Genomic DNA, 288,358 nt, shown 5'->3' with positions numbered 1-288,358 from the left:
CTAGAAGGAAAGAGATACCATTGTTCATTTTTCCTCAGGCTTCTCTGAACCTGAACAGTCAACAAACAAATACAGGTACACAAAGAAATTACATGTTCCCTTGGATTATATTTCTCTGCTGACGAATGGAATTTTCTTTCACCTACTACAGAATTTTTTATTTATTTTGCCCCTTAGTTATCAAAGTAAGTCCAAATTTAAAAAATGAAGTATTTTCATTTGAAAATGCTTAGATCCAAAATAATATTTAATAAATTAAAAGAATTATACCCAGATTTATCTTAGATAATTGTATAATCCATTTAAGCCAAAGATACACATCAAGTCAGTGCCTACTTTCATTAGCTGTATTGGAATTATCTGGTCAAACCCATTATGCCACTGAGTCCTCTGCATTTCTTTTCTTTGGCATGACGGAATCATATTAAAAGAAGAACCCCAAGATTCATAGTCTAAATGATGAGAAAAAAAAGGATCAGACTCCTTATTTTGTTTGCATGTTCTTCTGCATCATGTGTGGGGGAGACAAGACTAATGTTGGAGGTATAGATGAAATCTGGAAGATTTGGGTTCCAGTCACATCATGGGCACCAGGCATTAACTTCTTTGAACTTCAATTTCATTATCTATAAAATAGGATATTCCCTGACCATGTACACATTCAGAGGCAAATTCCAGCTAAGCAATGTTAATATTTCAATGTAGTTCATATTTGTAAATGTGCACATCTATGCTTTCTTGAGACTTGATTGTATGTTTTTTAGTTACTTGAGATAGCAACATTGAAATATCAAAATGTGGTTTTAAAACTTTTTGAAAGGCCCCATTTCAGTTTTAACAGTGACCATCCCATGGAATACGTGTGGGAATGGCCTGCGATGCCAGTTCTGGTGACTTAAGCTTACGAGCTCAGAATTCCTTGGGAAATGCCCCAGCCAGAATATCAGTTAATGTTCAAGGGTCAGGCATGTCCCACACATTCTCTACTGGACAGTCACTTTTATATTCTGAAAAATGGAGAGCACTGTATTTTGGGGCTATGTCTTTCTCCCATTTTAACTCTGAAGGGTACTGGCTCATTATGTGTCACCTTTCATGAAGCATTCAAATAATTACCCCATCACCCCCCACTTTTGCTGGGAAAGTAATGTATAATACTGGGTATGTAATTATTTTGAAACTGGGGCCAATATAATGATTTCACTTTATTGAGCTTTAGGGAATTTACTTTAGATGAAAAGTCATGGGTTAATTCATAATTATTCCAAGCCTCCAGTTAGGAAAAAATTCATAATGTTTAGGTAAAGGTTAGGTTCTCTAACCAATGTTACATTTATGACTATCTGTAGTTATCTCCAGCTTCTTTGTGATTGAAGAAGAATTCCATTTTCTGAAAAGTTTTGAATGATGGAAAAGTATATTATATTATAGTGTCTGTGGATAGACAAGTATTGTAAGAATAAGTTGGAGAAAGATTGGACCTTTTCTAGGGACTTTACTGAGACCAGGACTTCTGCTCCAAGTTGCCGTAGAGATGTTGGCCCTCTTCAATTCCTCCCTTCTCTCCATCCATCTCTCTTTGCTCCACAAAAGCATGGCTGGAAAGCCACACATTCTGATATCTTGAAACCTTCCAATTTCTCAATTCACTTGATAATTTATAGATAATCCCAGAAGACGAGACCTCATTGTATTTTGTTGGAAAAGAAGTCTTGTCTGCAGTGTGTAGTGTCATTTCAGTTTAACCAATGTCATTTCCGTGTTTGATGGGAGAAATTCTGATCAATCTGATTTTGCCCTATTCAACTTTGAAGGCATAGACCTTTGTTAGAAGAGAACCCCTTTCTAGTCAAAAACAAACACTTCTGAAAAGGGACAGGGTCAAAGGGGAAAATTGAATAAAGGGGGAGAGGATAGGATAGAGGGAAATATAGTTAATCTTTCACAACATGACTATTATGGAAGAGTTTTCCATAACAATACATGGATAACCTATATTGAATTGCTTGCCTTCCCAAGGAGGGTGGATGGGGAGGAAAGAAGTGAGAGAATTTGGAACTTGAAGTTCTAAAGACAAATGTTAAAAACTATTTTCATATGCAAATGGGAAATAAGATATACAGGCAATGAGGTATATAAATCTGTCTTGCCCTATAAGGAAGTAAAGGGAAAGGGGTTGGGGAGAGTGGGGTGATAGAAGGGAGGGCAGACTGGGGAAAGGGGCATTCAGAATACATGCCATCTGTGGGTGGGAGTGGGTAGAGATGGGGAGAAAATATGTAACTCTAAATCTTGTGGAAATTGAAGTTGAAAACAAAAAGTAAATTTTACAAAAAGAAAAAGAAGAAGAGAACCCCTTTCATAGTGAGCTAGAATTTCATATTCAGTAACCCTCAATCTCATCTCGTACATGGGTAAAATAAGAAGGAGAGCCTAATGACAGCTACACTGACTTGCACCCATATAAATGCTGTGTCAGTCAAACCAGTTAATAATAAGATGCACATTCTTCTTACAGGTGGCAAAGGGGAACAGTTTTAGGGGTGAGGGTAGTTAGAGAAGGACTTCAGAAAACATTTTAGCTATTTTTTCTCAAAATTCAGAAAATAGTATGGAAGAGTATGACATATTATCATGCTCTCAAGGCAACAGAGGTAATATTCCTATCCAGAATGCTGATTATGGAATTATCTTTTGTTTCTAAACCACATCATTTAAAAGTGTAATGAAAAAATATAATAATCCTAAAGTCATTGCATTTTTAGGATTCCTATGAAGCTGCAAATGCTAGCATGATCCATCTATATAGCTGCATTTAAAAATAGGACAGTGATGCCAGCATGACCGACCTTGGGACTAGAATCCCCCGCTTCCCTCAGAAAAGAAACAATATGGCAGCAGCAACCAACCAATCACTCAACAAATATTTATTAAGTGCATATAGAAAGAAACAGGAACTCCCAGCCCATTGCTTAAGAAGATGCTGCAACCTTATAGCCCATCTAGGCCTGGAGGTAGCAGCTGCATCAGTGAAGAGGTATACTTAGTTTCAAGGTTATTCCCTACATGACTTCCCCACTGAGGAATGTTGAGGAAATTACATTTTTCTGAGAACTTGGCCTCTTATGATTGTATCACCTTCTCCTTCCCCAGCGAGTACCAGAGGCTTACCATGCTCAGGTTTTATAGTTCCTACCACTTGTGACTTCTACAAAGTACTTACCACAAAGGAAAGCTCTTGCATTTTCATTTAAACGAAGAAAAAGGTGAACATTTTGCAAATTTATTCAACTCCAAAGCAGCAGAACCAATTTTGCCCAAACATCCCCAAAGAATTCAATTAAAATATCATTTGAATTCATGCCATGCAGAAAGATTTTATCCTCAAGTGATTTTTTTTACAAATGTTATTTAGCTGCTGAAAAAGTTTTATTGGAAACTTCCCAGTAACCTTTTCTCAAGTTTTGCACACATTGGTAGATTTGCCAGCATATTTTTGAGCATGCAAGGGATTTTCCTAAGGATTTTATTTCTAAGTGAAATTTTGAAGAGTCACGGACAAGTTCCCCATCACTAACTTTCCTAGTCTTGCTGCAAATGTAGCTAATTCATTATTTCATTTTAAATTTCACTAACATATATCTACACCCCAAAGAACTGAACAAAAAAAATTAGGTTAGCAATAGTCACATAAAAAAGCAGGTACCTTTCTCTACAACTTGTGCCCCAAGGAGAACATAATGTGTAGGCTCTGTTCCTTTGGTTTCATCAACACAGAAAATGATGTTTACCCTGAAGGGGCAGCTTATACCAGATAGTGGGAAAAGAATCAGCCTAGGAGGCAAGAAGACTGGGTTGATCATGACCCTAAAAACATGTTCATCAATGTTCTATTTACATACTCAAGATATGGAACTACCTGAGGGTAAGATGTAGCACTGATTGCCTTTAATACCTGCCAAAGATAATAAGTAATTTGCCTTCAAAATCTCTACCTTGCTCAGAATGAATTCTGGCAGATAATCCACACATTGAAAATTATTCTTGCCTTCACTTATTTGCATTTATGAGAGGTTTTATCTGTGCAAATCTATGGAAACCATAAGTCGCTAGTAAAATTGGACATTTTTTCTGTCTTCCTGGGATAATTTCTGCTGTCTTCTACCTGAGATTAAAAAAATCAGTGCACACAAGTTCTAAAATTTCACTAATACAAATATTTTCCAAATATGCAGCACAAGTTGCTAACACCATTCTTCAAATATGACACATACAATACCTTTACTTATTAATAATGCCTGCTGCCATCTTAGCCCAACAAAAGTGGTTTTTTTCCTGAGATTTTATTTTATATACACACACACATACACACATACATATGTATACATGTATGTATGTATATATGCATATATATAATAAATTTTCATGAATCAGATTAGAGGGTATATGAGTTTTAATCTAATGAAATGAAATTTACTGGACATAAATGTAACATTTTCCACTTGAGTTAAGAAAAAAATGAGGTCTCAGGTGTAGCTCCCTATTTTCTTTGGGATAAAATACAGATTCCACTGTTTGGCATTGAAAACCCTCCACAATCTGGTTTCACCCTACCTTTCTGTAAGAACAATCAAAAAGCCATCAAGTATTTATAAAGGGCCTACTATATGGCATGGTATTAGGAAATGGGGATAGAAATACAATGAATGAAAAATTCCTGCTCTCATGGAGACTACATGAGCAGATGGAGAAAATTCTTGGATATAGTAACTCTTGAGGCAATATATTGCACTAGAAAAAACCCTTTAGATTGGAAATGAGAAGACTGGAGTTTCCATCCCATACCTGCCAATTACTACCTCTGCAACCTTGGACAAGCACTTTAACTATTCTCAGCCTCAGTTTTCTCATCCAAGAAGCAGGTGGAGAAAGGAATCCAACCAGATAATCTGCTGGGTCTCTTCCAGCTGTAAATCTGTGATCCTATAAGACTGCCTACTAAGAAGATGCGTTGTGACCTATCTTTGTGTATGGAAGTCACCCCATTCATATAGTTACAGATTTTTGAAGTATATTCTTACATGTTCAAGGGATAATAAAGGAAATTGGAAAGGAGAAAATTTTGGAGGGAGGTGGGGATCATGTAAAGTTCCAAAGTGTATCTGGAGAATATAATAGCAGAATTTACCAGTAATAGCAAAATTTACCAGAAATCATAGAATTACCTGACTTTGTCCACATTTTGAAGTGGAAAAAATTGAAGGCATCAGACCAAACTGAAAGAAACTCACAGCCTTCTCCCTGTCATGGGTTACCATGGAATTTAACAAACCTATAAAAGACCTGGTGAGGCTCACCCCTTCAAAGCAGATGAACTTAGACTGCTTCATAGGGAGCCCTTGGATTCTACATGTAACTCTCCCTTCTGATGCTTACTGGGCCAGACCTAGATCCAAGATAGGATTACCCTGACAAGATCCCTTACCCAAATGATTTTCATTCTCACAAATATACTCATAACAGATTCCCAAATGAGCTATCACCAGGTAATAGGAGTGCTACCCATCTGTTGTCTTTCAGCTTTCACCCAGACCTCATCTATCTGCCTGCACTTCTTTATCTCTCTAAAGCACTTGCCCCTTCCCCTTCTGACATGGTATTGATGCCGCTAATTTTTTTCACAGTGTAGTCAACTCTTGACACAGTTCTTTCGTATGACAAAGGGGGAAAAACTGACACAGTGAGCTGACATATCTGACGACATATGCACTATTCTGTGGACATAGCCCCCTCACATTTCTCCTGAGAGTAGGGGAGAATTTCTATCTTCTTTTTCCCATTGATCCTTCTTCCTTCAAAAATCCTCTATCATACTGATATCTGTGTATACATATATATATATACATATACATGTGTGCAAACATGTATATATGGATATATCTTATAACTTTCAGTTTACACTTTCCATTTTCTTTTATCTTTACTTTTTTGTTCCTGTTTTGTTGCTATTATCTTTAATTCTAGTTCCCAGTCCTTGATAATACCCAGTGTTTAATTTCATGATATATCCAGTTCAATTCAGCAATCTTTTAAGTATCTACTATGTGAGAGGCACCAGGTTAGGCAATGCAGTTTAAAGAGGGAAGTAGAAACAATCCCTGCCCTGTAAGATATTATATTACACAGATGAAACACTGTGTACACAGATGTATAAGTTCAAGGTGGTTTGAGGAGTAGTTTAAGGAGAGTGAAAGCACTAATAATGAGAAAGATCAGGAAACGCTTCCCATGGAGGGGGAGTAACCGAGATTGTTCCATTTGCAGGGAACAGTCTGTGAAAAGGTAAAGAGACAGAAGATGGGGTGCTAAGTATGGATAATAGTCAGTGGGTCAGTTTGACTGGAACACACAGTATAAAGGGAAATAATATGAAATATGTTTTTAGAAATGTAGAGGAAGACTGAGGAAATTTTATGGTCTGCTAAAGACAACCAGGAACCACTGAAAAGTTTTGAGCTGAGGAATGACATAGATCTGTGTTTTAGAAATGTGTATTTGGCTACTGTGCAAAGAATTAGAAATGAAGAGAGAATTAAAGAGATGAAGACTAGAAGCAGGAAGACCAATTAGGAGGTGCGAGAGGTGATAACAGCTTAAACTTTAAGGAAGTGTCTGTTTGAGTACAGAAGGGAAGGGATAGGAGACATGTTGTGGAAGTCAAATGAACAAGATTTGGCAACTGACTATAGAGAGAAAATCAAGAAGAAGGAAGTCACGGATGATCATGAGACTGACAACAAGCACTGGGGGTGCGTATCCCAACAAAAAAAAAACCCAGAAGTTTAGAAGAGGCTTAGCTTGGGGAGGGGTGGGGAAGATAATGTGGTTTTTGTTTTGCTTTGTTTGTGATACATCTAGCACATTCAGGTAGCAACATTCAACAGGCAGCTGATGATGCAAGAGTTGTTTTCAAGAAAGAGATCAAAGCAGTATTTGGAGTCTTCTTATTGGAATGTTAGTTAAATCCATGAGAGCTGATAAGAGAGACAGACAGAAACACAGCTACAGACAGACAGACAGACAGAGAGAGGGATGAAGAAAGACAAAAAGAGGAACAGGGAGAATAAGCATAACATGCTCACCCCCAAACCTCCACGATCATTTATATAATATTACACAAATCTCCAAATCTTGTGGAAAGACTTCTGGCTGAAATGAGATGGCAAATGTTTGTTGAATTTGGTGAATTCTCTGTATTCACAATTTTCCAGTTGGAAAGACAAAAAGTCCCAGAAATTTTAGCAGGCATGAATGCTCAGATCACCTTCCTGGGGAGTGATTGATCCTTTATATACCTAACTTAACTCCTAACTAACTTGCCTGGTGATATAATGGCATTCTCAAGGAAGGAAGAACAAAACAGGAGCTGGTTTTCAACAGTCAAAGAAATGAAGAGAAATTATTTTAATATAGCCTATCTACTTCCATTTATTTATTATTAATGTGAAGAGAGTATGAAAAGTGACTATAGACCATTAAGCATGACGAGACACTCTCTTTAAAATAGCTAGAATGATTTAATGCTTACTTAAATCCTGACAGGCAGTAGGATAAATACATTTTCCTTGTTTGATGGTACCTTTGAGAATCTAGTCACATTGTAGTTGTAGCAACCATTTTCCCTTTTCAGCATGTTTCTACATCAAGGAAATCAATCCAGTTTTGAAGAGATAGCTTTTACTAGTGCCAACGCTCCTCAATTGAATTTGTGGTCAATAGTGACATCTAGTGGCCAGTTAACAAACTTGAGAATTCGGTGCAAACATAACTGGTCTGCCTTCAAAAAATGCTCAGCCAGCAGCATGCTAGTCTGACTATTTGTGCTAGGAACCAGGAACTGGAAGGATAAGGCAGAAGGGAGGCCACAAAGGCAGGTAGTTTCTAATGATCAGCTATTGTGCTGCAGAAGTGGCCCAAGGAACCATCAATCAGTTATTGTCAGGCAATAAACAAACGTATTTAGCATCTACTATGTGCCAGGCACTATGCTAAACTCTAAGAACATGGAAGAGGCAAAGAGACATTCCCTGCACTCAGGGATGTCAGAATCTAACAGGGAAGAAAGCAAACAAATGACAAATATGTACAAACAAGCTAAATACAGTACAAATAGGAAATATATAAGAGAGGCCAGGCACCAAAATTAAGAGGGTTTGGGAAAGGCTTCCTGTCTTTAAGTTGGGACTTAGAAAATTCCCAGGAGCCGAGAGATGAAGGGTCTTGTTTGTTGAACAGCAAGGAGGCCAGTGTCACTGGATCAAGAAGAATGTGGTGAGGAATAAGGTGTAAGAAGACTGGGAAGGCAGGAGGGGATTAGGTTAGGAAGGGGTTGGAATATCAAAAGGTCCTAAAGGCAATAAAAAGTCAATAGAGTTTATTATTAATATTCATTAGGGTGACATGGTTAGAATACTAAATATTTGGAAGACAGAAGACACTCATCTATAGCCACAGAGAGAATACATGGGAAGAGAAGAGAGAAGAGAAGAGAGGAGCTGCTGGAAATTACACACTTATTAGAAATTAAATCACATGGGTCAGAACAGGGAAACACTCACTTAACAACATTGTTATGGACTCAAAGATTTTGCAGTACATTCAAAGAATCTCACAACTGGAAGGAGCTTATGGTTCATAACAAAAAAGGAATCTTCCTAATAATTATGACCTTGATTGACCTTCAACTTACATTAGACTTGTATGCTCATTTGTAGGTATTATCCCTCTAGCCCATGTACTGACAGTTATCCTTAAATTTTTCTCTTCCTCAAGCAATTATTATGTAATTATTCTGTGATTATTAGAAGTATCAGTGTATTCTATCCAAGGCCCCAAAATTTTGTCTCCATGCCCCCTAACATATTAGGTCTCAATAATAATAGCTGGAGGAAATTAGGGTTCTCCTTAAAGCAGCCTACTTAATAGGATAATTAGGCAAATTTCTTTCTGAATCACTAATGAATTCATTAAAAAGATTCTGGAGCACTTTGAGTCATAATACAAATATTACATTACTTGAAATACCTGTGATTTCATAATTATGGGTATTCCATCCACTAATGCAGATTGCAACCCCTTTCTTGCTGAGTATATTGTCTTGAATTTCTTTAGCCAAAAAAAATCATCAACCCGTGACCAACCTAGAGATCAGCCTTTCCAAATATGGTTAACCCAAGTCTTAGATAAGAGACACAGTGAGCCTGTATTTTAATTTTGCCCTTGATTAGAGACATTTCTTAATTTTCATTCAGTTTTTTTGGTGTTTTGTTTCTGTTGTTGACATCATAAAAATCTCTATTGATGTATGCTTTCACTATTGATCTGTTCTCAAAAATTTATGGTTGTGTTCTGGAGAGTAATTTGTAACTGTGCCCAAAGAGCTATAAAACTGTGCATACTCTTTGATCCAGCAATACTACTACTAGGTCTATATCCCAAAGACATCTTAAAAGGGGTGAAAGGTCCTATTTATACAAAAATATTTATAGCAGCTCTTTTTGTGGTGGCTAAGAATTGGAAATCAAAGGGATACTTATCAATTAGGGAATGGCTAAACAAGTCGTGGCATATGATTGTAGTTGAGTATTATTAAACTGTAAGAAATGACAAGCAGGACAATTTCAGAAAAACCTAGAAAGACTTACATGAACTAATGCATAGTGAAGTGAACAAAATCAGGAGAATGTTGTATACAGTAACAGCAATATTGTTCACTGAAGAACTGTGAATGCCTTAGCTATTCTCGGCAGTATGATGATAGAAGACAGTCCCAAAGGACTAATGATGAAGCATACTATCCGCCTCCAGAGAAAGAACTGATATTGTTTGAATACAGACTGAACCATGCTAGTTTTCACTTTCTTTCTTTTGTTTTTTTTTAATCAGACCTTCCTGTACAAAATTACTAATGGAAATATTTTATATAATTGCAAATATATAGCCTCTATCTTATTGCTTACCTTCTCAGGCAGGGAGGGAGGGATAGAATTTGGAACCCAAAACTTTAAATTAAAATGTTAATACAAAAAATTTAGATCGTAGACACATTTTATGAGCCATCTTTCAGAAAAATATAAATTATTCGTTACTTTGGTAATATTCTTTAATATTCAAACATGGAGGGGTTGGCCTGTGATTTCATTTGTACATGGAATCCTGAGGTATGGAAACTCCCTCTACCAATACATATTGGCACATTCTCTGCAATCTATAGTCTTACTGAGTTGTCTCAGGCACTGAAATAAGTGATTTATCTAGCATCACACAGACAATATGTGGAAAGGACAAAACTTGAACTCAGATCTTCCTCGTGTTGAGGCCAGCCCTCGATCCACTCTACCACTCTGCTATTCATTCAAACATAATCATATTCTGTATAAACCACACACACACACTAAAAATAATATATTGAACTTACCTTGGTGAGAAGGGTGAAGGTCTTTTCAACTTTGCCAGCAATTTCAGTCCATTAGAGGTCTGCTGTCATTTTGATGTAATGCTCTTGTTCACTATCTGTATCCAGGGATAGACTGTAAGAATGTATCTGACCCATGGAATGTTTGAGCACTGAATTACCCAAAGAAACAGGTCAATAGAAATACCAAAGCCAAAGTCACAAATTATACTGAATAAAAAGGGCTAAAGCAGATCCCAAGGATCCTTCTGCCAGAAGAAATGTAATATATCTTAACACTTCACAAAATATTGGCTAAGATACTTTAAAGAGCATGTGATTGGAGAAAAATTTTAGACATTTTTTCTTTTTCTCCATTGGGAAAATGACAAGTTGTTACATTTTATCTCAGGGGCATGAACAAGGGTAAAAGTTGGAGAGGACATTGTACTATCTACCCATTAATTTATCTGGATATCCAGAGATTTTTAACTAAAGTGAAGCATCTTCAAATTCCACTGATAACCATCTCGATAAGAACCAATTACATTTACTTGCCTCTGTACCTCCATGGTTCATTAAATTCAATCTTAACTTACCCTAAAAATAAGAGTATTAATTGCCACATTGAGTCATCCATAGTAACGCTCCCCTAAAAAAAGCAATCATAGAAGAGATTTTTAGGTCCTGAAAGTATTCTTGGTGAAATTGTAAAATGTTTAAATTCCTTGAATATTGAGACAACCCATGATGCAATTGTTCATGGTGGGAAATAATGTCTGATATTTAAAGCTGTTGAGTACCTTGAAACTGATTCTTGAATCTTCCCTTCTCTTTCTAAACTTTCCAAATGGGCTGAGACACTCTACACCTTTAAACTGTATCAGCATTTTCTGACTTCTTTCTTTTTTAAAAGACAAACATAAAAAAATCTCTATTTGAATATAAATGACTTAGATCATGTATGTATATATACACATATATATGTTGTGATATCATCAATGTGAGAACTTCCTCCTCCAACTCTGATTCACAACTAAAATTCTCTAGGAGAGTTAATTAAGGTGGATTTCATTGAAGTGCTGCACTCAATATGCCTGTAAATTTGGAAAACTCAACAGTGGCCAATGGATCGGAAAGGATCGGCTTATATCCCAATCCTAAAGAAAGGTAATTCCAAAAAATGTTCAAATTACTGAATATTTGTGCTCATTTCACACACCAGCAAGGTTATGCTTAAGAAAGCATATTTAAGAAAGAAAACTAGGTTTCAGCAACACGTAAACCAAGGATTACCAGAAGAGCCAGCTAATTTTCAAAGAGTCAGAGGAACTAGAGATCAAATTGCCAACATTTGTTGGATTATAGAGAAAGCAAGGGAGTTTCAAATAAACATCCATTTCTGCTTCATTAACTACACTAAAGCCTTTAATTGTGAGTAACACAACAAAATGTGACAAGTCCTTAAAGAGATGGGAGTACTAGATCATCTTACTTGTCTCCTGAGGAAACTGTATGTGGACCGAGAAGCAATGAGTAGAACCAAATGTAGAAAAAACTGACTGGTTTAAGACTGAAAAAGGAGTACAACAAAGTTCTATATTGTCACCTTATTTATTTAACTTATAAGCAGAGTACATCATCCAAAATGGCAGGCTGAATGAATCAAAAGCTGAAATGAAGGTTGCTGGGAGAAATATCAACAATCTCAGATATGTAGATGATACCACTCTGATAACACAAGGTGAATAGGAGTTAAGAAGCCCCTTGAAAAGCTGGCTTAAAACTTGCCATAAAAAATCACAAACTAAGATCATGGCAAGTTTCTGTCAAATAGAAGGAGAAGAAATAGAAGCAGTGTCAGATTTTATATTCTTGAGCTCAAAGATCACAGTGACTGCAGGGATGAAATTAAAAATTGCTTGTTCCTTGGAATAAAAGCTGTGGAACATCTGGACAGCATACTAAAAAGCAGAGACATCACCTTGCCAACAAAGGTCCATATAATCAAAGCTATGACTTTTCTAGTAGCAATGTATGGATGTGAGTACTGGACTATAAGAAAAGCTGAGTACCACAGAATTGATGCTTTCAAATTACAGTGCTGGAAAAGACTTTTGAGAGAAATTCGTTCAGACTACCATTGGGAGGTCAAACACTGAAGCTGAATGTGAAATACTTTGGTCACATAAGGAGAAGATAGGACTCATTGAAAAAGACCCTGGTGTTGAGAAAGATTGAAGGCAAAAGGAGAAGGGGACAGCAAAGGATGAGATAGATGGTGTCATGAAAGCAAAGAACATGACCTTGAAGGGACTTTTGGAGATAGTGGAGGACAGAAGGACCTGGCGTACTGTGGTCCATGGAGTCAGGAAGAGTTGAACATGACTAACTGAACAACAACAATTGCATTTCTTATAAGTGAACTCACGTTCATTTGGTCTATAATTGGACAAAGAAGTAGAATACTGAGGACAAAAAAATGAAAGATGAAACTCACCTTGGAGTAAACAAGGTACTCCCTCAGGAACTGAGATGAGAAATCACCATTTTTAGTTCTGGCATTTGAAGTAGATACTACCAGACCTGGAAACTCTAACCGAACCTGTTCATATTGGCCTCTATAATGCTGTGGGCCAAAGTTATTTGGAGTGATTGCCTTTGTTGTTCAATTGTTTCTTCATGATCCCACTTGGAGTTTTCTTGGCAGAAATGCTGGAGTGGTTGACCATCTCTCTCTCCAGCTCGTCTTACAATTAAGGAAACTAAGGTAAACCAACTTAAGTGACTTGCTTATGGTCACAGAACTGATAAATGCCTGAACCTTGATTTGAATTCAGGTCTTCCTGATGCCAGGCCCAGTGTGCCACTTAAGTGCCCAGTGGTGTAGTGGTCTTACTTAGCAGTTTATTCCATACTATGCTATAAGAAAATCCACTCAAATGAGCAAAGGTACACTTAGTGTTTTGGGGATATCCCATCAAGCTGTCAAAACCGAGCTATGTTTCAGTAATTCAACTTTGTTTATGAAAAGAAAAACCAAAGCAGAATTGGTTTAGTTTTCTTTCTTCATTTTCCCACTATTGGGGCTGTTAAGATGGAGCTATGGAGCATATTGGGTAGGTATGGTTTATGGTATATTAGCTCACATCAAAACAGTGATTTATCAAACAAGTATTTATTGGTTGCCTATCCTACATATATATTTCTGCTTGGTGTTTCAGAGAATATACTAGAAGTATAATGCCAGTCCTTCCCCTCAATCAGTTTACAATCTTTGATAGGCAAATTTAACCCGTATGAAACAAGAGCTAAGCAATTATACTAAACTGCCTGATAGCGACTGATAGTGAAAGTGATAAGTTCAAAAGAGCAAGAAGTCAGTTTAGACTGCTATTCAAGAAAGGTAGTAGGACTCTGTTCATTTAATTTCCCTACTAGAAAACCACTAGTGGCTTCTCATATTTAGTGAAATGTAAAATTATCCTGGAATTCAAGGGTCACTCAAGTTTGGTTTCTATCTTCCTTTCCAGTATTATCTTACATGAACTGTATTTTCTAGTCAAACTAGGATGCTTCCCATTTTCCATTCTAGCCTTGCCCTTTTTGATCTCTATACTTTCATTTATATTGTCCTTTCTGGCTGTCTTGGACTTCTCCTCTACCAAGCTCTAAGGTGAGAAGTTCCCTCTCTGCTCCCATCCTTCAAAGCCCAATTCAGAGGTGGCTTCCTCTATGAGGCTGGATTCTTCCACTCCCCGCATGAAAAGTGAACTCTCACTTGAGTTATAGCTTTAGAATCCATAGCTTTTGCATCTCATCTAGCATTATTAAGGGGTAGCCTAGAGGGATGCTACAAAAGGATTATAAATTTTAAACTCAGAAAGAAACTTTGAGGTCATTTAATCCAACACTTTCATTTGACAGATAGGATAATGAGACGTGGAAAGTTTAACAGACTTGGCCAGTGTAGCCCAGAGAAAAAGTGGTGGAACCAAGGTATGCTTTTTTCCATTATATGACACACATATAATCAGGAATAATTAATAATAATATTCATATAATGCTTTAACATTTGCAAAGCAATATACATATATATACATATATATATATGTATGTATACACACACACACAATCCATTTGGTACAATAACTGTGAGGTAAATGCTATTGTTATCCCCATTTTACATATGATGAAACTGAGGCATAGAGACATTGAATGACTTCCCTGGACCACACTGCTAGTATATGTCTGAGGCAAGATTTAAACTCAGGCCTCCCTGACTCCAAGTGCAATGCATCACACAGCTGTCAATCTAAGCAGTATACTCAGACGTTGAAAGGACGATAATGCTAATGATACTCAAATGGAGTTTCATATCCATGTGAGCTGCTTTGCTTTACTCCATGATGACAGGTTACATGGGGGAAAGTGAAGGAAGACTAGATCAGAGTATCCATCTGGCAAATATTTCAAGGCAATCGATAGAACCTTGCCCCGTATTTATATGTTCTACTTTCCCATCAATTGTAGAAGCTCAATTTGCAGATTTATTCAAAGTTCAATCTTTCTCATGTCGGGTGCTTTGTTCAAATTAGGATGATAAATAATCAAACACTAAGTGAAATGATCAATGTTCCTTTCAAAATTCTAATCTTTCTGGCCTTTGTTAAAGAAACATCAGTGAAAATTGATGAGCAGGAGGATTTATATTTATTAATCAGAGGGGGTTTCTTTGAGCTCTAGGACTAGGATGATAATAGTCACTTGAGTTATGGCTCAGGAACAGAGAATATTGAACCAGGGAGTCCCTTTATGACTAAGATTCATTAATCATCTTGATAATTAAAAAATATATTTCCCAACTCCTATTTCTCTTAAGAGAATATATCAACTTAAAATTTCTCCAGTAACCAATATGATAAACTCCTAACATGTAAGAAATGTAGTATCCATATTTACTAAAGTAGATGATAGATAGGTAGATAGATGGATGGATGGATAGATAGATAGATAGATAGATAGATAGATAGATAGATAGATAGATGGATGGATGGATGGATAGATAGAGAGATGGATGATGGAAAGACCTTGAGTCCCAACTCCTCTGGACTTTCATTGCATCCGGTTCAAATTGTAAGGCGTTTTCATGGTAATTTCTTTTTCTTCACTTGCTCGCCCTGACCCAGTTGAACTGGAAATTTTTGAAATTAATTCAAGTATAGATACTTTCTTGATAACCATGGTATCAGACTCATGTGAGGAACAGAATTGAAAGGGTAAAACATTTAATTAAGATGGAAATAACTATTATGATAACAAAAATATAAGCGGATATTCCCAAATGAGTCCAATAACCTTTACTGGTCATCCTTAAGCATAGTTGCTGTGGGAAGGAACTCTTCCAAGATTTATGCTGTCACATGAAACCCATCACTATTTCTGCATAGCTAGAAAGAGGTGCACAGAGCCTTCAGTACATGCAACTTGGACAATTCTTAGAAAATGCTCTTGGTAGTAGCTATCTGTTACTAGGCACTTGCCCTGCATTAACTGGTCTCCAGTACAGTTTCAGATTGAGAGCTCTTCACCCAATATTTTTGGCTTTCTTTCCTCTCAGTCTCTTCTTAGCTCTCTGCATTATATCTTTAGAGTAAACCTGCTCTTTCCAAAGTTACTAACCATCTCTCAATTTTTCAATCTAATGCTCTTTTCTAAATCCTTATCTTTCTTAACCTCTGTGCAGCATTTGATACTGTTATTTACCCAAAATTTTCTCCTTAACATTTTCTTGTCTCTAAGTTTTCCTGAACCAGCTCTCTCCTTCCCCTACCTGTCTGAAGACCCCTTCTCAGTATTCTTTGCTGGATCTTTATCCAGGTAACACCAGCTAACCATGGATATCCCCCAGTGTTCAGTGTTACATGGGCCCTCTTGTGTTCTCCCTCTATACTCTCTCCCTTTGTGATCTTGTCAGCTCCAGTGGGTTCATTAATCATGTCTATGCGGATGATTCTCAGTTTTATTTATTCAATCCTAACCTCTCTGTTGACCTCCAATCTCCCATATCCTACTGCCTCTTGGACATACAGAGTGAATGTTCTGTAGATAACATAAATTCAACATACTCAAAACTAAACCTCAAACCCCTTCCCTGATCCTAATCTTGCTATTACTGTTGAAGTCACTGCCATCCTCTAGAAGAATTCTTTCCGCACCCCCATATGCATCTCTTACACAGGCAGCTTCTACTTTTGATTTCCCACTTTTGAACTCCAATTGCTCCACGTATTGACTGCTTCAGAGGCTTAACTATTTAAAGTCCTCAGAAATGTGTATAATTTGTTTTCCCAGTCAATAATCTTGTCTTCCACTTGATTCAATAAGGGAGGCATTTGCACCTGGTAAAGAAATAAGGACATAAATGAATTTCTACAATCAGTTTAACATCTTATTAAGACCTTTACACAAATATATGATATCTCTTTCACTGTCTTCCTTTGTCTTTCACTCTGATTACCTATGTCTTTTTTTCATTTGAAGCAGAATGGGGCTAAATGTAATCATCTCTAAGATTACTTTCTGCTCTAAATCTATGATTTAGGGTTTTTTATTTTTAATGCATCTTTTAGTTATGTAATTTCTTTGTTATGGAAATATTAGATTTCTGGTTTCAGTTGGTTTGATTTTTCTTGGGGGGGAATGTGTGTGTGTGTGTGTGTGTGTGTGTGTGCATGTATGTGTGTATGCACATATATCTCTATGCTCATCACAGTACTTAGCACAATGCTAAGCATGAATTAGATACTCAAGAAACATTCTTTCTGTTCCAGAGTATTCACACAGTAATCTGCTTCTCTAAGATAACAGCTCATTATTATTGTTAGTCATCAATTTAGTTCAAAATGAAACAAAATACTAATAATAGCTGGTTTATAAGGTTTATAAATTTCTTTGCAGATACTGTTTCAATTTAAACAATGACCAACTTGTTAAACTTGAATTAACCTAGTAAAACAAGCACTGGAGTTAGTGTTCAATTACTAACTTGGCTATTTGCTATTAGTGTGATCTTGAGTGAGTTGACTGACCTCTCTATATGCTCTGTTTCCTGACATAAAGTGAGGAGGTTGGCCCCTTGGAATTTCTAAGTCCATTATTTTATGGTGATATAATCTAACCGTCTACATATATACATACATACATACACACATATATATGTATGTGTAAGTATATGTATATATTTAATAAATAAAGTTACACTGTATCAAAGTTACTATTGTAGTGGAATGGGAGGGGTCAGACAAGAAGATAGGTACTTACCAATCTGGGTTCTTGAGGTCAGGGTCAGATAATAGCAGTAAGAAATCAATTCAGAGTGAAGCAAAAATATAAGAAATGACAAGCAGGATGGCATGAAAAGAACCTTGAAAGACTTACACAAACTGATGCAAAGTAAAGTGAGCAGAACCAGGAGAATGCCATACACAATAACAGCAGTATTGCATGATGAAGAATTGCAAATGATTTATTTTTGCAGTAATACAATGATCCAAGACAATCCTAAAGACTTGATGATAAAGCATAATACCAGTCTCCTGAGAAAGAACTGATACTGTCTGAATACAGATCAAACATGTTATTTTTCTTTTTCTCTTTCTTTCTTTCCTTCTTTATTTCCCTCCTAATTTCTTTCTTTTTCTTTCTTCCCTTCTTTCTTTTCCTTTCTTTCTTTCTTTCTTTCTTTCTTTCTTTCTTTCTGAGTCTTTTTGTACAAAATGTCTAATATAGAAATGTTTATATAATTGTATATGTATAAACTATATCAGGTTACTTACCCTCTCAGAGTGGCGGGGTATAGAAGGAATAGAATTTGGAACTTAAAACTTTTTTTAAAAGGTTAAAAAATTGTTTTAACTTGTAATTGGGAGAAAATTAAAATGTTGCATTAAAAAAGAGTGAAACAAAAGGCCTTTATTCCATCCAATCAGGGTAGATACAACCAATTTGGCATAAGAAGTACCTTGTATACAAAATTTTGAGGCATGATTCATAAGCTAAACTTTTTCCCATGTATCATTATGTGAAATAAAGTAAAGAAATATGGTTATTCATAAATCACAGGTAGTTATAAAAAAGAATAGTATACTTGTTGGAGAAAATTGTATGTTATTAGTTATAGGAGATGGATAAGGGAGTTATCATCTTAATAAAGCCAGTATCTGTAAATCAAAGAGGACTGCCCATCAGGCCAGAGGGAGAAGAGACCTTTCCTCATAGATACTGGAATGCTCTTTGTTTAGTATTTAAGCTTTTTGTTCTGATAGGAGGAGGAAAGGAGATACTGAAGGACATCTGCTACTGTGGCTGGTCTTGTAGTTCACTAGGCGTCATTTTCTAGCAAAATGTCTAATACAGAACAAGAGTGGAAGCAGCATGCCCTGAAGCAGAGCTATTTCCAAGGAGAGGAGGGACTATATTTTATAAACATGTCAGGGAAGTCCATAGTTCAATAATGGTGGAATAGGAAGATTGGCAAAGAATATTAAGATAAGGGTGGTAAGGAGACTTCACTGGAAAAGTCAACCACAGGATACTTGCTGAAGTCAGTCTCTGAGGGCTATTCAGGGATGGTAATTCTGTCCACTTCTCCCACACTATCCATTTTAAGTGTTCTTAAACAGTCTAGTAAAAAGATCAGTGATGCAGTGATATAGAAAAGAATAAGAAATGAGTCTGTTATGGCTAAATCACCTTAAATAGGGATGATAATCCAGGGCCATCCCCTAAAAAGCATGATAATTTACCCACTAGGATTTTTCAAATGCAATTCAAGGTAATTTCCACTAGATGGTACTATTTTCTATTTAGACAATGACAATCAATATTCTTGGTCTCTTCCCTAGGCAAAGTTAATCTGTGATTCCCTAGAGTTATATTTTTATTCTAAAATAAACTTTGCCATAATTTTTAAAGGAATGGATATAGAATTATTGTATAAATATAACTCATTAAATGGCTCATGTGATCATGGAAAGAACATTATACTAAGAGAACAAAGACTGGAAATTATATTTAGTGTGGAACCAGCCACTAAACAGCTCTATGACTTTGGGCAAATCATCTAACTTCTCTGGGCCTCAGTTTCTTCACCTATAAAATGAGGAGATTACATGAAGTTATCTTAAAATACCCTTCAGTTCTAACATAATGGGGCTTAACTATCTTTCCTTTTAAACCTATACATAAAGGCATTTTATTTTGTTTTATTTTAGAAAAAGAACCAAAACAATTTGAGAGTATCTTATCTTCTAAACTCTTCAGTTATTTACTCTTGTCTACTCATTGAACTCTTGAGTAACACCTACCTTCAGTCCAGTTGGAAACTGATTCTCTTGCTCTGACCAAGATGTCTCAAGAACTCTGCTTGTACTTGGTCTCACAGCTGAAAATCTTGACCCTCATCCTTGCTTTCCTGTTTCTTGGAAGAAGGCCTTAATTAGCTGTTTGGCTTTCTCTAGTTTAGGCTGACACATCTTCCCGTCTTCCTCTAATGAGATCTGAATGGCCAGCAGCTTTGTGTTCTTCAGAAAGAAACACTGTAGTGTATGGGATGGGGAGAGGGTGGGCAGGAAGAGTTGAGCCATCTTGTTCCTTGTCCCTGCAATTCCATCCCAACTAAATCCAAATCAACAAAAAAAAAAGTGGAGATGATTTGCCTTCCACCATGGTTTCTTTTTACAAATCTAGAAGAAAGTTTATCTTATAAATCATAGTGATCAACTGAAACTGCGACTTTCAACTAATTTGTACTTCCCCCTCCCTCTTCTTTGATCAATAGACCTGCCAGAGTCCTGAAAATGTTTCGGAAAACACATCATACCTAGATTAATTGTAATGGAATGTGAATGTAACTCAGAAGTTGTGTGAGTAAAGGAATTTTAAGATAAGATACTTCCAAAGTGTTTAGGTTCTTTTTTTTAACCTACTTTGTTAGAACTGAGGGGTATTTTAAGAGCATCTGGTCTAATCCCCTCATTTTATTGGAAAAGAGAAAGGCTTAGAAAATGCTACCAAGGACCTTTTGCCATAGACACACCACTTTCACTTTGCCAATTGGTGCAGCTCAGCTGTATGAACCAGGACTCCCTCTCTAAAGACACAAGATCCAAAAGAACTCATCCAATCAAATAAAGGGAGCTGAAGCCTGCTCCATCCACCCCCAAGGAAAATCTCCAAAATACCTTCAGTGAAAGCTCTACTATTCACTTCCATTGCATGTTCCCTGTTTTCATGGAGAAAACTGCACCACGATGGGAGGGATTATGGTATCTTTCAGGTCTACTGACCATAGCTGCTGTCTTCCCAGACCCACAAATTAGCTGAGCTCCTTTGTTTTATATGCTAATAAATTCACTCATTCATTTACTCACTCACTCTAGAGAGGTTGTTGTGTTATGTGATTTTTTCAGCCAGGTAGCAATACTAGAAGAATAATCAGAGGGGGGGAAAATGATCTTAGAAAAACATGGAAAGATTTGCATGAAGTAATGAAGACCAAAATGACCACAACCAAGAGGACATTGTATACACCATACACAAACTTATTTGTCATACTGCCTCCTTTTCAAAAAAAAAATTATTCAGTGCCCTACTGGAAATCTTTCTTCAATCTTTTAACAATTTTTTAATCTGTGTCATTTCAAAAGTGACACATCTTAAATTTGGTAATTTATTGTAAATTTGTGGGGTTTTTCTTGCATTGAAATTTTGATGGTGGTTTTTCATATTTTTCTTGTCTTCTCTTTTTTTCCTTATTCTTCCACCGGTTCCTAATTTTTACTCAGCATCCCCCTGGATCATTCCAGCACTCCCCCGGGGCAGTACCACCCACTTTGGGAACCTGTGATATGGTAACAACAATATTGTTTTAAGAACAACTTTAAAAAAAAAACTTTGAGTGAATAAGTCATTCTGACTGTTATAAACACCCAAATTAACTCCAAAGGACATATGAAGGAAGATGCTATCTGCATCCAGAGAAAGAACTAGAATGAATTTACATAGACATGTGTGTGTTTGTGTATATTGTGGTGAGAATGGAACATGCCTTTAAAAAGCTTTAGTAATAACATAATAAATGTCCAAAAGAGCAATGTTACATCTTTACAAAGACTAAATAATAATATAATAAATAGCCGAAAGATCAATGTTACTTCAGGAAAGAGAGGGAGAGACAGAGACAGAGATAAGAGTTCATATATCCATTTTCAGGGCTTTCTCTTTCTGTATTTCTGTTTCTTCCTACCACATCCCCCTCCCATGCTCTTTCCATTAAAGACAAACTTAATGCACTATTTTATCTTATACCTTCATTTAAAAAAAGCTTTGTCTCATTATTCATCATTAAAGAGCACTCCCTTGTTCTCATTTTCATCCTCTCTCTATTTCAAACAATCTGATCTCCTTTGATTGCATGCACTATATTCCAACTGAGTCTCAAAGGTATGTAAGAAATATATCACAGAAACTAACAGAGGAATCAGGGGAAAAGAGGAAGCAAGGGAGGAAGACATAAACAGACTCAGTAACAAAAATACATAAAGAGCCATAAACAATGAAAGAACTAAACCTCAATTTTGTTACATTTTATTATCTCAAATAAAATATTTTAGAAATATTTTTCAGTGACTCTGGAACAAAGGCTGTATTCTGTGGATATATAAAGAGATACTGTTATTAGATCAATTATAAATATATAAGTACATACTGTTATTAGGTCACTCAATTAGCATTGCCGTTGGTGACAGTAGTTTATGAGCTGAGTCATAGCACATTAGAACTTATGGATATTAGTAAATATTGAGCTACCTTCCCTGGGGTTTATTGTTTTCTTTAGCTTGATTGGAGCTAATAAATAGCTATTATTAATTTAATATATCTACAGGTGAACCTCTTTTACAAGTGCCAATGTAACTCATTTGAATTCAACAAATGTTATTACTGTATGCAGGACAGTATATTAAATACTGGGTAAAAAAAAAAAAACCTAAAAGTGCCTGCATGTAAAGAGCTTACATTCTGCTAAGAGAATGTGTCGTGTACAAAAGGAAGTAAATGCAAACTATATCCAAAGTAAGTTCAAGACAGAAAGAGCACCAACAATTGGGGGCAATAAAGAAAGTCCTTGGGTAAGAGGCAGCACCTAAGCTGTGCTTTTAAGGATACCAGGGATTTGAAAAGATGAACTTACAAAGAAGAAACATTCCAGACAAGGGAGAACACCCTATGCAAAGGCCCAGAGGTACCAGATGGATTGTCAAACATGGAAAGAGTTAGAAAGCCAGTTTGACTAGTATAAATGAGGAGAGATACTAACTAGGGCTAGAAAGGCAGACAGAAGGTGGATTGGGGAAGGCCTATAATCCCAAGCCAAGAATTTTATCTGTAAGGCAGAAGATATCTCCTTTCTACAGGAATACCTGTACCTCACATAGATACTAAGAATGGAAAAGCACGTGCGTAGACAAATCATGCATATCCTCCCAAAGGTGGGACTGTTGCTCAGAATGCAATATCTGCATATACCACTAGACCGAATTCTTGACTCAAGGGCCCTTGTTCCTATGCACTCTGTCCTGTACATGGTTAGACTTATCTAGTTTTCCCTCTCAGTAGTCACTGCCTTAAGATTCTTATCTCCCAACTTCTATGACCTACAAGAGATACACACTTATACACTAGATTTAAGTACATTTACTGAATGGAACATTTCTCCATTAAAGAGCCATATTTTCAGCTACACTTCACACAAAGGACCTGATGGGTCCCAAGGACAGTTACAGAGATTTTTAAAGCTTTTCCCTACCTAGTGTGATAGTCATTAAGAAGAGAAATGAAACAGATTGCCACTTCCTTACTCCTATAGGGATAAAGAGCTGATTTTGCTAGGTTACTACTATTGTTTCTGGGTGGGGGAAAGGTCATGTTATTTGACTATACTATGGATCAACTCATCATTTCTATAACTCTGCAGATGCTTTCTTCCCTGGCCACCATTTCCACATATGTGTTGTCTTTCACTTGAGAATATAAATTTCCCGAGGGGAGGAACTCTGTCTGTCTCTGCATGGCTAGCACTTAGCACAGTGCTCAGAACATACTGAGTAAGCACTTTAAAATATTTTTCTTTTACTCATTTTTCCTATGGGACAAGCCTCAAATGCTTGAAGATAGAAATGATGTTCTTCCATTTTCTTCTTTCTACTCCAGGATAAAGATAAATAATCTTTATATGGCATGGTTTCTAGACCTCTTGACACCTCAGTCAACATCCTCTGGATCCATTCCAGTTTGTCGATGTCCTTGCTAAAATGAGATGTATTATTTCTTCCACTAATCAATCCATCAATCAGCATATCTAACAATGGGAGCTAGCCAGCCAGAACAAAGGTACATGGGACAGGACATAGGATGTCACATGGGAGGAAAAGCAAAGAGGCAGTTTGGCTGAATCATGGAGTGTGGGAGGGGGAGTTAGGTGTAATAAGGCTTAAAGCTAGGTTGTGATGAGGTTGTAATGCATTTAAAAGCCATTTTATATTTAATCCTTAAGAATAAGTGGAGCCATTGAAATTTATTGAGGAGGGACATGTTCAGATCTAGATTTTTTGCCATCTTTGTGGGAATATATATTGGAGAGGTGAGCAACTTTGCAAGAGGTAAAGGAGGCCTGTATTAAGGTAGTGGCCCTGTGAAGAGGGAGAAGGGGACATATATGAGGAATGTGAAGGCACAAAGGACTCTCTTCCTCCAAGACAAAACCAAAATATTTATTTGGAAGATTACTATTAGGATACCAGAAGGCAAGATTTAGCAAGGTACTCATCACCAACCCAGGGAGTCAGCCATCTTAAGTGTTCTTTAAGTTCCCCTAAGGCAGGTTTCTTCTTCGGCCAGTTTCTCTCTCTACACACACCTCTCCCTCCAAGCAATAAAATATATACTGTTTCCAATCAAAGACTCTTGATTGGCTTAGTGCCAAGAAGATTGGACATCAGCACTTTATTGGAAAGGTGTGAAAATCCCTGTGGCCCAGAGCCTAATTGGCTCTGAGTCAGGGCTCCATGTGAGGCCTATTAGTGTGCAGGGAAGATCTTATATCCCATTAACCTTAGAACATATGAGCTGAGGGAGAGTGATGAATCAAGGGTAAGGTTTGGTTTATGAACCTGGGTGATACATAACACTTCCTTTTCTATTACCAAATTACCATTACAAACCTGGTTCTTTCATGAATCTTTAATTCTAGAAAGAAGAGCCTCCTACTACCCCCACAAATGTCAGTTTTCAGGAAAGAAATGAAAGAAACTAAAAATTTCAACCACAATCCCCTTATCTCCTTCAATTCTTCCCTCCATCTCCTCTCTCCCCCTCCTCCCCATCCCCATCCTTCCCTTCATCCTTTCTCTTTCCTCCCTTCCCCAGCCTAGAGGATGCCATGGTGAAGATGGCCAAGTAGGTCATGGAGCCCGCCGAGGCAGATGTCACAGGGTTGTGCCAGGACGTATTTTCCAAAATGGCCATGTACCTGACAGGTGAGCTGACAGCCACCAGTGAAGACTATAAACTTCTGAAAAATATGAACAAACTGACTACTTGAAATATCTCAAAATGAAAGATATTTCAGTAAACATGAGTAGAAACCTAAAAGATTTAAACCAGATATATGCAGCCTTTCAGCCTTATCTGGATCAGATCTCCTTAACTGAGGAGCAAGTAGCAGCTCTTGAGCAGACAGTCTATAAGTTGGATGCATATTCAAAGAAACCAGAGCAAAGTACAAGAAGTTAGAGAGGAGATGAAAGAATTCTTTAGCACAAACACTTTAACTACAAGAATGTTTATAAGAGCTGAAATAAGTAGAATGGAACTTATCACAGTACTTCAATTCCATAAAGGGAAGTGGTGCTGCTGATCCAAGTTGAATCCCAGCCCCCACCTTTGGTTGGTCATGTAACTCTGGCCATCCCTTGATGTTTTCCTAAAACCGTACTGCCTAGAACTTTATCTTATCGTGTGCTTCGTTGTGTGCCTTGCACCAAGCCTCAGAAATCAGGATCAACTCTGTCTAGAACAGATCCAGATGAGAGGCTCTTCTCTCCCTGTCTCCTCCCTTCTTCCCTCTCCCCTAGGGCCCCACCCCACCCCTTTCATAACCTGTTCTTGAACTTAAGTAATAAATGCTGACTTATGAAAAAAATTCGACCATGTCTGTTGCTATCACCAGCTTTTCACACTTAACTTTGACTCCTCCAGCTCTCTGCAAACCTAAAATGAAAATGAAGATAAATTGTCAACAGTCTATCTGTTAACAGATGTTATTAGATTACTTCTTGTTACTGTGATCTACAGACTGGCTTGTCATTGCATGTGTGTGTGTTTATGTGTCTGTCTGTCTACCATTTTTGGAGGTAAAATCAGTAAAATTTGGGAAGCTTCAGATCTGGGTCATAAATTAGACCATCTTTTCTTGAGCTATTTTTCAATATAGCAGAAGCGGATTCTGGTTTATATAAACCTTGATATGAACCATTTCCTAACATAAGTGTAGATCTTTTTAAGCCTTTGTAAGTGCATCAACTTTATTTCAAACAAAAATAATAAAGAAGGAAATGGATAAATCTTTTGTATTGTGAGGACATGTTCCAAAATCTAATGTCCATTAATAGCTGGTTGTAGAAGTACAGCATATTATAGAAGAATGAGGGCCAGCCTTGGACTCAGAAAGACCTGAGTACAAGTCCATCCTTTGACATATACAAACTGAGTGACCTAGGGCAAGTCACTTGAGTTCTTAGCCCTTAACAAGTCGTTGTGGCCAAAAAACATTAACCAGTTTGTGGCTGATTTTCTAGTAATAAGCCACTTCTACACAAGCTAAAAGGTACAGTGAATAGAAAGCTAAATCTAAAGTCACAACTGAGTTCAAATTAGGCCTCAGAAATTTACTAACTCTGTGACAATGGGTAAGTCATTTAATGATTTCTGCCTCAGTTTCCTCTTTTGTGGAATGCGGATGATAATAATGCCTAATTCTCAGGGCTGCTATGAGGATCAAATGAGATGAAACTTGTAAAGGATTTTGCAAATCTTACAGTACTATATAAATGCTAGATATTATATATTTATATATGTGTATATATTATCATCATTAGCTGATTTTCTTTGGTTTTTTTGAGGGGGAAAGGCAAGGCAATTGGGGTTAAGTGACTTACCAAAAGTCACACAGCTAGTTAAGTGTCAAGTGTCTGAGGCCACATTTGAACTCAGGTCCTCCTGACTCCAAGGCCAGTGCTCCATTCACTGTGCCACCTATCTGCCCCTACTATTAGCTGATTTTCAAACAACCTATCACTAGGTCCCTCCCTGAAGCTTTTCCAACTCTATAAGACATTCTGTAATCTAAAACTATATGTGACAATGAATATGCCCATTTGCTTTCAAGGAGGGAACTTCTACCTTGGGATTCCAAATCCAGATAATATCACAAATCCATACCGCTCTTCCCTAAAATAAAATAAAAATCAGAGCAGACTTCAGTGATTTTTCCCCCCAGTTGTCAGAACTCAAATGTTTAACTAAAGGTAAAATGCTTGCTTATTTTGGCAAATATAACATTACACTCAGATCAGATTTGGAAAACTAAATAGTGACCTTTATCTCAATCATTGCTTGACATGTTTTAGTTGTTAGTCTGATGCTGAAAAGGTTTCCTTTACTATTAGTCTTCCGTAATACCTGATATTTCACCAGTGTCATCTTCTATATGAGAAATGGTATAAAAGACATCATCGAGAACATGCATGACCAGAATAGGAAATGAGTTGGTCTTGTAAAGAATGAGAAATGGATGGTGGATAGCCAAGGTATTTATACTGGGACTATTAAAATATTAAAAGAATCGGAGGGAGTACTTCAGCACATCCTCTATGGAGAGTTTATGGAAATACCTCGATAATTGTGATACATACTATGCAAAGGAGATGTGACTCCTAATTGATAGAGTATGCTATGAGCAGCTAGGTGGCACAGTACATGGATTCCCAGGCCTGGAGGAAGGAAGATTCATTTTCCTGAATTCAAATCTGGCCTCAGACACTTTATATGATCCTTGGCAAGTCACTTAATCCTGTTTGCCTCAGTTTCCTCATCTGTCAAATGAGCTAGAGAAGGAAATGGCAAACCACTTCAGTATCTTTCCCCAGAAAACCCAAATGGGGTCATGAAGAATCAGACATTACCAAAATGACTGAACAACAACATTCTGTAGGCCTATGGGAGAAACAGAGTGGGAGAAGTTGGAAAGATAAATTCATGATTCCAGATCATCTTTGGAAGAAAAAGGAAGACTTCAGAAGCTGAAGACATGTAGGGAAAGCTGACTCGTCAATATGTCCCTGATTTTCAGCATGTCTCTCTAGACACCAAATACTTTTCTCTTGGAGGAGATCAGGCACTATCTCTTGGTTTGAGCCAAGATTTCATCTCACTCTGCACAAAGTACATTCACTCTTTTGTATTGTCTTTCCTTCTCTAGCCCTAAGCTCTATGATCACTGCCCTCCTAGTCTGAGCTTTATAGGCTTCAGACTCCAGTTTGCATCTGGGCGATACAACCACAGTCTTGCCCCTTGTTGGACAAGTAAATAGTTGCGAGCTTCAGCCTCTGTCCACTAGATGGAGCCTCAGAAGGTTCAAAGCAATAAACCTACAGGTTCTCCATTATTTTAACATCTGCAGTACCTGACTTTGTTATTTATCATCAGGTCCCAGCTCTGGTTTGTTGACTGAATCCAAAATCCTGGTTGATGATAAAAAAAATTAGAGATATAGATGTTTCTGTAGACATAGCTGTAGATCAACCATTAGTCTTCAGTCCCTGCCCTGATTACTTCCCTAGGGACTGAATCCAAGAACATGGGAGGGGGGTGGTGAATAGCCCAATGTGGTTTCTCCTTGGATTTCCTAAACACTAGTCTGCTGATCTTCCTTGATCTTTGTTGTAATATTTATGGGAGAGAACTGGGTTCTATATTGCTTTCTCCTGTATTTTCATATTATCCATTGTCCTGTAAGAAGTATGTCTAAACAGCTGTTCTTTTTTTTTAATTTGGAGTTTTCATGGTCTGCAAATTCAAGATGAATCAACAGTAAATTTTGGGATCTTAGAAAGCCCAGGAAACTTAAATTGAGAGGAACAATGTCCAAGATTAAAAACCGAATAGTCCCTCTAGTCAGGCCATATGTGAAGTATGATGGTTAGTTCTGGATATAGCATTTTTGCAAGGACAATTATAAACAAGAATTTATCCAAAAGGAAAACCAGGATGGTAAAGCACCTTGAATTCATAATGCATTATAAGCAGTTGGAGAGAAGAGCAGACTTAAAGGGAACATGATAGCCAAAAAAGAGGGGAAATGGTGGTTTTTCTTGGCCATAGAGGGTAAAATTAGAAGCAATGGATAGAAGTTAAAACGAGGCAAATTGAACTTTAATGTAAGGAAAAAATTTCTAAGAATTAGAGCTATCCCATAGTATAATGGACTACCTCAGAAAATAGTTTTCAGTCATTGAAAGTCCTCAAGCAAAAGCTTGATGACCATTTGTCAGGAATGTTGTAAAAGCCATTAATGTTCTATCAGCAGTGGGGAACCTGCAGCCTCAAGGCCACATGTGACCGTCTAGGTCCTCAAGTACAACATTTTGACTGAAAAAGGAAAAAAGGCCATGCTTGAAGACCTAGAGGGCCACAAGAGATCTCAAGGCTGCAGGTTTCCCCTCCCTGGAGATGTATTGTAGACATCTTAAACTCAACACACACAAAACTGAAGCCTTTTCTCTAGGGATCTTCTCCAATTCATCCGGCATATATCTTTTTTATACTTAGCTGTCCATGTGTTCTCTCCTCCATTCTACTATGAGCTCTCTGAGAGCAAAGACTATCTCTTGTCTTTCTTTGTATTTACAATGCTTAGCACAGTGCCTGGCACATAGTAAGCACTTAATAAATTTTAATTGACTGACTGAGATACAGGTTGGCCTAGATGACCTCTGAGATCCCTCTAAACAGTGAAATCCTGTGGTTTTATGACCTTGAAAGAGAAGAAAATATGATTCAAATGTCCTAGACAGATTATAGTTACACTCCAACCATATAATGACAATGACAATATTTTCAGTTACTTATGACATCTCCTACAAGATATCTTTTTTTCAACTCTTCAAGATGTCTGCTAATTTCTGTGACCAGTGGTGAATTTGGCCAACACTGCTTTTAAGAGAGGAGTTTCCAGAGCTTCCCTCCAGAGACTAGTCTACATCCTAATAATCTTTAATGTCACGTTGTTTTCACTGATGTAATAGACCCTAAACGTAATTTCATTTCTCATTTTTGTACTCTTGCATGCCCAATTAAATGTTCCAACTCCCTCCTCAATATTTATAGATTTTAAGTCATTGCAGAACATTATGGAGCTCTCCTAATCAGTCTGTTGTAACTGACTAGCTATGTTCTACCTACATCTCTTTATGACAGCTTCTAAAACATACTTACTATCTATCATTGCTAACATGAGTTAGACTAGAGAGTACATGACATAGAGCCAAGAATGCCTGGGGCCAAATCTCACCTTGAACAATTACTAGATGGTGACACTAGGCAAATCACTCAACCCCTATCAGCCTCAGTCTCATCATCTGTGAAATGGGAATGATAATGACTGTTGAAGGACCAGTAATGACTAGAGACAGGAAAATCTAGCTACAAGTCCTGTCTCTGCCATAAATGGACTAAACTTGAAACCAAGAAAATTTGAGTTCAGATCTTGCCTCTGACACATAATATCTGTAAAATCATAGGCAAGTCACTTAACCTCCATGTGACTAGGTAATTCTTTAAAGCAGGGATTTATAATAGTGCTATGTCATGGACCCCTTCAGTAGTCTGGTGAAGACTCTGAACCACTTCTCAGAATATCTTCAAATAACTGAAGGAATTCTCAAATGTCATTAAGAGGCTAGTTCAGATAAAGATATTTTCTTTCCTATCCAAGTTCACGGATTTCCTGAAATTTATCCATGAATCCCTCAGTGGTTCATGGATTCCAGGTTAAGAGCTCCTGCTCTGACACTAGAAGTTACAGATGAGTTAGTGATCTCAACCTATGGAATTTTCCACATCCTGCATTCCCTGAAATTGTGTAATCACTGTTCCACCCTCCACTTTACCCCACCTTCCAAAAAATGAACTGGCCCAACCTAACGGAAAGATGGATGGAAAAAATCAGGACATCAAACTCCGAGCACACTGCAACTGTCCAAGTGGTAGTGCGGAGAACATTGCAACTCCTTCAACTGTGCAATGAGCAAAGAAATTCCTGTCCCTGGGATGCCTGTAAGCAAGGCAGAAGCAAAATAGACATTACTGGGCATTCCTGCACACACAGTTCAAATTGCAGCTTGGAGTGTCCCAGGCAACATTCGCTCCTTTTTTCTTTCTAATTATTATTCCTTCTTCCTCTTTTGTCTTATATCTCCTCCTTCCTTTATCCTTCTCCTACTCCTTCTTTCTTCTTTCCTCCTTCTCTTCCTTCTTTCTTCTTCAGCCCTTTCCTTTTGTATCTTCTTTCTCTTTTCTCTTCCTTCTTCTTATCAATGTAGTTAAATCCTGATATTCCTGTGAATCATTTTTGGACAAAATCTAGGGAATAAATAGGAATGACTATCAGCGATAATGTACAAGGCTTTAAGGAACTATGTTGGATGCTTGGCCCAGAATAGCATGATGTATGTAGTGGGGAAAGAAATGGTCTTGAAGACAATGCCTGTGTTTCAAGCCTGGTTTAGATGCTGACAAGCTGTGTGGCATTAAATAAGCATAATAATACTCATGCTATCTGAAGCACAGGTGTTGTGAGGAAAGTTCTTTGCAAATTTGATGTCACTATAGAGATATGAGATTTCAATCGTCATATTTTTATTGCTAACGTGAAGAAATGCTAGATCCAGGAATGTGCTAGTAAATATTTAACAACCAGCTCTCCAAAATGAAAAATAAAAATATACCCATGATACATTTTTGTATTTAATCTGTATTAATACTCTCTCCATCTTTTTATCAATCAACAATCAAGAAAACAATAAAACAAGCTCTGATTTGTAGCATTTGCCAATTTCTGAGGTGTAAATGCCCAAGACAAAAATTTAATGATGGAACCTTGGGGGGCAGTTCCAACTGGCTCCATCACAACCCTGACTGGATTTCTTTGCTACCTTTCAAAGAGAGATTTGTAGTACAGCTGGATAAGTAGTGATGTGCACTGACACAATGACATACAGTAGTCAAAGGTGTGGAGTCTGTCATCGCTATTTTACACTTATACTAAAATGTTCATTCCATTTTTAAACTTGTTTCCTCAGTTATTGAGGATATATTAAAATGAGCTAAGCCACCAAATTGCTCCCCGCTTCACTTCTGGTTACCAAGTGTGGGTTTCTGCTATGAAGTTCTGCAGTAGATAACACTATTATGTATCTCTGGCTCCAGACTAGGTATTAGGATTTTCATACCTCTCTTAACTTTTATTCCCACGTGGAAGCCTAGGACAAAGAACTGTGTTAGCTGACCCTTGAAGTCCTTTCCAATCCTAAATATTTTATTCCATGAGCACCCAGTATTATGTTGATATCAGTCCTCATAGCAGGTGGCCCCAGGTGTTTTTCCTTGCCGCTCACTGCTGCCCCAGTTGATGATGCCTGCACAGCATTCTCTAATTCAGCCCCACCACTGTCATATCAGGGCACATTCTCTACTGAGGCAAAGGGGGAAAGTCTTAGGAGTTCTACTCCTCTGATGATAGACAAAATTCTCCTTGCTGAGGATCATAGTTATGGTGATACAGCTACATATCACGGATTCCCTCTTTTGTTCAGTCATTTTTCAGTTGTGACCCCATTTGGCAAAGATACTAGAGTGGTTCACCATTGCCTTCTTCAGCTCATTTTGTGGATAATGAAACTGGGGCAAACAGGGTTAAATGACTTGCCCATAGTTAGTAAGTGTCTGAGGCCAGATTTGAACTCAGTAGGATGAATCTTCTTTGTTCCAGGCCCTGTACTCTATCCACTGGTTGCCCTATGAATTCCGTAGCACTTGGCTATTCCCTTGAGCCTTGCACTGAGTTTGTGCAGAGATCTTACCTGAAAGGGTTCTCCTACCATTTTCTAAATACATGAGAATCTTTATCACAAACCACCTGGATCCAAGTTAATACTCCCCACTTTTCTAGGACCTGAACAAACAATAGTTCCCAACTAAGCATTTAACTGTTATTATTCAAACCATCTACAAGTCACATATGAGTATGCTGGCATAGGTGGTTCAGTGGATAAAGCTCTGAGCCTGGAGTTAGGAAGTTCCAAATTCAAATCTGACCTCAGACACTTATGAGCTCATGTAGGTGGCAAAACCAGGACAAGAACCCAGATCTCCTGACTCCAGATCATCTACTATGCTTTTCACTGAACCACATGGCCTCCCAATACCAGCTTTAGTCATAGGTTCACATTGGGAAATGAGTCAACATTTTCAGTCTCCTTGTAACCTATTTTTGGAGAATTCAGCCAATATTTGTAGGAATCAGTTTGGCTCCTCAGTTCAAGCTAGTATTCTATAAAAGAAATGATGCCCTTGAGAGCAATATCAAAGTTATTGGTCCAAGTCTTCCATCATTTAAAATAGAGACAAATGAAAATGAAGGCTATTATTGCCAAAATGACATAGTTGTCTTGGGTTAGAACAAGAAAAATACAAGTTTAAGGGTAACAAGAAAAGCCCTTTTCTTAAACATATACTTATCTATTTGGGGACAGGGACTGGTTTTCATTTTGGTGTTTGTAATGCTGGCACCTAGTACAGTATCTTATAGAAGACAGATACTTAATGAATCCTGTGGGAAAGAAAATCCAGCCAAGCTGAAGCCTTAAGGCACCCTGAGGGAGAATCAAGAGGTGGCAGGTGTCAGACAATTCAGACCACAAGTCAAACCCTTTTGGAGGTATCCCAGTATATTGAACCCAAGAGTTTGGGAATAACAGTGCCTTTGAGACCTCTGGTTCTGCTTCCATCACAGGCCTTGCAGCCATCACCAAGGTGAGCAATCACTGTGGAGAATGACCCGTCTCTACCACTTCTACCACCACAATTGGCAGCTGATCAACTGCCACCACAGAACAGGTAAACCTGAGCCCCGGGGGTTGCAGCACTTTACCACCCCCAAGCCACCAATGCTATTTCCAGCCCAATCTCTAGAGTTATCATCTTAGCATATATTCCAACCAACTACTACGTACAGGGCTGAAAAGCTGAAGGAGCAAAGCATCCTGAGGGAGAGTTAGAAAGCAATATGTGCTAGGGAAATCAAACTACCACTGTTAACTTAATCACAACTTCCACCTGCCCCGGCACCAATGGAGAAACTCACGAACCCAAAAGCCCTTGAAATAATGGCACTCCCCCAATACCACAGTCCCTGATACCAGAATGCCCTCTTCCAATCATCACTGAAGAGAGAAATCACTGGGAAAAAGGAGCCTATCTTCCTTACTGCCACTATTACCAGTTGTCACTGATAGACAAGCAAGCCCCAGAGCCTGAAGACCACTGGTCCCACTCTCAGTTCCACCCCAAAGTCATCATTTTAGGAATCTATTCCCATAGAATTTTAACCTGGCAGCTGCTTCTGCGGGCTCTGTAGTCACAGCTACTGAAGACCAAAAAAATAAAGTTCTCAACACCAAAGTCTTTTGCATTGTCAAATGGTCCAACATCTGAATTTAATATTATTTTATCAATGGAAATTATATTAAAGAATAAACATTGCCATCTTCTTTACTACTGCATCCTAAGGACTATGGGACTTTTACACCTGACTTGAAATTGATGCCCTCAATATGCATTATCTCTCCAACTTATAATAATAGCTAGCATTTATAAAGCCCCTTAATGCTTGTAAAACCCTTTACATATGTTATTAGGCATGATTCTTACAACAGTCCTATGGAGTTGGTGTTTTTATTATCCCTATTCTACAGGTAAGAAAACTGAGGCTAAGAGAAATTAAGTGACTTGCCTAGGGTTGCACAGCTAGTAAGTATCTGAGATAGGATTTGAACTCAGGTCTTCCTGACTCTAGACTTCAACAGTCTAGAATATAAGCTTCTTGAGAGTAGAGACTGTCTTGTTTTTCTATTTGTATGCCTTATAGAAACTTTCCACAAGCAAGTACTTTATAAGCACTTTTTTCATTCATTCATTCATTATTAGATTGGATGGGATTGTTGATTGGAAAGCTGACTACATTTCCCATAAGAACAACCCAAATTATGGTATTAGCATAATACCATATATCATATCACAGTGGCAAAAAAATCCTTCTTTCTATATTTCTTCCGTGGTTGCCTCCCAATCCCAAAAATGCTCCTATAGTCTGTAGTCATGTCTAGCAAGTCTTGTGAAATATATAGGACTTGTGTTGAATTTGGAACTTGAGCATCAGGGACAAAAGATGGTGCTGCTAAAATGCTTCTTAAGATAAATATCTTTCCTTTATTTACAATCCTGTCGTAGTATAGCTTATGGCAAGCAAGCAAGTTTATTCTTCTCTAACTTAATATCTTGAATATAGCAACACATGTGAGCCTTTTTTGTTGGGGAGGGCGGGGTAGAAGCAAAGTTTAGGCTTCAGAGAATTGGGAACAGAGAATTGCAACAGAAATTAGTTTTCCTTAAAAAGAGACAAAGTGGTCGTGCAATCTCATTGGTAGTTTCTTTGCTACATCTTTCTTGTCACCTAATGATATAAAAAGTCACAATCAACAACAACTAGACAGGACCCCTTCAGCATGGAGGATTTCTAAAAACCATGGGTACTTCATCATACTATGCCATATTCTGCTACTATATACTTGTTGCATATTCTTGTTATATTAAGGCAAAGCAAAACCCCTCATGTTAACTATTGAATGACTTACAAGTGTCTTATTTCATCCCAACACTGAACCTGGAGAGTAATAGTGTTACAGCTCTAAAATTTGACAGTAGTGAAAGGAGTTTGGGACAAGATGAGATAGCTTCATGGCTTACGTGACGTATGAATTAAGAGAATTTTCTATTAATTCTCGCAGCTCCTTTTTCTTCCTAATCTCCGGGGGGGTGGGGAGGGATCACATGGTAGACACTACATGTCTCCTGGTTCCAAGAGCCCTCCTGATCCTATACAGGGACTCAGACTGAGAAATTAGATCAATAGGTACTTTTTAAGGGGACAAATTTGCAAAAACACTTTTAAGATAATGCAAACTTAACAGGCATTTACTAAGTACCCAAATCCTACATAAGTAGGTGATACATAATCAAAAATGAAATGGCCCCTGCATACAAGAAGCTCATATTCTGCCTGAGGAAACGTGTTGTTCATTCATCCTTCATATAAAGTGATAAAAAGTTGCTATTCGAATCCCTTTGATGATCATAGGATATAAGATACCCTTTAAAAATAATTTTTTAAAATTCACCAGTGACTAGATTAGAAATAATAAATCCTTTATTTTCCAAAGTGGCTTACATACAATGGTTGTAAAGCACTATAATGACTGTCAAGAATATCTCTTAGAATATAAGAGATAATCAGCTATAGGGTATTTTTTTTAAGTGCAACCAGAACAAAAGGTAGTGGATCATGAAGACTTCATATAAATATATCTTTTCATCTCCTACAGAGTTTAACATAATACCTTGTACATAATAACTATCCAATAGATATTTGATGAATACATGAATGATGGAATGAATTCGCACAAAGTTTAATTCAATTTCCTAATTGAAACTTTTTACTGCAAGTCGGGTAGCTGCCACCAGATGGCAGTGGTGTCTCGCTCACAAATTTCTTCAGGGATTCAATTCAATTCGATTCAACATTCATCTATTAGGCACCTACAAACATGGTCATTAGCTGGGAGCACAAAAAAAAAAATGAAATCTTTCAAAATCCCTACTTTCGACAAACATAAATAACTGTAACATAAGACAGGGTGTTCTAAACGCAAAGAAGCTTACCTAAAGGACTACGAGAAATTGGAGAAGAAAAAGATCCTTGTCACACGGAAGGAAGAGGGAATACAGAATTAATTTATCTAGGACAGCATGATGTCATAGATGTAGAGTTCAAAGACACCTGACAGACCAACACTCTCATTTTACTACAATGAGGAACTGAGGCCCAAAGAGATTAAGAAACTTGTCCAGTATCACCGATAGTATTCAGCAAAGCTGGCATTTGAACTCAGATCTTCTGACTTCAAATCTTTGACCACCTCCCTCCCCCAATCTTCTCACTCCCCACACACCGTCACCGCCGCCGCCGCCGCCTTTGAATGTTTTTAAATGGAAGGTTTCAAAATGGTGGCTTTCCACACAATGATAATCACTAAATTCTCCAAATGGAATGCAACAAGATGGACTGCATCTATAAATTTCAGGATATTTTTTTACACACACGTGTGTTAACTATTTTTAGAGTTAAGCTTCTTGCACATATTTACATGGGTGTTTCATAGATTATTTCTGTTTATCCACAAAGCTGCTCCTCATCTTCCAAGGCTGTCTTGATATACCAAATCTACAGTAACTAGAGTATGAAGAAGTTGGAACCAAAAACCAAAACTAGCTTTTCCTAGTCACCAACTTCTAAGATGTTATATTTGTTTTCATCCTCTTAAATTATTTATAACTGCATATATAAGGGAGTTGAGTTATTATATTTTAATTTTGAAGTGCCTTATTGGAAAAAAGTAGCAAGACAGAATAGGAAAAAAAAATTGAAAAAGATTATATCCAGGAATAATTAGAAAAATATTATGCAATCCAAAATGGTATCATAGAGAAGTCCAATATAATATCTGCCATCTCGTGGGCATGTACATAGATTATTGAAACTGAAAATGCATCCCGGAAAATTTTGAAAGAATCATTCACAACAGATTAGAAAGGAAATCCTGTCTTATGGAGAGCTTAATTGATTGTTTCCTTTTGCCTAATATCCTTCCCAATACTTGAAGGCAGAGTGATTATCATATCAAGAAATAACCTAAACAGTATTATCTTGACAAATTAAAATGTTAATCTAGCCCACGTAAGTCTGCAAATTTGAGATTGGATAGAGAGGGGACTGATCAAATTATCTGCATGCTAGTCACCAGAAAACATACAGAATGCTGTTATTTCCCTGTCTGAAATGTGTGAATAGCATAACTGTATCATAAGCTCCTTGAGAGCAGAGGTGGTTTTATTTTTCTCTAGAATATGCACAGCACTTAATATCATGCTTTATAAAGAGTAGGTGTTCCATAACTGCAAGAGAGCATTTTCTCTTCCCCATATGTTCTATCATGGTACAGGGAACAGGAGGTGAGGGGAGAGAGTTACTCTCAGAGCAATTCATTCACACTTGAGCCTTCTTAGAGAATAATCTGGAATAATCATCAGTCCTTGCAAATTTGAGTAATTTTGAGTAATTTTCAACATTTTCTATTACTTCCTACCAACAAATTCTCAGGAATCCACTCTATCTCAGAAACACACAAAAAAGACTTATTTCCACTAAAACAATACCTGAAATCTAGGCCTGAAAAAGGCCCACGCACTTTCACAAGAGCACGAGAATGATGTACACAACAGAGCCAGCTAGGTCGCATAATGGACAGAGCAGTAGACCGGGAGAGAGGAAGACTCATCTTCATAAATTCAAATTTGGTCTCAGTTACTTTCTAGCCATGTAACCCTGGGCAAGCCACTTCCCCTGCTTGCCTCAATATCTCATCGGGAAAATGAACTGGAGAAGGAAATGGCAAACCATTCCAGTATCTCTGCCAAGAAAACCCCAAGTGGGTTCACAAAGAGCGGGACATGACTGAAACAACTGAATAACGACACAGAGGTAGAGTTTCAGGGCTTACATTATGGGAATTTTTGAAAAATCAGTTATTTCACTGATTTCCTCAGAGTAAGATACACATAATATGGGAATTCCCCTCCGCCAGTTCAGATCACAATATTCTATGATTTACTTGTAAATCCTAGACTTGTCTAGACACATAACGGTTAAAAGTTGCCCAGATTCACATAGTCATAATATACTCAGAGGCAGAATTAGAACTTAAGTTCTTCCCAACCTCAAGTCCCAAACTCTATCCAATATGCCATGCCACTTCTAATTATTATAATTATGTCACATCTACATAGAGTTATAAAGTTTATAATTATTTCCTCACAACGAGGTAAGTATTATAAGTTTATTCCCATTTTACAGATAAGGAAACAATCTGCCACTGCAATATCACATCTGTCTAGCTCCGAGTGCCACATCTTATGAAGGATTATCGATATGCTGGAGAATGTATAGAAGAGGACAAACAGAATGTCAAGGAGATCGAAGGATCATTGATTTAGAGCTATAAGGTATGATAGAGGCAATCTTGTCCAGCCTTCTAAATTTACAGGGAAGGATACTGAAAGGAGGTGATATTAAATGACTTGCCCGAGGTTGAATAGATAGTTAATAGCCAAGTTCAGATTCAAACCTAGGTTCTCTGACTCTAGTAATTTTCTACTATAGTACAATGGCTTGAGAGCATGTCACATGACAATCAATTAAAGACACTAGGGATGTTTAGCCTGGAGGTGAACATGATAGCTAACTTCATTCATTTGAAGAACATCATTTAGAAAAAAGATTCATCTTGTCGCACTCAGCTCAGGAGGGCAAAATTAGAAACAATGATTGAAAGTTGTAAAGACAAAGATTTCAACTTAATTGTGAATTAAGAAAATGATGAAAAAAGAAAAAAAGAAAGAGAAAAAGAAAAGAAAAAAGAAAAATTTTATCACAATTAAAACTATTCAAATAATGCACTGCTTTGGGAGATTGTTTGTTCTCCTCACTGGATTTCTTTAAGTAATGCCTGGATGACTACCTTTCAGTTATGTTTTAGAGAATATTCTTATTCTGAGATGGATTGGACTGGATGGTTTCTGAGATGGAATGGAAAAAATGCTTGTTAGGTACTTTCTAAGTACTGATGCCTCTAGAGACATAAACATTAGAAAGTGTCTGTCCTCAAGAAACGTGTACACTTACAAAGGAACCAAACACATGTCCAGGGGTGGTGAGCAGGAAGGACTGTTTCAGTAGTGTTGATTTGAGTCTTGCTTCACAGAGTTAATGTAGAAAGTGGGAGAGGAAACTCTCACTTGGCATTAAGATGATGACAAGTAGCATGGTGCATCTGATTATGTGCTACCTATCATCAGTGTTCACCAGTGTAAAGCTCAGAGTCCCTGGATGGAAGCTTGGAGAGAAGAATGGGGAATGGTGACTGGAGCAAAGTACATGAAGATGGCCAGGGTATAGCGAGGTAGGTCTAGGTCCAAGCTATTTATGATGAATACCCACCAATCTAAAGCCCAAAGATCCCTTTCGACCCTGAGATTCTGTGGTTCAGAGAAATTAAGTGATTGACCAATGTCACACAACAACAAAAGCAAAAATTTAGAATGGAACTTAGGTCTCCTCCAATTCCAAATCTAGTGTTCTTTATCCCAATAGCATGATTCCCTTCCACTCTGTAGAAACCTGAAAGCTGGATGAGGGACAAGTGAAAACTCCTTCACAAACAGAATGGACACATTAACACATTAGATTTAATATGTTGTCTGTAGTTTATGCCTCCTCTTGCTTTCCTTTTACTCTCTTCTTAACTCTCTGACCTCATCTGAAACTGCTGTCTCTAAAGTGACCGATGATCTCTCAATTACTACATCTAATGGCCTTTTCACAATCCTTATCTTTCTCAACACCACTGTAATCTTTGACACTGTTAATCATCCACTTCTTAATAATTTATTATCTTTAGGTTTCTATGACATTACTCTATCCTACCTTTCCTCCAATCTATCTGACCACTCAGTTTCCTTTGCTGAATCCTCATTAGGGTCATGCACACTAAATGTGGGTGTTTCACAGTGCTCCGATCTGGGCCTTTTTCTCTTCTCCCCTTTTGCTTCTTCACATAGTGATTTCATAAGCTCCCATAAATTCAATTTTGCTCTCTATGCTGATAATTCTAAAATATACTTGTCCAGCCCTAAACTCTTCACTTGCATTTCTAATTGCCTGTCAGACATCAAAAACTAATTGTTCCTTAGACATTTTAAATATATTATTTTCAGAGCTGAAGTCATCTTTCGCTCCCCTCTCCTAAACACTTCCTTCTTCCAAACTTCCATATTTCTGTCTAAGGTACTACCACCCAGACTCACCCATTAGGTGTCATCTACTATTCACTCTCTCCCACCCTTCTTATCCAATATTTTGCCAAGGTCTGTAAATTTTACCTGTGTAACATCTCTTGCATGTGCTCTTTCTCTTCCCTGACACTGTTACTACCATGATACCTTATCACTTCATGCCTGAACTATTACAAGAGTCTGCTAGTTGGTGTTACAGTAATTAAGGTGGGACTTTTTTTTTTACTGTTTTCTCTTTTAGCACTTATTTAATCAAGTGCCCTTGATGAGTCTGGCGTTTGTTTCTTTGATTAAATCAGGAGTCTTTGATGACCTGCTTGCCTCAAGGGACAGCCTAGTTTATATGAATTATATTCATATTTGCTCCCCTTCTACTTTTCCAGTCTTCTAACACTTCTCCCAATCCCTGCCATGTACTCTGTGATCCAGTGACAATGGTTTTTTTTGCTATTCCTCACACAAGACAATCCATTAAGCAAAGCCACCTAATTCCCTTTAGGCCTCAGTTTCTTCATCTATAAAATTCAGCATTTGGACTAGATAATTTCTAAATTGCCTTTAAGTTCTCTATCTGTGATCCTAAACTCATTGTCTAAAATACGTGGGAGGGGAAGGGGAAATGTTTTCTATTTTGGCAAATGTGTTAGAATCAATTTGGCAATAAAAGCATTTCCATGAAGCAGTGAGGGACTGGTTCAAATGTGGCAACATGAATTTATAATGGACTTAGTCATCATGATTGTGTGGCTTCCCCTACTTGTATCTATTTGCCAGCTGGGAAGCAAGAATGAAGAAAGTGAATGATGAGTATAAATGACCTAGGGTTGAGGATTTTCAGGCTATGAAGGATAAAGGACAAAGTGATTCATATGAGCAGTACATACTTGAACTCATTAACTACAGGTCCAGGTTATTAATAGAGCAGATTTGGATTGGTGTAGGGAGGATAGACTGGGAGAAGGATGAGTGAGAATCATGGCTAAGACAAAGTAAGGCAGAATGAGAAGAGAGAGGTATACAGCAGTAGCAGAGAGGTGCTGAGGATGCCAGGGCACAAACTTAGTGACAGGCTCCTCCTTTCCAGGGCCAGCCACTTAGTTCATTCAACCTACTAATTGAAGGACTCTCTAGAGAAAATGCTAGAAGTCCCTGCAAATAACAAGATAGTCAGGACCAAGTTCCATGTCCAGGAATGCTACTGGTTCCCATGACCACTCAGATGCAAAGTCCATCTCCCATGCCAGGAGTCCCAAGGACAGAGTGCTTCCAGAATTTCAGAGTGAGCCCCTTTAGATGAGAACTACTTCTAGTATTGGCCAAACATCCTGTGAAAGTTATGTTGTTTTACTCTTTTTGACTCCTTAATATAGGCTGCAAACTTTATTTCCAAGAATCTGAGTCCATATCAGCCCTATGTCTAGGGATATTCTAGAGTTTAGGAGCACGGTGAGCCCACAGCCACTTGGCTGTAGTTCTGTTTTTAAATTATGCATTGTGTTTTTGTTATTGTGTCCTATGATTGATTTTTACTAGGAAATAAAACTAGCTATATACAGTATCCTTGTATCCTTGTCTCCTTCAATATAGAATTGATTCTATCATTCCTAGGTGGTAGATTTTCACCATTCAGTGAGGTTTCAAAGATAAATTCTAACTAGCCCATAGAGAGAGGTGGAACTTAAGAACAGGAAATTTCTAACCCTTTAAGTATCACAAAGCACACATCACCTCACCTTGAATGCAAACCACCAGGGTAAGTGAGAGTTCCCAACACCCCAATCCTTTTTGCTGTATAGATCAGTTGAGAGACGGGCACTGCCATTCAACAGCTAAATAGACATGAAAGAACTGAAGATCAGCAACGTAAAGCGAGTTACTCCAGGTCCTAGTAACAGAACCAGGTTGGAACCCAGGTCCTCTAGGTCCAAATTCAGAGTTGAATTAGATGATATCTAATCCCTAACCCCCAAACAAATTTAACTGCTTTATGCCCCAGTCTTTCTCAATTTGTTCTTACTAGTCCGCTAAACAAATCCTCACTCAAATATTAATGACATCCAAAGTCAATAATGTGTAAGTTTGTACAGAAATATGTTTGTTTGGTTGGTTAATGGAGTGATTCTGAAGATTCAAAGTCTTCACTAAAGGAATCATTCTATGATGATATAATTTCAGTTACCACAGCAGGTCAGGGGGGAGATATTTCTTGCTTCCCTTAAAACATCTGGCATTCAGTTAAATTTATCACAGTTTTATTGTGCCTGAAAGGAGCAAGAATATCCAGGCTAGAGCCAAATGATCCCTGAAGGAGAATGTATTATTTCTCTGACTAGTCTGGTCCAGGGAGAAATACAATCCTTTAGCTAGTTCCAGTGACTAATACTCCTTTGGGTCAATAAGTCGTATCGGTAAATAGTGCTTTTTTAGGGTAGGGAGGATGAGGTTGGCACTACTTCGATGCTGCCATTTCCACTTTTAAAGTTTTGTAATTTGGAAAAGAAAAGTTTGTAGAAATACATGTGGACCACACTGTCATCAAATATTTTACATTCATAAAAACTATTGTTTCTATGCAAGACTATAGCCAAATAGTCACAAATATGTATATACACATACACATATATACATACACATACATGTATATGTATATGTATACACATATACATATACATTTACACACACATATATACACATATATACATATGTATGTATACATATGTGTGTGTATTTATTATTGTGCAAATAATCTTAAAAGTTTATTCAGTCCTTTTACAGCCATTTATTCTTTGTGTGACTCTGGACAAATCTACAGTTATCTGTAGAATGGAGGAAGCAGGGGAACTTGTAGGAGAATTGACTTGGATGCAGGGGCTAATTTGGGCCACCTCACAAAGGCTGGTTATTAAATTTTCAGTATGAGCATTTATATCAGAAATCAGCAAATACTATAATTGACTTTGCTTAGCTGTGTAGACTTAACAAAGTGATGGACAAAATGTCAATAATGCAGATTAAACTTTAAACTGTCGTATACATACTTTTTTTGGAGAGCTGGTTGTTAAACATTTATGAGCACACCCCTGATTGGATGATTTCTATAACTCTAATTCCTATGAGGTAGGGTCTAACCTAGAAGGAAAGCTTTCTTTCTATTTAACTTAAACCTTTCATACCTCTATCTTAAGTCTTTTTATCTCATAATATTCCTCATAGTGGTAAAGAATTCTATCATTTTAATAAAAACTCTTTTTTGTATATTATATTAAGAAAGTCATGGAATAAATTCCTTCCAATGGCCAATACACTCTAGTTGGAAAACAAATGAATTTATATGGAATTTATATCCTCCCTACTCTAACCTTATGAAATGTAAATATCTTTATCTCCATTTTACAGAAGGAGAAATGGAAAGATTAAGTGATTTCTCTGTGGTCCCACATGAAATACCTGAGGTGATATTTGATTCCAGGCTTTCTAATGCCAATTCCAGGTCTCTAACCCCTTTGTTATATTGTCTCTAAAATTGGAAGCTGTATTAATTTGTTCAGGATATCAAAACTCTAGGCTTATTATTTAAAAGCCATTTTTTCCTATTAGTTACAAGCAGTGACTAAGATAAATGTGTATGTAACTTAAAAAACCAGACAAACACATTTCTGAATTAGTAGTTAGCTTTGCTCAGATATGGTCCCAAGGAAACGCAAAGTAGGCAGCTGTCTGCATGTTGTTCTTTGATGGGTGCTTGCATAATGACCTCACTCTATGTGTGAATCAAAACACTCAGGGTAATTAGAGAGTCATGACAGGAAATATTATATTTGTCCATAATATTAACATTTCCAATAATGCCTCTACATAGTAACTTATTGTTGCAACAATTTGAATAGCAGCTGCTGTGGGGGTGAAAGACCAACACAAGCCCGACAACAAGAACACCACCAGCACAGGTTCTTTTGATCTGCTTTACTAAGGAAAACAACGTTAAGGGGTTAACACTCTTACTTTAACCCAACATATACATATAAACTCACTTAGTTCGAGAGGAAAAGCCAGGAAACTGAACTTCAGAGCAAATACAAACAAGTCACAAACATACACAATATAAACAGACCAGATCACAATTCATAGTTACCAAGAAATCTTCAACATCTGGATTGATGAGCTGGGCAGCTCTTAACAATGGCTGGCCCAGAGTCACGTGCCACTCTTCCTGTGGCTCAGAGCTCCAAGCAAATAACTCTGTTCTCTCTTTTTATACAGTCTTTAGATGTCATCAAACGTCATCTGAGCAACCAGAATTTAGGCGCCTACTATTGGCTCTTGTCTTAGCAATTCCCCTTAGGGTCCTGGGGGCTTCCCACCTCTCTCAAACTAGCAAACTAGTTTGCTAACCAGCCTGGGGCTTTGCACCTAGTAAGACTCAATCAAAGACACTTAATTAATTTAGCATTCTGAAACAGTAAGAAAGTCCCACCTTAATTACCAATACACTTATTCAATCCATTCAATAAACATTTATGCTATGAAAGACTCTGGTTGAGGCAGAGATGGGAGAATATACTTAGATGGTGGAATATTGAATGTTAAAACTGGACAAGACTTTAGGGAACAGTCTCATGCCAACAACTCATTTTAGAGATGAGGAAATTGATGTTCACAGAAATTAAGCGATTCAATGGTACAGTAGCAAAGATGACAAGTCTCACTGCCATTTATATTTAATGAGTTCACTTGAACAAACTTAAAGAAAAATAAATTTAGGCCAAATACAATGGAAAATAATCATGTAATCAGGGCCTACAATTAGAATAGAACAGTGTCCTTATAAACTTAGTTGATAATGTCTCCTCTTTAAATTTTGAATGAGCTGTGTAAGAAACCTAATAAAGTTCTTATGCTGCCGATTATGTTACAGCGTGGTGAAGGCCTAACAGCCTATTTGGCAGAATTACAGTCATCATTATGAAGAAAATGGTTCCCCAATTCAATAGGGAAAAGCTTTAGCAATTCTAAAGCCAGTTACACATTATCCAAAAATTACAAATAGAAAACCTTACAAAATTATTCCCCATCACGGAATTGGAAGGAATCCTGAAGGCAGCAAATTTTCCTAGGTGAGCTTAATTCACCATTTCTTAATCATATCTTCCAAGCACATAATCTCAGAATATAATTGGCATGAGAAAAAGCATAACTTCTTACACTAAGGATCACTTCCCTAAGTATAAGTTTTGTTTAGCTTATAGAGACCATGGGGTAGTAGAAATAGTACAGACTTTGGAATCAAAGGTCCTAAGTTCAGATCCTGACTCTGTCATGATTTGTGTCACTTTGGACAAATTACTTACCTCTCTGGACCTCAATTTCCTCACCTGTAAAATGAGGGAATTGGACGGGACGACCCCTAAGGCTCCTTCCATCTCTAAACACATTGATCAAATGAGATAATATTTGTAAAATGCTTAGCATAATGTTTGGCACATAGTAAGCACTATCTAAGTACTAGCTATCATTATTATGAACCTATGATTCCCACAACACAAAGAACCTGGTAGAACTCTATGAGGGATTTTTTTTTTTATTCCTAGAGTCATAATTGGCCAGGAGCCACTGGCTCATTGTGGCAAGGAAGAAAATTAAAAGAGTTGAGAAGTTAAGGAGTACGATCATTCTGAGCCTAGCAGAAAGAGATGAAATCAGATGATTGTCAAGGAGCTGATGAGTTCCAGGAAGGTATGGAGGTAGTGGATTACACTGAGCAAGGAGCTGGTTAGAAGGGTTTGGGGTTTCAAGAAGCTGGCAACATTGGACTGTTTCATATTCATTCCTTCTTCTCTTCTTCTGTGCCCAAAAGAAATCCTTAATCCACTTTCCCTCCTATATTCTATGGGCAAGGAAGACTCACTGAGACTTCCTTGAAGAAGAAAAAACCTAAACCCCATGTTTCTCTCCTGCCTCTAAGAACAGCACTTTTTCTACTACACAACAATGTCTCTCATCATACTATCTTATATTTTTATATCATCTTATCATGTCATGAAATGTCATATAACATTACATTGCAGTGCCTTATCTTTATTATATTAAATTATGTTGTGTTATATTGTATTACATTTTATTATCATGCTACATTGTATGGTACAGTCCTGATAACAATGTTTGTATTATCTCAGAGTTATTTTAAGAAGAAAGCTTTGTGAATCTTAAAATGTTGTTTCATTCCATTAATAACTAATCAATAAAGCATCTATAAGCACTGTAAGAGGGAATGGTTTAGGAGCGATACTCCCATGTGTGACCTAGGTAAGGTATCAAGTAGGTTATGTACTATACAATCACTAGGAGACACCCATATCAACCCTCATACCTTTCTACCTGCTGCTGACATTTCCTTATCAGCTTCTATCCAGGTTCTAAGGCAATCAAGGGGTATGTTCTGACATCTTCTCATAAATTAGTATAAATGCATAACCTCATTAATTCTGAATCTCCACCAGAAAGCCCTTTCTTTCTTTCTTTTTTCTCCCTTGTTTCTTTCCTTCCTTCCTTCTTTCCTTTCTTCCTCTTTTTTCTTTCTTCCTCTCTCTCTCTCTCTGTATCTCTCTCTCTCTCTCTCTCTCTCTCTCTCTGTCTCTCTCTCTCTCTCTCTCTCTCTTTCTCTTTTTCTCCCCCCTCAATTAAATAAACACCAGTGTTACATCATTCAGTAGATAAGCAATTATAATGTGCCAGGCACTGTGTTGGCTGTACAATTTATTAACGGTGTGATAGGTAATACCAAGATATAATAAAGATATATCTCAGTGATGCAATGGCTTTGATAAAGATCACAACCAAAGTTAATTATAGCTACCAACTACAAATATTTCTCCACAGACACCAGAGTCAAGGTTGTACCATTCAGCTCTCTCAGAATAGAAGCCAAAGCTTCTCAAGAATTTCCTTCAGTATCTTCTTCAAAAGATAGGAGCTAAGCTCTATATTTCATGAGAGAAGGGTTTAAACTCTTTCTCTTTTATAATTAACTAACAATCTTTCAGGAAAAGTTCACTTAGCCCTTTCTCTATGTATATCCAATTGCTTTCATCCATGACAGTCAAACGACAGTTAATCTAACTTTCTCCAAGATTTTATTCCTTCTTAAAGATGCAATAACAACACCTATAATATCTCTGGGGGTGGCTTTTGAAGTTGGGTTTACAAGTACATACAATATCGGTTCCAGGTAAATTTTGTTAGGGAGAGAAAGACTATGGAAGCTATGTGAATCAAGAAAGACATCATCTAGAATATAAAACAAAGTTTAGTTTGCCACTAACTTAATGGGAGGAACAAGAAAGATAAAATGGGAGACTTAAAAGCAGGTTTTTAAATAGTCCAAGAAGGTGTTAATATTGGTCTATAAAAGATTTGTAACAATCGGTCTTTGAAACATATTGGATATATCCCCAGAACATCCGTGTGCTTCAGTGGGGCAATAACCCCAGGAGTTGTGAAGGCTCACTTCCTCATGATCCCACCAAAAACTTTAAATACAGTAGTGGCATCATAAGGTAAAAGCATCTCGGGCAGCACCTTACCCAAAAGCAGAACCGGGTGAACAGCGAAAGAGGGCAAACCTCCAGGTCTATGACACCTTGTCACTGTGCACAGGCCCTTCTTCTCCAGATGAAGGGACCACAGTCCTAATCCATCTATCCCAGGTTCTTTCTCAGAAGGTTCAGTTTCTGCATGAGAGAAGATCATGTTTCTTCCTCTCCCCCAGTGCTCAATTCAATTAACTCAAGTCACAATCAACATGGCCATTCACAATTAATCATTATTTCTTTGTGGATTATCCACTTCGGGAATCTTTTCAGCAACCATGTAATCACAGCCTTAGTTCCCCATGCCACCCAGGATATGCCTCCTTCATCTTCCAACTGAACTGCTAAACTCACACAGCTAATAAATTTCTGAAGTTGGATTCGTGTCCGAGTCTTTGGGGTTCCAAGGTCTGTAGTCTGTCCACTATACATGCTGCCTCATTATAAAGTATGAGGTTGACTTCAGAGAGAGCACCAAAATAGCTCATAATTTTAAATTGGGATGCTATCCCTATTAAATGTCATTATCAGTAGCATTGCGAATTTTAAATTATTTAAATAAAATTTTAAAAGTGTTTAAATAATAAATTTAAACTAAATCAAAAATAAAAGACTTACATTCACTATTAAAGACTATGGGATTTTAGAGCTATCAGAGACTTTGTAGGTCTCTGATTTAGTCAAATCCACTGACCTGAGAAACAGAAAATTAAGGCCCTTGGCAATCCCCTGAATGTATCTGATTACTTGTGAATTCCCAAAAGCACAAAAGTCATTCCTGATGTTCCTGCTTGATTTCGTCAAGTTTATTGCAAGGGGCTGGAGAGTCAGTTGGTTTGACTGCTCTCAGTAATGTGAGCTGTTAGCAAACAACTTGTTGATTTTTCGTTGTCTTCATGGGGCCCTTCTCACGCTAGGAAACACATCTCTGCTGAATCACTGAGTGGCTGAGTCATTGAGTAATACACCAACCAAGTTTGTTTACCAATGACCAAAAGTAAAAGTGCAATGGAATTTACTACAGCTTCAGGAAATAGCTGGAAAAGCTTTGTCTGCCTCCTGTGAACAACAGAGAAAACATGTTTTGTCTTATGTAATTCTCTTGGCCTCGCCTAAGTAGCTTTGCAGTGAGACCGTTACAAACCAAGTTTGGCATATTGTAAATTTCGTCAAAATCCCAAGGGGCCAGGAAGAGTAATTGAGAGACGCCCTTCAAAACATGTCTCTGTGATGAAAACTGTGAATATTCATTCCTTCTCTTTCCAAACAGATAACTTCAGACTTTTGTACTATTAATTTAACAGACAAAACTACTAATGCTTCTTAGTTTATTCCCTCTTCATAAGAGTTTACCTAACAAAAATATACAAACAAAAGGCTTCAGAATTCATTCCTTTATCTGAAAGCAGAGTAAGATGCTGTGTCTCTTGACACATGGAAATAAGGTAGAAATAGACTTTCTCTATTAATTAAGGATTAAATGGGACAAGTAACATCCACTGAGTCTTAAATCACCATTTAAAAAAAAAGCTGTAGACAATTACTGATGATTGATAAATAAATCAGAGGAGAATTCAGTTCAACTAGTACATAAGAACTTATTACGAGACTACTACGTACCAGCAAGCATTTATTAAAAGTCAGTTCTGCTAGGCTGAGGATCGAAAGATAAAAACAGCCACTGCCTTCAGAAAGGTCACATTCAGAATAATCTTTCTAGGGTGGAGCCAAGATGGCAGAGTGAAAGAAGGGCCTTGCCTGAGCTCTCCCTCACAATCCTTCCAATACCTTTGAAAAGTGACTGAACAAATTCCAGAGCAGCAGAACCCACAAAGAGACAGGGTAAGGCATATTTCTAGCCCAAGAGATCCTGAAAGGTTGACAGTAAAGGTCTATAGCACCAGGCTGAGAGGAGCACAGTATACTGCAGGCCTCACTAACCCAGCCCCAGCAAAGCCAGATCAGGCCTCAGGGGGCTGAATCACAGGCAGCAATGGCAGTTTTCAGACTTCTCAGCCCATAGATGCCAGAAACAACTTAGAAGGTCAGTGGGAGGGGTCTGTCGGAACTAGGTGAGAGAGAAATACAGGCCAGTGCAGAGTGTGCCAATATAGCCCCAGCCCCAGCAAAGTGGAAGCAGGCCTCGGAGTGACCGAATCAGCAGTAACAGCAGCAGTGGCTATTCCTGGAGCTATCAGCTCACAGACAGAATGTTTGAAAGTCACCTATTTCAAACTTCTGGGACCCAAGATGGACTAGTAAGCAGTAAGTCGGTCTCACCCTCCTTTACAGGCCTTGAAAAACCCAGAAAATATTGCCCCAGGAAAAATCTGGAAATAAAAGAGGTAGCAGAAAGATGAGGGATAGCAGTCTTTTAGCTCAGGAAGCTAGAGGGATTAACGGGAAAGGCTCCTCTTGCTGTGGCTGAAGCGGACTAGTACAGGATGTGAGGCATCCTAGCAAGTCAGTGGCAAGCCCCACCTCAGCAAACCAGTAGCCAGGCCCCTAGCCTCTATCAAAAGAAGCTTGGACAGTGTCCCCTGTGCCCCAGATTCAGAGATCAACTTTAAAAGCCAGGACAAAAAAGGCAAACAACATGAACAAGAAGCAAGCAACAAAGAAAAACAATGGCCATAGAGAAGTATCTTGGTGACAGGAAAGATCAACATACAAATTCAAGAGAGGAAAACACTGTCAATATACCCACATCTGAAACTTCAAAGGGGAGTATGAACTGGTCTCAAGCCCAAATAACCTTCTTGGAAGAGCTCAAGAAGAATTTTAAAAGTCATATAAGAAAGGTAGAATAAAAGTTGAACAATTCCTTTAAAAATACAATTGACAAAATGGAAAAAAAAGTACACCGAAGAAAACAATTCTGTAAAAAGTAGAATCGGCCAAATGGAAAAGGAGGTACAAAAGCTAACAGAAGAAAACAATTCGTTAAAAATTAGAATTGGGCAAGTGGAAGCTAATGATTCTATGAGACATCAAAAATGAAACAAAATCAAAAGAATGAAAAAATAACAGAAAACATAAAATAGCTCGTTGGAATAACAATTGACCTAGAAAATAAATCCAGGAAAAATAATTTAAGAATTATTGGTCTACCTGGAAGCCATGATCAAAAAAAGAGCCTGGACAGCATCTTTCAAGAAATCATCAAGGAAAACTTCCCTGAGGTCCTAGAACCGGAGGGTAAAATAGCCTTCAAAAGAATCCATTAATTGCTTCCTGAAAGAGATCCCAAATTGAAAACACCAAGGAATATTGTAGCCAAATTCCAAAATCATCAGGTCAAGGAGAAAATACTTCAAGCAGTCAGAAGGAAACAATTTAAATATCATGGAACCACAGTCAGGATTATGCAGGACATTTCAACTTCTACATTAAAAGATTGGAGGGCTTGGAATATGATATTCTGTAAGGAGAAGGAGCTTGGATTACAACCAAGGATCATCTACCTAGAGAAATTGAGCATAATCTTTCAGGGGAGGAGATAGACATTCAATAAAATAGGGGATTTCCAGACTTTCTTGATGAAAAGACCAGAGCTCAATGGAAAATTTGATCTTCAAATACAAGACTCAAGAGAGGCAAACAGGAAAGAAAATAAAACACATTATTTAATAAGGGCAAACTGTTTACATCTCTACATGGGAAGATGATGCTTGTAACTCTTGAGAAATCTGTCTTTATTACAACATTTAGAAAGGAAGTTGACTTTGATGTGATATAAAATATCTAATTAAGTGGTTAAAAAAGATTGTAAAAGAACACAAGGAAAGAAGGAGGCAGAAAAGGGTAAATTACATCACATGAAGAGGCACAAAGACATATTATAATAGAGAGAAAGAAGGAAGGGACATAAGCATTATTTGAACTATTCTCTCATCAGGTTTAGCTCAAGCAGGTAATAACATACTCAGTTAGGTATGGAAACCTAACTTGCCCTATTGGCAGTAGGAGGGGAAAGGGGAAAGAAAAGGAAGGGGGGAGATAGAAGGGAGAGAAGAAATAGTAAGGGAAAAGGGAAATGAAAGAAAGGGAGCTGATAGAAGGGAGGACAGATTGAGGGAGGCAGCGGTCAAAAGCAAAACTCTAGTGTTGAGAGAAAGGGAGAAGTGAGGAAAAAAAGCACAAACATGGGGTGGGGAAGAATAGGATGGAGAGAAAGACAAGAAGTAATCATATCTATGAATGTGAATGGGATGAACTCTCCCATCAAACTGAAGTGGATAGCAGAATGAATTAAAAAACATAATCCTACAATATGTTGTTCACAAGAAACATACTTGAAACAAAGGGTTACACAAAGGGTAAAAGTAAAAGGTTGGAGTAGAATATATTTTGCTTCATCTAAAGTAAAAAAAAAAGCAGGGGTAGCAATACTGATCTCAGCCAAAGCAAAAGTAAAAATAGATCTAATTAAAAGAGACAAGGAATGAAACTACATCCTCCTAAAAGACACCACAGACAATGAAATAATATCATTACCAAACACATATTTACCATGTGGTATGGCAATCAAATTGTTAGAAGAGGAATTAAGAGAGTTAAAGGAAGAAACAGATAGTAAAACTATACTAGTGGGGGACCTCAACCTCCCCCTCTCTGAGCTACATAGATCCAACCACAAAATAAACAAGAAAGAAGTTAAGGAGGTGAATAGGATTTTAGAAAAGTTACATATGGTAGATCTCTGCAGAAAACTGAATGGAGATAGAAAGGAATATTCCTTTTTCTAAGCAGTGGCACCTACACAAAAATTGACCATGTGAGCATAAAAACTTCACAATCCAATGCAGAAAGGCAGAAATATTAAATGCATCCTACTCAGGTCACAATGCAATAAAAATTGTATGTAATAAATGGCCATGGAAAGCTAACTTAAAAATTAATTGGAAACTAAATAATCTAATCCTAAAGAATGAGGGGGCCAAACAACAAATCATAGAAATAATCAACAACTTCATCCAAGAAAATGACAATAATGAGACAATATACCAAAACTTATGGAATGCAGTGGAAGTGATTCTTAGGGGGAGTTTAACATAGCTAAATGTTTCCATGAATAAAATAGAGAAAGAGGAGATCAATGAATTGGGCATGCAACTAAAAAAGCTAGAAAAAGAACAAATTAAAAATCCCCAATTAAATACCAAATTAGAACTATTGAAAACAAAAGGAGAGATTAATAAAATTGAAATTAAGATAAATATTGAACTAATAAATAAAACTAAGAGCTGGTTTTAGGAAAAAAACCAATGAAATATATAAACTTCAGTTAATTTGATTTTTAAAAAAAGAAAGAAGAAAAACAAATTATCAGTATCAAAAATTAAAAGGTTGAAGTCACCACCAATGAAGAGGAAATTAAAACAATAATTAGGAACTATTTTGCTCAACCGTATGCCAATAAATTTGACAATCTTAGGGAAACAGATGAATATTTACAAAAATATAAATTGTCCAGATTTACAGAAGAGGAAATAAAATACTTAAATAACCCCATTTCAGAAAAAGAAATAGAACAAGCCATCAATGAACTCCCTAGAACAAAATTTCTGGGGCCAAGTGGATTTACACGTGAATTATATTAAACATCTAAAGAATAATTAATTCAAATACTGTATAGATTATTTGGAAAAACAGGCAAAGAAGGAGTCTTACCAAATTCTTTTTATGATATAAATATAGTATTGATACCTAAACCAGGAAGAGTCAAAACAGAGAAAGAAAATTATAGACCAATTTCCCTAATGAATATAGATGCAAAAATTTTAAATAAAATATGAGCAAAAACATTACGGAAAATTATCACAAGAATAATACACTATGACCAGGTAGGATTTATACCAGGAATGCGAGGTTGGTTCAATATTAGGAAAACTAACAGTGTAATTGACCATATCAACAACAAAACTAACAGAAACCATATGATTATCTCAATACATGCAGAAAAAGCTTTTGACAACATACTACACACATTCCTATTAAAACACTAGAGAGGATAAGAATAAATGAAGTCTTCCTTAAAATGATAGGTGACATCTACATAAAACTGTCAGCAAGTATTATATGTAATGGCAATAAACTAGAAGCATTTCCAGTAAGATTGGGAGTGAAACAAGGATGTTCATTATCACCATTATTATTGAATATAGTACTAGAAATGTTAGCTTTAGCAATGAGAAGAAAAAGAAATTGAAGGAATTTGAATAGGCAAAGAAGAAACAAAGCTATCACTCTTTGCATATGATATGATAATTTACTTAGAGAATCCTAGAGAATCAAGTAAAAACTCTTTGAAATAATAAACAACTTTAGCAAAGTTGCAGGATATAAAATAAATCCACATAAATCATTGGCATTTCTATATATATTACTAACAAAGTCAAACAGCAAGAGGTAGAAAGAGAAATTCCATTTAAAGTTACTGTAGACATTATAAAACATTTGGAAGTCTACCTGCCAAAACAAACCCAGGAACTATAAGAACACAATTACAAAACACTTTTCACACAAGTCAACTCAGAGCTAAATAATTAGAAAAATATCAGTTGCTCATGGATGAGTTATATGATAAAAATGAAAGTTCTACCTAAATTAATTCATTTATTCAGCACAATACCAATCAAACGCAACAATTATTTCATAGAGCTAGAAAAAAGAATAACAAAATTCATCTGGAAGAACAAAAGGTCCAGAGTATCAAGGGAATTAATGAAAAGACATGCTAGGGAAGGTGGCCTAGCCATACCAGATCTTAAATTGTATTATAAAGCAGCAATCACCAAAACCACTTGGTACTGCCTAAGAAAGAGAGGGTTGGATCAGTGGAATAGATTAGGTACACAAGACACAAGAGTCAATGACTACATCAATTTACTGTTTGATAAACCCAAAGACCCCAGCTTCTGGACAAAAACTCATTATTTGACAAAAATTGCTGGGAAAACTGGAAAATAGTATGGCAGAAACTATGTGTAGACCAACATCTTACACTGTATATTAAATAAAGCCAAAATGAGTACATGATTTAGGTATTAAGGCTGATACTATAAGCAAACTAGGAGAGCAAGGAATAGTTTACCTGTCAGATTTATGGAGAATAGAAGAATTTATACCAAACAAGAGATAGAGAACATTATAAAATTCAAAATGGCTAATTTTGCTTACATTAAATTGAAAAGATTTTGCACACACAAAAGCAGTGCAATCAGGATTAGGAGGGAGGCAGAAACTGGGAAAGAACTTTTACAACCAGAGTTTCTAATGAAGGCATCATTTCTAAAATATATAGTGAACTGAGTCAAATTTATAAGAATACAAGTCATTCCCCAATTGATAAGTGGTCAAAGGATATGAACATGCAGTTTTCAGAGGAAGAAATTAAGGCTATCTATAGTCATATGAAAAAATGCTCTAAATCACTATTGATTAGAGAAATGCAAATCAAAACAGCTCTTAGGTACCACATCACATCTATCAGATGGGCTAACATGACAAAACAGGAATATGATAAATGCTGGAGAAGATGTGAGAAAATTGGGACACTAATGCATTTTTGGTGGAGTTATGAACTGATCCAATCATTCTGGAGAGCAATTTGGAACTATGTGCAAAGGGCTATAAAACTGTGCATACTCTTTGACCCAGCAATAGCACTTCTAAGTCTGTATCCCAAAGAGATCATACAAATGGGAAAAGGACCTACATGTACAAAAATACTTACAGCAGCTCTTTTTGTGGTGACAAAAAATTGGAAATTGAAGGGATGCCCGTAAGTTGGGAAATGGTTGAACAAGTTGTGATGTATGAATGTAGTGTAGTGGAATGTAGTGGAATCCTATTATGTTATAAGAAATGATGAGCAAGCAGACTTCAGAAAAACCTGGAAAGACTTACAAGAACTGATGCTGAGTGAAATGAGCAGAACCAGGAGAACATTGTACACAGTAACATCCACTTGTGTGATGACTTTGATAGACTTATCTCTTCTTAGAATACACACACATATGAGCGGCCACATGGTATAGCGGCTACAATATAGACTGTGACATGTGGATGAGGGAACAGGTTCAAGCTTCCAAGCATATAAATTTATTAAGGAATGCATGCCAGTTGCATGAGAAACCAGGACTAGGCCTCCTCAGCTCAGCACTAGACCCTGATTACTGAGGGAGACAGATTTTTATTGCATTAAAAGCAAACAATTACCAGGATATGAACCAGGATTTGAAATTATATAATCTGATTTCTAATTGGAGGAAAAATTAGAAACTTTCCAAGTTGGGGGTGGAGTGGGGAGAATGAACAAGTACAATTCCCTGAAATCAGAAAAAGAGGTATCCCAATTCCCACAAGTGTCTGTATCCAGTCAAAGGAAGAAGGAAATGGTAACTGATTGACCAGTGTGGGGACAGTTTTCAGAAGAGACAAATGGGTTGCCTGCGATGTATAATTGTGAAAAAAGTCCTTGCATCAATCTTTTGATTTGACTGGGTTTCTGGTCAGCATAACTTAGGTCCTTAGTTAAGGGTTCTTAAGCAATAGGTAAAGGTAGCCCAGCTTCCAGCCATGCAAAGGTAGGTTCAAACAATGCAATAAAGTTTTCTCACAGTTCTCATAATTGAATAAAATTTTTCTCATGAGACAGAAACTGGACTAGACCATTAAATCAAATAGAAAGGGAGCTGAGCTAGGTCCAGAACTGAATCATAAGATGGAGTTAATGTGGTTCACTCAATTCCCACAATTCTCTGAATTCCTTTTTGATTTATGGGGGAAGAGACAAGCTCACTGCCTCCATAGACCACTTACATACAAACCAAATTTATAAGATTTGTAATGTGCTCATGCTCATAGTCAATATGATGTACCAAGAAAAGACCATTGAGAAACATCTTCTTGCATAGCCTAGTACAAGAGCTAACACAATGTCTAAGAACAATAATGATGATATGCAAACCTTGTTAAATAAACTCTATAAGTAAACTAAGTCAGGCTACAGATCAAGCTACTTAGAGGGCTCACAATGGACTAATTTTGAGAGGAAGGTTTATATGTCACCCAGGTAATGAAGAAAACTCAGCATAAACACCATGAAACAAAAGGCCAAAGCAATACAATGATGATCATTAATATTAAATGACATAAAGTCTCCTAGTATCCTAGTACCCACTCATAATATCCATTTAATCATTGCTTCTTGAGTCCCAGATGTCCAACATAGTCCTCTGGTCCCAAGAAATATCTTCTCTTGGACATTCTGGAACAGGTCTTATTTTCAGGACAGCTCTGAAGGGGATTCTGTTTCTCTGGTTTGGGTCACTTGTAGAGATTCCTAGGTAATTCTACTAAAATCTGCCTATAACAAGACTTAACATAATTTATTACAATTTACTATATTTCATTTTCCAATAGTTATTTCATATGGTGAAAACCAGTTCAAGTCTTATGGTTCTGATTCTATTAACAACAGAGCTATAAGAAGAAAATTAAATTAGAAACCTATAATTCACCTGAGACTTTAGAGAATTTCATTTTTTACATATCACTTGCTGTTTTTATTTTTACCTAAACCATGTACCTGACATGAGAATCTTTAAAAAATTTTATGAGGATCCAACTTGTAAAATATACCCTTTTTTAAAAAATGGCCAACAGATACATTTTTTTTTACAAATATCAATACAATTTTATATGTAAAAATCCTTAACATTTTGAAGTCAATTATATACATATGTATGTAGATATGTGTATGTATATAACATATCAGTGTACATATATGTGTATATATATGTATGTACATATATATTTATGTATGTATGTATACCTTAGAAAAAAGTTTACTCCTGTTGTTTCCTTAAAATTTACTATTCCACTTAATTAGAAAATTTTTATATTTCATCTTTGTTTAATTACTTTGTATAATTTCCCCCCTGATGAGTCTATCATCCCTATATTGTAATTTGACCACAAATACAGAATAAAATTATTAACATTTTTCATACTTGCTTCCTACTATGGCAATTCAGACATGTTTGAGTATCAATCTATTAATTAATAGATTTAACATTGTACTTACAAAATGTCTACTTCTTACCTACCCTGATTATAGCAATTTGTTATGAAAGGAAAGGGAAGGCCATAGTGATAATAGTATCAAGATTCTTCCCCTTAAGGGCACACACTGGCTTGATATATACCATAACAGGGGAGAAGCTCCCTTAGCTCCATTTGATTCCAGCATGAGTCAAACCTGAGAGCCAACCATATAGTAAATCTCCACATTCACTAGGTACCATAGCCAGGCTCAGAATTAACCACATGGGTAAATTTCTTGTTCTGAAAGAAAATGGCATAATGAGAAACTTAGTCAAGAAGTTCTTACCTTAGGCCATGCCAACTTTGTCCCCTCAACTTTTCCCAGGACAGACCTCCACCTGTAGCAGTTCTCAGACTGGAGCACATGCTATATTCTACTATTGGATTCATGAGAATTTGGACAACTGTCACTGTCATCAAAACAATATTAAATTATACTCTGAAGAGTTTTTACTTCAAATAGTAATATTTCACTAATCACAGCTTAGGGATTAAGTATTATTAATTTTCTCATGTTTCCCAAACAGTTACAATTCATTAATCCTTTACTTATAAATTAAAACTAACCACATCCTGTAGTTTCAGACATACAGAGAATACCTGATATTGACTCATATTAACATACCCTATACATTTTCATAATTTTTAATAATTGATAGCTCCAGATTTTCAAATGAAAACTCATTCTTTATTATAGTAAGCTTGTAAATTCCCTCCTTTTGACAAGGAGTGGAAGAGGAGATCCTACTTTCTCAAGTTTAGGTCCTCAAACTTCAGTATTTTAGATTTTGAAATATACTGCTAGTAAAGCTACTTAGATCTCAGTAGTATGCCCAAATACCAAGTCTCAAGAGACAAAGGGTCTGGGCACTATTCCTCCAAACAGTTGTTTAGTCATTTCAGTTATGTCTGGTTCTTCTTGACCCCATTTGGGGTTTTCTTGGCAAAGGTATTGAAGAGGTTTGCCATTTCCTTTTCCAGATCATTATATAGATGAGGAAGCTGAGGCAAACAGGGTTAAGTGATTAAGTGACTTGCCTAGTGTCACATAACTAGTAAGTGTCTGAGGCCCGATTTGAACTCAGGTCTTCCTGACTCTAGTCCTGGCACTCTATCCACTGTGCCATTTAGCTCCCCAAATGGTAAATTATTATTATTATTATTAATATCATCATCATGATTATCTCTTTTAAAACAAAATATACCTCATTAAATATTGAACAGTTTTCAGATATCTATTTTATTACATTGCTTTAAAAGCACAATTCTTAATCTAATAGCATCCAGATTAAAAGCGATATTATTTAACAGTATTTCTGATAGAATGCTTTCTCATGGCATCTCACAGAATAAGAAAATTTTTTTAGAAAAACAATAATCCTGTATTGACAACATAAAATAAAATATATTACCATCAGATGACATCAATTCCACCAAATGCATTTCCAAACTGTTCTGTATAGAAAATCATTCATTTTATCACATTTGGCATTTTAGACTAATCACATCTAAAACCTGATATGGAGTCATCAAATATGGAACAATTACATCCAATTAAAGAAATGATAATAAGCACAATAGTAAATATTTATATAGTGTTCAATAAAAGCCAGTCACTGTGTTAAGCACTTGACAATCATTATGTCATTTGATCCCCAAAACAACCTTGGGAGGTGGATGCTAATTCTATTGTCTTTGCAAATTAGCAAACAGAGGTAAAGTTACTTGCTTAAGGTCACAGAGGTAGTAAATTTCTGAGTCCAGGGTACAACTCAGATTTCCCTGATCCATACATTTTTCTAGCTTTTTTTTATTTGATGCCACAATTAATAAGAGAAAACATTTCACCATATCATAATTTAATTACAAGACAAATCTCAACCAAATTAAATTTGGATTTACAACCACAAAATCAAAATCTCAGTTTTCCAGGGCTATTACCTGCACTTTAAAATTTGGAATCCAGAGTTAACAATTAACTCATTTTCAAAGGTTTGTGGTAGCACTTTCACCTTTCCATAACTTTTAATTATTTTTCAAACATCATCGAAATAGTCAAATCAATTCCTTTTGCATTCATAACCTAAACTCACTCTTGCTTTTCTTCCCTCCTCTTTCATCCACAAGGCTTTACACTTTTAACCCCTGGCTAAAAATAGGGAGAGTTTCCAAGTGGCAGTCTCAAGTTCCCACCCCCCCCCCCTTGCTTTGGAGCTCAGGAGATGCTAAAGCCTGGGAAATATACCCCTGGAGTGGTCTTTCAGGGGCAGAGTATTGTATTTACTAATCATATCCCAAACCATCTAAATAACTAATCTTCACTCATTGTATTTCTCCTTTGTAATTTAGCACAATATTTTGCACAATCTCGATAAATTCTAATACTGTTACCCTTCTGGGTTCCTAATAGCCTCTGAATACATGGTTTCTATCTAACAGCTTTTGGTGACCTTGCTTCTAATTTACCTAAAGAATTAGTTCTGTTATATAAAGCTTTGAAAGTTCTACTTCAGCTTTCCCAAAAGATATTCTTAGTTCCTAGTCACCTCCCCCAGGCCCTTCACATCATTGTGAATTTTTATCCCCATTATTCACAACAGAATCTGGGCCCAGGAACTGGGGTGGGGGGGAAGGAAGGAGGAGAGTAATCAATCCTTCCTCATGGCCTCTTTTTGGGTTAAATCACCCTTTCCATTTCTTAATTAAATCTTACTCATTTTTAATTTGATCCTTGATTTAAACAAACTTTTTTTTTTCTTTTCATGGTCAAGAAAGAGTTAACAAGAATAAGTGAACTATCCTCCATATTGATCCCTGGGATACCTGACATTTCCACCATTCTAGCTAATCCTCAGGAATCTGATGAAGATAGTGTGGTGGAAGGGTACTAATCTTCAGAGTTCCAACTTTAACAATGAGAAGTTTTTATTAAAGAAGTACTATAATGCTAGGCAGCTAGTTGGCACAGTGAATACAGCCAGCCTGGAGTCAGAAAAACCTGAGTTCAAATCCAACCTCAGATACATATAGCTGTGTGATCCTGGGCAAGTCACTTAACCCTGTTTGCCTTAGTTTCCTTATTTGTAAAATGAGCTGGAAATAGCAAAACAGTCTAGTATCTTTGCCGTGAAAAGCTTAAATGGGGTCATGAAGAATCAGACACAAATGAAATGACTGAACAGTAACAACATAGGCTCGGCATAGTACTCAGATCTTTCTTCTGTCTTGCAGAACTTGTTTCTGAATTGAATTATTAAATTTAACCACTACATCTCTTGGAGTTTGTAGCCTTGGGTTTTGGTTTGTTTGTTTGTTTGTTTGTTTGGGGGGCGGGGCGTTGTTGCTGTTATTTTTTTTTCCTGGAGGCAATCTATGAATGCCTTCTCTTGGTATTTTATTTTCTGTGTTCAGAAGTTCCGGACGGTTTTCTTATATTATTTCTTTTCTTGAGTGAAATGACAGATTTTAATGATCTTTTACCCCCAGAGTCTTTCCACCCCATCCTACACTGTCTTAATTATTTCCTGTCTTGTATTATATTGTCTTGTATTATTTCTTACGTTATTATAGTTCTCAAGTGTTTTGACTCGTATTCTTCTGGGAAATTTGTAATCCTTAGGCTGGGGCACGTAGGTGGTGCAGTGGAAAGAGCTCTAGACTTGGAATCAGGAAGATCTGAGTTCAAATGTGACCTCAGACACTTACTAGCCATGTGACCCTGGGCAAGTCACTTAACTCTTTGTCTCAGTTCCTCATCTGTAAAATGAGCTAGAAAAGGAAATGGCAAACCACACCAGTATCTCTGCCAAGAAAACCCCAAATAGGGTCATAAAAAGTTCGACACGACTGAACAACAACAAAAATCCTTAGGCTGTATCCATATGTTCTGTCTTCAAGGTCAGTATGTTTTGCTTAGAGAGAGAGCATATTTTCTTTCAATGTTGCTGTGCCTCTCTTCTTCTAGATTGTTCTTCACTTCTATATATTTGCATTACCAATCATTTGTTTTCTTTGTAGTTTCCTTGCATCTCTGAGGGTCTGGGAAGAGAGGGATTGGGGCATGGAGTTAAGCACTATTTCAAGCCCAAACACATCTTCCTTCTGTTCCTCTGCTCTCCTGCAGAGAGCTTTTGCAACATAAATTCTGCCACAATATAGGCCACCAAGGTCCCAGCAAATTTCAATAGCATGGAACCTGGATTTCCAAGACATTGGAAAGAGGGAGGGGTGACTGGGGTGTGGTGTTGGGTTTTTTGCAAGCCTGTAGGTGGGTCCTTAGGTTGACTAGTGCAGCCTCCCTGGATGGGGAGAGGGTTTTACATGAGCTCATCATGAGTGTCAGATGTCAGTTCATTTTTTTAGCCTTCTTTTGCGTGTCAAAGTCAAATAGAAACAGATACCCGTGGACCATATATTGACTGAGAAAACCACAAATGAACATTATTTATGTTGCATTGTATTTTTAAATATTTGTTCTGCTCATCTCAATTACATTTTAATCTGGCTCATGCTGGGCTTCCTCTACTTTTCATTCATAAATTCTAAGATTGCAAGATTTATTCCTCTCAAGTTCTCATCATTTCTGTTTCAAGAAATAGTTCCTTCTTGTCGGTCATAATTATGTCCAAAAATAACAATTTCCCTCTTGGTCTCCTGAAAAATAAAACTATCATCCAAGCATGTCAAAAATTTCTTAGCTGCTCTGTTTTTAGGTCCAGAGTACATATTGATAGTTGAAACTAACCATGACTAACATGCACTGACTCCAAGAAAACATTGTTATTTCAGTCTGGAACTCATCCATTTGCTTCTTCTGGCTTACATATACTTGGCTCTATCCTATGGCCTAACTTCATAACTTTATTTGAGTAGAGCTGTACAGATATGTTCTGGATCACTGCCTTTCTGCATATCCTATGGGCAAGGAAAATATTTTACATTCATAGCCTTGCCTATCTCTTCCAATAGCCTGCAACTGACATAAAACTCCCTAAGGATATGGGGAAAGCTTTTAAGTTCCTTAATCAATCAATCACGAAGTTGTTCTGGGTAACATTCAAAGTCCTTTGATAATCCTAACTTCTATTAGAAGCTTTTCTCCTTCCCTCTGGTTACTATTACCTTCCCAATAGGATTATTTTCAATTTGTAACAGCATATATTCAATTTATACCATATATGTGTCAATTTATTTTGTTTTTGTTCAGTCATTTCAGTCGTGTCCAACTCTTTGCTACTCCATTTGAGGTTTTCTTGGCAAAGATACTGGAGTGTTTGGCTGTTTCCTTCTCCAGCTCATTTTAGCAAGGAAGAACTGAAGCAAACAGGGTGAAGTGGTTCGCCCTGTGTTACACAGCTAATTAAGTGTCTGAGGCCAGATTTGAACTCAGGAAGTTGAGTCTTCCTGACTCTAGGTCTGGTGTTCTATCCACTGCACTACCTAATTATCACATGTCATATGTGCGTATATATGTATATAAACGCATATGCACAAATATATATATATGTGTATGTACATGTATATATAGTTTCTACAGTTGTTTGAATATTGTTTCCCCCATAGACTGTAAGCTCCTTGAGAACAATGGCTGTTTTTGTCTTTCTTGTACACCCAGTGCTAAACACAGCTCCTGACACAGAGTAGGAACTTAATAAATTCTTGTCAACTTTATTGCAATACTTAACATTTATGTGGAGCATTAAGATTTTCAAAGGCATATTGTACATACGTATATAAGTACATAAAATCACTTAATCTTCACTACAACCCTGTGAGGTAAGTACTATTACTATTAACATTCTTCAGGTGAAGAATGGGGCAACTAGGTGGTACAATGGATAGAGTGCAGGGCCTGGAGTCAGAAAGATTCATCTCCTTGAGTTCAAGTCTGGTCTTAGACACTTACTAGCTATGTGACTCTGGGCAAGTCACTTAAGCCTGTTTGTCTCAGTTTTCTCATCTGTAAAATGAGCTGGAGAAGGAAATGGCAAACCACTCCAAGTGTCTTTGCCAAGAAAACCCCCAATGGCGTCACAAAGAGTTGGACATAATTGAAAAACTATTGAAATCAGATGAAGAAACTGAGGTTTCAATAAATTAAGTACTTTGCCCAGGGTCACGCAGAAAGTAAATCTAGATAAGGCAATATGTTATAGAGCAGAGATATCAAATATGTGGCCCACAAGACTCTGGAGACTACCAGGACCAAATTAGAATGTAATTGGTGAATATTTACCGAAACAATTAAAAATACAATGAACCAGAGATGACATTAGATTTTAAAGCTAAATCCATATACAGCCAGCAAAGATGCTTATGTAAGGAATAGTGGCACCTGTTTCTATTTGAGTTTGACACCCTTGGAGGAGAGGCTAGAGTACTGGACTTGGGACTGGAAGACCTGGGTTTGAATTCTACCTCAGACACTTGCTACCTCTGAGACCCAGGGCAACATTTCACATCTCTAGTGCTCGATTTTCTTATTTATAAAGGAGGAGGTTGGGTTTGATAACTTCTGCAGCCCCTTCAGCTCTACACCTCTGCTCCTATAAGTATGTCCCCTCGGGGGAAGCAGACCCCAAGGATTCCTGACCCCACATGGAGCACTTTGGTCACCACACTCCACCCACTGCCTCCCTCTAATAAACCACTTAATCTTCACTACAACCCTGTGAGGTAGGTGCTATTATTAGCTACATTCTTCAGATGAAGAATGGGGCAGCTAGGTGGTACCATGGATAGAGTGCAGGGCCTGGCATCAGGAAGATTCATCTCCAAGTCTTCTTGAGGACATTTTGTAATTTGGATCTCATTAACATGTTCCAGAGCAGGCTTCAGGGTTAAACAACTGATTCTTTCCTTATTAGCTCATCTTACCACTTATATTTGCTTCACTGACATAGGCATGGCTCCCGGGAGCCAACCTGGACAGTGGTTTCATCTTACTTTCACCAAATTCCATCAGCTTTCATCAACTTAATTTCATCACAATTTTTTTCTTTTCATGCCTTTTTAAATCATATAATTAGGTCTACATCATGGTATGCAGCTGACTCTGGGTTGTCAGTGGAAATAAAGATCTGGCAGATTGCACCAAGATGGAAAGGCTTCAAACAGCAGCAGTTATAACAACTAATATTTATATATAGTTTACTATGTGCCAACCACTAGAGCTTTGCAATTATTGTCTCACTTCATCCTTAAAAAACCCTCGTGAGGTAGATTCTATTATCAGAAGCTACCTCATTTCACAGATGAGGAAACTGAGATTAAGTGATTTGCCCAAGGTCACATGGCTCGTAAGGGTATGAGGCCAGATTTGTACTCAGGTCTTCCTGACTTTAGGCCTTGCACTCTGTGTACTGAGCTACTTCACTGTTTCTCATGAGATCCTGGTAAAAGACTATATATTTTCAACCTAACTAAGAATGAAGGGGATATCACTATAAGGAAAGGTAACTTCTAGGTAATAAATTATCTGTCCAGAGCAACCCATGAGATTAAGAATAATACAATTGGTGAGCAATCCCATGTGATCCCTTTTTGCTTATGCAGTGAGGGTGGCAAAATAACAGAAAAGAAAACAGAATGTCCTGAGAATCAGATGGCTCTCGGACTATCTATAAACATTAACTTATGTCTTGATGTCCTAAATTTAAGATCTTTGTCCAATGACCAGTGAGCTGACATAGTGCTTGAGGAATGGAGTCACAGAAAATATGACGTTTAAAAATCAGATCTTTATTAATCTCTAAATGGAAGAACATTTCTTTCAATTATTTAAAAGTATTATTCTGAGAAGAGATCCATAGGCTCCCTTAGCCTGCCAAAGGGGTCCAGGATAGAAGAAAGGTTAAGAATCCTTACCACAAGTGAAACCAGAAGACAAAAGGAAGTTGGCATTATTGGGAGGTTAGGTTATTGGGGAGAGCCAAATAAAGAAGTTGGTAGGTGTCATTTTACTGTAAACTCAATGGCAAGAAGAGAAGTCATTTCTTGTGTCATTGGATGATTTTACATTTTAGAACACATAAAAAGACTACCATGACGATAATTGTAGTTTATTTGCTAAAATTTATTTAAGATGCAAATATAGAAAAATTCAATGGAGAACTCATTATACTCCTTCAAATTAATCAATGATGTGTAGTATTTGTTACATAGGGTTTTTTAAAGTAAACAGTAAGAAATGAAGAGGCATGGTTTCATACTGGATCCTCTGTTTTGTGTTGTGCTGTGCACATCAAAATGCTCTTTTTCTTTTTGTATTTAAGTTCAAAATGAATTTTAAAAAATTAAAAAATTAAACCAGCATAGACATTACTAGGTAATTTCAAGGCAAGATTGGGTACAACAACATAGTAAAAAATGTTGGAAAATTTGACTCAAGATTAAGGAACAAAAAGAGTCCAAAGTTGTCCACTACACAGAAGCCTCTACCCACTTACAATTTAGAACTACTTTCTTCCCAAAAAAGTCAGGAAGTGTTGGCTATAATCAGTACCAAATAATATTTAGAAAGGTGGTGATTGCAATTTTACAGGAAGCAACTGGTTCCTGAAATAAAGGATATTTCTAAGTCCCATAGAGTTGTAAGAGTAAGGATTTAAAAAAAGACAACTACAAATTAGAAGATAAAAATGAGAAAAAGATATATCATGAAATGAAACCAACTCTAACCTGATCTATTTAAACAAGATATTAATATACTCACATTTTTTTTAGAAAATGGGCAATGGATAAAAGAACAGGCATTTATAAAAACTATCATAATATCTTAAGGAAGTTTGACCCATGTAAATCAATTGCTACAAGGAGGCCAAAAGAAACTAAGAACCCTATCAGCAGCAGCACCTGATTGCTTTGCCAAGAAACACATGAAAACCAAGAGCAATGTTGATTTCAAATTTAAACATCTTATAAAATATTACAGAAAAATATAGTGGGAAATTATGAGTAGGATTGCCTCATAAAAATAGTAAATGAAAGGAGGAAACAAGTTTCCAGAAAGTTTGGCAAAATGTATAATGAAAGCATTTAAGGATGAATTAGGACAACCAGGGAGTAAAGTATGGAGGGGAGCAGAGTACTCAGAAATTTGATCAGAAACCACTTTCCCATCAAAAGCTAATGCATACTGCAATAGAACAACTGTTTTGGGACTTTGTCATATCCCCAATGTGTAATATGAGGATTAAAGAAAACAAAGTCAGAAAGAGAAGCTACATAGACTAAGTAGAGAGGAGCTCCATCTGTCTGAATACCTAAACAGGGAACACAAAGACTACTAGGAATGGGGAGGGGGGGGAATATGTAGAAAGAAAAGGAAAGGTTGGGGCTGATCAAAACAATTTTAAATATTTCAGTTACTTTTGCCAACTACAATTATTCTTTCTCTGTACTTAAACTCACAATTCTCCAAACCCATTCTTTGCTTTCTCATGCCTTTGCTTATGTTACTATTCCTCTATGCTTGTAATGCTCTCCTCTCCGCATCCCACATATCCCTGTTGAAGTTAACCATCTTTTAAGACCCAGTTTGGATCTCCCTTTCTTCTTGAAGACTATCCTTTTCCATGAACTTAAAATTATTTTCCTTTCTTAGAAGTCTCACTCTCATAGATATCACTTTATTCTACATCCCTTATGCATTTGCCATGATAGAATTTAGCCTCTTTACTTTTTGACTTTGTATCCCTACCATGTAACACAGTGCCTACAACATTATTTGTTAGTTGACTCTCCTCTATATTAGACACCTCTGTGCATTCTCTCTCATGTTAAATTGTAAGCTCCTCGAGGACAGAAATTACTTCTGATTGTCTTTGTATCTTCTCCATTCCTGAATCATTGCTCTATATATTGTATGCATTAAACGAGCATGTTGTTGAAAATGAAGGGCTGAAATAATTAGAGTAGACCATATATGGTGGTCTGGCATTTTTTTCCAATGAAACAAAGATGTAAGCCAAGAACAAGCACCCAACCATGCATCATTTTCAATTTCCAATTCTGCATTCTGACACCATGCAATTTCTGTGTAGGTACACCACCCTGGTTGCAATGGTGTAATTCACTGCTATGGTTTCTGGTGTATCAACTTTCATTTGCCTTTTAGTGTGACAATTTAACAGATAGGGTGCTAAGATAATTGCCTCCATTTTCTTTCAATTTTCTAGGGGTTGCAAGTTAAACAGGGAAAAAATCTATTCATCAATACTGGAGGCATTTATTAATCACCTGGTAGATTTATTTAGTATCAAGACAATGTCTAGGAAGAAAAATTCATTGCAAACACTTTTCAGGGGCTTGCACATTTTCGACAATTAAAAATGTGGCTCTAATTCACATAACAGCACATCCATCTGATTAACAATAACCCTTTTGATAAATGAGTCTATGTTTGTAAGTCTGGTTTGTTGTGAAAAGTATAGACAAAAAGTGCTGACTGGCTGCAGGTGATGCTAATTGGGATGAAGATGCAGGTGCTCGAACTTGACCATGACATTAGTTACAAATCAAGTGCATTGTACTCAGAGCATAAATGTGGTGTGTGGGTGGGTGTGGGTGTGTATGCAAACAACTACAGTGGGTACCAAGTTAAAAATGATAATACTGATACCAGTAGGAACATTTGCATCAAATGAAGAAAGGAGTATGAATAAAGTCAATGTATCTTTGGCCATTCACTTATTCACTTACTCCACTTTCCATGAGCCCCATGGGATGATGCTAAAACAGCGAAGGGGATTTAGGATGCCCTCCATTCTCTTCTAAAACATTCCATCTCTCTCTTTCAAAACACTTATTCCTTTCATGAAGTCTCCCCAGATGAATCCCACTAGATTCTGGTCACTTTAACTACTCCAAACCTTTGGTCTATAACGCTAGTCTGTAGGATCTATAGTAGCAAGGAAGCATTTATCATTTCAAGCCCTACCTCTTGCAATGCTTAACACAGTTGTCAACATACAAAAGGGGTCTAATGTTTGGTGAATGCATCAATAACTATATAGCTGCTGGCAATTGGATATTTCCATATGTTACTGTGTGCTTCATCTCTTGTATATCTTAGAGAAAATGTTATTCTTTCTCGTTTCTATAAAATTTCTTTCAGATCGGGGCCCTGTACTGGTTATGATATCCTGCTCAAAATGTATTCCTTAAATAGCCAGAGATTGAAAGATGTGAGGATCTGAGCCCACACCCCCAAAAAAACCAATTAGGGAGTGGTTTCAGAATAATTTTGATGGTCATTGTCACATTATGCTAATTTTCAATCTATTACTTCGTGAGAATCACAGGGTCATAAATTTAGAGGAACCTTGGTGAGGGATCCTCTAATACAACCCCAGTTGTTGAGGAAAAGGAGATGCAGTGAGATTTTACAATGTGCCCAAGGTCACACAGGTAGTAGGAGACACATCTGAGATCAAACCTAGGTGCTTAGATTCAAACGCTGGGCCCTCTCCATGACATCACACTCTCACCCATTATCCATTGTTAGTGAATTCAATCTTTTTTGTTGGAAGATGGCTGTTTTTTATCGCAGGAACAGGGGCTAGAATCATGAAAGGCATGTCTGACTGATAATCAACAGCTGGGAGAATTCAGGGCTGCAATGAACAGTTTTCTGGTTATGAGTACGTGGGATTGTGGTGAATTGCATAGTTTGTGAAAAATATTTGCAAGGTAACATTGACCTACAATTTTCCTTTCCCACAAAGCATGGAACTAGGAGAAATGATCAAACTACATCCTTGATCCTGTGTCCTTGATTGTGATGGTTGTCAAGTGACTGAGGATCCTGTCAGAACTAACCTTACAAGGAGGCAGGGAAGGTAGAGAGACTGGAAGCTCCTTGAAGCCTTGGTTCTATTTGTATCCCGAGAATTTAGCACACTGTCTGGCACATAGTGGGCCCTTAATAAATGTTTATTGATTGATTGGCTGAGGTAGTAACTTACATGGTGTACTTTAGAGGCCCAACCCTGAGAAGACTGTAATTTCATTACTTTAAGGGAATGTTAACTGAGGCTATTTCTTCAAACAACATAGATCCCCACTTGCAACATATAGTCTTAGAGTTGTCTGAGTCACCTACAAGTTAGATGACTTGGATACAGTCATGCAATCAGGTACAGGACTTGAAGCCAGGTCTTCCTGATTTTGAGATTTTCTTTGCATCTCTTGTGACCTGATGCCTCTAAACCTGTCACATTTTTTGAATTCCCTTGAATTCTCAAACATCTTCTTTTAAACTACAATAAAGAGCCCCAAAATAATAAATTCAACAATCAGCCTATAAATAATAGTGAGTTATCTGTTCTTTAATTGATGCATCAAAGCAGTTTGGAGTAGTTGAAAGAATACTTAACTAGAAACCAGAAAATGTAGGTTCCATCAGGCCAACTTAGAGAACCAGAGGAAATCCCTTACAACTCCATACCTCTGTCTTTCACACATGCATGTTGTGAATATTAAATGAGACAATCTATAAGAAAAAGCTTTTGAAAATAGAAGTTTCTTTAATGGAGCATTATGGTAGTTTGGTCACATAGGGAAAGCACCAGTTTTGAAATTATAGGAACTAGAATTAAATCTCATCTCTGCTATTTACTTCCTGTGTGACCTTGCGCAAATGATTTCACTTTGTGTCTCATTTTCTCCTTCTGTATAACGGGGGCAAGGGGACAGATTAAAGGACCTCTGAGGTTTCTTACATGTCTTAATCTAGAGGGGAAAGAGAGACAGAGACAGAGGTGCAGATAAGCAGACAGAGATCGACACAAACAAAGAGAGAAACAGATTATGGGAAAGAATGTGGAAAAGAAGAGGAAGAATGAATGGAAGCTATCTAGTTAAAAAGCAAAATAATAAATGAAAAGAGGAAGAATGAGGGAAGTCAAAAGGAGAAGAGAAGGGCCATATTCTGCAAATATCAAGGCTGTAGCTCAGGGGATCAGAAGAAGGAACAGCAATGGGGCAGTGAAATTCAGTGATCCTTTATGATATAGATAATCTCAGAGGAGAATAGGAAAGCTGGACTGCCATAAGCAGATTGTTTCTGTCATTACCACTGCCTTAAGTAATTTTCTGGGAGAAAACAAAACAAAACAAAGAAAAAATAAAAATAAAAACAAAAAAAAACAACTTGTTCTCTTCAGTGGAGAGGCAATAGTTGTGGGAAGCATGCAACATAAACCTGCTTTAATAATTCTGCTTCCTGGTTCCTGATTTGGTATGTGCACTATTTGTTTAATAAAGGCAAATCACAGGAACTCTGAAGAGAAATAGCCTGAAGGTGATAGAGGTGAGGTGTTAGTGTGGAGTAGTCAAAGGAAGAGCAGAGTTAGAGCCAGAAATCTAGGTCTGACTCCTAGCCCTGATTAGCTGTGTAACCAAGGGCAAGTCACTCAGGTTCACTGACCCTAGTTCTCTCATCTGTAAAGTAGGAGTAAAAACACCCTCTCTACCTTCCTCATCAGGCTATTGTGAAGAAAGTGCTTTGTAAACCATGAAGTTCTATACAAATGTGAGATATTATTATTTATGTTCAATTTTGGCCTCTTGCTTTGGGGACAGAGGATCTGAGGTTTTGTAATAATATTGGACTATTTCACTAAAAGTGCTGACACAATGAATCTTTAAAAAAAATCTTTCACAGAATAATTTTATATTGCTAAAGACATCTATTACATTTCTGTATACATAAATAAGAAATAGTGTTGTCCCAAAGGATGATAAATCTAGTCAGTGGGTAAAATTTGTACTCCACATAAAATAGTATTCCTTGACATCAATCCTGTCAAATACTCTAAAAAGAATCAACATTAAAAAAAATAGTACAGTGAATAAAACAGCTGGTGAGGAATGTTTAAAAATTCAGTATATGTTTCTACAGTACATTTGGAAATTCATACTGAATACGTGAATAAGCATGTGTTCACATAACGAATGACATTTGTCAATTCCAAAAGACAACAATGGTATTATTCTCATGCAGCAAAATCATTGTTCATCTTAATGCCATCCAGGCTCCATAGAGCGATGACACCTTGTGCCAAATCCAGTTGTTATAATATTGCAAACTGCTATAGCATAGATGTACTTTCCAGCACACGACCTATGCTGAGGGCTTGTTTAGGGAGTCCTTGTTAAAGAATCTTCGTGCCTCAATGCTACTGAGGGAAACGGAGTAACGAGATGGGTTCTGTCTTCTGTATTCAATGCTCTCAAATATGGCATTCTTTATCACCTGCAAAACAGAAACAACAGATTCATTCAATACGTGTACTCATCACCTCCTACATGCAAGGTACTGTGTGGAGTGCTAGAGATAGAATAATTGAAATCTTTTTAAAAAGACAGTCACTGTGGGTGGAGCCAAGATGGCAGCTCGAAAGCAGGGACTTGCGTGAGCTCCCCACCAGGTCCCTCCAAAAACCTATAAAAAATGGCTCTGAACAAATTCTAGAACTGCAGAACCCACAAAATAGCAGAGGGAAGCAGGGATCCAGCCCAGGACAGCCTGGATGGTCACTGGATAAGGCCTATCATACTCGGAGGGGAGGGGAGTAGAGCCCGGTGCCAGCGGAAGCAGGACCAACCAGACCAGGAGCCGGGAGGAACAAGCCCTAACGCCCTGAATCAGTGAGCTGTGGTAGTTAACAGACTTTTCAACCCACAAACACCAAAGACAACAGAGAAGGTTAGTGGGAAAAGTTGCGGGGGACAGAGTAGAAGGAGTTCGCAGTTTGGCCACCATGCCGGTGGCGGCAGGGGTAGTGCAGCTACAGAACTACAGCTGCAGTTGCTTGCAGCCCCAGGCCAACCTGGTGGGAGGAATTAAGTGACAGATCAGAGCAGGAGTGCACAGTCTGCTTAAGATCCCAGTCAGGTCCTGGCTGGCAGTTCATGGGAAAGGAGGAGTGCTGGTGTGGCAGAGCTGGCTGTATAGAAATAGCTCTGAAAACAATAGCACATCCCCCCAAGCTTGGAACAAAGTATTCTTTACTCTACAAGCAGTCATACCCTGCTGAAAAACTCAAGGGTCAAGTAAGTTGGCTGGGAACATGGCCAGGCAGCGAAAACGCACTCAGATTCAGTCTCAGACTTTAGAATCTTTCTTTGGTGACAAGGAAGACCAAAACATACAGCCAGAAGAAGTCAACAAAGTCAAAGAGCCTGCATCAAAAGCCTCCAAGAAAAGCATGAACTGGTCTCAGGCCATGGAAGAGCTCAAAAAGGATATGGAAAAGCAAGTTAGAGAAGTAGAGGAAAAATTGGGAAGAGAAATGAGAGTGATGCAAGAAATCCATGAAAAACAAGTCAATGACTTGCTAAAGGAGACCCAAAAAAATACTGAAGAAAGTAACACCTTAAAAAATAGACTAACTCAAATGTCAAAAGAGCTCCAAAAAGCCAATGAGAAGAATGCCTTGAAAGGCAGAATTACCCAAATGGAAAAGGAGGTCCAAAAGACCACTGAAGAAAATACTGCCTTAAAAATTAGATTGGAGCAAGTGGAAGCTAGTGACTTTAGGAGAAATCAAGACATTATAAAACAGAACCAAAGGAAGGAAAAAGTGGAAGACAATGTGAAATATGTCATTGGAAAAACCACTGACCTGGAAACTAGATCCAGGAGAGATAATTTAAAAATTATTGGACTGCCTGAAAGCCATGATCAAAAAAGAGCCTAGATATCATCTTTCAAGAAATTATCAAGGAAAATTGCCCTGATATTCTAGAGCCAGAAGGTAAAATAGAAATTGAAAGAATACAGGGATTGCCTCCTCAAAAAGAACCCCCCCAAAAAAGCTCCTAGGAATATTGTTGCCAAATTCCAGAGCTCCCAGATCAAGGAGAAAATACTGCAAGCAGTCAGAAAGAAACAATTTGAGTATTGTGGAAACACAATCAGAGTAATCCAAGATCTAGCAGCTTCTACATTAAGGGATTGAAGGGCTTGGAATACAATATTCAGGAGGACAATGGAGCTAGGATTAAAACCAAGAATCACCTACCCAGCAAAACTGAGTATCACGCTCCAAGGCAAAATATGGATTTTCAATAAAATAGAGGACTTTCAAGCTTTCTCAGTGAAAAGACCAGAGCTGAATAGAAAATTTGACTTTCAAACACAAGAATCAAGAGAAGTATGAAAAGGTAAACAAGAAAGAGAAATCACAAAGGACTCACTAAAGTTGAACTGTTTTGTTTACATTCCTACTTGGAAAGATGATGTGTATGATTCATGAGACCTCAGTATTAGGGTAGCTGAAGGGAATATATATATATATATATATATATGTGTGTGTGTGTGTGTGTATGTGTGTGTGTATGTATGTGTATATATGTGTGTGTGTAGGTGTGTATATATGTATGTATGTATATATATATATATATATATATATATAGAGAGAGAGAGAGAGAGAGAGAGAGAGAGAGGGAAAGAGACAGAGAGACAGAAGGCACAGGGTGAGTTGAATATGAAGGGATGATATCTAAAAAAAATAAAATTAAGGGATGAGAGAGGAATATATTGAGAGAGGGAGAAAGGAAGAGATAGAATGGGGTAAATTATCTCACATAAAAGTGGCAGGAAAAAGCAGTTCTGTAGGAAGGGAAGAGGGGGCAGGTGAGGGAGAATGAGTGAATCTTGCTCTCATCGGATTTGACCTGAGGAGGGAATACCATATATACTCAATTGGGTATCTTACCCTACAGGAAAGAAGGAGGAAGAAGATAAAAAAGGGGGGATGATAGAAGGGAGGGCAGATAGGGGGAGGAGGTAATCAAAAACAAACACTTTCGAAAAGGGTCAGGGTCAAGGGAGAAAATTCAATAAAGGGGGATAGGTTAGGAAGGAGCAAAATATAGTTAGTCTTTCAAACATGAGTATTGTGGAAGGGTTTTACATAATGATATGCATGTGGCCTATGTTGAATTGCTTGCCTTCTTAGGGAGGGTGGATGGGGAGGGAAGAGGGGAGAGAATTTGGAACTCAAAGTTTTAAAAACAGATGTTCAAAAACAATAGCAATAGTCTGCAATGCAATTGAGGAAATGAGGTGCATAAAAGAAGTTAAAGTAAAGGCCCACAATAGCACACAGGCTGACTCAGGGCCTAAGTAATAGATTACAGCCAGCTCGAATTGAATGATTATAAATAATAGCCAATACTTGGAACAAAGTATTCATTAGATTTCAAATCAAAATTACAGTGAGAGAAATGCGTATCAATTATGCAGAATTAGTTAATGTCATTTTTATTTTTCTATGAGTAATATGGTAAATTTACACAGGCATAATCTATGCAATCTGGTTGTAAAATCTGTAGCCTATTATATCTGCCCAATATATGTTTATCTATATAAATATATGCACCTGACTTGTACTTCATCAAGCAGTCCATTCAGTTATTCTTCATTAAGCACCTACTGTATGCCAAAGATTGTGGTAGATACTGGTGATACAAAGATAAATATGAAATAGTCCTTATCTTCAAGTTTATATTCTCCTGACGCCTCTTACACTCCACTAGATGAATTATGACAGTATCTTCAAGTTTCCAGCTCTCCTTGAAGTTGTTATGGATTTCAAGGTCAAAGTAGTAATTTTGAGCCTTATAACTTCACAAATCACAGGTTATTTTATCTTTACTTTTTCTGTCAATCAACTCTTTAAAGACTGATTTTGTAGAACCACAATGGAGGAAGAATGACAAAATCCCCAGAGTTGCCCTCTGCTTATAAAAACAGTATTAATTATGACCTACTACATGATAAAATAATAATATCAGGAAGCCAAAGAAACATTTAATTGTAAAGTTGTATTTTCTTTGAAACTTTACTTTTGAAGACATGACCAAGCTGGTGTATTACTTTGGCTGTGAATTCACACACACAGAATATTATTGCTACCCCCTCCCAAAGGTTAGCAGTATCTGTGTTTAAGATGACTATTTGTATATTTAAATGACTTAAATTAGTTTTCATTCTGTGTATCTTCCTTAGAAATAATCCAGCTTTACTGAAGGTCTAACATGATACTTACATCGATGTTATTCAATGTATTGAAATGCATTAAATCGTGAAGTCTTTTAAAAGCTTGATTTGGATATTGAAAGTTGAATGTGGAGAACGGAGATTCAGGGTCATCAAAAATATCAAAATCAGCAAAATCTTTCTCTTCCTGTGTTTCTCTTGGGATTCCTATGGCAACAGAATGGATACAAATGATGCTATTAATTTACAAAGAGTAAACCATTTCTAAATGCCAACTAACACCCGTGTTGAATTTTCCAAACTTAAATTTGGAAGAATTTTTACAGGGTGTCTAGGCTAATTTCTTCACCAATGAAGAAATTCTTTCTACATCATTTCTGCTAAAAATCATTCAATCTCTACTTGAATACTTACCCGGTAAGTAAACTCACTCCTTTGTCAGTTAACTAGCTTATTTTATTGTTTGATAAATTGAATTGTTAAGAAGCACTTAAAAAAGTACATCCTTATGTTAACCTAAAACCTGCCTCCAAATAACTTCTACTTATTGGTACCAGTTCTTCCTCTTGGGCAACTCAGTCTTCTCCATCTTATAGATGATAATCCATAAAATATTTGGTGATCACTATTAGGTTTCCTTGAAATATCTCCTTTTATTAAATATTTCTAATTCTTTAAATCATTCCTCATGGTCTTTGGGTTCTCTCTTTTAACACTATTTAGATTACCAATCATCAATTATCTTCCTGGAGTGGGGGCAGGGGGTCCATATTTCAACATACTCTGCAGACGGGAACTGACTCACAGAATACAGAGGACCCATTTCTTCCATTATTGGGAAAACTCTATTTCTACTAAATTAGCCTAAGTTTACATTAGCTCTTCTAGCTGTCATGTCACACCACTGATTCACATAGAACTTTTAGTTGATGAAAGCTTCCAGATCTTTTTACACAAGCCGTACTTTAAAGCTAGTTCCCGCCTCTGACCTCCTACATTGCCCTGCTATACCCCTCAAAAAAAGAAAAAAAAATGTCCGTTTGATAGAAATTTCCATAAATCATTCCCAACTCACCAGGAGCTTTGTAATTCCTGAAGTTGATATTGGCCAGAACAAAATGGATAATGGTTGGGCAATCTTTCTCTACATCAGGATTTTTGGGTTTGAAGACATAACATTCCTTCAGACCTTCTCGGTCAAACACATAAGGATCAATCTTTGGAAAGGAAAGCTTATTCATTTTAGCCCACTTTTCAGCAAGCAGAATTTCCTAGGGAGAAAACAGAAATATTTGTGACACCTGAAGTCATCTCTTTCCCAGGTCTTTCTTCTCACTGTCTAAACACTCAAGAAGAGATAAGGACCCCGTCATATACCTTCTTTATTTGAGCAATATGTTTTCTAACTCCAGAAGGTAGCTTTATACCACTAAAATAAAGTTTAAACACTTCATAGCTAGGATCTTAACCAAGACTTCTCCTAAGAAAATTTATGGAACTTATATTTGAATATTATCTCAATAATCCCCATTACACATTCCATCACCCAACCCTGAAAAAATAAATTTGCAGATGGAATCATAGCCAAGAAAACAACACTACGCTAGATGTCAAATATGTTTTTTATGTGAGCCTATGAACACACTCAGAGAAATGTAAGCACTACGAAGGTAGGGATTGTTTCCTATTATAAGCGGCCAGTACATAAAGCAGTGCTTTATACACAGCGTATAGGCACTTAACTGTGTGTACTTATTAAGTTGAATTACCCTCAGTTCAACTTTATTTATGTCTATGAGAAGCTATCAAATTATAAATTCTAAGCTGGTTTTTCCCCAATAATACTTCCAAAGATAATAAATACCCAACATCACAGTGGTTGTCAGTGAAAAGTCCACTCTGCGAATGATCAATTTCTTATTTTAAACTTGGGGGTTGGGGGAATAACACTAAACACTTAATAAAAATAAGAAAAATAAATTTTAAAAGAAATGAATTGAGTCATTGACCAGTTTGTTATATCTACACAAACAGCCACAACTACTAATATCCATTCAGGATTATTCAAGGCAAAACCAAAAGGAGACAGGAGTATGGGAAAGGAGGAAAGAAAGGCTAATGATTTGAACATAATGACTCAATAACCTGACTAGTTATATTTCCCTTACTGCTTGGATGCATAAAAGAAAATGGAAAGTGAAATTCATAAGGAAAAAAAAAGAACAAGCTATTTTTAGATAGATCCTTTCTTATTGGTAGTCAGGAAGATTAGAGATTTCCGTTTACGAGATCCTGAGGGACTGCATTTAAAAAGTCACAAATTTAAAGTTGGAGGGATGACTGTAAGTCAGAGGAGTCAGACTATGATATTTGATGTCTTTTTACAGAAGGAGTAAAACTCTGACACATTATTACTGGTCCAAGAATTCTTGCCAGATTTTTATTTTTTTCATTTAATTTAACTTGATTTCCAGCCAGGTACTGCAAAATTATAGAAATGTGCCAGAAGTTTACCTTTAGAAGCACTTTTTGGGGGTCATTTAAAGAATCATACTTCCATGAAGTCAATCACAGGAAATGTTGGGTTTTTTAATCCTCTCTTCTTACATATTTTTTATTTGAATAGTAACATGCAGAAATTTGCAATATGACTTCCAAAAGGGCAATTTGTAAAATGTATAAGCTTGCAGAACCAAGAGAATAAAATACACAATGACAACAAGAATGTGTACAAAACTAATGCTAATTGGTGGCTGAACTCAGCTGAATTGCAGACCAATCTTGGTACCAGAGGAGATACTATAAAAGACAGCCCCTGAGTCTTTTCCAGATCTACCCTTATGATCTTGGTACAAAAATGGGAAACTACAATGTACAATAATTCTATTTTTCAGACACAGTAGTTTTCTTGGTCAGTTTTACTGAACTATTTTCCTTTATCACAAGGGAAGGTTCAAAGGGGAAATAACCAGTATGAGAAACAAAAGACACCACTAAAACTAGAAAGAAAAATTATTTTAAAATATATGCTCACTCTGGATCTTAAAATATATTTGAAAAATTCATATAAGCTGACTGAAAGCAAGTTAATTTAGAGAAAAACATTTAAGTAGATTAGGGATCAATTAAAAATCAAAGTAATAAGTAAGCTATACAAGAAAAAGGAAGTCTTTACCTCCCCTCCTCTTTTTTTTAATAACTTGGGGTAATTTTTGATTTCTAAAATGTCTTTTAGAACAACATTTAAGTCACTGAAAGTAGATGAGGAAAGACACTGGGAGGAAGAAAGGAAGAGAGAGAGAGAGACACAGACAGAAAGACAGACAGAGAAAGAGAAAGGAAGTAATTAATTTTTCCCCAAAACTATTTTCTATTTTTTCTTCTTAAATTAAAGCTGCTGTTTAATTTCTGCATGGTTTTGAGTATATAAAACATTGCTGATTCTCATGTCTAATATTAAGGATTTAGGCTCGTGTCCCAGATAACATTGCTGAGTAGTTGGGTGGCTCCACTGGAATTTTATCATAGAAGGAGATTACTTCTCACTGATATGCCATGTCATGGGTGTAGTGGAATGTTTTAGGGAACCAAGAGAGTCATCACTCACCAGTATAGGTTCTTGATGTTGGGGGTCACATAATAGCAGTAGAGAGTCAATTAAGACCATTTAAGTTTTTGTTTCTTTGGTTTTTGTGTTGATTTTGATAGCCCTAGTCATAACAGACTTTTCTTTGATTAGACAACTGAACAATCCAAGGTTTGGTTTGTGCTACATTTAGCAATTATTCCATGGTAAAGAATCTTAGCAATATAAACTATAGCACCACTTTTTCCATGATCTCTTTGGATTATTACTTAGAGTTGGGGGTTGGTTAACATTTCCTCTCAGTTCCTATGTGTGCTGCACTAAAAAATTCTCAGTCTAGTTTTCATTGACAGGGCACTGACCTTCAGGAATAGTTATAATAGAGATGTCTTACAAACTAGAATCACTCATTTTTGCCTTTATTGAAAATCATGGGAACATTTCTCAGAGGCAACTAGGTGGCATTGTGGATAGAGCACTGAACTTTTCATTCATTCAAGATATATTTATTAAACATCTACTATGTGTCAGGCACCATGCTATGTTCTAGAGATACAAAAAGAGGCAAAAGACAGTGAATGCCCTTAGGGAGCTTACAATCTAATGGGGGAGACAACGTGCAAAAAATATATATACAAAGTAAGCTACGTACAGGATAAATAGGAAATAATTAAAAGTGGGAAAACACTGGAATGAAGAGGAGTTGGGGAAAGCTTCCTGTAGAAGGTGGGATTTTAATTGGAACTTGAAACCAAGGAAGTCAGCAGTTGAAGTGGAGAAGGGAGGGAGAGTGTTCTAGGTATGGGGTATAGCCAGAGAAAATGCCCAGAGCTTAGACAGGGAGGGTTTTGTTCATGGAACAGCTCAGAGGCCAGTGTCACTGAACTGAAGAGTCAGTATTGGGGAGTAAGATGGAAGAAGATTGGAAAGGTAGGAAGGGGCTAGGTTATAAAGGGCTTTGAATGCCAAACAAAACACTTTATATTTGCTCCTGGAGACAACAGAAAGTCATTGGAATTTATTGAGTAGCGGGATAACATGATTGGACTTGCATTTTAGGAAAATCACTCTAGTGGCTACATGGAGAATGGATTGGAGTGAAGAGAGACTTGAGGCAGGCAGATCCACCAGGAGGATATTGCAGTAATCTAGGTGTGGAGTTCAAATCTAGCTTCAGGCATTTACTGCCACGTGACCCGAGGCAAGTCACTCAACCTCAGACTCCAACTCAGTTTCTTCATCTGTAAAATGAGTATAATAATTGCACATACCTCCTGGGATTGTTGTGAGATATTTGTAACCATTTTGCAAACTGTAAATTGTTATATAAATACTAGTCATTATTATTTTTATTATTTTCCTCCCAAGTCCCAAAGTAATCTTTATTAAGAAGACACAGAGGCCTTTCAAATGAATTTAATAAAATCATAAATACTGAGTAAGAAAGGAATTTGGGGATCATACATGTAGAGCTGAAATGGAGGTCAAATAGTTCAACTCCTTTTTTTAATAGATTAAAAAAAGAGGCCAAGACCAGTAAGTTATTTGCCAATTGTCATATTAGTAGTAATTGATGGCCCCAGAATTGGTATCAAAAACTTCTAACTCAAATCAAGCAGCTTTCTCAGTACATCACACTGCCATTTTTTCTGCTACCTCCTCTTCCCCCACCAGTGGCTAAGCATTTGTTAAGCACTTACTATGTGTCAGACACCAGCAATCCAATGAAAGGTAAAACCAAGGTCCTTGCCCCCAAGAAACTCAAAGTGTAATGGAGGAAACAACATGCAAATAACTAGGCAGATACACGATATGTACAGAGGAAATAGACAATAACTCCAGAGGAGAAGGAACTAGCAAATGAGGGGTCCAGAAAAGAGGGATCTGAGCTGAGTCTTGAAGGAAGCCAGGGAAGCCAAGAGGGGGAAGAGAGGAGAGAGCATTCCAAAAATGAAAGAATGATGATGAGAGCTGGACAGTCACATTCGAGAAACATCAAGCAGCTCAGTGCAGCTAGACCATTGAAATTCAAGCCCCCCCATGATTCTCCAATTTTCTGATAAGAATTTTTTTTTACTATTTTAATCTCAAATGTAGGAAATGAGTTAATGCTGAATCAACTTCATTAAATCCAAGTTCAAAGTCTCCTATTAGTACATTTTGGAACTGGTCTCTTCCATTACACAGTATTTTGATAGGCCCTCCCACAATTTCCAGAGATTTCTCACATGAACTTCGGAATTCTATTTTTAATACTGACCATGCAATATAACCTTTAAAAATATTAGTCAGTGATAAGAATCTGCCTATGCTATGATGTTATTTGTTGTAGAAGTAAACCAGTTAGTAATACTAGGTTGTAGAAACAAAATTTTGATGGAAACATGCTAAAAAAAACTCAAACGATGTTTTGCTTCAAACAGGAGAGTCTATGTAATGTTTAACTGGGAAACAGATGATTTTTTAAGCAGCTTTTTCCTCAGTCGTGAAAAACGCCTCTAATCTATAAAAAAAGTTGGAAAAATCACTTTCAGGGAAGCAAGAAGAATAACAACACAAGTTTTTAATTCATATCAAGTACTACTAAGTATACAAAAGCTTGTCTGGAGACCCCCAGCCTCCACCTAAATCATAGTTAATGAGTCAGACTATTTTTTTTCCAAGAATTAACCTGTTACGGATTCTTAACATTGCTTAACCTTCAGGAAATGAGGCATGGCATTATGAAAAGAACAAGCCAGTATCTGCCTACTGGACAGATGGTTTCCAATGAAAATATATCTATTTTAAAAGTTATTTTTTTCTGCCATAGTTAATTTCCCCAAAATCAAATGTAACCCACCAAAAGAAAAGGAGATTGTGGTAGGGGAAGGGTTGTCTCCTGACTAACACTCTTCCCGTCATTCTCTAAGCTCTCAAGGGTTCTCGGAATCGATATGAGGGCAAACTATGGTGTCACTAAGCCTGACCTTGAAAAGGGGTGCTTATGGTTAGGAAACACAAAGAAGGAAGCAAGAAAAAGGAAACCAAAGTCACAGAAAGAGTATGGAAAATTGTAAACAACATTTATAGGAAGTCCTGAGCCTGCATAGTGAGGACTATACAAGCACAATGTCTGGAGTAAATCCTGCACTACTGATCCAGTACCGTCTGAAGACCAAGATTGGTGACCTTAGCCAAATCTTGGAGGCAGTCTTGTTATCTGTACAGTGTACTTAATAATGTGCCTCAAAAGGTTGCTAGGACCACCAAATGAGGGAGTGGAAATGTTTTGAAAACTATAAAGAACTACAGAAACATAAGGCATTACTATTACATTTGAAAGCAACAGAAATGGATTACCTTAAAAGGAGGACTGGAGTCACTTGGTCTCGCAGAAAAATCAAAGGAGATGATGAGATCCACACCTCTCTGAGGTCTCAAGATCAGAGGATATGGTAGATTAAATGTGAGCCCACTATCAACCACATGGATCTTTTTACTTTTGACATCTAGTGGCTCATAGATTCTCTCAAACTCATCAGGATCTAGTGGGACAGGGAGGGGGGGAGGGAAGAAGAGAAAGAAGAAAAGCAATTAAAATATTAAATTAATGTTTATTATTTATTCTTCAGTATCCTGTGGGGATAAGGTTATATATACTGTAGCTATATGCCATCCCTGGGCTATACATCATTTTGAAGAATTTAAACATTTCTATCAGTTCTGTCTTGTATTCAGTACTTCTGGGATTTTATCATGTTGAAACAACAAAAGAATTCAAGTGAATGGATGACCATATCATCATCATCATAACCACCATTATAACACTAAAACACAGCTACACCTATATGATGCTATTTACTCATTATTGCTAAAGCATTTCATTTAAGTTACTAATTCTGGTACTAGTGATTCATTTGCTAGAGGCTCTCATCCATACTCACCAATCTCTCTTCCCCTTCTCCTCTCCTGCCTTTCGTTCACTTCCTCTGCTATAGTACCCAGTATGCTTAGCCAAGTCAAAGATTAGAGGTTTTGTTTGAAGTTGAATGAAGCAATCCATCTAAATTGAGCCCTCATTTTAATGTCTACCATAACTAATAGTGTTGATGTCTACAGAAAGGGACTGCATAAGATGACCGAGTGACTATTCATAATATGAGGGAGAAATGCTTATAAAATATAGATAGTAGTTTTATGGTTACAAACAGTTACATTTAATAAACATTTCTTCTCATTTTGAATCTATAAAATGATTTGTTCTTTCCATTATAGCTTATGGCATACACAAGAGAGTCAGGAATTGCTTGATCTCCATCAACACCAAAGGCACCTGTGTTCTCTGGGAATAAAGGGGAAAGAAACCTCTGCTGATATTCTTCATAGTACTTTTTAGACTCAACTTTACACTATTTAGTTTCTGAGACATTAGCAGTAGTAAATTCCTCTTTAAATAAACAGTATGTTAAAACTCTATTCACACTATTGGAGCAATGCTTTGGAACATCTGAAGTTAATTATCTAAGCAAATATGTTGACTTCTTTGAAAACTAATCAATTATGGTCACTGTTTTATGTTCATTGAATAAAGTTCCTCCATCAATTCACTTTCTTTTTTTAAAAAAATTCAGATTTATTTATTTTTAACATTCTTTTCTTTTTAAATTTTGAGTGCCAGATTTTCTCCCTCCCTCCCACAACTCCATTACTCATTGAGAAGACAAACAATATCATATGAATTATAGATGTGAAATCATGCAAAATATATTTCTATATTAGCCATATCACAAAAAGGGAAACCCAGAGAAAGTGAGAAAATTATACTTTAATTTCCATTCACAAGTTCTTTCTCTGGAGGCGGACAGCATTTTTTCATCATGAGTCCTTTGGAATTCCCTTGGATCATTGTATTGATCAAAGTACTCAAGGATTTCACAGTTGATCCTCATTACAACATTGCAGTTCTTCTCACTTCACTTTGCATCCATTCACATAGGTCTGGTCATGTTTTTTTTTTTCTGAAACCACTCCCTGTGTCATTTCTTATAGCACAATAGTATTCCATCACAACCACAAGCCATAACTTGTTCAGCCATTCTCCAATTGATGAACGTCCTCCCAAATTCCCAATTCTTTGCCAACAAAAAAGAGTTGCTATAAATATTTTTGTACACATAGGTCCTTTTCCTTTTTCTTTGGGCTTTTTGAGGTATAAACCTAGCAGAGGTATTTCTGGATCAAAGGGTATGCACAGTTTTATAGCCCTTTGGGCATAGTTTCAGGCCACTCTAAAGAATGGTTAGACCAATTCACTATTCCACCAATGATTCATTAATGTACCTATTTTCCCTCAAGCAATTCACTTTCTAGGTCAGTTTGCTTTATATTCTACTTTTCTGCCTTTTATTAATCTCAGCAAGCTCAGCAGATGGGGGCAAAAAATGTAGAGAAATATGTAATCATGATGAAATTTCACATTTGGAACTTTCTTTTTTTTCTTTCTTTTTTTGCAGCACAACAGACACTTTATTCCATACGTCGAAGATTGAAATTGCAAGAGACTAAAATCAGTGCAGAATTTCTCTGGTCTAAAGGACTAGGCTAGGGTATTTATGATTCTGGCATATAAAACTAACAATATACTGCCTGGAAGGACATGATCAACAGAAGAGACTGACCATATCTAGAGCCATACTGTACTCATATTTGCAAGCTGTATAACAATGCAAGGCAATACTTAATGGTAAATAATTATAAAGATTTACATGCAACTCTACACAGGTTACATCATTTATCTACTAAGTATTTTTCCCATAAGGTGAAGACATGGCCTTAATATTCTGTTCACAGTAGATAAAAAAAGAGAAAAATAACTGGTAATAGACCTGTTTGTCAGTTTCTATAGTTACCTGCCACAACTGAAAAAACCCTGAAGAAATAAAGAAATTTCTTTTTATCCCCCTTATTTAAATTGATTTGCTAGTTAAGTAATTCTGTCTGTAGTAAAAACACTGACTTGATTGCATCAAAGGGAGTATTTATTACAGTTTGTCCTTACAGATTCACCATCAACAATGTGGTGGACATTATGTAGCTGGTATCAAAGAAATACTATTATGCTCTGTGTGTGTTTTAAATGTCCACAACAGGCAGGTTACACAGAGCATCACAAAAGGGAATATGTAATGTGTGATACAGAGGTTTATTTAAGAATTCTGGATGAGGCCCTGGAGAAGAGGTGTCTCAGTTTTAAGTCATTTCTTAAGAAAGAGGGAGTTGAGAAGAGAAGAAGAAGAAAATGAAATTCTGGAGAATAGCTTGTTCAGAGGAGAATTCTGTTCACTTTGCAACTGACTAAAATAGACAGGGTTACAGGGTCATCAAATTGTAATAGTGGAAGGAGGTAAAAGAAGTTGTTCTTGCTAAACTAATCTTACTTATTAAGTCTTCTTTCTTTCTTCCTTTCTTCTTTTCTTTCTTTCTTGCTTTCTTTCTTTTTTTCTTTCTGATATGGAACCCTAAAAGTCCATCTTTCTTTTATCTCTGGTCAGATCTGTCATGAAGCGGTTAACCATTTCTATTGGTTTGGAGTTCCTTCTTGCCTCCCCCAACATGTGGTCGATATTCTCTCCCCTGTTGGTATGGTACTTCCCAATTTTGATCTGAATTTGGGATTATTCTCCTCTGACAATTTGAAATATAACCATGACCAGCAAATGTTTCATTTACAGGATGTGCATGATCAGATGTCTGAATATGATAAGAATTGAAAAGTTGAGCAATGAGGATTCAGAGAAATTTCCTCTGATTCCTAGGCCAAATAGAGAAGACAAATAGGCCCAAGTGGAGGATGACAAGTCTTTGTTTTCTTTGTGGTTTATCAAGGTTGAGTTCTTCCTGCCACCTAGCAAGAGGGCCATTGAACAGTCTAGCTGAAGTATTTGTAGGTAGCTCCTTATGAGTGAGGGAAACAAGGATGACAAAGGGTGCAACTGTGACTCTTTTTTGCTGATTGAGTAAAAACATCTAGGTTGGAAAGGAAGAAATAGCTGAACAGAAAAAGGACGTAACAAGTGTTTTCTGAATTTTCCTTACCCCTAAATCCACAGGAAAGGTGGAGATGACTAAGAAGTTGATAACATGTAGAAACCAGCCACCATTCCACAGAAAATACCATTTCCTTCATCTGTGTAGGGGCAAACTTTCAAGTTGAAGAAAAATGACAATGGTTTCTTACTTCATTGTGGCATTTTATTTCATGCTTCCTGAGTCAGTCTGAAGGTTGTACTATTTGAGAGTTACAGGAAAAATGGGATTTGACTGAATTCCATCATAAATATTCATAGAAGTTTGGAAAACAAAATAATCTATTTTGTGAAGCTGGTCTCAAGTCCAAGTTAGCCATGTAGGGACTGCCCAATAGCTTCTTTTGTCAAGGACATGATGCTCCATTCTCTTTGAGTTATGCCCCTAGCATGCATATTCATTTTTGGATGTTATTCTTTTGGGGGGGATAGCATTTTTTTTATTTTTAATAGACTCTTGGGAGAGACAAGGACAGAAGCAGAAATCTAATAAAAAAGGAAAATAAAACCTTTTTTCAAATTTTAAAAAATATGCTCCCAAATGATCTGGAATGGACCCCCTGTGGTGGGTTTATGGGAGGATATGAACAAGAGTCACACAGAAATGGGTAGAAATAAATGGGTTGAGACTTACACACTGTGGAAGGGACTACCCCCCTCAGTGAGATCACATATCCTTTGGAGTATTGGGGGGCCCCAAAGGGGCAAGAGCATGCAAATGTAAGTACCCTCACAGAGACTTTATAAGATGCAAAGTTAGTATGGTATTTCCAAGAAATCTCTTGTTGGTTCCCCTCATTTCTACTTAGCATGTTAATGTTTAGACTTGCCACAGTCTAATGCAGGGAATTTGAGTTATCATCAGAAGACTAGGTTACACCTTGCCTAGGTATGGACCTCTAATTGTCCTGGAATTTGAATCTCTGGAGCCAGCCCTGTCTCAGTGCACCCCTGCACAGTAATGCTTTCCCAAACTGCCACTTTGGTCATGATTCTGCTCAGGAGCCCATTTGTCCATTCTTTAAGGCAGAAGTTGTAATAGTGAGGCAGATTGTATTGAGGCCAGAATAGTGGCCTCACATAGTGGTATGTTAGCTAAAGCTTTACTACCCAGAGAACTAAGATGAAGTAATGTCAAAGTGGCTGTGAGAGGAGAAGGAAAGACACGAAGACAAAAAATCTAAAAAGAGAGAGAGAGAGAGAAAAGACCTCAGCTTCCTCAACTGTAAAATGAGGACATTGAACCAGATGGTCTCTGAGGTCCCTTTCAGCTCTAGATCTATTACAGTCAATAGTCAATAAACATTTAAGTGCCTACTATGTGCCAGGCACTGTACTAAGTGCTAGGGATACAAAAAGAAGTAAATGTTATTAGAGGGCAAAACCAGGAAATTTTAGAGAGAAGAAATATAGGAAAAGGAATTCTGTAGGAATCCTACTATAGGCAGATGATATATGGAAAAGAGGGTTTATCTGACCAAGACATTCTTCTGAATATATTGGTATCCCAAAGGATTTTCTGTAAGTCATTAAGTGTTTCCCTTGTTCCAATCAAGTTTTAATAATTTGTTAAGATTTATATTTCCTAGACTTATTCCACTATCACATCCATAACATAAGTACCACTTGGGTTGGAGAGAGAAGCAAATGACAATTGGACTTTCTTTATCATCCTTCCAGTGTACTTTTGAATTCTGAGAACTAATAAGGAGAGTGTATTGCTTCCCATGATATTTATCTGTACTATATGAGAATATAGTATGATAAAAGCCCATAATATCTGATTATAGTATATAATATATAATATATATATAATATATATAATTATATATATAATATAGTATGATAATAGTTTATCATTTACGACTTTCAAATTCAGCCATTGTCTCCACTTTCTATTTCCTTAAAATTTTTAATATTGCCTTGTAATTGGACTTCTTAAAGACAGAAGACTAGATTCAAATCCTGACTTTGTCACTTAATACATATAAATTCTGACAAGATTCACTTCTATGAGTTTTTCTTTCTTCATCTATAAAATGAAAATTATAGTATCCACACTAATCTTAGTTTTTCCCTCTGAGACTACCTTCAATTTATCCTGTATATAACTTATTTCTACATAGCAGTTTGACTATTGTCTACCCCATTGGGCTATGAGCTCCTTGACAACAGGGAATGTTTTTTGCTTTTCTTTGTATCACCAGCACTTAGCATGTTGCCTGACGACAGTAATTGACTGACTGATCTAGAGCTTTAAGATTTTGCAAAGCACTTTACAAATATCGTCTCATTTTGTCTTTGCAACAATTCTGGGTAGTAGGTACTTTAATTACTCCCATTGTATAGATAGATGGGGAAACTGGGATAGATAGAGGTTAAATCATTTGCTCAAGGTCACACAGCTAGTGTCTAAAGCAAGAGTTGAAGTCAGTTGTTGTCCTCTATCCAGTGTACCACCAAACTTCTTCTTTGCATCACTAGTGAACACCAATATCTCCAGATTTTGTTATTTCCTCACATTCACATTACAGGGGAGCCTTAACATTGAGTCTTCAATGATTCGTATAATTCACATAACAAAACATCTACCTGCTTTTTTCTGAATGACAAAGATAACTGAGGAAACAAGATTGAGGGAGTGGGGAGGGAAAGGACAGCTGTATTCAAATAAGGTGCAATCTGAAACAGCCGGAACAATACAAAGCTTAGTAGCCAATATACCAACATGTGCAAAATAAAGAGGTAGAGAAATTCTAGGAATAATTCAGTTAAGATCCTCCAATATACATATATACCATTTCAACACATACTTTAATATACTCAACTTCAAAGCAGAAGATATTAAAAAAGGCAGAAAGACATATCTTAGTAAATGTGTCTCAGGATCAAGAAATAAAGGCATTCAAAGGCTTGTATTTTACATAGGAGTCTCATCCTTGTAGTTTTCAAGAAGGCAGTTGGAAGGCACTGGGCATAGCAAAGTACTACTACTACTATGATGACTGCTGCTGCTACTGCAGCTACTGCTACTTCTACTATTACTACTATGACTACTACTAAGAATAATAACATGCATATAGGGCAGCTAAATGGTACACTGGATAAAGGGCTGGGTCTGGAGTCAGGAAGACCTGGTTTCAAATCCAGCCGTGTGACCCAGGACAGGTCACTTAATCCTGTTTGTCTCAGTTTCTCATCTGTAAAATGAGCTGTAGGAGGAAATGGCAAACCACTACAGTATCTTTGCATATGAGAGAACTGATTATTTCTCTCTTGCATTAGTACCTATTAAATTAGGATCAAGGTTTTTCTTCTTTTCTATTTTCTAATCCAGAAATTAACCAGTGTGAGAAACCTTGGGCAAAGACTTACCCAGGCTAAGATCTGATCAAAGAAAGTAAAAGAAATTCTAAGTTTAGATGAATGGTGGATTCCTGCTCATTATGTTTACTCAGACTGGTCTAGGAAAATGTGGATTCTCCCTTTTGCTAGACTGGTGATATGGAAACTGATAAGTCTCTTTGGCCCAGTTTTGTGTGTTCAGTGTTATACCTCAAGACCCTCATTGTAATATAGCCCATTTCTCATTGTAATATTCATTCTCTCATTAATTGTTAACCAATTAAAGTTGATTGCCACCCTCAGGATCACCTGTTTTCCGAGGGCATATAAACTGTGAGTCCACCATCATGAGAGGTCTTTAGCATTTGAGAGTGCCACTGACCTCTTTTATAAATAAGATGCTAGACTTATTAATAAAAAATGGTTAAATTAACCAGAAACCACATATCTCATATTTTTTAAACATCATACCAAGAAAACCCTAAAAGGGGTCACAAAGAGTCAGAGAGACCTAAAATGACTGAATAACCACCACAACAAGAATGCATATATTGCTTTAAGATTTGTAAAATGTTTTACATATGTTAACTCATTTGATATCATTATAAAAATTGAATAGCCTATAACTTAAGAGACAAGAAATAACTTATTACTCACATGATAATTTCTAAATAAATGATCTATATACAGTAAGGCTAGTTTCTTATTAGACTAAGCTCAAAGTTAACACCAAATTGTAAACAGTAAGAAACTCAAAAAGAAAATGGTGTGAGAGAAAATACATTCCTAGACTTATGGACTGTGACTTAGTAATGATAGTCTCATGACCAGTGATGGAGTGCACCTGACAAGGACTCCTAAAAATGCATTTGGCTTTAATCTTGGAAACCTAATCAAAAGGGTTTTAAACTGAAAAGGAAGGTGGGGGGAAAATGAATGAGTATATAAACCAGACTAGATGTCATAAAGAGTAACTAATAATGCAGTGATGACAATAAAAGAGAGCCCCAGAAATCCACAGAAGATAAAATCCAAGAAAGGAACAAGCAACTGTGTGCAGATTAGGCAATAATTAATGTGAACTAGAGACCCTAATTGAAAGAGGCATGCTGTTCATTACAGTTATCATTGAGATTTGGTGGAATGTGATATGTAACTAAAATATTTCTTAATAATAACAATTTTTATAACACCATGTGCTAGACACTGTGCTAAGAATTTCACAATTGCTATCTTATTTGATCATCACAACAATCCAAGCAGATAAGTACTATTATTATCCTATTTTACAGATGAAGAAACTGAGACAAACAGAAGTTTGTCTTGCCCAGGATCACACAACTAGTATCTAAGGCAGGATTTGAACTTGGGTTTTCTTGACTCCAGGTACAATGCTCTAACTTTAATCAGACGGAACAAAATAAATAGAAAACTTGGATGGGTGGGAAAAGGAGGAAAAGAGAAAGCATTATATTTTTAAAAAATACACTCATACTGGGAAATCCAAAAACCAAAAGGGTGACATGGTCAAGAGCCTTTAAGTGAAGAACTAGAAATGATATTATTATCACGTTATAATATAGTTTACCTGGAGAGAGGAATAAATGAGTATTTGGGGAAATTGATCACAAGCCTGGCATGGGGTATGAGAAAATAGTGATAGAGAAACCAGACAGGAAATAATTTCCTGACTTCCTTTCACGATTATTACATCCTTCAGAAAGCAGAGGAAAAAATGAGAGTTTATAAATTATTTTCTTTTCTTAAATAAATGGTGAAACAGTTATTCTTTGCACTTTACCAGGGAGAAACTGTCACAGAGATGTTAAGTGACTTGCCAAGTGACCATAGAACTATTGTCAGAGCCAGGATTTATTTGAACTTAGTTTTCCTTACTCTAAGTACAGATAAATTAAATTCTGGTTATGAATTATAAATTGAAATTATAAACCTAATTTGAAATTTGAAAGAATGCTTAATATCTTATACATAGGCATAGCATTATAAGCAATTAGAAGTTTGGATGAGTTAATACCAATGCATTTGAATTCAAGATAGCACCAGTGTTCAACGTTAAAATCAGGTTCTTCCGTCCATAATTACATGTTCCCACATAAGAATTAGAGGGATGTATATATTTGGGAGCTTATAGTTACAGTAATTTTTCAGTAAATTTATTTTGGTGAATGAACGAGATAAAGACTATGATAGGGAAGCAATTATTTTACAGACAACACAGTTCTAAGAGTTAAAATCAGGAACCAAGAGACAGAAGGTTTTTCTCTTTTGGGGAGAGGCATAACTTTGCTTCAAATGTCTTAATTATTTACCAACACTCTTCTACTTCTCCCTCCTATTTTAACATCTACCCTGGAATTTTCCAAAGATGGGCAAAACCCTAGGCATGGGGACACCTATTCCCCTGGTTGCTATTTCCCAAACTAGGATGTTTTATTTTCTTAGGACACTTTCTTAACAAATAAAAGTTGGGATAGAAAGAGTGTGATTCTTTATTTACTAGTAAGAACACCTGAAATGTCTGGGTATTTGTGCTACCTTAACTATGTCTAGTTGACTATCTATAGGGGACCTAGACTTCTTTCAAATTTACTGGATCCAAGGCTGAATAATGCTAAAAAAACAAAATGTGCTGCATCTACAGTCCCACTGCATTCAATCTAGTATTCTTTTCCAAACTAGAGAGTCAGTCTCTCAGTATGAGAGGTAATATCCTGTCTGAAATAACAGCAAGACAGCCATCACATTAGCAATAGTAATAAATCTGTGTTTGCTGTTCTAGGCACATCATCTTTAAACCTTTCTTTTGATGGATCTGATCATCCTTAGGCTTTTAAATAAGACTGAACGGGAAAACACTTCTACAAATCTATATAAAATCTTGCAAAATTTCCAGGAAGTTGTTAAAATGCTGGGTGCAGGACAGTGGCGTACAAATTTCCAGACCAGAAACATGTCCCTGACAAAGTATTTATTATCTAAATACAGCTGTAACAGAGTAAACATAATGATTTCAACTATTTCTTTTTCAGAAAGAAAAAACTACTAATACAATATGCAGCCATGGCTTCTTTATAATCATTCCCATCACTGCTCTGTAAAGCTTACATTCATAAGAGAAGGAAAGATTTTTATCGGTATTGATTCATATATATAAACCAAGAAAATAAATGTTGATAGTGTGGTTGCATGAATTTTTATTTTGTATAATTTTCTGATACATACCAAATATATCACACATATATAGAGAATGTTCATTTAATATGATGGGTTCAGTTTGGGAAAATCAGACATATTCATAGGCATAGTTATAACCATATTTCAGAGAATCAGAGAACTTTAAAATAGGAAGCAATTTCAGAAGCCTTCTACTCTAATTAAATAACAGGTTCATAAACTCAGAATGGTAAGGGCCCAAACAGGGACTATAGTCCTAAAGAAAGTGAGGCCAGTGAGAAAGAAAACCTCAAACGACTAAGCTCTATCAATTGCTGAAGTGCATTTTTTAAATCACAGATAAAGCAAAAGAAATAGAGCTAGTAAGATAAAAAAATTTTATTGCAAAGTAAAATGATATCAGCTTGTAATTATTTATATTTAAATTTTATTTGAACAGGTAGAAGACATTATAATAAATTATAATAAAAATTTTTAAAAGATTGCATCAGTGAAAACATCTGGCCCTTCTAGTATTGTGTCTCACAGTCAGTACATGGCAAAGCTGTCACTCAATGTCCTATGCTCTGACTACATACTCAGTAAATATTCCATTGCACTACATGGCCTCTAAAAACAACCCAGACCCGAATAAAAATCACCCTGCAATCTTCCTAACAAATTATCATACAGTCTTCATTCATGGGGAATCCACTGCTCTTCTACTTTGAGACAATTCTGACTAGCAGTGGCTTATTTTTCCTTATATTGTTCCAAAATCTGTTTCTGTGCCACATCCACACTTCTCTTTGTTCTGCTCTCTTGATGCAAAGTCTAATTCTGCTTTTTAAGCTGACATCCCCACTAGAGAAATGTTTCAAGAAAGCAGACAGAACTGTAGATAAGCACTTTACAATTATTATCTCATTAGTCTTCACAACAACCCTGGAAGGTAGGTGCCATTATTCTCCCCATTTTACAGATGAGGGAACTGAGGCAGTTAAGTGATTCATCCAGGGTCACAGAGCTAGTAAGCGTCTGAGGCTGGATTTGAACTTTGGTTTTCCTTACTCCAGTCCCAGTGTTCTATCTACTATACCTCTAGACTGTTTAAGAGTTACATGACTTTGATGATATAACCATTCTCTTCCTTTATCTGAAAAATGAAGTGGTTATATTGAGAAATTTCTAAGGACCCTTCAAAGGTCCAGCTTTATATCCTATGATTTCTGCTTCATCAAATCTTTAATGATACTATCAAGTCCCCACCACTATTACCAAGTTCCTTTTTGCTAAGGAAAACAAATCCAGAATCTCCAACTGATCTTGGCATAACACATTAAAAAGTGAAAATGAAGAATATATGGTGGATAATTACTTTTCTTAAACCATGGATATCTCTTGCTTTTGATGATATACCAAAGATCAAACTTTTCTCTAAAAAAACCCCACAAAATAAGTTCATTTTCACAAAGTATTTACTGCACATAATATGGTATTTAAAAAAATAGAAATTTCACTAGAAATGTCCCACTTAAATCATAATAGCTCATTCTAAACACTTTAGCGTTATACAATATTTTCCTTACAACTCTACTTAGTGGGCATTAGGAATATTATCATCCTTATATTTTAGACAGGGAAACTGAGGCTCAGAGAGACAAAGTGAATGGCCCACAATTACACAACTAGTAAGTGTCAGAGCAGAGATTTGACCCCAGGTTTTTGATAACTGAGTGTCCAATGTTCTATCTAAATTGTATAGTGCTTTTTTTCTATTTTCAGTTTTGAGCTGGTCCTCATATGAACCAGTTTCATAGCTACTTTATAATAATGGATTTCATTTGATTCTGGCACCAATCCGATAAGCAAGGCAGGGGTGATAATATAATCCTATATTTAAGATGAAGGACTTGAAGCTTCAGGTGGCCCAGTGATTTAATCAAAACCATACTGACAGCAAGGGCAAGCAGGGGGAAGATTGTTCTAGAACTCTGACTTTTGGCTCCTATTTAAACATATTTTAAAAATTACTACCTAACGACATAGCATTTTATACAAGAGTAAATATAAACAAATCCCATACTTCCTTCCATACTTTTATCCTGGGATATTTTCTACACTACTATCCTGAGTCAAAGAAAGGGCAAAAGTAAAGTAAAGAGGACAATAATGGGAAAGTCTATTGTAAAATGAAATGTGACCAAGAAAAATGACCTATTCCCTACAAGAAATCAGCCAATCCACTCCTTAGGGAGCGCTCATTAAGTACCTAACTTATGTCAGGGACTGCACTAGAGGACAAAATAAAGAAAGACTATTGCCTCAACTCATTGGTCTTACATATCTTCCTCCAAGTTCTACTTTTACTCTTCTTTAGTAAAAATGCACATGGAATGAGGTAAAGAAGGAATGTTTGATGAGAATTTTAAGAGCAAAGTTTGAAGAAGTTTTGTTGGGTTTTTCGTTCATTTTTTTTTCCTATGAGTTCCTTTGCCACTGACTGGCTGTGAGATCACAGGGTGTCACTTAATCTCTCTGCATCTCAGTTTCCTCAACCGAGAGGGTTAGCCTAGAAGGACTTTACATTTTCTCCCAGCTCTACACTTTGTGATGCTTTGATTCTATAACCGGGCCCGCCAAAATCCATTCCTATCTACAACATATGTTATATAGCAAATCCTTAGTGTCCACAGTAAAGAGTAATATTTAAAATATTTGGCACTAACAAAGGGATTTGTGTGCTCACCTGTCACAGCAGCATCCAGTTCATCTTCCTCCACAGATTCCTGAGTAGAGATGCCTCTCAAAGGAGAGAGTGGGTAGGAGGTATTAAGGTTCAAACCCAGCATGAAGTTATGTACTTTCCCAGCACGTCCCTCTCGAGTGTTGAATAAGGTAGAATCACTCACCAAGGCCATTAGCATCCTCTGAACCCAACTCGCTTCGTTATTATTTTGATACTCCTTTTTGGCATCTGGATTTTCAGTGCCTACATACAAAAATATGCGCAATCAAGATGAAGACATCGGAAAACAAAAGCATGTGATAGTTTTGGTTAAGTCAACTCAAAAGTTAAACATTAAATATTATGATTTCTGATTTTCTGTTTTCTTATGATTTGGGGTATAAACAAATGAGTTTACTTACTGTAGCAACAATGTTACTTGCAGCTACTGTGGCTGCATAAGGCCATTAACACCAGCACACAGGAGAGCTGCTAGCACAGGCTCTTTGATCTGCTTTTCTAAGGAAAGCAACTTTAAGATGTTTACAATCTCACTTTAATCAGACATACATATATCATTCACTCAGTTCAGGGCAAAAAACCAGCACCCTGAACTTCAAAGAAAACACAAACAGGAATTACAAGCAGAAATTGTATAAACGGAGCAAAATAACACAAATCAGCAGACAGGCTTCTAGCTATCTTTCTAAGACGTTACATACATAGCCACCAGAGAGAGAAGCACCAACATCTGGGTTTTCAAAGCTGAGGGTAGCTCTTTGGTGGCTACCCAGAGTCTCCACACCAACACTCTTCCAATGAGTGTGCCCCCAAGCAAAACCTCTCCTCCTGCAGTTCTGAGAGTTCTAGCCTAATGACTACCCTCTGAGTATATATACCCTTTTTCAGGGCCCAAGGGCTTCACACCTCTCAAGGGCCTCAAGTCTCTCAAGGGCTTCACACCATTCATGAACTAATTAGCAAAAGGGTATGGGCCTTCCTACAAAGGCAAGACTCAATCAAAGGCACTCAATTTCCTTAGTGCTGAGAAGCACTCCAAAAGAAAAAACTAAAAAGTCTCACTTTGCTTGCCCTTACACTTACATAAATAAATTGAATAAATATTTATAGTTCCCCCTAAAAATGGTCCTGGTTTATTTTCCAGTTCAAAACCACAACTGGGGCTTTTTCTCAAAGAACCAAAACCTGGGGGGAGACTTCCTCCCTATAGTGTTTCTCTGAGTCATCATCCTTTGTACCTTATAGTCAGCTTCATTTTACAGTACACGATGCCACAAGAGTCCCACCTTCTTTCCTATCCTTTCCTTTGCCTACACATGCCAGCCCAATTCCTCTCAATAATCTACTAACCTCTGTGCTACCCCTGCCCCTCATTGAATTTGCCCAAGGTGCCTGAATTCCTAATTGTGGTATAGAGATATATATTTCATATTCACAAAGAATAGGTGACTGAGAAAAGGAAATTTTGGGGGGAGGGCAGGCGGGAGAAATGCAATCATAGCTGAAGATGAAATTTTAATGGAAATAACTTTCATGATTTTCCACTCCTACAGCTCCTCTGTGATTTGAGAGATGCTAAATGTCACGAAGAAAACTTTATACCTCTCCAGGTCAGACTTAAAAGTTCATCATTCCACCCTTAGGCTAGACACGATATGGAATATAACCCACAGTAATTTTCCTCAAGGGTTAGGTCCTATTTGTTTAATCATCACCACTGCTCATGGTCTATCCCATTACCTTTGATATACACAACACTGAAGGGAGAAACCTATTAGTCAGAAGACAAATCATTATTTATTTTCATCATCACTGTAAATAATCTTAGATTGTAAAGTGTTTTTTCTTCTATTTTCAGTTTTGAACTTGTCCTCATATGAGCTAGTTTCATAGAAATTTCACAATGATGAATTTCATTTGATTCTTGTAACAATCCCACAAGCAAAGCATAGGTGATAATGTTACTCATATTTAAGATGAAGCATTTGAAGCTAAGGGAGACCGAGTGATTTGTCCAAGATCATACCAATAGTAAGGCTAAGCAGGGGGAAGATAGTTCTTGAAGTCTGGTATTTTGGCTCTTATTCAAAAACATTTTTAAAATTTCTACCTGATGACACAGCATTTTATACATGAGTATGTAATATATAAGTAAATATTTTAAAAATATATAAGTAAATAAGAAAAACACAGATTCTTCCAAAGTCTAAACCTGTGGCCTCAAGGTCACATGTGGCTGTCTAGGTCCTCAAGTGTGGCCCTTTGAGTGAATCCAAACTTCACAGAGCAAATCCCCTTAATAAAAGGATACATTCTGTAAAACTTAGACTACTATCATGCCCTTCATAAAACATCTCTACTCTGGGCCAAGCAAATCCTTTCAGTTTTTGCTCCCTTCATATGATCTCAAGGCCCTTTACTGTTCTAGGTGCTCTCTGTTTCATGTTCTCCCATTTATCCATTGCCTTCACATAATTTAGTGCTCATGACTGCACATAATACTTTAGATGTTGTCTGATCAGGGCAGAATACAGCAGGATTATTGCCTCCCCAGGCCCAGACAACATGACTTTCTTAATGAAACCTGGGTTTCAATACCTACTGGGAATGCATGGTGTTATGGCCCAACTCTATTAAGAAACTGTAAATCCCGAAGGAAAAAAAAGCAGGGGAACCTTTTAGGTGTTAGCAATAAGATTTCAAGTGATCTTCAATTTTAGCCTTTCTTTGGGGCTCAATATTCTTTCAACTTTTATATAACCACACCTGTATAGTATTTCTTTGACGCACATTTTGTTACAATTGAAGCATCTGCCATTTTATGTCCACTTTTTGGAAATTTTTGGAATGGCCCACTTCCATTACTTCAATGTTCTGTTTATTTATAACCAATGGAGGCCCAAATGGGTGGGACAGGGGAAAGACAGTTACAGAATAAAGGCAAGAATAAGCCATCCCCATTACTGTTGAATCTTTATAGAGAAACATGTCTTACCTTTGGGCTCCTGTGATTCATCATCACTGTCTGAACTATCATTGCTCACGATATGTTTTGCTGTGATATTTTCTGTGGAAAGCAAACAAAATAATTATGACTTGAGATGCTATAGGTTCCCAATATTAATCTACCAGTTTAATACATTTTTTAATTATCTCTCTAGCATTAAGGGAAAAAAATCTCAGCACAAGTGAATCTGTTTAAACATTATATTCTTCTTTTAAAATTGTGATAATAATCATGTCCTTTTTCCAAGAAGTTCTCTCTATTCCAAAAAATAATTCATTTTCCTTTTATTTTTTGCTGATCTACCTTGCTTTGGTAATTCAAAAGAAGATAAGCTAATTTAAGGTGAATATATGAGAAGTAAAGGAAAAATCTAAAAGGACTTACATATCATTTTTCTTAAGAAGGTAAAAAAGTACTGATTTGGGTTATAATTTTATTTTCTGGAATAACTTGTACCACCATGAAATGCACCCATACAAGGCAAAAGCTTTCAATTCCATCCAAATAGAGTAAGCAAATAGAGCTCTAGCTATGCCAGAATATTTAGGCTAAGACAGATCCTATCAATCTGTAAAAGGCTTGGAATAAAGGTTACAAGAAAGCAAAAGACAAAATGCCAAGCCCCGAGGTCTTTCTAATGGAAAGTCCCTCCAAAATGAAATGTGAGAATGTTCTTATCTACCTTCAATGTTGTGGAAAACTTCCAGATTTCTCTGACCCTGACTTTGAAATTATTTTCCTTGTAATCACTTTTAGTCAAGAGAGCCATAGAGTATAGAGGGTCAGCTTTATAGTTATGAAGTGAATTCAAAAACTTTCTTTGACCTATACTGACTCCATGTACAGAGTCAAGTAGGGGGACGCTCACTGAAATCTCAGGTCTGAACCCACCCACGTCTCCTACCCTCAAATTAATGCAATAGAATGCTGGTTTGTGTGTCTGTGTGTGAGTATGCGTGTGTTTAAATGTAATAGCATGGATGGAATTTTCAGCATTTGAACCCAAGGATGTTCTAATAGGCACTGTTTCTACTTCCCACAGGCCTCTTTGTTTATATTTGGTCATTTCCGAGTAGGCACCAGGCATGAGAGCACATAGCCCTAAGCAACCACTAAGTCAATGAATATACCCTACAGAGAGTTGCCAGGATTCCTAGGTAGTTAGTTAAGGAGCCAAAACCAAGGAACTCAGATGCATTCAAGGATTATCTTACATTTACAGACAGGGGCCGCATAGACTTAAATCTTCTATTTTCAGTTGTGAACTGATCCTCATAAACAAAAATCACTGTACTGTCACTACAGCTAAATATGGAAAATGGACAAATTATATGATTACTGATATCTAATTACAATGATTCAAGGAGAAAAAAAATGATTATACTTTCTTCTCATGTAGCCATATTTACATGCTTAGAAGGACATTTTCTGGTTGTTTTCTCATTCTTAGCCTCTCAATAGGGATAGGAGGAACTTCACCTTTGATTTTTATACATATAAGGAACATCCAGATAAGGTAACTATATTTACCCATACAGGTCACCACCTTGTTTCAGATATTACAGCTTTGGAGAGTTGCTGAGACCTGTGAGAACTTAAGTGACATGTCCAGGGTAACAGAGACAATATTTGTCAGAATCAGAACTTGAACTCAGGTCTTTATAGCTTCAAGTCCATAGTCACCATGCCATGCTGCTTCTCCCTCTTGTTATATTAATTACTTTTTTTCACATTCCACACTTTGATTTAAAAGGCTGCTTCCCTGAATATTATCTTCGCTGTATGAGGCTATTTTCAATGTCTTTCTGGTAGATATCTGTGCCTAAAACTCCTATGTTTAACCAGGGTTTGTCGAAGGTTAAAACTTTTGGCAGTTCATATTCACAGACTTAGATTTAGAGTTGGAATGCATCTTTAAAGTCAATTAGTCTAACACTCTCATTTTACAGCTAAAGAAACTGGGATCCAAAGATATAGTATAAATTTCCCAAGATTATCTGAGTATTAAATAATCAAGCCATGATTTAATCCCAGTCTTCTGACTGTAGACTAACACTCTTTCAAATGCAACAATTTGTTTCAGGTCTGTTTTCTATTAAAGAAGCAGTAAGTTGAAGTTACCCAAGCATTAGTACAAAAAAGTTTATATGGATTGTTATCTTAAGAAGCCCTTGGGGGAAAAAAACAAAAACTAAAAATACTTAGGGCCTTCTGAAATGATAATGAGTAAAATCTAAACTATTGCTCTAAAATCAACTCTCAGTGACCTCTTCATTTTAATTTTGGGCAACCCCCTCATCTCATCTGGTTTACCAGATCAGCCCACCTAGAGGCCCTAAACCTGAATGATTTCCTGCAAGTCTTACCCACAGATTTTCAGAAAGATTACATAGAGCTGCCAAATCTCTAGCCGCAAACCAGGATGGGTATCTCATAATAAGAGAATTATTCTATCTATTTTATTATAAAAGTCTTGCTTTCCAAACACTTTTGAGGAGGGACAGGGTCAAAGGAAATAGAATAAATGGAGGGCGGGATAGGATGAAAGGAAATATAGTTAGTCTTTCACAACATGACTGTTATGGAAGTGTTTTGCTTTGACTACACATGTACAACCTATATGAAATTGCTTGCCTTCTCAATGAGGGTGGGTGGGGAGGGAGGAAGAGAGAGAACGTGGAACTCAGAGTTTTAAAAATTAATGTTAAAAATTGTTTTTACATGCAACTGGGAAATAAGATATATAGGCAATGGGGTATAGAAATCTATCTGGCCCTGCAGGAAAATAGAATGGATAAGAGAAGGGGAGGGGGTGACAGAAGTGAGGGCAGTCTGGGGGAAGGGTTAATCAGAATGCACCCTGTCTTGGGGTGGAGGGATGGGAGAAATGCTGAGAAAATCTGGAACTCAAAATCTTGTGGAAGTGAATGTTGAAAACTAAAAATAAATTAATTAATCAAAGTCTTGCTTTCTTGGTCATATACCATTGTCCCAAGCACTTTTCAACATATTTAAGCTCCATCCCTTTCCTGATCCACAGAAAAATAAATTCAGAATTTATCAGGTTTGAGAAGAAACATTTCTTTTCACATAAAATGGTAAAGATGGCATTCTCTTTCCCTATTAGTACACTGACTGAAAAAAATGATATGATTTTATAAAACTGTGCCAAGTAGAAATAAGGAATCAGATATAACTTCTATTTTAACAATTTGGTTATAATCAATTTATCAGTGTTTCTTATGTCTCCCAGTTTCATTTGAGAGATTACTCAATTTTCAAACTACCATCCTAAGACCAATGTGTGATATCAGTGCATCTAGCTTAGATGCTTATCACTTCAGTCATCCATATAGAAGAGAGCATGGTACAAGTTGTTGTTCAGCCATTTTTCAGTCATGAAAAACTTTTCATGACTCTATTTGGTATTTTCTTGGCAAAGATACTGGAGTGGTGTGCAATATCCTTCTTCAGCTCATTTTACAGGTGAGGAAACTGAAGCAAACAGGATTAAGTGACTGATCCAGAGTCACATAGCTAGTAAGTCTCTGAGGTCAAATTTGAACTCAGAAAGTCTTCCTAAATGTCTCAGGGAATAGAGTGCCAGGCCTAATGTCAAGAAGACTCATCTTTCTGAGTTCAAATCCAGCCTCAGATTTTTCCTAGGTATGTTACCCTGGGCAAGTCACTTAACCTTGTTTGCCTCAGTTTCTCCATCTGTAAAATGAACTGAAGAAGTAAATGGTAAACCATTCCAGTATTTTTGCCAAGAAAACCCCAGATAGGATTAGGAAAAGTTGAACATGACTAAAATGACTGAAGAACAATTCTCTTATTGGTTCCGCCCTCACCCAACAGGTGCTGAGGGAAAAAAATCAAAGTCTCCTCTATTCACTGGTATTTGACTTGCTCTGTCTCAATCTCACTCTGAGTCTTTATAAGTAAACAAATTCATGGTAGGTGGCCTTCATAGTATAAATGCTAATGATAAAACATCATTTTAGTATTCAGCTTTAGCTTTTCATCTTCAAAGTTTACAAAGTTATAAAATAACTTTAATCTTATGAAATGAGAATTTCCTATGGCCACAAATGATAATCTTATCCCTAGAGAGAATGTTAAGGATTTTAGAAATTTATATAACTAAAAGGATAATTCAAAAGATTTGTTAATAAAAATTAATTTTTTATTCATAAAGGGGGCTATAAGGAAATTCACCAGGTGTCCTAAGTAATGCTGTTATGATAACTCTTTTCAGAATGATCATGAAGCCAGCTAATTATGGTGGCAATAATAAGTTTTCCTTAATTTCTTTCATTTGGGGGTAAAATAAATAATTAATTTTAGAATTTTTTTTTCTCCATTCTCCTCTGTGTCTGTTTCTTGGACTGAGATTTGGGCTTTATGAGCATTCTGCAAGGACTCTGCTGTTAGGTCATAGTCCTCATTCACTTTTCTGCTGCTATACCAACGCTCCATTACTGATTTGACAACTAATCCAAATTCAGCTTTCCAAACATTTTTATGGCCAGTCAAGCCATCTTGCTTTTGTGGTAAAAGCAAAATTAGTTAACAGTCAAAATAAAGATGGTGATGGGGTAAAATTCTAAATATCATACATATATTCTACATTTTCAGCAATGAAAACTGGAGTCACAAAGACTTAAGAATAGAAATTCTTGAAGTTTATTTGTAAAAATTTACCTATTTAGAGTAGCCTAATTATCCTGTCTTTTTCAAAGATTTATTTTTAGTTTTCAACGTTCATTTACACAAGGTTTTGCAATACAAATTTTCTCCCTATCTCTACCCTTCCACCCACCCCATGTATTCTGATTGTCTCTTTCCCCAGTCTGCCCTCTCTTCTATCACCCCACTCTCCCCCATTATCACCTTCCCCCTTACTTTCTTGTAGGACCAGATAGATTTCTATACCCCATTGCCCTTGTATCTTATTTTCCAGGTGCATGTAAAAACAATTTTTAACATTTGTTTTTAGAACTTCTTAGAACTTTTAGAAGTTCCAAATTCTCTCCTTCTTCCTTCCCTCCTTGAGAAGGCAAGCATGGTTATACATGTATCATTATGCAAAACACTTCCATAATAGTCACATTGTGAAAGACTATTCTTTATCCTGTCTTAATTTCTCATCCATAAGGAAACCATTCTATAGATGTGACTCACAATAACTCATATTTACTTAGGTTATTCTCTGTGGAAGAAACTGGTAACTAAAGACATTAGGCACAAAACTCAGCTCATGGGGTTTGGAAAGATAAGTGCTTTAGGGATAAACATAACATAAAGTCAAGAAACATCGCTATTGTGATTTGAAATTTAGCTATCAATCTGTTCTCAATATTATAATGTTTTAAAAAATAACTACAACAAAAATGAAAAAGCCTATGGCCAGGGGTGGGAACCTGTGGCCTTGAGGTTACGTATGACCCTTTAGGTCCTCAGGTGTTGTCCTTTGACTTGAGGACCTAGAGGGCTACATGTGGCCTCAAGGCCATAGGTTCCCCACCCCTGCCTATGGCTATTTGATAAAAAGTCTAAGTGGAATGGAAGCTGACAGGGGGAAAGAATATTTTGTGTTTCTCTTCATTTCCTCAGTGCCTTAAACATAGCAAGTATTAATAAAGGTTTGTTGAATTGGAATTGAATTCATGGGACCATAGCCATGGATTTTGAAGGGACCTCAAAGACCTGTTATTTTAGAGATAAGGATAGTAAAGTACAGAGAATTAAGCGACTTGCCCAAAGTCCTCTAGGGAGAGAACGTCAGAGGTGAGATTTGAACCCCAGCAGGCCCTCTGACTCCCTAAAGTACACAGCCAAAGGTGTTTCCAATTTATCATGGTGGGACAGCTACAGACACCTAAAATAAGTATAGGGCCTTCTGAGAAGATCATAGGTATATAAGGACATCTAAATGTGTTTCATATGACAACAAAAAAAATAAGAAATAAAGAAAAAGATGTAGAACTTGAAAAGGACTTTAATATATGAAGAAATATACAGAAAAATAGCTAACATACTTATGTTAACTCATTTCATTCTCACAACAAACCTGTAAAGTAGGGCTATTTTCCATTTTACAGATGACAGAATAGACTGAGAGAAGTTAAGTAATTTACCCAGAGTCACATAGCTTATAAGTGTCTGAAGCTGGATTTGAACTCAGGTCTTTCTGACCCAAAGTGCTACATCCTAGTCACTATACCACCTAACTAAGAAACCTCAGTAAGATTCAAAAAAAAAAAAACAACCTGAAGTTTATTCACTGCCTCATTAATTATTGTTTTATGAGTTTTCACATTATTTTATGTAAGAGATTTCATTAAGTCAAACCAATCTGAATGTTTAAATGAAGATTTGTACTGATTCTACCTAATCATTGAGAACTTAGAGATAGTTTTATAGTAGAGTAGAAAGAGTACTGGATTTGAATTCAAAGGACCTGAGTTTAAATTCTAAATCTGATGCTTTACTGCCTTGGTGAATCTTGATAATCACATAAGCTTCCTGGGCCTCGCTTGCCTCATCTAGGCCTCTGAGATCCCATATTGATTTATAATCTTAGGAACTTTAAAAAAAAATTAAAATTTGAGTTTCAATTTATGAAATTTATCTTAATAAAATTTACATATAGATATATGTATTTTCTTTCTTTTCAAATTACCTAATTCTTCTTCCATGGTTGATCCTTTATTTTGGGAACCAGAAACTCCCAGGACTCTATTGAACAGTATAGAAAATGCACTACCCCAAACACCTAAAAAAGAGAGACAGAGAGACAGAGAAAATAAAAGTTAACTGAGATAAAGCCAAATCTAAAAGAACCAAATAATCCTGAATTACCAGGCCTTGATCACATACCCATTAAGAAGTGTAGGGGGTTTTCTTCATATTTTTTTACAACTGTGCCCATAAAAAATTTGCTTCCAAACAAGTCAGGAGCCATAAATGTACCATATTTAGCCATCCCAATCTCATATGGACTGAATTCCACCCAATCTGAAAGTAACAAAAAAATTAGTTAATAGTTTCTAAACAAAGGTACGCACAGATCACGTCTGTCATTTTATAGTTGGTCTTTTTCCAAGACTCCCTCCACAGTCTAAAAATCTGAGTAAAGGCAATGAGATATAGGGTAAGTAGTTCTGGATTTCAAGCCAGGAAGCCTAGGTTTACATCCTGGACTTGAAATTACTTCTGCGATCTTGGGCAACTTAACCTCTTTGGGCCTCAGTTTCCTCATCTGTAAAGTCTGAAGAGTCCAGGATGAGAGCAAAGTTATGTTACTGGTTGACTGGAGGGATGGTGGTGTCCTCAATAGTAAAAAGGGGTAGAGTTGGGGTGGGGAAAGATAGTAAGTTCTGTTTTGGACATGTCAGTTTTGAGACGTTTATGGGGCACCCGATTTTTCAAATGTCCAGTAGTCTCAGTTAGTCTCAATATTTTCTCATGTGAGTCTAGAACTCAGGAGAGATTATGGATACAATCCATTATCTTTTCCAAGAAAACTCCATGGATTAGTATACATCTGGGAGTCTTCTGTATAGACACAGCTAAATCCCTGGAAGCTGGTGAGATCACAATGAGAAGGAATATAGAAATAAAAGAGAAGAGAGCCCAAGATAAAGGAGGATTTGCCATTTCCTTCTCCACTGGATTAAGGCCATCAGAGATTAAGTGACTTGGCCAGGGTCACACGGCAGTATGAGGCCAGATTTAAACTCAGGTCTTCCTGACTACAGGCTAGTGCTCCATCCACTGGCATAATAGGCACTCATAAAATGCTTGCTAATTTGACTTGATCAGGAGTCGATAGATAATAACCATCAGAATATGGATTAGGTAATAAATATCAATAATAATAATAATGCAATCCATTATTCCAATGGACCTACTGATTTCATCAATTTGGGTACTACCTCCACCAATACAGATCACAGCTTATCCATGCCTGTTTGTCCTGTGTGACTCTTTTTCATATCCACTCATAAATTATCTACTACATTTCCATCCAACCTCCCAAGAGACTTCCTTTACTTGGCATTCGATTTAGTACAGGGGCTCTGACTGTAGTGAGTGTTTTATCCCCTTAAGTCCAGGAGGAAAAGGGACATGTCTCCTTTCGACTTTATACCTATTTACTCCTTGGTATAATATCAATTAAATTAGGACTTTTTTACTGTTTTAGAATGATAGATTAATTAAGTGTCTTTGAGCCTTACTAGGTGCAAAGCCCCAGGCCCAAATCCCTATCTACTATGTACTAAGCCTATGTGGGCGTGAAGCCCTCAGGGTTCTAAGGGGAATTGCTAAGACCAGAGTCTATAGTAGGAGCCTAAGTTCTGGTCACTCAGATGACATTTGATGACAGCTAAAGAGTGTATAAAAAGCAAGAACAGAGCTATTTGTAGGGGGCTCTCACCCTTGGAGGAGTGCTGATGTGGAGACTCTGGGCAGCTGTAGTTAAAAGCCCTCCAGCTTGTAAACCCGGATGTTTGGACTTTGTTAAACCCTGGTAACTATGCATTGAGATATGAATCAGACAAGGTCTGATGTTTGTAATTTGTTTGTATTTGCTCTGAAGTTCAGAGTGCTGGCTTTTTCCCCTGAACTAAGTGAATGATATATGGATATGTTGGATTAAAGGAAGATTGTTAACCCCTTAACATCGCTTTCCTTAGTAAAGCAGATCAAAAGAACCTGTGCTGGCAGTGTTCTTGTTTGGCTTGTGTTGTTCTTTCACCCTCACAACAGCTGCTAGCCAAATTGTTGCAACACTTGGAAGGGTGTTCTATACACAGAGGCCACTTAAATATTTTTGGATGAATGAATGAATGTGGAAATTGCTCCTCATATATGTATTGATTTGCCACTTGTATGGATACTTCTGACAGACCTTGCCCTTCTAATGGGTGAGTAACCAGAACAGTTAACTGATTGCTCTAACACAAGCTATCTCTTACAAATGGTCAATGGTATTTGTTAAAAACACAAGATCCAAAATGACTATTTTAATAGGGTGACATTTGTACATCTTTAAGATTTTGAAGAGCCTTAGAGGGACGGTGAACATTTTTCCCACTTATTTCATACAAAGACAGGAAGTTTCTGGGTTATGAATTGCCTTGGTGCCTACTCATTTTCAAACATTCTCAAATAGACATTTTAAACTTTGAGAAAGGAAATTTTATGGGACTCTAAAATACCATTTTCATCAAATCATTCCTCTCCTCAGAAATTTCCAAAAATCCTATCTATTCAAATAACAGGAATAGCTAGGTGGCTCAGTAGAGAGAGCTCCAGGCCTGGAGTCAGAAAGACTTGAGTTCAAATCTGACCTCAGACTGTTACTAGCTGGGTGATACTGGGCAAGTCACTTTATCCTGTTTGCCTCAGTTTCCTTATCTCTAAAATGAGCTGGAGAAGGAAATGGCAAACCACTCCAGGCTCTTTGCCAAGAAAACTCTAAATGGGGACAGGAAGAGTGGGACATGACTGAAATGACTGAACAATAACAAAAATTCAGCTAATGTTATTTATATCACTTTGGTATTTATCTGCTTTAGTTTTTTTTTATATTTTATTTCCCAAACAAGACTGTAAGCTCCTAGAGAGGAGGGACCATAACTTATATTTATTTTTCACACCCATAGGGACCAAGCCCAGTGCCAGTCACGTCTTGGGCACTCAATAAATGCTTTTTAAAAGAATTAACAAATGAATGAACCAAATCACACCTCTATTTCCCCATTTCATCTTACCCCAATTCTTTCCAAAAGATGGCACCAGAGGACTTTTATTTCATGAGTGAAATTATGTCTCTTAAAAGTAACAGTTACATAAAAAAAGATTCAGTGAAAGCATTCCTGAAACGTCTATTTAAGTGTGTTTCATTAGTAATGATTATTTCAGCACAGGGTGTAACTGGTGCCAGTCACCAAGGTCAGTTATACTAAGAATAGAAGTGAACAGCCTAAGCCCTGGGCATAAAAGGGTTGTCAGCTTAGCAGGCTAGGAACCTGCCCCTGCACCCCAGAGGAATGTTATCGGATACAGTGAAGGTGGCCAACAAGAATCAACATGACGGGATTGCTTCTACTTCAGTAATTTAATGAGCAAGAAAGTGGATATATTCTGTTCAGACACCACAAGCCAAGACAAGTCCTTCAGGTGTTATATTTAAAGAATCAAAATGAGAAAAATAGGAGGTCTCTAGTATGCTTCTAACATAGTGAAATAATTCCTAAGAGATGAAATAATTTAAGTTGTATACAGATATTTTATATAAAATTATTACTCTTTATAGTAGATGTGTAAGTTCCATGAGAACAAGGACCAAGTTTTCACTCTGTCTTTTCACAGTGCCTCATGCAATGCTTGGTCCAGAGGAAGTGTTTAATAAATTGCTGAATGAATGAAGGTATATATTTTATTGTTTCTCCAATCTGTTATGTTTTATGTTACTGACTATAACTGAAATCTCATTAGTTTGTCATTTCCCAGAATTATAGCATAGGGCAGAAGGGTTCCATGGGAAACATTCTAAAGAAGTCCGTCATTTTACCTCCAAGTAAAACCACTAGGAAACCATGCCAGAAAGATTTTTAAAAGTTCCTATTCTGAAAAACTATATGGTTCAATAAACTTCACTGTTAGGAAATTCAAACTCATGTCTAAACTTAAGATTTCATGCTGATATCTTCATATCACCATATTTCAGAATCAGAGGGGAACTTTGAGGTCATTTATCTCAACCACTTCATTTTAGCAATGAGGAAACTGAGGCACAGGGTGATTAAGTGATGACAAACACCTGCTTAGCAGCAGCACTGGGATTCCCAGCCCTTCCCTTTATTCCTTATGTTCTCCTGAGGTCCTCTCTAAATATCAGGGTCAGAACTAGTTACAGAACTCTAAAAAGGCCTAACCCAAGGTTGAGTATCATGAGAGACACGCATCTCAGCTTCTTGACAGTTACAATACTTTTCAGGTATCAGCTTAATTAGTTGCAATAAACAAACAAGCCCTTATTTAGCACCTACCTATGTGCAAAGACAATGTGCTAAGCAAGGAATGAGAGAAAAAATTAAAATACGCCCTGACCTTAAAGAACCTGGATTCTACTGGCAGGGTAGGAGGACAGAAATATATAGATACAATTAAACAAAAACAATATGCAATGTAAATATGAAGTATTTCAGAGTTAGGGCAAGAACTAACAATTGGGGAAACCAGGAAAGATCTTCTAAGGGAGGCGACTGTTGAACAGAACCTTGAAGGGAGCTAAGGATTCCAAAGGCAGAGGTGAGGAGAAAGAACATTGCAAGTATGGGAGATGACCTGGGCAAAAGCCTAGAGTTGGGAGATAAAATGAGATATATGGTGGATATCAAAAAGGCCAGTTTTACTCAATTATAGAATGCATAGTAAGTAAGATGATTTAGAGAAGGGTGTGATAAGGACTGGATTTATGGTTTCACAAGCTCCTACAAAAGAACTTTTGGCCAATACAGGTCAGAATCTTCTCTGTAATTAAAGTCTCATCGATTTGCCTAGAGCACTGAAAGGTTAGTTGACCACAGTTGCAGTCGGTAAGGGACAGAGATGGGATCTGAACCCTGTTCTTTGTGCCTTCAAGGCCAGATCTCTTTCCTGTGCCATAGGGCCTCTCCAAATGGCGATATAAATTAAATAATAGCAAGCATTTTATACAGTGCCTTAAGAATTTGCCTTTGACTTTGCAAAATACTTTACATATGTCCTCTCATTTGATCTTCACAATAACTCTATTATGTAAGAGTTATTTACAGAGGAAGAAAATAAGGCTGAAATAGATTCCATTATTTGGCCTAGCACACAGCTAGTAAGTGTCTGAAACAGAATTTGAACTTGGGTCTGCCAAATTTCAATTTAAGGTCTTTATCCATTGTGCTACCTAGCTGTTTCACTTCAAGATTGCAAAGTCCCAGACATACATTATCTCACTGGCTCCTTAATACAACTCTGTGAGTATTTGAAATGTAAAGTGGGTACAGCCTGACTGTAGAAGGCTTTGAATGATAGGCATCTGCATTTTGTTCTAGAGACAAGAGGGAGTCAGTTAAAACTTTGGAATGGGGGGAGACACAGTCAGCCCGGTACCATATAATGACTGGTAATTGTATGGATGACAGATCAGAAAGACAATCAGTAAGTGGGAAAGGTATATGTGGAGGCAATTCTAATAGCCCATGGTAGAGGTGCTGGAAATCTGAGCTACAGTAGTGGTCATACGAATGATTACTAGGGAGGTATATGTTAGAGATGCACAGGATCAACAATGACTGATGACTGAATGAATATGTGGGATGAGGGAGAGGCAAAAGTTAAGACTCTGAGGTTGCAAACCTGAGTGACTAGAAGTATGATTGTATTGATCTCAGCGGAAATAGTTCGTTTCATGGACTACACAAGGTAACAAGCCATCACTGACATTGTTTTTGTCATTCACAAAAACTACGGCTCTTTTTTTCTTTCTCTATATACATCCAACCATTTTCCGTCTTATATTTGCATAGCTAGGTTGTGTGGAAAGAGTTTTGAGCTTGGATTCAAATCCTGCCTTTTGTGTTCACTAGTAGAGTAACCATGGATAAGTCATTTAACCTCTTAGAGTCTTAGTTTCTTACATTGCAAAATGGTGATATTAACATCCATAGAACTCAGCCACAGAGACTATGCTGGTGGTTTTGAGCATGTACCTTCACTAAAAGGCCTTATAAAACTTGATCTGTTAAATGTCTGGCATAATTGCTCCTATTTCTCACTCCCCAACAGGTTTCCCAAACTCTGTCACACACAAAAATAATAACTTCAGACACATTAATAAAATACAAGAAAATGTGGAAAGAATAAAGTGGTACCTGCAAACATCAACTCTGAAACATCAGGTTTCACATGGAGACAGGTAAAGAGGGGCAAAGGACACTGTGCCTTATTGACTTTTTCTTTCAAACTACTTAGAGTACAGCTCATCCTCTGTTCAAAGAAAAAATAAGAGACAAAGGTAGGTTAAATAAAATAGTTGTTATTTATACAGCACTTTAAGCTCTGCAAAATGTTTTTGCATATCTCATTTGATTTTTCCATCCCATTTTACAGAAGGGGAAAGAGATTTAGGGAAGTTAGTGACTTGCTCAAAATTAGAGTCAATATAAATGTGTGAGATGGGATTTGAACCTAGGTTTCCCTGACTCCAAGTTCTACAGTCTATTCACTAACCCATGCTACCTCTTTAACAGGATGTTTCTACATTGTTTTGGACCTTCATAATAAAGAGTATGTTGGTTGCTTTTAGAAATCTATGTAAACAAAATGAAAGGCAGACTGTATGAAGTAATGATCTGCATTCTAAAAACAGTCTAGGAAATTACGTCTTCAATTGAATTGCCAATTGTGGGGTCAGGAAGGAACTTTCCCTCAGGACACCTTGGCACTGAAGGATCCTTCTTCATCTCCTCTGTTTTATCTTCAGATGGAATGTTGAGCTGTGGTCATCAGTCAGGTGGGCGTGCTCCATTCCCTGGGATTGAGGGCAACATCCCCTGGCAATCCTGGATCCTTCCTGTAATGTGTGTGTGTGTGTGTGTGTGTGTGTGTTGGCTTCTACCTTCTCCCTCTTCAAAAAATCCTCTATGTATTGAGGCTGGACAAAGTGAGAGGGAAAAGTAGCTAAGCTGTCAGGGAAGCATTTTCCAAAACACAAAGTCAGGTAGAAAAGATCAGCTTTCTACAGATCAAACCACTGATTGCTGACTACACTGAAACGAAGCCTCATGGCCAAGTTAGTCTAACATTACACAAATAAGTTTGTTCTCTTCCAGTGAGCACTCCAAGTTCACTACATCACTGTCCATGATTTTCTCTGCAGAAGTGAGGTAATCATTTTGAGCATAAGAGTATTTGGAGGAAATGCCCACAGCAATGAAATCAGATCTTCTGGTGATGGGAGTATTAAAATGGTTTTTCACACAATCATTCCTAAAGGCAAGTGCGAAGAGTGGTGGACTTGGAGTCGGGAGAGAAGTGGATTTGAATCCTCTCTTAGACGCTAGCTTCATGGACATAAGCAAGTCATTTAAGTCGTGTCTCAGTTTTCCCATCTGTAAAATGGGGGTAGTAATAATTGCAGTACCTACCCCCCAGGAATATTGTGAGTATCAAGTGAGATAAGTATTGCAGACCTTCACAAACCTCCAAGCACTATATATCAATGTCAAATATTATGGTCACTATTATTATTATCATTAATACTGATGATTCTAAGGAAATTTCCTACCATCATACTTTTTCACATTACTTTTTAAATAGTCTATCTATTTCTCCATAAAATGGAAGAGGAAGATGAAAGAAAGTCATAAGAAAATGCCCTTAACATAGAGAATACTCTATATCACACCTAACTACTAACATGGCCAGAATGATCCAAATTCCCTGTTATAGAACAAAGAGTTAAAAACATGTTTAAAAACATGCACACACCAAAACACAGAAAGCCTTTCAATTAGGTATCTACTCCATTAATCAAGAGGTAAAAGACTGGCACATTCAATTAAGGACCTTAGCCCCAGACATTTACTTAATCATTTAGATTTCATAAAAGTTTTCATCACTTAACTAAGCAATAATACTCCAGTTATCTATCATTGTGAGACTTAACAAAAAAACCCATATTTTATACAGTCTGATGGAAGATTGTATTTCTATTTTAAAAGGGACTGGAAATGTTAGTGTAGCTTACGTTATGAATTAGAGTTTCTCCAATTAACATCCCAAAGATGTCAGTAAAAGTGACTGGCTGTCCCGAGCTTTTCTTCTTCCATAAGGACTCAATATAGCGTTTGACTTTCTGAGGCGTGAGCAGCAAAAGGGGATTGTGACTGACACTGACCATCAGCTCCTCATTAATTTCCTTTGGTCCCTTCTCTGGAAAATCAGGATGAGAATATAGAGATGACATGTACCTATAAGAATAAAGAAAACACAGTCAACAAAGATCAAGGCCTCAGGGCAGTTGTCTCAAAAAGAAAATCATACCATCATATCAAAATAAAGTGAAGAACAGCTAATAAAAGATCTCTGGCCCAAAGAAAGATGATTCAATATGCATAATTATGTAATACATAGGAAGGTATGTTTTGTCTTCCCAATTACCAATGAGTTCGACCAAAGAAGAAGCTACTTTTTTCTTAACTTTTTACTTGTATTCCCCTATCACCTAGTATGGTACTCTTGGTCATAGGCTTCTAGGGTGTTCATTGGTTATAGGATCATTAATTTAGATTTGAAAGGAATCTTAGAGGTCATCTAGTCCAACTCTGTCATTTTGTAGAAAACAAAACTGAGACCAAAAGAGGAAAAGTTACTCACTCGGTATCACATAAGCAAGTAAATGGTAGACCCAGGGTCCAAAACCAGGTTCCCTAGCTCCAAAGTCAGCATGCTTTGAACTGCCCCACACTGTTGACTATTTCACTTACCATTGATAACTTAATAAAGTGCAAAGAAAACAAAGTGCCAGAGAGGGAAGAGAAAAGGATTTCAGCCAAAGGAAAAATAGGACATACATATTTGCCTCCTCTTCTCTTGAGAGTCAAATCTGGCATTTAGCACAATGCCTGGCACATTATTAATAAATGTGGATTACAAAAAGCCAGTTGGATGGGAAACCCACTGAGTTATTCAATTAAAATAAATTTAAAAAAAGATATATGTCATGGACAGACATTTCAGATGAACTGAAATCAGAGTTGACTAGGAAGAAGGGTTAAGATTGCTAGATTTCATTTGAGAAATTGAACAGAATTTTGATGATCCCAAATATCTTCCTAATGCAACAGCCCATCTTTTCAATAGCAGTATTTCCCTGACAAAATGTATATAACTAGGAATCACTAATCACCATGATATGCAATAGACCATTCATCCACTTGATTGTTCCCATGTGTATTGCTAGTGTTCCCATGTGTATTCACTACTAAATAACTGTAGAACTGAGAAGGTACTGTAGTATTCTAAGGAGTAATGAAAACAATATGGCGCTATCAAAAAAGGAGCATTTAGGGAATTTACCATCTATAGACCATTGTTTTTCCATTTAGACCCTGTTCTTCCATGAAACTGACAGCAGCTTTCGTGAGTATATGTATCCTGCTATTATGTCTCATATCATATTGCCAATAAAAGCATCTTCAGAGAAAGTTATTTCTACTGGAACATGTCAAGGATTGTCTTATGATCTTAATATATGCACAGGAAGTACCTTATTGGAAAAGAGCTTTTTATGCTCAATTTTTTTCTTTTGTTTTTTTTTGGTTTTTTGGAGTGGGGGAAGGCAGAGAAATTGGGGGTTAAATTACTTGCCCAAGGTCACACAGCTGGTAAGTGTGTAAAGTGTCTGAGGTCATATTTGAACTCAGGTCCTCCTGACTCCAGGGCCAGTGCTCTACTAACTGTGCCACCTAGTTGCCCCTCAATTTTTAAAGAGCAAAATGTAGATAGAGAGAAATTCTGGGTTTGCTCCAACTCTCAATCAGTTGTGCAACTATGAAGATAATTACTAGTGTAAAAAAATCATCCACAAAATTCTACTTCTTTTCAGCTCCTGTCTTCATCAAGGATACCTGCAATATACACCTAGATCATTCTCACAATGATTTTATAGAGAGAAGAAAGACACCTCAAGTTGAAGCTGTTGTAATTGTACATGCTATCTTCCAATCCGTACATCCTTCCTTCTGAAACAGTGTTGATTGTATCCTTTGTTCTAACTAGTTACTGCACACTGACAGCTGATTATAAAAGTACTCTTATCAGTAACCAGACATTTCCTCTCTATTTTGTTATGATCACTTTCATTTTTCATGTGATTTATTTTTTGGTGATGACTATTTCTGAGCCTTCTTAGTTTCTCCTTGAAAATGTTAATGATATATAGGCATATGTAACGTTTGAGTAAGACGAAAAACTTTCCTTAATCCATACATGCATATGTGTGTGATATTATCATATATTAATACCCAATACACATATGGTAGTAATAATAATGATGATAATAACTAGCATTTTATGTATCACTTTAAGATTTGCAAATTGTATCACATAATTACCTCATTTGCTCTCAGAACAATGCTGTAGGGATAAGTGCTATTATTATCCCAATTTTACAGGTGGTGAAACTAAGGCTGAAAGATTAAGTGAGTTGCCTAGGATCCCAGAGTTACGTAACTGTAGGAGGCAAGATTTAAAGCCAGGTCTTTCTAACCACAAGTTAAATATTCTATCCACTATGTCATCTAAATACACTCACCTATACATCCCTACACGAACATTTCAGATCTATTTCACAGATAGAGGGAACTCCCAGTCAAGAAACTCCCTCTAACAATATAAGGTTGCAATTGTCTACAATTTATAGTCTTAGAGGGTTGCCTATGAGTACAGAAAGATAAAGTGATTTTTTTTTCCTGGAGGCTTACAACCAAGATACACCATAATTGGGACTTGAATTAAGGTCTTCTTGACTCCCGAGGTCAGCTCCCTTTTCATCTCTTCATTATTCTAAGCTGCCTCTCAACCATTCTTGTTTCCACATTATTTTTCCCCATCTCCCCTAGGTATCATCCTCACAATGAAGCCAGCTAATATAAAATCAAAATACCTGATGTTCATTTGGAAATGTATTTCTTCATGTGATTTCTTGATCTCTCGGTCCTCTTTGTGACAAATGGAATTTGGAACTCAATTTTTTAAATGTTGAAAATTGTTTTAACATTTAATTGGGGGAAAAGAAAATATTATTTTAAAAAACTACATTATCACTTCCAGTTCATCCACCTCGTATTATCAAGTTGATGTTCTCCTCTTCAGGTTTGTCAATTTCCAAACATGGCAACTGTAGAGTATCTGGATGTGCCACAGTACCCCTCTAGTCTCTTCAGCAAGTCCCTTTTGCTACTCTATTACTTTGAAAACAATGTATGGCTTTCCATTGCTCTCTTCTGGTTTTAATTAAAATTTCATAAACTCTCAGTTATCCCCGTAAGCCTGTATTTATTTCTTTTCCCTAAGAAAGCTAACTTGTTTTATCATCCATACTCAGTGTGTTAGTATATCAAATTCTGAAGCCATGAGTACTGCTTTTGCTTATATTCCTGAATATTGCCTCCTGTGAGTTACTAGAGCTAGGATAATATTATAGACCAAGAGCTGCATTGGTACTTTCATCAATCTAAACTGCTTATTTTAACTCATAATTAAAACGAAGCCAAGAGATGATAAATCACTCGCTGAAAGGCACATGGTTAATAAATTTTGGACTCAGGTCCTCAGATTCCAAATCCTGTGTTTTAACCCCGATTTCCATGTGGTCTCTTACTACTCTTTTTATTTGCCAATATCACATCTGCTATCCTCTAGGGTATGCAGTCGTATATAAATGGTTTTCTCTCTGTCATTCGACTAATAGTTTTCAGCCTCCCAACCACCACTATGTAGGATCAGCATCTTCATGGTCCTTATTAACTGTGCTCCACCTTACTCTTGTGTGTCAGGTCACAGAAAGAAATCTAAAACTATCTGTAGCCAGCTAGTTACATTCCAAATCATTTCTTATCTTCTGAAAGTCCCAGCTATCAATCAGGAGCAGTAATGAATATCCCTATTGGAAGATTCATCTATCTTTCTATAAACATGCATACACATGTATGAATACATATTACAATAATCTATATACATATGTATTGTGTATATATGAATATGCATATGTATGTACGAAATTGTTATTCATATTGGAAAATTCTAGAGAGAATCTCTGACATCATTATTGTTGTTCATAATGTAATTATTATTATAGCGAGTATGTATATGTTTATCTAGTGGTTTAAGCTGTGAAAAGTACCTTACACGTGGTGCCTCATCTGATAAAATATACAACATATCTTTTTTCTCTTCCTCACTGCTTAGACATGGGCTGGTTTTGACTTATGTCTTTCCCACAACACCAATTTCTGTTCTTATGTCTTTTAATTAATGCTTTTAAAAGTTGCTACAAAATTGAAGGGAATAAAGTGGCAATCTCTTTACAAAGAGGGATTCTCTTTGGGTCAGGAAGGGAATAGCTGACTGGTTACCTGAATGAACTAATTCTTCAAATGGGGTCTTTAAAAAGCTTAACTTATTAACTTATTTCAGCATAAGTTACTCTAGCAGGTAGTCAACCAAGTGATGAAATAAAACAGTTGAAACCAAGGCCTTTAGAAGGAATCTCCCTTTTTTGGTGGGGGTGGGGGGCAGAGGGGCAAAAAGGAGAAGAGAATTTTTCTCTGTCCTATTGACAAAATGACAGAAAAACGGACCAATAGATTAGTTTTGTGAATCTACTTTTTCTTTCTTTTTCCACTTTCTTTTTCATTCTTGGTTACAAGGGGGTGGCTCTCTGGCTGGTGAGGGGAGAAGAATGTATTGGAAATTAAGGTGATGTACAAACAAAATATATCAATGAAAATAAAACAACATAAATTAATAATATATTTTATAGTCAAAGTTCTTACTTTAAAGATAATAGCAGCTGCAGTGGGAGTTTTGCCCTCAATAACATTCTTTTCTGTGATCAAATCAAATCTGGGTGGTCTAGGGCTCCTCCAAATGCTTCTCTATTACCTCATTTTTGTCAAACAATGGCAGTGGATCAATTAAACATGAATCTTACACAACTCAGACATTTATTTTCCCAAGGTTTTTTTTCCTTCATTCTACTCATTGGCCGTCTTACCTCATTTCACACCTAAATGTCGTGGCAAAAATCCTACAAAGGATTCCCACTGAGCAAAAACAATGAATAACTCCATCTGTTTAAAAAAAAGTGTTCCATTTCATCTAGCTATCTCCGAAGAATTGGACTGAAAATCATATTCAATATCCCTCGAAAAGCCTACTATTTGGTAAATTGAGATTTGAATAATTATTAAATACTTGTTACATAGGATAACCAACAATTTTGTCACTCCTGGAAAAAATTTTACTATTGAAAAAAACAAAATGTTCATAGTAGAAAAGCAGCTTAATTTGAACAATACACGGCACAATTTATTATTAAACAGTGAGTGACAAGACTACATTTAAGGTTTTCCTAGGATCAAATTTACATTCCTGCTTTCACTCTCAATAGGTTAACTGTATGTAGAGTTCTTTAAAGTCATGGGAAGCACCATGAACGGAAGAGATATGGAAGGGAGGGTGAATGTGGAAAATCTGGCACATTTATGAAAGATAAACATACTCAGTGACTTCTTGAGATGTTATAATTCTCCGCCTTCATTATATTATGCATACTCCATCTAGACTTCAAAGAAACTCTGCGATAGTTTTTGGACAATTTCAATATCACACCCTCCAGCTGTGTTTTTCTTTTTTTAATGAAAACTAGTGATCACTTTATGTCTCTATTTTTTTAACCTTTATTTTCTCATCAATTCATGTCCTAGGGAGTTATATACAAACTTTGCTGTGTAAATGAACCTATATCATAAAACTGAAGAAAGTCTTTAGGAAGAAATACTAAAATTATTTACAGGATCATATCTAAATTCTGTAAACATTGTCCTTCGAACTGATTAATCCCGACTCTTTTGCCAGATGCTGCAATAAGTCAGTTTGCTTCAATGAAATAGTAATTCTATGTAGCTGAATATTCTGTTCTAGTTTACATAGGGATAGGAACTGGATCTGTAGTTTCACTTATATATCAAATTCCCTGATTAGGAAATTCCCTTTACCAATGCAAGCCTATAACTTCAAGTCTTAGAGAGTTGTCTATAACACTAAAAGGTTAGGGGACTTGTCCATGGTCACTGAGCCAACATGGAACCTAAATTCAGTTCTTCCTGGCTCCAAGGCTGCTTCTCTATCCACTACACCACACTGCTTTTGGATTAGATCTTATGCTTTCCTTGATTTTGTCTTATTATAATGAGTTTGACTTGCCTCATCCATTAGATACAAAAATGATTCTTTAGAGTCAGACTATTAAAATCCTAATGTATTTTTGGAGAACTGAAATAATTCATTTCGTCTTTCTCCACACTAACTTTCATGGCGTTGCAAAAACTCAATCAACAAGCATGTACCAAGTACAGTGGTAAGTGCTGTGGATAAAAATACAAAATCAAAACAATCCCTGCCCTCAAGGAGATTACATTCTATCTATTGGGACAAAGATATAAATAGGTATTTATAAAGTATATATAACATAGATATAAAATAATATGTATAGTAAAATACCCAAAGTTAGCACTGAATAAATATATGTGCACACTAAATATTTTAGTTAACACTGTATAAAATGTATGCTGCATATAAAGTATTATCCTACCCATCTAGTAGCTTTGAATATATTTGGGGAGAAAAGACAGATGTCCATGGAACCACCAAAAAAGGCAATAAACGATTGAATATCAGATAGTTTGGCACTCAGATATTATTACAAATAATAAGTGTTTCGCTGGAGTTGAGTGAAGTGAGAGGCCATGTTGGTCAAAGTTATTTTGGAAAAATGTCATGCAGATATTAGAATTTGAGATGGATCTTGAAGGGTGGATACCACTGGAATAAGTAGAGAAGAGTGGAGGAGAGCATTGAGGCAGCTGATGATGGACAGAGCTCTGGGACTGAAGTCAGGAAAATTTAGTTCAAAACCATCCTTATTAACTTATTCTTATTCTCTTTCTTCTTATTATTTTTCTTATTATTATTATTATTAATTATTATTATCATCATTATCATTATTATTACCCTGAAATAGCATTTACCAGTCTGGATTCTTGTGAAGACCAAATGAGATAACATTTGTAAAAAAATGTTTAGCAAAATGCCTAGCACATAGTAGGTTCTATATAAATGCTTATTCTCTTTCCCTTCTCAATATGGGAAGAAAAAGTTACAGAGCCACAAAGGTTGTATGTGTGTTTGTGTATGTGTGTGTGTGTGTGTGTGCATATGTGTACAAAGAAAAGTGATTTCTCCAATCCTAAAGGAAAGGCTCAACAGACAATGGAAAGAGAAACTAGGTTGCTTCCTGAGCATATCATCATTTCTTGGGCTAGCTGACTACCTGTTACCTAATTTATAATGAAGTTTCTGTCATTCATTATAGAAAGCAAATTCAGGCCAATCTGAAAATCTCCATCAAAGAACTAATGATTCTAGAAATCAGCAACAATCCTGAATCAATACTACATCTATAAATAAATCTGCTGAGATCAAGAGTTTCACTAATAAAAATAGCAACAATGATAGTTAATATTTTTTGTGTAACCTTTTACATAAATTACTTCATTTGATCATGATCAAGCCCACACAGTATCAGGAGTCACCCTGAATTTGATATCATTACATCACCATCAAGACATGGGTCAAGACAGCTCATAATCTGGTCCCCAAAGCACTTGTTTGCTGAACAGGCTCCAAGCTCCATTTGGATTTTAACCACCCACAGATAGTAGTGAAGCCATGGGAAGGAAAAGTTGCCACGTTTAAAAAATTATTACAACAGTGGGTATAGGCCTTGAAGTACATAAAGAATTAGAACCGTTAAGCTACTGATATAAAAATCACTGCTAATGACTATTCTGTATTTAGTATACAAAAGGATTTAGAGAACTGAGATCAATTGTGCTCAAAGAACCTTCATACTATTCTCAAATGAGCATTGTTGTTGTTCAGTCATTCAGTTGTGTCTAACTCTGTGTGATGCAATGGACTTATCCATGGGGTTTTCTTGGCAAAGACATTGGAGTGGTTTGCCATTTCCTTCTCCATTTTGTTCTCATGTTACAGATGAGAAACTGGGGTAAATAGGGGCTAAGCGACATTCCCAAGTTAACACAACTAGTAAATGTCTGAGGTCAAATTTTAACTCAGATGTTTCAGGCCTGGTGCTTTAGCCATTGTACCATCTAGCTACCCCACAAGTAAGTATAGGCCTCAGTCATGATAAAACAAATAAGTCTCTGAGGAAGAAATATCTCTCTTTTTAGCAAGAATAATCTTTGCCCCCACCCCCAAGACATACATACTCTTGGCTTTTTCCCACTCCCACCTAAATCATCAGGAACCTTGTTCCATTAAGTATCTCCTATCTCTTGAACACTCAGTCTTTTCATCCTCATTGACCTAAGTAAAGTATGCCCTAATCAAGAAAGAGAAACGAAGGAAGGAAGGAAGGAAGGAAGGAAGGAAGGAAGGAAGGAAGGAAGGAAGGGAGGGAGGGAGGGAGTGAGAGAGAAAGACAGAAAGGAAGAAAGGAAGAAATGAAGGAAGGAAGGAAGGAAGGAAGGAAGGAAGGAAGGAAGGAAGAGATAGGAAGAAGGAAAGAAGGAAGCAAGAAAGAAAGAAAGAAAGAAAGAAAGAAAGAAAGAAAGAAAGAAAGGAAGAAAGAAAGAAAAAAGAAATGAAGAAAGAAAGAAAGGAAGGAAGGAAGGAAGGAAGGAAGGAAGGAAGGAAGAAAGAGATAGGAAGAAGGAAAGAAGGAAGCAAGAAAGAAAGAAAGAAAGAAAGAAAGAAAGAAAGAAAGAAAAGAAGAAAGGAAGGAAGGAAGAAAGAAAGAAAGAAAGAAAGAAAGAAAGAAAGAAAGAAAGAAAGAAAGAAAGAAAGGAAGGAAGGAAGGAAGGAAAGAAGGGATAGGAAGAAGGAAAGAAGGAAGCAAGAAAGAAAGAAAAGAAGGAAAGAAGGAAGGAAGGAAGGAAGCAAGAAAGAAAGAAAGAAAAGAAGGAAGGAAAGAAGAAGAGAAAAGCTTAATGGAATAAAGAAGGCATGGTGGAGTTGAATATATTCATTGGTGGAAGGACTAATCACAGAGAGAATTTCTCATTGGAAACTCCCTACCCAGATGGAGATCTTCAATAGTTTTACAACTTACTGACTTAAAAAGTTCCTTAGTATACTGAGAGGATAAGTGATGTGCTCAGTGTATCACAGATAATATACAGGCGTTCCTCACTCTGAGTCACACTATCCACTCTATCAAGTACTTTGTGCTGCTTCTTTGTCACAAATTGCATACGTGTGTGTGTGTGTGTGTGTGTGTGTGTGTGTGTGTGTGTGAGTGTGAGTGAGAGAGAGAGCATTTTTATAACACTTTAAAGTTTTCAAAATGCTTTACTTATGTCAATTCATTTTATCTTCGCAACAACCCTGTGAGGTAGATACCATTATAATCTCCATTTTACATATGGGAAAACTGAGGTACAAGGAAGTTAAGTGACTTGCTCAGGGTCACACAGTCAGTAAGGATTCTGAGGCAGCATTTGAACTCCAGTACCCCTAACTCTAAGCCTTGCACTCTATCTACTATACCACCTAGCTGCCTAATGAAATAACCAATGGATTCTGGATATTTTTAGTCATGGTATGTGGATAGCAATCCATGAAAATGCTCTTTCCTTTTCACAGTTCACTGTCAGAACAATCGATTCCTTTTATGCCAAAATAGATTGACTGGATTTATTAGGATAAAATGATAAATTAATTCAATGCAGCTGAGCCAGAGGAGTTTGCCTTTCTGTGGTTCTTTCACCTGTATGCACGGCTTAACTAAGAGCCAGAGCATCTTAGCCAAAAGAGCTTTCATAAATGTATTTGCGGAAAGAATCATATTACATTGAAATATGACAAACCTATATATTTTTATGTTGTGAAAACAGATTCTATCCAAATTAATTTATTTAAAATTTCTATCCAAAATTGATTTTATATTTACTGGACTTAGATATGAACTGAGAAAACTCATCATACGGTTCATATTTGAAACAGATGTTAAAATTATTTTGTTTAATCCTTGTTTATACCAAAACATTGTGAAATATTCCACATGTTTTCAGTAATGCCTTCCGTACTATTTGGCCCTAAGGAAAATGCATACTTAATGAATAGCATGGACTTCAATATAATAATCATTTTTATTTACGAAGAATTTTCCAGTTAAATATGCTTCACAATGACATCACTATCTGATTGGTTCCTCAATAAGGACCCTATGAGTTGGGAATGCAAATGCTATGTATGCCTGTTTTACAGATGAGCAATCTGGGCTTAAAGGAATAAAGTGCCTTGGTCAAGGCTCCTCAGCTATCAGACTAGGCACTGGATTCTTTCAAGACCCAGCTCAAATTTTAAATTCTGCAAACTGCCTTTCTCAGATCCTCTCTCTAAAGCTTCTCCCAATCCCAACTGAGCCTTTCCTTTAACATGCAATTCACTTACAATGTTATCTTGTATGTAATAGTTGTTTGCATGTTGTCTCCATCATTAGAATGCGAGCTCCTTTAGGTTAGGGACCACATTTTTTTTGCCATTTCTTGTATCCCTAGCATTTCGCATGGTGCCCAACATAGTAATCACTGAAGTCAAAAGTATGAGATGCCATGACTATAGGCTTAGACTACTATGTACTTGGAAATGAAGAGGACAACCACGAAAGGAAAATGAGTCATATTACCTGTTTATTGGCTCAGTATTTTGTTAGCCTGAGTCTTTACATGGGAGCTGAAGGGCCTTTCAGACACATACTAAAATCTGATGTTCTCAGGAGAAACCATGGGTCTTCATAGAGGGCAAAGAGACCACTGACTAATACTAAAAACCTTCAAAAAAGTTGTTCTTTAAGCCCAGAGATTTTTTGACATGTTATATATAATATTTATATCTATAATATGGTTACATTTTAAATATATACACACATATATACACAAATATTCATATACATATATACTTGTAAATCTATATCTGATGGGGCTTCTCACAAAATTTCACTTAGGATGGCAACCTTTTAAAATCTGATATAATTTAGAATTTTTATTTTGTATATAATTATAAATGTTGCCATGCTAAGAAAAGTGAAATTTTGTGACAAGTCCTATCAGATATAGATTTACCCAGGGAACTTCTCCATGATTACCGGAAACCATTTTATTATGGTAAATTCAGTTCAGTATTTCAAAGTCTGAGTTTTATATTTTCAAAACAATAGGAATACAAAATGAAAACAATTTAAAATACCAAATGGTAATACCAAGATTAAAAAATGCAGACTTACCAGGTAGAGCCAGAAAGACCAGCAACATATGTGGCACAATCCAAAATTCCTGATTCATACAGTGCCTTCATCACACCAGAAAATCCGACCATGGCACGGAATCCACCACCTGAACCCAGCACAGCAATCACTGGCACCTAAGGAAAATTAAATGGCCAAGGTCCAAATAAGGTAAAAGTCATAAAATGTACTATGCATTTGAAAACCAAAAGAAGATTGTTCTTGGTGTCTGTTGCTCAACTTTTGATTTATAAATTCCTGACGAAGAACAGCAGTTTCACTTCTTTGACAACCTAAACCCGTTACCAAAATGAAATTATTCAAAAGGAAAGCAATTAATTTGACATTAGAAAAAAACTATTAGAAAGTCCTAAAAACAAAAAAAAAGGATACCGTATTATTCAATTCAATAAAATAATTGATAAATTTAAATCTTCAATAAGATTTTTCTCTTTCTGTTGGTGGTATTATCTACTAGTTACTCAGGCTTTAATTACTGGCATCATCCTTGATTCTTCCTTCCTTATCACTTCCCACATCCAATTGACTACCAAGTACTGCTGATTTGACCCTGAAATATTTCCTGCATCCACCCCCTCTGTTCTATTGTCACTGACACCACCACCACCTTAGTGTCAGCACTCATAGTTTCTTGCCTACTCTGTTGGAGCAGTCTCCTAACTGACCTCTAGCTATTTTAAAAATGAGAATTACATAGTGCTTTTCAGTTTTCAATATACATCCACATTGCTGATCTCATTTGATGACTACAACTATAAAGCTTGCAAGACCATTATCCTCTTTTGTAGAGACAACAAACCTGAATGAAGCTCAGAGAAGCTGAGAATTGTCTAAAGGCCTTTGGCTAATATGTACAAAAGCCAGAAATATAACCTGAGTTACTTGTTTAGTGTAATGTCATTTACACAGTCCTACATTACCTCAACTTTAAACCTAAAAGGTGAAAGATTTTATGAATCCAAACTCTTAAACTTAAGACCTTATTAGATCTGTACTATTTAACATAAATTATTCTTCAGTGAGAAAACCATGTACCAAGAATTTCTAAGACCTCAATGTGAAATTTGGCTCTCAATGGTCATTTTGCTAGTACAGCTTGAAAGTCACAGAATTATAGAATCCTGTAGTTGAAAGAGCCTTTTTAAGTTTTTAGATTCCTTTATTCCAACCCCCCTCATTTTACAGATAAGTAAACTGAGGCTCAAAGAGTTTACAAGATTTGCCCAAAGGCAAAGTGTTAAGTAGTGGCAGGGCCATGATGATCTGTCTTTCAAGGCCAGGGTTCGTTTCAGTACATGTGGCCTCCCCAAACAGACAAACTGGAGATGTAGTTATGAGAAGTTAGATCTCAAACTTGCACCAGAAATATTCTCTCATTTCAGCATAGAACCACAAGGTGTACTGATTTTTGCTTTGTTATCTGATTTTGACCCTTTGTCCATTGGTTTGAAAGACTTCTCTGAATTTTTCAGAGAAATTTACAGATGCGGGGTTGGGGGAGAGCCAGAAAGACCAGAAGTGTTTTCTTGTTTGTTGTTCGTGTATTCATTTGGTTCTGCCCTATTAAATACCAGCATTTTCATGAAAGATACTAACCTTTATTGCCTAGGTTTGTTTTTGTTGATGGTTAGTAAGTTTATATAGAAGGAAACATGGTGGACTTGTAACCAAAAAGTCCTAGTCTCATATCTGGCCTCTGAAATGCCTTAGCTACACTTAGTGTACACCCCTCTTCCACTTTTCCTATCCTTCCATTGTATTCTAAGCTTTTTCACTGCCTTGATATTTACCTATATTGTATACCTTACAATCAAACACTTCATTATACCATTGTTCACTATTTATTTCTCTCTTTGGTATTCTCTCTGTAACTAAACCATAAGCAATTACAAATACATGGCCTGCGGGCTATTGTCACACCCTGAGTGCAGTTGAACTAGATTAAAATGTAATTGGGAAATATTTAACAAAATAAATAAAAGTACTATAAAACACAGATGACAACATGTTTTAAAACTAAGTCAATATGTGGCTGCAGGTATCCTCATGTATGGATTAGTGTCCCCCTTTTGATGTGTTTGCTATCATTGGTGATCAAACAGTTGGCCATGGAGTCAGAAAGACCCAAGCAATGCTAAGTACTGGGGGGAAAGTACTGGCTCTGGAGTCAGAGGAAAGAGGTTCAAATCTCACCTACGATATTTACTACCTGGGTGACCTTGAACGAGTAACTTACCCTCCCTGAGCCTCAAGCAACTCCTAATCGTGTTAGAGAATAACTATGATCTATGTCGATGGAAAGAACTCATAGGATGACAAAAACCAGAGATCATTGACATATTCTTAAGATTGTTATTATTACTAATAATAACATCAATAATGCAATTAACAAAAAGAAATAAAAAACCTAGCAGGCACGGCTATTAATATACCAAAGCAAGATGGGGAAAAAGAAAAATTAGAGCCTCTGAATATTATCCAGTTTCACTTTCTTGAATTTAATTAATCAACTAACAGGTTGATGATCTACTATTCCACATACACATTTCTAGGAGGAGAGGAATATAATATATGCCACAAGGAGCTTGTTCTGGTCTAGTTTTTGCTTGTTGTTCTTTGGGGATGGGGGTACAGCAAGGCCTGGAGCTATGATCTCCCAACGTGAAATTTGTCATCAACTTCACAGATGGGGTATATAAACAAAAAAATTTATTTGCTTTTTAATTTCATAAGATAACGCATCTAGAACTGGAAGGAATCTCAAAGACCATCTAATCCAATCCCTTCACTTCACATATAAGAAAACTGAGTTCAGGAAGGTAACCTGTCCAAGGTCATACAGGTAATGAGTGTCAGAGGAGAAATTTGAATCTCTTTCCTCTGACTCCAGAGCCAATATTAAACTCCAATCAGGTCTTTCAATTCTTTGGCCAACCATCTATCTAATATATAACACTAAATGGCTGACGATTCAATTGAATGAGAAAATAAAAGGGCAAAAAGAAATAGTGAACAGTGGAACAAGACATTTATAATTCAATGTTTCATAAATAAACAATGAAGTAGTAAAAAAAAAAAAGCCTAAGAATACCACTGAAGAATGGAATAAAGTGAGATATGTTTAAGGTGGTGAAAATAACAGACTATATCGTTTACTTAGCATAAAATCACAGAAGTGATCTTAACATCACTTAAGTCAACTGGAAGATGTACTTCCTCTGACTAGAGATGCCATTACTTGTTTTCAGTTGCAAATAGGTGACTCTCTCTCTCTCTCCTTGGTCTCTCATAAGCCCCCACCTGAATTTTAACATGAAACATTCAGAATTTCATAGAATGTTAAAAGGTGAAAAGGACTTTAAAAAAATAATTCAGTCCAACTCCCTCAGTTTCACAGCTAAAGTAAGGCTCAGAGAAGTTGAGTGTTTTACCTGATATCACATAAGTAGCACCACAGGGATTCAAACTGGACTGGAAAGAGTCTGTACACACAATGTGACCCAGCAATAGAACTACTAGGTCCATATTCACAAATGTCGAGGACATACAGAAAAGACCCTTCTATACAAAAAATAAGTCATATCGATACATTTTATTGTCACAAAGAACTAAAAATAAAGTGGGTGCTTATGGGGGATTTACTTAACTAATTGTGGTACATGAATGATGGAACATTATTGCTCTATAAGGAATTAAGAATAAAAAGTAACAAATTTGTATTAAGCACTTCTTTCCAAATATTGTGCTAAGCACTAGGGATACTGAGAGAGGCAAAAACAATTTTTTCCCTCAAGAAGCTTTTATTCCAACAAGGGAAACAAAATGAAAATAACTAGTTAGAAAAAAGACACATACAGAGTAGATGATAAGTAATCTCAAAATAGTCTGAGGAAAGTTGGAAAGTCCCATTAGAGAAACAACTTGATTGTGTTACAGAGTTTCTTGGGCCACAGATACTCACAGAGCTCAAACTCTAACTTTTTCTAGGGGTGGAGAGGAAAGCCCAGAGAACTAGTCCCTTCCTTCAGTATGCACAGCAGTTGACCCTCCATGAGACATCTAGCTCTACTCTGAGGGATCAGAAATCAAGGGAAGACAGATAACACCTCAGCTCCTGTTGGAAGTTTCTTCCATAGTGGGGGCACCTTTGCCTCTTCATCCTTGACCTTTCTTTCTCCCAAAATTTCACCATCCAAACTTCCCACACTTTCCTGAGATTCAGAGGCCGGTCATTGAGAAGGAGGACAAGTATAAAAGGACAGAGGACTCTCCTTAGGAGTGAAGTCATTTAAGGAATCCTGAGCCTCATAGTTACTCCAGAGAAAAGGAAAAAAATATTTCAGTCCCTGTAGATCTCTCCTTCTTGTTACATCTGAGCCATCTGACTTCTTAGATGCCAAGTATGAAGAAACTCGTAATTAGATGCTGCACTAAATTTAAAGAATAAGCTACCAAATTATCTTGGGGGAGTATTGGACATTATAGAGCTCTGGAGTCATTGTGTCTCCCCACATAGTAGTGTCTTCCCTCTGCTCACCAACCACAGCTACATTTAAGGGTGTTTTTTGTGCTATTTTCCCTTAACATAGGTTTGTGTTTGTGTGTATATACGTGTGTGTGTGTGTGTGTGTGAATTCCCTAGTTGTAAAAATTCCTAGTTACAGCTTTGATCCCAAAGTTTTCTCCATGATACCAAAAATATCTCCAAGTAATGTCACATTTTGAGCCAGGAGATCAAAAGGCTGTCCTTTTCAGAGCTTATTTAATCCAATACTCCAATTAACAGGGTAGTAATTAGGTGAATTAATATATTTGAGTCAATTCTACAAATATTTTGAAGTACTTATGGGGTGCAGAACACTCAACTGGCTGGTAGGGGAGATATGGTTGTTAGAACCAAATCAGATAATAACATGCAAAGCACTTCGCAAACATTAGAATACTATATGAATCCTAACTGTGATCATCATCTTGCCCTTTGTCTTCCTAAGATAAGTAGTTACCTATAAAGCCCAGTATGCCCAAGCTATTGGGGAACCCTGATTTAAATAAGCTCCATAAAGACAATAAATTCTATAAGTCCCATAAAGTTCAGAAAAAAAAATGTTTAAATGTCTTTACTTCCAAAATTCCTCAGATATAAAATCAAGCATAAAAGATAAGATGTTGGCAGCCAAATGATATTCTTCTGTGAATGAATCACTCCCTGTGATGTAAGAAGAATTTTAACAAAATATTAGAGCTGTAATCTGGCTCAATTTTCTCAATCAGGGTAGTCTGGGATATTCTGAAAGAGCTGTTACACCAATGAGTGACTAAAATTCAGCTGTTAGTCTTGGATCTAAATCCAGATAACTAAAACAAATACATGTTGCTGAGCATGTTTAGGTCCTATTGAGACAAAGTAACACTGCTTGGCCATAACCTAAATACCATATGTGTTTCCATTACTTGGATAGCTAATTACTAAAAATAGACTTTTACTTACCTTGAACTCCTGTTCGATATATTTGGAATAAAATGTATTAATGCTTGAACTTCAAAAAAAATACAATAAGCATGGCCAATTTACCTCCTTGTAAAGCAAAATAATAATAATAATATGATTTTTTTTTTAGGTTTTAATTACCTGGCAACTATGTTCTACGTCCAGTGGAAAGAGGAATATAGACATTCAAAAAACAAGAAGACATATGTTTTGGGCCACAGTAATACTCTGGAGAGATGTTAAAAAAGCAATCAGAGAATTTTGTATTGGAAGGGAACTGAGAGGCAAACTAGTCTAACTGCCAGTTTCACAGTAATCAGCTCCATTGTTCAGTTGTTTTAGTCATATATGACTCTTCATAACCATATTTGGGGTCTTCTTGGCAAAGATATTGGAGTGGTTTGACATTTCATTCATTTTGCAGATAAGGAAACTGAGGCAAAGGGTTTAAGTGACTTGCCCAGGGTCACACAGCTAGTAGATGTCTGAGGACAGGTTTAAACTCAGGAATATGAGTCTCCCTGACTCCAGGCCTTGTACTCTATCCACTGCCAAACCTAGTTGCCCTAATCAGCTCTATGATTCCCTAATAAGTGGTCATCTGGCATCTACTTGAAGACTTCCAGTGAGGAAGATACCATTTTCACCAGAGATGACCTATTAGGCTTTCTCATAACAGTCCTTCACACACTTGAAGACAGCTATCATGTGTGTTGGACATGGGCAAGAAGATAATGATTGCATCATTAGGATCTTTCTTTTTTTCTCCATACTAAATAACCCCGAGACCTTCAAATAATTTTCACATGGCATGGGCTAGAGTCATCATTGTTGTCATCACCACCACCACCACCACCATCATCATCATCACCATCTATCATTTAGCTTTAAGGTTTGCAAAGCTTTTAATATTAATTCATTTGATCCTCATAATAATCCTGGGAAGTAGTTGCTTTAATTATCCCCATTTTATAGTTGAACAAACCAAGGGAGGTTAAGTGACTTGCCTAGGGTCACACCTAGTAAGTGTCTGAGACTGGATTTGAACTCAGATCTTCCAGATTTCGAGTCTCATAGTCTACCAAGTCTGATTTTTCTCCCTCAATTCCAGTGTTTCATGTTGACAAAGAAAAATTCAACTCATTGATGCCTGTATACAATGAGTTGGTACATTCACTTGTCTTCATAGTAAATTGATTTAAGGGCCCATGCTGACTTTGAAGACAAATGTTCATCACTTCCTTCTTTAATACTGACTGCAAGGTACTAGCACCTCAATGAAGCCTTAATTCCCCCAGAAAGAAATGTTCTTTTCTTCCTCATACCTCATTTATATTCTTTTTTAAAAGTTTTCCTTATGATATCCCATAAGAGGTAGATAATTATTTTCATTTTTTCAAATAAGCTGAGTTTCACTGAAAAGAAATACACTGACCACGGTTCCTTCTGGTAAGTGGAATGTCAATATTTTGAGCCCTCATCTTCTGACTCCAAGTCTAGTACTCTCCAAATCAAGTTGCCAAAACATACCCATAAAATATATAAATAAAATTATTTTTTTAAATCTTTTTATACAAATAAAATCAGATTTAAATAATTGGAGAAATATTAATTGTTCATGTGTAGGCAGGGCCAATATAATAAAAATGACAATTTTACCTAAACTAATTTATATATTCGATGCCATCCCAATTAAATCACCAAAATTTATTTTGCTGAATTAGAAAATATAATAACAAAATTCATTTGGAAGAACAAAAAGTCAACAATATCAAAGGAACTAATGAAAAAAATTTGAAGGAAGCCAGGCTTAGCAATGCCAGATCTTAAATTATATTATAAGGCAGCAGTTATCAAACCCTATCTGGTACTGGCTAAGAAATAGAAAGGTAGATCAATGAAATAGAGTAGATATATAATTTACAGCAGTAAATAAGCACAATAACCTTGTATTTGACAAATGTAAAGATTTAAGATTTTGGGATAAGAATTCATTATTTGGTAATAATTGCTGGGAAAACTGGAAAGTAGTATGGCAGAGAGGTGAGAAGGGGAGCTAAGAAGGGACTTATATCTAATGGTCTCAATTTTTTCTATGAAATCTAAAGGGCAAGGTTCTCAGCTATGAGAACTGGACAGGGATGGGATGGGGTGGAAGGTGTTTGTCGAAGAACCCATGAGAGGTTTGAAAATGATGAATGATGAAATGTTTGGAGAGGTTTTAGAAAGGTTTTTCTACTCTACAGTAGGCCACAATTTTCCTATTCATTATGCTCAGTGCCCTATTCTGCATTAAATTTATTTGTGTCTTCTTTCTCTTACTACCTTATCAGGGCTTTGAAGACAGGAGGTATCAGATGTCATATTCACCTTAGCATTTTCCCTAGTACCTAATCTAGTGCTTTATACACTGTAGATGATTTTAAAAAGTACTTAAAATATATGAAGAAATCAAGATGGCTGTGTAATGCAAAATAATGCTAGACATAGAGTATTTTATGGATTGCAAACTGCTGCACACACTTCATTTAATTTGACCCACACAACAGCCCAATGAGGTAGGTGATTTTATTATCCTGATTTTGCCAGTGAGGGCATAGAAGCTCAGAAAGTTTAAGTGACTTAAACCAGGATCACACAGCAAATTAGTCTTTGAGCTGAAATTAGAATTCAGATCTTTCTCTTTCTTCATCTAGCTCAATGTTCCTATGCCTAGAAAGAGTAATTTTATCCTTTCACAGTGCAAGCCCAAAATTCTCCCATAAACTATTTGCAGGATGAGAAACACAATTCAGCATCTATGAAAACTACAATTTCCATGTTTCCGGCACTAACTATGAAAGGCACAAAGCCCTAAGGGTTTGGCTATGGCATTAACATAATGACACACATAGTTTTTGAATGAGTTAAATTCTGTGAAATGAAAGTGTAAAAATTCCCAACATTACTTACAAATCACAAGGTACATTGTTTATCTTAACCTAAAAATATCAATAATCTGTGACTTCTACAGAAATGAGAAGTCATTAAGGAAAAATAAACTTCCCCTTCTAATCTCACATACTGCTTTCCCCAAAGATATATTCTATTTTCAATGTACAATCATTAGAAATTTGAATCCTAGGTTAATAAAATAAAATAGGATTGAGAAACACAAAATTGTGAGTCTGTAAAAGAATTCCTGGGTGAGACACTCACTAAAGCATTGTGACAATAGAGTTAATTGGCATAGTTTTAATGAATACAGGACAATTAAAATATATTTTGGGTGCGGGTTTGTTTTATATTATTTGTAGTAAAAGTATTAGTCATTCTGACTTAATGATCGCATAGTTCACCAATCACTGCTGAATCTTCTGTCTTATTCTCTTCCCATTAGTAAAATCCATTAGTAAAAACTAATGTATCATAAGCTGGATGTGGTCAAATAAGAGATGGAAAGTTTAAATATTGACGTCTTGGATGTCAGTGAATATAAATAGATGGGAATGGGTGATTTTAATTCAGGTGATCATTACATACAATACTCTGGCTAAGAATACCTTAGAAGAAATGGAGTAGCCCTCGTAGTCAATAAAAGGTTTAGAAAGGCAATACAGGGGTATAATCTTGAAAATGACAGAATGATGTCTGTAAGAATCCAAGACAAACCATTCAACATCACAGTAACACAAATCTATGCTTCAAGCACTGATGCCGAAGAGGCCAAAATGGCTTAATTCCATGAAAACCTAGAACATCTTCTAGAAACAAGACACAAAAAGATGTCATATTCAGAATAATTCACTGGAATGCTAAAGTAAGAAATCAAAAGATAAATAGAATAACAGGCAAGTTTGGCCTTCGAGTACAAAATGAAGCAGGGCAGAAACTAATAGAGTTTTGTGAAGATAACTCTCTGGTAATAGGAAATACTTTTTATCAACAATATAAAAAGTAACTCTGCATCCAAAGGTGCAAAAGCTCTATACTAGGCTTGCACAAACTACAGCCTGTGGGCCACAAGTTGTGTAGGCCTGTTCTATAGTGTCAACTAAAACACAACCTGGAGCTTCATATTATGAACTTCTTTTTGCAAAAATCAGACTTAAATTGAAGAAAGTAGAGAAAACCATAAGACTATATAAGTATGACATTCCTTATGACTATGAAGTGGAGGTGATGAATAAACTTAAGGAATTAGAGATGGTAGATAGAGTGCCTAAAGAACTATGGACAGAGGTTCACAGTATTGTATATATGGCAGCAACAAAAAAATTCCAAAGAAAAAGAAGAGAAAGAAAGCAAGATGAGGCTGTCTGATGAGATTTTACAAATGACTGAGAAAAGAGGGAAAAGAGAAGAAGAAAGGGAAAGATATACCCAACTGAATGGAGAATTCCAGAGAATAGCAAGGAGAGATAAGAAGGTTTTCTTAAATGAGTAATACAAAGAAACAGAAGAAAACAACAGAATGGAAAAGATTTCTTCAAGAGAATTAGAGATATAAAGGGAATATTTCATGCAAAAATGGACATGATAAAAGACAAAAATGGCAGGGACTTAACAGAAGTAGAAGAGATTAAGAAGAGATGGCAAGATTACACAAAATAACTATACGAGAAAGATCTTAACATCACCAAAATCATGTGGCTACTAATCTAGAGCCTGGAGAATGAAGTCAAATGAGCCTTAGGAAGCACTGCTAACAGTAAGGCTAGTGGAGGTGATAGAATTCCAGCTCAGCTATTTAAAATCCTTAAAGAAAATGCTCTTGAAGTGCTGCACTCAATGTGTCAATAACTGTGGAAAATTCAACCGTGTCCACTGGATTGAAAAAGATCACTTTATCTCCCAATCCTAAAGAAGGGCAATGCCAAAGAATGTTCAATTTACAGAACAGTAGTGCTCATTTCACATGCCAACAAGGTTATGCTTAAGATTCTGCAAGCTAGGCTTCAGCAATATGTGAACCAAAAATTACCAGAAGTGCTGGCTCATTTCCAAAGAGGCAGAGGAACTAGAGACCAAATTGCCAACATTCACTGAATTGTGGAGAAAGTAAGGGAGTTCCAAGAAAAAAATATCTACTTCTCCTTCACAGACTACACTATCACCTTTGACTGTGTGGATCACAACAAAATGTGACAAATCTTCTCAAAAAGGAAGGAGTACCAGATCATCTTACGTGTCTCCTGAGGAACCTGTAAGTGGTCCAAGAAGCAGCAGTTAGAACCAAACATGGAATAACTGATTGGTTTAAGATTGGAGAAAGAGTATGACAAGACTGTATATTGTCACCTTATTTAACTTATGTGCAGAGAATATTGTGCAAAATGCTATGGTGGATGAATCAAAAGCTGGAAATATCAACAATCTCAGCTATATAGATGATACCACTCTGATGGCAGAAAGTGAAGAAGAATAAAGAAGCCTCTTGATAAGGGTGAAAAAGGAAAGCATAAAATCTGGCTGGAAGTTTAACATTAAAAAAAAACTAGGATCATGACAACTGGTCCCACCACTTCCTGGCAAATAGAAAAAAAAGAAATGGAAATAGTGTAAGATTTTATGTTCTTGGGCTCAAGATCACTGAAGATGGTGACTGCAGACATGAAATTCAAAAATACTCTTGCTTCTTGGAAGGAAAGTTATGGTAAATCTGGACAGCATACTAAAAAGCAGAAACATCTTCTTGCTGACAAAGGGCTATGTAGTCAAAGCTATGGTTTTTCCAGTGATAATGAATGGTTGTGAGAGTAGGACTGGGGCAACTAGGTGGCCCCAGTGACTAAAGGTGATTAAAGTCATAAGGTGATTAAAATGTTGAGCTTCAAGTGGGGAAGACTCATCTTCTTGAATTCAAATCTGGCCTCTGACACTCACTAGTTGTATGACCCTTGGCAAGTCACTTAATCCTGTTTGCCTCACTTTTCTCATCTGTAAAATGAGCTGGGGAAGGACATAGTAAGCCATACTGGAAAAATATGTACACCAATGCACTGTGGGTGGAGTTGTGAACTGGCCCAACCATTCTAGAGAGTAATTTGGAACTATGTTCAAAGGGCTACAAAAGTGGGCATACCCTTTGACCCAGAAATATCATTACTAGGTCTGTATCCCAAAGAGATCAAAGAAAAAGGACATATATGTACAAAAATATTTATAGCAGCTCTTTTTAATGGTGGCAAAGAATTAGAAATTGAGGGCATACCCATCAAATGGGGAATGGCTGAACAAGTTGTAGTATATCACTGTGATGGAGTACTATTATGTTGTAAAAAATGATGAAGGGTATATTTTTAAGAAAAGCAAACCCAGGGAAGATTTATATGAATTGATGAAAAGTGCATGTAATAAGAAGATTTGGGAAAACTGTACACAATAACAGCAAAATTGTAATGATTATCAACTGTGAAAGCTTGAGTTACTCTGATTAATACAATGATCCCCAATTCCCAAAAATTCATGATGAAAAATGTTTTCTTAAACACCTTCACAGAAAGAACTGATGAATTCTGACTACAGATTGAAGCATATTTTTGCTTCCTTTATTTTTCTTGCTTTTTATGCAATATGGCTAACATGGAATGGTGTTTCATATGACTTCACATGTGCAATGGGTATTGTATTGTTTGCTTTCTCAGTGTGTGGGTAAGGAGCTGGAGGGAGGGGAAGAATTTAGTATTGAAAAAATTGAAAGAATTTTAAAAAAGACAGTGAATGTCTGACTAGAAATCAGTGGAGACTGTGCTTGAGTTGTTTCTCCAAATGTGCCCTGAATAATCCATGTTTTCTTGCTTATTTTTCCCTTGAAAGATGGTTGGTTAATCTTAGCTCTACATGTAGCTAATAGTAGATTTTGACTCTCTTTGATAATCACACAAATTGCCATAATCTACTTAGCATAGTGCTGCCTGGGTACATCATAGCATATTTATTTATTTAGTTAGTTATTCATTTATTTATTTATTAGCAAAATATGTGTATATATATACATATATATATACATATATATACATATATATATATATATATAATCTACCTTACTAAACAAATCATTGCTAACATGTGAAGACCAAAAAAAAATCTCAGAACAGGAAACTTTAAATAATAAGTATATTAATGTTCAGTCCTCTATTAATTATGAATGAATTTTTTATTTCATGTTCTTTTGCTTGATTATAATAGCTGTGTTTTGCCTATCAATTTATACAGGAAAAATATTGTGGATGTGGAATACCTATGGTACAGATTCTGATGTGCAGCTGTACACATAGCCCACATATATTATCATATATATATATATATTTATATATACACACACACATGTGTATTGCATGTTAATGTAGATGCATGTAGCATACATGCATATATTTGTGTACGTATACATAAATGTACCTTTATATAGACTTATACATATACATGTAATACCACCTAGAATAGCCTCTTTCATAGAGACTCTAGAGAGTATTGCTGTTTCTTTAATGGAAAATGGAATCTTTGAGAAGTTTATGAGAAAACTTGATGTGCTATCGTCCATGAGGTCACAAAGAGTCAGATACAGCTGAATGACTGAACAACAAAAACAGCAGCGAAAGCAACAAGGACTCACCGTACTGTAAAGTCTGCCTAAACATAGTACAGATGTTTGTCCTAAGAAATAGAAAAAAATGTGAAAACTCTCATTGGAAAAACAATTGACCTGGAAAATAGGTTTAACTATTCTCAGGAAAGAATATTAGCAATGATGACTAGACAAAGACCAAATGGAGTACAAAGAGAAAAGATTAAGAGAACTTTCTGGATTGACTATATTTAACTCAGCTTTCGAAGAGTATTCTAATGAAAATTATTTCAAGGTTTATTTTAGATTTTTTAAAGATTTTTACTGCTATCCTTGATGCCTAAATTATGAGATAGTGTTTTCAAAATGGAGAGGTCAACAACAGTAATGATTAGAGATAAGTGAGGCTATGATCTTACTCAAAGCTAATACAAAGGAAATGGTTGGGTTTTTGTTTTGTTATTTGCTAAGTTGTTAATAAACTGTATAATCGGGGCAGCTAGGTGAGTAGAGCACTGGCCCTGGAGTCAAGAGGACCTGAGGTCAAATCTGGCCTCAGACACTTGACACACTTACTAGCTGTGTGACCTTGGGCAAGTCATTTAACCCCAATTTCCCTGCCTTCCCCACTCAAGAAAAATTTAACAAAATAAACTGTATAATAAGTAATCTTGTTTTTATTTAAGGTTAAGGGTATTTTGTATGTATGTATTTTATAAATACATGTATATATAAAAATAGAGAAGTGATTAAAATGTATGGAAAAAGAAGTTTTCCAACTGATTGGATAAATAATGTTTAATAAATTGGAGTGAGGACTCAAAGATAATAAGATAGATATTGAAATTTTAATAATTCATGAGGAAATATGAAAATGTTCTCTGATTGCCTTAGAACCAGAGATGAGAATGAATAAGGTAATAAGTCAAGTAACCGGCTGAAGTGGTTTGATATGGTTCTTGACTAGTCTGTATACGTACATACTACACATGTATCATATGCTATTATATACACAGATATAAATGTCTGTATATAATGTATATATTACATATATGTGTATATGCATACATATTAAACAGCTATTGTAAATTGACATTTAGCTGATTGTATAACTGAATAGAAGATCATCTGCCTTTGGAAAGCTACCAATTTCTTTTTATGACCCCAAACTTTTCCCAGAAAAAAGACCTACCTATTTAACATGAATACTTTGCCAATGATGTTGTAAGGCTGTAAGTCATGAGGTGCTACAACTTTTGGAGAAATGAAAGGGAGTAGCACGCAAATGGTAATGGAGAAGCACAAAGTGGGAGGTAGCCAACTCTAACAAATTACAGATAAGATACTGCACAGGAGAAGTGGTATAAAGGATACCATTAAAATTAAGAATTGAAAATTTACATGGGCTGGTCATGATGAGAGTGAGGGACAGTCAATGGATTTTTTGCTTGGTTCCCTGTAACCCTCATAATATCAAAGGAAAACTATGGAATTCTTCATCGTCTTTGGTATATTTCTTCTATCAAACTTATAGGAAACCATGGACAAGGGTCGTACGACATTAGCATGCATGAATAGATTGCATCTTTGGAAGGAATGCCCATACAAATGAAGTCATAGCTCGATCAAAGTATTTGGACACCATTTGCTGCTAATTTATGATTTCACATTTCCTCTCCCTTTTGAACAAGCACTCCTATGGGCCAACTCCCCCAAAATCAGTTGGATTTCTCTTAGGAAACTCAAATAAATTCACATTAGTCTTAGAAGATGCCTAGGGAGGTGGATATACATAAAATGAAATGTAATAAGTTCTGATGGATTTTTTTAGATGTTTACAGTTTTGGCTTATCCATTCCACTGAGTCATACCTCCACCTATCATCAGAACAGAAAGGGGATTGGCTGTATTTATATCACACTCAGAGAAATTCCGAAATGTGTTTGGGGGAGGATACAAAAAGGAATTAAAAGCATTGGAGTTAGATGGTTAGACAGGGTGGGACAAGGCAAATAGGGGTTATAAGTCTAGGTAACAGGAATAATAGCAAATTGATCATCAGTATGAAAAAAGAAGAGCAGGGAAATGAGACATGAGCTCAGTTTGGGAAAAGTCAAACTGAGGACAATATGTCTTTTTAAAAATATTCAGACTGGCAGGTGGGAGTTCAAGACTGAACACTGGATGAAAGGTCAGAGTGAAGAGACAATTGGGAGTCATCAGTGTTAGAGCAACTGCTGAAGTTATGAAATAAAATGAGTTCATCTGGGAGAACTTGCTGAGAAACACAACACAATTAAAAAGAAAAAAATATTAGATATTAAAGTACATTCTAGAGATCAAGTGCAACTTATCACAATAAAGAAAAATATAATAAACTTGTAATTGTCTCAAAGAAAAGTTATCATTGTTATTGATGATTTTGCATTCTATCACTGACAAACTACTACTACTACTACTACAGCTTTTAGGACAATCTCTGTACTTTTCCTATTATGAAACAAAACTGGATACCATTTTCCTAAGCCCTACAGTACCCAAACAGGAGTAAGGATGGCTTCCTTTTAAAAACAAATAAAGTTCAGTTAGAAAGTCACTCAGTCACTAAACACTTACTCAGCACCTACTATGTGCAAAGTAACAAACAGTCCTTGATCTCAAATGGCTCACAGACTGATGGAGGCGACAAGATGTAAAGAACTATGTACAAACAAGTCATATACAAAAAAAAGTCAAGGACTTTGTAGTTTCCTTCAAAGTTTAGCTCAAGCAGTGCCTTCTATAAGAAGCCTTTCCTGATTCCCCCCAGCAGTTAGTGCCATCGCTCACTAAATTACTTTGTGTGTGTGTGTGTGTGTGTGTGTGTATACATAAATATATATATATATATATAAATATATATATATATATAAATTAGATTGCATATATATTATATATATAATATAAATTACCTTGTATATATGAACGCACTCATGTACACATGTGTACACGTATGTGCACATGTCTCTCTCCCTTTAGGATACAAACTCCTGAAAGTGATCTTTCATTTCTTCTTGTATTCCTAATGCAATCGATGTTAATAGATCAGTTGGTTATCACAAGGCAGCATGGTAAAACAGCCAGAGTCAAGAAAATATGACTTCAAATTCCATGCTTGACACATGCTAGGTGGGTGACCCTTGGCAAGTTATTTAACTCTGCTCTAGAATTCAATCTAGCAGACTTAGACAAGGCTGTACCCCATCCAAACATGCTTATTATTAAGGCTTCAAAAAAGGTAATGTCATAATGTTTGCCTTATCCTTTTCAGTCTCTAATACCATTCATTAACTCCTTTCGGCAAATGCTTTTGGCCATCCAAACAGTTTTCTTAAAGTAAAATGCTTTCATAATGAATTCGTTGCTAGGAATCACATTTCCTGTCTGGAGGACTTAGAGCTGACTCCTAGAAAATACAAGATAGCAAGTGAAAAGAAGCATTGCTGTGAATAAATTTTCAGTATCACAACTCTCCTCAACCATTTCTTTTCGCTATTCCACGTTCTCTCCCATTATTTAAAGGGTCAATAGTTAAGCTGGTGTTTATAGTCTATAAAATTATGTAATTCTTAGCAAATTCTATCCTGTCTTTCGCTACTTTGCCACTCATCAAAGAAATAGAAAGGCCACACCAAGCTGAGGGCCATTGCATATTTTTGTTTGGTTCCTTGAGTATTTGTAGGTTTTTTGGGAGACTTAGATATTTTCCCATTGTTGTGATGGTGAGAACGGTTAAAACCATCAACAGCAGGAATAGGGTCAATTGAAGGATGAGTTCCTGAGATCAGATTTCTTTTGTCGACTCAAACATATTGCATTTGCTTATATATACAATTTGTTTCACAATTAAATGTAAGCTCCTCGAATAGTAATAGCTAATATTGATTGAAGACAAGAACTGTTTATTGTTGTCTTTATATCTTTTAATTCCTAGCTCAACATCTGGCACATTGTAGGTGATTGATTCTCACTGATTAATTGATCAGTTGATGTAACATCTATGTGCTTTAGAAAAATCCTTAAGACATATTGGCTCAGCTCTTAAGGAGTTGAGATCTTCTCTCTGCCAAAACCAAAAGCTGAACCCATATCCTTAACCTCTCTTTCTACTCCGTCAATGAATTTAGGGAGTTCTTTTACTGAGGAGTCTTCAAAATGTTAAGCAGACTTTCTTCAGTCTTAATATGGGTTATGTTAGAAGAAATCAAGGCTGTATAAACCAACAGCTTCAAGTTTGATTTTAAAAAAACCCCTATTTTGCATTTCATCAGGTCCATTGATCCCCCTAATAAAAGGTTGTTTATTTAAGTTTATTTATGAAATGTCGAAATGTGGGACTTGCTTACCTCCGTTCTCTCTTAACATATTTATCTTAGCAGCTCTATGTTTATATCTCTTATTATTTTTGTTTTAATATTATCATTATTTTATAATTGAGTTTAAAAAGACATCTCTAGGCTATACAAGCTTTCTAAAATTATGGTTGGATGTTTGATTTAAAAAACCCAATTTTTTTTAAATTTTTTAAATTTTTAAATTTTTTAAAGTTTAAACCATAAAACATCCAGCCTTCACTGAGGTGATTTTTTTTTCCCTAGAACATCATTGTTCAATAATTTGGTGATAATAGTCATAAAATATATTCTCACGAGACTAGACCAGTAAACATTGGGATGGTATATTAAACAAGGATTTCAATTGTCTTTAAAGTATTTTCTGAATATAAAATCATTTTTATTAAAAACTACTTGAGGCATGAGTAGAGAAAACAATTGTATTAACAAATTCATTCATTTGAAACATTTCTACTGTCATCCAAAAAATCAAGCTTTTGCTTGAAATTAGATAATATTCCTTTTGTACTATCATTCTATTAGCCAATACAAGCTCACGATATTTTAAATACTCCTGTCTGTGAATAATATACATCTTGCCATTTTCTAGCACAGATTTCCTCAGTCAAAACTGTAACCCAATTAAAGTGACTGGGTCTTGCTTAAGCTAATCAGTTATTGGTAGAATCATAGAAGTTCCAGGCTAGGAAGAAAGTTCAGAAGTCATCCAGTTCTAAAGAGAAATTTCTTTTCTAGCACCTTAACAAACTGCAACCAGCCTCTACTTGAAGACCTTCAGTGATGATGAATCAGTTGGGCATCTGATTTCACTTCCTGACAGGAAATTTTTGCTTTCATTGAACCAAAATTACTTCTCTACAATGTCTACTCAGTTCTCTTTATTACAATAAACTACAAAGACTCATGGCTTGAAAAACTACAGATTCATGGCCATATTGTTTGCTTAGTCTTGTTTAAAGATACCGGCACCAGTTTGATGAGTATCTTTTACATTCTAAAGGCCCTCTCCTACTGTTGACTTCTTAGTACTGTATGGATAGATTATGACAATTTAAAAAGAGCGATAACAACAAAAATGCTCTAATAGGCTAAATATGCAAAATGAGCTAGTCATTCTCAGATATGGTCACTGGGTAATTTGTTTTGTTGGAGTATACATGCTTGTCACAGATATGCCAAAAAAATCAATAAAAAGAAAATTAAAAAGTGAATTCAGGGACATACATAGAGTAGTTTTGTTATAAGTTTGGTAAATTTAATATGAATATATGTATCCTTTGACATACATGACGTACACATATATACATATGTGTATACATATATAATCTTAAAAACAAACTATAGAAAACAGTTGTTTCTTATTCACATCTCTTATTCTATGTACATTAGATGTTTCTATTTGTTAATTAATATTAACAATAACAAAAAGGAAGCTTAATTTTTTTAAAAGAATAAACAGCAATTGCTTATTTGTTGAAAGTATTTACTGAGTAAATGATTCCTTCTTAAGGAGAAAAAGCCAAACACATTTCTGAACCAGGAAAAAGGGGAGGAAATAAATCTTTTTCTTCTCCTCTTGACTTTCCCACAAAACACAGGGTTATTTCTGTCATAACAAGTGAATAAATGCCTAACTTTCTCCTTTGAGAACTACAGTAGCATTTTATCTACTGGAATTTAGCTAATGGTAATGTTGTCGATTTCAAACTGAGGACTGGATAATAAATACAGTATGGAAGATACAAAAAGTGAAATCATGAAATTCATGCATAAAAAACACTGTGCCCTTCATTTGGAGTAATTTAGACCCTCAACTCTGACTCAATTTATTTTTATTTTATACACATTTCTAATACATTACTTAATCTGATTCTATTTGTAATAAGCAGTTCATCCTGGGAAAGGGGGTACTATCTAGGCAGATGGACTGAGAAGAGCAAGAAATGACAGTATCATATCAAGGGAGAAAATAAAAAAAAAACATAAAAGCATAAAAAAACCCATAGAATCCATTTAAAGTCAAAACCATATTTTCTTTTTATTCTAATAATGATAATCCTGAATAATTCAGAAAGAGTTCAAATTTTGCTAAATATATGCTGTTTTGAAAAGCAGGGAAACATAATTTTTTAAATATTTCAATCCCAAATAGTTAAAATAGAAAGCACTTTGCTTCTTAGAAAAAGGGAACCTACATATACTGGATAAACTTGGCTATTCAGAACAAATAATGCCTCAAGTATCCCAGATAGTAAAGGTGTTTTACTCTGTGTGTCCACTGTGCTCTGGGAGAGCTCCAGAGCAGGTATAGCACTGAGATAGCAGCACTGAGACTGAAATTTTATCCACTTACAAATAGTCCCCAAAACACAAGTTGGCAAATTGTTCTGAGTCTAATACCCTCTCCATCTCTACTCTAGGAAGAAAAATGAAACCATGAATGTATATGAATTAAATTACATTTTAAGTATATTTTATAATATATAAAAGTATTACATAAATATTTTATTATAGTTACCATAAAACTAAAAACATGTTACTCTCATTCTGGTAATAGGTGGTGCTGACTACGTCTATGGTCAACATTTTTGGCAGACAAAAAACCGTCTAGATCCAAAAAAAAAAAACCAGTTCCATTCCAGCAACCCTTTCCAAATTCACAAATGTTAGAAACTCTCAGTTCATATTGGAGACAGCAAAACATAATTCATTTCACAGGTGCTGCTGAATGTTGAACACATTAAACTCTGACTAAGCATGAACTATATGAGACAGCTAATTTTCTCCTATTACATAGAAATTATGCTTTGTGTAAAGCAGGATCCTCATTTCCACAGTAAAAGGTGTTTTGTTTGTTGTTTTAATTTTAATTCTACCAAAAATATATTATGGTTCTAGTGGAACATTAGCCAAAACCTTAGATGAGAGGCCTGTAAAGGAATGGAGCATTTGAGCCCAGGAGTCATAACTATGACTCACAATGCTAGGCCTTGAGGGGAAAGGTAACAAGAATTTAATTCAGAAAATACTGTTTTCTGTTCCAGTGACTTGCTTTTTAAATAAAGACACACAAAATAAGAGGTACGGATTAGCATTTCTCTGCTTTAAGAATGCCATTGACTGAGAGCAAAAAACGAAAAATAAAAAAGGCCCCATGTAAACTAAAATATTTACAGCAGCACTTTTAATAGTAGCAACTACTTTTAGTAGGACTTCCTATTACATCTAGGAAAAAATACAAACTCCTCTGTTTGGCCTTTAAAGCCCTTCTTAATCTAGTTCTAGCCTACCTTTCCAAACTTATGATTTACTACTTCCTTTCCTTTTTGGCCCTGGCACAGCTAAATCGGTCTTCTTGCTGCTACCTGTACGTAGCATTGTCTCCTCCATGACTTCATATAGGCCCTCTCTCATGCTCTTTCTCTGTCATTTGGAATCCCCAGCTTCCTCCTCAAGTAAGCTCGAGTGTCACCTCCAACACAAGGCCCAACCTAATAAGATTGTTAGCATTCATTTCCCCCCAAAAATTACTTTTTATTCATGTTGTATTTTTTTATGTAGTTATCCATGTACATATTGCATCCATATGTACTACTAAGGGGCAAAGTGGATAAAGTGCCAGGCCTGGAATCAGGAAGACCTGAATGCAAATTCAGCTTCAGATGCTTACTAGCTGTGTGACCCCGGGCAAGTCACTTAATCTTTTTCTATCTCAGTTTCCTCAGCTATGAAAAGGGCATAACAATAATAGCACCTACCCTGTTGTAAGGATCAAATGAGGTAATATTTGTAAAGCACTTAAAACAGTGCCTGGTATACTTCATAAATGCTCATTCCCATCCTCCTTCCTTTCCCCTTGAGGACAGGGACTGTTTTCATCTTTGTCTTTGCATACCCAGGCAAGGTGCCTGAAACTTACCTGGTACTTGATTCAATAATTTAATTTAATACAATTCAAATCAATAAGCATTTGCTTATTGATATTCCACCTATTCTTTTACCTTCTCTTCCTAAATTAGTCTTCACTTCTAGATTTCCTCTTAGACTAGCCTCCATTGGGAAGAGAATATAAGACTCTAGGCTCCCGTATTCAAGGAGACAATGTCCCCCCCTAAGTCATTCGGTCCTCATCCTCACTCTTCTCCACCTTTCCAACTCGCTGCTCACTGCCTCCCCTATCACTACTCAGTAGAGACAGAGATAGAGTTAGAGATAGATAGGAACGGAGACAGAAATAGACATGAGATAGGGAAACACATGAGAGAGAGATAGAAGTAAAAATGAGATAGAAATAGAAATAGAGATGAAAGAGATAGAGATAGAAATAGAGATAAGAGAGATAGAAATGGAGATAAAAATCAAAATGAGAGATAGAAATAGAGCTGAGATAGAGAGAGAGAAATAGAGAAAAATGTGGACTTGGGTATAGCTATAGGCATAAGGATAGGTATAGATTAAATCGATTAAAATAGATTTAGATACACATTTAGGAAATATCTAGAAATACACATAAATATATAACACATTTAGGTTATATATGCATATATACTATGCATATACACATATATCTTCATATAGAGAAATGTAAAATCAGAATCCTCTATATATCCAACTGATTTAACTCAGCTGTTGCCCTTCCGTCATTTTCCAACTCTTCATGAATGATTCCATTTGGGGTTTTCTTAATCTTTTTTTTTATTTGAGGAGGGAAGGCAGAGCAATTGGGGTTAAGTGACTTGCCCAAGGTCACACAGCTAGCATTTGGGGTTTTCTTGGCAAATATACTAGAGTGGTTTGCATTTGCTTCTCCAGCTCATTTTTACAGATGAGGAAACCGAAGCAAACAAGGTTAACTGACTTGCCCAGGGACACACAGCTAGTAAGTGTCTAAGAATGGATTTGAACTGAGGAAGAGGAGTCTTCCTGACTCCAGGCCTAGCACTCTATCTGCTGTGCTCTGTAAGGCCCATGAATTTGACTCTTGTGCTGTTTTGCCTTTGACCAACACTGGGTTAATAACCTGCCCCAATCCCAAGGGCAATGAAGCATAGTAGACAAAGTACTGGATCTGGAGTCAGAGGACCCGAGTTTCAATCTCAGCTCTACCAATTACCAGCTGTATCACCTTGGTTAAAACTCTCAGTTTCTGTTTCTTCATCCAATCATAAAGTTAAATTTGGAAGTGTTGTTCCCCGAATTCTGTTCATTGAACCCTCTCATTAGCTATATGGGGAAACTGAGGCTCAGGACAGTTAATTGACCTACTCAAGGTCATGGAAGAAATGAACATCAGGGACAGGATTTGAACCCAGGTCCTCTGATCTCAGAGTCAATGCCCTTTTTGCTGCACCATGCTGCCCCATAAAGTGAGGGATTTAGATTAGATGATTTCTTTAGGCTACTTCTAGCCCTAACATTTTGTTTTAACTTCTAAAAGTAGGCGTTTTATAAACAAAATGAAATATAAACCTCTTACACTGAGTCCCAGGACCAAAGGAGAGGACTTCATATAGCACTGGGCTCTATGTTGCTTGCTTTGGACACTAATGGTTCCATTTTTTAACCTTTTCACCACATCAGAATTAGGTAATACCTAGGGTCACCCTCTAGAACAAAGTCTGGAATGCAGGTGCCACTCCTACTAGTAATTTTTTTTCAGACAGAACAATTTTAGAAAATGACCCTATAGTACATTTATTTAATTGCTAAAGGACGAAGAAGAAAAAATCACAAATATTTGCTTATGGTCCTGAGAAGAGAGAGATTCCTTTTAAAGGGAAAGATATCTGAAAGATAGTAGCATCTAGAAAAAAGAGCTCAGGACACTGAGATAAGAGGCCTGGGTTTGAATTCTCTCTCTAATCATTACTAGCCCTGGAATTATGGTCAAGTGGTCACCTCTCTGAGCCTGCTTTCTCATCTGTAAAATGAAGATAGCAATACTAGTGCTGCCTGACTCGGAATTTTATTGTGGGAGAATAAAGGCCTTTCTTATCAATTACTATGAGGCCTAAAAAAACAGAAAGTCTCTGCCTTTCCCTCTATTTTATGCTAAAATAAATTAAAAGGTTTGTTCGTTTATTTAGACATTTCCACTTTCTCTATTGCTGTTTTCCAATGTGTAAGTTGGGACTTAAGCAGGATGCTCCAAAAGTCTTAGTGTAGTTTAAGCATTAGTAACTTAAAACTATATTAAGACTTTTGGGACACCCTGCATTTGTCCGAAAGGACAATCCAGTTAATGGGGCAGATAGGTGGTACAGTGGATAGAGTGCTGAGCATGAAGTCAGGAAGGCTCATCTTCCTGAGTTCAAATCTGGCCTCAGACATTTATTAGCTGTGTGGCCCTGGGCAAGTCACTTACCCTGTTTGTCTCAGTTTCCTCATCTGTAAAATGAGCTGGAGAAGGAAATGGCAAAACCACTCCAGTATCTCTGTCAAGAAAACCCCAAATGAGGTCATGAGGAGTCGGACATGACTGAAATGACTGAACAACAACAACGAAATGCTTCCTTTAGCAGTATAGCTATTGGCTAGAAAACTGGCCTGGTTTCAAACCAGAAAGACCAGGGGTTAAGCCTTACCTTTGGTGCATACTGGCTGTGCAACCCTGGACAACAACCTGGACAAATCACTTTCAATGCTCCAGGAAAATCTCCAAGACTATAAAAAAGGAAGGCGTGGAGGGCATTTCCTTGCCTGGGAGTTCCCTGCACCAATGAATTCCTGTTTACTAATTTCAAGATTGCCAAATAAAAGTTTCCACTGACAAAGTATATATACTTACCTGAAAGCACTAGAGAGATCATGTTCTTTACCTATATCACTGTCATCCTAGAGTGAAAAATTCTGGAGAACATTTCCAATGGTGACCATACTTAAACCTCCTAAAGATAATAGTACGTAGTTTAAATGTTCCAACTCACATCACTCGTTGAACACAGGCCTTCACTATTCTTCGGACCCAGGAGTTTCTTCATATTCTCTTTGATGTTTTCTTTTCGCTGTTGTCTGAAATATTTTTCCTGATCACACAGAGCCATGCTAAACCGAAGGTCAGGACAAGAGCTAGTGTGTAAAACAGATAAGGTCATGAATACCACAGCCTTTGAATAAATGCAAAGTGATTTGTCTTTGTTGCCCCACCACCTCCATTTTATATGCCTTCTTGATACCCACAGATGCTCAGTGACCACATGCTGCCCCCTCTCAAATCTTAAATCTTTGGAAAGGATCAAAAGCTCAGTGACTAAATACCAGCTTACAGTGTTAAAGTATACCCTGCTCTGAGACATTTACATTTTAATGGACTTCAAAGAAGTTGAATTCTAGTGGTAGAATTTTAGGAATCAGCCAGAGGATAAAGAAAGCAGGCATGTCTTGATGGGCACCAAGACTCAGATCTGCTTGATGTTACGCCATATGAAATTTAAGTCAGGAAAATTGGACTTAGGTTCCCATTCTACCTCAAACTTGCTATATGACCTTAGTTAAGTCAATACATTTTTCGAAATCTCAATTTCTTGCTCTATAACATAAAGATAATATTTGTCATGTCACCATCATAGGATCTTTGTGATTATCAAATAAGATAACACATGGGAAAATGCTGCAGAAATGGTGAACCAGTATAGTAATAAAGTTATTACTCTTTTATATCTGAACTATAGCTATTATACGTTGGTAATTGGCAATGGACTGACCCGGAATTTTATTAATACAGGGAATTGCCAAATGAGGAAATTCTCTGTGCCAATGCAAGTCAGAACCTTCGTTCTCTGAGTCCTTGAGGTGTCAATTGCTAGCTGGGTCACACCAAGCAAATCACTTTAACTCCAAGACATAATTTCCTTATCCTTAAAATGAGGCTGTTAGACAAACTGATCTCTAAGAACCTTCCTGGCCCTAATATTCTTTAATATATTGAGCATAATCCTGGAATATTGCCACACTGGAAAGGTGTCACACTGTGGTGAATGTTAAGCTTCAAAAGTTGGTTGTGTGACCCTGGGCAAGTCACTTCCCCCACCACCTCTTCCTATTATTCTGAGCTTCCTCCTCTCTAAGATGGAGACAATAGGATCTATGCTACCAGGTCATGTGAATTTTGTGAGGTAATTGACTACTTTATCCAATTGTGAGTGAGCTACAAAATTGTCATTGAAGGCCAAATTTAATAACAAAAAATATTGTTACAACTATCTATCTAAACTATAAAGTGCTTATCACAGTGCCTGGTACATAGTAAGTACTATGTAAATGTTAGCATCATCATCATCATCATCATCATCATTACCATCTACACACAGATATTCTGAACCCAGGGTCTGTGAACTAGTGTATGTGTGTGTATGGACATGGATATATGTGTATACGTATAAATACATATATATGCATATATCTCAATATGTATAATAATTCAATGTTGTATTATAATATATCATTCAATATTATAAGTGTAACATATAAGAACCCATTGATAACTATATGTGAATATAAATAGTTTCCTTTCTAATCTTATACATTTAAAAACACTATTCTCAGAAGTGGTCCGTAGGCATCTCCACACTGTCAAAAGGGTCCATGATTCATAAAAGGTTAACAGCAGCTGACTAAAGAGATTACCTAGTCCAATGCATTGGTTCACTAATTTTCAGTGAAAGTTGATCAGAAGAAATACCACTTAACAAAAGAAGGATTTGGTCTGCCTTTGACATGTTGCTGTCCTAATAAGAAAGTCCACTAAATTACAGTTCAGAATACAAGTCTATAAAGGCCTTGAATTCTATACACAAAGGGATCAGTTAACACACAGAGAAGCATATCTCTATGGAGCATGTGGACTTGTGAAAGAAGGTGCAATGGATAAAGTTCTGGGCCTGGCATCAGGAAGACATAAGTTCAAATCCAGCCTCGGACACTTACTAGCTGCATGATGCTAGGTAAGTCATATAGTAGCTACTATAGAAATGATTATTCCCTTATTTCCTTCTGAATACCAGCCATTTTTTGCAGATATTTATAGTATTGAAAATATATAGTTATATTGGCTCACAAGAGGCCTATCTTTGGCTATGGAGGTCATTTGGGAGAGAAGGGCAGAGACTTTCTAAATTATGATCCTGTGATGGGCCTTAAGTGTCTGAGATCAACAGGATAGACTCTGTCTTTAGGTTAGCCTTGCCTAGGAAATAAGACAAAGCAAAGCAAAACACAGGGATTAGATGTGACTATCCATTTAACACTGAAATGGGAGCTTATTCGGAAAGGGCATTTGTTGTTCTTTAATCATTTCAGTCATGTCTGAGTCTTCACAACCCATTTGGAGTTTTCTTGTCCAAGATACTGGGACAGCTTTCTTTCTCTAAGAAATGCCATAATGCATGCCCAGAACAGAAAAGACATTTATGTTCCTTCTCTGGCACCATTGTAGTATGGAAAAACTATAGATTCCAGAAATCAGATAAAACCTGGATCAATATCTTTGTCTGATGCTTACTACCTGTGAGGCTTCAAGCAATTCACTTAACAACTGAAGACTCTGTTTCCCTATTTGGGAGTTGGACTATATGGCCTCTACGGACCCTTCCAACTCGATGTGACTGTATGATTTGTTGTAAAGAGATTATAACTCTGTCCCCACCTCACTCCACCCTGCAATGGTCTGACTGCCTTCCATTTACTGTGTATATATGTCTTATATGGACTTAATTATTTCCATGTCCTCCACTAAGCGTAAGTTCCCTGACAGGTCGTAGCTGGTTTTGCCATTCCTTGTTTCCTGAAGATGAGAGGATAATAGCCATTTATATGGTGCCAATTATGTACCAAGAACTGAGCTAAATGCTTTTTTACAAATATTATCTCATTGATCCTTACAACACCCCTGCAAGGGAAATGATATTATTATTCCCATTTTACAATTGAGGAAACTGAGGCAAACAATGGTTAAGTGTCTTGCCCAAGGTCACGCAGCTAGGAAACGTGTGAGTCCAAATTTGAACTCAGGTTTTTTTTTTTGCTCAAAGTTCAAAACTATATCTACTTCACCACCAGTTGCCTGGGATCGTACTTAGCACATGGTGAGTGCTTAATGCTGACCAACTGAGCATTCATGCAGTATGGAGATTTATAAAAACAGATTTTAAATTAAATCCTCATGCTGATCAAATGACAAGGCTTAGCAAAGAAAAAGGAATGCCTTTGAACAATGCACTATGAGAATGAATGTATGACCACTGACATACCTTAGAATAATTGAAAAGAAAAAAAGACGAAGTTAAACTATTTAGCAAGATGTTTAAGTAAAGAGCATTATTTATTTCTTTTCTATTTAAGAAAGACTGAACAAATAATTGTTTCTCATAATTCTGAGAATAGGAGGGAAATCCAGTGGCCTTTAGTCCAATCCATACCCAAAAAGAATCCACATAGCACACTCTCAATGCTTTGCTAGAATGAGCACAAGACCCAGAACACGGTATTGGTGAAGTCAAGGCCTGCTCTACCAGAATTCACTTCATGAACTTGTAATTCTGGTCCTCTGACTTTTTGATCTCCAAGCTACTTTGGTACAGTATAATATCCCATGGGCCACTTAATCTCTGTGTTCACTTCTGTATTTTTTCATATAGCTTCAACCTTGCAATGGAAAATACAGATCCATTTGTGTGTGACTTGGTTTTTGGATCGGCTCCAAGGACCACATTTTGAGAAGTCCTGACTTAAACAATTCACTTAACCACTAAGCAGTTATTAAGCCAACCATAAACATCCAATTCAAATTCGTTTTTCTAATCATAGAACTATTCAGGGTCAAAAAGAGCCAAGTTGTATTGGGGGAAAAGAAACACAAATAAATTAGATGCCTATTTTGAAATATTAAAAGCTAAGTTAATCCATTCCTAAGCTATGAAAAAAGTATATAAGATACTGATTTATAATTTAAGCAGATCAATTACTTAAAATATATTCTTTTAAACTAAAGGAAACACTTACCAGACGTCAAGGGCTACTTCCAAGATCATTTCAGTGACCTAAAAAAAAGACAGGTTAGCCTTGTGAGTACACTTAAAAGACAAATTTATGTCAGATTATTTAAAATTAACTAATAAAAAGTGACATACGTACATGGATCCCCTTAATCAGAAATACTCTGTGTGTTACTATTTTTGTGGCTGCTATTGTTTTGTGGAAGAAGTTTACTCTGAGTATAAGTTGAAGAACAGCCACTTAGTATGACATTTGGGCATATAAAATGACAACAACAAGGTCCTCATCAGTTATATGCCTCCCCATTAATAAATGAAATAAATATTAGAGTAAATGGGACCTCCAAAAATAAGAAAGGCAGATGTCTTCTGGGGTATACAATCCTTGTACGCTGAAGTGAAACCAATTCTGTGATTCTGATTTTTTCCAGACACCCTTTGGGTTTCACCAGTAGCACCATTCTTTGGACTGTTCTATTCATACATTATTTATATGTGCCAAGACAAAGCCAGAGCCAATCTCAATGGGCAGATCCAATGTCGTTTGTCCTTGAGTCTTCCCAAAACCATCCTGTCCTTACACCATTTAAGAGGATTTCCAGGATAAAAAGTTGAAGTAAATGCCTGGAAAGTATGGATTGTGTCATTCTTTGTCTTTGCAGCTCGAAAGTCTGGCATGGAGCCTGGAATGTAGTAGGTGTTTAATAAATAAATGTTTTGGATCACTCACTTGATTGACAAGAACTATTAGAATCCTCTTCCTATTAGAGATAAGCACAAATTTATGAGGAGCTGTAACCTCATAGCTTAAAAACAATGTTCTTGGCATATTTTAAGTGTTTAATAAATACTTGTTGACTACTACCCAAGCAACTATGTCCTGAGACAAAGTGAAGCCCTGTATTCCTGAGGTCTCTTGTCCTTCTTCCTGGAACATACCATTCAGATGGAACCGGGGCAAAAAGCACACTTCCTGTGAGGCAAAAACAAATTCCTATACAAGTTATTCCCACACATCACATAAACTCCACACTATGTCTCTTGTATTATTATGGCAATTAGAATGATAGGTAACTATCTTTTCGAACTCTAGATTCTTTATGCAGGAGCCATAGAAACCTAAAGCCTAGAAGCTCCACCTTTCCTTGGAATTGCACAAATGTAACAAGAAGCATACCCACTGTACTCTCAGGAAGAAAGAACATCTTGACCCCTGTGTTTCAGGAAAAGAAAAACAGTTCCAGGTGTTTACAATGAGTAACTTTCAGAAGAAAGAGTGAAAAAATGGAGAATAATAGAAGTAATTCTATAGGCCAACAAGAAATGCATGTGGGATTCAATTCAACAAACATTTAGCAAGGCTCTCTGAGCATTAATGACTGGAGGTATCAGGAAAGCCCTGTGTAGCAATTTCTGCCTACACTGAAATGAGAAGAGATCTCAAGCAGAGTTGAGGAAGAAGTGCATCCCAGACATGGGAAAGAGCCTTGCAAAGACAAGGAGATAAGAAATGGAATGGCATTTACAGAGAAAAGCAAATGGGAAGTTGAGGTGGGGCATGAAAGGAGTAATGTAAAATGAGTTAGAAACGACTTCAAGAACGTGTCCATCAATGAGAAAGTCAATCATTCTATCCCAAAGAGGAGGATATGAGGGATTTTTAAACTCTGCAAAAGATGCCACCCTTTGCTTTGCTAATACATTCAACAAAAAACTCCATCTCCAACCAAAATTTTGGATAGAAACTCTATTATTCTCTCAGTTAGAAAAATATCTTCTACCAGTTCAGGTCAGCATCTTCTCTGCAACTTTGTATCCTTAAGGTAGTCGCCCGGTGCACTGAGAGGTTAAGGAACTTGTCCACACAATCAGCATGTGTTAGAGGACTTGAACCTAGGTCTTATAGAGTCTGAGGATAGCTTGTTACCTACAACATCATGCTGCCTCTCACAACCAACATTCAACTCAATTAAGCAAATATTTATTTTACACCCAAGTCCAAGCATCTGTGCTTAGTCCTAAATTACTCATTCTATGAGGGAAGGGAAACCAAGGGAAGGGAGTTAGATATATAATGACTAAAAACAAGTTGGGAGGGAGAAGGAAGAAGATGGTGAGATAAGTAATTTTCTCTCAGGTCATCATCTTAATGGGATGTAAAATATCTGGCAATGTGAGAAAGAAATTTCACATCATTTTTCCTCATAGATCTTTGTTCCTATCTCTGCTCAAGGAAGAGGGCTTGCCCACATGCTAGACTCTGATTCTATCACTATCACAGAGTCATGGATTCAATGAAGTGCTGATTATGGTCTCTGCTTCTCTAAGTGATCCTTGCCACTGGATGTGCCTGTTTCTGAAACATCAGCTGCCAAAGCCACAGTTTGGGCTACTATCATCCCCTGAGACAAGCTTGGTCATCTGAATTTCAAAATCAGTTGAATTATGGATTCAAACATGGATTCAAAAGCATTAAAATCGTGTATCTTCTCTCCTGTCAGAGAACTTTTTCCTGTTGCAAACAAGGAATCACCAAGTATACACATGGTAGGCATTTAATAAGTGTTACTTGGCTGACTGACCCTGGGCAGGCATTCGCCTTTTTCTGCCTTGGTTTCTTCATTTGTAAAATGCATACCAGTAGCATCTCCTTCCTCAGGTTATTGTTGTGAGGATAAAATGACATAATATTCGTAAGGCACTTGCAAACTTTAAAGCACAATATAACGCTAGCTAGTATTACCAAGAATTCCAGTAAGGGATGAGGATCAACTACCCTCTCAGGATCACATGCCAGGATCATTAGAAACCATTTTGCGACTTTCTCTCAATCATAACCCAAGGGCACAGAGGAAACTGATAATTCAAAGACATAGAAGGTTATCAAGAGCACAGGGTGTATTCCTCCCCTCAGCTGAAGATTCTGTGTCTCTACAAAATTATGTGAGGGATACTAGAATTTTGCACATATTCATCGTAAGCTTCATGATAAAATCAGCACTCGATACATCTTTGGATGATTATTCTGGCATCACAGGTAAACATTCATAAGGACATTTATATCACCTTCACATGAACAGTGCGTGCAGGAAACAATAAAATGTGCTACATTGGTGACTGGTTTGTCTACATTACATTTGGCCACATCATAGTGTACATATGAATGGTAAATATAATAAATATGCAATAAGAATGAAAATAAAAACAACACATAATAGGCACCTATAGCAATAGTAAACTATACCATTAGTGCATAAGCCAATATTAATAGCAAAAATTAGAAAAAATGTTAAAAATACAATATGCCAATCTATGCAATTACATCCAAAGCATACATTATATGCAAATGCATTGAAATTGTCATCTGTCTGGTCTGTATTTCAACGGTATCAATTCTTTCTCTGGAGGTAGATAATATGTTTCATCATTAGTCTTTTGGAATTGTATTGGGACATTGTAGTGCTGAGAATAGCTCAGTCATTCACAGTTCTTCAACATACAATATTGCTGTTACTGGCCATAACAGCTTCCTGGTTCTTCTCACTTCATAATCTAACTACATCTACTTCTACTGTAACAACATAAATTAGTTGGATCACTGGTCAATAACTCTTCCATTATCTGCTGACTTTTCTGCACCTATCCCCAAACTGGTTGATTTTCTAGAATCACTGCTCATGAACACTCTCATCCCTACTTCCAAATGGAGTTTACAGATGGTTCTAACTGACTGTCAGCAGTCTCAGGCATTGTGATTGTCTTTTTACCCTGGAGGTGTCCACACTGGTTAGGAAAGAAAACTGCCTCTGGGTTTAGCCCTTTCCCAAAGGTGGATTGAAATCTCCTTTCAGTCTAAGGCAGTGGTTTACAATACATAGTATATTCTGAAACATCATCTTCTGAACTATTCTCTTAGCTCAAACAGTCTGTTATTAGTCGACTTTCCTTTCTCATAATCTGGTTAGGTGACTGCAGAGCTACGTTGTTCAGTGGTTTTATTTGTGTCCAACTCTCCATCACCCATTTCGAGGTTTTCCTTGTCTAAAGATACCAGAGTGGTTTGCCATTTCTTTCTCCAACTCATTTACAGATGAGGAACTGAGGCAAACAGGGTTAAGTGACGGGCCTAGAGTACTCAGCTAGTAAGCACCTGAGATGGGATTTGAATTCAAGAAGATGTGTGTTTCTGATTTCAAGCCCATTGCCCTATCTATTGTGCCACTTAGCTACCCCATAACAACTTCCGGAACATTTTTGTTGTTAGTGGTTTCAGTCGTTTCTGACTCTTATGACCCCATTTAGGGTTTTCTTAGCAAAGACACTGGAGTAGTTTGCCATTTCCTTCTCTGACTCATTTTACAGATGAGGAAAACTGAGAAAAACAGGGTTAAGTGACTTGGCCAGGGTCACACAGCTAGTGTCTAAGGCTAGAATCTGAACTCAGGTCTTCCTGACTATTCTCCATCTACTGTGCTATCTAGCCAGATCAATATCTTCCTCCTATTTACCAGGTAGCCAACTTAACTCCCTTATTTGGCAGAATGCTTGTGACTAATTGTCTTATCAGCCTATACACACACACACACACCACACACCACACACACACCACACACACACACACCCCATTTTGTAAAAAAGGCAATTGCCTGGTCATTCATCTATTCGAGAAGAATGACTTTCCATCACCTGCTGTCTTGTGTGTTCCCTGAACACCAACATTTCTTAGCAACTGTTCCCTTGCTGAAATTTTTTGATAATATACTTAAGCATCATACCATCATTTGTTACCGTTATGAAGTGATAGCTATGTTGGTAAGTTTGTTTCAGTCAGTTCCTAGAAAAAGAGATAATTTGTGCATGAGTCTTTACTCCTTGCTAAATAAAATGTGAACCACAAATTTGACAGAAGATCAGTAAAGCTGTAATTTGTCAATTGACATCTTCAGACCAGCATTCTCTAGTTGATTCAACCCTTTAATCAGCTATTCTTCACATTCTTTCAGTTTCTTTCCAAAGACAGTGAGGGTATCCAGATGCACCAACACTTCTGTGAAGTTAATTTTCCAGCTTCTTTTCCCACAACTTATTGAAAAAATAGCATGAAGGATGTCTTGGTGAAAACATTCAAAATGACCAAAGTTCATCTGAGTAGATTGAAGCTTTCTTCTTATTATTCCCTTCTCCCTCCTCCTCATCCTCCTCCTCCTCCTCTTCCTCCTCCTCCTCCTCCTCCTCCTCCCAGATTTTCCTTTACCATAGTTATCTGATAGTATACACTTGAGGAAGGGAACCAGGAAGATGAAGGACTATAAGATCATGCCATATGAAGACTGGTTAAAGGATATTTAACATGTATAAGAGATATCTGTCTTCAAGTATTTGAAGGATCACCATGTAGCAGAGAATCAGATTTGAACTTGGTCTAAGGAAAATCTTCCTGCCAATTAGAGCTATAGAAAAGTAGAATTAGCTGCTTCAGGAAGCACTGGGCTCCCTCCTAGTAGCAGCCATCCATAGAATGCTAAAGAACCACTTATCCAGTAGAAAGGATTGTAGAAAGGATTACTGTGCAAGTTATAGACAGCTAGGTGGTACCATACTGCATAGAATGCCTGGCCTGGAGTTGACAAACATCTTCCTGAGTTCAAATCTGACCTCAGATACTCTAGCTGTGTGACCCTGAGCAAGTCACTTAACCCTCTTTGCCTCAGTTCTTTATCTGTAAAATGAACTGGAGAAGGAAATGGCATACTAGTTATCTTTGTCAAGAAAACTCCAAATGAGGTCATAAACAGAAGAACCTGACTGAAACAACTGGACAAAACAAAGGGATTTTATTAGGAAACATTTGGGGTTCCATCCAAGCCCCAGATTCTATCATCAATATTCTTTCTTAATTTCAAACCATTTCCTCACTCATGTTTTCAGTGGAAAAGGTAAGAAGCTAGTCTTTATCTTCCACAAGACAACTATTAAAAAATTCTTCCACTTCCTTAAGTATAACTACCTCCAACAAGTTCTGGTTTTCTTTTTAGACCCTATTTTCTGTATTTTAATTATTTTCTTTCATCTTCTGAAGAAATATTTAAACCTCCTTCAGGTATTCACTATCTGAAAATTGTTCAGCTCTGAAACAGAATTCCAAAATTATTGAAGTTTTATGGCTGTATTAATATACTTATTACAAAAGACTCTTTTGGGGGTCCACTTTTATAATCTCTTATGATTTAAGTTCTGAACTATGCACCAAGACAATATCTCAGTCTTGTTCACATCCTGGCCTGCGATCCCCCATAATATCCTGAAAATCAGTCATAATTCATTTGTTTTCTTTATCTTTTTTCTATACTGTCTACTACTTACTCTCATTAACTTACGGAAAAGGTAGACAGGAAGTTTTATCTTTACTCATGAAATATTTTATTTATGTAATCATCCTTAGACTGAGCATAAGTAATTTGCATTCAACCTTCATCTTCAAAATTTGCATAATTCAGAAACTTTCTGCCTACCTCTTCCAAGGAAATCACTATGAGTCAGTCTTATTTCTGAATCACAGTTAAACAGCTATGAAAGAAAATAACAGAAGGAGGCAGACATCCCAGAACTCAACAGACATGTGTATTTTTAAAAATAATACTAGAAGGCATTCTAACACACTTGACCATGTTAATTAGTGACTGACCTCCCCCAAACATCAAGGAGATATGACTTATTCACCAAACCAGACTCATTTCAACAAGAAAGGTTAGGGTCACATAGTTCCTCCCTCTGACCAACTTCAAAGCAGGGTATTTTTTTTGGTTCTTTGAAGTTAATAAAATGTGATGGTATTCTGCCTTTATTATGCTGCTTTGTTTCAAGAGGAAAAAATAACACTAACTTCTCAAAAGTACCCTATTCTGAAGTGACAGCTTCTCGAAAGTGGTCTACTGTGACAAACATAATTAACATCTTCTAGAACTTGAATACAAGGCATTTCTGAATTTAATTGCTTGCTATATGATACACACTGGGCATGGCTTGACGTAGTTGACAAGTCTGTGTCATAAAATGACTTTTGAAGTTGTGAGTTTCCCCTTAATGGAGGGTTGTCAAGCAAAAACTAGACAATCATTTATCAGGTGAGTTATTATAGTAAGAAATCATTCTTGGTATTGGTTGGGTTTTATGGTCCTTGTGATCTCTTCCAATTTGGAGACTGTATATATGATTAGATTGTGCAAAACCTTCCCTAAACTGTCCAGTCAGGAGTAGTTCTCTCCCAGTTTGAACTCTCATAGTTCACAGTGCTTTGCACTATGAGAAATACAAAGATAAAATAGAATAAGTCCCTACCTGTATGAACTTTTACAGTTAAGCAATTTACTGATTTTCTACCTCTTTCATACCATCTTTCTCAATGAACCTGCTTTGCCTTTTTATTATAACATCACGTCCTTCATCACCAACATACCTTGATCTTCCGGTATTCCCATTCTCTTTTCCCTAGCCCTCTTAGCCACTTCACTTGCCTCAATCCACATAGCTCAACATTCAATGAGCCAATTGCCACCGGTCTAGAATTCTTTAGCCCCTTGACCTTTTACTGTACTTGTTTTATTAATTGTATAAATTGCACAATTTACTGTACTTGTCCTTTTAAATGTCCTATTAATTATAATTTATTGCACTTGTCCTATTAATTGTATATTACTTGTCCAATTAATTGTATTAATTATATATTGAGTAACCACCATACCCACTTTCTCCTTCAAACTCTTCCCACTGCAGTCTATTCTATACATTATCAGATTAATCTTCTTAAGGTATACATGTGGTCATGTCACCCAAACACTTAAAACCTTCAATAATTGTCCGTTGCCTACTTTACCTGGAATTAAGGCCCACATAATCTGGTACTATTTATTTCAGTCTCACACTATCCACATTTCACTCCATCTCATTTCATTACATTCACATACCCTTTACGCCAGTTAATCAAGAATACCATTCACCTCCTAAAAAAAATCTCTCACATTGTCCTGTTTCTGTGAATTTCACTATACCCAGAATGCTCCCAATTTTTCTCTAATAAAAACCTAACTCAAATGTTACTTCATAGATCCCCTCTGATCCTTACAGTTAAAAGGGATCTCTCCTTTTTCTGATGTCTCAGAGTACATCCTCTGAACATCTCTCAAGACCTTAGAATTAAGTCTTTGAAGTTGTCTCCTCTAGGTGATTAAGCTTTTCAAGGGTATCATAGTATCTTTATATCTCCCTCAATACCAAGCAGTGCTTGATTTCTCCCTCAACACCAAGCAAATAACATATGATTAATAACACACATCCTATTGCATTCCCTTAAATAATTTAATATTGCTGCGGTGCTTTCTCCTCATTAACTAATTAAAACAATTTCTAAGAGTTCCTCAAGATAAAATTTCTTGCACTTCAAATCAACATGGTTATTAGCTTCTCCAAATTGAGTGAAGCTAGCCCCTCAAGGACAACATTACTTTGTTACTTAACCTGTTCCAGATTGATAGGATCTGTCTTAACCTAAATGCTCTAGCATAGCTGTTGAAAAACCCAAATTCATCTCTATTTCCATAGATGAAATATCGTGGAACACTTTCAGCTGTTGCTGATAACAGACTGGCTCTTTTCATTTTCTAAGAAGAAATTGGTCAAGAGGAAGGGAAGTTTTCAAAGAATAAAGTTCTAAAGATACAAGTAGAAGTAATTCTGATGAAAAGGAAAAGGGGGTACTTTTCAACAGACCATTATGTCTATATAAGAACTCATCTATCAATTCAGATTTTTTAAAGAAATATACAGAAGATAGAAGTAAAGGCTAATAACTGAGAATGAATACAAAAGAGTAGGCCACTTCTTTAAGAACAGTATCAGCAGTACTAAATACTAGAATGAACTAAGGCTATAAAGAGAATGCTAATGACCACAAAAGGAGTTCTTTAGTCATACTGGGTTCAAGAGAAGGACCAAAGAAGGATTAAGACACTGCTCAGGACAGATGAGAATATTATACTGGCAAATGGTGAGAATACTAAATTACACATTATTATTTATGTTTTTTAATAAAAGGAAAAGGATCATAGTACTCAAAAAAAAAGGATAAATGTCATGATTTTCAAAAAGATAGAGAAACAGAGGGGGAGGGAGAGACAGAGAGAGAGAGAGAGAGAGAAAGGAGAGAGAGAGAGAGAGAGAGAGAGGAGGGAGAGGATTGTTAGACTCAGTCAATTTGACTTTTAATTTCTAGTAATTTCTAGAACACATTATTGCATGGATTATTTTTGAGTTCTTAGAAAGGGATAGGAAAGGCTAATTTACTTCATCAAGAACAGGTTATACCAGAATGTTAGGGTGAGTAAAGGAGTTAACTTGTAGAAAGAATGAAAAAAAACAGAGGACGATATGAAGAAAGGGAGAGGCTTGTCCAGGAAGCATGCTCACATATGCATGAGTATTTTTGTTTGTCTATTTTAGTCCAGATCTGTGATTTCATTAATATAAGGAACTTCTGATGAAGAAAATTCTTAATTCCTATAACCACACAGATCACAAATCACTCTGTAACTTAAAGTCTTGCAAAGCTGCCTGGTACACTGACAGGCTCACATAGCCAATATGCATAAGAGGCAGGATTTGAGCCCAGATCTCTCAGACTATAAGCCAGCTTCCTATCCACTGTCCACATGGCCTCCCTTTCTCTCTCGTTACATAGAAGAAAAAGAACACACTCCCACCCTATTTTGTTATACTAATTGCAACAAAGTTATTTAGCTATCTTTAAAGTACTACATAAGTATTACACAGGCACCATTTGTTGCTGTTGTTGTTTGTTGTTGTTGTCACGCCTCTCTCGGCTTCAATATCCCATGTTATGTATATAATTTGTGCCAATCTTTTACATTTCTTTTGGTTATGCACTCCTCATTTTATGTCACACTGGCATGATCATTTTGAAATCAACTGATTCATTGCTCCCCAAAAACAAAAGCAACACCGTAGTTTGGCAAATCAAAATTTCAGTTTAGATGGCAACAGAAAGTTGCACGATAGATAGGAGTGGGATCATAGGTCAAAAAAAAAAAACTGGAAAATCAGGTGAGCTGGCCATGTAGAAAGAAGGATGGGCAACACATGGGCAGCTGGAATGCTTTCCTGCGATCTAGAGAATAACAGATGAACCAGAAGGTCACTAGAATGTGGCATACACCCTCTGTAAATGGTTTATGAAGGGAAAAAATGGACAAAAAATTGTATCCAGTGAGGTATAATCGTAATCTAATGTGTAATTGAATCAATAGGTTATAATCTGAACTGGGAGGAGCACCAAGGCAATGAGTTCATTAATCCATTCACTGAAGCCATCTAAATTAACTAGGCATTGTGTGACTTTTTTGTTTTCAATTTTTGTAATGTTTTATGAATAGCCTGATGGCATTGACTAGACAACAACATGAGGCTATTGTAGGAGACCTTAGAGATTATCTAATCCAACCCATTCACTTTACAGGTGGGAACACTGAGGGTCAAAAAGAGGTGATTTTCCCCAGGTCATAGCTAGCAACTGGAAGAGCCAGAACTACAGCCCAGATCTCTTCACTCCATCTCTTGGGCTCCTCCTCTTGAACCACACTCCTCAATAATTCTACGTAACATCATCTTGCCACTTATTCCACTCTCCTTAAAATCTACCCACATTGCTTCATTCGAATTCTGCTACAATCACCTGGAAGATCCTTATTTTAACAAGGAGAACCTGAGGCATAAAGAGGTTTGGTGATCTGCCCATGTCACACATTGCATGAGTTAAGAAAATACCAAGGGCCATTTCACCTTGATGCTCCCATATTATTCACTATTTCCCCCGCTATCCGAATTCAGCAATACAAAAGTTGTTATTAAAGTCCATAAGGAGGTCCCAAGGGCAAAGTTATGAAGTAAGTCCCTTTAAGAATGCTACTTTTTAAAATGGATAAAAGAAAATAATTATGCAACCTGCTTTAAATTCAGGAATGTTGAAAATACTTCCTTTCAGCCCAGGGTTACACTCCCAAAGACAGGAAATAGTAGGAGGAAGGGAAATAGATTTCTTTTTAATTTATCTTCCTTTATAATCAGTATCTGTATGTCATAGAGTTCAGACACATTTTAATATCAAATTTCGAGAGAACCCAACCCATGTTATCAAGACCTTTCACTATATCTGTATCAGTAAATACCCAGGAAAAAACGAACTGAATTCACATGAAAAATTTGTCTGTCAATCTGATTATTCCTGGACATTTTGTTGTATTTCCAATGCCAGTACTGGCGTTCTTTCTTACTTCACCATCTATTATTATCATTAATCATTATCATTAGTATTGTTATTAAGGTTAGGAGACCAACAATATAGTTGAACCAAAAAACCTTTTTTTAAAGAAGTAAGAGAAAGGAAGAATATTCCATTTATTTTATGCCTGCTACCATACATTTTTACAGAGTCCTGTTATTCCTGAGAAACTGTCTGTCTCTCTTCAAGAAGGGCTTTCCTGGAAAAGTGGTGGGAGAAGAAGTCTGGTCCCTAGACTAAGGAACGACAGTATAAAAGTATACTTCATTGCCTGTTTTAGATAGGTTGCAGTTGCTGAGATTAAGAGGTACCTTCTATGACTGCAGACAACTGGAAAACACAAAGTATATTAAGAAAGTGTATTAGAAAAGTATGTTAATTGTCTGCTGGAGAATCTTTACCTGAAACAAATAGCAACAAATTTTGGATATGATCCAAGTCTCGATTGTCTACATATATGTTACTGATAATCGAAACGTAAGGACGGAACTACTAAAAAACTAAATCCATAATACATGATCACCATTTCCATCTTTGTCTAAGTAAACAGAAATCTGGATATGCCTTCAACATTGACTCAAGAAGGATGCTTCTGGGACAGTCGATGGAACATTTGCTTGGCTTCTGTATAAGTACCATTTTCATTCCCAATTCAGTAAATATTTACTAATATTCATTATATGTAAACAATGTTATGAACAAAAAGGCATCACAGGAAAAGGGGTCATCTTGAACAAAGATTCAAAGAATGTGCTGGCTTTGAAAATTCTATTTGAGAGAGGGAGAGAGAGCTTTTTGAAAGAATTTATGATATGACAGAGAATGTGCTAAGCACTGTGGATAACAATATAAGAAAGTAATGCTGTCCCTACCTTCAAAAAGCTTATTTTCTATAGGAAGAAGACAGCATACATAAGGGTGCTAGAAATGTGGGGGAATAAGGAAATATCATCGCAGGGCAATGCAGCAAGTGAGGGAAAAGGAGGTATAATCTGGAGAAAGATGAGACAATAATGAGGTAAAAGAAGACGGGGGACCTTCCCAATGGTGTTCCCAAAGAGGAAATCACCACTGAGGGCAGGAGGGCCCCAGGGTGGAAGTTTCCCAGAGTGGTGATGTGGCAGGCAAGGAGAAAGAAGTAGAGTACAGAGAAAGTTAAGCAAGAGTGAAACAAAGTATGAAAACTTTTCTATATTAAATTGAATTTCTTACACACACAAAAAAAATCATGATTATATGTGAGATTGGACAGTGTGATCCAGTTTTTCTTGGGCCTATTTATACTTGTACTAAGGTAACTACTGACATTTTGGACCTATAGATCCAATAGCCACCTTACCTGACTTCGACTGCAACAAGGGTCTTTTAAACATATACTACGTGTACGGTGCTATGTTGTGCACCAAATTTAACACAAAGATTAAATGAAGCAAAGTCCCCAAGCTCACGAAGCTCACAATCAAGTGGGGAAATACGGCACATACATAAATTACCTACTTCTTTCAACAACAACCAAATAGAAATGTGTAAGGATTATTTAAGACAAAATAGAACAAGCTTTATGGGAATTCAAATATAACTACTTAAACATTTAATTTTATAATAATCAATCAAGAAGTATTTATTTTGCACCTGCTGTGGTTTGCCAGGTACTGAGGTGCCTTCTAGAGATACAAAAATAAAGGCAAAGCAGTCCACGTCCTCAAGAGAAGTAATAAGTACACATACAAATGTAACAACAGCTACAATACCCCTTCCACATATGGATACAGTTATTGTACCTTTCAGAGAGAAGAGAATATTGGGGGAACTGAGAGGTAACTGTGATGGACTGTGTGGGAAGAGGTACTATGAAAGAACTAATTTACATGAGGGCTATTTTCATTTTGTCAATTTGTATTCCTAACACTTAGCATAGTATTTGGCATATGGTAGATGCTTAATAAATGTTTGTTGAATTCAATTGTTTGTAATGGGCTCTAAATATTAGAAGGGCAAAAAGTATTTTCGCTTGGGCACTCTAACACTTCAAAACATAAAGAATTGCATAGATGTGGATCCTCCCTCCACTGGAGAGATTACCCTTCATCACCTGAAGACCAAGCTGCTGGTGAAAAAGCTTCTTCTCAATTAGCTAGGCTGCTTCTCTTAGGACACCTGTCCTATTGCTGAACCAGGAGTCAAAGCTTTTCAAACTTAGCAGTAGCTACCAGAGCTTATGCTCATTTAATTGACATAGCCTTATGAACCTAGGAGAACCTCTATTGACAGTAAGGTTTCAATGAAGGAATTCAGTGAGGAGTTTGGATACTTACTTCATTGAAAATAAATGGAACTTCTTTCTTCTCCCCCACTTTCATAGAGGAAATAGGAAATGTTGCTGTGCCTAGTGTCTCATCCATGACATAATTGGCATCCATTAATGTGATCTAAAGTAAGGACAAGATAAAGCATATGTTACTTATATATAATTTGCTATGACTCCCTGAGCAATTTATTAATACACCTTAGCCTCGTTCTTATAAATAAAACATGAATGGCGTTGAGCTATACTCAAAATATAAGAAGCAGAAATTCTCTGAAGTCATTAGTTACTAAAATTCTGTAGTTATAAAAGTAATTATTTTTATCTTCATAGACTTCTGATTGAAAAATTCACCTTTACTAGAAGTATTTAACTGTTGGAAATGCATACAGATTTTTTTTTCCTGTCTAGTTCAGTGTTCTCTTTCTGGTTGGAAGTTTCCCTGTGAGTGAGTACACATAAAATGGAATAGAATTTCCCATTCCCAAATTCATTCATTTTCACTTAGACACAAATATTCCCAAAGGTATGCCATGGAGAGTGCTAACCTGTCATACTGTCTAGCACCATGTAGAAACAATGAGGGAGGTGAGAACCAAGCATCAACCTCAAAATGACATATTGAAAATATCAGAAGGCACTCTGCATGACTCCTGACTATCCAAAATGCCTCTCAAATTATGCATCTCATTTTCTGTTTACCTCCAAAATGTTTTCCTGATTAGGGTCCAAGATAAATTCAAAAGTTTCATTCCACACAGGATTCACATCATTATTGAAGTGTCTTGTCCGTTTTCTGCTATCAGGGGTTGAGGAGATGAAAAGTTCCACGTAGGGATCTGGAGTGTCAACTATACCGAATGAAGAGGAGGAAAAACAACTATAAATAAGAAATATGGGTGGCATCAATTTATTTGGACTTGAAATATCAAATTACTTTTTACCAAGTTGGAGATTAGATAAATAGCCAGAAACCCAGAGTGAGAAAGCATTCATTTTAGACAAATGGTTAAAGTATATCATGGGCTAGTAGAAGAGCTTTATATAGTACACCTTTTTCCACAGAAGCTTACTGGCCTTCCCAGGATCCTTGTAAGGAGATACTCTTTTCCAGAGAGAATTAAGAAATAGGGAAGTTCAAATGCTGTTTGAGAGAATCACAATGAATAATTGACATGGACATTATCAGAGTTGAGGTTTCATCATTTAAAGTGGAATTTTCTACACCAGGCCACATTATCCTTCTAATGGTCACTATGGCTTTGGAAACTTTTAACATATAATAAAGTGCTACAGTTATGGAGGAGGAGATGACAGACTCTCCAATTCTAAGAAGAATCTATGGATTTGTGCATGTATGCTGTTTTTAGAAAGAGAAGAAATATAACATGATGCAAAGAACATGGAGTATTAGTAATAAATCATGGGACCTTGAGAAAATAATTTTATCTTAGTTTCCTTATTGTAAAATGAAGGGATAAGATGGAATGATCTTTGAGGTCCCTTCCAACTCTATAATTCCATGACTTTCACTTTTAGCCAAAATATAACTTATTACTATAAAGGAAAATGGCCAGAAAATAGAAAATAAAGGCTCAATGTGAGCCTTCTGCTCTGACTTCTACTACCAGAATCTTTTGTAAAGGTCAAGGTAAGTGTTAAATAATGGCAGAGTTGGGCCCTAGACTTGAAATTGGCTAAGATGTACTTAGAAGATGGGGCACCACAGCTTCCTGTCTCCACATCTCTCAACCTGAGCAATAAAGCCAGAGTACAGCATTAGAAAATGAATGAATAAATATTGAACAAATGAATGAATAATGAACAAATGAATGAATGAAAAGAACAATTCTCCTGCATCTGTATTTTCCAGTTTATATGGCTATAGGGCAATTTGACGTCCAAACACTGATTCAGTCTCACCTTGTTGTTGTTGTTTTCTTCAGCCAAATATGTGGTACAAGAAAGGATGTAATGTATGGACAGAAACAGCTTCACATCTCAGTCTTATCTAAGTCTTGACACACACTCCTATTGGTGAATATTAGATACTGCTCTTCTCTATTCACATAGACAACATGAAACAACATGCACCATTAGTTTCAGAATTTTGGTGCTGTAGCAACTTATCCAGAAGGGTGGTTGCTTTCCAAAAATCAGTGTCATCCTATGAACATCTGCCTAAAGCAACAGCAGGTCTTCCACCATTTCTGCTTTGTCAGAGGCAGGATATCGGTGATTCATAGTAGCTACAGATAATATTGTCTAAGCACTAGGTGCATTTCAATGCAATTAGCATTTTATTAAATATGTGCTTTGAAAAGAGTGCTGGATATGAAGTCAAAAAAACATGAGTTGAAAATCCCACTTCTGACACTTACTACTTATGTGACTTTCTCCAAGTCTCTTAACCTCTGGGCCTCCATTTGTTCGTATTTAAAATGAGATTGGGAATGGATAACCTCAAGGTTGCTTCTGTCCAGGAGCATGTTGGTAAATGTGTAACAGCTCTCTGGAGGAAAAATCTATACACCATACACTTTTAAAGTTTAATGTGAATTATTAATATGTTCTTCATCATTTTCTTGTCTAGCCAATCAAAAAAACAACAAATGAAGCCCTGATCTGTAGTATTTCTTGATTTTTAAGGTGTAAATACTCCTGAAAATTTAAGTAGCAGCTCTTGAGACTCAGTATGAGCCAAATCCAGCATACTGCTGCTTACATGTCTCAATCTACCATCTTACCCCCAACAAGCATTTACTATATGCAAAGTGTTCTACTCAATGTGAATAAAAAGTTAAAGACCAGTGTTAGTTCTCAGTGTTAGCACTCTACTGAGAAATCGATAGGGAAAACAGTCAGTTGAAATATCAAAGGCTTGAAGTCAGAGACTCAAGTTCAAATTTTTGTGACTTTGACTAGATGCATGACCGTGGCAAATCAATTTACTCTCATCTAGACTTCAGGCTTTTCCTCCTACAGAATTAAGAAGTTGGACTAGATGGTCTTTAAGGGCCTAAGTAAATACAAAGTAATTCGAAAAAGGGATAGAGCACTAACAATTACAGGGATTAGAGAAGGCCTTGAAGGAGCTAGCACATGAGCTAAACATTGAAGAAAAACTAGGATTGTCAGAGGCAGAAGTGAGAAGGGGGTACGCTCCAGGCCTGTACAGCCTGTGAAGGGTCAGTGAAGGCAAGAGATGAATGTGGATTCAGGGAACATGAAGTAATCACTTGGCTGAATTGCTCTGTTCCTGGAGATATCCATCAGGCAGCTGGCTATGAAAGGTTTGAGTTCAGGAGAGAGATGAGGGCTGGGGCTTCTGCAGAGAGATAGTAAGTGAAATAATGGGGACCAACAAAAAGTGTAGGAAAAAAAGAGTACCCATGACAGAGAATACCCATAATTAATCAGCAGAAGATGGATGATGGTCCAGCAAAGAAAAATGAAAAGAGATCAGACAGACAGGAAGAAAAAGCAGGAAAGTTGAGTCATGAAAGCTGAGAAAGGGCAGAATATTTATGAAAAGGGGTTGTTAGTGTCAAAAGTACAGTTTATTTTTTATTTTTGTTACATTTGAGTTCCAAGGTGTTTCCCTCCCTCCCAACCCCTCACTAGAGAAGGCCAACGTTGACACAGATATATATGTGAAACCATATAATACACAGTTCCATAAACCAGTTCTTTCTCTGAAGATGAATAGCATTTTCCTTCACAGATCCTTAGAAATTATTTGAATATTATATAACTCAGAAGAGCTTGGTCATTTACATTTACTCTTGAACAATATTGTTGTTACTATGCGCAATGTTCTCTTGGTTCTGCTTTTTTTTACTATGTCTTATTTCATGGAAGTCTTTCCACGTTTTCCTAAAATCAGCCTACTCATTATTTCTGTGGAATAGTAGTATTAGATACCACAAACTTATTCAACCATTCCCCAACTGTTGACATTCCCTCTAATTCCAGTTCCTTGCCACCACAAGAAAACATCTATAAATATTTTGGAACTATATGTTATTTTCCTTATTCCCTGATCACCTTGGAAAGCAGACCTAATATGGCATAGCAACAGTTTTAAGAAAATGAGAAGAAGCTCTTTTTGTTTGACCCATATTCACTTCTAACAATAGCTGTTACAAACCTAATTTTTTTAAAAAGAATATAACATCATATTTTCTGTCACTGAGATGAGAAACAAGACAAGGAAAATAAAGAAGGAAGGCCAAAAATTCTGTCATGAAGATCTTACCCCTCCTTCATAGTTATGATACCATGACTAGTAGCTTAAAAGCATTAGGAATCTAATGAATTAAAAGATCATTCCATAACAACACCCAAACAAAACATGATCATTTTGGCAGAGAAAAACCAACTGACTGACTGGCCCCAGGCCACAAAATTATTCTGCCCTGTTACCAATTATGAATAAAAAAGCTAAACATCCATTTATGCTGTTAAGTAGATTTTACTTAAAATGTTCAAATAAGACCAAGAATAAAGTAAATTAGAACACTAGCTTACAAAGTGGAATGGAATATAGTTCCAAGCCAGAGCCATTTTTTATAACTATGGTGCTCAGATGTGCAGGTGACAGACTATGAAAATCTAGTAAAATATAGTTTACAATCACAAGAGAATATGCAAAACTGTGGTGCATTTTTCATATTATAGTATGACTTTGTGGATTCACTGATGGTTGAATGTAATTTTAAAAATCCTTCTTAAAAAGTTTTTGAAACTAAATCAGTCTGCTTTCCTACTTCAGTAAATACAGTATAGTGAACAAACCTGAATATTTATTTCATGACTGTGGCTCTGTATTGTTTCAATGGGATTATTATTCTCACTTCACTTTACTGGTTCTATGCTTGTGTATAAAACCAGCCCAGAAGGTAAAACTGCTTTTTTCCATTATGCTTGGGCATTCATGTTGGCCCATAGCCAACTGCTGCCTTGTCTTCTACCCTTTAGAATTACAGAGGCTAAAAGTAGGAAAAGATCAAGAAAGTTATCTAGCCAACCCAAATCTACACAAGAATACCCTCAATGAAGTCCATACGTACCCAACTAGGCTTCACTTAAAGACCACCAATGATAGGAAATATCCTGTTTCCTTGCAAAGCAATTGATTCCATTTGGGGACAACTTTAATTGTTAGAATATGAGTGCATGCATGCGTGAGTGTACGAGCGCATGAGTGCGTGAGTGCGTGATTGTGTATGTGTGTGTGTTTGTGTATACAGCACCTTGGCTTTTTTAAAGTTAAAGTTATATTGGTGTTTTATAATTTAAAATATGACGCCAGGCAGGCTTATATCATAAAGTAAAATTGATTTTTTTTCCTTATTAAATATTTCATCAACATGTAGGAAGAATCAGACAAAAAGTATGGTGGAGTAGATAGAGAGCCAGCTTTGAAACAGGAAGACCTCTGAGGACTCAAGGCAATTATCTAAGACTATAAGTTTCAAAGGAGGTTCTGACCTTCACTGGTATTTCCTCATATGCCTATACTTCCCTATACCAAAGATAGCACAATTCTAGTCCCTGGTTTTTTTTTTTTCCTATATAAAAGTAAGAGTGTTAATTGAACTTTGCCGTTGGTCAGTCATTTCAGTCAAGTCTGACTTTTTATGACCCCATTTCGGGTTTTCTTGGCAAAGATACTGGAGTAGTTTGCCATTTCTTTCTTCAACTCATTTTACAGATGAGGAAACTGAGTCAAACAGGGTTAAATTACTTGCCCAAGGTCACACAACTACCTGTGCCTGAGGCCAGATTTGAATTCAGGTCTTTCTGACTCCAGGCCCAGCACTCTATCTACTTAGCCACCTAGTCTCTCATTGAGCTTAGTTCCATTGAAAAAAATAAGTTATGGGGCATGGTAATAGATCTGCAATTTTTTTCAACGTTGGAACACTCTCCACCAATGAAGAACAGCAACTCCTTTATAAAACAGTCTCAGAGAGTTTCCTAGGACAGTGATTACCAGAGTAAGGCCATAAAGCCTATGACATACCAAGAGATAAAGGATCAACCACTCCATTGACGGAAAGATGGAGTCTATCCCACCCTCCCAGCAACAGCCAATAGGGCTACATCCAACACAACCACCTTATGCCCTGCACTCATCATCTCCCCAAATTTTCCAGCTACAGCCCTTCCCTAGTTCCCAACCCCTCCCCTTCTTCACTGGGCATTGTGGTGACCCCTGTGCAGTTACTCAAGTACAGCTGCACAGGAACCACTGGGATAATTACCCCCAACACATACACACACACACACACACACACACACACACACACACACACACACACCATAGAATACCCACACCCAGCCTCACGGTTTACCTAAAGACTTTAGCAAAGAGCCCTCAGTTGCCTGATTCTATTATTCTTGGACCAAGTGAGAGCCTCACCACATACAGCACGTGGAAGGACAGTCCATCTTACATCCCATGCCTTTGCACTGACTGCCCCCATGCCTTGAATATTCTCTTTCACTTCAAACTTTTAAAATGTCCAACTTCCTCTAAGACTCAGATCAAACATCATCTTCTGCAACAGGCCATTCCATGTCCCCCTAGTTACTAAATTTTTTCCCCATAAGGCAGACCTGCACAACTTGGCAGTAGGTAGGGACTGAAATTAAAATACATTAAACTTCTTCAGGTGGCAGATAGACTAGACCAGAGACAGAACGATGATTATTTTTGCTGTGGGTCACATGGCAAACAGGTGCAGTGGTGACCCTACATTTTTTGCAGGCCACCCCAAAATCCTTTGGCGGATTGAGGGTAATAACCAGCCTGCAGGCCGTATGTTGTGCAGGCTATCTTTCATCTTCTCCACGTGCATCTATTTATTTATATGTTGTCTTCCCCATTAGAATGTAAGCTCCTTGTGGACAGGGACTGTTTTAGCACCTTACTTGTATCTTCAGTGCTTAGCAGAGTGGCTGGTATAGTAAGACTTAATAAACACTCAATGATTCATAACTTATCTTTGAGCCACTTTGGTCATTGATCTCACAACATTCAGTTTTTATTTTTTCCATTCTGTTTATATTTTGTAATCATTGTATGTATGGTTTTCCTGACTCCGCTTACTTCACTTTTTAGCAATTCTTAGAAATGTTTCTTCATACTTCTCTCTACTCATCCTGATCCAGGTTTCTTAAAATGAAGTAATATTCCATTATATTCATGCCCTACAATTTTTTAAGTATTAATCAATGGGAAGCTACTGTTTCCAGTTCTTTGCTGCCACAAAAAAGTGCTACTATAAAATATTTTGGCTTATATGGAACCTTTCTTTTGTTAGTGACCTCTGTGGGGTATATGTCTATCAGTGGAATCTCTACGTCAAAAGGCATGAAAATTTTAGTTACTTTCTTTACATAATTCCAAGTTTCTTTATAGAATGCTCTCACCAAAACATTTCCAAGGGGTCTTAACTATCCATCTATCAAAGTTCAATTTTTTTAGACTGACATTGAAGACTCTCATTAATCTGATATCACTCTACTTTTCTCACCTTTTCTTGAAACTAGATATGTCATTCCTACTTTCCCCAACTTCCTCATTTTCTCCCCTTTGATTATAAAGTATAACATTCTTACATATGATTGTTTATGGTTTTCATTTCTTCTTTTAACAACTGTTTCCATATTTTGATGCCTCTCATTTTTAAAGCTAAACTGAAAAAGTTCATAAAACACAAGAATATTTCAAATAGGGAAATAATTTCATCTGTTCTATAAAATGTATGAAATTTAAAGATATCTACAATCCTCCACACCCACTTTTATTCTCCCAGGTGTTAGAAAATGCAAGATAAGCAGATACAGGAGAGACTTTTTCTTGAAGTTACTCACAGTGAAATCACGTTCCATGAAGAGACTGTTGGTAGATAATTGCTTTTAGGTAGATTCAAATATAAAAAGTATGGGTGGATACCAGAAAACATATCCTAAACATTAGTAAATCAAGACTCATCAATGCCTTTCACCTGCAGGGCAATATTGCAGGTTAACACTTAAGTGTTTATGATTCAGAAAAGATAGGACAGAAGGTGGCTATGGGCCAACATGAATGCCATTTTTTTAACAAAAAGTATTTAAAAACTCACCATGATCTTTCTTTTTTGTTTGGATTGTAGGGAATTTTCAAGCAAATCATTCATCTATGTACAGAAACTATAGAAAATCCTTCATTTAAAAAAACTGAACACAAAACTATCAAAAAGTTATTATTTCTCTTGGCAGGAATAAAGTTCATAAGACCTTGAGATGTAGATATGTATGTATTGAAGTTATTATGTTACAAAAAAATGACCATACTGAATATGTCATTAATAAATTTACTCTTTAGAAATTGCTATGGTGCCCTAATTTATAGGGGAAAGAGTTCTAAGAGATGTACACTGATTGAGTCATACTTTAGCTTTTAAGACTTAAAAACATGAGAGGAAGGAAAAAAAGATATATTTCCCACTGTGTGGACAAAACAAGTATTTTGAGGCACGCCAGGTATTTACCAGAATGCCATGCAATCCACAGTGTTAGTCAATACTTTTGACATTGCCAAGTCTACTATAAATCTATTTTCACAGAGGAAAGAAATAACATTTTCCTATTACAATAAACAGTTCTACAAACTATCGCTTCTCTTAAGAGAATAGAAAAGAAAAACACTGTGATTGAACCTGACTAGTCTTCACAAAGCTAGGGGATAAAGATTCAATCTATAATTTCATTAGTATAGTGAAGTGTCCTCATGGGGAAACAAAGATAAAAGATAAACATTGAAAGGCATGGCCATAGTTAGCAAATGAGCATGATTAACAGAATAATAAATGACAAAACATAACAAAACCAGCACTTACTTTTTAAAGGAAACCACAGAACCAGTGATAAGGAAGATAATATATGCTAATAAAATGATGTGAATTTTCACTTCTTTTTTTCTTATTTTTCTTTGTGAAAATTAACTCAACTCAAATGGATCTGTGATCTCATCCATGCTGATATTTATTTCAAGGATACTTCCTGTTCCTTGAGATTCCAGTCTTAGTCATTCCATTGCCTTCATAATGAATAAACATGGTCATATCACTCATATATTCAAAACATTTCCAAGAGGTCTAGACCATCCATCAATCAAAGTTCAGATTTCTTAGACTGACATTGAAGACTCTCACTAATCTGATGTCACTGTCCTTTCCTCAAAATTAGACAACATGGCATTCCTAATTTCCCCTACTTTCTCATTTTCTCCCCTTGGATTAATAGGCAGCACAGCATAGAGAAGGACTCTATCATATTTCAACATTATTTATCCCTCAATCTCTATCACTATTTTAAACATAATTTTTATTAATTTTTAATTGATTCCAAAAGGAGATTTAATTTTTTCAAGCCTTGGACTAGGTCTCTTGGCAGAGATCTCTATTCCAATTTCACCTCTGATGCTTTTGTGACTATGGACACTTCTCTAAGTCTCAGGATACACAATTGTAAAATAATTTAACATTATATATTGAAATTATGAGATAATTATACCTGTGACAGCTACAGCTCAGTCTTATTTATTGCAAATACTGGTCACACATATTTACATTCATACTATTTGTATACACATATATACATACATACATACATACATACGTATATATATGAATGAAAGAGAGAGAAAGAAAGAAAGGAAGGAAGGAAGGAAGGAGGGAAGGAAGGAAGAAAGAAGAAAGAAAGAAGAAAGAAAGAAGAAAGAAAGAAAGAAAGAAAGAAAGAAAGAAAGAAAGAAAGAAAGAAAGAAGAAAGAAAGGAAGGAAGGAAGGAAGGAAGGAAGGAAGAAGGAAGGAAGGAAGAAGAAAGAAAGAAAGAAAGAAAGAAAGAAAGAAAGAAGAAAGAAAGAAAAGAAGAAAAGAAAGAAAGAAAGGAAGGAAGGAAGGAAGGAAGGAAGGAAGGAAGGAAGAAAGGAAGGAAGGAAAGAAGGAAGGAAGGAAGGAAGGAAGGAAGGAAGGAAGAAAGAAAGAAAGAAAGAAAGAAAGAAAGAAAGAAAGAAAGAAAGAAAGAAAGAAAGAAAGAAAGAAAGAAAGGAAGGAAGGAAGGAAGAAAGGAAGGAAGGAAGGAAGGAAGGAAGGAAGGAAGGAAGGAAGGAAGGAAGGAAGAAAAGAAGGAAGGAAGGAAGGAAGGAAGAAAGAAAGAAAAAAGAAAGAAAGGAAGGAAGGAAGGAAGGAAGAAAGGAAGAAAAAGAAAGAAAGAGAAAGAAAGGAGCATTTATTAAGTATCCTTCTACATGCCAGGTAATGTGCTAAGTGCTCTACAAAGATTAGCCTATGTGATTCTCATAAATACCATGGTCAGTAGGTGATATTATTGTCCCTATTTTTCAGCTGAAGAAACTGAAGCTAAGGGAGGTTAAGGAACTTGCCCACTGAATGTCCCAAAACTAGTAAGTGTCGGAAGCTGGTTTGAATTCAAGTCTTGAATCCAGGTCCAGCACTCTACTCACCTAGCTACCTCTAGGTAAAATTTAAAATGTAGTAATTGGTTACAGCTTAATACAAATACACAGTTCAAATTCTAAAATATGACCACATTATTTGCTCTAATCAGTACTTGCTTGTACCTCAGAGGGTAGGCTCATATGAGATAAAGTATATAAAGGTGCTTAAAATATTATGAAAATATTAGTTATCAACTTTTATTGCCTGGGTACTGGAATGTTAATGGTTTCTTAAGTAGCTACACCATAGATTCATAGTAAGTCTGAATGTTTTTTTTCAAAACACAAGCATTTATTTCCTATCCATTCCACAAACCAATTTTTTTAAAAGGAAGAAAAAACCCTTGTAATAAATACTATATGCATAGTTACCCCTTTCTGTGGAGGCAAAGAACTGGGAACTACAGGGGTATCCGTCAATTGTGGAACGGCTAAACAAATCACAAATGTAGTGGAATACCACTATGCTGTAAGAAATGTTTAAATTAAAAGTTTCAAAAAGTCTGGGAGATCTGATCTGATGCAGGGTAAAGTGAGCAGAAACAGGAGAACAATTCATATTATCACAACAATATTGTAAAAATGAACAATTTTGAAAGACTTAAGAAGGCTGATCAATTCAGTGATGAATCATTATTCCAGAGGACTGATGATGAATGCTATTCATCTCTTAACAGAGGTCATGGACAAAGTATGGAGGATATGACATACATTTTTGGATGTAGATAATTGAAATTTTTTGTTTTACCTGATTATGCACATTTATGAAAAGGATTTTGTTTTTCTGGAAGGCCAAGAGGTAAAAATAAATATTTGATCATTGAAAAAACTAAAATTTAATTTAAAAAATCAAATGGAACAATTATACATAGTCAAAGTGAAACAAATCCCCACATTGGCCACATAATACAATTTTGTATGTTTTCTTCTGTACCTATAATCCATCATCTCTCTGTTAAGAGGTGGTTAATGTTCATCATTATTGATCCTCTGGAATCATAGATGATCACAATGTTGATCTGAGTTCTTAGGTCATTCAAAGTTAATTTTCCTTATAATGCTATTGTAATTGTATAGATTTTACTCCTGGTTTTGCTCAGTTCACTGTGTTGTTCTTACAAGTCTTTCCAGATTTCTCCGAAACCATTCCTTGGATCATTTTGTATAGTACAACATTATTTCTTTTACATTTATATATCATCATTTGTAAGCGATCCCCTAATTGATGGGTACCCTCTTACTTTCCACTATTTTGACACCACAAAAAGAATTTCTAGAGATACTGGTTCTCTAGATAAATGGTTCCTTTTTCTCTTTCTTTGATTTCTTTAGAGTATAGGCCTAGTAGGGTCATAGCTAAGTCAAAATGTGTGCATAGTTTAGTCACTTTTGGCACTTCATTCTAATTGCTTTCCTGAACTAGTCAACAACTTCAGAACTCTACCAACAGCATATCAATGTTTTTCTAAATCCCCTACATTTATCATTTTCCTTTCTTGTCGACTTTACAAATCAGACAGGTGTGTGGTATAATTTCAGAGTAACTTTCATTTGTATTTCTTTAATTATTAGTGACTTAGGCATTTTTTCCTTATGGATATTAGTTTCTTGAATTTCTTACTTTGACAAATGCCCACTGATATACATTCACCATTTTTCAAATGGGGAATGGATCTTATTCTTATAAATTTGGATCAGTTCCCTATGCATCTTGGAAATGACAATTTCAAGACAGAACCATGCTGCCAAAAAATTTTCCCAGTTGTATTTCCCTTCTAGTTTTAACTTCATTGGCTTTGCTTGGGTAGAATATTTATAATTTTACATAATCAAAATGTCTATTTTATCTTCTATAGTTTTTCCTATTTTTTGCTCATGAACTTTTCCCCTAACTATAGATTCAAAAGGTAATTTCTTTTTTGCTCCTTTAATTTGTCTATGAAGTAACCTTTTATATCTAAGTCATTTATTCACTTAGAGCTTATTATGTAACATGAAGTAAGATTACTCTAAACCACAAGTTCTAAATCTGGAATATCAGGCTCCATGGATGGATTCCACGGTTTCTAGTAACTTGGATGGGGGAAGAGAATCTTTACTTTCACTTATCTTTGCTTTTCTTTGTAATTCTATGTATTTTATTATATTCCATTTTAAAAAGCATTATTTTTGAAAAGGGGGCCATAGACTCCACTAGTTTACAAAACAAGTCACTGATACAACCAAAATTAAGAACCTCTGGTCTAAACTTAATTCCTACCACACAAATCTCTTCACCCTGGAAGGTAACTCCACCCCTGTACTCTAAACAATGGAAGTATCTTCTGCTCTTACAGCTTTTCCCTCTGATTGGCTAGTTTCTTCCAGAACCTCCAATTTAAACACGTGTCCTCATTCCTTTCTAGGCTCACTAATGACACAAGAATTTCTCTACCATCCCCCCATGTCAAGTAACTTCATCTCTTCTTTTTCAGCTTCCTTTTATGTGTTGTTTCCCTCTTATAATGTAATCTCCTTGAAGGATGGAACTGTCTGTCATCTTGTATTTGTATCTCATGCTCTTAGCACAGTATCTGGCACATAGTAAGTAACGTAAGTTATTTAGCCAGGGTCGCAAAAGCATTGCTGCCTAAGACATACTCTCAGAGCAAGTCTGCATAATGCCTAAGCAGAGAAAAACAAGTTCCCAGAAAATTAGAGACTTGATCTATATCTCATTATAGCTTTATCAGAAATGAACTTCATTTAACCACAGAAGCATGGCAAATGTGAAGAAAAAAAAAGGTTGAGGTTCTCATGGAAACCTCAAACTATCCTTTTTGGGGGGAAATCACCAAAATGATCTTCTTGTAAAAAAGAAATGGTTTGAATTAGGTGAATTGGGAACTCTTCCATTGACTTTCCTCATTATTTTCCTTGAGAGGCAAAGCAGAAAATAATCTTTACTTTGTACTTTAACAGGCTTTCTTACTGATCTTTATATCTGATCTTTATTTGGAAACATGACACAGGAATGCTACAACAAAGGAGACTTTCGATTAAAGAAATCTCTTTCCACATCTATTTTCCAGATATATGAAGAGTAGTTTCATCTAGTTCTCCACACAGCGGGCAGTTCATCTCGCCTCTTTCATCATGAACCATTTTATATTGATATCCTTTAGATAATTTGTGTAAAGTCAGGACAGGATGAAAGGTATATAGTTTAATAAAATTTTTAAATTATTTATATTTTCAATAGGGTAGAATAATAGTGTCATGGAAGCAGGGGAAGGGGTGTAGCATGGGTAGGACAAGTTTGGAGAGGGAGTAGTAGCTACCACTACACTTTACTCTAGAAAGTTCATTTTATTTAAAAATGATTTTGATGAGAGAGACCTTCTGAATTTAATAGTTCGGCTAGCCTTGAACAATTAAAAAATAGCTACCAATTTTACTTCTGACACTATTCCATAAATGCATGTGTATGTATACATGCATGCATATGTACATGAATATATATATATACATATATATATATGTATACAAATGTAAGTATGTATAAGCATACACCAAATATCCAGATAACTAAGCAAGGCTGAAATGCCACAAAACCATTCCTTCTATTCGATAATCAACTCAAAGTTGGTGCCATAGCAATGGTGGCTCAGTGTCTATCATCATACAAAGATGATAATACCTTAATACTGCCTCTTGTGAGTACAAGATAGCATGAAACAGGGTAAAAAACCCTGGGCTAAGAGACAGAGAGACAGGGCTCTACCACTGAATAGCTAAGCATACAGCCTCAAGCAAGACACGTTTTCTCTCTGGGCTTTAATAAATATTTGCTGAATGAATGAATGAGGCTCTAATGCTAAAAATGAATATTGTAAAGTAATAAAAAAGGTCTTTTCAGATCATCCTGGGCACTGTATTACTTATTTACTAAGTGCTCTTCATTGAGTGATAGGTATGAGCCCTTAATAAATTTGTAAAGTATGATTTCATTGAAGTGTTTCTTTTGACAAAATGATTTAGAAAATTTTAATGCAGCTTTTTTACTTATAATTCTCAATAGCCACAAAGCAAAAAAAAAACCCAAATAATTTAATAGTAATAATAATAAAATATATTCAAATTTTCCTAGGGAATGTCTTTGACCCATGTGGGCATAACTTACTTATTTTAAAATATGCTTATGACTTTCAAGAAATATTTATAAATGCATTTAAATGGCAAAACCCAATAAGAATATGGAAATATTCTGAAAGTATGGATCTTCTTTGCTTATGAAAATTCTACCTTTAAAGTAGGTTATAATTATGAAGATATGTTTATGGTGCAACCTCCTTTCCAACATCCACTAGAGAGGCCATCCCCATAGTAGATAAGAGTATTGGACTTTGAATTAGAAAGACCTGGATTACCTCTGATACACTATGACCATGAACAAATGGCTTAACTGTTTTGAGATTCAGACATGATTCTAAGACTTAACTATTAAGTTCTAGACAGTTGCAATCTGTGTTAGGTTCCTGACAACACTCACTGCACGAATATGATGGTATTAAGATATAATTTCTTACTGCACTTAAAATTATTATGGGCAGCTAGGTAATGCGGTAGAAAAAGTGACTGTCCTGAAGTAAAAAAAGAGTCATCTTCATGAGTGCCGATCTGGCCTCAGACACTTATTAGCTTCGTGACCCTGGGCAAGTCACTTAACCCCTGTTTGCCTCAGTGTCTCATCTGTAAAATGAACTGGAGAAGGAAATGGCAAACCACACCAGTATCTCTGCCAAGAAAACTCCAAATAAAGTCATAAAGACTCAGACACAACTAAAGCAACTGAAGAAGAACAACTAAACATTGCTAGCTTCAAATATTAACTCATACAACAACAAAGAGGTTTCATATAACACTTGAGGCATTGTTTTATTCCTGCATCATATTAGCATTACAATAGCACCTGCCAAGAGTTACTGGAGCAATAGTTAATTAGTATGTTAATACATGTTGCCAAGCCAAAGATAGGCCTACAGATTTCCACAATGTAATCTACAGCTGTTTTTCTAGGCCCAGGGAGTAAAACAAAGAGTCCCATAGTCTCTGTAAGACATATCCCAGTACTAATAAACCAGATGGCTACAATCTGCTTTGTTTAACAGATAATTTTTAAAAATCAGCTTAGGTTTTTGGCTGGTTGTTTTTTATATACCTGGCAAGTGAGTGTTTCAGCCTTAGGTTGGAGGCTCACTCAAGCTAATTTGAGGAATTGCTCAGGCTCAAGGGAGAAACACTAAAGAAGTCCAGGGTACCCCTTCAAGCTATCTTGTACGTGACCTTCAAAAGGCACCTGTTTCATGGAAAACTTTCCTGTAACACATTTGTTTTTAAAACAGACTAAAAGACCCAGGATTGTGAAAGATAGATGAAAATATTTGGGAATCTATTAATATTGAAGGGAGTGGGAGGAAAGTGGGCAAAAAGAGCCTGGAGCAATCAGAGGAGGTTCAGAGACAAGCTAAAATGGAGATCCAGAAGAGTTCAGTTCAGAGATGACTCCAACAGATTGCCAGAGGTAGAATGAAGAGATTTTGCCAAACAAATGAATATTAGCATTTTTTCTCCTTCCCCTCTTTTCTTCTCTCCCTGCCCCCTAAATATTTTTAAGCTACTTGCAGAATACCATTAGCCCAAGTTTGAGGGGAAAAGGAAGTTTCTTCATTTAGGAAGTAATCCAGACCTCTCTTCATTCTTCTGTATCTGCATCTCCAACCTAGCCCCCCTCTCCCCATCAGGTGCATGAAGTAACATTCACTGATAAAACTGTTATTCCGATAAGAAAAGAAGGAAATATTCTCAATGAATTAATTAATCATTATCCTAAATATGTAGTTCACCTGTTTCCAGAGACAGAGAGAGAACGAGAGAGGGGCTGAGCAATTAAGAGAAAGAGGAAGAAAAGAGAATGAGAGAGGGAGAGAGACAAAGACAGACAAAGACACACAGAAAGAGAAAGAAGGGAAGGGAAGGGAAAAGGAAGGGGAGGGAAGAAGAGAAGAGGAGAGAAGAAGAGAGGAGAAGGGAGAAGAGGAGGGGAGAGAAATAGAAGAGGAGAGAAATAGAAGAGAATAGAAAAATAGTGACACTGATGTCTTCCTTTCTGTAGGTAAAAGCACTGCAGTGGCTTCCCTGGCCTCCTGACTCAGCATTCTTTCCAAAATGTCATTTTTTAAAAATCTACAAGCTCAATTTTGCAGGCACACACACTTTGCCAAATTCAAAGTGGCACTAGAAAACATGTTACTTTAACATAAAAAGTGTTGTTCTGACAGGGTGAGCTGGTTGGGGGAGGAAGAGAAAGAGAGCTCTATAATTTTGATATTCAAACAGGGAAATGCTGTAGAAGGGGAAGCTTCTAGCTTATTATCAAGCCCAGTCCCTTGATAACTAGCAACTACAAAAGGCTCCCTGTAAAATAAACAGAAATACTTACGCATATCACCAAAGGCACCTTTTGTCACTTTTGTGGCCCTTAATACATTCACCGTGAACTTGTGTGAATACTGATGCTCCACCTGAAAATCAAACAAATCAAACTGATAAGTAAAATCTCCCCCAAAGAAACTACAAATTGATTTCTTCCAATTCAGAAAGAGCTTAGAACACATACCAGAAACATTTTTGCTCTATCCTTATGATGCTGCTCTTTACCCACTCCTCCACCTACCCCCCTTGAAATTTCACTGGAAGTTAAGACCACACTCTAAAATATCTGTACAGCTTTACTGCTAGCTGAAGGTAAACTGCCGAGTCTTCAAAGAAAAAAATGTAAATCTTTGTTCCATCTCTCTAGGCATATTATGGGTACAATCACGTTCCACAACGATCTGGGAAGTAGCCCAGTCAGGTAAAAGGAAAGAAACCATAGCTAGGTAAAGGGGTGGGGGTGGGGCAGGGGAGAGTGGTAATCTTCTATGCAGATGTTCCAGTTTAATTTTTGTCAATCTTCTGAACATTCAATTAGGAGATCTTAACTTTTCTTTTTCTCATGGACCTCCTCTTTGGCAGTCTGGTGAAGCCTTTCTCAAGATAATGGTTTATGTTAATAAAACAGAACAGATGAGGTTGCAAAGGAAATCAATTATATTAAAATACAATTAGTATTTTTTTAAGTTCAGAGATGCCAGGTTAAGAACTTCTGCACTAAATGATCTAATATTTATTATATGTAAAGTCCCTTATTTATTTAGTTTGAATGCTGCAGGATGCCTTACAAGTCAGGAAATTCTGGGTTCGAATCCTGCTTCTGACACATACTGGCTGGACTGACCAAGGGCAAGTTGCTTAACTTTTTAGTGCCATAGGTCATTCTCAAAAATGATAAATTATCAGTGAGTTGTTAATCTGCAGTTCAGCCATACAACAAACTCAATTGATTCTGAACACAAATAAAACAACCAAGAAATAAAAAGGTCTCTGCAGTCAAAATAAATTGGGGTAGGGAGAAGCATTTACATGGTGCCTACTATGTGCCAAGCACTAGGCTAAGTGCTTTACAAACATTATCTCATTTGATCCTCACAACAACCCTATGACATAGTTACTGTTATCTCCATTTTCAGATGAGGAAACTGAGGTAAATAGAGGTTGAAGAACTTGCCCAGGTCAAACAATTAGTTGAGTGTCTGAAGTCAGATTTAAACTCAGATGTCCTGACTCCAGGCCTAGCACTCTAACCAATGTGCCACTCAGGTGTCAGAAACTCTGTACTCTAAAGCTCTGAAGCTGAGATGCAGCAAAGTATGGATCAACTCTAGGCTGCTTGTGCTAATTTTGGCCCAACAATTAACACCAAGAAAACAGAGGTTCTCCACCAGCCAGCACCACACCATCCACATGTGAAACCATCAGTTACAGCAAATGGAGAAATTTTGAATGCTGCAGATAAGTTCACTTACCTTGGCAGTGCACTTTCCAGGGATGCACTCATAAATGATAAGGCTGACGCACACATTGCCAGAGCTAGCTCAGTGTTTGGAAGGCTCCAAAGCAAAGTGTGGGAGACAAGAGGTATCGTACTGCCCAAACTAAAGGTCTACAGACCTGTTGTGCTGACCCCATTGTTGCATGCCTGTGAAATCTGGACAGTCTACTAACACCATGCCAGAAAACAATATCGCTTCCATTTGAACTGTCTTGGGAAGACTCTGAAGATCATCTGGCAAGACAATGTACCAGGCACGAAGGTCCTTTCTACTGCTAAACTGCCAAGTATTCAAACTCTGCCACAAAGAGCACAACTCCTATGGGTCAGCCACATGGTGTGAATGTCAAATATGTTTGCCTAAAAAACTATTTTACAGAGAACTCACACAAGTCAAGTGCTCACATGAAGGTCAGAAGGAGCCATACAAGGACACTCTCAAGGTCCCTCTAAAGAACTTTGGAATCAATTGTGTGCCATGGGAGACACTAGATCTTCCATCATGGTGTGTCCACATCAAAGAAGGTGCTGTGCTCTATGAGCAAAGCAAAATTGCAGTAGCTCAAGAGAAACATGACGTGTGCAAATTTAGAGACATTTCCACTCCAAATGTTCATAAATGTTCATGTGGACTATTTGTGCCTGACCTGTGGTAGAGCCTCGCATTGGTCCAAGCAGCCACAGTCAGACAACACGCTGCCTTGAATCCAACATAGTGATGTCATTTTGGTCCTCCTCGAAAACAAAGAACAACCAACCAACCAACACTAAAGTTCCTGTATCTTACTCAGAAGATGTTGTCCTAAACCTTTATTTGAGTTCTATCAACTCATATTTAATACAATTTAATACAGAAAATAATAAGAAAAATGCTTAAGAGGTCTGTGTATCTGGGTTCTGAGCCCAGAAGTAGATCAGAAGCAGCAAACAAAATAGAGAAATGTGACTGCTATATATACATATAAAAACAGCCCCAAGACAATGAGTAACTGATTACAAAGTAAAGATGAAAAAATTCTAATATTATTGGAAGATGATAGTGTATTAGTCCTTGAGGGAAGGAAGGAAGCATTTATTTAACACCTAACACATGCCATGCACTGTGCTAAGCACTTTACAAATATTACCTTGTTTGATGCTCACAACAATCCCACGAGATAGTTGCTGTTATTATCCCCATTTGACACCTGAAGAAACTGAGGTAAATAGAACTGAAGGGATTTGCCAATATTGCGCAGCTAATAAGTAATTGAAACCAAACTTGAACTCAGGTCTTCCTGACTCCAGGTCCAGCGCTCTATTTACTGTACCACTGGAAGAGCCAAGGTGCCCCATGAGCATCCCCACAAAACTCTAAACATGTTCCAGAAGAAACAATGATAAAGAAAACTAAAGAAAATCAACTGTAAATTATTCCACAACCCCCACCTTGCAGTGTCCAGGCCAGCGCAGGCTTGTGCCTCTAGTTGGAGTAAAAGATAAGCATCTGTCTAGAGACTACAGGCAGTCTGCACTCAATCCAGCATCCAGGTGATCTGGCCCCAAATTTCAGGGGGACACATGATTAGACAATGACAATTACTACTTCAAGAGGTGCCTAGTCTTAGACATCTCACTTAAGACCAAGCATGATTTACTCAAAGCATCCAGGAGTATAGGAGCAGAGTTTTGTCCTAGCACAAGCCCCAAGACCAGTTAGGAGATGTGAGGAAACAGAAGGAAAGGGCAAATAGAATAAATACCTTAAATTTATAGTCACCTAAGAAGTAACCCCAGGAAAAAAGAATAATTCCACAAATCCAAGGAGGGCCCCACAGAAGAGAGTGTCACGGCCATTAGGACTACAAGAATATAAGGCCTCACAGAAGAGAATGTCGCAGCCATAAGGACTACAAGAGCATAGGGTCTCACAGAAGAGAGTGTCACGGCCATTAGGACTACAAGAATACCTTTAAGCAATGAAATAAGAAATACATATTAGAATAGCCGGGTGGAAAGAATAAGGAGAATTAATACCTTACCCCATAGGACCATGACACTGAATGCCCTGATAGTTAATCCAAAACAATGACTCAATAAGACCAAGAGAAATATTAGACTACAAAATTTTAAATTGAATGAAATGTGAGATAGCTGACATAAAAAACTAAGCTATGTTATAGGTCGGGGAGAAATAACCTAGGAACCATCAGTCTACCTTAGAAGCATGTGACAGGGCAAAAAAGGCTTAAACAACATATTTCAAAAAATCATAAATGAAAAATGGAAAACTGTCCAGACCTCTTAAAATGAGAAGGTAAAGTGAAAATAGAAAGAGTCCACAGGGCATTTCCTGAAAGAAACCCCAAAATGAAAAATCCCAGGAACATCATAACCAAACTCCAGAGCTTCCAATTTAAAGAAAAATACTGCAAGCAGCAAGAGAGAGACATACAGAGAGACAGAGAAAGAAAGAGACAGAGAGAGAGACAGAAACAGAGAGAAAGAAATAGAGACAGAGAGATAGAGATGGAAATGGAGACAGAGACAGACACACAGAGACACAGAGACAGAGACAGACAGAGACAGAGAGAGAGACAGACAGAGACAGAGAGAGACAGAAACAGAGACAGAGAGATAGAGATGGAAATGGAGACAGAGACAGACACACAGAGACACAGACAAAAGAAACAGACACAGACAGAGACACAGAGGAAGAGACAGAGACGGGGAGAGAGAGACAGACAGACAGAGGCACAGAGAAAGAAAGAGACAGAGACAGAGACAGAGACAGAGAGGCAGAGAGATCAAGTACCACAGAGCCACAATAAAGATCACAAAAGACTTGGCAACTGCCACTTAAAATGAGAAGAGTGTTTGGAATCTCATTCCAAAGGACAAGGCTTGCAACCAAAAATAATCTACGTGCAACACTAAATATATTCTACAGGAATAAAGTAGACCTTTAACGAAAGAGACTTCCAAGTATTCCTGATGAAAAAGCTAGAACTGAGTAGATATTTTGAAATGGAAAGAAAAGAGCCAAGAGAAACCAAAAAGGAACAAACATTTGTTTAATTGGCAAAAATAATATGAGGTGACAAACTTTTATATGCTATTGGGGGGATACCAAACAAACATCTTTATGCTCATAGAGGAAGATAAGCGTAACTGGGGGTGTGCTGGTGTTTGTGTTCTGTTTTGAAGGTACTAGGAAAAGACAGAAATCAATATACAAGGGATTACATGGGAATATATCCTTCTATCTTTCTTTTGCTTTCTTTCCTTTTTTCTTTCTCTCTTCCTATCTTCCTTTCTTTCCTAAATAAAATACACATGAATGTGAATAAGATGAACTCACACATAAACTAGAAGAAGAAATTAGAATTAATTTGAAAGCAAAATCCAGTGATACGCTCTTACAAAAAAAAAATAACACTTGAATACTATATGCAGAACAGAGCACACATTTTTGTACATGGCAAATTTGGAAATTCATTTTCCTTGATTATATTTCTCATAAATGTGGTGTTTTTCTTTGAGCAAGGGGAACCAGGATGCTTGTTAATTGGAAAAAAAAAAATAAAATGTAATTTAATTTAAAGTAATGTGGGGGCCTGGAATAGAATCTAATTATTCTCCAAGTGAATTTAAAAAAAAGATAGCAATTGTAATTACAGACAAGGCTACAGAAAATATAAAAAACAATAAAAAGAGATAAGGAGAGGAATTTCATCACTCTTAAAGGCACCATGGATCAGGAATCAATGCACACACATATTTATATATTTAGATACTATGCTGTTTAGTAGATAGACACACACACACTCACATATATGGCACATATGCTATGTATATGTATATGTGTGTATGCTAAATAGCAAAGCATCTAAATACTGAAGATTGGGGTTCCTAACTTGGGGACCTATGAACTTGTGACTTTAATATATAACTATACTACAATATAATTGGTTTTCTTTATAATCCTACATATTTTATTTTATGCATTTAAAAACACTGCTCTAAGAAAGGGGTTTAACCAGATTGCCAAAGGAGACTAGGGCACAAAAAAAGTTAAGATTCTATGTTGTTTTAAAGGAAATATTAATTAATTTTTAGAGAGAAATAGATTTTAGAATTCAATTTCCTTCAATATACATAGATGTAGACAAATATAACAAAAAGAAACAAGAAAGAGGTTGGGACTTGAACAGGATTTTAGAAAAATTAGGAATGATGGAACTGGTAATTACTGAATGCAAAACAGATAGGAGTTTACTTATTTCTCAGCTGCTGATTATCTCCAACTAATCCTGTGTATATCTTCTTTGCATAATTATTTTCATGTTCTCTCCCTCTTCAACTGGACTACAAGTTCTTTTAGAGCACAGACTGTCTTTTGCCTTTCTTTTTATACATAGCACTTTGTACAATGCCTGTCACATAGCAAATGCTTAAAAAATCTTTTTGACTGACTGTGCATGGCACATTTACAAAACTGAATATATAATCTCGGGACATAAGTACTTCACCAAAAATAAAGAAAAGCAGAAATACTAAACACATAATTTACCAACCACAATGCAATATGAAATTTTTTATTAAAGAAATTTTATTTGTTTTACTATGCATATGGAAATGCTCGTTTTTTTTTTTTTTTTTTGCTATTTTGCTAGGTTCTGAATAAATTTTTTTAATTCCAGAAATCAGACTTTAGAACTCTAAAAGCAAAGAAGTCTGGGGCTATTTAGAATTGGGGCAAACAGTTCAATATATCTTAGTAAATCCTGAGGGTATCATTTTATTTCATCACAGGATAATAAATGTTTATAACATCCCTCGGTCATCAAGAAAAGGCTAAATGGTATTACATATGTTGCACTTAGGAGGAAAGAGAAATGCATGATACATTTAAGATAACACACAAAAGGGTGCTGAAAGGGGATAGAAGAGGTCCATGTGCAAGGGCCCAGTTTTGAAGTCCAGAGAAAATCAGAACTAAGGCCCAGAAGGGATGAAAGTAGGATGGCGTGGGCTCCATCACACAATGGAGGTTTCAAAAGGAAACAGAAGAGGGATAGATCTTGCTGAGGGATGTACTGGGGTGAGTAGGCTAAAGGGTGGTACACTGCTCCAGAATGAAGGGACCCCAGGTACTAACTGAAAGTTCCATGATGAGCTAGCAATTAAGGGGGTATGGTTTTGAAATCCAGAAAAAGTTAAGAACAGGACCAAGAGGGGAACGAAGGCTGGTGGGCCTGAATCTGTCCACACAATGGACGCTCCAGGAAGAACTTATCAATTGGAGGAGTAGGGAAAGGGAGTGTCTTGCAGAGGTATGTATCAGACTGAGTAAAAACATTCATAAGAAAAAAATCATGATTCTATCCAGTTACATCACATTAAAGCCAAGTTCTATCAAATGAACCATATATTTACAAAAAGAAAATTACTTCCATTTCCACTTAAAGAATTATTCATAGCTCTAATCCAAATCAATCTAGTACTATCTACCACTAGTTAAAATCCCCTTTCTTTCAATTTACCATTTTTTGTAATTTTTTCCCTTTTTTCTTCCATTTTTAACCTTGCTTTGATCCACTTCTAGTTTCCCTACATCTCATTCCTATCTCCAAAACATTATATAATCCTGATGAGTAGAGAGCTTCATTCCCTACTTCCCTGATCATATTCTAGACAGCCTATGCATCTGTCTTGCTCTTTAGGCTGAGAATACCTAGATCCTCTTTAAAATGTCTATTCTAGAGCTGTTGTCCTGATTGGTGTTTGCCTGACTCGGCCTCTATTTAAGACAGGCTCTATCCATATCCATACTTCACTTCATTCCATACTCCACAGCCTTCTCAGGCACTGGACCTCTTTCTTGTACTCTCCCACAAACCATAAACACATTTCTCCAGTGCTGGAACCATGGTCAAGCCAACTCTGCCATTTTTCCTGGAGGTCATATGTGAATCTACTCCTCCTCATTCACCATCCTAACAACTTTCTAGATCAAAGGGTCTATCCCTAGCCAAAACTCCCCTATGTGTTGTCTCCCTCTATTATATTGTAAATCCTTTAGGGCAGGGACTGACTATAGGAGCTTTTGAATTTGTATCTCCATCCCTTAGGCTCAGTGCTTGGTACAAACTAAGGACTAAAATGCTTTTTCATTCATTCATTTATTTAATATGCCTATGTTAAGCACATGCTATATTCCAGACACCCTGCTTGGCATTGAAGATATAGAAGCAAAAAATAAAATATACTAGCTTTCAAGGACCTTGATGCTAGGAGGCAAAGTAGATAAAGCAATGGACCTATCAGGTACACCTGAGTACAAATCCAGACTCAGACACTTTTTAGCTATGTGAACCTAGGCAAGTCATTTCATCTTTTTCAGCCTCAGTTTACTCAACTGTGAAATGGGAATAATAATAGCATCCACCTCCCAGGTTTGTTGTAAGGATAAAATACGGCACTCGACATGTATGTTTTTAAAAACAGATTAACAATACTTGCTCCTTTTCTTTCTTGGAGATATTTTATAAGAATTAATTTTTAAATGTTTCTAAAATATGAGAAGAAAGGAAATTCCTATCCAATTAGTTAAAAGGAAAAAAATCTTTAGCCTTTTTTCCAACACCATTGTCATATCTAATCTCAAACTAAGCTGAGCTGGTCCCCACTTGGAAAAGAAATTGTCAATTCTATAGCAGGTGCCAGAACCATAGGAAATTATATTGTTTGAATCAACAGATAGTATTATTACCTGGGGGAAGTAATGAATCAACATGTCATTCGTTGCTCTTAAGGAGTCAGAGTTGCCATATCTCAATTGAGATGTCAAATCTCAGCCCAACACACTTAGTCATCACTTTTTCCCTTTATAGCAAGCTTAAGCCTCACTTTCAGGTGCTGGCTAATTTTTTTTTATTTCAAGTGATATTCTTTAGCTTTGCTCTTTTATATAATTTCAATCAAGGTCCTCGTTTTTTAATTACCTTTTTAATTTTCTCTATTTCTTACCACATTCTATAATTCACAAGAAAATAACTACTATGTATAACAAGAATGATTGGGAGAACTCCCTAATTTGCTGGACTAAAGTACCTGTCATGGAGCCACATATGTACTCTGAACTTTTTCTGTGGGCACTATGCCTGGCCTCTTGCTGAAGCATTTACACCTTGCTGAAATGAAATTATCAATTTCTTATCTGTTGTTCTTGAGAATGGGGGAATTATGCCAAAGAAAATTGATGACTAAGTCAAGAAAATCCGATCAGTTGTGTATTATATAAAATGAGCTGAGGAGAAACACTATTCAGCAATGGCAGGTATAAGCACATGGCAGCAGAAAGATGAATTTGCCTGAGTCCTTGGTAGCTTTCATCTGCTTTATCCTCTAAGTAATCTTGAAGTAAATGGCTGTTATCCAGCCTTGAATTTCCCAGAGTTCTGGAGTAAAGTGCCAGGTGCTCAGCAGGAAGTACAGGCACAAACCTGTACCACTTCTCAGAGAAAAGCCCAACTTTCAGGAGGATCCTCGAGCCACAGGACTAAAGTCAAAGCTATATCTGGTTGGCAGAAGGATTTAGACCTCCTGAGTTGATCAAACAGAACAGGTATGAATGAAAGATCTGTTCTGTGATTCCAAATAGTTGTATTAAACTTCCAGAGAGATTATAAATAATGTAACATGTATTTGAGAATTTTTTTCTCTGTTAATTTGGATTTGTGAGTCCTCTGTGTCATAGGCATTTTTTATGGCGGAGGAAAACAGATAACTATACTGTTCCCAAAAACCATGTTGTCTATTTAGTATCCTTTCTAGAAGAGATTATTATACTTATATTTTGAGGAGACTCTAGATATGAACCACAACTAAGATAAGTTTTAGATGTTCCTTTTAGTCTTACTCTGGCAAAAGAGAGAAAACTCTGAGCTTTTCTCTTTGGGATCAGGCTACTTGCAGGATGAATGCAGTTCTTTGTGAGTCTAGAGCATAGCCACTTAGGGGTGAGGGGTGGGAAGGGGACCTTACTCCATAGGTAATGAAATATTATCATCTTCATTTTAGAGATGAGGAAACTGAAGCTCAGATAGGTAGATGGCAGGACCCAGCCATAGTCCCACAAGTGGTTGAATCCTGGATTCCAACTGCTGCAGTTTTAATACGTGGTAGAATAAAGCCTGGATCCCAGACATATTGTTTATGTTAGAGAAGTCTTCCAGTACTCCTTTGACTACACCATACTGGCTGGAGAACAATTCTTTTTTTTCTAGAAAACATGGTTTTAGTCCTTTAATTTATGTTTTTATATAAGCCCCTTTTTATCAGCAGGCAGTCATACCAGTTATAACATGTTTGTTTTCCAATGTGAACCAATTTTGATTTCTCAGGATAACAGGATAACAACTTCTAACAGTTGTTAAGAGATGGTTAGATTAGTCTTGAATTTCTTCACTCCAGAGAAAATGACTCAACATTTTTCAGAGTAAAAAGGTTTTGTGGGTTTTTTTAAGTTTATACTTCTGCTTTTCCTTGTAACTTTGATACACTCATGATATATCAAAGCAATTTGCCGAGTCATAGAAGTACCAAACTTCGCAAGACCAGAAACAACTTTAAGAAATCATCTTTTCAATGGAAACCAAATGGCCTTAAACGGATGAAAAATAATTCTTTTACACACATTACTCTGCATTGCAGCACTCTTGTAATGCCACCACTGTGGAAACCACATCATATTAGAAGTAGCATTAGTAGGAAAAGGATAGATAGTTGACCAGGAATCTAGGAAGACCTGAGTCCAAGTCCTGTTTTTGAAATGTACAGGCTGTGTGAGTCTGAGGAAATCACATAACCTTGTGGCATTCTCAAGTAGTTTTCTCAGACAATAAATTGCAGAAGTACCAGGAAATGCTTTACTTTTCTATTGGTATGCCCATTGTTTAGCACAGTGTTTTGCCCATAGTAAGCTCTTAATAAATACCTCCTCCATTCATCCATTCATTCAATCTGTGTTCTCTCTAGACCAATAAAATTATAGATCTCATCCTTATCCCTTTGGAAAGCAAGCTATCGCTTGTACTAGAAATCACTGGACCAACCCAGTGGAGTCTCCCACATTTTACAAATCTTTGAGTGCAGGGCTGAACATGTTCTCAAAGAATCCCAGTTCTTCAAAGTATAATCCAGGTACCTCTTAGACAAAACCTATTCTGATTACTCACTTGGTACTAGTATTTTTTCCCTCTTGAAACTGGTTTTTCTGTACCTACTACAGTGCCCAGAATAGAATGGATTCTTAATAAATACTTATTGATTGGTTGATTTTGATTAACTGTTTTATTGACAGATACAGTGTGTTTACTTAATTATTTAATCCAGTAAGTAGAATATAAACTCTTCAAAAGCAAAGCCTGTTTTGTCCTTGTCTTTGTATTCCCAGAATTGAATGCAGAGTAGACCCTTCACAAGAGTTGGTTGAGTTGAATTGAATTAAATTGAATTGACTATCTTTCCAGCTCTTAGACAGTAGACAAGTTTATACTGTTTGGCAGCAGCTGTTAATTATTCTAGGTTGTCAATGTTGGATTTTCCAACAACCCAAAAGGAGATTCTAAACATAGACATCACAGATGGTCAATATAGAAATCAGATCAATTATTTATCTTGCAACCAAAGATGAAGAAATTCTACACAATCAGTTGAAACGAGACCTGGAGCTGACTGTGGCTCAGATTATCTGCTTTTCGCAAAATTCAGACTTAAATTGAAGAAAGTAGGGGAAACCTTCAAACCTTATAGGTATGACCTAAATAACATGCCTTACAAATATGAAGTAGAGGTGATGAATAGATTAAATAGATTAGATCTGGCAGATAGAGTCTCTGAAGAACTATGGACAGAGGTTCACAATATTGTATAAGAGGCAGCAACGAAAAACCTTCTGAAGAAAAAGAGCAAGAAAGTAAAATGGCTGTCTGATGAGCCATCACAAATAGCTAAGGATAGAAGGAAAGCAAAAGGTAAAGGAGAAAGGTAAAGATAGACCCAATTGAATGCAGAATTCCCGAGAACAGCAGGGAGAGATAAGATTTTCTTAAATGAGCAATACCAAGAAATAAAACAATAGAATCAGAAAGAGAAGAGATCTCTACAAGAAAATAGAGATATTGAGGAGAAAATAGGCAAGACAAAAGATAAAAATGGTAGGGAACTAGCAGAAGTAGAAGAGATTAAGAAGAGGTGGCAAGAATACACAAAATAACTATGCAAAAAAAAAAAAGATCTTAACATCATCAATAACCATGATGGTGTGGTTACTAATCTAGAGCCTGGAGAACAAAGTCAAGTGGGTCCTAGGAAAAATTGCTAACAGTACGGCTCCTGGAGGTGATAGAATTACAGCTGAGCTATTTGAAATCCTAAAAGAGGATGCTTATAAAGTGTTGCACTCAATATGCCAGCAAAAGGGAGAAACTCAACAGTGGCCAATGGATTGGAAAAGATCAGTTTCTGTCCCGGTCCTAACGAAGGGCAATGCCAAGGAATGTTCAAATTACCAAATAATTGCACTCATTTCACATAGCAGCAAGGTTATGCTTAAAATTCTGCAAACTGGGCATCAGCAATATATGAAGAGGTAATTACCAGAAGAGCAGACTGATCTTCAAAAAGGCTGAGGAACTAGAAACCAAATTGCCACCATTTGCTGGATTATGGAGAAAGCAAGGGAATTCCAAAAAAAAGTCTACTTCTGTTTCACTGACTACACTAAAGCACTGTGTGCATCACAATGTTATGTGGCAAGTCTTCACAGAGATGGCAGGAGCACATCATCTCACTTGTCTTCTGAAGAACTTGTATGCAGCCCAAGAAGCAACAGGTAGAACCAAACATGGAACAACTGATTGGTTTAAGACTGGAAAAGGAGTAAGACTATGCCGCATATTGTCACCTATTTATTTAACTTATATGCAGAGTAAATCATGTGAAATGCCAGGCTAGATGAATCAAAAGCTGGAATTGAGGTGCCAGGAGAAAAACCAATAGTCTCAGACATGTAGATAATACCATTCCAATGGCAGAAAATGAAGAGGAATTAAGAAACCTCTTAATGAGGGTGAAAGAGGAAAGTGTAAAAGCTGGCTTACGTAAGATCAAAAGAAAAAAACTAAGATCTTAGCAACTGATCCCATCACTTCCCAACAGATGGAGAAGAAATGGAAACAGTGTCAGATGTTATATCCTCGGGCTTAAAGATCACTGCATGACTATGCCATGAAATTTAAAAAACACTTGATCCTTGGAAAGAAAGCTATGGCAAATCTGGACAGCATGCTAAAAAGCAGACACATCACGTTGCCAACAAAAATCCATATAGTGAAAGTTATGATTTTTTTTTCCCAATAACAATTTCTGGCTATGAGAGTTGGACTCACTATAAGGAAAGCTGAGAACCACAGACTAGATGCTTTCAAATTGTGGTGCTGGAGAAGATCTTTGAGAGCCCCTTGGACAACAAGGAGATTAAACCAGTCAATAGTCAAAGAAATTAATTCAGGCTATTCACCGGAATGTCAAATACTGAAACTGAAGCTTAAATACTTTGGCCATGTATTGAGAAGACCCTGTTGTTAGGAAAGAATGACGATAAAAGGAAAAGGGAACAGCAGAGGATGAGATGGATAGACAGCATCATGGGAACAATAAACATAAACCTGGACAGACTTCAAGAGACAATGGAGGATAGGAGGGCTTGGTGTGTTATGGTTCATTGGGTCACGAAGAGTCAGACACTACTGAACAACTGAAGAAACAATAAGAAGCCAATGTTTGAGTTGCATCTATCTCCAGCAGGTCATTAAAGGCATGCAGCTGAACTCTGTTTCCTCACCACACAGTTTTTAAAAAACTTTTAGCAGAATAAAATATTCAGTACTTTTCTAAATAAAAGAACTTGCTCAGTAAAGGGAAAAATCGTTAGTTTATAAATAAATAGGTAGATAGACAAATGAATGAGTGAATGAATAAAAACCAGAATCTCCTTGACTCATCAGCTATGAAATTTAGGGCTATTTAGAGATAAAGGAGGAATAGTTATGAGTAGAAGAACCATGACATGTATGGTCATGTGAAATGCAGAGAACTCATTGATGTGTTCCAATACTTGGTAAAGCAATCTATAGCATAAGAGACTTTAAAAAAAAACAATATTTGGCTGAGAATAAAGGAAAACAACCTATGGAAACCCCATTGCCTACAAGAAAATCTACTGAAGGTAGAGCCTCAAATTACCCAGAAAACTTATGAATTTTAAATGCACAAAGTCAAGTTTTCAAAAATATTTTTTATGGAAAACTCTGAAAACCTAGTAGAATGAGATTTATTGCGTCTGGACCACATCATAGCTGATGGAAAGAGCATCTGATGGCTTTAGGCAGATGAGATTAAGAGACTGTTGTTTCATACCTTTAATCTTGTCTGTGAAGTTTCTTTAAAATAAAAAGTCGGATAGAAATGTATGATTCTTTTACTGATTCTGGTAATATTAAGCCTCCAGGTTGGGGAACAGTTTGTCAGTATTTCAAGCTTAGGTACCCAAGCTTGGCCTTACCTTCTTCTCCCCTCCTTCAGTGTACTTTACTTTATTAGAAGCTACCTACTTTAAAAAATATATAATTTAGTTGGGAACCACTGCATCTTATACATTACTGCAGGCTTAAAGGGCAGTAAGATGGGTTTACAGAGTGTCTCAGCAGTAATGTTATGGTACAAAAGCAAGCCAGCTGTGGTCTGGTTCCTTTTTCCCTCAGATGTAACACTGTCAAGTTTTCAAGGTAGTAACAAAAACGACATTAGCATTTACAGAGCACTTTAACGTTTTTGAAGCATTTTACAAATATCTTATTTTGTCTTCCCATCAACCCTGGGAGGTAGGTACTGTTATTATCAGCCTTTTACAGATGAGGAAACTGAAACAGATAAGAATTACACAAGGAACTTGCCCAGAGTCACACAGTAAGCGCCTGAGACCAGATCTGAACTCAGTTCTCCCTGACAATGCACCGCTGAATGAGCTGCCTGTGTATGGGTAAGTATCCCATTAATAATGAGTGGCACTAAGATAAACTTCAAAGTTTGCAAAGCACTTTCAAATGCTGTCTCACGGAGCCTCATAACAACCCTCTGAGGTACCAGAGACTATTAGCCCCAGTTTACAGATGAGGAAGCTGAATCTCAGAGACATAAAGTGACTTACTAATGATCATACTTATTGTGATATTAAAGTCAATGGACACTAAAGATCTTGAAATTACATGAGACAACCTATATATCTTGATTGAAACAAGGTAAAGAATATCCAGAAAAATGAAAGATGTGAAAGATTTTTTTTTAAATCTGGTCTATCTTTGCCTGGTAGTTCTAGCTTTATGGTACTACTTCTTGGAAACCCCTACCCCAAGGCTGGTGTTTAACTTGTTCCTAATGTAATACGAATCAGAAATATCTTAGGTCCTGAGCCCAGACAGCATAGGACCCTAGCCTAACTGGGATTGGATAAGAACAATTTCATATTATTGCTTGCTAAAAATAAACAGCAAAGACTGCCTTGGCAGAGAGGGTCAGAAAGAAAATAAACAAGTCATTCAGATTTACTTCAATCATAATTAATCTTGCAGAAGTTACTTTAAACAATCTATTTTATTTCTGCTGTGGTACTTTCCCTGTTTCCAAAACTCTTTCACTTGAAATAAATGGATCAGAGGATCTTCTGATTTTAAAGTCCTTTTCTCTGAAAAAAGACTGGATCAACTTTGTCATGTAGACTTATCAGGAAGTTCAAAGTGCTGCAAGTCACAAGGCCCTGCTTTGCTTCCCACGAAGCATGCCCAACTGGTGTCGCCCTTCATAGCTTCACCATTTCACATTCTAGGTAGATTCCTGCCCTCCTGGAGGAATTCTAGGAAATTACATGCTCTCTGTTGAGTCTTTCTGCTTTCCTCTGGAGAGGAGAGGAGGAATAATTACCCATAGAGAAGTTCATTTAAAGATTTTAACAAAGGTATGGTGGCCAGCTAGGAGGCAGAATGGATAGAGTGCCATGAGTCCAAATCTTTTCTCAGACACGAGCTGTGTGATTCTGGGCAAGTCGTTGAACCCTGTTTGCCTCAGTTTCCTCATCTGTAAAATGAGCTGGAGAAGGAAATGGCAAAACCACTCCAGTATCTTTGTCAAGAAAACCCCAAATGGGGTCATGAAGAGCCAGGCACAGCTGAAACAACTGAACAACAAAACAGCAAAGGTATTAAAAAGCATTCTTCGCTACCTCTAGACTGACATCACAAGAACCAAAGCACATTCCTTTATGCAACACTTCTGTTCTCTCACGCTCTTTCTCCAACAATTTTGTAAAGCATGTGACTATATATCTAAAAAGCACTGTTTAAATTTAAATCCATGGGTTCCTTGGATCCATGATTTTTAAAAATACCTTTACAACTGAATTTCAATATAATTGCTTCCCTTTGTAATTTTATATTATTCACCTAAGACATTATTCTGAGAAATCCCTAGGTTTCACCAGACTGCAAAAGGGGACCATGACAAAAAGACAGGGCCAACAGCCTTCTATTTAAAGGAAGGGTGTACGGCTGCCCCCTACAACCATTCAGTGTCACTAGCCACGTGTTCTGGAAATATGTTCTCGTTTGTAAACTTTTTTTATATTACATAATGTACATTGTATATTATACCTAAGATTAATACTGTGATATACATTATGTTATGTCCTATATATTCTATAACTTTGATGCTACAGAATGTGATCTATCATAATATGTAGCATGTTATGTAATGGTATATTATATATCATTTAGTATTATAGGATATAACATATTACAATATGTTATATGTTATACAATGACATGTATGTGCATGTGTGTGTGTGTGTGGCCAGAAACAACCCTCGGCTTCTCCCTCTCTGTTTGATTTTTTTTTTATTAAAAGGGCTATCCCTTGGCTCACTTCTTACTTTTTAATTTTAGACTCAACCACCAGAACACAAATACAGAATAGAGAAAAGAAACAAAAACATGTCATAAACTCATAACATAAACAAATATTGGAACTTAAATACAAAGTAAGAAAGGGAGGAAAAAGCATGTTATATGAATAGCAGAACTTGAGAGAGGATTCAAAACATGTAACAATAAATTTTCATTTCCACAAAGTCTATATGATAAATAATACATGTTGTGTTGAGAACTGTCCATCTTTTCTTTGCTTCCTTGTAAGTTTTCTTTTGTTCTCTGCTGTGCACTTTTTAATTTTGTTCTTTTTTTCCCTACCCCCACCCCAGAAAGCTACAATTAAGTGTGGATATATTTCTCTATAGATACACACCTACACACAGACAAACTTTCCCAAGGAAATTCTACTCCTGATCTTTGTTTTTTATGTTTGTGCACATCTTTTGTATCCTATCCCTCCTGCCTCCTCTACTTTACTTCTACCCGTATTACTTGCCTACCCCGCTCCAAGGATCCCTCCCCTATCCTCCCATTCCCATAAATGTAAACACCCTTCTATACCCCCTTTTACCTATTCCCTCACCCTCCCCTCTAAAGATCTCTCCCCACCACTTTATTTCTTCTGAATTTAGAAGACTTTTATACTCTTCTAAATATATATGTATTGTTCCCTCTTAAATCCATTAGTAATGAAAATAGGTTACCAGAACTAACAGCCCTCCTCCCCATCTAATTCCTCTCTATTGATTCTTCCTCTTGTACCTCATTTGTACAAAATAATTACTTTTTAGATATTCCTAAATGGTTTTACTTTTAACTTCATATCATACTCAGGTATGATCATACTCAGGTTTATCCCAATCTCAATTATTATTATTATCTACTCAATTATTAACAAGAATTTTAGACATATATTTTACTTATATAAAAAGTAATTAGTCTGTCCTTATTAAATCCCTTATAATTAGTCTTTAATATGTACCTTATGTTTTTCTTGGCTTTTGTATGTCAAATCTTCTATTAAGTTCAGGTTGTTTGTTTATTTGTTTAAACAAAGTCTTGAAAGTCTGAGAGTTGATCAAATGTCCATTTTTTTTTTCATTCAAGATTATACTTAACTTTGCTGGGTAAGATATTTTTGGCCAGAGCCCCAGTTCTTTTGCTCTTAGGTATATAGTGTTCTAAGACCTTCAGTCCTTTAGTATCTCTGCTACTAGGTCTTGTGTGATTCTAATTGTGGCACCATCATATTTAAATTGTTTTATTCTTGTTGCTTTTATTATTTTATCCTTGAGCTGGGGGTTTCCGAATTTGACCATAATATTCCTATGAGTCTTCCTCACAGGATCTCTTTTAAGTGGTCATTGATGGATTTTTCCTATTTCTATTTTCCCCCTTCTTCTAATGCTTCAGGACAATTTTCTTTAAGTCTTTCTTGTATTATTGTACCAAGATTCTTTTGGATAATAACTTTCAGGTAGTCTGATTATTTTTATATTTTCTCTTCTTGATCTATCCTCCAAATCTGTTGTTTTTCTTATAAGATGTTTCATGTTCTCTTCTATTTTGTCATTACTCATACTTTGTTTAATTATTTCTTGATCTCTTATACACTGGCCTTACCTTGCCCAATTCTAATTTTCAAGATGTAATTTTCTTCCTTAAAACTCTGGATCTCCTCAAATTGGTTGACTTTCCTTTCATAATCTCCTTGTTTTTCTTGGATTTTTTTTTTAGTTTTTCCTCCATCTCTGTCATTTGATTTTTAAAGTCTTTTAAAGATCCTCTATGAATTCTTTTTGGGCAGGTGATTACTCTTTGGGGGTTTCTTTACTTCAATATCCTCCTCTGAAGATGAAGTCCAGTCTTCTCTATTCCCATAATAGCTTTCTATGATTGGATTCTTTCTCCTTTGCCTGTGCATTTTTTGTGTTAATAGCTTAATTTTTGTAATCACCTCTAGCCATGGTGTAGGGGGGATGGTGCCTCTTGCCCCAGTTCATCCTCACCTAGAACCAAAGCCATACCTCCAAGCTCCTGTTAGTGCCCACAGCCAGGGGCTTTCTGCCCCACTGCTTCTACACTCACTGGGCATGAGCTGGTTCTTTCTCACCACCTCCCCACCCCCCGCTCTTCGAAGCACAGCTGGGTCTGGCATTCCTTGTCAGCTTAGCTTCCCTTGATCTTCCCAGGCTCAGATGTCCACCTCCCCTCACCATCCCAGAGGTAAAAGTTCCTGTGGCTGGCGCTGAGGCAGCCTCTCACACCAACTAACCCCAGGGCTTGCTGCTTGTTATTAAAGGTACCCTAACCTGGAGGTGTTTACTCTTCGCTGGCACCAAACCTCATCCTGGGATTTTTCTTCTGATCTTCTCTAATTGTCCCAGGAAGACCCCTGTTATGCCCCTTTTTTATTTATTTTTACCCGTACTTTTTCCACCCTAAGGTGCTATTTTATCTCTTTTGTGGGGGTAAATCTTGAGAGCTTGGAATTTTCTGACCTATTCTGCCATCTTCCCAGAATCCTCTTCTCTGTTCTCATTTTTTTTAAGCAAGGGGAAAACAAAATATTATGCAAACATAGTTTTGCCAAAATTAAATTCAGACGCAGTACCCTCAGTGAAAAACACCAAGTAGGTCATATTCTTTCATAAATTGCCCAACATCACCTAAGAGTATTTCATTTTACATTGCAAAACACTTCTGCCTGCCCATGCCTTTAACACGCATCCAGTGAAATTTCTTAAAAAGCCAAGGCTGACAGAAAATCACTTACTATAATGTGCTGATAGGGATCTATGCAGGACATTTTGGTTTCAGTAACAGCCAAATCTCTTCTCTCTTCGAAGTTCCTTCTGAGGACTTTAGCTTCTTTGAATCCTGCAGAATAAACCATCGCCATTAGAGGAGGAGATCAGAGAATTATAGACTTAGGGGTGGTGGGGGCATTAGAAACCATCCGCTGCAACCTACACATTTTATAGTCGAGGAAACTGAGGTACAAGGCCAAGTAACCACAATAATAATAACAACAAATAATTATATCTAATTAACATTTGTATCGTGCTTGCTATGTGCTAAACATTGCACTTAGTGCTTTACAGTTACTATCTCATTTGACCTCCCCAACAACCTTGGAAAATAGGTGCTTATCATTATCCCCACTTTACAGACGAGGAAATTAAGAATAAAAGAGGCCAAAAGACTCACGCAGGTCACAGAACTTCACAAACCATAAAGTGCTAGAATTTACACAGCACTTTTTAGTTTGTGAAGCATTTTACAAATATCTCGAGATCCTCAGGACAACCCTGTGAGGCAGGCGCTATAAGTATCTCCATTTTACAGTTGGAGAAATCGAGGCAAACAGAGCTGAAGTGACTTTCCCTGGGTCATGCAGCTAATAAATGTCTGAGGCAGGATTTGAATTCAGATCTTCCTGACGACTCTATCCATTGTGCCATCAAGCATTGTACCAATAATTACAATAAGATGTTTGCATATACAAGAATAACTAATAATAAAAACAATATGTATGTGTACATGAGAGACTAAGAAAGAGTACCTTCAGATTTGTAAAATACTCCACATACATTAATTAAATCTTTTGATTCTTATAAGAACCCTGTGAGAGAGGCATCATAGAAGTTATGCCTGTTCTACAGAGAAGAAAACTGAAACTCAAAGAGGTTAAAGGTCACACAGCTAATTAGTGCCTGAGATGGTTATAGGGACCCAGATGTTCCTGACTCTAAATCAGACCTTGTATCCTTTCGGCAATCTGGTGAAGCTTGTGGACCTCTTCTCAGAAAAAAAAAAATTAACAATTGAAAGAATTCTAAATTTCAGTTAATGGTTACTGAAAAGAAAAATAAAATTTATTTTCTCTTCTAGAAAATTTACAGACCTCCTTAAATCTCTCTGTGGACCTCAGGTTAAGAACCCTTCTACTATGGGATATATAAGTAGTCATATCATTTAAGAAGGATAAAAGGCTTCTCAAAGGGTATAGCCCTTGAAGATTCAAAGAGGAGGAAGTAAGGAAAGAGCGCATCCTAGAGAGGGGAACAGCCCATATAAAAGCACCCAGGTGGGAGATGGAATAGTGACTCCAGGTAAGAATAAGTATGATAATTTGATTATTAGGCAGAATGCATGAAAGGGAGTAACATGACAGAAAATGAAGCTGGAACCCAAACGTGAGCGGCTTTGAGAACTAAGCTGAGGAGGGTAAATTTTGGTCTAGATACAAATAGGAAACCACTAAAGAATTTTGAGCAGGGGAACAGCATAATCAAATCTGTGCTTGAAGAAGATTATTTTGGCAACTGTGTGAAGAATATATTAGAAAAGAGACAGACTGAAACCTGGATTAAGAGCTGAAAAATGGAAAAGAAATTAGCCCTGTTCTGTTTGGCCCAGCTGGCTGAACTAGAGAGTAATAGGTGAAAGTGGCAAACAGATAGATTTAGGTTTGATGAAAGGGAAAAAACCCTAATAATTAGCTATCAAAAAGCAAAAAGGGCAATGCTAGAAGCCTTAAAAGAAAGGCTGGATGACCTAGGTATGATGATTCAGTGGTGTGCTGGCATACGTATAACAACTATCTGAAAAAAAAATACCTACAACACACTTAACTTTAACCTGTGTTATTAACATTTTCTCTGTCATTTTCTTGAGTCTAACGAATTGACATATTAATAAATCAAGCCCTGATTTCTCATGTTTGCTGATTCCCAAGATGTAAATGCTCATGCCAAAAATTTAACAGTTGGCTCTTGACAAGCCCATTAGTGCTGGTTCCAGTATACCCCTGGATGTGGGCAACTTTCTTGTTCAGATATGGGTTGGAATAAAGGACCTCTGACAAGTTTCCAACTTTGAAATTCTAGGCTAGTAACAATGTCAGAATCACAACACTTCTGTAAGAAGCTGTGCTCAATTTTACCCTAAAGGGAAGTTTTCCCTGAGAAGATATCAGTGAATCTTGCCAACTACACTCACCAAACAGCTTCAACATTACAATACTTGCGAGCCTACAATAAGTATCTAATATTGAAAAAAGAGCCTAGCATTTTACTCCTCAAAAGAGAGCTGTAGGTAATAAAGCTCTCCAGTTTCATCAGTCACCCTCTATTTCTGATATTTTTAAAGTTCAAAATAAAAATAAAATTTTAAAAAAAGAAATCCATTCCTCAGTGAAGATGTTTAGATGGGGTGTTATTCTTTGAACATCAGACGAATGGTAAAGAATTAACATGGGTGAATTGAGCAGAACCAGAACATTGTATACAGTAACAGACACAGTGTGAGATGGCTGACTTTCATAGACTTAGCTCTTTTCAGGAATGCAAGGACCTAAAACAATCCCAAAAGACTCATGATGGAAAATGCCATCCACATCAAGAGAAACAAAAATGGCGTCTGAATGCAGATCAAAGCACACTATTTGCTCTCATTTTTTGTTTTGTTTTGCTTTGTTTTTTCTTTTTCATGTTTCTTCCCATTCATTTTAATTCTTCTATACAACATGACCAATGTGAAAATATGTTTAATAAGAATGTATATGTAGAGCTTATAACGGATTGCATGCCATCTTGGTGGGGGGGGGAGGATGGGTGAGGGGAGGGAGGCAGAGAAAATGTAAAACTTACAGAAGTGAATGTTGAAAACTAAAAATAAATTAATTTATTTATAAAAAAGAATTAGCATGTAATGTTGCTGAAAACAGATTTGTGACAAGAAGAGGCACTGACAGCCTGCATCATTCATTCACTCTTCCTAAGCAAACATCTTTTTCTTCTTATATGACATACTTTTATGCACAGCTGGAGATGGATGAATGCTTCCCATTCTGAGGGAAATATATTCCCAAACCTTTTCTAAGAAATCTACACTTGACAAGGAATAGTATGTGGTGGTAATGAATAAAAAGGAGAATGTGGTGTAATCAACTGTTTCTTCTTCTCCATATACCTTTTCTAGTCATCCTTATTGATTAAAACAGAGAAAGTGCTCACAGCTGCTAATTCCTTAGTAGAAGTGCTAGAAACGGTAGCTAGAAAAGCCAGCTTTAGCAATAAGACAAGAAAAAGAAACTGAAAGACTAAAAATAGGCAGTGATGAAGCAAAACTATCACTCTTTGCAGATGATATGATGATACACTTAAAGAATCCTAGAGAATCAAGTAAAAAACTAATTGTAACGATTAACAACTTCACCAAAGTCGCAAGATTTAAAATAAACTCCCATAAACATCAATATTTCTATATATTACAAACAAAGTCCAGCAGCAAGAGATAGAAATTCTACTTAAAATAACTTTGTACAATGTAAAATACTTGGGAGTCTATCAACCAAGATAAACCCAGGGATTATATGAACACAATTATAAAACACTTTTCACACAAATAAAGACAGATGTAAACAACTGGAGAAATATTAATTGCTCATGGGTAGGCCAAGCCAATATAATAAAAGTGCTAATTCTATGTAAGTTACTGTACTCATTCAGTGCCATACCAATCAAACTACCAAAGAATTATTTTACAGAGCTATAAAAAATAATAATGCAATTTAGCTGGAAGAAGAAGAGAAGATTAAGTGTACCAAGAGAATCAATTTTTTAAAAAGTGGCCTAGGAAGATGGCCTAGCAGTTCCAGATTTCAAACTATATTATAAAGCAGTAAACATGAAAAGAATCTGGTACTGGATAAGAAATAGAGTGGGCTGTAAGAAATGATGAGCAAGGTAGTTTCAGAAAAACCTGGGAAGACTTATATAGACTGAACTGTACGTAGTAACAGCAGTATTATAAGGATGATCAACTGTGAAAGACTTAACTAGTCTGATCAAGACAATGATCCAAGATAATTCCAAAGGACTCAAAATGCAAAAATCCCATCCACCTTCAGAGAGAGAGCTGATGAATTCTGAATGAATGCAGATTGAAGCATACCTTTTTTTTTAATTTTATTTTTCTTTTATTTTTTGTCTCTCCTTTCTTTTGCAATGTGGCTAATATGGAAATTTATTTTGCATGACTTTGCGTATCAATATCAAATTGCCTTCTCAAGGGGGGAGGAAGGGCAAGTAGAAGGGGGAATTTGGAACTTTTTTAATGATTGTTTAAAAAAGTTTACATTTAATTGGGAAATATTTCATGAAATATATATGTATACATCTATATACGTACATGTGTATATATATGTATGTGTGTGTGTATATACAGTTTTATTTACATATGTATATATATATGTATATATACACACACATACATATTTAAATCACATTTGAGAGCCAGAACCAGGCATATGCAAACCTCTGTACAGAACTACCCATCTTCAGTTCTGGTGCCAAGGGAAGGAGTAAACTGTAATCAGAAGTCAGGGGAATGAAGCTGTGAAATAGGAAGGCCACATTACCCTAATTGCCAATAACCCTAATAATGAAACCAGTTTCACAGAAACAGCTCATAGAAGTCAAGCCAGTCCATATTCTAAACTGACCTTTAGAACAATGCAGCACTGACTACATTGACAAGAGTACAAGTTCTAGACAGTTGGATGAAGCTTCTTTGTGGCAGAGCTCTGTATCTTTGGAGATTCTGGATGCCTGGTGATTTTCCTGTAAGCCCCTCAATTCCTGGGGAGAAGAGGATGCTCACAGGAAATGCAACGAGAAACCAGAGAACCTAGCCATCTATATGGAATTTCTCTTCCAACTGGACCTTGCACTGGCCAGCCTCCAAGACCATGGCAAAGAGCTTTGGCAAGCATACATTTTCCTGTTTTATGTCTAAGTTGATATTAATAATCAAGGTCAAATATGAACAAAGTCATCTTTGTTGTTGGCTCTACTGAGAAAATATGACTCTAACAAATGCACCTTGTTGAATTTTAACAAAGGGGGGAATCTGGATGAGTTAATATCTTTTCATAAACGCAAAAGACAAGCATAAGGTTCAGTTTTCTATAAATTGAGTTAATCTAATAAATAAAATAATACTTCATTTCTCATCTGGCTGCACTATTTTGGGACTTCTCTAATTGACTTCTCCACTATGAGACAAATAATTTCCTTCTCCTCCTCCCCCTCCCCTTTTAAGCTTCCTTTTATATGTTGTCTTTCCCCATTAGACTCTAAGCACATTGCTGGCAGGAACCGTATTTTTTCATATTTATATCCCCAGTATTCAGTAAAGTTCCTGGCATACAGTAGGCACTTAATAAATGTTTAGTGACTGATTGATTAATAAAGTATAAATACTATCAAGTTAGGATTTCTCCAAAAGTTAGTCCTGTCACATCTGCCTTTTTAACATCTCTCTTATATTCCCCCATTGCTCCTCTGACTCTACCACCAACCTGGTGCAGTCCCTTATTACACCAGCTCTATTACAACAGCCTGTTGCTCTCCCTACCTCAAGTCTCTTCCCCACTCCCGTCTATTTTCAATTCAGTTGCTAAACTCATCTGAAAGCACAGGTCTCCCCATATCATCCCTCCTTCATTAAATAAACTCCAGTGGTTCTCACTTAGATCCAGGAACAAGTAAAAAATCCTCTGTTTGGTTTTTAAAGCCCTTTATAATCTTTTACCCTTCTAGTCTTCTTAAATCTTACTCCTCTCCAAGTACGCTGCCGTCTGATGACACTGGCTTCCTTACTTTTCCTGGCATAAGACATTCCATCTCCTGACTCTCAGATGTCTCCCATGCCTGAAATTCTCTGCCTCCTGATTACTGATTCCCCTGGATTCCTTCAAGTGTCACCTCAATTCCTGCCTCTTGCAAGAATTCATTCCCAATTTTCCTTAAACTCACTGCCTTTCCTCTGAGATTATCTCCAATTTAACCTATGTAGATCCTGTTCACACATAATTGCCTGCATGTACAATGTACTCTTCCTTGATGGAATGTGAGTCCCTAAAATGCAAGGACCATTTTTTTGCCTTTATATCCCTAGAATGTAGCACAGTGCCTGGAACATAATAGGTATTTAATAAACATCGGTGGACTTGACTTGCCTTGACCTGATCTGACTTTTTGCGAGGGCAAGAAAAAACTGTATTGTGGCTCCCAGTAGATTGTGCCCCCATTTTTGCCTTTCTGCCCTCATCGTTCAGTACTGTGTTTCATCTATGAGAAACATTAATTTTTAATTGAATAGGAATGACATACGTATTGTGCTGAGAGCATGATATTGTACATATGAATACTTTTTACTTCTACAACATTAATGCTACTGAGTCAGCATCAGTATTATACACAAGTTAAGGTTTTATTCCAAGAACAGTAACAGATTTATAGTGATCTATCCTTGCTTCCTTGTGACAAGCAAAAAAGAATCTTCAAAATGGCTGGCTAGAATGGGGAGTTCAATCTGTTTCCATGTAACAGATGGAAGTTAACTGACACATTTATGAATTCAACAATTAGCTTCCTTTTTCTCCCAGAACCAACCTTAGGGTCATAGCAAGAATCACACTGAATATTTATAGGTCCACAGAACTCAAATTAACCTTATTTTCTAAGTTTGAATATTATTTGTGACTTTCATTAGCTTCCTCCTTTGAAACACCAGCAGGTACCTGATGATATATTGGCTCAGAAAGTTTCTTTCCAAATTAAAACAAAAGACATAGGTTGTGAGGAATCCTCCCACATACAGTATTCCTTTCTCCATAAATTCAAGATCTATGTGTCAGTCAATCATTAAGTCTTTATTAAGTGCCAATTATGCACCAGGCACCATACTATACACTGAGGATACAAAGAAAAGGAAAAGATGATCCCTTCTCTCAAGTATTTCAGAGTTTAATGAAAGAGACAACATAAAAACAAGTACACATTTGGGGAAACTTCTATGCCAGATAGATGTGCCATGAATGGTTTGAGACCAAAACTTAATACCGTAATAACAAAAAGCTTAAGAATGTATCACTGATTGTAATTTCCTTTGGATTGTGAGGTGTTGATATTTAAATTAAATGTTGATATAACAAGTTATTTTCCTATAAGATCACTTGTACACTCCTAAATTAGAGGGTGATAGTCCCTTTTCTTTCCATCTGACATCACAAAATGTGCCTCTTTATGATATTCATTTAAAAAATCATTGGAAAATGAACACTGAGCAGTGTTCATTTTCCTAAATTTTCAAGGAGATTTTTTCAGCTATTTGCAAAGGCTAGTTCCCTTCAGAGACATGGTAACTCCTTTAAGCTATTGAGATAAAATAGTGAACTATACCTCTAAGCCACTAAGTATAATAATAAAAAATGACATTTATTTATTACTTTAAGATTTACAGGGGGGTTTACATACATCCTCTTAACCCTCTGAGGAAGATACTCTATTAAATCTCCATTTAGCAGATGAAGGAATTAAGACTAGGAGAGATTTAGCAACATACCAGCATCACACAGCTACTAAATGTCAGAAGCAGATTCGAATCCAGGTCTCTCTTAACAACAAGTCTGTTATTTTTTTTAATTATACCACACAGTCTCTATGCTGTCAATTCAATAGAGTGCATTATCTAACAAAGGTTTAGTATCCCTAGGAAGTGATTCATGCATTAGGGGAATCTTACTGAATATTTATTATAATAGATGAGATTACACAGCTGTGTTTGAAAAGTGACTTTGGAGTTCCATTCATATGGTAAATCCATTGACTAAAATTATAGAGAAAAGTGCTTCAAAACAATTCTTGAGCACTACTTGTTAAATCTCATTACAACAAATACAATTATAAAGAAAATACTTGCATAGCAACAAGGAAAAGATAAATCTAAGCTCTAGTTAATTATTTAACTAGAAGAACATCAAAATTTTGAGCAGAAATAGGCTTTACAGATTATTTAGTCCAATTCTCTTCCATTCCACAGTCAATAGGACAAATTTTTATTAGAACCAAGAATATGAACAGTACCATGGACTTTAAAATGATGTCATTTCACACATTAAAACACTCACATTATGAGATTTATTTTCAAGACATATTAAGTTTATATATTTTCAGAATGTTGGATGTGTTATTCTTCAAATATTTTCAAATAGTTCCTTAAAGTGTTGACCAAAATCCTACTTTAAAATATAAATGCTATATATGTCTTCTCACAAATATTTATTTCATCTCTATATTGTTTAACTTTTTGATTTAGTGGGAAAGGTCTGCTTCATTTCTTTAAATTTTTATAGGACCTTGTCTAAGGTGGGATATAGATTACTAAGTGTTTTGTTTTGTTTTATGATCCTGCATAACACCATACTGGCAAGTAGTTTGGTTGTCTGCTAAATAGTTTACACTATTAAAAAAGACTGCTCTAGAATACCATCAGCAAAATTCTATCCATCCAATGGGGCACAAAAATGTCCTCTCTGGTGCTGAAGAAGGAACTTCTCTTTCAACTCTTCCTTTCAAGGGTGATGGGGAAAGACTTTTCTTACAATTTCAGGTATCCAAAAATGAAATGGGTATAGTGAATTTTCTATCATTGGAGGCATATAAAGTCTGGATATCTATTATACATGTCTGTAAAGTCATAGATTTGGAAATAGAAGAGACTTTTAGGTCATTTCGTTAAATTGCCTCATTTTATCTTTGAGGAGACTGAGGCCTAGAGAGACTGAGTGACTCGCCCATGGTAACACAAGTAATAAATGGCAGAATCAGTATTTGAATCTAGGTGTTACGACTCCAAATCCAACAGGTGTTCCACTGTACCACATTGTTGCATAAAAAGAATTTGTGCACTAAAGAAGGTTGTAGACTAGATGGTTCCTTCTGGCTCTAAAATTCTAAAGCTAAAAGGCCAAATTATAATGTGGAGTTTGAGAGAGCTGATCCATTAACATACCTATTTTGTACAAATACTGTGCATGTACAATTAAATGGGTCCTAAATGGAATAGGAGGAGAAGAGCAGGCTGGACCACTTTTTGTAAATCCTGAAGTGCTTTTAATGACCCTCTGCTTCTCCTTAAAAATAAAGACCTAGCTTTTTAGGACCATTATTCTTTCTGGGTTACTGTGTGGTTGTTTGTCATGGAATACTATAGCTTCTGAAGCTATGGGAAAGCTGAGAGCCACTGAGAGTGCCATGCAGGGCTCTGTAGGTGGTATACATGCATAGAATGCAATATATTCCCAACAGACTCATGCAGGAGAAATAGTGTAAAAGATGTCATTAGAGAAGGGCATGACCCCCCAAAAAAGAAGGTGGACCAATCATATAGGAAGAGAGGTGCATAATATGAACAGCCTATCCATTCAAGCAGTACCTGCATAATGTCAAGAGATTCTGAGAAAGGCTCTTACCACATTGGGCAAACCTCATTGTGAACATAGACAAATGCACAGGATGATAAGGCATGGATGAACCAAGAACCATTGGAGAGAATATTCAAATCACTAAGAACATAGATATAACCAAGAGCAGAAGTATAAACTGAAGAATCATTTCATTTTTCCAAAGCTTATTTTTGTATCCAATACTTTGGAGGAGGGGAACCTTTGATGAAAATAAACCTCTATGCAGCTGGCTCAGCAAATAGAGCTCTGGACCTGGAGGCAAGAAGGTCTGAGCTCAAATGTGACCTCAGACACTTACTAGCCAGGTGATCCTGGGCAAGTCACTGAACCTGTTTTCCTCGGGTTCCTCATCTGTAAAATGTGGCTAATGATAGCACTTACGTCCCAGAGATGTGATAAGGAACAAATAAGATAATACTTGTAAAGATTCTGCAAACCTTTAGGTACTATATAAAGGCTACCTATCAAAAGGATCTAGGAGACAACAGTGAAGGCAAGCAAACAGTATGACTACTCCATCTCATCACTAGCACAACAAGTCCTACCAGATCCCTTGTTGAATCTTTCAACATCCATGTGTGCGTTTGGCTCGTTTTACATACTAGATAAAAGTAAAACTCAGGCAAAGCCATGTAAGAATCTTTTCTTGAACCTGGCTAGATACCAAGCTTCTTTATTTCTAATGAATAAATCTAGCTTATCATCCATTCCAAAAAGTTTTTTGTCTTCTAGTTGTGTTATGTAATAATATCCTTTCTTCCCTTAGAGCTACAAACTAAATGCTTACAAGTGGTCCAAAATATTTGTAAGTATCAAGTCCAAGAAGTAATAAAAGACTATTGCTTACTAAGTAATTCAATTAAATTTTTGTGATATAAATCTTGTTACTAAATGCTACTAGTCAACTCTGGAAAAGAAATGTAATTAGAAATTAGAAATGACTGAAAGAAATGAATGGAAAAGAATGGAAGTTTTCTAGGAAGGAAAAAAAATGTTTCCTGATATCATCCAATTCAAAAGCACTTCACGATTTTTTTTCAAGGCCCTGCAACACTAGCCTTCTTGCTGTGGCTCACATTTGCTCTATCTCCCAACTCTGCACCTTTCTATTAGGTGTTCCCCACTCCTGGAATGCTCTTTTTCTTCACCTCCACCTACTTACTAACAAGCCTGACTTCCTTTAAGATTGAACTCAAATCCTGCCTTCTGCAAGAGGCTCTTCTCCCTTCCTTCCCTCACTCTCACTTGCTAGTGCCTTCCCTCAGGTTTTTTGTTGTTTTCAATCATTTCAGTCATCTCCAACTCTTTGTAACCCCATTTGGGGTTTTCTTGGCAAAGATACTGGAGTAGTTTAGCCATTTCTTTCTCCAACTCATTTCACAGATGAGGAAACTGAGGCAAACAGGGTCAAATGACTTGCCCAGGGTCACACAGCTAGTAAGCATCTGAGGTCAGATTTGAACTCGAGGAGTCTTCCTGACTCCAGGCCCAGCACCCTATCCACTGTGCCACCTAGCTGTTCCTTTCCCTCTGAGATTACCTTCCACTTACTCTGCATTTATCGTCTATGCACACAGTTATTTATGTTATCTCCCTTATTCTAATGTGAGCTTGCCAAAGTAATAAATAATAAGCATTTATTAAGCAGCTGCTATATGCCAGGCACTATACTAGGTGCTAAGGATATAAGCCCAAACAGCTCTCAGCCTCAAGAAGTGTACATTCTACTGGGGAAGAAAACATGTACACACAGAAGGGACTGTGATCGGGATTAGACGTGTGATTTCTCTTGCATGGGGACTTCTCAAGTGAGGAAATTCTTTCTACAGAATCCACATTTGTACCTTCTCTGCCACTAATAGTTCTAGAGAATTCCCTAGAGGACAGAAAAATGAAGGACTAGCTCGAGATCACAGAGCCAGCTAAGTATCAGATGTGGGACAGGAAGCCACGTCTTCCCAACTTCCAAGTCAGTTTATACAAAATAAATGGAAGGAATCAAGAGAGGAGAATAACAAGTGCCAGCAGCTGGAGATTATAAAGCTCTCTCTAGGAGCTAGCGTCTGAAGTGAGCTTTGAGGGAATCTAGGGAGTCTGAAACAAAGTGAGGAAGGAGTGCTTTCCAGGTACGGGGAACAAGAACAAAAACAAGGCTAGTTTGCCTAAACTGCAAGAATATAAAGGGAGGGAATGCCTCAGTTTCCCCATCTGTAAAATGATCCAGAAAAGGAAATGGCAAACCTCTCCAGTATCTTTGCCCAGAAAACCTCAAATGGTATCACAAAGAGTCAGACATGACTGAAACAATTGAACAATAACAATAAATATATAATAAGGCTGGAAAGATAGGTTAAAGCCGGATTAAAAAAGGTTTTGAAAACCAAAGGAGTTGTATTAGATCCTAAACATTAATTAGAAGCCATCTCCTTAAGGGATACGGTGAATAACAAGATTATCCTATCATAGAAATTCTAACTACTATATTATTTTTGTTCATTTTTATAATGAACCCCAAAGTAACGCAGAATATTCCATAGATTGTGGTAGCTTTTTCTTTCTATTAACTGATATACACAAACTTCATTAATCATATTCTCCTTATAAAAATTAATCAGTACTGAAATTTGTTAGCAGTTAAACTCAAGAAAGATGATAAATTACAGGACAACAAAACATTGGATTAGATCTCAAGCTATCATCTTCTATCAAACAGAACTTTTTAGATATCCCGGTATTCAAGAGCTCTAAAAAGGGAAATTCCATGGAAATTCCACCTTATCCCTAATCTTACCTCACCTTCCCCTCCACTATGACAACTTTGATAACAAGCCGGCAAACATTACTTCACTAACAGCCATGAGGCAGGTGGTATTATCTTTATTTTACGGAGGAAGAGACTGAGGAAGAGAAAGTTAAGCTAGGGGCAGCTAGGTAGCTCAGTAGATGGAGTGCTAGGCCTGGAGTCAGGAAGACCCGAGTTCAAATTCTGTCTTAGACAATTATTAGCTGTGTGACCTTGGATAAAATGCTTAATCTCTGTTTTACTCAGTTTCCTCATCTGTAAAGTATGGATATTAATAGCCCCTACCTCCCAGGATTGTTTTAAGGATCAAATGAGATAATTGTAAAGCATTTAGTATAGTTCCTGGCACAACAAATTGTGGTATAAATGTTAGCTAGCAGCAGCAGCAGCAGCAGTAGTAGTAGCAGCAGGAGCAGCAGCAGCTTCATATAGACTTCATGTAATAGCCCTCAAATAGATTTTTTTCATTCGTTTTCAGCTTATCACTGACTCTGAATAACAAAGACAAATTATTACTTACAAATATTTCACCAATTATCTAGGGATGTTTCCTCCCACACAGGCCAATAAATGGAATCAAGTCATTGGCTACCAGAGTTAATTGTTTCAATTATCTTTAATTTCATAAGTTCTAGAATACTAATTACCTTCTGTCTGCCTGTAAGTGGTATACTAGTTGTCTTGTGTTACCATGTATCAGTGTCCCTTCACCTCACCTCACTATACTGCTTACAATGGGTGAATGTATGAGATGGACCTTTTGAAAAAAAAAATACACACACACACACATATATGTGTGTGTGTGTATGTGTGTGTGTATACATATATATGTGTGCGCACACACACACATATATATATATACACACACATATCTAATGCATGAACCAAAATGATGCAAGACCCTTGGTTTTGGTTTTGGTTTTTTTTTTAATGGAATAAAGTTTTGCAGCCTCACAAATAGTTGACTCTTCACTTTCCTATCTCCTGGCTTGAAATTTCACCAATACCCTGACTGTGGAATATCTGTGTGCTATTGTGGTTGAGATGGGAGGAAGGGAAGGGAAGAGACTACTCCATTCTTTAATTACTGCCTTTTTTTCTCACATACTCAAGATTTTTGAGGTAATTGGTTAAATGAAGGCCTCCAGAAAAGACACCCAGTCAAGACTTTGAAAATGTCCCAAATAGCTTCATGGAAGTCCTGTAATTTTTTTTAAAAAGTTGTTTCCATTCTGACCCAGGGTTATCAGGCATCATTTCAACTACTAGAACTCTCTGTGTATTAGAATGGATGTCTATTCTGTTGACGATTCACAAACAGGAGGGGAAAGGGAAACTACCACAAAAAAAGTGGGAAGAGTAATGCGAATGGTTTGTGGGAAAGAGACTAGACTCTATAACCCACAAGACTGACAAAATTTTGGAATAATACTGAATTCAGTTCTCGTCTTCTGAGTGATTTAAATTATGAAAGAGCTCAGGAATTCAGGTTTGGTATTCTGTTAACAGATTGTGAAAAATTACCAGGAAGTGTGGTTTTGGCCATCAAAACACTCATATAAGTAGGAGTTCATGTTATGAATTGAATATTAAAGTCTTGGTCTTGGCCCCAGGTCTCAGGCTTAGGAGCAATGGATAAAAGTTGCAAAGAAGCATATTCAGCTTTGGTAGAATGAAAGACCTAACCATTCCAGCTTTTCAAAAGAAGAATAGATTCTCTTGAGAGGTAGTCCATTCCTCTTTACTAGAGGTAGGGGGGGAGGAGTTGACCAGGGAGGGCAAGGTTGGGGTGGGGGAGAATGGGGAGCTTAAAGCAAAGACTGGTTAATCTCAGGTAGGCTGTTGAGTGCATTTGGAGAGGAAGAAATGGGTAGGGTATGAATTCAACTAGGTAGCCAACCCAGGTCCCTTTCAATTGAAAGTCTATGATTCAGTGATTCTTTTGAAGGAATTTTAAGAATTAAGATCTTGAAAGGGTGGAGCATGACTTTAAGTGTCAAATGATAAAAGGTATCTTTAAATCTGATATTAAGTACCAGCACTCATTGTTTCCTGCCTAAGCCTCCTCTCTTCCTAGCTCCTTTATTTTGTTAAAATCATCACCCAAGTTCACAACTAAGGAGTCACCCTCAAATCTTCCCTTCCTCCAACCCCACCCCATATCCATTCACTTGTCGAGTCATATCAGTTCTACTTTATAACATCTCTCACACCCATACCCTTCTTCCTGTTCACACAGTTATCAACCTAGTAGCCCAAACTCTCCTCACCTCCCTGTTGGACTATAACTTAATTCATTTTTCTGCTTCAAGTTTCTCCCCTCTCCAATCTCTTCTGATGCTACTTCCTAAGCAATATTCCTAAAAACACAGGTCTGACCGTGCTTCTCCCTTTCTTTAGGATATTGCCTCTAGAATACGATAAGAACTTTTTTTTTTTCGTTTTGGCATTTAGTCCTTCAAAATCCAAGATAGTAGATAGCCAGCCAGTCATGCAGTCGGGTACACTTAAGTTGTGTCCTGTCCCTGACACATACCGCTCATGTGAAACTGAGCAAATCACTAAATCACTGAACCTCTCAAAACTCTAAGCAACTCTCTCTCACTATGAGTTGCATAGAAAGTCCTGGAACTGCATTGATTTAGGGACTTTCCTCATCTGTTAGTTCCCTGTGACAATGAAATGGAAAGTCCGATACCTATAAATTCCCCATCCCTTTCCTGCAATCTAAGTATTAAGTTCCTTCTACTATCAGGCATTTTGCTAAATACTGGGGATACAGAGACGAAAAAGAAGCAAGCCCTGGAGGAATTTATTCTTTCTGGGTCCTTTTCGTGTGACTTCCATTTATGCACAAATTGGCCTTCTCAAAGCTGCTCCTAGTTACATTCAATTTCTCATCTCTATACATTTGTATAAACTGCCCTCCCATCCCTGTGCTTAATAAATGCAAAATAAATTAAACCAAAACTCCCAAAGGTAGTAATGCCCATTTGCTGTTCCTATGTCATAGGGAACTCAATTCTACTAGGCCTTATTAAATATACTAAACCAGTAGGTGGATAAGTAGGAACTGTGGGGAGGAGGGGTAGACAGAGGAGGGATGGAGAAGGGAACTGTTTTCCTAGGAAGAGTAAAAGTATTTATGTTCTAAAGGGTTATGAAGTACTGCTACTAGAAAAGCAGCCCATGTAGAAGGGGCAGGAAAAAAGGAGGGAGAAAGGAGCTCAGCTATTTGATCCAGGGAACCTCCCTGACAGTATAGCAGGACTCTCAGTACTCTCTCTTATAATAGAGGTTTGACACATGCTTAGTCTACCCAAGTTAACGTCATCTAAATGGAAGATGCTACAAACCTGCTTCTGAGAAATTGCAGGAAGAGAGGAGAGCATATATGGATGGACATTCTACAGTGGTCTAACGTGGTTGGGAGTAGTCTTCGCCCACAGTCTGCAGAGTCAAAAAGGTGGGTGTCTTCAACTCAGAAACTCAGGTGGCTTTTTGAAGCATTCATGAAACCCCCACTCCCCTCCCCTCAACCAAAATAACTTATACTTCTGATGAGTGGTCCCAAATTGGAGCACAAAATCACCATGCCCTGTTTAATTCTTTCTCCCCTCCACCTTCAAACTTCATCTTGTTCAGATGAGTGATGTGGTAGTGCTTAAACCAATCCCTGGAAGTCTGTTCAGAAATATTTGGCTCTGATCACACACACACACGTATATATGTGCATATATAGATAATATAAATACACACACAAATATATGTGTCTATATAATTACATATATATGTTACAAAGTGGCTTAATCAGTTATTTTAAATTCCTCAAAGAAAAATATTCTTTATCATAAAGGGTTCTTTCATTATGAGATAATCTCAGGCAAGGCATTTAATAGCTGCTGACATTCACATGGGACTTTAAAATTTACAAAATCCTTTACACATACGATTTAATTTGATCCTCACAGTAACATGGTCCATTTTACAGGTAGGGAAAGTGAAGTTTAGAACAAATGCCCATGGTCACACATCTGTTAAGTTTGAGTGACAGGTTTCAAGACAAAGGATCTCCTGACTCTAAGCCACCTTTTTTTTTTCTATACTGTGTAGCACTTTCAGTCACATATTGAAGTTATGAATTTGTTGGGGGGAGGGGGGTGCCGAGTATGTGTGTGTATGCCAATGAAATCACAAAACAATAAGTACCTAACAGCAGTAAGAAGAAAAATATTGTGGGAACTCATAGGAAAAAGATCATTTCTAGCTAAAGGATTAGGGAATCCTTCACATCAATCACTTAAAAAACATTTATTACAAATCTACTATGTAGAAAGCATTATGCTAAGCACTTGGGATATAAATCAAAGGCAAAAAACAGTCCCTTCTCTCAAGGATCTCACAGCCTAATGAAAGAGAAAACACACAAACAACTACATACGAACAGGCTGTACATGAGATGAATCAGAAATAATCAACAGAGAGAAGGCACTAGAATGAAAGAGGATTGGGAAAGGTTTCCTAGAGATGAGATTTTAGCTGGGATTTGAAGGGATCCAAGGAAGCCTGGAGTCAGAGATGAGAAGAGAAAGCATTCAGGGCATAGGGGGCAGACAGTGAAAAAGACAGGAGACAATGATGGAGTTTCTTGTTTGAGGAATAGCAAAGAGGCCAGTGTCACTGAATAACAGAGCACATGAGAGACAGAAAGGTGTAAGAAGACTGGAAAGGGAAGATGGTACATTAGGAGGACTTTGAATGCCAGTGGAGCCTTGAAAAATAGATAGAAAGTAAATTTTTGACCAGTTCTTGAAAGGGATAGATAATCCAGTCACAGAGAACATTCTGAGCAGTCAGAAAGGCAAGCAACTTCAAATGATGCACTTAGGGGAAAGCCAGGAGCCAATATGGCTGGAGCAGAGAGCAAACAATGAGGGAGTATTAGGGAATAAGGCTGGAACTAGAGGTTAGAATCATATTTTAGAGGCTTCTGAATGCTCTTTGAAAATGGTTGTACTTTATTATTGTGTCAACGAGATCATATATTTAGAGGCCACCTAGGCCAATTCCCTCATTTTGCAGAAGAGGGACTAAGACTGGGAAGTCAGGTGACTTAGTCAAAGTCACACCAGTTATGTGTTAGAGCTAGAATCTGAGCATCACCTCTCTGACTACAAATTCAGTGTTTTATCTTGTTGTTGTTTGTCACCTACTACATCTGAGGAGCTGAGAAGCAAGTGAGAAAGTGGAAACAATGAATGTAGTCAGCTTCTTCTAGGAGTTTGGAGCTGCAAGGGAGGAGAAGCATAGGCTAATAGTTTGGCGGGATGGTAGGGTCAACCAAAGGTTTTCTAAGAACCAGGGTTTTATAAGAACCTGGGCATATTTGGAAACAACAAGGGAGGTGCCAGTGCAAAAAAAGATATATTGACTATTTATGAAGAGATGGTTGAAGGGACAAGCTCCCACAAGCAGAAGTTGGGAATGCAGTAAAGACAGTAATTAAGGAGTTGAACTGCAACAGAGAAGAGAATAATGATGATATTGAAAGGATTTAGGGCAAAGACCCGAGGAGAAGAAGCTCAGGCAAAGTCCTCTAGCTCTTAGGTAAAAAAAAGAGAGAGAGAGAGAGAGAGAGTGAGAAGCCATGCTATTTTATAAATAAAGATTAACAGAAGAAAAATCCAATAACGACATTTATATCTTTCCAAAGGTTCCAGGGGTGAATAACCTGTGGCCTCAAGGCCACATGCGGCCCTCTAGGTCCTCAAGTGTGGCCCTTTGACTGAATCCAAACTTCACGAAACAAATCCCCTTAACAAAAAGATTTGTTCTGTCAAACTTGGACTCAGTCAAGAGGCCCACACCCAAGGACAGAGAAGGCCACATGTGGCCTCGAGGCCGTAGGTTCTGTTCCCCACCCCCGCATAGGCCATCTAAAATGTATTCCAGTTACCCATCTGTATTTCCTGTTCTTCAAGGGACTTTCTTTATTTGCAATAAGCTTGACTGCAATTCTGTAAAATACTCTTTGGATATCATTATGGATCACTCCAGTATCTTTGCCCAGAAAACCCCAAATGAGGTCACAAAGAGTCAGACATGACTGAACTGCAACAATAACAACAAGAAATCAGTCAGCTAGTTAACAGTTATTTCTTAAGCCCTTTCTATATATAGGGTTCTGAGAAGGCATGCGGATAAACGAATCAGCCCCTGCCTTCAAAGAAATTACAATTGGGGGTGAGCAAATAATCATTCACTGTTTTTGTTTGGCCAGCTGGCTAAGAAAAGGTTTTATATTTTTAAATACAGTAAAACTTCATTTTAAAATGTAAAAATCACTCTTAGTTCACAGGCCATACTGTAGGGGATTTGACCTTTGGACTGCAGTTTACCCAAAACCATAGAGCCTCAATGCGAGGCACACAGTAAGTATGAAATAATACTTCCTGATTGAAGCCTTAAGTCCTGAAAAGATCATTGGTCTGGGAGCACAGAAAATCTGACTTCTGGTATCCCTAGGGAGCTGTGAAATCTTAGGTAAAGCCTTTTCTGGGCCTTAGCTTTCTCATCAACAAAAACAGGAGTTTTAACTGAAAGATTTCTAATGTTCCCTTTAGCTTTAATGTCTTGTGAATAAATTTCAGAAAACTATTTGCCCACGTAAAGTGGTAATGACATCAATGAGACTGGGGCACAGCTATATTCAGCAAGACAACTTGGCCTAGAATGCATTATTTGGTGTCTAAGGAAAATAAATGTCCAATGAGTCAAAGTGGGAACATAGTTTCAACTTGGCACCTCCCATTAAGGCTAACTAATGGAGGGAGAGTTTGGCTCAACTTTAACACTTGGTTTTGGTAAGGGAATAGATATTATCTTTTTTTTCTTTTTTCTCTTTTCCCACCAAGGATGCCAAAGTCCTGGTAACCTTTGTTAAAGTCATCTAGATGGCTCAGTGAATAGACTGCTGGGTCTGGAGTCAGGAATAATTAACCCTGAGTTCAAATTTAGCCTCAGACACTAACCGTGTGACTCTGGGCGAATCACTTAACCCTGTTTGCCTCAGTCTCCTCATGAGCTAAAGAAGGAAATGGCAAACCACTCTAGTATCTTTGCCAAGAAAATCCCAAATAGGGTCACAAAAAGTTGGACATGAGTGAAACAACTAAATAACAACCACAAAACTTTTGTTAAAACAAAAGCCTTGAGCCAATAGATAAGACAGAAAGCCTTAGAGGGACAGCCAAACACACCAATAGGGTCTCCACGTTCAAATCAAAACACAATTATGAGCACATCCAAACCAGCACAGAATGGGAAAGTCTCTTCACTATCTCACAAAGTACTTTTCAGTTCTACATGTATACATAAACAACAATAATTCCCATAATTATCACCATATTACCAAATCAAGTAGTTCCACTTAGGACTTGCATGGCTCTATAGAGGTTCCTGAAAAAGTTATACATAAATTGTGTGTGTTTGTGTATGTATGTGGGCCATTCTGTCAGTCAATTAATATGTATTAAAGGCCTACTATGTTTCAGGAACCACGTAAAGCCTTGGAGATAAAAGAATGACAAAGGAACAAAAGACAATCCAGGCTCTGGAGGTGCTCATGGTCTAATAGAAGATACAACATGAAGGCTGTGCACAAACAAGATACAAACAGGACACTTTAGAGATAATCAACAAAAGGAAGGCATTAGTTATAAGGGGGATCAGGAAAGGCTTCCTATAGAAGGCATGCATATGTGTGTATTTCAATCAAATGCCTTAGAGTGGCTCTCTATTTATAATGTCAGGCAAGATATCAAATAATCTCTAGTTAGGAGGTCCCTCTATAGCTATCTAGTCTAACCTATATCTGTAAAAAGAATCTGGCTCTGCAGCATGCCAATCAAGTGGTTCCCCTGCTTTGAAGACCTCCAAAGAGGGGGAAACTGCTTCCTCCTGAGGCAGCCAATTTCCCTTTTTTGAACAGCTCTAATTGTTAGCAAAGTTTTTTATTTTGTTTCATTTTGTTTTGTGTCTCCCTTGTACTAAGCCTAAATTTTCCTTTTTGAAATTTCCACCGAGGCTACTGGTTCTGCCCCGTGGTACCAAACAGAACAAGTCTGATCCTTCTTCCGTATGACATCCTTTCAGATATGTGAAGACAACATATAACCCAAAGTTTTCCGTCTCCAGGTTAAATATCTCCAGTACTGTCAGCTGATCCTGGTATGATATGGACTCACCATTGTGACTGCCCTCCTCTGGAAGCTTTCAGGCTCATCAAAGTCCTTTTGTGCAAAAAGTTATTTTGAACAACATTTGCAATACAAATAAGCACCCCTCCCCAAAACATATAATTTGAATAAGCAATCAGATATGTATGTAATGGAGTTTCTTATCCTTCATTTCACTAAAATATAGTTCAGGGTTGGAATGTATGGGGGTAAAAGAAAATAGAATTATCAGAAGAAGAACTATTACTGAAGCTATTATCTGCTTGCCAAAAAGTGGTAGGCAACTTGTTCTGATATCATTGTCAATCAATGATCCAGACAAAAGAGCAGAAGGATTCGGTCAATACAGAATCTTTTACTAAGAGGATAGACTACACCTTGGTTATGCCCTAAAGATATTTAGGTTGTTAAGAACAGCAAAAGGGCCTAGCAAATTCAAAACAATCTGTGCACTTGTTAGGAGTTTCACTAAACTGGACTGAACCAAAGATCTTTTTTTCTTTCCTTTGAGTTCTTTTCCATTTTTGATAATTTTTTGTGTATGAATCAAAATATACAGTTTTCTTCAGATGAATGTGTCACTTGCTAACTGTGGCCAGTTTTCTACTATGCATAATGCTTAATAGCCAAGGCTCTGGTGAGACCTTCCTTCTCCATATTACTCAGGAATCCCCTGTATCTATATCCTCCACCACTGCCACCACTAACACCTGGGTTAGAATTGTTTATTGCCTCCTTTGTGACTCCATTAAAAAACATCAGTAAGGAGGATTATTCTATTATCCATGAAGTAAAAGAAGATGAGAATGAGTATCTGTCTAAAGACCTTGGCTCTTTCTGGAGTTTATCTTTCCATCTCCCACTTTTCTCACTATTTGATATGTAGGATTTGGACACAAGTACTGCTATGGAAGGATGGAAAGTACTAATGAGATAACATTTGTAAAATACCTAACACAGAGCCTAGCACATTGTAGGTGCTATATACACGATTATTCTCTTCTTTCCCCCGCCTCTCCTCCCTATCCCATATCTTTCTGCTAGCTCTAAAAAATCAGAACTAGGTTATGATAAAATATAACTTCTTTTTCCAAAAGCACTGTCTTTACTCTCATTTATCAACTTAAAATTAATGTGTAAATTTTTATTTTTTTCAGCTATAGAGAGGCAATAAATAACTTTTACTGTAGAAAGATAAGAATGGGACTTAAAATGGATAATCTGGATTTCTAGGTCTAGTACTATTTTTAATTAGTACTATGATTTTGGATAATTCAAAGAACCATAGAATTGTAAAGTTGGAAAGAATCTTACAAACTAATCTTTTACCCTATTCAATTTACTGACCTCTAAGATTCCTTAAAACTCAATCTCTCATTCTATTATCCTATAAACCCCCTGTTAGTTATAGTAACTTACCTGTCAATCAGAGAGGGTGTTATTTAATGAGTTGCCTACATACTCAAATGGATCTCTGATCTCATCAATATCGTCATTCCCTCCTATGATGCTGACCCCAACTTGTATCTGCCCATCCTTTGTGACTTCTATTTCCCCTAAAATTTTCCACTAGTGGTCCATCCAACTTACCAAGGGGACTGGGGCTTGTTTTCCCCTCCTTCAACAACATAAAGATACTAACTTATCTGAAAAGTAGGCTTGACATTGCCTAAGCCTACTTCTACCCAGTGCCATCACAAGATCAGATGAGATAGTTGTGAAAGTCCTTTTTCACTCATTAATTTGTCTGATGAAATCCTTTACATTGTTTTTCCTTCATATGAAGGTCACACAGCTAGTTCTTGGATCTCCTTGCTCCCATTCAGTCTTCTTTCCCCTACACCACACTTTCCTAGCACCACAACCTCCCTAAGCCTCAGTTTCATTGCCTGTAAAGTAGGCATAACATTACCTAAGCCTACTTCCTCCCAGATAATAATTATTATAATAATAATTACATGAGATAATATCTGTGAAAGTGCTTTGTAAACTACCAAACTCTTTACTCAATTAAAGGATCTACGATTTCATCCTTGTGAGTTCTCCTTCTACTGACTCATATCACAACCTAGTCAGTCAAAAAAACATCTATTAAGCACCTGTTATTATTGTGTTCAAAGTCTTGTACTAGGCTCTAGGGGAAAGGAGTGTTTATATAAGACAAGGTCTCTGTCCCCATAGAACCATAAGTTTAAAGTCTAATAACAGAATAAGACATAGACTACTATAATTCAAAATATTAAATAAAAAGTGGTATTGTGTGGGGTAATAGGTAGGTTCAGAAGGTTTAGACCCATAAGGGACCTCAGCAATCATACAATCCAGTCCCTTCATTTTACAGTCCAAGAAGGAAAGATCTTTATGAATAAGAGAGGGCACTTTGACGGTGTTTTTAAAAATGGGTAATGACATAAGAAAATTTTAGTATTGACTTCAGTACTACAATTTCTTCTTGAAAGCAAGTCACGCAACTAGTTATATATATATATAGTCTGCAAAAAAGCAAGCTGAGACATTAACTGTAGTCCTGGTGCTATTGGGTTAATTCCTACTCTGTTCATAAAATTCCAGCTTCAAGATAAAAGAAATAGCTCTAGTGCTGACTGGCTAGTTTCTTGTTTTACTTGATATGGATCTTTTCTTTCTGCTATCTGTTCTCTGATGTGTAAATTTACCTTTCCATTCTGTCCTCTGTAAAATTCCATCATATCCTTTCTGCCTTGTAACTAAAACCTACAGAAGGTTTCTAAAAATGTTGCTTGTAGCCTATTGGTTTTTGTGTACCATGAGACTTTGCTCAGCATATTATAAACCAGTTATTAAAATGTCTCTATTGGTAAGTACGATTGACAGCACTGTCTATCAATGGGTTCTTGGACGATTTTTATATGAATAGGAATACAGAAGGAGGGTAAGACAAAGATAGGAATTGGCATGGAAAAGTATTATTAGGTGGGGAACGAGTAGGATCTGTTCAGAGGACATACAATCATACAGTTCAGCTGGACCATAGAACACTTGGAAGAAAAATAAGGCTGCAAAGGCAGGATAGAGGATTTCTAACTTTGTAGACAATAGTGAGCTATTGAAGATTTTGGAAAAAAGAAATAACATGACCAGATTTGTGCATAAAGAAAATTAACAAAGGATTATTAAAAGAAGGAAAAATGAGTTAGGAGGCAATTGTGAAATTGGCGATTGCACTTGCCAAAAGGAGGCGATTGTAAAAGTGTGAGCAGCTGTCAGAGTGCTAAAAAAAGGGGGAAGAAGGAGGAGATGACAAGTGCAGAGGATGTAACAATGGAATCAGTAAGAACTGGTGACAGCTTGAGATAAGGGAAAAGGAACATCATCTTTGACATTTAAAAGTGATAGACTGGGTTGATGGTGATACCATTCACAGAAAAAATAAAATCAGGAGGAAGCTGGAGCAAAATAGTGAAGTAGGAAATTAGAGATGTTCAGAAAAGAGATCATAACTAGAGATAGAGAGTGGGATGTTATCTGCATAGAGGGAGTAACAAATTGTGAGAGTGAATAGAAAGATGTCTAAAGGTAGAAAATTTGGGAACACCCACCTGAAGGGGTTGAGAATAAGATCAGCAATCAGGGAAGGAGAAAAGATGAGATGTTTAAAAAAAAAGGTAGGAGGGGGCAGAGCCAAGACAGCAGCTGGAAAGCAGGGACTTGCGTAAGCTCCCTGCCAGATCCCTCCAAAAACCTATAAAAAATGGCTCTGAACAAACTCTAGACTGCAGAACCCACAAAGTAGCAGAGGGAAGAAGGGCTCCAGCCCAGGACAGCCCGAATGGTCGCTGGGTAAGGTCTATCACGAACGGAGCTGGGAGCAGAGCGGAGGAGAGCCCTGGGTGGGCAGTGGCAGGACCAACTAGACCAGGAGCCAGGCAGAACAGGCCCTAGAACCCTGAATCAGTGAGCTGTGGCAGTTACCAGACTTCTCAACCCACAAACACCAAAGACAACAGAGAAGGTTAGTGGGAAAAGCTGTGGGGAGAGATTGAAAGAGTTTGCAGTTTGGCCACTGCCCTGGGGGGACCGGGGGTGGTACAGCTACAGAATTACAGCTGCAGTTGCTTCTAGCCCCAGGCTTACCTAGTAGGAGGAATTAAGTGGCTGATCAGAGCAGGAGTGCAGAGACTGCTTAAGATTTGCATCAGGTCCCAGTTGGCGGTTCTTGGGGAGGGAGGAGTGCTGGTGTGGCAGAGCTGGCTGTATAGAAATAGCTCTGAAATCAACAGGCACATCCCCTCAAGCTTGGAACAAAGTACTCTTTACTCTACAAGCAGTCATACTCCCATGAAAAACTCAAGGGTCAAGTAAGTTGGCTGGGAACATGGCCAGGCAGAGAAAACACTCTCAGATTCAGACTCAGACTTTGGAATCTTTCTTTGGTGACAAAGAAGACCAAAATATACAGACAGAAGAAGTCAACAAAGTCAAAGAGCCTACATCAAAAGCCTCCAAGAAAAACATGAACTGGTCTCAGGCCATGGAAGAGCTCAAAAAGGATTTGGAAAAGCAAGTTAGAGCAGTAGAAGAAAAATTGGGATGAGAAATGAGAATGATGTGAGAAAACCATGAAAAACAAGTCAATGACTTGCTAAAGGAGACCCAAAAAAATACTGAAAAAAATATTGAAGAAAAGAACACCTTAAAAAATAGACTAACTCAAATGGCAAAAGAGCTCCAAAAAGCCAATGAGGAGAAGAATGCCTTGAAAGGCAGAATTAGCCAAATGGAAAAGGAGGTCCAAAAGACCACTGAAGAAAATACTACCTTAAAAATTAGATTGGAGCAAGTGGAAGCTAGTGACTTGATGAGAAATCAAGATTTTATAAAACAGAACCAAAGGAATGAAAAATGGAAGACAATGTGAAATATCTCATTGGAAAAACCACTGACCTGGAAAATAGATCCAGGAGAGATAATTTAAAAATTATTGGACTACCTGAAAGCCATGATCAAAAAAAGAGCCTAGATATCATCTTTCAAGAAATTATCAAGGGGAACTGCCCTGATATTCTAGAGCCAGAGGGTAAAATAGAAATTGAAAGAATACACAGATCACCTCCTCAAAAAGATCCCCAAAAGAAAACTCCCAGGAATATTGTCACCAAATTCCAGAACTCCCAGGTCAAGGAAAAAATACTGCAAACAGCCATAAAGAAACAATTTGAGTATTGTGGAAAAACAATCAGGATAACACAGGATCTAGCAGCTTCTACATTAAGGGATTGAAGGGCTTGGAATACGATATTCCAGAGGTCAATGGAGCTAGTATTAAAACCAAGAATCACCTACCCAGCAAAACTGAGTATCATGCTCCAAGGAAAAATATGGATTTTCAATAAAATAGAGGACTTTCAAGCTTTCTCAGTGAAAAAACCAGAACTGAATAGAAAATTTGACTTTCAAACACAAGAATCAAGAGAAGCATGAAAAGGTAAACAAGAAAGAGAAATTATAAGGGACTTACTAAAGTTGAACTGTTTTGTTTACATTCCTACATGTAATATGTGTATGATTCATGAGACCTCAGTATTAGAGTAGCTGAAAGGAATATGCGTATATATGTATATATATATATATATATATATATATATATATATATATATGTGTGTGTGTGTGTGTGTGTGTGTATACATACATATATGTGTGTATGTGTGTATATATATATATGTAGGTATGTGTGTGTATATATATATATGGACAGAGGGCACAGGATGAGTTGAATATGAAGGGATGATATCTAAAAAAAAATCAAATTAAGGGATAAAAGAGGAATATATTGAGAGAGGGAGAAAGGGAGAGGTAGAATGGGGTAAATTATCTCACATGAAATGGCAAGAAAAAGCAGTTCTGTAGGAAGGGAAGGGGGGCAGGTGAGGAGGAATGAGTAAATCTTACTCTCATAGGATTTGACCAGAGGAGGGAATAACATACACACTCAATTGGGTATCTTACCCCACAGGAAAGAAGGAGGAAGAAGATAAAAAATGGGGGACAATAGAAGGAAGAGCAGATGGGGGAGGAGGTAATCAAAACCAAACACTTTTGAAAAGGGACAGGGTCAAGGGAGAAAACTCAATAAAGGGGGATAGGTTAGGAAGGAGCAAAACATAGTTAGTCTTTCACAACATGAGTATTGTGGAAGGGTTTTACATAATGATACGCATGTGGCCTATGTTGAATTGCTTGCCTTCTTAGGGAGGGTGGGTGGGGAGGGAAGAGGGGAGAGAATTTGGAACTCAAAGTTTTAAAAACATGTTCAAAAACAAAAAAAAATTTTTGCATGTAACTGGGAAATAAGATACACAGGCAATGGGGCATAGGAATTTATCTTGCCCTACAAGAAAGGAAGGGAAAAGGGGATGGGAGGGGAGTGGGGTGACAGAAGGGAGGGCTGACTGGGGAATGGGGCAACCAGAACATACGCCATCTTGGAGTGGGTGGGAGGGTAGAAATAGGGAGAAAATTTGTAATTCAAACTTGTGAAAATCAATGCTGAAAACTAAATTTATTAAATAAATTAAATTTAAAAATGTAAAATAAAAATAAAATAAAATACAAATTTAAAAAAAAGGTAGGAGCAGAACAACCAGAGTCCCACTTCAAGGAATGGCCAAGCATATCAGATGCTATTGTTAGCTGACAGAGAATAAGGACTTTTTAAAAAGCCCATTGGATGTGGAGATTAAGATCATTGGTGACCATAAAGAGAGCAATTACAGAAGAGAATAATGGAAAATGCTAGATTAAAATGGGTTGAGAAGAAAGAGGATAATGCGGAAGTGGAAGTATTCTACGTAGATAACTTGGGCTTTGTGAATTGTTATCTATGACTCAAAATATTGATCCCCAGTAATGAGCCTCTCCAAACTTGGTTGGCATGGTCCTCAAATGACACACACTCCATAAGAAGGCCTTCCAAACTTCACGGGACGTAGAAGAGCTTATGGTCCACTACCATGACCTTTAAGAGCCCAGAGTCATCTTCATGTCAAATAAGATAATGCAAAAGAACTTTAGTAGAGAATAGTTATAGAAATGTAGAAGCATTATTATTGTGTTTGGGAGCTTGCAATTTAAAAAAAAAGACAATCAATATAAAACTAATTTCAAAGATGAAAAGAAAAAGCAATACAATTTGAGGCTAAGTACTTTAGGTACATAGGAGTACAAAGTACTACTGTATATAGAAGCACTTTAGTGGAAGATATTACTGATTTTATAGAGAGATAAGAGTGATTTATAGACTAATTTTAAGCATTAGGTTTCCTCAGTTGGCCACATCAGGACATTAAAATGTGTTTTCTGCTTATTCTGACTACTGACTAGTTGAATCCTTTAAATCTTTTTTGTACCTATATAAAACAGGGTGGCAATAGAATTTGTCTAGAGGGATAGGAGCTGAACTTAGGTAAGGAAACCCCTTCTACAAATGCTAGTCTATACCTCCTCTGTGACTGACAATCTTTTAGAGATGTCTGAAATGGTTAGGTGACTATTCTTTATAGATGTGTTAAATTGAGCACCGAGTGGCTATAATAGTCATATAATCATAAATCTAGAAGATTGATTGTGGGATTTAGTGTCCTTTTCTGAGACAGATGATGGACAGCAAATATCCAGAACAGAGTGCTCTATGATCTCCTGGATTATATAATTATGTAATACAATCTCCACAACCTTCCTCAATATGTCCATCCAGTACTCAGAACCTGATAACCAAGAATTTACCACCCACTTAAATCTCTTTGAGTTAAAGCATTATAGATTTAGAATTAAAAAGGTTCTTAAAAATATCATATTCCAAACTCTGTTTTAGAGATGGGAAAACTAAGGTACAAGAAGTTAAGTGATTTGCTCTAAATTAGAGTGATCGATGGAGCCACAGATAAACCCAGCTTCTATAACCCCAAATCCAGTATTCATTCAATTATGTCATGCTGTCCCTCCATTTCTTCCTGTCCTGTATGTCCAACCCCTCCACCTCAGCATGGAGATTAGCCCTCATAAAAGCCTTTTAAAATTTTTTTAATATTATCAATGACTAAAGTTTAGCTTTTAGCATCAAATTTTATGAAGGCCATCTTGATATCATAGCTATGCAACCTCACTCTTTCACTCTCTTAGAGACAGAGAAAGAATCTTCTCTTTAGTGGAAAAGGCAAAATCTTAATACCATTATTTCTGCAACTCAATTGGCCAGTGCAAAAAAAAAGTATAAATGAATACCATTTAATAAAAAAAAGGAAAAAAAGTAACTGTTGAAAAATATTGTTTAGGGTTTGAGAATACAAGCAGGAAATACTGATTTCTCAAAATTCTACAGTTCTATGTAGACTATCAATTCTTATGATTTCGTTTTTTAGCTCTTCCGTCCGAAGTTACTATTATTACTGTTGTTGTTATCCAATAATTAGTTGTTTGATGGTAGAATTCCTGCCTTCTTTCTGGGTTCAATTCTTGGCATCATCATAATTATTATCACCATCCTACCCCAGTGCTAATGTGGAATCTACATTTTTATACTTTGCAGTTATAATTTTCTCTACCACCCACTATTCACAATATTAGTCTATACTGGGCTGTGGTTAGACCACATTAGACCACATTGTCTTCCACTAGGAGCACCATGGATTTAAAAAGTACATTAATAAATGGGTGACTTTCCAGAACAGGGCAACTAGCATGGTGATTTGAAGTGCCAGCAGGGGAGGAGAAATTGGATTTATTTGCTTTGGCCCCAGCAGGAAAACCAAGAGCAGTGACTAGAAGCTGTAAAATATCCATCTGAGTCTCAGTGGATGAAAGTTTGCTAACAATGAGAGCCATCCAAAAGTGGAATGGGTCTCCTCTCCTCAGAAAACTTCAAGGAAAAGCTGGATGACTACTTGCCAAGTATGCTATACACAAGCAGGATTCCTCTCAGGTATGTGCTGGTCCAGATGGCTACTGATTCTGTAAAAACATTCAGTTTTTCACACCTTTCCCACCAATTCATTGGACAAACATTCTCACTAGGACATCTTAGTGTATTATATGCAAAAATAGGTTTGTCTTTGGTGAACAATTCAGAATAAAAAAATTAGACTTTTAACAGAAAGCTAAAATAAAATATAATTTGTAATTTCATTCATCTATCAGATTTCTCATATCTGCAGAACTATGCGCATTTCTAGAAATATTAATTTTTTTGGTTTGTTTAGATCTAATAATTCATCAGGGTAGGAAACTCCTGAGCGCGGAAACTTCTCTCCCTGGTAGAGGTCCACAACTTCTTTGTAACTTATAGTCTTAGAGGATTTCCTGAGCCATCAAGAGGTTAAGTGACTTACCCAAGGTCACAGAGCCATATGTCAAAGGCAGGACATGATGAACCCAGGCCTTTCTGATTCCTGGCCCTCTATCTACTACATAATACTACCTTTCTAAAATGCCTAAAAAGAAAGATACCCACAAAATCTGTGGACATCATCTTGTCCTTGACTGTATTGTCATCATTTGAGCTCATTGTCTTGATATAGCCTTCACTCAGAACTTCCTAGTAGTCCAAGACACCAACGATGAAGTTACATTGTCATACAGTGCAAACCTACAACCTCCTAATTCAAGGTTTCACTAATTCCCTAAGAGGCATTTTGTGAAGTGTTATCAGAGATCTAATATGATATGGAGGTGTTGCTATCTTTATCTGTAGAAAGAATATCTCACAGGAAACCATGCATCTTCTGAAGAAGGGAAATATTACTATATATGTATACACATAAAGTGACTTCAGTCAACCACACATACTTGACAGAGATATCTAATTTCTAAAGATCTGGTACTCAGTTTCTGAGGATTAATTCTTCACAAGTCTCTGATCTACTTATAAGAAGAATATCAAAAAGTCCTATTTTTTGCTATCTCACTAAGCCTAAAATGCAATACAAGTGGCCCCTGCACTACTGGGAGGAATGGATAAGGGGAAGAGGGGCCTTTAAGGAATTCATTTGGAGTCAAAATTTTCTTTCTCTACCATTAGTTCTTTTTAATTAATTTAATTAGTTCTTTTCAAGTTTTAATAAGTAATTCAATGTATCATGAAAACATCCTGGAGAATATTTTCACATGACACAAAGCTTCCAGTTTTTATTTTCTAAAGCTACGAAAGAAAAAGGAGTTGGCTAATGTAAGATATGTCTAAGGAAAACGAACCACAAACTAATTCTAGGTCTTCCTCTTTTCTACTTGCAGACTATTTTTAAATGGATATAATCTTAAGCCATTCCATTTACTCCCTGCCTTAAAAGTGTTCTAATTTTGAAAGTACCGCACTCTGTAGATAAGCAGGGCTAACAGGACCCACTGATGGCTATGAATAAGAGCCACTTCTTTCTATTTACTAAACTTTGTCACTTTCGTCACTAAACTTCACACTTTTTCCCCAACACCCTAAACCAATAATTCATGTCAAAAACTTTTAAGTGACTTAAAATGTTCAAAAGGAGTTATATTTTCTACAATTAAAAGAAGTGCTCTCTACAGGAAGTTTGTAAATTGTTTTCTGCAAATACAGATTAAGCACTTACTTCTCTATACATTTCACAAGTATTGCTTCAGTTACAGTGCTCCATTAAAGGGGAAGATTCCAATCTCTTACCTAAAATGAACTGGAGAAACAGGCTTGCTTATGGCCATATGGGCTATTTGAAATGTAAAACCTTCTGAGAAGGGCTGTTATTTTTCATTTCCAGTTTTCCTCATAGTATTCCCTCTTAATCTTTTTTGAACGGTTTTTGTGGACCAGTGGGATATTTTAGCTGCTAAAGTCTGAGCATTTTTACTATCTCCTAGATATGCTTATTTTTTTTTTTTGGATAGCAAGCATCTTCCAGCACAAATGAATGGTGTAATACTGATCCAAACACTCTCTGCCAGCCTTAGTTGATTCATTGTCATCAACCAATAGCAGGTGCAAATTTCTTGTTTTGTGTTTTAAGATAAGTTCATTAAAATAGAATTCTAGATTGTGACAAAGTTAGATTGTGTCACATTGAATCATAGATCGTTCATGCTAGACGTGAAGCTAATTTAACCATGTCGTTCCACAAATGAGGAAACTGAGGCCTACAGCCATTAAGTAGCATTGCAAATGTCACAAAACAAGTGAATGGCAGAACCAGGATGAGACCTTAGCTAGCCAGACCCCTAATCCTGTGTCTTTCCTACTATCATCCAACTTATTTTGAAATCAAAAGAATGTGTTTTATCTTTACGCAGTCCCAAGCTACTTTTTAAAAAATGTCTACTTAAATTTAGAGTAGGGATGGAGCAAGAGGATGTCATATGCACAGAAAATCACTTGATTCAACAAACTGGCACAAATGTGAAGAGAATTTTCATTTTCTTTTAAGGAATAAAATAATTTTGATCGTGAAAAGCAACTAACAAACTGCAAACAAAATTAAATTAAATTAACACAGCCACAAAACAGATCTATACTTCTCTTTCATGCCTTCTCCCTACTCTATTCTAAAACAGCTTTTTCTATTTTTCCCTCCTTAAGCCTCCTTCCCCCAACACAGAATTCCTAAATCATTTTTCATTCTCGAATTATAGCATTGTTGCTTATTCGGCTCCCTTCAAACATCTACATTTGTGCTATAGTTACTGAAAGTCAAATTACAATTATTGTTTTGATCATTTTTATTAGTAGTAATAGGTGATGGTCCATCATAAAGTAAATATTGCCAAAAATTGTTTAAGTCTAGAGGCACAGTAAAATAATGGATGGAGAGATGGACTTGAAGTCATGATGACCTGGATTCAAATTCTGCCTCTGACACATACTGGCTATGTGACTCAGGATAAGTCACTTTACCCTTTTGGTGGTCTAGACAATTCTCACACTATAAATCGCAGATAATCTACGTTGATAGAGAGAGTTACATCACCTGAAAGTTCCCAGTACCAATGAAATCGCTGGTCCAGATCCTATCATTAATCTTTGCTTCCTCTCACTATTTTCATGTTCAACATTTGGAATTTCCAGAGAAAGAGAGAGAGAGAAAGAGAGAGAGAGAGAGAGAGAGAGAGAGAGAGAGAGAGAGAGAGAGAGAGAGAGAGAGAGGAAGAAAGAAAGAAAGAAAGAAAGAAAGAAAGAAAGAAAGAAAGAAAGAAAGAAAGAAAGAAAGAAAGAAAGAAAGACATAAGGAAAGAAGGGAGGGAGGAAGAAAGGGAAAGAAGGAAGAAGGGGGAGGAAGGAAGGTGGAAAGAAAGAGGGGGAGGGAAGGAGGAGGAAAGAAAGAAATTAGAAGAAAACAGGGAAAAGAGAAAGAAAACTCCAGACAGAATCAAATAAGAGAATATAATCCATCTCTTCCTAACAGTCTGAACTGTCAAGTGGTACATTGCTAAAGTTTAAGTAACAACAATCATTGGGCTACACAATCACGTGGAAGTGGTAACAGCACTACCTTAACTGCTCTTTAAAATCTTCTTTCAAGATTCTAAACTAGGCAAAGCACCTTTTCTGAACATTTTCCTTCTCTTAGACCCGTAAAAAAGTACACATTTGCCAAAAAGAAACAGGCATTCTCAAGGCTCTGCTTCCCCTTTCATAAGCCAAGCAAGTCACATGCAGACTCTGAAAAACTTGTGCTTTTTTTTTGCCTTCTTCCACGGTTTTCTATCCTGATAAACTTAACAAACTAGCAACTAATGGAATGTTTTTTCTTAAAAAAAAAAAAAAGGAAGAATAAGTATGTTGCTTACAGTTCTGAATGTATACTAGAATCTTCAGATCGGTCTATCCCTCTAGCTTTCTGCAAGGCTCCTTTTTCAGTGCCTGGATATGGACAAGTTCAGAAAAAAATCAAAGTGGGAGGGGCTAGTTTGTGGGCTGGTCTAGCTGGCTGTGCAGATGTTTTAAGGTGGAATTGAAGAAGGAAAGGGGGAAAACGTTAGCAGGGAATTAGAAAAGCAACCTAGAAAGGTGAAACCTATGAGCCCAGAAAAGATGCTGAAGTAATACCAAAAAAACCACATGAGTACAAAATATACATAAACAAATTCTTTATACCACTGAGTTTCTTTAAGCAGCCCTTGCTTCCTCTATTTTTATAACTATATATAGCAAGACAATTTGCTAGTTAAATAATGAATTATAATTCTGACTTTTAAAGAATATCCAAATTGAGTGCTAATTATCTGTCATTTGAATTTAAAAAGTTAACGATGCAATCAATTAATATAGAGTTCTGAATTTAAGCTGGTCCAGAGTCCCTAAGTAGTTCAGGACATACAATTTTAATCCAAACAAATTGGGCACCTATACTAAAGAATGCCCATTGTTGAATTAAGAGTCATTGCCATGCATGGATGAATTGGGATCTATAAACATTATGCTTTCCTACTTCTATTCATCTTATTCAAACACATATCTTCCATTCGGTATTTTAATCAATGGCAATATGCATTTGTATTTTCTTTTCTACCCTTTGCAAAGAAAATGCCTTGCTAACCTCGATGACATAGGGCTCCTAGATTCAATTACTGGATTACCATTTCGTTGTTGATTGGATTCTCAGCCTGATTAAGGACTGAATTTGAGGGTTCCTTCTAGACCTCTTTAACAGATCTCTCAGAAGATGAATCACACCTTCAATTTCATAAAGTCTTGGTCTAAGGACTGACCAGCATGCCTGGAAAGGTGAAATGCTTTATTAAGTATACGTTGCAAAGAAAATGGGAGTAGAGGTCTCATACTTAACATTGCTTTCACTTTACTATAATTATCTTTCCTCCCTCAGGCAGAAGTGGAGAAAGAAAGACTATTTCAATATGTAATTTAACTAGAACAAGTATCAAATGCTAAAGTCCATGGGAGATACAAAGTTGGGCACTGGGTACGGAGGCAAGTGAGAGCTGGGTCTAAGTCCCAATTCTGAAACTGAATAGTCCTTTGATTTGGGGCAAGTCCCTATACCTTTCTGAGCTTGTGTTTTTTCGTTTGCAGAATAGAGATAACGGATAGAGATTAGAATAGAGATTTCATTAGTGTAGTGCAAATAGGCACCCACATGGTCAAGAAGGCAGTATGTAACAGAGACAGAACTTGAACACAGTTCTTCCTTGTTTCTAGATTACCTTTCTAGCCACTCACATCACATTACCTTTCCATATCTGTAATGTAAAATAGGTTTCGTGATACCTGTTGTTCGGTCATTTTAGCCATGTCTGACTCTTTGTGACCCCATTTGGGGTTTTTCTGGCAAACATACTGGTTTGCCATTTCCTCCTCCAGCTCATTTTACAGATGAGGAAACTGAGGCAAACAGGGTTAAGTGACTTGCCCAGAGTCACACAGCTAGTAAGTGTCTGAGGCCAGATTTGAACTTAGGTCTTCTGGATTCTAGGCCCAATGCTATGTCTACTGCACCACCTCGCTACCCTTCAGGATACTTATGTAGTCCTTATAAGCTCTGGACTTATTTTTTCAAAACCAACTCTCCTTATACTGGAGGCTTGGGTCCACAGTGCTCAGCTACATCACCACCTAAGGATTCTAGGGGTAACCTCAAGAGGTTCTAATGCTATCATCTGACCCCCATTCTGATTTATTCCTCCAATATCATTACTCATGTTGGCAGCCCAATATCACTTAATAATTACTTCTCAATCTCACCAATAAAAAATTAAAATCAACTAATTCTTGAAACAGTGTAATTACTGAGAAAATTTAGCATGAACCAAAGGACAAATACCTTCCCCTTAACTGAGACATATTCTTCCCCTCCACTACCTCAGTCCCTGTGGAGAATGGGGTCAGCTTTAAGTGGCTGCCACCAAACTTTGCCCTATCAATGTTCATTCTGGGTGCCATGCAGCTTATGAACAAGTTACTCTGGAGCTGCTGGTACCTTGGCTGCCTGGGGTAATGACTTCTGGGATGGATCCCTCAGGTCACTCCTTGGGGCTGTGCCCTGGGCCTAGCTAGACAAACCCTGGAATGGAATCAAGTTCCTGGACATCTAGTGGCTCTTCCAAAACTGGCACAGAGTTGTAGCCTAGTCCAGAAGCATCAAGAATCGGCCAGTGAGCTACATAACACTCTGGAGCTCTGTCTGAACCAGATTGAAATGTAAATATCTAACAAAATAGTAAATAATTAATTTAAACTTTATTAAATGATAATAAAAATAAAATAGTAAATAATTTAAACTTTATTTTAAAATAATAATAAATAAAATAGCAAATGTTCAACAAAATAAATTAAAACATAACAAAACATTGTGTGGTTTGTCCTTCATTCTCAAAAAAGACCATGACATCAGGAAGATGACATGACTTACAACTGAATTGGATTTGAGTATTATGTGTTTAAGTAAATATGCAGCCCACAGTGATCCTTACCTATGGTTGAGTGGACTTTGTTTCTATTTGAGTTTGACACCATTGGTCTAGTCCATTCCAAGCCCTACACATTCACCTAAGAGTAAGAAAGAATAAAAAAGGACAGAGACAGAAAATTAACACATGTTCAAGGCCAAAGAGCAGCCCAAATAGATAGATAAGGGTCTGCGGACTCTGTTCCCATCTGGGGGCTCACAGCACGTTTTTCCCTTGATTGCTATCAAGGAAAAGGGAGGTTGATTTGACTAATTACTGTCCTTTGTATGAACAGTCAGTTCTAGCCCAGCAGCCAATCAAAAGATCTTTCTTCACCACTCAGTAAACAAACAGGAAACAATTGCAGAATTTCTGCAAATGCTGTGTACTGGGGTGCTGGGGCCCTCCACCTCATCACAGGCTTTTAGAAGCTGGCTCAGCAAAATCCCACGTGAACTGGCAGCAGGAGAAATTTGTTGAACAGGCTCCCAGAAATGGGCCCCCAGTAGCCAGTCCCCTATTGCACTTACAATACCTCCTCATAACATTGTTATAAGGGACAGCAAGGTGGCAATATGGATAGAGCATGGGCCCTGGAGCCAGGAGGACCTGAGCTCAAATTGGGCCTCAGACACTTGACACTTATTAGCTGTGTGACCTTGGACAAGTCACTTAACCTTAATTGCCTTGCCCCTCCAAAATTAATGACTGTTATAATAAGAGTATTTTATAAACCTCAAAGCACTATAAAAGTGTGAGTGATTGTCACTGCATTGCTGCTCTTACACAGTGCAGTACCTGACTGTCTTTAAGAGGTTTGTGATCTACTCAGGAAGACAAGACATACAGATGTGGAACAGAATTGACAATATGATATAGCATGTGATTAAGAGGAAAACTGAGTGGCGCACATAATGCTGGCTATAGGAGATGGGGAGCGGTGATCATTCCCTGTGTCCTGAAATAGCAATCAGATAGCCAGTAACAGCTCAGACCATTAGCCTCTAATGTGTTAGAGTGGGGACTAAGCTTAGCTGGAGAAAAACACTTCCCATATGTATGGGGTTTCAGCGTTTGCAAAGCACTTGATCCTCATAGCAAACCTATTGGTAGGTGCCAGTATTTTTCCCATTTTGCAGATGGGCAAACCTAGGCTCATTAATTACCATTCACTAACATGTGAGCAGAGATCAGTAGACCTGTGGTGGCAGGACAAAGAATGGGTAAGTTCTGATGAGTGGAGGAATGGAAAAGATCAAAATCTTGGGATGATCTAGAGAAGACTGATCTGCATGTTACAGCACAACAGAGGATAGCCAGGGATAGACTAAGGATTAATCTCAGAGATATCAAATTAGAAAAGAGGATGCAAACACAGAGGGCACTGAAGATGAATTTTAACAAGTTCAAATTTTGCCAGAGCAGGCCATTGATATAGTAATTAAAGCTCTAATTCCACAACAAACCATAAAAAGAATTATGCAAGAAGGCAAGTACTTATTTATTTAACTTCAAAAGCTTTAAATTCCATGTACTGGGGGGTGGATAAGCTGCTGTTGGTTTTCTTCAAGTTAATAATATTCAGTTTCTCCCTGGACATCTTACTCCAATGTTACATCATAACAGAAGTGACCCTGAGCCCTTTTTTCAATCTTATTTGATATTAATATCTCTTATGTTTACGTTATCTTCATTTCTAAATAATCCCTCTCCTCTCTCCTGCTCAACCATCTATTCTTCATAACAAAGATTAAAGAAAGAGAAAAGAAAAAAGTCCAGAAAAATAGCCAACATATCAAACACGTCTTATAGTATACGTAATATTCTAAACCCCATCGTCTTCAAGGAAGGGAAAGAGATGCATTTTTTCAACTGTTCTTGGGAGCCAAGCTTTGAACAGAAATTATTGGAGGCTATACCAGCAAAACACAAACCCTGTTAGGTACAGCCTGGCTGGAAAAGTCTTTGAACATGAGACTAGTGGTAGACTAAAGGTCTGTCTTCTGGTCAGCAGCAAACTTTTATCAAGTACCAACTGGGGTTGCTAGGTGGCACAGTGGACACAGTGCTGGGCCTGAAGTCAGGAAGACTCGTCTTCCTAAGTACAAAGATGATGACCTTCTAAACAACTGAGAGGTATACAGAATGGAAGTCATGATAAAGATGAAGAACAAGTTTAAAGGTCCTAAGGCACAAGAAAAAAGCAAATGCTAAAAGATTATGATCAAAGAAGGGAACTGTATATTTAATGAATAAGATGGAACACATGTGAGAACTGGATGAAGGATGGGATTTTCTGTGTACATAGCTGAGGAAGAAGAGAGAAAAAGTCACAAAATTGAGTAGTTTGAGGAATTGAGAAATAAGATACTTGATAGTGTATCAATATATAAGTTATAGTCCCTTAGTATGAGGGCAGACGACAGAAGGATGGAAAGACTGTGAGCCAAGCACTGAACTCATTAGCGAAAGTGAATGATCTAGTGGAGATCTATAAATAATAGTCACAGGGATCTGGACTGGTTGATAGATTTATATAGTGTGAACCCAAAGGAGGAAAGTTTGCTTACTGAAAGAGGAAGGCAAAGAGTCTGGAAGTGGCTACAGGAAGCAAGGAGTATTCCAATTCTACCACAACCAGTGGGGTAGGGGGAGAAATACTTTAAGTATAACCAGTACTGGAAAGGTTGTCAAGGAAAGTGGTGTTGTCAAAAGAAAGTCATGCCTCAGTGAGGGCTTGAAGATGGAAGAAATGCAAAAGAAAGAGGTTAAAGATAAAAGATTGTTACTTGGAGAGCAGGCAATCCAGAAGGCACAGTGGATGGGAGTGGATCTGGCATGGAACACAAGGTTGGGTAGGGTTAAGGTGGATAGGCAAAATAAAATGATGAATTAAAGATTAGCAATTGGGTTCGTATTATTCAGAGTATTTGGGATGGGATGAATACAAGGGAATGGGAGAATGATAATCATGGAGCAGTGACTCCACACCATCCAAGATCCTTCTTCGACGTTGGGCAATTTGACAGCTAGAGATGTTGTATCCTGTGACATTAAGAAGGCCCAATTCAAAGCATATAGAAGTTCAAGGAGGTATGGGACCACATCAGGATATAGGGTAGGCCTGCACTACCTGTTGCCCTCAGGCCACTTGTGGCATGCCAGAGAATTTCTGGAGACCTGTGGAAAATGAAGAGGAAAACATCCTTTGTATGTAGAGGAAATCCACTGGGCCGCAGGTTGTGCTGGCCTTCCTGGAGACAGCTTTAAGGGGCGATAGATGGAAAAGGTCCTGTTTGTAGCAGACTGCCTGTTGCTGGAGATGGTTCTGGTACAGGGCCCCACTCAGTCAATGTCCTAGTGTATCTAGCACAGAAGATAGACTGGGAAGTCTGCAGGTATTCCCCAGCTGTGAGAGCTTCCCCACCTCCTGAAACCCAAGGTGACTTTGGCTCAGGGATGGATAAAAACGAAGCCTGCAGATTTTCTGGGTGGTAGGAGTCCGAAGAATAATCTAGCCAAGTTTGCAAAGGCTCACCGCCAGAAACTCAGCCACCAGTTAGGCACTGTTTTGTAGTGGAAAGTGTATTGGACTAGGTTCACATCCTGGCTTTGTGTCTACTTGAGTTCACAATTTAGCCTCTCTGAACCTCGGTTCCACTTTCTATAAAATGATGACCTCTAAAGCCCCTTCCAGCTCTAAATTTATGGTCATATAATCTCCAAAGTCCCTATTACAAGGTATGAATCTTGGTGCTGATATTTTTTTAGCCATGCTCATGCACAAAGACTGTCTGTTAAGCCATAAATGTTTGTAATCTGTGTTGGTAAAGGGAATACCCACACTAATGAAATTATAGATCCTTGAAAAATATTAAATGCTAATAAGACTCATCTTCCTTGGTACTCTTGGCTCCTTTGCATTTCCTTCATGCCATGGCACTGTTCCCAAAAGCTGAGCTGTTTGCAATCAAAAATCAAATATAAATTCAGAAAGGAAGACTTTTGCTTATAGTCCTTTCTCAACTCCTTCCTCTTCTCCTTGACACTCCAACTCTCCCACAGATTAAAAAAGACTATAAAGAATAACGTATAAAGCTGTCATGTTTTCTTCACAGATACAAACTCTGGCTTACTTTTGATAAATATTTTCATCTTAGATTTGCACATAATATTGAATTTTATTTTATGGGCATTTTCTTTAGACAAATACCACAAACCAATGAATTGCTAAAAATACAATGAGGTTGGTAGTTTCTGTTCCTATTAAAAGGTTGCTTTTCTGTATTCTTAAATGAAGCAAGCAATGACTAATCAGAATTTAGTAGTGAAACAAAACATTGGATAGGATTATTTATGGTGCTCCAGAAGCCATCCCCTATAGGAAAAGTTCAAAGGAATCAGCTACCCCTTCCTCCAACCGATAAGCAGCTATCATTACTTCATTATTGAGCTAATTATGTCTCTTTTGGCTTTAACTCTCCATTAATTTATAGTGATTTATTTTTGTAAGGGAGGATGAGAGGCTGTATTGGAATGTCTTTGCCTATATAAAATAGTGCTGGTTATAAATCAGGATAATAGGTCTAGGGTAGGAGTTCTTAACCTGGGGTCCACAGATAGAATTTGGGGGGTCTTGGATAGGGTAAAATTCATTTCAATATAATTTTAGTTTTCTTTGTAATCCTATGTATTTTATTTTATGCATTTAAAACATTATTCTGAAAGGTCCATAGGCTTCACCAAATTACCAAAGGGGCCATTCCCATTAAAATGTTGAGAATATGTCCTTTTAGTAACTATAGAGTCTTCTTACCTTTCATTAGAATGTAAGCACTCTGTCCTTTTATCTTTTCAGGTGCCTTGTACTCAGCTACTTAATAAATGCTCCTGAATAGACTAGGTACTGGACTCGTGATTTCTTTGATACAGGAAGCTCCCGGAAGAAGAAATTCCCTCAGCCAATGAAGCTTGGAACTTTCTCTGCAATTTATAGAGAATTGTCCAGTACACATCGGAACAGTCTACGATGCCAGTCTTTCAAAAAGAAGGAAGGAAGGAAGAGGAAGAAGAGAAAGAGGAAGGGGAGGGGAAGGGAGAGGAGGGGAGGTGAAGGGAGGGGAAGGGAAGCGAGGGGAAGGAAGGGAGGTTTCCAGAGCCATTATCTCCTTTACTATACTCAGAGACAAGGCTTCCCTAGTTGGTACATACCTTCACAAGAAAGGAGGGAGCCTAGAGGCATCTAAATGGCATTGTGGATAGAGTGCTAGACCTGGAGTCAGGAAGACCTGATTTTAAATCCAGCCTTAGATACTTATTAGCTGTGCGACCCTGGACAAATCATCTAATTTCTATTTACTTCAGTTTTCTCAACTGTAAAGTGGGGATAGTATCACCTACCTCTTAGTGTTGTTGTGACAATCAAATGAAATAATACATGTACTTTTTATGAAGATCAATTGGGATAATGTTTATAAAGTGCCTAGCACACAGTAGGTGTTATATAAATGCTTATTCCCTTCACCCTTCCCCATCAGAAATTCTCTCCAAGGTCCTATATGAACCTGTTTAATGGTGTATGATTAGCAGATGTCAGGTCCCATTAAAGTTCTGACAAAGCACTAAAGAAAGCCATGCAAAGCTTTTCTTGTTTAATAATGATAAAATGTTACCAAAATGTTTCCTGGATATTTTCTTCTTCCAACCCAACACTGAATTTCTAACTTTTAATCTCCTCCCACTTTCTAGATGTAGGGATAAGTACACTGTCCTTGGTATCCAAAACCATGCCACCTCCTTTTCTTCCCTGTGCCTATCATCACTCAACATGTACTCTTTGATTCCTTCTACACTGTTGTCAATTTCTTAGCCTCACCTCCTTTATGTCAATCAAGTCAACCACTATCAGAAGTAAAGACTTTTGACTTGCCTAGTACTGCCTTGGTTCCCGTTCATATGGATCTTAAGTACATAGGTAATTTGAGTTTGGTCCCCTAGAAATCAATCTTTTGATTCTTCTACTATGTTATGATTTCTTAATCACTTTTATCTACAAGGCATCCCTAGCAGGAAAATCTTGGAACATGACCAGTTCACTACCAATGAAGCAACAAGCAATATTTGATGTCACACAATTCCGCTGGGCTGGAATCAAGTGCATCTAAACGGCTGAACAGTGAACTGAAATGAGATAATTAAAAGCAGAATTGGGCAGCTAGGTGGTGCAGTAGATAGAACACTGAGTAGCTGGAGTCAGGAAGTCAGGAACACCTGAGTTCAAATGTGACCTCAGACACTTAAGGCAGCTAGGTGGCACAGTAAATAGAATACTGACCTGGAGTTAGGAAGACTCATGTTCAAGAGTTCAAATGTGGCCTCAGATACTTAATACCTGAGTGACCCTGGGCAAGTCACTTAACCCTGCTTGCCTCAGTTTCCTCATCTACAAAATGAGCTGGAGAAGGAAATAGCAAACCACTCTGGCATCCTTGCCAAGAAAACCCCAAATGGGGTCACGAAGAGTTGGACATGGCTGAACAACAGCAAGAGCAGAATAAACAGAAGAGACAATTTATCATATGATGCAGCATAGTTCTGGACTTCTAGAAAACCACAGGAACAAACAGATTAGCTTTGCCTTCAGCAGCCAGGGACCAGGTGGCTGTTTTTAAAAGGGATGTTACAGTGAAGGGACAGATTCACAAATACACATTTTAAAACACATCATCTCTACGTACAAATAGCAATCAGCATCAATCTTCAAGCCTAGGACCACAGACTGAGAACCGAAAGGTACCTCAGAGGCTGCTCAGCCCAGCCTCCTATCTCATAGTCACTTAAGCTGGTCCTGTCGGCCAGAATGAAATAGCTGCTTCTCACAGTTTGGGTTGATCTCTTAGACTTCTAACTTTAACTTAAGCCATCTACTTGGAACCAGACTGACCAGTTTCTCTCCGATCACACCAGTCCCCTCCAGATTTTGGTCTCCTTATGCACTCAAGTGATAGTTAATAAATACATTTCAACTAACCTACTTTTTATGGATACTTATTAGTTTATGGTACTGTTTTTAAGCTGTTCACACAGGATGACTAAATTGCACTCAAAGTTTCGTTTCAAGTAGATTATAATAAAGCAGTTTATGGGTCCAAACTTGTCTGATTCTTGGGAATCAGAAAGTTGGAGAGGTGGGATTAAACAGGCCATTGGCAGGTGGAAAAGAAGTGTAGACTTCTCATAGCAATGCTTTCCCAAGATATCTATTTGATGAGGCTCCTGCTTCCACAGAGGGCACTGAGGGTATTGGAAGGCCGCTGGTGTTTATTGATTCCTAGTACTTGGAAAAGAGAACTTTGGTTCAGTATAAACATTTCAACCAAATAATTAGACCTGGGATTCCCATGCTCTCGGAGATAGCTGATAAGTCTAGCAAAAGGAAATTTGCCATCTAGCTAGCTGAGGAGAGCCACCAAAAGAGGACCTCCATTTCATTAGGGATGGAGAACAGGAGGTCATGTGAGGTAATTGCAGAGACCACGCCTTTTCTCTCTTTCTACCACAGATAAACAATAGTACATATGCACTCAGTGAAACTAGTCTTTGAGCTAGATTAAAAAGGTAAAGTAACCACAGGACTGGAGAAAAGCCAACATCCCAACTTTCCAAATAGGGAAGAGAATGAATTCTGAATATTCTATGCTATGAGTTTGACCTCATTTGATGGCAACATTCTAGAGAATTACCATTAATGGGATGGTTTATGAACATTTAATAAAGGAAGCAGCGATCTCAAAGAGCCAGCACAGGTCATGACAGGCTAACCCTAATTCCACATTTCACAGGATTGCTAAACTAGTAGATGAGGGCATGCTTTAGATATTATTTACCAAAATCGTAGCAAAGAATTTTTTAGTGAGACTGTATTCACTTGCCTAGAAGGAGACTGGCTACATCTTTCCCCTTGGGGTTCTGGGGGCACTTCTGTGGGGTTGGAAGGGAGAGAACTAGGATGTTAAAAGATTCTGACATGCTAGGACATTGGGACAAATCAAACAATATGAAAGCCCACATACTGGAATGATTACCCTACTGTTAATTGTGATTAGGGCCCTACTTCCATTTAACCAATGAACATCACTTAGCTTTCACAAAGGTGTGTTGACTTCAAAGACATAGCAAGCAGAGAAATTATAAATATTTTTGAAAAAGACCTGGGAGCATACTCTCCCCTGTGCCACTCCAGTCTCTAGGGAGAGTGGCCTCAGATTTAATGCAGTTTCCGCCTAGCCTAGGTCCTACCAAATTCACTTCCAAGTGCATCATGGTCAATTGACAGAGGAATATGAATCTTTGCTCTTGAAGGACTGGGCCTGGCAAAGGACTTGAAGCTTCTCTCTTCAATATCTGGATCCTGTCAAATACCAGCATAGACTCTGCTCTTCCTCCTAGCTGGTTATTCTCCTGACTTTTATGAAGCTCATGAGGTCACAGCCATGTCCAACTCTTCCTAAAAGCAGAACAAAATAAATACATCAGAGACAGAGCAATAGTTGTGTCATACGCTTTTAGTTTCATTTGGAGGCCCTATTCAGGAGATCAAGACTTAAGTCCTCTTCCCCACACTAAGGCCTTATTCGTCACCTTCTTCAGTGCCAGTCATACTGGAAAGAACCAGAGACAAAAGGCTGGCCCTGGATGACTAGTGCCCTTTGAATACACCCCATTTCTGACTATGCAGCTAAACAGTGGTTTGACTCCTCCTCTCATGGTTAGCAGACCAGAATCAGCTACAGAACATCTCCAAATGCTCCAACTAGGGGAACAGGGCCTTTTCACTCCATATCATCTGTGGTTAACTTCAGCTTATCTTGTATGTATTGCATTTGCATATAATTATTTGCATGTTGTTCATCCCCAGCTCCATTAGATTGTAAGGTCCATTAGGGCAGTGAGTATTTTTGCTTTTCTCTGTATCTCCAGTGTTTAGCACAGCGTCTGGCCCATAATGGACAGTTAATAAATGCTTGTTGACTTGACTAAACAAAAACAGGATCTCCTACGTCTTTGACATAAGTAATTATATATTTGAAATATGTATTAAATATATTCCAATATATTTTCAATATATATTGAAAAATATAATATATAATTATATATTTATATATATATATATAAATATATACACACATATATATGTGGAAAAGAGATTGAGGTTTAAAGTATCATAATATTAGGTGGATTCTGAACTAACTGAATATCCAGATACAGAGACTATAGTTGTTATTGAAGGTCTCCAGTAGATCACCTTCCCCACTCCCTATATCTGTATTTGGGCCTGTGCTGTTAAATACTTTACTCAATTTTGTAGATGAAGGCTTTGAAGGCATACTTAGCAAATGTACTGATGTCACGTACCTAGAAGGGATAGCTAATATACCAAAGTATAGAACTAGGATTTTAAAAGATTCTGACATGAGAACATTGCTACAAATCAAACAATGTAGAAGTTAATTAGGATAAAAGGACAATCTTACACTTGGATTTAGCAGTGCCCTGGAGCTCACTCAATACAGGTTACAGAGACCTAACTGTTAGGTTTGCAATATGAGCATTAATACCTCAAAAATTAGCAAATGCTCCAAAGCAGAGTTTTATTTATTGTATTCTTGTTTGTCTAGATTTAAGAAAGTGATGGGGGAAATGATAATATTGCAGATTAAATTAAAAATATATCTTGCGGACTCTCCCCCTCCCCCCACCAGAGAGCTGGTTGTTAAACACTGACTAGCACACATCTGTTTGGATTCAAAAATTGACTTCATAAGTAGCAATTTGTCTGAAAAAGATCCGAGTGTTTTAGTAGCCAAAAAACTCAGTGTGAGTCAACAATGTGATATAATAGCCAAGGGTGGGGGGGTGGGGTGGATTTATGCAATCGTGTTCAGTTCCAGGCACCAGATCTACAAGGAGCAAAATTTTCACCTGCTACAATTGAGGAAGTAGGTGAGGGCATAAATTTGGATCTCTTCTAAATCTTACCTTTAAGAAGGTGACTGCTTGAACACATCGGTCTCTTATAAGCCACACATTTCTTAAAACTGCTGACTTTCTATACAATGTATGAGTCATTATTCTATTTACAATTTAACTTACTTATTATTTCCTCTTCACTGCAGTGGAAATGCATACAATTGGTGGAATTTCTTCCTAATATAGGCATTGAACAACAGCTTCATTGATTTCTGAATTTATCCAGTTATTTCTCATGTCATTCAAATGGTTATAAAAAGCTACAAAAAGTTTTGATTTTTTTTAAAAAAGGATCTTCTGAATTAGAGAACTATTGAGATCCTCAGACCCAACTACAGGGTGTAAGGCTTGAATTGGAATCTAGAAGTCCTAAGTTCAAATTCTGCTTCAGACATTTTTAACTCTGTGACCCTGAGCAAGATACTTAACCTCAGCCTGCCTCAATTTCTTTATCTGTAAAATGAAGATAATAGTATCTATCTATGTGGGTGATTGTGAGCATAAAATGAAATAAAATGTGTAGCCTTTTGCAACCCTTAAGTTGCTACATAAAGTCTGCTGTCATTATTTTCCTCTGCGCTTCTAACCATCCTTTATAATAATTGTATTATAAGTTTCTGCCCTGCACCTCCACTCGTCTTCATGATGTTCACATACATGCACTCCTTCCTAAACTTAGTGTGAAGTTAACTTCCCTCTGCAATTCTGCATCCTTGTCATGTTGTATAGTTTGATAATAACCAGTGAGTGATACCATCACAAATCAAAAAGCATGAGCACTTCCATAAACCCAGGAGCCAGGACTAGTGTGACATGGAAGAGGGAAATAAGATCTACAGAGATTGTATGATGCAGATTCAAGCCTCATTCCTTCAATGCAGCAAACATTTATTCCTTTTCTGTCTAAGTCTCCCAGCTAGATGAATGCAAAGACAAAATTGAAACAGTCCTTGCTCTCAAGAAGCTTACAGTCTGCTGAAATTTTCCTTACTAAAGCTTTTCAAGCCCCACCTGACAGTTAGAAGTGATCTCTTCTTTCCCCAAGAACTTTGTTGGGATCTCTCCTCTTCCTTGGTCATATCCTAATTTGCATTACAGTATTTATCAAGAACCAGTATTGGGCCCCATGCAGCATCGTTTCCTAGTCATTCTGAATAGTCAACCTCACTCTAACCAAGGTGAGGCCTGGGTACAAGGACCATAGTCACCAGCACAACTAAACTCTCCCCACTGTGTCGGTTACTCCGAATCAGCACCTTCATTCTCACTCCTTGTAATGAGCTAACTGGGCTTTCAGCACTGGTCCTCTGCAGGAAGAGATGTGTTACCACTGCCTGAATTGAAGTGAACAAGGGAACAAGTATTCTCCTGGGTGCAGCCCATTGTTCTAGAGAGGTGATTTTTTTCAGGAGTCTGAGCTTGGTAGAAGCAGCAGAGAAGGAAAGATCTAGGTGGATAAGATCAGTGAGGGCCTTTACTATAGCTACTGAGAACAACAGAGGAAATGACCCCAGGAAGGCATTGCCAATGACTTCCAAATTACCCACCCTGAGTTAGAGCTCCACCCATACCACTCTAGTTACAGTAGTGCTGCTGGGCACAAAATTTTAGGAAAGATGCCAATAATCTACAGAACGAGCCAGATAAGGAAGGGCCTGGATTACATTCCATAGTAGGACCAGTCAAAGGAAGTGGTGATATTTAGCCTTAGAGAAGCAATGGCTAGGCAGGCAGAAGGGTTGAAGATGATAGCTTCACTCCCTGGCCATCTTTAGGCCAGCTGCCTTGCCGCCTGGACCAGAAATCACGCTCCAAGAGGACCAAGAACTTACAGTTTAGAGTCCTACTGGCTTGGTTACTGGTTGTCTCAGTCACCCTTTATATCTATGCTAGGCTGTCTTATTGTCCAAGCACTTGATCCTACCCCACCCTCCACCCCTTTCCAGTTCTAGAACCATAATCAAATCAAGTCCATCGTTTCCACCTGAAAAGGACTTGTCAATTTACTCCCTTATGCTTCAGCTGACCATCCCAATAACTTTCTAAACTAAATCCTTTTCTAGCCACCATTCTCCTTTATGTATTGTCTCTTCCTATTAGAATGTAAGCTCCTTGAGAGGAGGACTATCTTTGATTTTATATTTGTACCACCAGCCTTCAGCATAATGCTTGGCACAAAGCAAACCTTTAATAAATTCTTATGCATTTATTTATATATCTTCAATATTTGAAGAGTTATCTTAAAACTGAGCACCATGTTAAATGATAGGAACACAAATAAAAGCAGAAAAGTAGTCCCTCCCCTCAAGTAGTCTAATGGGACAAGGCAAAGCATGAAAGGAAGATTAAAATGGGGATGTGAGTGGGGGAGGGGGGAAGGAGGGAGACAGAGACTGACAGATAGAGACAGAGACAGACAGACAGAAAGAGAGAAAGACAGAGAGAGAGAGAGGAAGAAGAAGAAGAAGAAGAAGAAGAAGAAGAGACAGACACAGAGACAGAGAGAGAGAGAGAGAGAGAGAGAGAGAGAGAGGGAGAGAGAGAGAGAGAGGAAGAAACAGAGACACAGACAGACAGTGACAGATACAGACAGACACAGAAAGAAAGAGAGAGAGAGAGAGACTATATCAGTAAGGCAAGACTCATGACCTCGAGGATGACCATGAACATGCCTGAATGGTTCAGAATCATGAAGTAAGAGAAATTCTCTAGGTAGAAGGTAGAGACAGTATAACATTTATTTAGACATGAGAGAACCCAATCCCAGGACTAGTAATTCCAATTCCATATACTAGCAATAATATTCCAAAGCCAGTAAGCCCACCTCAATGTAGCAAGAAGGAAATTATAACACAATATTATATCAAGGAGCCAAGTCATCCTATAACTTCCCCCCCTCCTAGGACCTTCCTGTAAACAATCACTCAGGAATCACTCTCCTCTGCAGCTCTGTGGACTCCAAGTTAACTGCTCCTTCTCCTTAGGCTGAATTCCAATTCCTGTAGCTCTCACTGCCTCACTGTCTTCTAGATGTCTGCTTCTTTCAGGCCCTATGCTAAGTTCTAGCTTTATTAAGAAAGGCAAAAACAGTCCTTGCTCTCAAGAAGAACAGAATAAGGAGGGAGAGAATATAAGAAGAACTACACTCACACACTAAGATATAGATAAGATAAATTGAAGATAATCAACAAAGGGAACTTTAGTCTTAAGGGGAATTAGGAAAAGCTTGTTAAAGAAAATAGGAATTTATCTGAGACTTGATCATTCCGGGCAAGAGGGACTGTTGGTAAAAAATGCCCATAGTTGGGAGATAGATGGTCTTTGCCAGGAACAATGAGGAGGCCAACGTCACTGGATTTCAAAGTACAAAGGGAGTGAGGTATAAGAAACTGGAAAGGTAGGAAAGTGACAAGTTATGAAAGGCTTTAAAAGGCAAACAGAAGACTTTATATATGATACTGGAAACAAAAGAGGGAGCCACAGGACTTTACTGAATAAAGAGGGTGGGGGGAAGGTATGTGTGGCCTGATCATACTTGTGATTTGGGAAGATCAATTTGACAACTGAATGGAGGATGGATTGGAGTGAGGAGAGACTGGTGGCAAGGAGACAAACCAGTAGGCTAATGTAATAGTCCAGGTGTAAGGCTATAAGAGCCTGCAGTAGAGTGGTGACAATGTCGGAGGAGAGAAGACAAACATGAGAGACGTTATGAAGGTAGATTTGGGCAACTGACTGGATGTGGGGGAGGGGAGAGTGTGAGGTAGTGAGGAGTCAGGGATAACAGTAAGTCTCCAGCCTAGGTGACTGGGAGGATGGTAGCACCCTCAACAGTAATAGAAGTTAAGAAGAGAAAGTTTGAGGAGAAAGATAAGTTCAATTTTGGATATGGTAAGTTTAAGATATCTATGGGACTTCCAATTCAAAATGTTCAATTGGCAGTTGGAGACACAAAACTAGAAGTCAGAATAGCACTGCTGCCTAGAGGCCACATGTGGCCTTCTAGGTCTTTGGGTGTGGCCTTTTGACTGAGTCCAAGTTTTACAGAACAAATCCTTTTATTAAAGGGCTTTGTTCTATGAAGTTTGGATTCAGGGAAAGAGCTGCACTTAAGGACCTAGAGGGCCATGTTTGGCCTCCAGGCCACAGGCTCTCCACCCCTGGAATAGAGGTTAGGAATGCATGAGTAGATTTGAGAATCATCTACATATAGATGTTACTTGAACCCACTGGAACTGATGAGATCACCAAGCAAAACAGTGTAAAAAGAAAAGAGAAGGGGGTCTATAAGAGAGTCTTAGATGATACCCATACAAACAATAACTTATCCATATATTTATATCCTGCTTGATTATTACCAATGTCTTTCTCCCTAAAGGATCTATGCAATGCACCAGAGGTCTTTTTTGGTGTCTTTAAATAGTTTGTAGATAGTAGTGCAACATTTGTGCTGTCCATCTATTATCTTGTCTTCTAAATGTATATTCAACCCTTCTTTTCTAGCCACATGTGTACTTGATAATGCCTTTATGCTATTTCTCATGCATAAACCATTATTGGTAATATTACGTGTTGCAGTTTTCTTATACCTATTACACACTTTGTTTTGAATTGTTTTGTTTTTAACCAAGCTTTTGTTTTAGGTTGCAGCTTGGAAACTCTGAAATTCACGTATGGATTCCCAAATGCAAACCAGTCTAATCTCTATTTGTTCAATTCTAGACCCTGTATCATTGTTTGTCTGAGATATTTGTGTTGATGGACTAACCCAGTGGGCTGCCCCATTCTACTGCTTGTCATGATCTCAACAATATGCATTCTTCATCCTCTTGGTTGAACTGGTTCCCATGCCAAGCTTAACTCAGGCTTGTTTTCCCCTCCACTGGTTTTTGCTATTTTGTGAGGCAATACTGCTTATGTTCTTCCATCAACCTCCTCCATAACGTCTTGTAAAAGAGCTTGATCCTAAATCATTGTTCCACTTGGTTGCCACATCTCTGCCTAGCAAGGAGATCATGACCAAAGTATTCATTACCTTGACCTACTCTCAGTTCATAGTAGCTTGCAGGCTTGTCCTCGGCATATGCACCTTGCCTCTGTGACAGTCTTGACAGTGTTCACTGAAGCAAATGCTACATAAACAAATAATTTTTAAAAAGAATAAACAGTCCTCTCTGAGCCCTACTGCAAAATCCTCCTTTTTACCTAAGGAACAAAATTGCTCATAGGATTAGAGATTTAGAGCTGGAAGGAAGGTTAGAAATCAGGTAGTGCAACAACCTCATTTTACATGAGGAAAGAGAAAACCAGAAAGGTCATGACTCATCCAGGGCCCCACAGGTAGTAACCTGCTGAGCCAAGATTCAAATCAAAATCATACAATCATAGATTTAGAGCTAAAAGGAACCTGAGAGACCATCCAATGCAATAAATTCATTATACAAACAAGGAAACTGGGGCCAAGGATAGTTAAGTCCCAAGGTCATACAGATAGTAATCAGGACAGGTGAAATTTGAACCTGAGGCCTCTGAATCCAAATTTAATTCTGTTTCTACTGCACTCTGTGGTGACAAGTGGATTATATTTTTTGTAATTCCTTCAGAACCACGAATGGAAAAGGCATCTGCCAAGATGACAAAAACCTTTTAAAGCTTTCTTGTAGATGTCCATTTGCTGAACTTGAGTCATGTGTGATAAATCATCTCCTGGAATCCCTTAGTCTCCATGGAATTGAAACTAGCTGCTTGCCTAGAAATATAATGGTCTGAGTGGCACATTCCTGAATGCCATGAAAGTCAATTAAAGGTTTTACACCCAGGTCTTAATTTCTCGGTGGACACTGAACTACCTGAAAATATGCATATACTAATTCAGGGAAGCCTCCCACATCTTACAGAGATGGCAGCTGGTAAGTGGTAAATAGACTCAGTCTAGTGGTAGTAACTCAGAAGATCTAGCTGGTATCATAGCTTTACCTTCATCTTGCTGGGTAGCCTTAAATTCTCCATCATTAATGTGAACCCAGAAGAACCTGCTATTAGACAAATTAGTATGTACAGTGTTGCCTATCCAAAGAAATGCCTTAATTGTATTATGAAGTACTCCACCACCATCATAATTCAGCAAATTCTGGCCCAGTTTTAGTAGCCCAGTAAAACAAGATTGGTAGATATGTCCAGGGTCCCTCAACTAAATATTTCTGTTATCCTCAGTCTTCATTATAAAGTGAAACCAAGAAATAGACAGCAGGCAGAAATAGTTGGAGAAATTGGTAGAGGTCAGAATAAAAGGTCTTTGAAAATAGCCAGCTCCTGCACCATAATAGTGTGGCATTCTCTCATAGGTCAGCAGGGGGTGTCACATCACCAGCCTTGCCACTGTCACCCAATAATCTGCTCCAGTTTTTTAAGAGAGAGGACCAAGGAAAATTCATGAGGCTCAAAAGCTCTGTGAATATCAAGGTTGGAGAGTTCACTGAAATCTAGAATCATTGAATCTTGTAATCATTTACATTAAACACAACCTTTTCCATTCACCTAAAATGTAACTTTCCCAAAGCTGTCAAGTGAATATGCCTTCAAGAGGACCTTAGAAAGCAGAAACTTTTAAAGGTTATCCCTTTGAAGATTTTTGGTTTTTGGTAAAAAACAAAGTAACTCACTTGTTTTAGAACTATTTATTAAATTGACTTAATATCTTTTTAGAAAATATAGCGGAATAATAATATAATAATAATATAGAATAATTCCTAATAAAATGGAGAATGCTTTAAAAAAAGTAGAGTTGTGTTATAACGAAAAAAGATTATATTAATTAAAAAAATTGAAAATATTAACATGTTGTCTCTTGGTCTGTCATGTTAAAAATACATGACATGTACAAATAGCAATTCCATATATTTTGAGGGATTATGAAAGAAGAGAGAGAAAATAAAAGAGAATTATATTCTGACATTTTTGTTTTTATGAGAAATAGAAAGGACTTAACATTGCTCAATTCAAGTAAACTAAAAGGCAATGATCTCCAATTTGCTTACGTAAAAATGTGGTGGCAGAAGTTGCTGCTTGATGGGGCTTAGGAGTTGATGGGGGGAGAAAGGAGGGAATGGAAATGGAGGGGGACCCAACCTTCACCTTGTTCTCTTCCTCCATATGTAAAATACTGTGTGATTCATGGTTCCTCACATAGGTGCCATACAATTTGCCTTTAGGCAGAACACCTTGGTGGATAGCTGCCAATCAATACTTAACAGTCCAAGAGTTCGGACTTAATAAGTAGGAAGTAATGCATTAACATAATGCTGTTTGTATGTTCAGGTCAACATAGCCCTAACCAATTCATTGCCTACTTCCGTTCTGGAAACAATTTTCATGAGCTAGGTAATTTTGCTGCTTAAATAGGCCAGGAAGTGTGGGTCGAGGGGCAGATCAGGTCAACTCAAGAGGATGCTAATGAAACCTTCAAATTTCTACCAGCCTGAAATTTTTGTCTTACACTGGTATGCAAAAGATCAATATAATCCAGTGCCTGGTGGAGTCATTGCTCATTATTTTGTCCAATATTGGCAGAAAAAGAATGACTGATAAGTAATTTCATTCCCCAGCACAGTGAATGAGGTTGTTATAATGTAACTAAAACCCATGGCACTGAAATTCAAGTGAAGCATGTTTTGAACACAGATGCTAGGAAATATACTGCCCCAAGAAGACAAGTGGTTTAATGGGCAGCTAGGTGGTACAGAGAATAGGGTTTTGGGCCTGGAGTCAGGAAGACTCACCTTCCTGAGTTCAAATCTGCCCTCAGATACTTACTAGCTGTGTGACCTTGGGCAAGTCACTTAACCCCATTTGACTCAGTTTCCTTATCTATAAAATGAGCTGAAGAAGGAAATGGCAAACCACTCCAGTATCTTTGCCAAGAAAATGCCAAAAGGTGTCACAAAGAGGTAGACACAACTGAAAAACAGCTAAACAATAAAAGTAAGAATAACCTTCTTTGCCCTTCAAGAAAAAGTATTGCAAAATATTCATGTTCTTCTTCTAAAATGAAGGTTCACCAGTATTTCTAGCACAGTTCATTAGGTTTCTGAAAACCCTATTCAGCTAAAAGGAAGCTTGTACGACAGTTAAAGAGTAACAACATGAATATTCCCCTTTTCTTGAAGGAAGTGTTTCCACTGCAATATCTTGTTAATGGGTGCACGGAACTTTGACAATATATACAACACAGCAAAAACTCACAAATTTGGACCAATGTTGGGGAGTAGGTGTGGGAAGAGGGAGAAGTCTGTCTTAATGAAGAGTCCAAACTGTAGAATGTTTTTCAGAAACACAATTCTAAAAAGTAACAAAACTGCTCTTGGAAAAATATTCCAAAGACCAATAATTAGCAGCATTCTATCAGGCAAACACATACATGAGCAAAATTTATTTATTCTGATGCAGAAAAATGTGCAGACTGATGTAGATTCATAGGGACTCCTTCAAACACCTTGGATATTAAAAATAAATGTATCGGTGTTAGAAGGAAGGGCAGGCAGCTGGGCCTAGTGAGAAAGAGTAACATAGTCAAGCAAGAAGAATGTCAGGACACTAAAATTCAAAATAAGTTGAGATTGTGATGAATGTGAAGGTTAATTTTTTCAAGTGCTTCTTTTAAACTTATGATGGGGCAAGAGGAAGATCAAAAAAGAGATAGACATCTGCAGGGTGGATTGTATGATAACAACTGTTAATAAAAAGAATGTAGAACTACTCTATTTTTCTGTTTTCTCTGCTGAGGAGAATGGGCTTTGGAGATGAAAGAACAGAACCCAAAATAAGTGATAAGAGAGTACCTGCCTACCTGCAATGAGCTGAAGTCACCAGGCCTAGATAAATACATCCTAGGGTACTTAACTGAAACAAATGTCAGATGTGACTACTGAGCCTCTATCTAAAAGATGATGGAGAAGAGAGAGGTACCATAGAAATGAAAAAGGAAATGTTATCCTGATTTTTGAAAAGGGGAAGAGGGAAGAATCTTCTCATTCCTGGAAAAATTCTAAATCATGCCATTAAAGTGTTGGTTTGCACACATTTAGAAAGAGAAGCAGTGATCACCAAGAGCCAGCATGGCTTCATCAAGAACACAATACTTTGTATATGGAGGTCAAGAACTGGGAGATAGAGTATTCATGGCAATGTTGATTTGGATCATGGTAGCAAAAGCCTAAAAACAAAGTAGGTGCCCATCATGGCTGAACAAATTGGGAGTGCAATAATGTAAAATAACACATTATTTTCTGACCATCTTCATGTCATACAAACATACCCATACCCTTGCCAACACTCTGCACCTGCTTTTCACTTCACCACTAAACAAACCAAAATTGTAATTCCTAGAAAGAAAGTACACATCAATTAATTGCTCCTATCCTGTGACTTCTAAAACCAAAATACCTTTCTCCAGTTGCCATAGTTATATAAGTGTCTTCTCCTAACAGAATATAAGATTCTTGTGGTCAGGTACTATAATCCTTTGTACTTGATTTCCCAGAATTTAGCACAGTGCCTGGCACATGAAACCTGCTTAATAAATGTTTGGTTTTTTTTTAATTTTATTCTTTCATTTCATAAAAGGGACTAAAATGACAAATTCAGAAAAAAAATTGGGAAGTATAAGAAACTGTGCGGAATGTCATTTAAGAACCAGAACAATGTGTATAATTATCACTATAATAATATAAACAAGAGCAAGACTAAAAACAGCCAAATGAATCAAATGAAAATAAATAATCAATTTAAGGTCTCAGAGAACAGATAGTAAAATATATCTCTTTCCTCTTATTAAGGAAGTATGGGACCATGGAAGCATAATGTCGCATACATTGTCAAATGTCGCAATTTTGTTGATTTTACTTTAACGTTTTTCTTTGTTATAGCCAAAGGTTCAAAGCAAAAATAAAAGGCACAAATACAATTTTTTTAAGTGATAAGAAAAAACATTGCGCCAGACTGCCCTTTAGTCTACAGTCACTAAACTGGTAGAAGTGGGATGCTCTAGATACCTCTTACCTAGATTTTCTCCTGGAGGCCTGCTTTCCTTTTTGGTGCTGAGTCCATTGTGAAGGGTTCCAGCTATGCTGTTCGCTGCACTCCCACCTATAATCACTCTCCAGATTGCTCCATCTTCTCATTAGCTGCCTTACTCTATGGAAGTACTACCCAACCCCTCTCCCACAATTTCCAGTTCCTCTTTATATATTCTGGTTTACTCTATTAGAATGTAAGCTCCTTAAGAATAAGCATAGTAGTGTTTTCTTATATTTGTACCCTTAGAAGTCAACACAATGCCTAGCAAAAAAAATAAGGAAAAAATAATAAATTCTCTATCTGTGTGCCCTTAATAAGAACAATAATATTCTTAATAAATAAAATGAGATCACTCAGCATCAGAACTAGGTTATTGTTTCATTTCTCTAAGTCCCCCCCCCAAATGTTTGGTTTGTTTGGCATTGTTCGAATGATTAACAGTAATAGTAATTCTGATGTTAATAAATCAGTGACCCTGAGGTTATTCTGAATGTCCAGAGTAGGGAAACCAAGATGGTGATAGGCCACAAATTTATCTGGGGATGTTTAAACTAGAGAAGAACACATGGAAAAGGTAGTTGATAGAGAAAAGGCAAATTTAGACTTGATATAAAGAAAGACCGTGTAAAAATTAAATTTTTCCCAAAGTGGAATGGTCTGGAATAGAAGTGGTAGGTTCATCCTGGAAGTCTTCAGAAGATGATTAGATGGCCACTTATTGGTTATGTTGTAGAAGGGAGTTTTGTTTAGGTATAGCCTGGAGATGATTTCCAAAGTCTCTTCCAACTCACAGATTCTGTGACATATCATCCCAATAATCCCATTCACAATTCTAACTCCATCTCCTAACAGTCAAGAACCCTTCACACATCATTCCTCAGAATGTGAATAGATATCTAAGAAGCAACTCGCCTCTTTAGATATGGGAAAACTGAGGGAGCGATCACATAAAAGAACATGGCCCAGTTAAAAGTATTCAGTTGTAGAGGAAGAAGAAATAGGGCACATGCTTTTGTATGGGAGCATGCAGACCTTTCACATGAACAGATTCTATTTTAAAATGTGTCGTATCCTTACAATTCAAAATATTATGAACCCCCAATTCTTAATACAAATTCATTTTTTAATATTTTATTTTTCCAATTACATGTAAAAACAATTTTTAACATTATTTTTTTAACTTTGAGTTCCAAGTTAACTTCCTCCCACTTCCCCTCCCCCCATATTGAGAAGACAAGTAATTTGATACAGGTTATACATGTGCACTCATGCAAAATATATTTCCATATTATTAATGTTATGAAAGAGAACACAGACCAAAAAAACACATGAAAAAATAAAGCAAAAAATAGTACGCGTTCAGATTCTACCAATTCTTTCTCTGGAGGTAGATATCATTTTTGATCATAAGTTCTTTGGAATTGTCTTGGATCTTTGTATTGCTGAGAATAGCTAGGTCACTCAGAGTCGATTAACAATATGTTGCTACTGTTTATAATGTTCTCCTGGTTCTTCTCACTTCACTTTGCATCAGTTCATTTAAGTCTTTCCAGGTTTTTCTGAAAGCATACTGCTCATCACTTCTTATAGCATAATAGCACTCTATCACAATCATACACCAGGGCTTGTTCAGCCAATTTGTTCCCCAATTGATGGGCATCCCCTCAATTTCCAAATCTTTGCCACAACAAAGAGAGCTGATATAAATATTTTTGTACATATAAGTCCTTTTCCTTTTTTTTAATCTCTTTGGGATACAGACCTAATAGTGATATTGCTGAGCAAAAAGGTATGCACAATTTTATAGCTTTTTTGGTGTAGTTCCAAATTGCTCCAGGAGTAGTATTCTCTAGGATGCTCAAGTATATAGGACAATGGAATTGGGTTCATAAAATAGTATTTATCCTAACACAAAAAGTGAGGTCTTATTTTACTTTGAATTTCAAGCTCTCTGAGATGAAAAAGCTATCGGTGGAAATCCCAGGCTATTTCAATCAGTGATTTATGGTTTCCATAGGTTCTCTTATTTGAGCTTATTTGTCCTTTACCCAACCTTACCTGTCAACATGTTTCAGTTTTTTCTGAATTTCAGTTTTATCAGGCTTTGACTGCCCAACTACATAAAAATAATGGAATCGGTGTAAGAATTTACTTCAAATGGAAAAAAAAAATGTCCCAAGGCCCTCGAGTAAGGAAATCCCAAGAGGACATGCTTCAAACCTATCCCAGAGCTACCACCAGGGCTTTGAAGGTCTCCTCTAAGAGGTCATTACTGTAGTTTAGCTTCACTTGAGTGTATTCAATGACGTAGTTCTTTCTCCTAGTAGAATCATAGTACAAGAATCGCCAGGAGACAAGCACCTGGAAAGTAATGTTTCATTCTCAGCAGGAAGTTGAATGACCAGATTTGGGGACTCTCTTCTTTGATTGGATAGCGCTATGTTCCTTAGGAAACTAAAACTGTCCTGGTCCCCAAATATTTTGCTCACATACTAGAGAAACTAAACAATAACCAGCAACATCTCAAAGCAGAAGCAAAAGTCTGTTACTTGATATTTTTGCTACCACTCTCATACCCTCACAATAAGAAAAAGTAAAATGGGCTTTTTAAAAAATATTATTTTGGCAGAAGCACTTATTAGTGCAAGAAAGTTCTCCTTCCTTATTTCAAAATATATTTACTAAAAATAGACAAATAATTATCATTGAAAAATCTTGTGATTTAATAGATAGCTATCCCTCAGGAATGGCAGAAGAGCATACATCCTGGATGAATCAGTTACCCTTATAAAATGAATGAAAAAAAGGACATAGAAAAACAGTATAGTAGTGGGCTTGTATTTCTGCTGGAACCTTGAATTCAGCAGAGTTGCCAGTCACTACTCTTTGCGTGCCATTAGGTTACAAAGCTATGGACAACACAAATAGATGTAACATAATCCCTCACCAAAAGGTAAGCACATGACTTGCTCATTCTGTAAACACTGGCTCAGGAAATAGCACATCAGATCCTACTGTGACCACAGAAGAAAAACTGGAGATCTGGAGGGAAAGTATTGTAACACTAAATACTTCATGAGTGATTAAGCCCAAGAGAATATTGTGAAACCTCTTTTAATGACATTAAAGTATGACGGGTCTTTTACTATAAGGTTACGTTGGGAGGGAGGAAAAGTATTTGCTCTCAGACTAATGGGGTCCCTCCCTAGGAAGCCTTCCCTAATTCAACATGAAAAACTGATGTGATTTTATCAGTAGAAATGACATCAAAGAAGACACATTAGCAACAATTTTGCTTTTCAGAGCCTAAAGATCACAGGACTTTTCCATCTGACTTGAAGCTGCAACCTTCCACATGTCATCTCCTGCATTAGAATGTGAGTTCCTTGAGAGCGAGGACTGTCTTACTTTCCTTTCTGTATCCCCAGAGCTTAGCACAGTGCTTTACACATGGTAAACACCTAGTAAGTTTACTCATCCAAAGGTGACATAGAAGATGGAGTAATGAACTCAGGAAGATGTGAGTTCAAATCCAACCTCAGATACTTGATAGCTGTGTGGCTTTGGGCAAGTCACTTAACCACTGCTTACCTCAGTTTCTTCATCTGTAAGATGGGAATAATTATAGCACGTATCTTACAGGGCTCTTGTGAGAATCAAATGAAATAGTACATCTAAAAAGCTTAGCACAGTACAGACACATAGTATATGATATATAAATGCTTATTCCCTTCTCTCCCCAGCACAACCAATTATTTTTTTTCTGTCATTAATAATAACTAGTACTCACATAGCACTTTAAAGTTTATAAAGCTCTTTACATATTTTATCTTACTTGATCATTATCTGTGAAGCAGGTGATATTATTAGCCCCATTTTCCTGAAGAGAAAACTGAAGTGACGGAGGTTAAGGTTACCTGCCAAAGGTCACACAGGAAGTGTCTTAAGCAGGATTTGAGTTGAGGTTTTCCTGACTGACTCTGAGTCCAGCATTCTGTCCGCTGTGCTACCCAAACACCTCAAATGTTCTGATAATCATTTATCTGTGTAAATGCTCTATCTCCCTATCCATTCCAACTAACCTCCATTAAGGAAGTAGGACCTGAGATGGGACTTGAAAAAAGGGAAGGAACTTGAAATTATGAAGACTAGGGGAAAAGACAGGAAGGAGTCCACCCTGGGAGTAGGGGAGAGTAGTGTAAGCAAAGACATAGATGGAAAAGGACAGGGAGTGAAAAGGGAGAGAAAGCAATCTGATCTGGCTATGGCAGAGGGTATTTGAATAGGACAAATGTGCTCTAATAGTGAGAAATAATGTAGAGAGGTGAAGGATGCCCCTGAAAGTCAGCATTAGGGATTTAAATCTTAACTAATAGAAAACGGGGACCCACTAAAGATTTTTGTTTTTAATTTAATTTTTATAGATAACTTTTGTTGTTATATCATCTTCACTTTCATCTATGTATAAGAATATATTTGTTGTTGTTCAGTCATTTCAGTAATTTCTGATTCTTCATGACCTCATCTGGGGTTTTCTTGGCAAAGATACTGGAATGGTTTGCCATATCCTTCCCCAGTTCATTTTGTAGATTAAAGAACTGAGGCAAACAGGGATAAGTGACTTGCCCAGGGTCTTAAAGCTAGTAAAGGAGGCCAAATTTGAACTCACAAAGAATTTACTCCTGACTTCAGACCTAGTATTCTATCCACTATACCATATAAGAATATATACATATATGTACATATACAATATACTTGTAGGTGTATGTGTGGGTAGATATAGAGATAGATTTATATGTGTGCATATATATAAATATACATATATCTATATATTCTTATACATATATGAAAGTGAAGATGATATAGCAACTAAAGTTATCTATAAAAATTAAAACAAAAAAAAACCAAAATCTTCAGCAGGATCCCATTTTCTATTAGATAAAATTTAAACCCCTAGTGCTGACGTTCAATGTCATCTTCGATCTAGCTTGCACACATACACACACACACATACACGTATAGTATTTGTGTGTATTTATAGATAGGTGTATAATTCTTAAAACAAAAAATAAAAACCTTAAACTTATCAAAACTAACACATACCATCAACTATTTGCAAAATTATATGCAGTGTTCCATACCCATAATCCCCCACATCTATGAAAAAAGGAAAAAGCTACTTTCTCAGATCTATTCTTTGGAACCAAGTTTAGTCACTCCATGGAATTCAGTTTAGATATATTTTGGTTTTTATTGTTGTTTTCCATTTATATTATTACCATTGTTTAATACTGTTTTTCTGGCTCTGTTTACTTTACTTTGCATTAGTGCACATCAGTCATTCCATAATTCTTTGTATTCTTCACATTCATTTTTCTTACAGCTCAGTAATATTTCATTACGTTCATGTATCACAAGTTGTTCAACTATTCCCCAATTAACAGCTAGCTACCTTGTTCCAAGTTTTTTGGAATGCAGTACAATAAGTGCTGTTTTGAATATTTTGCTATCTATTGAACTTCTTCGGTCTTTGACTTACTTGGAGCATAGGCCTAGTAGTGAGATTGCCAGATCAAAAAATATGGATGTTTCATTCGCTTTCTTATCTTAATTATAAATTGTTTTCCAGAATGGTTGAACCTATTCATAGCTCCACACACACTATATCAGTGTGTCCATTCTTCTATATCCCCTCCAACACTGATGATGAACATGGGTTGTCACCTTAGCTCCCATGGACTGAATTACCATATCTATGCTGATGGTTCTCAAATCTATTTTTCCTGCCCCCATTTCTCTTCTGTCCTCCAATCTTATATTTCCAACTGCCCTTCAGACATCTCAAGCTGGATGTCCTGTAGACATCTTAAACTCAATATTTCCAAAGCATAACTTATCTTTCCCCCTAAATCCTCATCACTCCCTACCTTTCCTATTACTGTAGAGAGCAACATCATCCTCTGGGTCCCTCAAGTTCACAAACTGAGAGTTATTCTGGATTCCTCACTGTCTCTCACCCCTCTATTCAAAATGTTGTCAAGGCCTGTTGATTTCCCCTTTGTAATATCTCTCCAATATGCCCCCTTCTCTCCTCTGACATTGCTACCACTCTCGTGAAGGTTCTTATCACCTTATACTTTGATTATTAAAATAGACTGTTGGTGGGTTTGCCTGCCTCAAGTCTCTCCCCACTCCAGTACCTACTCTATTTAGCCACTAAAGTAATTTTCCTAACTCACAAGTCTGATCATATCACTTACCCTACCACCCATTTAATAAAACTCCAGTGGCTTTCTATTGCCTCCAAGGACAAATATGAAATACTCTGTTTGGCATTCAAAATCCTTCATAACCTAGCCCCCTCCGACCTTTCCAGGCTTTTTTTACATCTTGCTCCCCAACACATACTCTGTGATCATTGACACTGGCCTCCAGGCTATTCCATGAACAAGATACTGCCTCTTGGCTCCAGCCATTTTCTCTGGCTATTGCCCATACCTGGAAAACCCTTCTTCTTCAACTTTGTCTACTGACCTCCTTGGTTTCAAGTCCCAACTAAAATCTCACCTTCTATAAGAAGTCTTCCCCAACCTCTCTTAACTCCAATATCTTCCCTCTGTTAAATATTTCCTATCTATTCTGTATATAGTTTGCTGTGTGTATATTTGTTTGCATGTTGTCTCCACCATTAGATTGTAAGCACCTTGGGCTCAAGGATTATCTTTTGTATCTTTTTGTATCCCCAGCAACTGTGTTTAATAAATGTTTATTGATTTATTGATGCTATGGAAGACTCAAAGCCCAGATGTACTTTGTACAACAAAGAGGTATTTGATAAAGACTTGCAATCACAGGAACTCTGGGAAAAATTCTTGGCTCAATACTAAAATGAAAAGAATAGGGCTGCTCATTATCTTTGGTGTCTATCCACCATCCAGCTCTCACCTGTGGCTCCAAGAAGCTGCAGCATGCACATCAGCCATACCCTGGTAAAACTGGCTCAACAGATGAGCTAAATCAGGTGAGAGTAACCAAGAGGCCTCAAACTCACAGGTGAGATGGGAGATATCTACCCCAAGAATGTGAACACTTTCCTTGGCTGAATGGGTAGATGAGAACCAATTTGTTCCAAAGCCATGAAGCAGCTGAAGCAGATGCTATGGAGCACTTAGAGCTTAGTCAGGCATCAAAGATGCCAAAGTCAACCACTGCATCCTGGGCCATCACCAGTTGTCCTGACTATTATCTTTGGATTTCAATGACTTTAGAGGAGAGAGTGAGGCTGACTATTTTGAGCAACTCTGCCTCTCTTAAATCTAATTCACACACAAGTCATCTCCCATGTTGTCATTGGTCTTCTTCAAAATGAAGGCCAAACAACAACAACAATTTATCCTGGTTTTGACAAGAGCTCTCTGTTCACACAATTCCACACTACCTTCCACAAATATAAAAGTGTAGGCAAAATGGTACCTAAAAAGTGATGACAAAATTCTACTCATAACCAAAAAGACACAGACACTCTTAGAAATAAGACGGAAGCAGGTTACAAATCAAGCCTGCCTGGTTGGTATATCTTGACATGAGGATGTCCACTAGATAAATGCAAAAGAGTTCCTTCCTCTTATACATTCCCCAAAATAGAGAGGGACTGGACCTAAAGGTATCAGGACAGTCCTACATTTCCTTGTATCTTTCCCACTACGTCCAGTCCAAGTAAGGCATATAGAAAGAATGCCTTTGTTTTCATTAGTCTCTGTAGCTGCTTCTCAGCTCTTCCTGAGGATTAAACACAAACCTGCAGTTTTTTTTTCATTCAAAGCTCAATGCCAGCTAATGTTCTTTTTTTAAAAAACAGATCAGTTGTGATAAATGTAGGCCCACCCCAACAGAAATTCCCCTTCTCATTAGAGTCATGCAGCCAGTCTATTGCTTTCTTCTTGCTCTGAAATCTCTTGTTCTGATTGAGATTAGATCAGTGCTGAAGATGGGAAGGATATATTTGTATGTTCCCTGTTTCAATTCACAAAAAGGTAATGAAGTCTCAATCAATAATTTAATAATAATGATAACAGCTAGGTCTGATATATATGGCGCTTAAGTTTTTCAAATGGCTTTTTGTGGTGTGTTGTTTTTTTCTCAATTAATCCTCACAAAAACCCTAGGCAGATGCCATTGTTATCCCCATTTTACAGATGAGGATGTTAAGCAGCTTGTCCAGGGTCCTACATTTAGTGTCTAAGACAAGATTCAAAAACAGATCTTCCCGATTCCAGGTCTAGCACTCTATCCACTACACCACAGTACCCTGATTATTATATTTCCAAGACTCTCACCAGGCCATATTAGGTTCTATGTTTGAAGGAAACATCATGCTTTCCCAAGTACACAAGTGAGGGCAATCTTCATACCACCTGTATGATTCTGTTTTGAAATCAATTCTATGCTAACTTCTGGTACCAAAGTACTGCCTTACAGCCGGTCTCCAGTTATTGGCCTCAGCGCTTCTTAGCTTTCATGGTTCACATTACACATAGGGATTACCTATACAAGGGATTACTTACGCAGTATAATTTGAGGAGTTTATGGGATATTCTTCTGCTGAAAATCTCTCTCACATGGCCTAAAATTCCACCATTATGGAATTCCTTTTTAAAACTGCAGGCTTTCCAGGTTTCAAGGATATTTTGTTAAAAGGCTAATAGTCCTGATTATACTTAGCATTGGCATTACTATGGGTAATACTAGTACTACCAAAATGGGGTCTATGGGGTGTTCAAGGAAGACTGGCACCTATGGTTTGAAGGCCTGCCAAGCATTTTAGCAGGGTTCCCATCCACTTTCGGTATCTACCTGGCACTCAGTTCTTACCTGTGACTCCAAGAAGCTATACAGCATGCACAGTGGCCATACCACAGTAAACTCTCTTGGCAGATAGGCTAAATTAAGTTTAGGGTAACCACTGGGCTTCAAACCCATCAGTGAGTTAAGGGGGTATCCACTCCAATTATGTGAAAACTTCCCCCAGTGGAATGGACAAAATGTAAGATGCCAAGGTCATCCACTGCTTCCCAAGCCATCACCAGTCATCTTGACTTTTGTCTTGCTACTGGACACAGATGACTCTGGAAGAGAGACTGAGGTTAACAATTTTGTGCAAGTCTGCTTCAATTAAATCCAATTCATTCATGATTCAATTCAAGATATCACCCCAAAAATGAAGGACAAACGACAACCAATATGATCCTCAAAAAACCATTTTGTACCTTCTCAGATACTTGGCACCCATGCTGTATTTAGAACCCAGAGTTCTACTCCATATATCTTGAAAAAGTACAGAAAAGTCAGTTTAGGTATTTAAACCTCACCTAGGCATGTATAGCCCAAGGGTGATATATGTGGCAGTTAGGTGGTATAGCAGGTAGAGTGCTTGACTAAAATTCAAGAAGACTCGAATTCAAGTCCTTCTTGAGAAATTTACTGTGTGACCCTAAGTATCACTTAACCTCTCTGAGCCTCAGTTTCCTCTTCTGTAAGATGCATATAATGATAGCATATTTCTCTGAGGGTTGTTGTGGAGATTAAATGAAATGATATATGTAAAGTGCTTTGCAAGCATTAATGAACTATTTAAATGCTAGCTATAATTATTTTGTGTTGGCACACTCTGGAGAAACATTCTCTTTGGCCCATGCACTGAGGACAAGGGAAAAGACCAATGGTATTTCTCCCTCAGGGTATGCTAACACACCCAATCTACCCACTATGCACACCTATTCAACCTCTTCTATTAGAAAAAATACTCAGTATGACCTGTAGGAAATATTTTAATTTAAGCAGAAATTCAAACTGATGAGCCCAGTAGAATGAGCTATAAGAGCTGAATGATTTGACTTATTAGAGTTACTTAAAATTATCTTTGTGACTGATACTAAACTGCTACAAGCCCATTCAACTGTGCCTACAATGTATGAGGCACAAGGTCTTCTGCCTTGCACAATACAATGGATCTAACAACTTCTTAAGACCTCTCCTAATCAATAAATGTCCATGAATCATATCTCAAAGTTGGAAGAGACCATCTAGTCCTCAGCATTGGGAGGATGCTGTATATTCAGTAAATATGTATCAGCCTCCTATGAGAGCAATACTTTCATGTTTAAACTTCAGGGGTAGGAGAAGCTCTCAACCATGAAGATATTCTCTTTGCTGAGTAATAGCATAAATCCTAGATTTAGAAACGCAAAGAGACCTAGAAATCAAGTATACCCTCCCACGAATTCTTTACCCTTCCATCTACCCTCCCCACTCATGGATCATTTTAAAGATCAGGAAACTGACATCTAGAGAGGTTCTGTGTCTGGTGGCAGAACCAAGATTCAAACCCAGGTATTCTGACTCCAAATTTAAGGCCCATAGGACTCTGTCACATTGCCTCCCCACAAGCCTTACAACAAGGTTCAACAAACTACTCCCAATGGCCAAATATGGCCTGCTGCTCTCCTATTATGTTTAAAAAAACAAACAAACATTCTTAGGCTCCAGCCCTACCAAAACAAAACAAAACAGGCTGGACCAGGTTAGGGTCTCAGACTGCAGTTTGCTGACCCCTGCCTTAGAAGATCATTTAATGAACTCCTGTGGTCTAATGACTTCATCGCCTACTAACACTATGGTAATAAACCCTCTCAATACTTAGCTAGACCTTTACTCAAACTCTAGGCATGCAGTCTCTCTCTAAGGCCATAACAGAATCTTTTCCATCTTGATAAAAGCCGTCAGAGCTTGTTCTCCACTGAAATAGCCTTCGGGAACCCAGAGTCACTTCCATACCACGCAAATAGGAATTTAGTGGAGGCAGATGTTTACATGTACATTTTGTGAAAGAAGCTAGAGTACAACACTTTTTGACATATTTTAATAATGGGATTGCCTCTGGTTGCAGCTAATTCTTGTATTAGTTGCACAATATGCTATGTTGACATGAAGGATATGTGATTTCATCACCTAGTAGATGGTAACCTGTCTATGAATTAATAAGTCACAGGGACTTGCCTGAGGCACAGAGAGGATAAGTGACTTCCTCATACACACTCCATTAGCTCAAGTTTTGAACTCAGGTCTTTCTGACTCAAATCCTAGAATTCTATCCACTACTACCTCATGTTGCCTCTATATTATTTGATAAAAAGCATTACCGGCTTAACATATAAGATTGAAGCTATATATATTTATCTATAGTCAACTCCTGTTGAGAGAGATTTCAGTTAAGTGGAGGGCTACTTGTCTAGTTTTCCCTTTGTCCTTCTCCAGAGTTGGTCCATTCATTTATAGCAACACTATACGCTGCGTATATCTATATAAAAACAAATATTTTTAGAAATAAAATCCAGTTTTCTAAATACAAAGCCCATTAAAACTACAAATAATCAATAAGCAAGATTCAAAGACTGCAAAAAATCCCAAGAATAAGTGGCATCAGTGGGCCAGGCAACTGTGAAGCAGAGGAGAGGAAGTGGCAGAGGAGGGGACAGCAAATTCTGCCCATGAAGATCACTCCTTAAGCAGACCAGTGTCCCAGATAAAGCTCTAAATGCTCACAATTAAATTTAGTTCAGGGTTATTATTATTATTATTATATAAAAATAAATAGCATTTAATATATTGATATTATTACTATATAATATTATGGATGTTAATATTGATAGGTAGCACGTATATGGTTCTCGAAGGTTTGTAAAGCACTTTTACTAATACCTCATTTGATCTTCACAACAACCTTAGGAGGTAGGGTGCTATTATTATCCCCTTTTGAGAGATGAGGAAACTGAGACAGATTTATGCAGCTACTGTCTAAAACTGTATTCGAATTGAGGTCTTCCTGACTCCAAAATTAGTGCTCTGTTCACTATAGCAGCTAGCTGCTCTTCCCTTGCATTTGGCTGGCAGCTGGCCTAATGTAAATTCACATCCCCTGGGTTCCAAAGTTCCCTGCCTCGCCCCCAGTCTCATATGGCTTCCTTCCTCCCATGATCTTTAAGTCACTCTGTCCAGCCCAGAAAGCTATGCTGCCCAAGGGCCATCTTGCAGATAAAGGGCTACATTCGCAACTCTAGAAAGATAAAAATCAGCAAACATTTTGTTGTTGTTGTCATTGTTCAGTCATTTCAGTGTGTCTGACTCTTAATGACCCCATTTGGGGTTTTCTTGGCAAAGATACTGGCGTGGTTTGTCATTTCCTTCTCCAGCTCACTTTACAGATGAGGAACTAAGGCAAACAGGGTTAAGTAACTTGCCCAAGGTCACCCAAAATCATCTATTATGTGCAAGGCACTATATTCCAGGTAATAAGGGAGACACACGGGAAAAAAAAAAGGTAAATAAGTCCATTGCCCTCAGTGAGCTTGCCATCTAGGTTGTTAGTGCTAAAGGGACCTTGAAATCATTCCTTCTAATCTATACATTTTACAAAGGAAGATCTGTTAACGTATTCATTTGTTATCTTTCTTTCTTGCAATGTGTTGAGTAGAATGCAGACAGAATTCTGCAGGAATGTCCAACAACCTGATTGCTTTATCATTCAGAAAAGATATTGGATTCTCCAGACACTTCTGAGGCATAGCCTCATGGTCTCACCAGGCAGTAGGATCTGATTGGGAGACGTGTCCTTTTTCATGTGGACTAGGTAACTCAAAGGCTGGAATTAGAGTAGCTAGTCATGCCCTGCTCCCTCTGTTCTCCCCATCCAAGTTACTTTGTCAGGTAAACTTCATAAAAAGAGTCTGAAACCTTAGGCATAAGGAAACTGTTTTTCTCATTGACAGCTCTCTTATTGAGAGATATTAGTGGAAATACATCAACTTATTCAGATTGGTTTCAAAGATAGGGATGCCTATAAAGGCGTTCTAGAAGAAATCTTTAAGTAGAGATTCCCTATGGTGCTCATAATGTTAAAGAAAGTAAAAAGAATAATCTTTTTCCCCTCTTCCCAAAATAAGGTTTATAAAGGATTTTAATGTGATACTGCCTCTATTTCTTTTCAAACCTATAACTGGCCCAATCTGAAGGCTTGGGTGATGCCAGGGAATTGTGTACTCTGAGTGCATTTTTTTCAATTTTCAGATGTCTTCATATAGAGATTAGAATTCTGTATAGTAGAAGTAGCACTGGCCAGAGGTGGTATAGTGGGAAACGTAATATAGTTTAGTAGCCTTGTAGACCCAGACAGGACCTTAGATACTTTCTAGGCCTACCGCTTCATTTTATAAATGAAGAAGCTAAAGCCAAGAAAAGGTCATGTTGCTTGTGCTAGTGAGTCACAGAGCCAGGGATTTATGACCTTACTAAATACTTACAAGATACGAACAATTCAAGATCCTCAGTCTTTAGTTCAAGAGGGCCATTTGAGCTTAGATGGGAAAAATACTGAAGCACAATAAGGAGATCCCCAAGTAGTGGGGGAGGGGTTACATCTGACATAGCTTATTAGAACACAGGCTTTCTAACTGTGTGACTCTCTTATACTTGATTTCTGTTTTCATTTTTAAAAACACCATAAAAAGTTGAATAAAATAAGGAAAAAGTTAAGATGATAAATTAGTAAATTTCATGTAATAAAAGTCTAACATCTAAACTAGGAGAGGCAAAGAATTTCAGGGATTAATGAAAATTATCATACCCTGGGACACCTTAAAGAGATTATTCTGTTTTTCTTAGGAATACTTGACAGAAAGAATTCCTTGGGAAGAGAAACTTTAAAAAAAAAGGGCTAGGTCAATGAAGGTAGAGAGCCATGGACAAAGAGCCCTTTGGTTCTATGAAGGATCCAACCCTGTACTTTAGACCTGAAAGATCTTTGTCAGCCTCTTAAGGATTCCAGCTCCTCCTGAAATGAATACAGTATAGTTTACCTTTGCAGCCCCAGATCTTTCACTTTTCAACATTTCTAAACCTCCCTTATCATTTGAAACCAACCCAAGAAATTATCCTAACTTAACTCCCCCGATTTAGAGATCTGCTGCCCCCAAATCTCTGGTTGTATTTTCCCTTCTCCTGATACTGCACCATAACTAGATCCCCAAATCCTGCATCCAATCTCTCCCTTCTAAACTCCAGTAGCCATTAGCTCTAGATTATAAAGGTATATTTCTAAGATTTAAAAACAAAATAAGATATGCACATGCAGAAATAACATCTCTATAATAGAAGTATCTCTACAAGAAAAGTACTCCAGAATTATAGAACTATAGAATCTCAGGTGGAAAGGACAATAGAGTTGATCTCATTCCTGAATAAGAACCTACTTAGCATAGTATATAAGTGATCTTGAGTTTCTGAAGTTTATGACACTGTAGTTAGTATGCTCTGACAGGTTCTGCCCTGATGGAAAGGTTTTCAAGTGCAGGCTCTAAAGTATCTGAGGGTGTCTGTCTCCAAGGACCTTTCTACTAAAATGCAGAGAAGCTCATATTTAAAAAAAAATGGGATAATAGAAGCATATACATTCCCATAAACCGCTTCAGTGACTGGGTTTCACAAATGGGAAAGTATGGCCTGGACAAGTATAAGATGGGCAGGTGGAGATGAGTTGTGAGCGGCATCTTTGGGGAAAAGGTCTGCACTGAGGAAATCACAGACTCCTTGGAGTATCTGAGTACTTAATGAATGAGAATGTTACATCTCCAAAATCCAAACCATTCTGGCCATATGTTTCAGTCAAATTAACAGGATATGAAACACAGTCAATTCCATTTCACAAAAAGATATTTAAAAAAAAAATAGAACCACACAGATCCAAAGCATGTTCCAAATCCATCATTGGCTCACATGTGGTACAGGAAAAGGCTAGCCACAGGAATTTGTGGTGGAACTATTGACATTTCTAGATTGGGTATTTCCATTATAAGATTCTGGAGGCTTCCAAGTTCTTCCTCCATCCTTTTGTGATTCCGTTCCTCAAGGCCATGATACTAACAGCTGGCATTTAAAGGCTCAAAATGCTTTCCATACATTATTTTCTTTGACCTGCATAACAGAATGAATACCAAAGTCCAAAGGACAAAGCTAATGCTATATTAAATAGATTGTGACTGAAAACACCCCAAAAAAAGAAATGGAAAGAGAGTTATTTTAAATTTAGCTCAAAATAATCCTAAAATATCCATAAGCAACCTTTTTTGTATATGCTGTATCCCTCAGTAGAATGTAAGCTTTCTAAGGATGATTTTTTTGTCTTTCTATAATAACAATAATGCCTACGTAGGCACCTTCAGGTTTGTGAAACATGTTACATAGATTTGATCATCTGATCCTCATGATGATCCTATGTGGTAGAGGCTATTATCATTTCCACTTTATAGATGAGGAACACTGTGGCTAAGATTATAAATGACTCCCCAGAGTCACACAGATAGTAAGTGTCTAAGGCTGGATTCAGACTCAGGGCTTCCTGACTCCAAGTCCTGCACTCTATCTACCACTCCAAGCTACTTTTCTATTTGATCACCTGGCACCCTTGCTCAGTGTCTAATTATGGCTGTGTAAGCTTACTTCAGGGTCAGGTGGGAGGCACAGTGGATAGAACACTGGCCCTTGAGTCAGGAGGACCTAAGTTCATTTCCTCAGACACACTAGCGATGTGACATTGGGTAAGTCACTGAACTCTGTTGCCTCAGTTTCCTCATCTTGAAAACAAGCTGGAGAAGGAAATGGCTAACCACTCCAGTGACTCTGTCAAGAAAATGCCACAAAGAGTTGGACATGACTGAAAAATGATGGAACAACAAGCAGCTCACTTCCTTAAAGTGAACTGTTATCAGCATAACACAGACAGACAGACAGACAGACAGACACACACACAAACACATATTTTCCAAAAGTCCCTACTGTATTTTTTACCTTTGCCAAAAGCACAATGGATAAAATGGGGGAATATTTCCTCCTAACCTGGAGAATCATTGAATCATACATTTAGAGTAGGTCTCTAGAAATCTTATAAATCATCAAGACAACCCTCTCATCTTATAGATGAGGAAATGGAGACTCAGGGTCAAGTCAAAAAGCACCTATTAAGTGCCTAGTGTGTTCCAGGCACTGCATTAAGAATGAGGAGAAAAGAAAAGAGGAAAAAATAGTCCCTGTTCTCGAGGAACTCACAATCTAATAGGGGAGACAACATGAAAGCAACAATAGCTAACATTTATATATGTGCCAGGTACTGTGCCAAGGGCTTTACAATCATTATTTCATTTGATCCTCACAAACAACCCCGTGAGACAGGTGCTGTTATTACCTCAATTTTACAGATGAGGAAACTGAGGCAAATAAGAGTTAAGTGGCTTGCCCAGAGTCACACAGCTAGTAAATGTTGGAAGCTGGATTTGACCTAAGGTCTTCCTGACTCCAGGTCCAGTGCTCTAACCATTATTCCACCTAGCTGTCCAACTAACAACTCTGTACAAAGAGGATATATACATATGTAAATATATATGTATGTGTGTAATATATATATACATATGTGTATATATATATGTATGTGTATATATATATATAGTCTCAATCAGAGAAACCTTTGTATTTTTCTTTGCCACTTTAGAAAACCAGACCTGTTAGAGAGGATGAAAAAAAGGAATGTGGCTAATTTATTGAATAACATCATTTCCCAATAATAATCAACTAATAAGCATGTACTTTTAAATAAGTTGCATGTTTGAATAAGGGCCTAGGCAGCAGCCCCTGAGGAGGGCACCAATTATCACAGTGATCTTGATCTTTGCATCTTCCAAGACCCAAGGCATGCCCTGTGAGAGGTGCTGAGTGGGAAATTGACTTTCCCATGTCAGTGACCATAGCTACTGACTAGTGTTGATAATTACTATCCTTGATATTTTCCAACTTCCTGACCCAACATTGCTTTCAATGCCCAAGGACTATCAGAAAGGAAGAAGACCTGGGAGAAAACAAAAGACCCCTGTGCTACTAGAAATACACACTAACAGTATGTATTCATGGCGGGTGGTAGCACTATTCCAGTATCTATCTTTAGCACTTTGCTATGTCAACTCAGATAATTGTGTTTTTCACATCCAATTTTCCTCTATAGTTTTAGTGCAGAATACCATTTAAAATTATCTTTTCTTGAAATTATAGTGAAGGTGTTATTGTATACAATTGAATAGCTACTATATCAAGTAGAAGAATATAGAATACTGTGCCCACCTGGTAACCCCTTAAGAATAGCAATTACCTTTTAATTAACTGTTCATTAATTCTTCCCTCAGGGCCAATTAAGTAAGTTTATATAGCCATCCCAACAGCTTGGTCTTCTTGGACTAGCTAGCTATTCTGAGTAATTATTTATTTAGATTAAAAAGTTCAATTTTTGGAAACAAAATTAGTCATAATCAAATAGCACCTGAGAGGCTCAGATGTTCCATTCTACAAGGATCCTTCTGAAAACTCTTTCAAGACTGTTACATAGTAGTCCATACTCCATCCAACCTTTCCTCCTTGTCATTTCACAAACCTAAGATTCCCTCTTCCAATTTATGCCTTTTCACAGGTGTCTATCATATGTGGAATGCCCTCCCTCCTTCACCTCCACTCTTGAAGGCTTTAGCCCTTTTTAAGGTTCAGATTAATCACTACCTCTTTCAAGAAGCCTTTATTGATTTCCCTATTGTTAATGTGGGCCGCTAGGTGGCACAGTGCAATAGAGTACTGAGCCAGAAGACTCATCTTCCTGAGTTCAAATCTGGCCTCATACACTTACTAGCTTGTGATGTTGGGCAAGTTGCTTAACCCTGTTTGCCTCAGTTTCCTCATCTTTCAAATGAGCTGGAGAAGGAAATAGCAAACTACTCCAATATCTTTGTCAAGAAAAACCCAAATGGGGTCATGAAGAGTCAGATGTGATGAAAAACAACGGAAAAAAGTTGTTAATGCCCCTAACCAGCAAATGACTTTTAATTTATTTCAATATAATATTGTATTGCTCACCAATGTATATGTCACATCCCCCAATAAGTCAGCTCCTTGAAAGTAAGGACTGTCTTAATTTTACATTTGTAGCCATAATGTGGGCACAGTGCCTGAAACATAATGGGCACTTCTTAAGTGCTCGTTGATGGATTGATTGAATTTAGGAATAATTATAGTACTTTTGACTTGGAAAATGGGATTATCATAGGATTATAAGATTTACAGCTGGAAAGGAGTTGCAAAATCTCAGAATCTCAAATTTGCAAGAAATCTAAGATGCCACTATTCTAATCTAAACTTGAACAAAACTCCCCTCTAAATCATATACTGCATGGGGTTATCCAGTGTTTGTTTGAAAAACTCTAGTGAGGGAAATGTACTACCTCAAAGGCAACCCAGTCTGCTTCGGCTTAGCTACTTTGAGACCATCTAGTCTAAAACCCTGATTTTGCAAATGAGAAAACTAAGGCCCAGAGAGAACATGTGACTTGTGCAAAGTTTACACTGTTAGCAATAACTAATGTTGATAGAATATTTTAAGATTTCAATGTTTTTACGTATTATTCCATTTAGACCTCATAACAATACTGTGAAGTAGGTATTTTATTCCCAGTTTACAGTGAGGAAATTGGGACTAGGAGAAGTTAAGTATCTTGTAATGGTTACACAATTAGGAAGTGTCAGAGGTGGTATTTATACCAAAGACTTTCTGACTCAAAGTCTAGTTCTCTATGCCCAGTACTAAATAGTCAGCATAATATTTGTGAACTTGAAAACTTTAGCAAAACTCCTGTTAGGAAAGCCCAAAATCTTGACAGGAGGACTATTTATGTTCAAGAATTCCATTTCTAATTTTGCTTAATTATCAATTAAAAACAACTTGCAAAATAGGATGGCATATATTTATTGAAAACTTGTGTTAAATGCATGCTTGGAATATAATATTCATCGAATTGGTTTACTTCAAATATGATTTTTTATATTCATATTTTAACTTGAGAAATCTATTTGTTGCTTGATGGTGGGCTTTTAGGGAGGGAGAAGGGGATTTTTTTTTTGTTACTATAATTAAAGTTGGATCTGCAATGTACGGTAGTTGGAAAAAGCCAAATTATCCATCCACTTCTTGTTCAGGTCACTAGTGGAGTACCCTGGAAATTTCTTTCAGATAAGCCTGGGAAAACTAGAGGATAAGGGCATCACTATCTCCACAAGATGAGGGTGGAGCTAGAAGCTGGTTCTGCAACTTTATCTACATTATCTCCAATCACACAAGGGAATTTGAAGATCTAGAAGCAAAGACTCTCCTCTTAGCAGATGGCTAAGCAGATCTATAGAAAGTTAGTTTTCATATCAAGTGGTATCTTATACTGACCCCTCTTAAATCTGGAGAATATATTAAGTACCAAGGAAAAGACAAAAGCCATTTGGAAATATTAGATCCTTGTAAACACACTAGTGTGGAAGATTATTGAGGAAAGAAACATAAAAAAGTCTATGTACAAAAGAAATTTAGTGAAGAAAAAGACTTGTGAAGTTCTTTCCTATTAGGAGACAGATGTGTTATCTCATTTGTAACGCTGGCCAGAGGTCCCCATAAACTACCATTTTTAATTGCTTCTTGAAATGCAATTATCTAAGACAAAACATTTGGATCCTTTGCAAACAAAAACAAAACAAAAGATGTTCTTGCTAAATCAAAGATTGGAAATTTTAAAGGCCCATAAAACCTTAAGCTTTTTAGAGTTTCTTCATTTCCTATAAGGAAAAGACTTTCAAGAATCTTCAAGTAAAAAACCAAAAACTTGTCTCATTCTAATATTGTTCTCCATACAGAAACTATGCTTAGTGTATATTGTTTGTGTATTAAGTACTTACTGATGGATTAATTAATGTAAAATGAAATAAAATAAATTTATCAAATGCCTACTTTAGGTCAGGCACTATGCTAGCCTCTAGGCATACAAATGCAAAAGTGAGACAGTCACTGCCCCAATGAAACTTATATTCTAATAGAGAGACACAACATATACTAGAAAGTGATAGCCAGAGAGTTTTGGTCTGAGGAGTCACAGGAATGTTGGCTGATGCTATAAGCAGTTGACTGTCATTCCCTTTCAGTGTTAGTGTTGATTCAGCCACTTTTCCCAGAGTAAAAGTTGTAAAGGAGTGGGAATTGTCAGGGTAAGCCCAGAAGACAAACCATGCAGGGTAGATTGGTCTTATTTGGGACAAGCTGGAAATAATAGGCTAGATGAGCTTGCACTCAACTGGCAATCTGGACAGCCCAGCATCAATATGGGGTTTTAATGCTGAGTGGACTAACTACCCCATGGTCTCTGGAAGTGTTTCTAGAGGATACCCTTTCAGATGGACAGATGACATGGTGTCCTGCATTTACAGATGTGATGCATGGTGAAAGAATGATGAAAAGAACATTGGTTATTTCAACATGTCCTTCTCTCCCTTCTCCATGGCCTGACTTTGTTTGAGACAGAGGAGATGCCTCCACTGTATGACATGTGGATGGCCATGTTCACACTTTTGGAATTCTCTATTGGGATACAGTCAAATCTCAACTTTAAATGAGTAATATATCCAGATAGTGAATTATCTAGACCCTTTGCTCTTAGCTGTTTATCTTTTAACAACTAACCTCTTCCCCATTCCAACAGAGAGTGATCAGGGGAAAGAGAAGAAGTGAACAGAAGGCAGTCTATTTGAGTTCTTGTTAACAGCTCCAGTGAAGGTCTGAGGGAGTGGGATGTTAAAGCTATTGGTCAAAATTCTGAAACATAAAGATCATCTCTGGGCTGGATTTATCAATTGTTCCCACTCCTGTTATCATGCAATTTTAAGGCAAAGCAAATGTGAAATAAATACTATGAGAAGGGCTTTGTAACACTGTTTTTGCAAAGAATTGTAGAATTTGCTAACTGTGTGAACCTGAAGCACTGATTAATCAAGATAATATCTTTGACAGGTGGAGAACACATAAGCAGAAGAAAAGTGGCTTGGGCCAGCTTTGACAAGGAAGTAAAAAAAAAATACTTCATTGCTAGCTGAATGGCTCCTGATGGAAAGGAATTCAATTCCATTCAAATCGATAAACATTTATTAACCACCTACTAGGCAAGGCACAGGGCTATGCACTCTGGATACAAAAAAAAAGTCACTGACTTCAAGGAGTTCAATAGGGGACACAAAATATACACACAAAAATAATTTTGAGGAGGTAGTTGCAATGCAGTCTGAGAACAGAGACCATACTAACTGGGGATAGCATAGCTCTAGTACTAGAAGGGAACTGGGGCGGGGGGGTCATACAGTCCAACCCTTTCCCTTTATAAATGAGAATAAGACCCAGAGAGAAGTGACTTGCCCAAAGTCATATAGGCACTAAGCAACAGAATTAGTATTTGAACTCAGAGGGGTTCTTCAAGAGGCCCTGGGCTGAGCCTTAAAGGAAAACAAGAATTCTGGACGTCAGAGATGAGAAGAGAATACATTCCAGGTATAGAGCATGGCTTTCATGATTTCACAGAGTTAGGAGTTAGAACTCAGAATTTATGAAACAGCATAGAGTATGAATGGGTCATGTGAAATAAGGAAGGAGGTTTGGGGCCAGATGTACCATCTTTGTTATTCATTGTGGCCTTTTTTTTTTAACAATTGTGTTGGGAAATCTGACTTTCATTGGTGAATGGATTTCCCATTTGAAAACTTAATTCACTAATTCAAGTGAGCAACTCATAAGTAACATATCTTTTAGAGGGTTGCTTGAGAGATCAAGTAGCTTGCCTATGGCCACTGCTAGTATGGGTCAAAGGAATGTCTTGAATCTAAATCCTAACGACTCTAAAGGTCTATCCTTGATTAACTGTGCCATACAGTCTTTCTGTTGCTAAAAAAACCCCAGTAAATAGAGCTAATGTCATTTGATAATCACAACAGTTCCGTGAAGTAAGTAGCTAAAGTGTTATCCTCTCCAAACAGAGGAGGAAATGAAGGCTTAGAAAGGAGAAACAACTTGGTCAAGGTCATATAGCTATGAAGGGACAGACTCAGGACTCACAAGGTCTTCTAAAACTGACCCAATGCTTGTTCCACTAGCCTATGCCAGCTCCCTATTGAACATGGAAAGATAGAACCAACTATGAGTCACCTTGCACAATGAAGCACAATGTGCACCTTGCAAACCTAGCACAATGAAGAATGTGCAAAGATTATCTTCTGAGATCCTAAGATGATAGGATAATAGATAATAGATTTAGAGCTGGAAGGGACCTTAAATACCATCTACTCCAGGGGTGGTGAACTTGTGGCCTCGAAGCTACATGTGGCCTTCTAGATCTTTGAGTGTGGCCTTTTGACTGAGTCCAAATTTTAAAGAACAAATTGTTTATTAAGAGTATTTGTTCTGTGAAGTTTGGATTCAGTCAAAGACCACATGAGGCCTCGAGGAAACAGGTTCCCCATTCCTGATCTAGCCCAACTCTCTCATTTTTTGATAGATGAAGAAACCGAGGCTCCGAGAATTTAAGTGACTGCCTCTACTGGTCACATAGTTTGTGTTAGGAGTTTCTGACTCCAAGTCACAACGTAGACATTCTGCAATTTGAGCCACATAAAGTATGTCATGAATTCTAAGCAACAGTAACAGGGGATAACGAAAATTTGTCTCAGTGACTGGCAGACTACTACTATATCAGGGTGACTAAGACCTTAATCTCCAAATTTACAGGGCACTGATAGCAAGCACATGTAGTCCTGACTCAGTAGGGAAACAAATAAGCTTAGCACCTAATTAGGAAAAACAATTCATTAAATAGGAAACTACCTGTACTCTCTCCATATATTGAACTCACAGACATGAGTTCATAGACAATCTGTTCTTCCAAAATCATGTTATACTGCACTGTGCTTTACACCCCCTTTCTTATTAATCACACACTCTAAGGTAGCACTATCTCCCAAGGTTTTCATCATTTTCATTTCAATTCATTTATAAACCAATGAAAAAGAAGTCATTAAGTGTTTATGATATGTTAAGTAATGTGAATGCAAATAGAATTGAGAAGATGGTCCCTTCTTTCAAAGAGTTCACATTTATAACTGCAGAGACAAAACATATGGGAGGTTTTAGCTGCAAATCAGATGGAAAAGTCCAGTGGTCCTTAGGGTACAAAGCAGGCAGCAATGCATCTTCTTTAGTGTCATTTCCACTAATAAAATGTTGTCCATTTCTGATATTGAACCATTTGACAATGCCAAGGATTTCAGTGTCAAGAATTTTCTTTTCCGTCTTTTTAGTAGTTATGGCTTCTGAGAAGACATGGTACCAGTCCCGTAGATGTCATTGCCAAGTGCATCTCCACATTGTTTTCTGAAATAATAACTGTGGGGGCCGGATTAGAGGTAGGATGAGATTTGGTGGCGGGGGCGGGGAGAGATTCTGTCCCTCTTGAGTCTCTTAGATTTAACCCATCATCACTGGAAGTTTATCAGTGTTGGTAAGGAAGGTGAATCTTTCTCCACAGCAATTGTTCCCATCAGTGATGGCTACAGGACCTGAGAGAGAAATAGGGCCTGTGGTTTAGGGGTACTGCTATTCCCAGAGCTCTTGGGCTCTGGGTTTTGGGCTATCTCCATCTGGATCACAATGGAAGGGTTGGTCGAGGTGCCGGCAGTGATTTGACTTGCCAAGAATGTGCTTCCTCCTGTCTCTCCATCTGGGTGCTTCAGCGAGGCTGGTTTACCCGCCCTATAACAGAGCCTGGTGTAAGAGGAGGGTTGGAATTAGAGGTACATGAGATAAGGGCTTAAATCTCAGTTCAAATACTTACTAGCACTATGTGACACTACAACACATCACTTAGCACCTGTGGACCTCAGTATCCTCATCTGTAAAGTGGGAATAATAATGCCTATTCTACCTTTCTAATAGGATTGCTATGAGGAAAGTATTCTGTTAACTTCCAACATACCATTTAAATGCAAGCTATACTATCGCTCAAACCCATCAAGCTCAGAAATGTCCCAGCTAATGTCCCAGAACAAGCACAAATAGATGCATTATATAATCTTTGGAGTGCAAAGTAGGAATGGACCTCAGAGTTATTCTAGAGCAGGGGTGGGGAAGCCTATGGACTGAGTCCAAGTTTTACAGAACAAATCCTTTTATTAAGGGGATTTGTTCTGTGAAGTTCGGATTCAGTTAAAGGGCCGAACTTGAGGACCTAGAGGGCCACATGTGGCCTTGAGGCCTCAGGTCCTCCTCCCTTGGTCCGGCGTATCCCTTATCCAAAGCACTTAGAATGTGCACAAACAGAATTGAGTAGAAGAAGAGAATGAGAGTGAACATTTGAAAGAAGGCTCAAAAAGTCACCTAGCCCACTCCCCTTGCTCTAGGAAAAAAACAAACTAGACTCTTGATTTTATGTTGGATTTCTCTGCTATTTTTACTCAAGTAAACAGCTGGCTTTAGTTTACCTTAACAAATACACTTTTCTAAATTCCCTCAGGAAGTGATTGCTGTCTCTTCAACAACTCATGAGTAAGCAGAGTAACGATAAGCTTTTTATTTTAAGGAGACATCTATCTTCTTTTTAAAGTCAGCAGAGAAAACAAAAATTTCCTGTTTGGAAGAATTTATTGTACATCTAAATTTCTGTAACCACTTAGCCCCTATCTGATGGTTGCTTCTCACATGAAAAAGTGTTATTTAAAAATAGCTGGAAATTCAAGTTCAAACAAATTTGGCAAAAAGGTAGAACACAGAACATAACCCTTGTTTTACATCCATCCATCCATCTAGAGTAACGTTAGGAAAACATTAAAAGAGAGAAAAGAATATTAAGAAGAAAAGGATGATCAGCAGTGTCAATGGCTGCAGAGAGAGAAAGAAGGATGAGGATTGAGAAAAAGCCACTAAATGTGACAATTAATATCACTGGTAACTCTGGAGAGAGCAGTTTCAGTTGAATGATGAAGTCAGAAACTACATTGTAGAAGTTAAGGAGAAAGTGAAATAAAAATAAGTAGAAGCATCTGCTGTAGACAGCCTTCTCAAGGAGTTTAGCCAGAAAAGGGAGAAGTAATATGGGACAGAGGTTAGTGAAGATATAGAGTGGATCAAGTGAGGGGTTTCCTGAGGCTGGGGAGACATGGTCATGTTAGTAGGCAGTAGGAAAAGAGCCAATTGATAGGGAAAGATTGAAGATAAGTGAGAGTGTGCATAGATGGTATGTGTACATTTGTGTTTGTGGGTATATTTGTGCATATATGCACATTGTGTGTAGATATGTACATTTGTGTGTGTTTGTATTAACCTTTAGTCCAAAATATGAAACTGAAAATGTAGATGTGAAGCAAATTGAAATCATCCAGAAAAGAACTCCCTCATTCTGTCATCTAGCCAAACCATTTTCTCTTATTCCTCAAATAGGACACTGTTCTCCAGTCTCTGTTTCTTTGTACTTGTTGTCCCCCATTCCTAGAATGCAGGTCCTTCGTACCTTCATCTCAGGGAATTCCTCTCTTCCTTCAAGATCTGGCTTAATCAGTACCTTCTACATGAAACTTTTCCTGATCCTCTCCAACTGCTAGTGACCTCTTTCTCAGACTATCTTGTGTTTAACTCTTTAGTATACATTTATTTATACAAAAGATACTTAATATATGTCCTTGTCTCACCCATTAGAATGTAAGCTCCCTTTGAGTAGGGATCATTTTATTCATTGTATTTGCATATTCAGGACCTAGGACAGCACATTTGTTGTTCAGTCATTTCAGTCATATATGACTGTGACCCCAATTGGGGTTTTCTTGAAGATACTGCATAGTTGGCCATTTATTTCTCCAGCTCATTTTAGAGATGAGGAAACTGAGGCAAACAGGGTTAAGTGACTTGCCCAGGGTCACACGGCTAGTAAGTATCAGAGGACAGATTTGGACTCATGTCTTCCTGACTCCAGGCCTGGCTGGTGCACCACTTAGCTTCCCCACTTTGTACATAGTGGATGTTTAATCAACACGGATTAATTGATTCATTGAGTAGTGGATCGAACACTGGATCGGAAGTCACAGGAATTAGGTTTCATTTCTTTTCTTTCCCAAATCATTATTTATTTATTTAATATTTTTAGTTTTTGGCACTTCTCACAAGAGTTTGAATTAAAAATTTTCTCCCCATTTCTACCCTCCCCCGTGCACTCCAAGATGGCATGTATTCTGATTGCCTCGTTCCCCAGTCAGCTCTCCCATCTGTCACCCCACTCCCCCACCCCATCCCCTTTCCTCTTACTTTCTTGTAGGGCAAGATAGATGTTTATGCCACATTGCCTGTATATCTTATTTCCTAGTTGCATGCAAAAACTTTTTTTAACATCTTCTTTTAAACTTTGAGTTTAAAAACTTTGAGTTCCAAATTCTCTCCCCTCTTCCCTCCCCACCCACCCTGCTTAAGAAGGCAAGCAATTCAACATAGGCCACATATGCATCATTATGCAAAACCCTTCCACAATACTCATGTTGTGAAAGACTAACTATATTTTGCTCCTTCCTATCCTATCCCCCTTTATCCAATTTTCTCCCTTGACCCTGTCCCTTTTCAAAGGTATTTGCTTTTGATTATCTCCCCCTATCTGCCCTCCCTTCTATTGTCCCCCCCATTTTATCTCCTTCCTCCTTCTTTCCTGTGAGGTAAGATACTCAATTGAGTGTGTATATTATTCCCTCCTCAGGTCAAATCTGATGAGAGCAAGATTTGCTCATTCCTTCTCACCTTCCCCCTCTTCCCTTCCTACAGAACTGATTTTCTTGCTACTTTTATGCAAGATAATTTACCTCATTCTATCTCTTCCTTTCTCCCTCTCTCAATATATTCCTCTCTCATCCCTTAATTTGATTTTTTTTTTTAGATATCATCCTTTCATATTCAACTCACCCTGTGCCCTCTGTCATACATACATATATATATATATTATATATACACAATAATATATAATATATATATATATATGTATAGTAGGAATGTAAACAAAACAGTTCAACTTTAGTAAGTCCCTTGTGATTTCTCTTTCTTGGTTACCTTTTCATGCTTCTCTTGATTCTTGAGTTTGAAAGTCAATTTTCTATTCAGCCTGGTCTTTCAACTGAGAAAGCTTGAAAGTCCTCTATTTTATTGAAAATCCATATTTGCCTTGGAGCATGATACTCAGTTTTGCTGGGTAGGTGATTCTTCGTTTAATCCTAGCTCCATTGACCTCCAGAATATCATATTCCAAGCCCTTCGATCCCTTAATGTAGAAGCTGCTAGATCCTGTGTTATTCTGATTGTGTTTCCATAATACTCAAATTGTTTCTTTCTGCCTGCCTGCAGTATTTTCCCTTGATCTGGGAGCTCTGGAATTTGGCGACAATATTCCTAGGAGTTTTCTTTTTGGGATCTTTTTCAGGAGGTGACTGGTGGATTCTTTCAATTTCTATTTCACCCTCTGGCTCTAGAATATCAGGGCAGTTCTCCTTGATAATTTCTTGAAAGATGATGTCTAGGCTCTTTTTTGATCATGGCTTTCAGGTAGTCCAACAATTTTTAAATTATCTCTCCTGGATCTATTTTCCAGGTCAGTGGTTTTTCCAGTGAGATATTTTACATTGTCTTCCATTTTTTCATTCCTTTGGTTCTGTTTTATAAATCTTGATTTCTCATCAAGTCACTAGCTTCCACTTGCTCCAATCTAATTTTTAAGGTAGTATTTTCTTCAGTGGTCTTTTGGACCTCCTTTTCCACTTGGTTAATTCTGCCTTTCAAGGCATTCCTCTCCTCACTGGCTTTTTGGAGCTCTTTTGTCATCTGAGTTATTCTATTTTTTAAGTGGTTGTTTTCTTCAGTATTTTTTTTTTGGTCTCCTTTAGCAAGTCATTGACTTGTTTTTCATGGTTTTCTCACATCATTCTCATTTCTCTTCCCAATTTTTCCTCTACTTCTCTTACTTTCTTTTCCAAATCCTTTTTGAGCTCTTCCATGGCCTGAGACCAGTTCGTGTTTTTCTTGGAGGCTTTTGACTTTATTGACTTCTTCTGGCTGTATGTTTTGGTCTTCTTTGTCACCAAAGAAAGATTCCAAAGTCTGAGTCTGAATCTGAGTCCATTTTCTCTGCCTGGCCACGTTCCCAGCCAACTATTGACCCTTGAGTTTTTCATCGGGGTATGAATGCTTGTAGAGTAGAGAGTACTTTGTTCC

At 37.1% G+C, this 288,358-nt stretch overlaps 1 protein-coding gene across 1 annotated transcript; it reads right to left on the bottom strand.

Annotated features, from left to right (window-relative positions):
• Window positions 1-72,234: 72,234 nt before the first annotated feature.
• Window positions 72,235-237,482, bottom strand: PLA2G4A (phospholipase A2 group IVA). The gene is made up of 18 exons (XM_036753292.1): window positions 237,415-237,482; window positions 204,049-204,152; window positions 184,756-184,837; window positions 168,461-168,609; window positions 167,769-167,882; window positions 154,111-154,148; window positions 150,039-150,180; window positions 125,664-125,800; window positions 114,315-114,537; window positions 112,438-112,552; window positions 106,397-106,534; window positions 106,200-106,292; window positions 99,503-99,574; window positions 96,508-96,750; window positions 83,515-83,699; window positions 77,662-77,857; window positions 76,636-76,793; window positions 72,235-72,833 (listed from the first exon to the last, which is right to left on the bottom strand). The coding sequence occupies exons 2-18, from the start codon at window positions 204,079-204,081 to the stop codon at window positions 72,702-72,704; spliced, it is 2,250 nt and encodes a 749-aa protein (XP_036609187.1). The 5' UTR covers window positions 204,082-204,152; window positions 237,415-237,482; the 3' UTR covers window positions 72,235-72,701.
• Window positions 237,483-288,358: the final 50,876 nt, after the last annotated feature.

Source organism: Trichosurus vulpecula, chromosome 4 (genome assembly GCF_011100635.1).
Source record: "Trichosurus vulpecula isolate mTriVul1 chromosome 4, mTriVul1.pri, whole genome shotgun sequence".
Lineage (NCBI taxonomy): Eukaryota > Metazoa > Chordata > Mammalia > Diprotodontia > Phalangeridae > Trichosurus > Trichosurus vulpecula.
Note: the sequence above shows the minus strand (reverse complement) of the source record. Positions and strands in the feature narration are given on the sequence as shown.

Bases quoted from the DNA above. Each gene is read 5' to 3' on its own strand.
- PLA2G4A (XM_036753292.1), bottom strand. From the start codon at position 204,081: ATGTCCTGCATAGATCCCTATCAGCACATTATA. The intron at 125,801-150,038 runs GTGAGTTGGAAC...AATTTTCCTTAG, and splicing joins GCCTGTGTTCAACGAGTGAT to GTGCCAGTGATTGCTGTGCT. The intron at 76,794-77,661 runs GTGAGTTGGGAA...CTGTTGCCATAG, and splicing joins CAGGAATTACAAAGCTCCTG to GAATCCCAAGAGAAACACAG.